Raw genomic sequence first — 288,358 nt, 5'->3', positions numbered from 1 at the left:
AAGAAAATCAGTCACTGTATCAGTCTTCACAACTGCTCCTCACACCTAGCGTATGACTCGCTCAAAACTCAGAAGGTTTTGTTTTCAAAGGGAAAGGAAGCATCTACAAATGTGATTCAATAACAGTTCCTGAGAGCAAATAATTGCCCCAGGCTATTTCATCATTCCCCAGCAAAGTAAATTAAGAAATAACTGAAGTGCACAAGCGATACTGTGATATTAAGGAAAAATTTACTTTATAGAGATGTGTAAAAAAGAAACATAATAACTCTTTGGGAGAAGAAGAGTAAATTTAGTGTTTGTGAAATATTCATTCATGGAGAATAAAGACTCCATAACCAGAGATTAGACAAGTGTTCTTGTGGCAGCTTGACCTTCCCTGGTATTAGCAAGCTTTCCCTCCAGCTGGAACATCACATCACGGGATGAAGGGGCACCCTGACATTTAAGTTTCTTTGGTGAGCCAACCCTGAAGATGGCTGGTGGTGTAGTGTTTCAGTAACGTGGGTATCATCTGCGTACTCACTAGCATTTGGACAGAGCCCACCAACCATTTCTCGACAAGCTACTGAATACCTAACAGCAAGACTATTTGGACCAGGCCTGCTGTGTCAGAGAGATGCTGAGATACGTGTGCATGCAACGAGAGAACAAGCAGCACAAATCTAAGGGAACCATTACTTGATTGTTGCTGCAGTGTTGTCAGGCAGAGTTCACTGGAGACATGCCTCTTTTCCCCACAGTTTGACAGTTCTAAAAATATAAAATATTAATTGAGCGAAAATTCGCTTTTCTTCTCAGTTCACCCTAGAAAGCATCTATCCAAGAGGCACTCTTTTGATGTCTGCATTTTTGCTAATGTCTGCACTGTATCCAATATTCCTTTTTTTGGCGGGGGGGCAGAAAGGTGGTTAAGACTGTCATACTAGATAGAAAACAAATGTTTCTATGCACATGGTTAATTCTAGTCCTGAAAACTGGCAGAAACTAAATTAGTGCTAATAATTTACCCCTTATTATGAAAACTATTTTTTTTTTTCTCTGCCTCTCCACCCTTCCCGATGCTGCACTGTTAGCATCACAAAAGCATCGGCATCAGCTGGCCGCTGTTACTTTTGGCTGCCTCCCCCTCCCTTTTGATGACCGGACTTTCCAAATCATTCCCTGTAAGCGTTCCTCTAGGATCTGAATTGCCAGACCTCATGTACCACGTACATAAAAGGCTGCTAGAGCAGTCAGTACGGCGTTACTAGCTGCATTGCAGCTCACAGCGTTTTCCAGAGTGGAGCAGACGATCAAAGTTGGAAAGAGACTGAAATTTGGACAAAAGCTTTCTGTTTTCAGTCTGACTTGGAGAAGGCTGAAAGAGCAAGGTAGAGTTTTCATTTGGAAAGATCTTGGCAAGCCATTTCTGTCACATTTTTGTTACAAAGTGACATTTTTGTCACATTTTCACTCTTATTTTTTTACTTATTTTAAAATTCTTTGAATACATCTAAAGCTAAATGCATTCATAAACAAAAATTTAAATAGATAAACACATTTCATAGATTTTAAACTGAGTTAAAGAATGCTCCTGCTTTTACTGAAGTCCCTGAGGACAGTGTGAGGCAGATATTTCAGTCTAAAAAGGCACAGCAAGACTCAACAATGATCTTGTGGCAATACAGAACACTAATCTGAGACACAAGAGACCATGAAGTGTATCTGCAATAAATGGAAAATGAAAAAGTAAGGCAAGGACAAATTTATCCATAAAGATTTAACAGAATTATTATTAGCATTAGGAGCTGTTAGCTTAATGAAATTGCTATTAGTTTTACCAACAAAATACAGTACCCCTGCAGGAGTTACTGTAAGCAATGCCACTGGAATCTCTGAGCAACAATTGATTAATTATCAGAGCAATTCTTTTTTCTTTTTTTTCCCCCTCCCTAATAACCAGACTTTTCCTTGTCTGTCTCATTAGAGAGGGTATTAGTCTGGCAGCTTTATCATCTCTAATAGACAGAAAAGGGCAGACAGAATAAGATGGTGCTTTGACATCAGCTATTCCCTCACAGTCCGCAGGGGCATGTAATACATCCTTGCTCATAATTTGAAAGGAGAACAAAGCGTTTGGGTTTTTAACCTAGCCACCATTCACTCTGACTTTCTTTTAGCCAGGGTTCCTGCCGCTGACACAGACACCAACGAGTTTATCGACCTCAGTAAGGTACCTCAATGGTTTGGAAGAAATAATTTTGACGTCACCATGCTGGGCACCTGTCGTACCTAAAGAGCTGCCCTTGCCCTGCTCAGCCGGAGTGGCCCTCGGCCCTGGCTACTGTTCCCACTTTCAGTCAGCCCCATGCAAAGCCTCAGGTCTCGAGGTGCCCCTGCCTGGGTCTCCAGCCCCTGCGGACGTCCTGTCCCTCCCCAGTGCCAGCAGTACCTGTCCTGGGCCATGGCCCAAAATCCGTCCCACGTGTCCACAACTCTTTCGCATTTCAATGTTAAAGAGTGCTACACTTGAGCTGACACGGGCAACCCTGTCCTCCATCTGCTTTACCTTTCTGCCATCTAACGAAGAGCTGCATGTCATTTCCTTTCACCTCCCCATTTGGCGAATCGGCTCTCAGTCAGCGCCACAGAGTTCAAAGTGCTTTGGTCTGCCTAAATTCAGGGTTGTTGGGGACGTGTCAAATGTGAGTAGCACCCACTGGCCATCACCGTATCTGTTCTGCCCAAAATATACACGGCACAACGGCCTTAAATGAAACAGCCTGGAACATTCCTTTCTAAAACGTTGATTATAAAGAAAATTTAGCTAACTAAGTGTCAGATTAAAGGCATTTTCATATAGATTAGATTTAACTCAATTTGTCATTTATACTCAGGGAGATTTCTCTTCGGTATTTAGATCAAGCCTTCGCTTCTGAGTAACAGGAATTTTTTTAGAACATCTGACAGAAGTCTCATCTCATTCTGATCAAAGAAAATGCAGAAAAGTTAAATCAGACTTAAACTGTTTATAATTCAAAATGAATAATTTGACTTTGATTACTCCTTCTTTATTAATTATGGGGCTTTTATTAGTTAATGACCTAAATATCTGTTTTAATTATGTTTGCCATCCATACCTGTCATACCCACAATCTGTTTCAATTAAATCTCCATGTTTGTGTTTGGTTATCACTATGTACTGGGTCTGACTGGGATGGAGTTAATTTTCTTCACAGAAGCCTAGTATAGTGCTGTATTTTGGATTTGTCATGAAAACAGCCTTGCTAACACAGGGATGTTTTGTTACTGCTGAGCAGTGCTCACACAGAGCCAAGGCCTTTGCTGCTTCTCACACCACCCCACCAGCGAGTGGGCTGGGGGTGCACAAGGAGTTGGGAGGGGACACAGCCAGGACAGCTGACCCCAACTGACCAAAGGGGTATTCCATACCATATGACATGCTCATCAATAAATCTTGGGGAAAGCAGGAGGAAGGAAGGACATCGGGAGTTATCTTCCCAGGTACCTGTTATGTGTGATGGATCCCTCCTTTCCTGGGGATGGCTGAACACCTGCCTGCCCATGGGAAGTGGTGAATGAATTCCTTGTCTTGCTTTGCTTGTGTGCATGGCTTTTGCTTTACCCATTAAACTGTCTTTATCTCAGCCCACAAGTTTTCTCACTTTTAGCCCTCTGATTCTCTCCCCCATTGCACTGTGACAGCAGCTGGGTGGAGCTGAGCTGCCGACCAGGTTTAAACCATGACACACTATGGCATTAGAAACCTATATTAATGTGTTTTGATTTTTGTTTCGATTTGTGGTGGGACTAACTTTAAAAATTCTTGTTTCTTGTATCCATGTACCCTTATACACATTACGAGGCTTGCAAGACAGAAGACACTGTTTGGTTTTTTTCTAGTGAGGCAGTCCTGTGGGATGCAAGGCTTGTAAAACAAAGGGATGAAATTTGTTTGAGCTCATGACTTTCTTTGACCTTTATCGCTTTAGAGGTCTATGTTTAGAAAAGAAACAGAGCACCCTCACCCCAGACTCTCAATATCCAGCTTTTCTTAATGACTCCTGGTCAGAGTCCCCCAACAGCAGTACATGATGAGCAGTCAACAAGTATTACAAAAACTTCTTAAGCACAAATATATGTGTCAGTAAGTAACCATAAAACTTTTAACAAATAGTGACAACTGTGGCAAATAATGTATCAGAAAATATTCGTGAGTGGTGCCCCATGTCCTTGTAACATTTCTGTGTGTAAACTATGTGCAAGGACACGCCTGCATTCAACTGAACAGCGGCCACAGTGGTCCCATTCAGTATTTACTTATCATGCTATCCTGCTAATTGGACCTTGTCTGAAGCGTGCTTATTCCTAACAATTTAATACTACAAACATCAATAAAATCACTAAATTATAACTTTTTTCAAGCATAGCTTTGTCTAAGCTTTTAGGGTGGGTTTGTTTAAACAGAAGTTGAAATAACTTGGCAGTTAAAATTTCATTGTTAAAATCACTTCACTCTAATTTCATTATGGAGAAGAAAAGGCTGAAAAAGGTGGTCATTCCCGTAGAGGACTAATTTTCATTTGTAAGTGAGCCAGCAATCTATGTGGCTAGTAAAATAATTCTGTACATATAAACCACTTGTTTTGGGGAAAGGACAAACAGTAATTTACACATGATGAAAAACAGAAAAGAAGAAAGATGTTGAATCAATGCTCTGTGTACAACAGAGCCGATGATATGCTGATACCAAACTGGGAGGTGATGTTGAGTTTCTTGAGGGACAAGAGGCCCTGCAGAGGGATCTGGATAAATTGGAGCATTGGGCAATGATTAATGGGATCAAATTTAACAAGTCCAAGTGACGGATTCTGCACATGGAATGGAGTAACACCAGGCACAAGTATAAATGGGGAGAGGAGTGGCTGGGGAGAAGCCCTGCAGAAAGGGATGTGGGGGTGCTGGCCAACAGCAGCTCAGTATGAGTCAGCAGCGTGCCCTGGCAGCCCAGAGGGCAAACCCCGTCCTGGGGGTCATCAAACACAGCATAACCAGTTGGGCAAAAGAGGTGAATCTCCCACTGTATTCAGCATTGGTGTGACCTCACCTTGAGTACTGTGTGCAGTTCTGGGCCCCACAACTTAAGAAGGATGTGAAGGTCCTTGAACACATCCAGATGAGGGCAACAAAGCTGGTGAAAGGACTGGAAGGAATGTCCTATGGGCTGAGGGCTTGTCTAGTTTGGAGAGAAGGAGGCTGAGGGCGACCTCACCGCTCCCTACAGCTTCCTGAGGAGGGGAAGTGCAGCGGGAGGTGCTGAGCTCTTCTCCCTGGGATCCAGGGACAGGTTGCGTGGGAATGGCTCAAACCTGCACCAGGGGAGGTTCAGACTGGGCATTAGGAAGCATTTCTTTACCGAGAGGGTGGTCAGACACTGGAACAGGCTTTCTAGAGAGGTCGTTGATGCCCCAAGCCTGTCAGGAGGCATTTGGACTATGCCTTTAATAACATGCTTTAACTTTTGGTCACTGCCCGCCCCCCCCCAATTGGTCAGAAGGTTGGACTAGATGATCATTGTAGGTCACTTCCAACTGAAATAATATTCTATTCTATTCTATTCTAACCCATTACACCTAAAGAATCAGAAATGGTACTACCATATGTGCTTCTGATATCAGCAACCAACAAAATGCACACACTATACCCAGAAGTATTTTGTTCTTTTTCTGGTATTTTAGATTTGGTATTTGATAAGTCTCCTTCTGGAGCTAAAATAAGTTTTGCATAATTGTTATTTGCATTTTTTTATTCTGATGTGTGAGCTCCGGTACTCAAAATCTACGACTTACTTTATTTGTTATTGAATATTTCCGTGGGTGTTAATTTTTATGGATATGCAAATAATCTTTTGCAATTTTTCTATTTAAATGACATACAACCAGTTCTAGTTGAAGGCAAGTTTGGTATGTTTAGTTTAATTAGCCTTCAGATTTAGAATGGATTATTATGAGGTACAAAATGTTAATGCTTATGTTCATTACGTTGAATTTTGAAATACAGTATGTTCCTAGACCTGAAGACCTAAGCAGAGAGACTCAGCTTCATCACTGACTTCCCAGAAACATTATGATTGATCTTTTGATATGAAACCAGAAGGAACTTCCCATCTAGGTCACTTGAAAGATATAAATGGCCAATGTGCAGAAGAGTTCCTCTCAATGTATATGATGGGGGAAGGAGTGCTCTTTTGATACATCCTTTCTCGCCAACATGACGGCATCAGGCACATGTCTATGAGGCATTAAGTAGTAACTAAAAGGTCTGTAGTGCCACGTGACAACCCCCTCCACTGACAAGTGTCTTAGATGACAATGGTTGCAAGACAACCTGGTCAACTCTCTCCTCCTCCAGCAATGGCATCCCACATCGTGGTCTTTTCTTTTCACTGACATGGGGGTGTAGTGCTACAATCTACAAAAATGTCATGTTGATACAACTTACTTGCCTTGCTATGTAGCAGTAAACTATATTTTTGGGTGCTGCAAGGTAAAGGTGGTGTTTTAAATGCTAGCCTGAGTAGAGCAACAGAAGTGTTGCAGTAAAGCGTTAGTTTTCCTATGAGAAACTTGGACATTTCTCAATTGATCCTAGGGTATAATGCAATTTAAATATTTCACAAGTCTCCTCAGATCATTTGGAAAATGCATACAATTAGGTTTTAAGTATCTGAAAGAAGTATGTGATTAATAGTTGGTAATTATTTTCTTCAGCTATAAGATATACTTTCAAGAACCCTTAATCCTAATTAATTGTTAGTTGGAATACAGATGCTTAATAGATGCCAAGTACTGGATCTATTCCACTTTTTTCACAGTGTAGAGTAATATGCTGCAAGTGGCAAAGACAGAATGCAAACCTGTGTCAGATGAGTTTCTTTAAAACCGTTGGCCAGGAAATTACCAGGAAAATGTGAAAATCCAAGGATTTGGAAGGCAGCTTGAATCACTCTGAAGACGATGGAAAGGCAAGCACTGTAGAAAGATTGTTGTTGTGGGAAAACGTGAGTTTGGACATGGAGGCTAGTCATTGGTGAGGGGATTTGATGTGACTTCTTAATTATGTATAAGCTGTTAATGGTTATGCTGATAACTGGTTGAAAGGAGGAAGCTGAGTCTCTTAAGAGTGGTAGAATGGAGGGAAGGAAGGATAACTGAAGCACTGAGGAAGAAGTTATGTGAGATAGGGAGGGACCATACATATTTTACCACTCTTGACCAACTAGAAGTGGCATGGGAGCAAAAAATTGGGAGACAACAGTTGCTTAGCATTCATCTGGGGCAGAGATAGCCATTACATGAATGAAACAAGCACATACATGCTCTTTCTGCCAGAAAGTAACCAGGAGTGCATCACACTGTGAGTGTCAGTGGGGAACTGCACACCCTGCATCCTCTCTACCCCTTCCTTGCCTCTGGTATATCAGTCCTTATCCATCCCAAGGAATAGAAGGTTGGGAGTAAAGGATGGTATTCATTGGTATTTAGTTGTTGAGGGACTTAAGACTTTTTCCAGAGTACATAGAATCATAGAATCATAGAACCATAGAATTGTTTGGGTTGGAAGGTCACCTAGTTCCAACCCCCCCTGCCATGGGCAGGGACACCCTCCACTAGACCAGGTTGCCCAAAGCCCCATCCAACCTGGTCTTGAACACTTCCAGGGAGGGGGCATCCACAGCTTCTCTGGGCGACCTGTTCCAGTGCCTCACCACCCTCACAGTAAAGAATTTCTTCCTAATATCTAATCTAAATCTACCCTCCTTCAGCTTAAGGCCATTACCCCTTGTCCTATCACTACACGCCCTTGTAAACATTGCAAGTACCTTGCAACTGAATGGCAATTTTGGTGGTGTCTGAACATTGGATGCCCAGAGTGATGTTTACATACCCAGATTTTCCTGTCAACCTAATGATTTATTTCTAGGTAAACCCAGGTCTTAGTGGTTGTGTCTATATGGTGGAAGCTGGGAGCACTCCCAGCCCCTGGGCCTGGGTGCGAGCACTGGCCAGATGCCACGGCTATGTCAGGACAGGATCAAGCTAGCCCCATCCCTTCTCAGCCCACACCTCACTTATCTTGAGGAGGAAACCTGGGCCATGAATGCCTGCCATCAGATCCCTGCTCCGGACAATCAGACACCAGAACAACAGAGGAATGCAATTTTCTATAACACTAGCCACTGAAAACTGCACAGCCTACTAACACCTCTTCTGTATGAAGGAAATGAATATGGTGCTTCCCAGGTGTGTGTCCATGCTACAGTGGGCTCTTCTGATAGGTAGCTATTTAGCTAGAAACCATGGCATGACAAGCAAGGGATCAGGATATGTCCTCTCTCATTCCAACTAGAGAAGTGGGATAGTGCTGCATATTCTCTGCAGGTTAAATTAATATCTCACATTTCTGGAGGCTTCACAGGACATTGAATACAGTTTACAAAATGAAGGCAACTAGCATGAAGAAGGAGCTGGAGCTGAAGTTTTTAATTGTTCTCTGCCTTTCATGTTTCTTTCCTTTAAGACAAAGTCGTCAACGCTGGCTGCTGTGTGAAATGAATGCAATCCAGACACAATGCTTGAGCTCAGGGATAGCTTGAAATAATCACTTTGAGCAGTGAATACCCATTCAATGGGTGCTGGGTCAGAAGCCAGGGACCGTCATTGCTGGCAATATTATCAGTATCTGGCATATTTTCTAAGAAACATAGGCCCAAGTCCAAAAGATGCAAGACCCAAAGTCCTGGATTCAAGCAAGCACATAAAAAAAGACATTTCTAGGTGCTGTGGTAGCTGTGAAAGGCTTGAAGATGTGAAATAAGAGTTTGCTAAAGATTCTAAAGCTAGAACGTGAAGTAAAATAATGTTGTTGATTTTTTGGCGGAAGATATGGAAGGGAATTGCAAGAAACTGGGACTGGCAACCTGGCCACATTGTAAGCTGTTTCACTGTCTCTTGCAGTGGTTCTGAGAAGTGAGAACAGCCTTTAAATCCCCATGACAGGACTTAGGCATATGGGTAGTTTCATTTTCCTGCAGGAGGATTCAACACTCAAAATTTGAAATGTGAAGCCTTAATTCTCATCCTGAAAGTAACAAGGCAACAAGGAATAATACTCCAGCTCACCCAAATTTTCCTCTTTCCCTGTTTTGTAGCCCTCCCTTCATTCTCACTCATCTTCCCAGAACTTTTTTCCTCTGGAAGCTGTCCAAGTAACTCCTATCTTCTTTGAATTTCATTGCTCAATGCTCGGTGTTGCTGCACTTCAGCAAAGGTCAGCACTGAAAGGAGCAGGATTACTTCAAATGTCTTGTTGGCTATGACAGTTTATTAATTATTGTGGGTGATTAATCATATGGGGTTTGCCTTTACACAATTCTTTTAATTCCTATTGAAGCTATGATTCACAATAATTCTAAATATACTCCTGCAGAGCTCTAACTTAGTTCTTTGTTCCCTTTCCTATATTTGTGCCATTAATTGTTCTTACCCGAGTTCACGGTGGTATTTGCCCTTATTAAACAGTACCTTTTCTTTTTTATAGCATTTCCCTGTGTATCAGGATCCCATTGAACTCTAATCCTGTTTCTCAATGTACACTGTCAGCTTATTGGTGCCTTCAAATGTAATCAGCGCATTTTCTATTCGATCAGCTAGATCATTAAAGAAAATATCTGATAGGACCACTCCCTTAAGACTGATCCCTGCAGAGCATTACTCAGCCTTTTCCAGGATGTACCTGGACCACTGTTAATGAATTTCCAAGCAGAGTTTTCCCATGACTTTGACAACTGCTTTTTTTCATCTAAATATTCCTTAGTTTGGTTACAGGAACTTTGTGCAGTATAGCGTCAAAAGTCTTATATAAGCCAAGGTATATGGCACATATTGCTTCTCCTCTGTTACCTTGTGGTAGAAAGAAACTGGTTTTATTTGATATGATGTGCTTTTATGTAATTCGCTCTGGCTCTTACTCCTGTCCATGTTTTCTTTTAGGTCCTTAGAATTAGTCTGTATACTAATCTGTCTTTTTTTTTTTTTTTTTTTTTTTTTTTTTTTTTGTCTACCAGTAGAAACTATTAGGAACTACAAGTTTCTATATAACTCTTTCTGGTGCCTGGTGCCTGGCAGCAGGCACGCGAGCACCTCTAGCAGCGATGGCAGTGGAACCCAGGTTTCACCACCTTAGCCTGTGCGCAATTAAAACTGTTATCGATACTGTTATTAGTTAGTAGTGTGGAAATAACCACCTACTGGAAATGCCTGCATCAGCAAAAGTTTTTCTGTGAGCAGAACTATAACAACATGAAAAAAGAACAAGCAACTCACGCCTAAATCTTCATTCTGTTTTGTTCAAATGAGAAGAAATCCTCAGTTTTTGAGAATGAACCTGGGCTAGTCCTCCATCCTCATCTGTGCTCTATGTTTGTCGTAGCCTGTCTTCCTCTGCAGAGATTGATGGTTATTGCTATTCCACTAGCAAATAGATATTCAAGCTATTAAAAAAAATGAATGGCAACATCTTCTGTCGTGGTTTAACCCCGCCGGCAACTAAAAAAACCACACAGCTGTTCGCTCTCTCCCGACCCCAAATGGGGTGGGGGAGAAAATCAAAAAGAAAAAAAAGGAAAAACTCATGGATTGAGATAAAGACAGTTTAATAGGATGGAAAAGGAATATAATAATAATAATAATAATAATAATAATAAATATACAAAACAAGTGATGAACAGCAGAATTTCTCATCACCTGGAACTGATGCTCAGCTAGTTCCTGAGCTGTGCTGCCTCTCGGCCCATCCCCCAGTTATATATGGAGCATGACATCATATAGTATGGAATATTGCCTTGGTCAGTTTGGGTCAGCTGTCCTGGCTGTGTCCCCTCCCAGCTTCTTGGTTGCCCCCCGCCTTCTCGTTGGCAGGGCAGTATGAGAAGCTGAAAAGCCCTTGACTGCTTGGCAACAACTATAACATCAGTGTGTTATCAGCATTATTCTCATCCTAAATCCAAACCACAGCACTGCACCAGCTGTTAGGAAGAAAATTCACTCTATCCCTGCTGAAACCAGGACATCTTCTAAGGCTGGTATGTCAATGAAAATTGTTTCTACTTCTAGCCATTCTCTTAGCCCACATGGCGAATATTGATCGTACAGCCTTAAGACTGAGTCCTGGTGATCATTTTCCTTTCTAACCTTCTTCATGTAGCAAAGTGTTTTGCAGTATTTTTTAAAATAAATATTAGGGTGTTTATTTAGAAATACAAAACTTAGAAAATTACATTTTAACTAACCCTGCTTGTGATTTCTTTTTAAGACGTGGATTTTAATAAAATTAGAGGAAACTGTTCACCCAGAAGTTTTCCCCATTCACTGCTAAGTAAGGACAGAAAATGTGATAAAGACATGACAGAAGAGAGATATATTGTTGTTTCAGGTGTCTGTGCTACAATGTAAAAACAGTTCTGTTCTTTTTCTCTTAACATTGCTGAGTTTATTTCTGATGCCAAGCACAGTTATTATCATACACACAGAAAATATCACTCTTAAAGCTGACATTTCCTGTCTTCTGAATGTTTGATGAACAAGACCTCTGTTCTTTTAAAAGGGGCATTACTTCTGTTATTTTTTATATTTTCTTTTCTGTAGTTTATTATTTCAAAGCAGTAAGATTTCTCAAAACAGTGATAGATTTCTTCCTGCCTTTGTGGAACTGCTGAGTTTTTAACTATATTTTGCTCTGTATTTTTAATTTTTATATATTTTCCCTGTAGATATAGAATGTTTTTGTTTATAAAATTTATAGAAGTATATGTTAGAGAAACATCTTCCAGGCTCAAAATAAAATTGATAAGATTACCTATTCTCCACATGGCGGTCTGTCTCAACTGTGAGAAAAGAATAAGATCATTTTCAATCTCTAATAATATTTGAAAAGTGCACTCTATTGTGTCAAGATATGCCATGGGAGCTGACAGCCTACATCCCAACTCAACCTTAATATCTTATGATATCCATGAGCAACTGTGTCAAGACTCACTGCATTTATTTTTTTATTTATTTATTTTCCAAGTACTTCCAGATGGAGAAAAGAGTATTTCTGTATTTTTGATGCTACTGATTATAGGGTTTATAACATTGTTTATTTTGAATGTTGCAAAATACAAAGCTAGAATTTTGGTACTCAGAAATGAGTTTTTTGTTTTAATATAAACATTATTTCTAAAATATAAGTATCTTCGAGAAAATTATTTCCCAGGAATTTTATATTCTATACAATAGAAGGATACATATGGCTTGTGTAGATATTGAATGCATAGATTCAACTTAATATTCATGCCAAATGTGAGAAAAGTGTTACTTTATTTGCATGGTGACACTGGAATGAATATTTTTAGCTATCAGTATTTAGTTACTGGATTTACTTTGTTGTAGGTCAATATGACTCAAAATAGAAAATGACGTTGCATTGTACTGGCTTGATAAGACTTGTCACAGTATTAGAATATATTAGTTACTTTTTAATAATTTCAAAAAGATGTTAAGAAGTTGCCTCAGAGACAGGAGATAAGATGTACACATCTTATTAAAACTGCCTTCTCTGCATTCATCATTATGGCTATACATTGGCCAGCCAAAGCACTGCTGAGAACTACTGCTTGTACTGCTCCTGCAGCTTTTCTTGCTGTTATGAGACACCCTGACAAGCTTATTCTTCCTGACACCTTCGAGAATAAATTATCTACAGGAGTAGAGAATATTCCAGTGCAAAAAGGAGAGAAAGACATTTCTGCTTACCTTGCCTTCCTCAGTCAGGTCGATTCTGCAACATGTAAGGACTCACTTGTCATTAACGTAAGGACCTCTTTACAGCAAACTGATTATACGAATTGCAGCTATTCCCACTGGCCCTTACATGGTTATGGTGGTTCAAAGGCTGCAAGAGAATTTCAAGCCGCTTGTGTGCCCTCAGATGTTGTGAAGGACCAACACATGACAACAGAAACCGCTGCTACCTCATCATCTGCCTGAGCTGATAGCGAAGTAAAGATTAGTTGATGATACCTTAGCTTAGTACCAAAACCGCTGGAAAGAAGGAAAAGGCAGGCGGGAGCCCCTTGCAGACAGCCTCCTGCCATGTGCAGAGCGCACACGTGGGCACAGTTATAACACGGTGTAAAAGCCATCACTGTTCAAGGCTAACAAAATTCAGCCGGAGCTGCTGGTGTATCTACACGGATAACTGGACCGACTTTCCCCGTACGGTGGCCGGAGCTGATGAAGCACGAGGCACGCTGAGCCCATCCGTAGGAGCGTGGTGCTGTGCTCAGCCTCTTGCTGGAGCTCTGCCAGGCAGAGCTGAGCCTGCTCCCTGCACACACCTCTCCCCGTTCAGCAGAGGCTGCCTCCAAACGCCCCTCAGCACAGCCTACAGCTCAGCTGAAATCTGGGTGTTCAGGGTCCTAGTAAAGGCTTCAAACCAGATTCAGTATCAAGACTGGGAGGTAAATGGCAATTAGTAATATTGGGGGAGGGACGGAGTCTTTCTAACAGCTAATGTACCAAAGTATTTACATATTTACAACTTTGTTGTGGCAGTTACCCTGGGTTTGTGACTTTCTTCTCCATTTTCCTTTGTACCAATGGTTTATTGCAGATATTTTTTCTTGTTTGAGGCAGCTAAACAAACATACCGGTGTCCACTGTGATGCAGAAAGAAATAATTTCTCAGGGAGAGGTGTACAAAAACTATCCCCTTTTTTAAAAATAAGCCTGGTCCCTAGCGCAGCCCGTGAACAGAACACCATGCTCTTACAACTCAGTGTAGCTGCACGGGCTCAAGACAAATCATGTTCTCCTGCTGTGTGTCCAGAACAGGCGTGTTGGCCTCAATGTCCTTCAATACTTTACAAAACTGTGTCACAGCCGGATTTGACTGAAGAAAGGAGTGTCCAAAGAACAGTAAAACAGAACAAGGGAACACACATAAGGTGGAAGACGTCAAGACTAAAGCTGTCTCTGCAATCTCACTGCAGGGCTTCTCAGTGATGTCCATTTTGTGTGCATAGACTTCTCGCCCCCCTGTAGCCCCTTGCCCCGATGAGTGCAGTGGGCTGTAGCGCAGTGCACTCACAGGGACACTAAACTGACACGGAGTTCTGGCATTTCCTTAATTTGAATGTCGGGACTAGCTCACACAAAATGTCAAGAAGACGTTCTAAAGACATAGTTAAAGAACACTATTGTTGCAGTTCTCTAGGTTAAAACAACTGAGGGGAAAAAAAGGTCCATTGTGCGATGGCACGCTGATCCCCGACGGACACTTCCACAAGTTTGAGCTGGTTCAGAGTCAGCAAGATGTGGCTGAAAACCTTACTCAAATGTGTGCTTACAAACACAGAGAGATTTCTGCCTGGTAGCATGCCAGTTTGGCTGAGTTACGTGTATTACTCTGTTAAGACAGTCCCCAAAAGGAGTGCAGTGCAACTTTAAGATTTCCTCCTGCCCTGGTGCAAATTGGCTGTCACTGGCTTCAGCCAGGACTTCGTGTGCATGTCAAAATCTCAAGCTGGACCTGGGAAACAATAACAGCACACTTCTCCCTGCCTTCTCATCTTTCTTCCCTTGGCAGCAGTGCCAGCAGCACTCCTACGACAAAGCCCAGGCCACAGCTGACTCTTTGTCAGAACGTCGGTCACCCGCGGTGCCTCTCCCAGCGCTGCTGTCGGGGTCCACTGGTGGCCCCCGTCGTGCTGGGGCAGTCGCTGGGATGCTCCTGGGGTCCAGATGCCTCGTCAGCTTAGAGACCAGTTATGTTTGGGCTTTGTAGTTTGTGCAAGGTTTTCTTGTGTGTGAGAATAGATTGTTTTTATTTTCCATTTCCATGCATGGAGGAGTTTTTCAAGAAAGGTTCACTCCATGGGCCTACATAGTTATTAAGTAGAAATCTGTTTGCTGTACTTGGGGGTTAAGTAATGTACTTCTGCACTTATTCTCTAAGCAGACACTTCCATCTCCTTACCGCACGTAAGAGAATAGGTGGAAAATCCTTTATATTGCTTTTATGTTGCTTAACAGGTTCCAACACTGACCGATTTCCAGAAATACTAAAATGTTATCTCACTCATTTTTATTGCTAACAGAGTATTTGCACCATTTCGGTGAGTGTTATTATTGTCAAGGCCCAGCATTTGTGTTCTTTTTCTGTCTAGTACTATTGCATTTTTTTGTGTGCAGGCAATTCAGCATTCTCTCCTATATTTCATCTTCAGAGCTACACAGGCATGTGCATTCCTGCAAGTAAATGAACATCAAGTAGCTAACTATTCAGTTACTGTTACACATTTCAAGGTCTGAAAGGCAAAATCAGAAGATAATTATGGTCTACAAGAACAGAGCAAAAAAATGTGATTCTCTGTAGTGTAGTTATTAAACAGAAAAATGTATTAATTTACAGCATATCATTAGGAGGGTTACTGTTCATGAGATTTTCTTCTTTATGGCATGTGCTGGACAGTCCCATTTAGAACAAGAACGGTACTGTAAGAGAGTGTTGTACCTGCCATTCATCAGGGAAAACAGAAGAAATGTGAATACACTGGATTTCAAGCAAGTGTAAGCAAACAGTGACTAAACCATTTACATTAACTGAGACAGAAGTTCAGTTTTGTTTACTGTCATAATTCCAAAGGTTTCGATGAGTTTATGATAATTTTGACCTGAAAAGTTTCTGCTTCATTATTCTAACAGCAGAGTGCTCTTCTGAGTTTTCTCTTAATACTGTGGCTAAAATCTGAAGGAGCAAGCCTCATTTGCCTCTTTGGCCTACTTCTTACTTTCTGTTTCTTTTTTTCTCTTTTTTTAAGTCCCTTTTAGAGAAGAAAAAAGAAGGAAAAGGTTTGGGAGAGATGGTGTCAGGTAGCCAGAGATGAGTGAGGCTGCAGAGAGTGCCATGGCCGTCCAAGGCATCCGGGGATTCATATGACTCTATGGGTTAAAGAGCATCCTCAGAAAAATAAGTGAAAGAAAGAATGTATCTGTGGGCTATCTAACAATTTTTTTCCCTTTCTCATATGCTCTTGTGGGAGGGAACAATCTGGTCTACTGAAACAAATATTATTTTTTACTCTCATCTACTCAAGAAATGTTTAAATATTTATTTTTTTTTTTCCACCAAAATGCAACCCATGAAAGTTAAGGAATGATCACATATCCAGGTCAGGTTCTTGGCAGCTGTGACCAGTGAATGTACACATCTAATATAAACCACAGTTCCTCCCATAGGATGTTGCTGCACACTGCTAATTCAAATCATAGAATGGGGGCTAGAGAAACAAAGTAAGCAACCTGACAAAGAGGTAACAGCAACAGTGGTTGCAATTGAATTTTAATGTTTTTACTGTTTTCTGTGCGTATCATTGAGGCTTATGTTACCAGGCTTCAGACTCTGGCACCGCTTTGGATTGTCCTTTCTGCTTGACCTTCATGTTTTCCACTGGCCTCGTCCTTCAGTCATCTCCTGTGTCCCTTTCCGAGGGCCAAGCTAGAGCAATGCTCAGCTGGTTCCTCCCGAATTTCCCCTATTAACACAGGATGTTCCCTCAATGGGCCAGGCAGGATCAGCGTTGGTACAGCACAGGCTGCTCCACGGGCTCGTCAAGGCAGAGGGTCTCTCCCCGACGATAGCGCCAGGCTGGGCATGGTACGCACACACACACACACACCTGCATGCACATTCGCTATGTGTGTGTGGTCTTTACACATATGTGAGATTCACAAGTAACGTGCAACGTTCAAACCACTGCGTTTTTAAGATTTATTGTTTATACTGAAAACGTGTCGTCTGCTTCCCCATGAAGCTGTTTTGATAAGCCTCCGTTGTCAGAAATACCTTGTAGCATTTAATGAAACCTCAGTTTACAAAAGAGGAACAGAAGAGAATTTTCCAGACATTTGTACTGAAATGGGTAATATTAATATCTCACACTAAAGCAACCTAATTATTTCTACAGGGACCCCCATTTAGAGGAGTAATTTGCAAGTCACGTGGGAGTGTTTGATCTCTTCATGTGAAGAAGGGTAGGACTCTGTTAATTTGAAGCAGAGACAATCACATAATTAATTTACCCAGCAGGAAAACAGAGTTCATTGAGCAAGTGTGCCCAGAGCTGTTAGTACCAGGGAATGACCTCTCACATCTGATTTTACACTGTAATAACTAATGGCACAGCTCTCTGCAATTACATCTTTGTTCAGCGAACTTAAAGAGAAAGCACTGTTAATACTTTTAAGCGCAGCTTCTGTTTTGCTCCCTTCAAAAATACCTGCATCTGCCACAGTGTGGGCTTGGAAATGTCCAGAGAGGAATGTTTCCTCTCCTGCTTTTTGTTTTGTTTTGGGGGGTTTTGGTAGACTTTGCCTCTTCAGTAAGTATATTGAAGAAAGATGGTTACATTTTTTTCCTCTTCATTTCTTCAGGAATCATGTCACATTTTCTTCCCATGTGCCTTTCCCTGGGAAGTAAATCCTTGCAAATAATTCTGATCCCATCTTATTTTGTCCCCAAAAGTCCCCATTTATTAGGCGCAGTGATCATCTTGACAGGAGCACTGGGTAAGAATAGAGCCGCTTCCTGCCACCGCAGTTCCCATTAGTCTCGCAAAATCTTGACATAACAGGAGGACTCTGCTTGTCCTGATCTTTGTCATCCACTCTGTATTTCCAGAACCATTTACAAAAATCAGACTGGGGCTATATGCAGCTAGGCTATAACTGCGACAACTGATCACCTCAAATTTCCACCTTGGTTTGTGTTTTTACTTCATGTTATGTAAACCTGTTGCTATGATTGGGTGCTATGACTTTAGTCTCATTTAGGGTAGTTTTTAGAAGATAATAACTTTGCAAGTTCAGAGCAATACCAGTCCCTGCACAGAGGTGGGAAAGAGTGTTCCTCCTCAGAAAAATAAAAGGTTCTCACACAAATATTATGCATTATTATGCAACACAATAAGCAGGTAAAAAACAATACAACAGAGAGGGTATGTAAAGAAACCATTAATTAATAGATTAAATAATGCCAGTGGACATTCCCAGACCCTGAAACTTGAGAACTATTCTCTCAGACAATCCCCAGATGTGGTTGGGGAGTTAGCACAGGCCAGAGACCATTTCCAGTAGGCAATAGGATGTCGCCACCCTCTTTTAGAGAGTGAGAGAGTTCAATAATATAGATGTAGGTCGCCCTTTGCCCATTGCTTTTAGTGCCATGCATTTAATCCATTGCTATAGACATAATCTGGAAGCCTGCACACCGGCTTGGACTATGTTTTCCTATTGCTTTGCTGCACATTTGTAAAGATTCGGGGAGGATTTCCTCCAGGTCCTGCTCTGACAGGCAGAGACACAGCCTTTCCGACCTCTTACTACGAGCCCCTCTCCTCTGTCTCCTGCCAGCTGGCCACCACAGGCCTGGCCCATGTTGCAGAAATTCTCTGTCTCTCTTCTGGTGGGTGGAACATGGGTTTGAGTCCAAATGTTCATACCACTCATTCTGCTCAGACACAAGCCCAGGCTGCGTCTGGGTCAAGTCGGACCAAGTCCTGGAAGGAGAAAATTCATGTAGAGCAAGCACAAGCTGTCAGTCACGCAGTCTGGGTGGATCAGGCATCAGCAGTGCTGAGCACTACAGCTCAGTTAAGAGTCTAAGCACTTCTTAAGACAGCAGTTCCAAGTATAACCAAATTTGCAGCCCTCAGCAGAGGTCCAAATGTCAGAAAACCTATCCTTGATAAATCTGCCTGAGATGTTAAGCCTTTACTTCTAAGCCACAGTAGTAACCCTAGACCCCTTACATGTGTATATGCACATTCAGGTACAAAAGGAAAGTTATGAAAGATGCAGGCAAGTTTAGTTGGGAGATACACATCTCTATCCAAGGGGCCACAGCTGACCTTTTTTTTCCTTCTGTAAGTCCAGCAACACAGGGTTTGATAAAAGCTGACAGAAACACAGGGAAGCGCCTGTGCCCTCTTCAGCATCTTCATGCCTTTAAGGTTTTCTTCTACTGGAGAGTACCACATAGGTAGGGACAGTGGCAGAAACGAACAAAAAGTAAAAATATGTCCTTTTAACTTTCTTTTGGTTAAAAAATGCAGTACAGCTCCATTAATGGCCATTAGCCTTCTCCTTCTGATCTCACTTTTGGGATCTCTTGAAGATGTTCCTTCCACAGGTATTACAGACTGTATCAGAAGGCTGGTAAAATGAGGCTTCAATGAGATATAACATCCACATAAAAATGACAGACTGCAGTGACAAGCTGGTATCAGTAGCTTGGGAAATAGTGAAATGAAATCTTTTCAGAAAACAGACTGCACAGAGCAGTTCTGCTGAAAGCTGCTAGTGCCACAGGACGACCTCACGCATCTGATTCCCCACCAGCGAAGGCAGATGGGGCTATGTGGTGTGCTCTAGGCGCTAGTTTGTTTCCCTCGTGTGATCGAATACAATGGCTGAAGAAATGACTGAGGCAGATAATTGTACGACGCTGACACTCCTATCTGCAAAAGGTCTACAGAGGATCTTATGAAAAAGAAGTGATCAGGAGGAAACAGAAATGTTTAAATGCAGATAATGATGTAGACTTCTTTTGCAAAGAGCTTTCAGACCAGCAGATAAAAGCAACACATAAAAGCTAAGCATAGTATCATTAGTATTACTATTTGGCAAACTAATGGATTACAACATTTGAACAAGGAAATTTAGAACGATTGCAACTTTTAAAAGGAAACAAAACCTCCCAGGAGACAAGTACAGAGCTGCCCCTTGCTTGCAGAAGAAGTAACACTAGACAATGCTTCAGAAGTTTGCTTAAAACGTGCTCTTCAGCATTGCATTAACTTGATTGCTTCTCTCATTTTCTCTTCTCATTTTAAAGTCATCTTTGAAAGTAAGTGACATCATGGCTATACCAGCTGGAGAATGGCACAAACAAAGTGTACTAGAACAGGAATGACAGACTGCAGGGCAGCTTTAATTAATAAATTGCTTGCTTTGCCAGGCGCGAAGCAGTTGGGTATTGACCCGCCAAAGAAATGGTGCTTTTCTGTGAGTAATATAGTACTAATTAAAGCAGTGCGTACGTGTTTTAAGAAAGTACATAGCAGGGGTCTGTCTGGAAAAAGGCAGGTTGCTGGGGTTTTGTTTCTTTGTTTACTGCTTCTTCCTTTCTTCCTTTGCTGTGCACTTTTCAGTCTGAAACTGGAAGGGTGGTTAACAGGCAATTATTCTTCTGCAGCAGAAGAAAGGGCTCCATGACACCCCTCATTCATATGAAGCCCTCACTTAGAGAAAAGACCAGCACAGAGCACTGCTGAAGTAAAAAGTCTTGCATGAGGTGACGGGCACTTCCTGGAGGAATATGTGTGTACTTCAGAGTACACTTTGTCATTAGAAAGGTTTGTTTATGATGACCCTATGTTAAAGGGTCTATGGTGACTCTGTTAAAGTGAACCACCAAATGTCAATATAGGTTTTATGCCATTCTGTGTACGTTCACTATTTCCTGTATGTGTGAAAACCTGCAGATAGTCATTATGTAAGGTGATCCTTGTCAAGTGTGTTTGCTCTTTCTTGCGCACCCACGCTCCTTTATTGTTAACAATCTCTCTGGGCATCACTAGGACTTCTGCTTTGGGGGAAATACATAACTTTTTAAATGCATAAACAGGACTGATTAGAAATGGGGAGCGACTGGCTTAGAGTTGGGTGTTCAGCTTGATGACAGCTGGGAGGCATGGATGCTTTAACAATTGCAAAGTCCAAACCAGCAGGTTTGGTTTGAAGCCTACTGTGGATTGGTAGATGGCTCTTGGAGATCTTTCAGGCTGGAAAGCCTGAAGCCTACAACGTGTGATTATTGGGATACCAATTCTCAGAGATTCCTTGTAATCTGCATTTTTTGTGTTCGCTATTTCTTTCACAAAGTTTCGCAAAGCTGACTAAACTCTCCTTGTAGCTCTATGGGCCTTTTAAGTTCTATATGGGTCTCTAAGCTCCCTACAGATGATGCATAGACCAAAACTTTTACCTTGATTTGCCGTGCTTACATAGCCTTCTGGCAAGACTGTGTTTGTCTTGGGCTTCCTCCAAAGTCCTATGCCCACACCTCTCAAATACGCCACTGGCTTAGCAATACTTCTTTCTGCATCTCCGTCCTCAGGCTGCACTGGTTTGGAGATTGCTGCTTCTGGGAGACACAACAGTGGTATAAGCACTGGAGAAAGATTTTCAATACAAAATGTGTTGTGCGAATAAGGAGCAGGCATAATAACAATAATAATAGTATTAATAATAACAATCTGTAAATTGATCCTGGTCTCCTTCTATTCATAACTAAAGTATTCTTTGTGGTTTGATTAGTTGTCTTCCATGATTCCTGATGCTCGTGCTCTGAGGTTTCTCAAATATTTACCTATGGCTTAGGAGTTTTTTGCCCTTTGTAGCACCTATAGCCAGCTTGCTTTGTCTGACAAAGCAATTCATTCACCAGTTCCATTGCACCCAGAAAAAGGCTTCTTTTCTTTCAACACAAATACACCTTATTTCTTGGGAGGGAGGGGAACCTGCTTCACCTACCTTTCTCATTTCACTCCTGTACTAGATGACCTCGTAAAGGTGGATTCTGCCAGGACACACACCTGTCTTTTAGAACCAGAACAAAAATAATTTAGTGCAAACAATGTGTTTTGCTTATTCTGGAGCTTTTTCCAATACATGCTTTTCCAAGGCCCAGCAGTGACTTATTTCAAATTGAATATTTGAGTTACATATGAAACTTATAATCACAACTTGAGAATAGGTCCTTTAAAAACAAACAAATGAACAACAAAACACCTTCCCCTTCAAATAAAATTAACATAGAAAAACCTCCCCAAAACACTATTCCCTAACTGTGTATTAAGGTCAAAAGTTAAACAGTTGATTCTACAGCATCTTCTCACACAAATGGGATTTCTTGGGCAATGAAACCCAAGTTAGGATCACAGTTTTAGAGACTGGGTTCATCCCACCAGCTGCAGTCATCTGCAGTGTGCAGATCTACATATAAGGTATTTGGTCACCCATAGGTATTTCCAGAGAGCAGTTCACCTGATCTGTTGCAGATATATACTTGCCTATCATCTATAAGTGCCTCCGTCCCTATCTTGAATAAAGTGCCTCTGAGTGAGTGTCTCAGGAACCTCGCCTCAGAACTTTATGCCTGTGCCTTGCAATTTCAAGGTTGCACGGTTAAAATTATCCGGGAAGATATATCCTGGTAATTACACTGGAATCGTTATCAAGGACACATTTGCTTCCACAATTGCAGCAATGGAATTACGTTTCTGCCATAAAATTGGGCTCTCTTAAATGAGATAGTGGTTTTCCACCTTCAAGGTGCTACCAATTTCCATATCCTCTTTTCTGCGTGCACAAATAAAAAAGGATTTTATCATCTAGACCCCCAAACTCATCTCAGATTTCAACATTCCAGTTCATGCATGAGCACATCTGCAAGTTCTTAGACAGCAAATGGGGTTACAAAGGGAATCAAGGGGTTACAAACAATGGCAGGATAACACAGGTACAATAACACAGGTACAATCTGTTTTCATTTACAGAGGATGCATGAGATGATGAGCACGTTACCCAGGATAAGGCTTATCAATTAAGAAAAGCAAGGCAAAGTTTACAAAAACAGCACATATCATGTACAAGATTCACAGTTTTTCCTATGATTGCATTTTAAACACAAATATCTACAGGTTGCTTCCACATATATTTAAGATTAAAAAGAGGGCTTTTTCTGTAAAAAATATGGAAAAAGAGAAGTGGGTTTTTTTCAGATATTACCAAAGAACTACAGACTTGACATTTGGCAAGCACTTACCTATTACTGAACCTCCCAGGCATGTGTTGAATACTTTATTGGTACCAGGGGATGGCAAAAATCTTGCAATTAGAACAGAGAGTCAACACCAAAATACCACGTGAAAAGCTTTCATCCACCAGGAAAAAATTGCCAGATATTGAGAACAAATAACCACTTTAATACTTGTATAAATGGTTCATAATAGTAAACTTGTAATTGTCGTTCCAAAGAGCTACTTTGCTGTCATGGAGTCTGCTCTTGTACCCTGTGTCCCAAGTGTCCTGATTTTGGAAAACATGTAGGAAACACTGCTGAGGAGAGCCAGTGTGGTGGGTTGACCCTGGCTGGGGGCCAGGTGCCCACCAGAGCTGCTCTATCACTCCCCTCCTTCTCTAGACAGGGGAGAAAAAGTACAACGAAAAGCTTGTGGGTCGAGATAAGGACAGGGAGAGATCACTCACTAATTATCGTCATGAGCAAAACAGACCGAACTTAGAGAGGGAATTCATCTAATTTATTACTGAGCAAAACAGAGTAGAGGAATGAGAAATAAAATCAAATCTTAAAACACCTCCCCCCACCCCTCCCATCTTCCCGAGCTCAACTTCACTCCCGGCTTCAACCTCCACCCCCCTCAGCGGCACAGGGGGACGGGGAGTGGGGGTTACGGTCAGTTCATCACATGGTGTTTCTGCCGCTTCTTCATCCTCAGGGGGAGGACTCCTCACACTCTGCCCCTGCTCCAGCGTGGGGTCCCTCTCACAGGAGACAGTCCTTCACGACCTTCTCCAACGTGAGTCCTTCCTGGGGGCTGCAGTTCTTCACGAACTGCTGCAGCGTGGGTCTCTCCCACGGGGTGCAGACCTTCAGGAGCAGACTGCTCCAGCGTGGGTCCCCCACGGGGTCACAAGTCCTGTCAGCAAACCTGCTCTGGCGTGGGCTCCTCTCTCCATGGTCCACAGGTCCTGCTGGGCTTCCAGCGCGGGCTTCCCATGGGGTCAAAGCCTCCTTCAGGCGCCTCCACCTGCTCCAGCGTGGGGTCCTCCATGGGCTGCAGGTGGAATCTCTACACCCCCTCATCCTCCCTCCATGGGCTGCAGGGGGACAGCCTGCCTCACCATGCTCTTCACCATGGGCTGCAGGGGGATCTCTGCTCCGGTGCCTGGAGCACCTCCTGCCCCTCCTTCTGCACTGACCTGGGTGTCTGCGGGTGTTCTTACATCTTCTCACTCCTCTCTCTGGCTGCAAAAGCTCTCTCTAACTGCTTTTTTTCTCTTTCTTAAATATATTATCACAGAGGCGCTGATTGGCTTGGCCTTGGCCAGCGGCGGGTCCGTCTTGGAGCCGGCTGGCATTGGCTCTGTCAGACACAGGGGAAGCTTCTGGCAGCTTCTCACAGAAGCCACCCCTGTAGCCCCCCCCCGCTACCCAAACCTTGCCATGCAAATCCAACACAACCAGTTTCTTAGGAAACTGGCATAGCGATTTCTATTACACAAATTATTCGGTGAATATTTCCATCACAAGCCTTGTGATAGATCTGTAATGGGAGTAGGTCTAATTCCCTGCCAGGCTCGATCTGCTAGAAAAGCCTTGCATCCAGTAGCAAGTAGTGCAGCACAATAGGATCCACTTTCTAGAGCATCAGTTGCTGCTGAAGACCTAACATCCAAACTATATGCAGTTCAAGAGGTCTTTTCTTTGGATTGACTCTGGTTTGATCATGACATCTGAAAATCCAGTGAAGTGTGCTTTGGGATCCTCTTTTGTTTTAGTTTGACTTGAGAATAAGAGTCTAAGTGCTGTGAATAGTTTCTTGATAAGAACCAACGTGCAATAGATGGGGAAATTAGAAGACTTGCTTCCAAACCTCAATTCCCATTTGAACAGAAACACTAATACAGGTGCACCTAGTAAGCGGTATGCACAAAGGATAATTTAGCTGATCTGCCCAAATTCCTTCTGCAATAAATTGAGTAAATTGAGTAAAATAGAAATGAAAAATGATCTTGAGCTTTATTTATGGGTGTACCAGTCACACAGTCTCCTCTGTAGGCACTGACTGCATAGTAAGCACAGAACAGTACCGTTAAGACATACAGCAGTAACAGGGTAGTTAAATATAAACTGGTATTTAGCTGTTTTGCTGGACTGATCTTGGTTGCTTTATCATAGTCTTTAAGAAAGGATTTTGCAAAGCCACAAGCTGCATGAAGGAGCACAGCACGTCCCAGTCTCTCTCGGGTTCACAAGAGGTAGATGTGATGTCCACTGCACTATGTTCTACAGAGGCCCAGGCTGGGCTGGCTCGCAGCATAGCCAAGCCCACCTTCGGCCAGGCTGTAAGGAACCAGAGAGTAATTATGCTCAAATATGGTACTGGCAAAGGAGATGAAAATGTCTTGCACTTTTTCCTTAAGCTCCCAGAAGATCCCCAGTGACTGATACAAGACCTAGGACTATTGAAACTCTGCTGATGACACAGTTGTCCATTGAAACACAGATCTGTCAGGATCAGTGTCCCGCTTCATGATGTTTCCCTGATAAAACTGAAAGTAAGAATTGCATTAATTAAGCACATTTATTTAGATTGTTGCATTTTAATGTACATTAAAAGGCATTTACATATAATTTTGTGTTCTATATTATGATTTTTATTTATTCTTTATTTTATTGAGACACAGAAATTGTGGTTGTCTGAACTGAGATGCTGCAGAATTTCCTATGGGTCCATGAAAAATTTGTAATTTCAACTTTTGCTTTAATTTAGACATGAAACACGGTTTGAAACACATTTCCCATGAGAAAAAAATTTTCTTATCAGTCCATCTCGAGCCCATAATTCTCTGTTCTTCAATTTCTCACCAATAATACTTTATTATGGCTGGCTCTAGTGCGAGCTTACAGTGTGTGATGAATCCTGCCTCTTTGTGTTTTAGCTACCTCTCACCTCTGTTCCTTTATCTGTACTCTGTATGACTTCGGGCTCATCCTGCAGCCTTGGAAGGTAACAGTAAGAGATCAGCGGGAGTGAAGCTAGGGTCTAAGGCTCACGTACATGTAATGGCAGCTTATGAACTGATTGATTCATCCTCAAACTACCCTTTGTCCTCAAGGACACTCCATTTAGAGACAACATTCCTCCTGTGTGCTATCAGTGGCAGGATCATGGCCATAGGCTTTCTGTAAGTGCTTTGGGCAGGGAAATGTCTCCCTGCATTTGTCTGAAAAGTGACATTAAAACCCAAGGATGTTGTGGCAATGAAGTAATAATAACGTTGAATTTTAACTAGAGTGCACATTTTGCATCCTTTCCCCTCCAAATTCAGTGCACATTTTCAAATCCATTATGTGCAGCCAAGTTCAAGTCGTTAGAACCTGCCCTTGAGAAATGTCTGCTAATGGTGTACTTTATCTCAGTAAAATTTACTTACAGAAATATACATCATAAAGCTGTTGTGTTCCTTAATAGGTTTTAAATCCCATGTACAATGAATTTTAATGCACTGTTCTTACACCATTGACTTATTTCATTCTGATATTTTGCAATATTGATCAAATTGATTTGAGAGTGCTGAAAGATTGCTGCATTATGGCATGGTTACTTATACCTCCAGCTTACATAAATTCACAGTTTATTTTACAATTGGCAATAAAAATAAGTGATTTGCGTCTAAATCTCTTTTTTTTTTTTTTTTTTCCCCCTGGAGTAATGGTTGGCTGTGTAGTCCATTTCTACCAGGATCATATGCACCTACCAACACTGCTTTTTTGCTTTCTGTACAGATTACTTACAAGAAATCAATTTAGTAGGGACTGAATTATTAGAATAACACAGAAATGGTTTTCATGCATGGACTGAGCCCACACAGATTTTCAGATCATAAGAGAAGAAACAGTATTTAGAACTTTCAATCAGGCATGCAGATGCAAAGATGCGTCATGGTCCTTTCGCTTGGCTTACCCTGCAAAACAACTGTTTCTTAATCTCCCCATAGTAAAATTATCTAACAACCCTTCAGTAAATTAGAAAGCATAGTCTTTGAAAGCAATCATTCCCTTAATAAAGGATGCCAAGAAGCCTGCCAGAAGGGACCCATAAATGTTGCTGTATATAAACAGATGAAAATGCCTAGTAGATTTTAACAAATTTGAAGACTCAGTTGTAGGTGACATTTGTCTCATGACACACAGGTATCAAACATTTTATCTGCAACTGCAGTCTAATGTTCTAGAATCTAAGCCTAAAACACCACTAAAAATGACATTAAAAATGCAAATATCTACCTCCAATTTGTTTTATGAATGCTGGAATCCAAACTATGATGTTAGCTGATCCGTTGGAGACTGGAAAGCTCCAGCAGAAACACAAAGCTGGAAACGTGCACTGCATTAGTCAGCAGAGTTGGAAACAATAAGTCATGAAGAGTGATGAGTGAATGTTAGTATTCAACTCTGCAACTTTTAAACACCATGACACTGCACACTCCTAAGACTTCACTCTGTGGAGTAAGTCCTGCTCAGTTCAGTATGGACTGCAGAACCAAGTGCTGAAACATTTTTTTTTTTCTCGTGAGGAAAGTTGTTCCACATGATTTTTCTTACTAAAAATTACTAGCTGTCTTTTAGCCTGAGAAATCTCTGCTGAGTGAGAATCTAGATTTACATGCTCTGAATTGCCCTCTGGAGGAAGCTGTTTCTCTCCATCAGTTAGGCTGGCCAGGGAGATGAGGTTTGCAAATTAAAGTAGTCTTTTAATTGAGCTCATAAGAAGCTTCACTTTCTAATTATTTTTCTCTGGTTTCGTTTTGCAGAGGATGTCTTCTGGGACACATTCTTAGTTTCTACTGCAGCCCTATGACATAAATACTTGACTTCCAAAAGAATCTGCACTGTTAGAAGTATCTCATGCAGTTTGGTTTCCTCATAATATCTATGCACTGTCTCTAGGCAGTATTATCTAAGTGAAAGTGTGACTAGAAATGAGAGAATAATATTTTAAGAGAGATCCAGAAATGTCTGCTTTAATTTTCAAATTAATTCGCTTTGGCAGTCTCACTTTTTTTGCATTTTGTGTATGCATATTCCAAAACCCAGGATGGTAGAAATGTTGGCCAAAAAAAAAAAACAGATTGGAAATAAATAGCAAAATATGGAAGAAAATTATTATCATATTTTAATTAACGATACTTGCACTGGAAATCCAAGTCTATGAGGTATACTTAGTTATGAACATAAATATGCCACATGAACAATGCAGCCAAACAGCATATAGCAAACCAAATAGTCGATACACCAAGTGATTCTTCATTTCAGGAATCTCTTCCAAAAAATTCTGGGGCGAGGTTCATCTCAGTTGACTGTAATCATCAAAAATGCAGATATGTAAGTCAGAGCAAATGGACTCTCTTTACTTGCCCTAGTCAGTAGGGAGAAATAACAGCTCTAGAGAGGAACTCCCCCACCCTCCGCTGTCGACATCTGTATGAGAAGAAGATGATGAGCTTTCTAGACAGAGGCTGCAGTGACTAGTTCACAGTCAGAAGTTTTAGAAACTGAAGGCGTCACTAGTGGATAACTTCCAGCCGCACATACGTACGAGTCCTGAAAACTGTAATCTGCTAATGACGAAAGCCAGCAAGCTACAGCTCACACGGAGGATCCGATCTCATCCACAGATAATGGGAAGCACAGAACAAGAAGCAGAGAAGATGATGAGAAAATGATAAAATAAGATACTTGAAAGCCAGAACAATGGGAATAGCACTGCACATTATTTAAATAAGTATAACCCCCCTTGTTCACCTGAACCTGCCTTTCAGGGAGGGTGAAGGTGAAGGTATTATCTCTTCAAAGAAGGTGCACTCATATCTTACAGTGTAGAAACCTAGCTAGGATGTAACTCATGGGGATGAGACTGCAAGACTGATCATTACCATTTAAAATCTCATTTTTCATTTCTAGCTTCAGATAATATTGTTGGTGGCAGCTATCAGCTGGTATTGGATGATAATTAGAACGGACTGGGGCAACGTGAAGGCAAAACGCTTTTTAAGCTGTTTCTTTGGGAACATTTACTATTTAAATGAGCAGAAACTTATCATTTACTTGTATGAACTCAGGATTAGGCCCTAACTCTTCTCCAGCAATGCTTGATCTGTAGAGAATACAGTACACGGTAACACTGCTACAGCCATTCACACTGATATCTTCAGCAACCCATGCATTGCTTCAGCATCAATCTTCATCAGGATTTCATCTACTTGAAGTACTCTAATTTTCATAATTTGTGGCATAGCTACCTGTTCTTATACACAGAATTTTCTAACAGATAATTATTCAGAAAACACAGAAAACAGCAGTCTATCAAAACTAAAAGATTTTGTGAAGAATTTTTCTAATTTTATTTACACACCACCCCCTCCCTCAAAAAAAAAAAAAAAAAAAAAAGAAAAAAAAGGAAAGGTTAAGATTTTCCATGTGGAGAATAGAAACCTTTTCAGAAGCCATGTCTAATCACAAAATAGCACACAGTCCCTAAGCTATGGCATTCACATGAAACCAGGGAGTGGGATAGAACAGATATAAATCTGGTCCTCTCATAAAACAAGTGGGTGTCCAAAGTTATCGGCCAGTGTCTGGTCTCAGCAGCGTATTTCACACTTTGTGTGGTTTTGGGAATACCAAGCAGGTATTATAGCCTGCTCTTTTGTGCTTTTCCAGTTCACCCTTTCCTCACTTTCAGCAGACACTGAGGCTGCTTCAAACAGGACACAGATTTGTCATCTTTATTTTTGCTAAGTGCTTAGCTTTTGAATATTTCATTTGCCCTCTCTAAGCAATACTTATTCTGATCCTTTCCTGCATTTCAAAGGATTATTCTGGACTGGATTCAGAACCTGGAAATAACGTGCATGCACAGCTGACAAGATATTGCCGGTTGGGAAGTGTGTTGACCTTGATATGGGCAGACAATGGGATCAGACAGCCTAACACAAAAAAAATCCTTGCAACTTTGATCCCTGCTGTTACTTTGCTGAATTAAAATCACCAATCAGTTCTCAAAAATAAAGTCAAGAGATTGTTTTTCTCGTATTATTTCCTGCAATTCATTTGTTTTTCTTTTATCAGAAAGTATAAAAACAAGTGTAACCATTCAGGATCTAGCCCCATGGCTTTTCTGTCTAATACAGTGGCCAGTAACAGATGTTTTATATGAAGGTCCAATAATAAAGTCCACAGAATGCATATTTTATTTGCTCACAAGGGAAGTCCTTTCCCAATTCCTACTGACTGGTATCTGATTAATGCCTGAAGCATAAAGATTATATCCTTCTTTACTTTTTTGTCTTGATTGTTCGTATTATGCTTGGGCATTCAGCAGTTTTACTCTATCAAAGATAAGCAGAGTGTCTAAATCTATGTATCATTCTCTTTGCTTGTGTGAGTTTTTTTATTAACTTGAAAGAGAAGCAAAAAACTTGTGAAAGAATATGGCAATACCTTAGCTTCCAAAAACTTATCCTAAAGGCTAGACATATACAGCTGACACAATCTTGCACGGGGGGAAGCTGGGAGCTGTAGGATATGAGACCCTGTTGCAGGGACATATTAAGCACCTAACAGGTATTCCAGACCTGTTGTACATAGACCAGTTCCCTCTACAGGTGTAGATCCTGCCTCTCTTCTGCCATTTTCCTCCCTTTGCGGATAATGTGCTCCCAAGGAGATGCCTGGAGAAATCCCTGTGCTGTATGGAGTGTCAGGCACACGACCAACCTCGCTGCTTGTCCTGAAAGGAGTGGTAATACTTTCCCATACACAAACCATGGCCACTGTCACCCTCTTCCGACAATCATATTTTCATCTAATTTCACCAAATGTTAAGTTTTTCCATTTTGGTCAGCCCATCCATTATGGTACCTCACCAAGTGCAACTACTACACGTGCTCCAGACAACGCCACTGATAATTCCTGCCCACTCACATCCTGCCATAGCAGTCCTGTCCTGGGGTCCCGACTCCGACAGCCTTACTGACACGGAGAGCAACCTCACTGCTCAAGTAGTCTTCTTGCCTGACAGCAAACCAATTTTGATACATGGGAAATATATCTATGAACAATCTAGTTAAATCTGTATATGTAGAAAACAAAACGATATAGTTTTTCTCTTTTCAGGAAAGTGAGCGCGTCATGAAAGCTGAAGTTGTGCAATCATGGGTGATACAGTAGTGTTGTGGTTTGACACCAGCTGGCAGCTCAGCCCCACGCAGCCACTCGCTCACTCTCCCCCAGTGGGATGGGGGAGAGAATCAGAAGGGCAAAAGTGAGAAAACTCGTGCATTGAGATAAAGACAGTTTAATAGGTAAAGCAAAAGCAGCACACACATGCAAAGCAAGACAAGGAATTCATTCACCACTTCCCATGGGCAGGCAGGTGTTCAGCCATCTCCAGGAAAGCAGGGCTCTGTCACGCGTAACAGTGACTTGGGAAGACAAACACCATCACTTTAAACGTTGTTATCGCCCTTCCCATTCCCCCAGCCCCTTATATGGTGAGCATGATGTCATATGGTATGGAGTATCCCTTTAGCTAGTTTGGGTCAGCTGTCCTGGCTGTGTCCCCTCTCAACTTCTTGGGTGCCCCCCGCCTTCTTGTTGGCAGGGCAGTATGAGAAGCTGCAACGTCCTTGACTGCTTGGCAACAACTAAAACATCAGTGTGTTATCAGCATTATTCTCATCCTAAATCCAAAACACAGCACTACACCAGCTGCTAGGAAGAAAATTCACTTTATTCCTGACAAAACCAGGACAAGTATATACAATGATAACATGTGTTGCAATTTTTACTGATGTACTGTGAAATTTCAAATGACTTTTTTTTCATTAAAACTTGATAGCTCCATTGGAAGCAATGAGAACTACATGCTAATTTTACAAATATTTCCTGTCATCACTGCAAGACAGTTTTTGCATAGTTTTCATTGAAGCAACAGAGCAGAAATATAATTTTAAACTTCATAGCCATTCATCTCCATTACTTTGTTAATATGCTGTGCCATTGCCACATCTCCAATCAAGCAAAAAATATCCTGAATAGTAATAAGAGGATCAGCACCTTCCAAAATAATTGTTTGATCAGGTATGAAGCGTCTCTTTCATACAGAGTCTTTACATTAATGACTGGGTTTAATTAGACTGGTTAGAAGTCAGAAAGAAGCAATTCGTTCTCAGCATAATAAACTGCTAATTACTAGCTGTACAAAAAAAAGGTTGTGGATAAAGAGGACTTTTGCTATTAAGGCACATAGCAGAACAACTTCCATTCCCCTCACATTTCCTGCATTTATTACAAACAATTGCAAGACTCTTTTCAAGGCTTATTGGTCTCTCTTCCACTACACCACTCTGAGATAAAGAAGCAGCATTAATGCCAACAGTGTCATTTCCATTTACATAGAGGGCATAGAGGTATTTTAAGCAATATGCTCAAGACCAGTGATGATAGACCCTCAGAATTTCTATTTTGCTGGAATTTTTTTTTCTCATTCAGAAACCAAATATCAGACACTTCAAAAACTCTGGTAAGAATGATATTTGCAAGCATTGTGTGGTGGGTTGACCCTGGCTGGACTCCAGGTGCCCACCAAAGCTGCTCTATCACTGCCCTCCTCAGCTGGACAGGGGAGAGAAAACATAATGAAAGGCTCAGGGGTCAAGATAAGGACAGGGAGAGATCACTCACCAACTACTGTCATGGGCAAAACAGACTCGACTCAGGAGAATTAATTTTATTTATTATCAATCAAATCAGAGTAGGATAATGATAAAATTAAATAAAATCAAATCTTAAAACACCTCCCCCCACCCCTCCCATCTTCCTGGGCTCAACTTCACTCCTGGTTTCAACCTCCTCCCCCCTCAGCAGCACAGGGGGACAGGGAATGGGGGTTATGGTCAGTTCGTCACACGGTGTCTCTGCCGCTTCTTCATCCTGAGGGGGAGGACTCCTCACACTCTGCCCCTGCTCCAGCATGGGGTCCCTCCCATGGGAGACAGTCCTCCACCAACTTCTACAACGTGAGTCCTTCCCGCAGGTTGCAGTCCTTCACGAACTGCTCCAGTGTGGGTCTCTCCCATGGGGTGCAGACCTTCAGGACCCAACTGCTCCAGCGTGGGTCCCCCATGGGGTCACAAGTCCTGCCAGCAAACCTGCTCCAGCGTGGGCTTCCCACGGGCCACAGCCTCCTTCAGGTGCCTCCACCTGCTCCACTGTGGGGTCCTCCACGGTCTGCAGGTGGAATCGCTACACCCCCTCATCCTTCCTCCATGGGCTGCAGGGGGACAGCCTGCCTCACCACGGTCTTCACCACGGGCTGCAGGGGGATCTCTGCTCCGGCGCCTGGAGCACCTCCTGCCCCTCCTTCTGCACCGATCTGGGTGTCTGCAGAGTTGTTCCTCTCATGTATTCACTCCATTCTCTGACTGCTGTTGATGTTGCACGGCAACATTTCGGCCTTCTTAACTATGTTATCCCAAAGGTACTACCAGCGTTGCTGATCACCTTGGCCTTGGCCAGCAGTGGGTCCATCTTGGAGCTGGCTGGCATTGGCTTTGTTGACATGGGGGAAGCTTCTGGCAGCTTCTCGCAGAAGCCACCCCTGTAGCCGCCCTGCTACCAAAATCGTGCCATGCAAACCCAATATACATTTTTTCAGGAAATTATTTTCATTTCAAAATGCTGAGATTTGGGGCCACAGAATGTCAAAATAATCATGATTACAATAGTGAGTGACATTGTAATATGATCGTAAAACAAAGATAGGAGCTACTTAGTAATCTTTGAATATTTCCTTTTTCTTCTTAAGTCAAAGTTGTTTCTACTCACATTGCGGTGCCCCACTAATTAGTTTTACCACTTCATACACAGTGATACTTCCATGACACAGTGTAGCAAAATAAAACTCATTTAATAAAATTTTAAGTGATTTTACAAAATTGAAAAATGTCATTTTTAGATTTTCCAAAACAAGACACAAATTAAAATATTATTTGTAGCTGGTAACATTCTTTTTATGAAAACCTGGTTTTGGCAAAAATTCACAGCTACTCTAGTCACGTGTCTAATTTGGTAAAGGAAAACAGACCATGAATAACAGACCACTTTCTTCTAGAGATGTTTCTTTCTTTGCCATTAGTAGCTTCCAGTGTGAACATTGAAGATGCTATCAAGTTCTCAGTGGCCAAACTATGAATGTGCCTTATTCTCCACTTTTGTCATGAGAGCTCAAAGGTGCTATTCTGACTCCTGAAGTCAGGGGAAATGTTTCCACCAACTTCAGTGGAAGCAGGATTTCATCTGAAATAAATTAAAGAACATTTGTAGAAGTAAAGAAGACCTCAGTTACAGTGAGGGTTTTTTTTAGATGTTCATGTTTTGAAACCCAAGGAACAAAAGGTCTGAGTATGAGTTGTGAATTTTGCTTTGAAAAACTGGATGCGAGACATTAGTAAAACACTTTTTTGATATAGGACCTTTTTCCTATTTCCTCTTCCCCCCCCCCCCCCCCCCCCCCGCCTTTTTTCCCCTCTATGTATTTGATTTCACTCCTCCCCCCAGTTCATTTTGGAAAGATTGCCGGCTAACATTACCTACCTGCTGGTACTGAGAGGGAATCATATGTAAACGCTGCAGCTCAGCGCAATGACCTCCAGTCTAGCTCAGACCCTGGAGCTCTCAAGCAGTACAGAGCTCTGCAGAAGCCATCCCACCCTAACATGGGGATGGGACTTCTCATGACAGCCATCCCTGTCCTTCCTGCATGGGGGCATCACCTGTGTTTGCATCCCAGCAAGGCAATGAGGTGGCCTTCTCTCCCTATGGGATAATTCAGGCTGGGAGGGGCCTCAGGAGGTCTCTAGTCCAACCCCTTGCCCAAAGCTGGTCCAGCTCTGAGGTTAGACCAGGCTGCTGAGGGCTTGGTCCAGTCATGGCTTGCAATCTTCCAAAGGTGGAGATGGCAGAGCCTCTCAGGACAACCTGCTCCACTGCACATGGGGGAAAGGTTTCCCTTTATACCCAGTTTGAACCTCTCTTGTTCCCGTCTGTGCCCATTGTCTCTTGCCCTCCTGCCATGCAGCACCATGAGGAACCTGGTTCTGTCATCTGAAAAAGTTCCTCTCAGGTAATAGAAAGCTGTCGTTAGATCTCACCCCAAGCCCAAGTAGCATATGAAAGGAGGGCATGCAGACTCTAGTGAAGCAGAGTCCACATGCTATCACTAAAATAAGTTCTGTTATCAAGTCTCTTCAATAATTGTGATTTTTCAGAGGCGTGATAGGGGGAGGAGGAAAAAGCCCCACAGTAAATTATGGAAAAACAACTCACTCCAACACAAGATGGAAAACAGGACTATGTCCAGCAGAGTTGTCTCTCAAAACACTAATTGAAATTAGTTCTAAAATTAAATCATTGCACACATGGTAATTCTTAGCGTAGAAATTCATTATTAGCTTTAGGAAGAGTGCTATGTGGCTGTGGAAAAATTCAGATGCATTTCCTATGTCTCATTCTTTCATTCTAAGATACCTATGAATGGTACTTTAACAAATCTGTTTTTTCCTAGAGCGCCATGAAAAGTTCAATGAGTTTGACCCTAATCATAGATAAATTCAAAATAACACGATGAATGCAGAATCATTATTGATACTTCATGAGCTTAGATGGATTATTTTGTGTAACTTATTTTTCAGCTATGAGTTCAGGCAAAGGCACAAATGAGTAGCACATTATCTTTGGAAAATAATTTTAATACCGATACAAAGAAATGCATTTCAAGTTATTACTATTGCAATGAACCTACCCAAGGCCTGACTTCACCTGGTGTAGTTAGATCCAGAGCAGAGAAGCTTTAAATTTTTTTGTCTTCACTTGGTGTTAATTTTAGATAATAGAACATCCCTTGGCACAGAAGATTCTATATAATTTGTAGAGGCTCATTGCATTGACTTGACCATCTGAATGCGGTGAGCTCCAAGTGTACGCTCTTCTCTTCTTCCATGATCCTCCAGGCAAGTAAACTGTCATACAGGAGGAAAATTCTCCTATAAAAAAGAATTTCTGGTATCCTCCTTTGACAGTAAAACTGCTTCCATTGTGCTACTCCGACAGCTGCAAGGGACTACAGCTTCTGACTGGATCAGATTAGGTTTCCTTTAGGAAACCTGCATCCCCCAGATTTCTTATGTCTGGTTGTTAAGGGCTTCTTTGGGCAAAGGATTCCCCAAGCTCTGTAAATAGCACTCCAGTTGGATCCTAAGCATTATGTTTTACTACATTTAACTAGGACAGTGGTTTACAGTTCACCATCTTAATTCACCATCTGATTCATATCTAAAATTGTCGGAGGGATCAAGATGGAAAATGCTTCAGTTCCTGATATTACCACCATTCAAACATCTCTTCTCCAGAAACTACTTTAATCTCTGTCTTTATTAAATGCATTTTTTATTCAAAATGTAGTTGGTCTTCCAATTGTTGCATTTGTTTTGCTACTATAGTAACAAAAGCAGGGCAGGGGGGTGAAAAGTAAAAAAATAGTGAAAAAATAGTAAAAAAAATACTGGGCCACAGCATACAGTCACAAAGGAAATCCAGGATATAAACTCCATTAGCAGATTGCAGGCTTTATAGGTCTATCTCCCAGTGTCAAAAATATATTCTATTACAAAATGTCTGTGGCTTTGCTGCTGAAAGCAATAATTAGCAAGGCCTATGATGAAGAATAGTAAGTGTCTAAAATGAATGGGCACTGATTATGTTGTTGTTGTCCAGGTACTTTCATTGACTATAGCATCCTAATAGTACTTTCCATAAGACACTGCTTTCCTGCTCTCAGTGGAACAATATCAGGAAGACAGCATTGCCGCCCATCTGCTTTTATTTCTCTCATTTTTCAGTCCTAATGTTGAAAACTATTCACCGTGAGAATGACACAGGTTTTAGAAATATGATAAGCAGGTTGACAGGTGGATAGATAAGAAATATTTAGAGTTTTGTGCAGAAACCACTGGGCAAATAGGCAAACGTTTGATAGCTAGTTAGAGGGCAATACCGGGTATCCTCATCAGAGAAGGCGGAAAACATTCTGGTATGTCAAAATTCAGACAGCTGCCTACTCAATTTACATATTTCAAACCAAAACAAATAGCATGTCTGGAAAATCTCGCTGCAGTGGTTTGTAGCTCAAATCATCGATCAAAACTCCATGTACTGGGCGAAAACCTTTAAATACAGTATACCTGCAGTATTTCTCAGTAATTCAGGTGTTTTTACCATTGAGATGGCCAGATGATGAGGCTGAACTCCTTTATGGCAGAGGAGGAATTCAGCCCTCTGTCTTCAGAGGGCTCTGCAATGATAAGGAAAAATCTCTCATTGCATCCCTGTGATAACTTGTCCTGGTTTTTGGCTTGGATAGAGTTAATTTTCACAGGAAGCTGGGAGGGGACACAGCCAGGAGAGCTCACCCAAAATAGCCAAGGGGGTATTCCATACCATATGACATCATACTCGATATATAAAGGGGGCTGGCCAGGGAGGAGGAGTCGGTTCTTGGGGACAGGCTGGGCATTGGGCTCTGGGCGGTGAGCAAATTGCATTGTGTTATCACCAGCTTTGTATATTCCTTTATAAGTACTGTTGTTATTTTCCTCTTCCTTTACTGTCCTGGTAAACTGTCCTTATCCCAAGCCATGACTTTTACCTTTTTCTTCGGATTCTCCTCCCCATCCCACTGGAGGAGTGAGCAAGTGGCCGCGTGGTGCTTAGCTGCCAGCTGGGGCTAAACCACGACATAACTGCTGCACAGAGCTTGCTTAATAAGCACCAGAATCACTATCAGCCATGGGAGGAAAACTGGCAACACACAGAGCTGCTAAAGCCTCAGCCCGTCACAGGACGCAAAGGTCCCTCAGGCATCTCTCAACTTCCAGGCAAAGCAAAGGCTGTTGTCTGCTCTACTGATACTACAACAATGCACCTAGATTGAGCTGGCTATTTTAAAAGAACTACAAATAGATTGTTTTACATATATGTATGTGTGTGACTATGTTTTTATATGTATATATGTACATACGCACATCTGTATACATATATGCATATAGAGATTGTACAGATTTTTATGCAGATATGTGCAAGCCAACATTATTTCTCTCTCTAGATAAATATATATTTAAGTGACAACTTTACTCTTTATTTCCTCATACCTCTTTGTTTAATTCAGTGTAATTTTCTTTAGATAATGATGCCTATGAAGAGTTACGTTGTCTAACATTTTAATTCAAAGTTTACACAGTAGAATTTGTCTCTGCGTAATCTGACATTAAGGTTAAAATTCCTCACAGGATTGTGGAGTCCTGGGGATCCTTACAGGATTACTCACCTTACACCCAAGACATTCTTCCTTGGGAGAGCTACTCCTGCATCTTTGCAACCCACCTGAAGTCATGGTGAATCACACTAAGGGAGCATGTCCTGAGAGAACATCTCCTTTTAAAAGGGCAATTTCTTCCAGCTAAACTTCATGAAGTGGGCAACACAGATCTTTTCTAACAAAATTCAGACATTTTGTGGTTTTTAAAGTGAGCTTTAGAATATATCTGGTGCATGTGCAGGCCTAAAATAGTTCTGCCCTGGGTCTAGGGCTCACTCCACTAGGTCATGAATTTTAAGACTTTTGTACTCAAACAAAGCTCAAGCAGTGCTTCTGGCTTGGGGTTTTAAGGCACAGTCTTGGTGTGCAAATCTTCTGCTGACTGCCACCACAGTACAAAGATTGTGACTCTGCTGCAGAAGTGAGACACTTCCAAGGATCCTGTGTGAAGAAGCCCAGCTGCAGTGGGGTCTGGGACAGACATCTCAACTTTTCAAATGGGTGCCACGGGGAAATCCTCATGTTTTGGTGACAGGTTTAGAACAAGACACTAAAAAAAACCTTATTCTTTTCTTAGCAATGGGAGATGGTGGACTATACAGATCATCTTGAGTGCCATCACGTGGCACATACAGGACAACAAGGTGATCAGGCCCATTCAACATGGGTTTATGAAAGGCAGGACCTGCTTGACCAACCTGATCTCCTACTATGACAAGGTGACTCGCTTAGTAGATGAGGGAAAAGCTGTAGATGTTGTCTACCTAGACTTTAGTAAAGCCTTTGACATTGTTTCCCACAGCAATCTCCTGAAGAAATTGGCTGCTCATGGCTTGGGCAGGCATATGCTTTGCTGGGTAAAAAAGTGGCTGGGTGGCCAGGCCCAAAGAGTTGTGGTGAATGGAGTTAAATCCAGTTGGTGGCCAGTCACAAGTGGTGTTCCCCAGGGCTCAGGACTGGGGCAGGTTCTTTTTAATATCTTTATCAATGATCTGGATGACAGGATTGAGTGCACCCTCATTAGGTTTGCAGATGACATCAAGTTGGGCAGGAGTGTTGATCTGTTTGAGGGTAGGAAGGCTCTACAGAGGGATCTGGACAAGCTGGATCAATGGGCCGAGGCCAGTTGTATGAGGTTCAACAAGGCTCAGTGCCGGGTCCTGCACTTGGGTCACAACAACCCCATCCAGTGCTACAGGCTTGGGGAAGAGTGGCTGGAAAGCAGCCTGGCAGGAAAGGACCTGGGGGTATTGGTCAACAGCCCACTAAATATGAGCCAGCAGTGTGCTCAGGTGCCCAAGAAGGCCAACAGCATCCTGGCTTGTATCAGAAATGGTGTGGCCAGCAGGATTAGGGAAGGGATCGTCCCCCTGTATTCAGCACTGGTGAGGCCGCACCTCGAGTGCTGTGTTCAGTTTTGGGCCCCTCCCTACAAGAAAGACATTGAGGTGCTGGAGCGTGTCCAGAGAAGGGCAACGAAGCTGGTGAAGGGTCTAGAGCACAAGTCTGGTGAGGAGCAGCTGAGGGAACTGGGGTTGTTTAGCCTGGGGAAAAGGAGGCTGAGCGGAGGTTTGTAGCAAGGTGGGTGTGGGTCTCTTCTCCCAAGTAACAATCATAAAATCATCATCATAAAATGGCTTGAGTTGGAAGGGGCCTTAAATATCATGGACTGGGACACCCTCTACTACACCAGGTTGCCCAAAGCCCCATCCAACCTGGCCTTGAACACTTCCAGGGATGGGGCATCCACAGCTTCTCTGGACAACCTTTTTCAGTACCTCACCACCCTCAGAGGGAAGAATTTCTTCCTTTTCTCTAATCTAAATCTGCCCTCTTTCAGTTTAAAGCCATTATCCCTTGTCCTATCACTACATGCCCTTGTAATCAGTCCCTCTCCAGCTTTCTTGCAGGCTCTCTTTAGGTTTGTATGAGGCCTGGTAGTCTCTTGGTGACATCCCTGATCCAAGTCTCTGGTAAGCAGCACACTTCTCCAAAGAGTGCATCAGGTCGGCACATGGGTGCCTCTGTACCTCTGAGAAGAGAGTCGCCTACTGTTACCACCCCTCGCTTTTTCTTAGTTGCGCTGATTGTTACACAGGAAGCACATCCTGCTGCCTTACCCGGCTCCAAGCATCTCTCCTGATGTGGCATGTCTTTCCTCTTCAGTCTGCAGAGCAGAGAAGTGGTTCTGCAAGGGGACCTCAGGCTTCGGGGGAAATCTCTTCCTCCTGCTGGGCCTTGCCATCACAAGCTTCCATTCTTCTGCATTGTTGGCCTCTCTCCCTTCTGTATGTGCTGGAGGGGGAGTTTTTGGCTGTTTGGCCATGGGCTGTGGGTCCATTGCAGACTGTGCTTGAAACCAACTATCTAACTCCTTCTCAGCCTTCCTGATGTTACACAGCCTTCTCACCACCTGCAGTAGATGGCTGAGCTGCAGGAGGTCCCTCACCTGAGCACACCTTTTGCAGGGAGTTCACCTGCTGTTCACCTCACCTGTTCCTGCCCCAGGAGAAAGGTCTGGGCACTTCCTGCAGCCTGAGGTCTGCACTGCAGCATGTCCTTCAGCAGCTCCGCCTGGGTGGAGGCATCGGCCACCACTGGGGTAAATGGTGCAGACACCGCAGCCGGAGCTGCAGCCTTTTCTCTCTTATGAGTGCCTTGAGGCCCAGGTAGGATGGGTGCCTTTGGTTGCTGGGCTACATGTGCTTCAAGTCTCCCACTGGGCCAGTGGAATGCCCCTCCTTCAAAGAGGCGCCCTCCTGCACAAACGGCCCCACAAACTGCTGTGCCCTGCCCTGTTTGCTCGCTCTGGTCGCAGCGCTTCTGGTGGCTCTTGGTCCCTAGGGCTGCCCTTTGTGGGCTCCTGGCACCCTCCATGCCTTGTCAGCTGCTGTCGTGAGAGCTGCCAGCTCCTGGCGGGTCTCTGCTTCCCCCGGCTCAGGAAACCCCCCTGTAAGTCACAATCCCCCAGTCTGCTTCAGCACATGATTGCACCGGAGCTGATCACCTTGGTGAGTGGTAGGACGAGAGGAAATGGCCTTAAGTTGCACCAGGGGAGGTTTAGATTGGATATTAGGAAAAATTTCTGCACCAAAAGGTTTGGCAATCACTGGAACAGGCTGCCCAGGGAAGTGGCTGAGTCACCATCCCTGGAGGTATTTCAAAGACGTGTAGATGTGGTGCTTAGGGACATGGTGTAGTGGTGGACTTGGCAGTGCTAGGTTAACGGTTGGACTAGGTCTTTTCCAGTTTGGTTAGATGTTTTCCAACCTATTCTATGACTCTGTGATTCCATGACTTCCCATGCAGCCTCTGCCTCTGCTCTCTGAGGTCCAATGACTTGCTGAGTGCCATTCATTGTCCGCTTGGTGCCCAGGTCCCCCAACCAGCAGAGAACCACTCATCTTCTGATCTCCAAAGGCTTGGTTGTCTGCTCCAGGGTGCCTTGATTTGCCTATGACAGTTGCACAGTCATATCAGCCACTCTTCTTCCTTATGGCTCTGCCCATCTTTTTCTATAAATGTTGTACTTCATTAAAATGTGAGGCATTATAATTTGCTAGCAGTTGTCAAATACGGACCACACCACATATTGAAGAATCGCAAGCAAGAAGAATCGAAACAGACATCAAGAGCAAGACAAACAAAACCAGACAAATAGGTGCATGTCATAGAAATTACTGAGTATGCTAAACATCCTTGTCTTCAAGAAGTCTGATATTAGAGTCATGAAGGTTATGTTTGCAGTCCAGATCCACTGAGATTAACAACGAATTCCAATTCACCGAAGCAAAAATTGATTTAATTTTTGAAGATGCCTCTGTTATTTATGCTTCAGCAGAAGTTCGGGCAATTTTTTTTTCCTAGAGAGTTGTTCTCAACAATATTTTTATAGACTGCAAATTACTCTCTTTAACTGCTTATATTGATTGCAGAAGTCAGTAGCTTCCTGGATCTCCTCAAATACCTCTAATCTGAAAAATTACTGTACAGATGGTATCATAATATCCCTTCCTCTTCTCTACTTGGTTTCTGATATTAGTATAGTTAGTGATGAAAATAAAAAAGTACTGAATCTCTCACATCTTCAAAAATGAGAGGGTTTACTACAGATGGTAAAAATGTGTCTTTCTGAAGTATAATCAGTAAAAGAAAAATGCACTTTACAATTCAAGGAAAAACTAAGATTTATTTTTTCACATGATTTTTTTCTTTAACCTGGGCACAAATGAGTTAGCTATTTCTTGCTTCCAGAGAATTTTATTCATAACAGGAGTGAAAAAATTTTAAAAATAAAATCGCCAAAGAAAATACAGAACTTGAAAAATTCCTGGGGAAAAAACCCAAACCAAACCAAAACCACCCCCCCCCCCCCCAAAAAAAAACCCAACAACAACAACAAACCCCCAAAACCAAAACATTTTTTTTTCTAAATGTCAGTTGCTTCCTGCATAACTTCTAACTTTTGCCTTCTGAAGAAATGGCCATAATTTTTCCAAGGGAAAATATCTAAGTTCATCAGTGGGTGAAATTAGTTTAGTTCCCTTTTCTACAGTAGTGTTCGGTTTTCTTAAATGGAAGAAAAACAATTCACATCACATAGAACGGACAGTGTAGAAAGTGTTTGGTGCATTTCATTCCTCAGTGACACAAAGCAAAGACAAACAAACAAGACAGCTGGATTTTTTGCTTTTTGGGTTTTTTACTCCTTTTCCAGCAATTCTTTCACATTAAAATGGAGACTCAGATGTTCCTGAATGACAGTGGAACAATAGGAATCAGAAAATTCATCCCAGTCTATTTAATGAACAGCTCAATGCTAATTACAGCTAACCATACTCTGTTTCTTTCTTTCAGATTCAGTAGACCGATGCTGCCATAGAAGTTATTGACTGTAAAAAGATTATGATCTGGCCAGGTATAGATTATTTCAGTTCAGAAATGTGGTAACTTGAACTGTTTCAGATGTTATTAACCTGCCCATTCCTATTATAGAAAGCAAGAAAAATCATAAAAATCAACTCAAAGCTTATGTAGCTACAGGCAATGTAGCTACATAGTTTGAAATGCAATGTAAAGAAGTACATTCAGGAGTTTTGAAAGACCCAGAGGCCACAATCTATGCCATAAATCAGAAGAATAAATTCTGCTACAGAAAATAGATTTCTGTTTAAGTTCAAGTACCACTCAGACCTTTAAAATTTATACCTCTATTCTCAAGATGACAACCAAAGATAGTTGGTTATTGCTTGTCATTACTGGTCTTGTGTGTGGGCTGCAAAGCCTATTGTCATTATATTACAATAGTATAACCTGACGACAGTGGTCACATTTGCATTTTCCACATGACACGTACTATTTTTTTTGTAACCAGAGAGACCAAATTAATCTGATGAAATAGTATGATGTCTTTATAGAGCAATTATTTCTTGGTATGTACCACAGTACATTCCATATATTATGGATGATTTTGCTGTTAATCAACAGATTTTCAGTTTGCCAGGGAAGTTAAAATTGACATATGACAGAAAATCATGGGAGCCCTTTTTATCAGGAAAAGCTTAGTATGTCAGAAATTATTTCTTTTCCCAATGAGACCAGTGAATTGTCAAAGTCAATAGTGGATGTTCCAGAGAGCCAGTCATCCAGGGAAAATTATTTACAGCACTTACTGACTGCAAGAGTTGTATATTTTTGCTGCCCCCAGGATGATTGAAACCGTGAAAGATCAGTTTCAAAAAGAGCCACAGTGGGATATAATTTAAACAACAACAACAAACAAAAACATCTCCTAGTGCATCTTCCCCATATTTTAAACTATGGACTTCATTTTTACATCTTTCTAGTTCCATTTTTAATATATACAACATAAAACCATAAGAAGGTAAAGAATTGAGAAAAATCTATCTAGCCCTGTGTCTTCCAGCCCAGGAGGGTGGCAACATAAAAGCAGTATAAAATGTTAACAATAGCAATTATTTAGCAATATTAACATACTCAGAAATACTTCCTCAAAATACTCTTCCCGTCTTCTGCAACTTGTGGCTCAGAGACTTCCTAAGCAGGGACACGGTCTTTGCCTTTGGTAGTTACTAGTGCATTTTTTGCCCCCTTGATTTGTCCAACTACTTCTTGACCTGATGCAAACTTTTAATTACACCACATATAGTTGTAAGATTCCTGGTTTACATACGCAAGTGTGAAAAACACTCTCCTTTTTCTTGTTGTAAATCTGCCACTTCCTAGTTTCATTAGATCCCCCTTGCTTCTTGCACTGAAAATAGATGGGGAAAATCCATTCCCTGTTGATGCTCAGATCAGCCAGCATATTAACTGTGCTATGTCCCCCTCAATTATTTCTTTTTCCCATCTGATGAGCCCTTAGTCTATGTAGTTATTCCTCATTTAAAACCACTCCCCTCCTTTGACCCTTCTTGATGCCTTCACTGGATCTTTCTGTTTGTACTTTATCTCCTCTGAGACCTAAGATGTCTGTTAAGTATTCAAAATGCAAACACACTGTAGATTTATACTGTGCCATGATGATGATGATGATGTTTTGCCTCTACTTTTTTCTTAATACTTCCCAATATTTGGCATACCTTCTGGTGACTGCCCACTGCAGACCTGGTGCTGTGAGACAATTATCCCTGCAGCCCCAGCCCCCTGGCCTGGGGGATGGCAGCCATTTTAGAGGGGCCTGAGGCTGTGGCCATCTCTGTATTTAGGCAAAGAACTAATGAGTAGCATCATTAATAACTCAGGATTTAGGACATGATCGAAGATTCATGGAAATTGTTGGCATTTTTTCAAAGACAGGATCAGCCTTTCCATCATACGTTGTTTTTGTTGTTTTTTTTTTTCTGGGGGAAGGCATGGACTGAATTTTTGGCCAGTCCTTGGCCATGTCAGTAAACCTTTCCCGTCTTTACCAGCACACTTAGACTGTGTCTAGCCCACACTGTAATGCTCTCACAGACTTGCTGTTGCAGTTTTAATTCAAAATGTTTTGCATTGAAGACATGTTTAATGTTTTATACGCTAGTTACATTCGTTGAAGTGCTGTTAAGCACAGCATGATGCTTATTATTTTAATCATGTTAGGCCCCATTTGGGAGCTAAATTGTGTGCACTTATTGTGGGCTTTTTATCTCTTAGATTTGGTTTCTCCATCCGCTTTAGGAGGATGAAAGGTTTTAATGAAACAGACAGTGCAGAGAGTGCTATAATGGGTTCTAGCAGCACACCATTGTTCCCTTTCAGGGCAAGAGACATGGAGCGGTCTGCTTTTTTCTTTTACATCTAAAGAAACACATTTATAGAGCTTAAGCTCTGCTTGCAGGATTCTTGGACATGCAGAAGTATCTGTTTTGCAATGTGAGGATCTAATCAAATTCCCTTTAGAAAGCATTCAAAGTGCTTGGCTCTGAAGAACAGACATGCAGGTCCAGTTGAGAGCTGAAATTAAGAAATAAGGTGCACAAATGAAACATACTAGTGCCACATCATAGTTTTATTTAAGCATGGTATTATAAAATATTATGCATTTTAAGAGACTGCACCATCATCAGCACGTTCTGTAATATAAAAAGAAAAAAAAAAAAGGAATGGCAGATTTTGTTCCATTTTCCTTTTTCCATTGGGCCTTGAATTGATCAAGAGTGATATAAAAGCATAGCTTTGGCAGAAGGGGACTGAATGTTGCTTTATTACCTCAATATACATGGAGACTGTGAAAGTACATCAATTCGAAAGAACTGACTTAAGGAATTCACTGAGGAATCCACAAAACTAATAATTATTGTTCTTGACTGGCAGGGAAAGTGTTAAACAAATACAAAGAAAATGGCAAAGAGAGGAATGAGGTATGCTGTTGTATGTAATTTCAAAGACACTTGAATTTTTGAATCCCAGATGTTACCTTCCTTACTTGGCTCAAATGCTTTGCTCTATAGCTCTGATGAAGACATTTGAACAGAAGGTGAATTTGTCATTCACCTAAAAAGGTATTTAAATCCAACCATGACTAAGCAGAGCGTGTTGCTGTTTCCAAAAGAGATAGCCTTTTTCAGCCTTTTGTATTCTTAACTCTCGTTTTCTTCTTGACATCCCTTTGGGTTTAATTTTTACAAGCTTGACTGTGGGCAGGAACGCACTGAAGCTCACATCTGGAGGTGGGACTTTCAGCAGTCAGGCCCAGAGCTAGCTGTGGAAAAGAGGGGCGGACACCATCAATCACTTGCTTTGGCACCATTCACTTACCGCTTCGGATTCACTCACCTTTTAGATTAAATTAATGAAGAACGAGCAATACTTTGCCTTAGCATGTAAGCATGATATAAATTAACTACTAATTTGAAAAAAAAAAAAAATATTAGCAAAGGATTTTGGTTGCAAAACAAAAGATGCATTGGATCGGTGAGCTGGTTTCAATTTCTACGGTAGTATTAGGAAAAAAAATCAGGTGGAATAAAATCTGATAGCTTTTTTGACAGCTGTAACTACATATCTTTACTGTGAATAAAATTACAGTTCATTTAAATCTGAATTTCACTTGAAATATTTATGAATATGAGCAACCTGGCATGGCAGAAAAACTTAACAGTAAACGATCAGGCATAGTTTGATGCACTTTCAACAGGAAAGAAAAATTAGTATTTTACTTTGCTGTCACTTTAAAATGCCTTTCCTTCCTGTGACAATCCTCTTTTTCTCTTTCACAAAGACTTAATAATTATGCACCCAAGGCAGCAGAAGGCTCTCCAACAGTTTTAAAAACTAGGGCACCTTACCATCTATGTGACTGTCATTACAAAAACGGGACGCACATGAAACTGGGGCACCTGGTGACCTTACCAAAGATCTATATTGAAAATACTAATGTTAAAAGCAGATTGACAATCTAAATGAAACATATTTAGAAAGCTAAAATTATTCTCATGCCAGTGATGGTAGGAACGGAATTTCAAAAATTAATGCACATATATTTGCATTCATCCAGTGTCGGCATACACACAAATTGGGTGTTTCCAGAAGCCCATGGGCAGAAAGGCAACAGACATTTGCAAATGGCCAAATTGTCACTTCTGGGTTAAAAGAGCCGAAGCTGTAGCACCCGGGACAGCTGACAGCGGGGCAGCCTCTTCACCATCGGGACCGTAGTTTCTTGTGACACCTCAGTGGCATGACTAGTTCACGGAGCTCTGCCCCCGGCCTCCATCACCCCTCCCTGTTCAGTCCTTCTCTGCGTAGCCCCCTGAGCTGTAATCCCGTCACTTTTTGTGGGGACCTTCTGAGGACCATTCAATGACATGTGGGTTAACCAGAAACACGTACACGCAGACCAGTTCACCAGCAAGGTTTCACATCCCAGCTCCACAAGCAGTGGATTTGGTGCAACCAGAGGAGCTGCGGGCAGCCCCATCAGCCAGGGTCACTGCTGCAGTCTCCAGGCTGGGAAACTCTAGCTTGAGGGAACCCACTGGCCCCATGCTAGAGCTGGTCCTGAGTAGAGATGTCCCATTCAGCCTGGGGCACATGCAAGGTAATGGGTCCATAAGCCACCTGAGCTATGCAGAGGGATTTGTGGGAAGAGGGGGCTAGGGATTCAGTGGAGAAGCAAATACAGGTCCTTCAGAGGAGCTGCTTCAAAACAGCTTTTGCCAGACTTTTCTCCAGTTGGTGAAGGAGACAGAGAGTAGGCGAAGGGATCTAGGGGAATCTGCGTAAGTAAAGCTTATGCATACCTAATTTATTAGAAAACTGCACTATTATGGGAGTCCTCAGTAAATATGCAACTTGCATTCTGCCTGCAGTGCTATGCTCTTCACCAGACAGGCAGAGCATATTATTTATTCAACTACCCAAGTAGAGATATCTTGGTGGTGTGGAGAGGGCCGCTTTGAGGACAGAAAAGTTTTTCACCTTAAAAGTGTGACAAGACAAGGGAAAAGACTGCGGAAAAAATATTCAGCAGCAGAACAAAGCATCCAAAGCACTCCTATTAGCTTTAGGGAAGGGAAGAGTTATATATTATCTATTTATCTGTTGATGCCACTGTAGCATTTCTGTTGTAGGAGTAAAGAGCTTACTGTTTTTATTACCTTATACAAAGATTATCCCTGTTGTGCTACACCTGCATATGTCCCTGAAAAAGCTAAGCTGTAAACAGCACTGGCACCAGTCATCTTCCCAGAAAAGAATGTGCTTAATTATTAAAGCAGCTTGGGGTTCCCAGCTGCTCCTGGAGGCCTGAGGAGACTGGCTAGGTCTTGATTTGAAGACTATTGTGGTCTCACTTCAGGTTTCCCCCAACAGGTTTTTCTCCTGACTCCAGGACAGGACAACCCTGTGTGGATGCATGTGGAAGAGAAGGAGAAGAGCAAGCCTGCCTGTCTGGATGTGTAGGGCAGCTGTAGAGTTCACCACCCATTTTATTACACTTCGAGAACATGTGTGCATAGTAGTGCCAAAGCTAAACATGGCTGCTGGTGGAATGGAGTAAAATTCAAGCTTCTTTCTACTACACATCATAGTTTTCACACAGGCACTTGAAATATCAGTGTAGTTTCCATTTTCCCAATGCTCCTATGAAATTTTTTATGGTAATGTATCACTTACTCCTTTGTCTTTATTGATTAATACAATGCATCTTCTATAAGAATTTCATTGTGATCCTTGAATTATTCCTGAGATAGTTATTCCTAGCTTATGTGGCATTTCAAACAAAATTCTGTCTTTCATTTTACTCTCTACAATATTTGAAGAACTTATTCTTTCAGCATTTATATTTTCTCCAAGGTAAAAACAAAACTTACATGGAAGAACAAAAGCAGCTACTACTTTCTTGAGCATTTTACAGTTTGGGGATCTTACCAAGAAACTGTAGTGTTCTTGATGTATGAGCTGAACTCCTACCTTTGCTCTGTCAGGAGATTTGGCGTCAACAATGAAGCTGGGATCTAGTGTTCCATATGTCAAGAAAAATTGCCTTTTCAAAGCCGAGTACAGAAATATGTCAGTCCTTCCAGCCTGATAATGGATGGGGTTTATTGTTCATTTAATTTAAGAACAAGAATATGGAACAAACCGGAGTGGCTTAAACCTGCATGTTTTCAAATACCACTGTAGCATGACATTTTTAATTAAAATACAGTGGCTGTGGTAGGACAATGCAATGGAGCATTAATCACTGCACCCTGTGAAAACAAAGTTCTGTTTCACAATTACTTATTAACTTTTGTTCAGCTAAGAAAACTATGCTGCAAGAGTACTAACTCTCTCCTAGTTGTCAGAGACCTGAAGCGCTATAGCTATTACTAACTTGGATTTTGAGATTGTCTGTTAATAACGTCAATTTTCTGTTAGTGTTTATCAGTGTCTGCTGGCAGAGCTTAGCACCTGGAGTTAGGAGCAGTGAATACTAAGTCAGGAGCTACTTACAGCTGTTCATACCTTGACTTTGACAGTATCCATTTTAGAGGACGGAAATAGCCTCTCTCTCCTCCCCTCTTTTTGCAGTCAGTTACTGTATTTGTAATATCCATGTTAATTTAGATCTCCAAAGGAGAATCAATTTTGTATGTTTGACATGAGAATATTTATCTCATTGCCTTTTGTCTGACCCCTCTCTTTTTTTAGTTCTTATTTAAATTCACACAGAGTCTTGATCACAAAGGTTATCCTAATGTTCATCTTTTGTATTTGTCACTGGAACAACTTGTTCTTGTCTATTGTATGAATATAGCACTCAGATCTCCTTGAAGGTCTCCTTCTACAACATACTCCTTAACAAGAGGAAAGAATGATTTCAGCAGTGTCAGTTTAAAAAATAATTAAACAAAAAAAAAAAGAAAAATAGAACGAACCCTCATCATTCAACAGAGGTGAGGTCACAGCCAGGAATAGCTTAAGAAAGTGAACCAGACTTCCTAAACCTGCAGAAGGTTATGATGAATAAAACTTATGGAAGCCTGGTATATTCTCTATATGTGATGGCTAGTGAAATGGAAAAGATAGCGCCATAAAGAACATAAGTTGCCCCATGCTAATGACAGTTGATGATAAAAAATTCTCAAGTGACAGATCTCCTATTGAGGTTGTAGATGAGGAGGAACTTAGCTCCACTTAATGGATTTAAATGCAATAATTCAAAACCTATATATGAATCTTTATTAAACCTTAGAATTATGTATAAGAAGAAATACTACCTACATAAAAGTCATACATTGCTGAAACTGGCCAAAGGTCTCATTTTGTCATAGAGGATAGAAGACATCTTCACAGATACATAAAAATACTTAGTGTTTTTTTCTAATAAAAAAACCCCGTAAATCCGTAAAAATATGGATAATTGTTAAATGATGAATGGAAAAGTATAAGCAGAGATGGTCATTTCCATGTTCCTACCTTTACCGTTAAGGTGCTCAAGTACGCAAGCAATTCACTTCATTGTTCACAAATCCATATCAAGTCACCTCGAAGCCTGTAAAATACAGGTCCAAGGAAAGTAGGGGAACCTGTCCTCCAGAGGTAACTATTTTTCTCTACTGACTGTAGAGGGAGCCTAGAAACTAACTTTGACTTGATGCCTAACATGCTTAGAAAAATGGAGGTGCAACCCTCTTGCTTTGGTGTACAGCCATGCACACTGCAAACAGACGGAGCTGGTCGCAGTCTCAAATGGCAGAGAATAACTGCGACTTTGTGTGTCTTTCCTTCCTTCCTGTGTCTTGAGTAGTTTTACTCAGCAAACATTCATCCTCTTTTTTTTTTTACTGCCCTTCCATGACCAGTTTGTTCCAGCCAGCTCCTAAATGCTCCTGCTTAGTAAAGATTTTCTAAACAAGAAAAAATGCAAAGCTACACAAAGCTCATAGAGGGGTGCGTGCCTGCTGTTACAAGTAGGTAAAGGAGTTTGTAATACAAACATAAGATTTCTTCTCCACTTTCACTCTTCAAAAAATAAAAAACCCAAAATAATAAAAACGTGTCATTTTTATTTTTAGTGTGTCCTAAATTTTCCTTGATTATTATGTATTTTGAATTATCATTTTCTATTTAAAAATATACCTGTGACCTGACTGCAAAATATCATGCAAATACAAAAATGTAATAGCAGATGTTAGCTTTGCAGATGTGCGAATCAAAACACACAGAAAATGGGAAAATTTGTCTTGCTTGCTGTGCACTTGACAGTTGCTTTAAAAAAAAAACAAAACCAAAGCATTAATCTGTATTGGAACAATTTAGTGGACTACACTGTTTGATGTATTTTTCTGCTTAAAATTGATTCTTATCCTTCTGACAACTCACTGTTTGGATCTAACATGGCACAAGAATGGAACTAGGCAACAGTGATTAACAGATCGTATCTTTTCTAGTCCGCAAGCCTCCTCAAGGCCATTATTATGAGCCACTCTTTCAGAAAGTGAAAGATGATCACCCAAGGTGCCCATGCAGAACGATACTTTCAGTGATGAAGGACAGGGTGGAATTGATTCATTCCCATTAATTCAAAGTTTCTTCCACTCCAGAATGGAAATAAAGCTTCTAGAATCTCTCTGTAACTGTTACAATTATTTGGGGGCTGATAAGAGACACTTCCTTTTGAGAAGTGAAAACAAAATATTTCCGTTTGTCACCAGGTCCAAGGAGCAAAACCACCTCTGGCTTTTACCTAGGACCTGCCTGTTTATTGCTCAACCCTGACTTCTCTCCTCAGTAAGATTCCTACCGTGGGCTCCTTTAGGTCTCACAGCAACTCTTTCAGCAGCTGCAGTGCAGCCTGATGTCTTCTGCAGCCAAGGCACAAGTCAGGTCTGCAATAACTTTTAAAAACAAGGTATTAGTTATTAAGAGTCCCTTCAGCTTTAAATGAAGAAAACAAAATATGCACACGCATCCATGATGGCAGCATTATTCACTTCTCTGGCTCACCACCCCCAGAATTCATTCATTCCTTGCACCAGGCAGTCACCTTCCTAGTAAAGGACGTGGAGACCTCGGTCCTTGATTTGAAGCTCTAGTCACAGCCTTTGCACATGCTCTGTCCCTCTTGGCTGCCAGTTGTTAAAAAGTTAATGTCCAGTTGTTGACTGTCGTTGTTATCTCCAAGAGAGCACCATTTGCTGTCAGTCTCCTGGTAGGCATGTCTAGACAGGTACGAACGCACTCCAGTCAGTATGTCAACTTTCACTTTCTGGCCCAGAGAAGACATGAATCACATCTAATGCTGAGATACTAACATAAGACAAATATGCTGTATGCACTACTTGATTCTTTACAATCAGCATACATTCAGCAATAGTGTTATTTTAATACAAAGAAAAAAGAAAAACATCTTCAAAAAGTGTTTCTTTAAAATCTAATATTTTACTAGAGTTGACTTTTCAGCAAAACACGTCAGATTTTTATCACTTGGCCTCTTAAAAATTAAAACCAACAAATACAGGGATGCTGAACTAGAAACATAATTATATTATTGATATTATCAGGGAGGCAACAAAAAGTATCACTGACTCCAAACATCTAGGCTTGACCTTTTCCAGAAAATTATCTGCAAAACATTTGATTGAAGAAACTTTAATATGAGCAGGCATCCAGTTGTAGGCATCCACTACCCCCAGCAATATTGTCAGGTAGTTCGCAGGACCATGCCCATAGAATCACACTCAGAATGTCCTTGATCTTGTCTTTCTCCATCCCAGTCTTAACCCTAGAAAAAGTCAGCTATCCATCCCAACCTTCATAATTCCAGGTAAGAGAAATCCACTTGGTTTCAGCCATAGTTACAAGGTATTTGCTCTGGGATCTTGACTCTGATGCTATTTTATACCCTGAGAGTTGGCACAGTATGGTTCTTGGTGCATTCAGGCAGGATAATATAGTACAAACCAAGGTAAGGAAGTCAGACAACACTCTCATTTTACAGAGGTACATCCTGGAAAGACGAAAACAACAGCTCAGAGGTAAGTAAATCTGTGTAGTGCCTAGGAATTAGCCATACTATGACTAAATCATAGCTCTAATATTATGTGTATTTATTTTCAAAGTGATTCAAATAGGTACCTCAGTCTTTTTGCATGCACAGTTGTAGACCTTGAAAGAATTTTGTTTCTTAGACCTCATCACTCTAAATTGCTGTCTTTCCAGGGCAGTACACAAAGTCACCAGTCACCTTTTAAAGGTTTGACAGGTGTGTCTTATCACATTAGTTAAATCCATGCAATAAAACCCTTGGCTAGGAAACCTGCAACCAAGCGCAGTAGCAGCGCAGCAGTTAACTCCTTCCTTGCCTCTCTGGCCTCATGTTCACCTCTAACAATCAGCCCAGTAATACACCAATAATATTTATAAGAGCAGAAATACGAACAGAGGGAGCACTGAAAACCAACCACCAGAAGATTGTGCTGGCATTTTCTTCTTCTGAGCTGATTCTCATCTAGAAGATTGCTCAGTCACCCTCACCTTACAAGCACTGCAGCATTGCGTAATGAAAAGCTGGCTGTAGGGTGACGGGTGTCAGTGGCTAAAGTGTTCCCTGTCTGTGCTCTGCTCCACTCTTTCTGTGCATCACAGAAAACAAGGCTGTATATGCTTTATGAGGAATATCGTTCACCTTTTTAAAGGAGAAGTAACAGTCTCATCCTTAATTGCTTACCCTGTGTAAGTAAGGAACATTCTTGAGTCTCTGCTGCAGTTTGTAACATGGCTGAGCATGGGTCAGCCTTTCTAGGGTCAGGGAGAGCACATACAGGGTGTTTTGCAAACAGACTTGAGCATCTCCTGCCCAAGCTGACACAACGTTGGGAAGCCCAGCAGCCAGGGATGGGTAACCAGGGTGGCGTGGTCCTGCCAATGCTGTGCAGGGACCAGTCACAATGAGGGGACCACCAGCCTGAGCCCACTGTAGCAGCTTTTGTGATGTACATGTCTATAGTCTAGGACTACGACCACAAAATGTAAGTTTTCATGGAAAAAAACCCAGGTACATACAATATAGCAATTAGTGTGGGGTGGATAAGCCATTTGGGTCTAAGGGAGCATAGGGCTTAACTAATCTACAAGAATGTTATCTACACTGTAGATATAAAGTTATGTCAAACAGCCCTGCCCTCTGCACCGGCATCATTCAAACCAGCCATTCAGATGCCCTGAATTTCATCCATAACTGGGTTAGAAGCCAACCTTGTGTGAAAGGAGGCTTAGATTCAGAAGCCAGGAGCTTGCAAAAATAATTTATAATTTTTAAACATCATGATCATTATAGCTGTTCTCTTTGGGGCATCTGTGAGGAAGTTAATTTGTAATGGATAACTTTCTAGTCCTTTTGGGAAATGGAGATGCCATATGTCAGAGCTGGTTTTCTGATAAGTTGCTTCTTTGGCTGATTTTGTTTTCAAAATTTCTGCTTCCCATTTGTTTTTTGTGTGATGAACTGAAAGTTTGTTAATCTACATTGAGGAACTAGACCCTATATCCCTGTTTAATGAGGATCAGCTTTTATTTTTCTTGGTCCTCCATTTTGTAATTCTTAGTTGTGAATATTTCTTTTTTCAGATATAGCATCAAAACAGAACAACTGTACAGATATATCTGTTTTTAGTGATGCAATCTGGCTTTAGATATGGAAAATACTACATGACCTTTCCTCCCCCAGATGATCCTACTATTTGTGCTTTAGGTTGTGAACAGCTTCATTGTGTTGTTTCTTCACCTGCTCCCTTTTTTCCCTTTTTCTCCTCTTGCCAGTATTGATACTGCAGGAGGTTTTATCTAAAACAGTCACGTAAGCAAGTGTTTACTGTTAAGATTCTTAGGAGTACCAGTGACACCAGTAGTCCTTGATCATGTGTTTAAGTACTTTGATGATTTTTTTAAAGTTGGTAAAATAGGTACTACAGACCAAATTTTCTCCGTTTCTCAGTTTTACCAAGCAATCTGGTCTCTCCTTCATTCTGTCAAACAAAATGTGGTGTATCACCGGAGATGGAATCTGCCTGCAAGTGAAAATAACGATGAAAGCTACCGCACTGCCCCAGAACATCAAGAAAAATATTCAGTCCAAAGCATCTGGGCTTAGTAGTGTAAAAATTAAAAGAACAATAAGACAAAATCCGCTTAAATGTCAGGAATAATATGGTTCAGATTGTGCTTTGTCGCGCTGCATCAGTTCCTGTGGCATTATGCAATGCTACAGCACCTTTTTTAACTTAATTCTGCACAAATCCTAATATATCTCATATTTTAATCAAAAGTTGAGAACAACATTTTAGCTCCCATTTTCTCTTAAAAGGAATTAATTCCAACATGAGCTGGAAGAAAATGAGTAGGCAAAATATTCTGGCTAATCCCAGAGAATATAATTTTTTTTTCAATTTGATTAATACTTTCAGGTACACATTTCTCATCACTATCAGGGTGGAATAAGTGGAATTTCAGCATAAAACATAGAAGAGCCAGGGACTGAATACTGTGTGGTACTGATGGGTGGCAGTTGGCCATGCCAGCTCTGATCTGGTATGATTTGAAGGATACAGCAAGGGTGTCTTTTTAATCATTTTGAGTTTGGGGGAAATTTCCTTCTCTATGTGTTGAAAATGTAGGTTTTATTTGTAATACTTAAGAAGTATTCAGTCCCACACTTTTCATTACTCTCCATCCATAAAGAAAAATCATCTTCAAATTTTCTGGGGTCTTTTTTTTTTTTAATGGATGAATTTCTACTTAAAATTTTTGCGAGAACCATAATTCCCTGATCTAGCAGTAGAGTTGGACCTTCCTGAAACCTGGGGAATTTCACTTTAGGTAGATGAGGTGCTGAATTTTCTTTCTATACGGAGAATCTTTTGACAGTACCAGTCCCCAGCTGCAACAGTAAATATACTGAGCTTTGAAGATGACTAAATTAGGTACAAAAGCCACAGGGGATTTCCTATTACCTCCATAAATGTAAGTATCTCCTGCTGATTAAATGTCCTATAAACATTCTTAGACAGTTACTCATGCAGGTTGATTGTACAGTAGGACTAAAGAAAAACACCTATTCAGCTGAATAAGATATTCTGGAAACATTTTTAAAGTAATAAGCTGACTATAAGAACTACCGCAATTCTAACACTGAGAGGAAAAGAACAGCTGGATGCTGTTGGAGGGATTGTGCATCTCTCCTCTTCATGCATCCCTCATCCAACAGTACTGTTGATTAAATTATCTGGATCCTTTCCCCACTCACACCAGATATTTGTACCTAGATAATAGGATAAAATAGCATATTGTTTCATTACTGAATAACTTAAATGAATGGGAGAAATGCAGTAAAATATTTCATCTTAAGTATATAGAAATAGGAACATTTGAATGGATATGTGTAAAAAAAGGGGGCATATAGTTGTATGTGAAATTACCGTTACATTTTATCTTACCATCAAATTTTCACCATAAAATTTAGGATAGAATTAATTGTCACGTAAATGTACTACAGTTCTGTGGTGGGTTGACCCTAGCTGGGGGCCAGGTGCCCACCAGAGCCACTCTATCACTCCCCTCGTTCACTGGACAGGGGAGAAGAAGTACAACGAAAAGCTTGTGGGTCGAGATAAGGACAGGGAGAGATCACTCACTAATTATCATCATGAGCAAAACAGACCAAACTTAGAGAGGGAATTCATCTTATTTATTACTAAGCAAAACAGAGTAGAGGAATGAGAAATAAAATCAAATCTTAAAACACCTCCCCCCACCCCTCCCATCTTCCTGGGCTCAACTTCACTCCCAGCTTCAACCTCCTCCCCCCTCAGCAGCACAGGGGGACGGGGAGTGGGGGTTACGGTCAGTTCATCACACGTTGTTTCTGCCGCTTCTTCATCCTCAGGGGGAGGACTCCTCTCATCATTCCCCTGCTCCAGCGTGGGGTCCCTCTCACAGGAGACAGTCCTTCACAAACTTCTCCAACGTGAGCCCTTCCCAGGGGATACAGTCCTTCACAAACTGCTCCAGCATGGGTTTCCCCCACGGGGTGCAGACCTTCAGGAGCAGACTGCTCCAGCGTGGGTCCCCCACGGGGTCACAAGTCCTGCCAACAAACCTGCTCTGGCGTGGGCTCCTCTCTCCATGGGTCCACAGGTCCTGCCAGGAGCTTGCTCCAGCGTGGGCTTCCCATGGGGTCACAGCCTCCTTCAGGCGCCTCCACCTGCTCCGGCGTGGGGTCCTCCACGGGCCGCAGGTGGAATCTCTACACCCCCTCATCCTTCCTCCATGGGCTGCAGGGGCACAGCCTGCCTCACCATGCTCTTCACCATGGGCTGCAGGGGGATCTCTGCTCCGGCGCCTGGAGCACCTCCTGCCCCTCCTTCTGCACTGACCTGGGTGTCTGCGGATGTTCTTACATCTTCTCACTCCTCTCTCTGGCTGCAAAAGCTCTCTCCAACTGTTTTTCTCTTTCTTAAATATGTTATCACAGAGGTGCTGATTGGCTTGGCCTTGGCCAGCGGTGGGTCCGTCTTGGAGCCGGCTGGCATTGGCTCTGTCAGACACAGGGGAAGCTTCTGGCAGCTTCTCACAGAAGCCACCCCTGTAGCCCCCCTGCTACCAAAACCTTGCCACGCAAACCCAATACAAGTTCTAATGGAACAATTTCTGTTCCTCTTCAGTTTTAAGTGCCTGTTTTGGGATATCTAGATGGTCTCTTTTAGTTATGCAAAGATAACCAAACATGTACAACACTTTTGAAAATGAGGCCTGCAGTGAATATTTTATGTAGAACATATATTACTTCTGCTTCTAATTGCTTTTGAGGTTTGGGGAGGGGTGGTATTTTAGGTTTAATTTTTTTTTACAGTTCAGGAATTTCCTGCACAGGTAAATGACACCTTTGAGGCATATTGATGATGATGTAACGCTATTAAAATGAATTTAAGAGTTTAATGTTAATTTTTTGGTAGAAAAGAAATATTGGGGGGTGGGGGTGTCAAACAGCTATGAGCTATTTCCCATAGGAGTGGAGTACAAAGTTCCACTTGACAATATTCCCAAGTTCCCTTCCACTGATGTGTCCCCACCATCCCGCGGAGAGCACGCCAGGGACAGACGGACAAATATTCCCTCAGCTCAGGACTATTCTACACCTTCTGCTGAGCCCACAGGAACCAGAAGTCAGCCCTGCTAAGCAGAAGGAGATATTCCTCCCCTGCCTCTTCCTAGCAGGAATCTTGAGATTGTTCTCAAACACAGATAACTTTTTCAGAAGGTTCATATGATTTCTGAATCGTCTTCAAGTTTCCACCCTGGGACAGTAAAAAGTGGGATGGTGCAGCTCGAACTGAGTTTGGCTGCTCTTTCTCATTCAGACAGCATTTTCTCCTTGTCCTCAAGTTAGCCCCAAGGTGCCATCCTGTTAGACTTTAGCTAAATGTTTGTACAGACCAAGGCATTTTGTTCTTTTATGATTCATGAAGATGTACTGGCCCATTAGCATCAGCAAGGATAAAATTCACTTTTCCTTTCATTTAAATAAATTTCTTGCAACCGTATGACTGCATCAGTCTGACAGTCTTAATGCTGATGTACCTTTCCTTAAGTACATACAAAAAGTCAAAGGACAAAACATATAGTAAACAGGGAACTCTATAATTCTTCTAGCTGCAGAACAGAAGATGAAACAGACCGAGATTACACAAGGTGTTGACATATTTAGATTTCTGTTAGGCATCTGAAATGTTATACTGCACTAAATCATTTAGGAGGCTGAATGATATGAAAGAAACATGCCTTTCATTAGAAGGCTGATTGGTATGTCTCTACCTATAATCATAAGGAGTAAATCACTTTAAAAGGACATTTTTTTAAAATGAGATCCTTCTAGCCTTTGGAAGACAACATAAAAACAAATTTCTTATATTATTATACACCTTTCTGATATTCAAAGACTGAGAAAATTGAAACCATAATGAGAACATGGTTTGGGGGTATTCTCATTTGCTCATTAAAGTGGAAATTTCAGCACCAACTGAAGTGCACAACCAAAGCCAAGAAAAAGAATAAGACTGTAGGACAAGCAGGATAACAGCTGCTAACCTAGGAAGAAATGACTCTGGAAAAAAAACCAGAGATAAATATTTAGATGAATATAGTTTCTCATGCAATGTTATGATCAAGAGATTAACATGATAGAGCGGATGTATGCATTAACAGAAGAACTGTGTGTAGGGACACTGTGGGTAGAACTCAGCTGCCTGAACAGGTGTCTAGTGCCATATGAAGTGTTCAGTACCCAAAACACCTGAGCACGTAGCACAGATATGACAAAGGACCTACCAGATATGCAGACACGTTTGGGGTGGCAGCTGGGAACTAGGCAAGATACACTTGTGCATCTAAATTTTCACTAGCCACCTACCCTTAGGCAAACAAACCCTACTTCTATTACTACTGTATTTTAGTACCAGTGTAACTACTGCCAGGTCATGATATTATGTTCTACTTTCAACAGCTCAAGAGAGAGTGCAAAGACAACTCAGACACCTGAGAATGACGCAATGAGTGAGGAGATACACCTTATTGTGATAGCTACAGGAAACTCAGCAAATTTTTAGGACACTTAAAGAAAAAAACAATTGACCATAGACTTGAGTTTCCATAGGGGAAATTCAAGACTGAGAATACACCATTTTTCAATCTAAAACATGAAATTCTGCGAATTACAAGTCAACATTAGATACATTCTTAGCAAAAAAATGATATGGGAATTTCCACACAGATGTCAAGGGTTATAGCCTAGGAGGAACAAAAGCATCTTGTTTGTTTGTTTTCACTTATTACTGTAAAATGGCAATTACATTTGAATACTTCTCTAAAAGAGCAGCTGTAGTTCAAACAAAAATTAATTTTTGGTCTTTGTAATGAATATGAATTTTTATTTTTTTTTTAATCTGAGTTCATGAACTTGCTTCATTATATATTAAAATTGCCTGAAGAGCAAATTATAGACCTGGGTTCATGTTGACAGTGACCTTGAGAGGCTGGAGAAATGGGTCAACCAGAATCTCATGATGTTCAACAAAGGATAAAGCAAAGACCTTCACCTGGAGACAAATAACCTCAGGTACCAGCACAGGCTGTGGAACCACCACCTGGAAAGAAGCTTTGCAGAAAAGGCCCTGAGGGTCCTGGTGGGCAACAAGTCAACCTGAGCCAGGAATGCACCTTTGTGGTAAAGAAGGCCAACAGTCTGCTGGCCTGTATTAGAAGGAGTGTTGCCAGGAGGTTGAGGAAGGTGATCCTTCCCCTCTGTTCAGCCCTGGTGAGACACATCTGGAGTGCTGGGTCCAATTCTGAGCTCTCCAGTACAGGAGAGACATGGACATACTGGAGTGAGTAGAGTGAGGGACCACAAAGGTAATTAAGGGATTGGAGTATCTCTGATATGATACTGGCTGGGAGACCTGGGCTGCCTGGAGAGGAGAAGACTCAGAGGGATCTTATCCATGTGTAAAAATACCTGATGGGGGGAGTAAAGATGGAGCCAGGCTCTTTTCAGTGATGCCCAGTGAGATAACAGAAGGCAATGGGCACAAACTGAAACACAAGACATTCCATTTAAAGATAAACCTGCCCCCCAAAACTCTTATTTACTGTGAGGGTGGTCAAGGGTGGTCAAACACTGAAAGAGATTTCCAGAGAGTCTGCATCCTTGGAGATATTCAAAACCCACCTGGCCATAGCCCTGAACAACCTGTTCTAGCTGACCCCACTTTGAGCACGGGCTAGGACTGGATGCCTTCCTGCCTTGACCACCCTGTGATTCATATTTTTTGAAGGTGAGATTCAACTGCATTGCACATAAAAAAAGGTTATTAAAATGGATGTTCTGGCCTGAAATGCAAGGAATTTGGATTTTGGCATGGCTTATGGATTACAGGAGAGGGAAGGGAAGAAGCAAGGGAAGGAAGGAGGGAGGGAAGGAGAAAGGGAGGTCCATCTTTGGAGGAAAATACAGCACTAGTCAAATACAAATTATGTGATTTATGGTATTCACAAAATCCAGCAGTGGCTTTAAAACTTTACGTGAAAAACCTTACACATCTTACATTCTTCAGGCCATCCCTTTGCTAACTATTCTGCCAATAAATGAGAAATCATGTTTTGGATATAAAGCCACATGACACTCATTCTTTCACAGAAGAATGCACTGCTGCTTGAAATTGGTTTAAATTAACCCTAAAGGAGACTTTGAAAACATACAAATGAGATCAGAGAGTAACCAAATGGATAAGCATGTTCCTATAACTCCTTTCAGAGAAATACATTGTTTTGGAGAATTGTTTGAAAAAGAGAATGTATACAAATGAAGGTGGGGGGAAGACACAACAAAGCTTTTCTTATGATTTGGAATACTGCTAGCACTTTTGACCTTTCTCTCATCATTGAACTTTCAAAAAATGAAAGGAAAGAACCAGTCTTTGGAGAACTCCAACCAAGTAGAAGCATTTTAGAGGGGAGAAGCTATTTGTGGACAATCCTTTTTACAGACAGATTGAATTATTCTTAGCACAGAGCTAGATTTTCTGTTTTACATAAACGGTGATTCATTGTTCTTGTGATTTGCAGTTCTGCATGGCTGAATTAAGTACCGTTTAGCGGCCAGTCATTGTGAAACTACTTTGCACTACACATAGGTGAATTAAAGGTAAACTTAACTTGCACGTGGCAAGAAGAAAGGTGGATGACATACTTGATCCACTGGCTTCTTGAGCAATTTACAGAAAATAATTGCAGGAATGAATATAACAGGCTAGCAGGAAAGAAAAATGCGCTAGGAACCAGCCTGTCCACCTCAGGTATCTAACTTGCCCCTAGCATTTTGCAGTCTGGTGATGCAGTCTCTTCCAGTCCTTTCTTACCTGCATGTGAAGAGGTGACTGTAGGCCTGCAGAGGCATAGCTGGGCTGACTTACTTAGGTGCCTCAACTGGGGATGTGAGGCCTTCAGAGATGCTGCTTTCTCCCTTGCACCTAGGGAAGTGAAGCACTTTAGAAGGCTACTTCCCTCTGAGCCTGTTTTCTGTCCCTGTTGTTTGCCTGAGCAACATACCACGGATCCCACCATTTGCAGTGTTGTTTTATCACCATGGAGTGGATCCCATATTCAAAGTCACATCCTGCCTGACTTACCAAATAGCTTTCTAACTTTCATTAAGTTGCCAGCTCCTTTGCACAGTGGTCAGTATTGCCATCCTTGCGTACTGAGAACTGGACTCAAACTGCCAAACCTTTTGCATTATCACTAGCAGCATCGGTCTCATACTACTCACTTAAGACAAATGTTAATTAACTGTTTGGAGGTCAAAAGACCAAACGTTGGTAATTCCAGTTAGAAGTCATTTGCTGTGCAACAGAGATGTATGCACGTTGTGCCTGGACACAGCTGTGTAATTTAAAATTAACTAACTATCTGCTCAGTCAGGAGGAAGATATTTTCACCGGTGCTTTTAAAGTAAGGGAGGGAGAACATAAAATCACTGAGATTATTTCACATGTCGGGAGGGGAAGAAAACTGCATTATGAATAAAGCAAAGTAATCAACCCAGCCGTCCTTTCCCCATCAGCTTCATCCTCTGTGGTATCAATTAGGGATGCTCTACTGGTTTGGATAAAATAAAAATAAATATGCACAAATTTTTATTATATTTCAGATCAACTAATTCAGAAATTTAAAAAGTATGAAGAGTCTTGATTTAGATTGCTTTTTTAGTTATGTGAATTTTCTTCAGGTTGTATAATTCTGTGGGAGGTATATTTTTAGACCTTTATGCAGTGGGGAGTCCTCACTCAGATGAGATTGAATCCACAGATACATAAGATACATAATACTTATCAGATTATTTTGAGGTTTACCCTTTTTATTGTGAAAGCTGTAGGGGGAGAAGTTGAAGTTGAGAGAGGGAAATCTGAAAAAAAGTGCATGGTTTTTGGAGACAGGTTCATATATTTGGTGGCTGTTTTTCACTTCTGTGATAATTTTGCCAACCCCTGGAATAACAGGAAGAGATGTACTCTGAAATAGAGTTTGCTGCTGCCCTTGCTCTCTGCCTCTGGCAGAAAGTCGGGTTCATTGACATGTGATTGTCAACTTTGTGCAATTTCAGGGAAGGGATCTCTGTGAAAAGATTTCCAACTTGAAAAGGGAGTAAAAGGTGTCAAAGGTGTTAAATTGAGTGCATGGGGTTCATTATTCCAGTAATATACTGTATGGAATATAAACTGAAGCTGTGGGTAAAGATGCATACACATGGTCTTTGCATACCATACTCTGTCATAAAATGCCCTTTTTAATATAAGGCAATATTGGTTGCCACTGTAGTTATATAGTTGTACCATTTTGGTTTAGAAGAAGACTGAAACTCCTTTATTTTTAAATGTATTTGACATTTGCACTCGGCAATTAAGGTGACAAATGATTCCACAACAAACATGATACCTCTAACAGTTAAAAATATTAGATTTATAATTAGGCTGTTGTCTTCTATTTTTTACTCCTCTAAAACAAGGAACTGACATGCTGTACAGGGTTGATGTTAACCCTGGCCAGCAAGTAAGCACCAACCAGCCACTTGCTCACTCTCCCCCATAGGGACTGGGCAGAGAATCAAAAGAGCAAAAGCAAAAAGCCCTCAAGGTCTGAGATAAAGACAATTTAGTAAGTAAGTGAAGCAAAGAGAAAGAAAACCCACAAACAAGTGATGCAAAGGCCATCACTCAACACCTCCCACTAGCAGACGGATACCCAGCCAGTCTCTGAGCAGCAGCTACCTTGGAAAACACCCCACCCCTCCCCAGCTTTTACTGCTGAGCACAATGCCGTATGGTACGGGATATCCCTTTGGTCAGCTGGGGTCAGCTGTCCTGTCCATTTCCCCTCCCAGCCTCTTGCCCACCCCCAGCCTACTCGCTGTGGGGGCAGAGTGAGATACAGAGACAGCCTTGATGTTGTGTGAGCACTGCCTAGCAATAGCTAAAACACTGGTGTGCTATCAACACTGTTTTGGTCACAAATCCAAAACAGCACTCTGTGGGCTGTCAAGAAGAAAGTTAACTCCGTTCCAGCCAGACCCAGTGCACTTGTAAAAATTAATACCTGAGTCACATCCTGCTTTCTTTAGGTTTTCAGCCACTGCTGCCCTTTCACATGTTAAAACATGCAAACCAAGTATAAAGTCAGACTGCAGTGTAGAGTAAAAATTGTTTTTAGAGTGTTTGATTGCCTCCACTTGTATTGATTAGCGAAGCTGTTATGCTACTTGCTGTTTACCAAGACTCTACTTTCTTGTCCACTGTATGGTCTAGTGGTGTTGTATGTATTTGTCTAATAATGGAAAATTACATTTCATGTTCTCTCTTCCATTCCAGTTGTCAGACATATCACATAAGTCACAAGTGCAGCAGCTAGAAACTGCACCTCTTCTGTAAAGAGGCTAAGGATTACGCAGGTACCCTCTAATTTTTAAGGTTATGTGTATGCCAGAACTTACAAGATAAATTGCAGCTCATGGAGACTTTTAAACTTGCCAGCTTGGGTCTGGACAACAGTGAAGCCAAGATAACAAGAGGCTAAGGACAGACTACGGGACCCATCAAGACCCCAAAGCAGGTATTTATACAGGCTGTATCAAACTATCTCAGGTATCTCTACAACTCAAAAAGTTTCAGTGTAGTAGTTCCTTTGTACAGTATAGAAGAAAAAAACTTGCATAGTTGATGCCCTGTTGATGCTGTTCTGCCTGGGAGGCTGTACTGGAGGGCACACGTAACAAAGAAATAAATTCGATGTAACTGGAAAAAAATTTAAATTCTTATCTGAGGTACATAGATAATATAGCCATTTGTAGCAAATGAGGGAAATAATAGTTTCATACTCTGCAAGTTCCACAGTACTTTATTTTTTTTAAGGACACAGATTTGCTTGAAAGAACGATCAACTCTTATTCACTGAGTATTCAAAGGATACTGTTTGCACACATAATGAAGAAACACCCCCCCCCCCCCCCATTATGATCAGGCTCTTTAGTTTTGCTTCATGCTCTACAGAAAAGAATCTGAACAGTCATTTAAATGTTGACACAGTTTCTTTGGAGATGCAAGAAACAATCTGTATATACACAATGCTAAATGTTTGCTCTATATGGATTACTTAATGAGGGCTGTTTAAGATTTGTAAAACTTAAAGGCCAACCAAAACATACCTTTGTAAAACATATATGCAGCTTTCCTAGCCACTATTGCTGAAATTGTTGTGAAACTCAGGGGAGTAAATTAGAGCAGGTACGAACCTGCAGTCTACCCCGGCACTCTTTGCCTTTCCTCCGCTCGTCTCCAGGGCCACCCAAGCCAGCGCAGGGATACCGGCTGCCAGAGCCTGTTGTCTGCCCATTGTGCGGACAGAGCCAATGGGGAAAAAAAAAAAAAATCCTCTGCCTTCCACCGCAGCAAGAAATTGTGTGTGCGCGTGCCTGGGGTTAGCAGGGTGACTTCTTTGAGCTGCCCGTTTTGTCATTCGTCAGCGAACCGACGAAGGGTAAGAACACAAAAAGCTTAGGCTGCCAGGCTGCCTTGGCAAAACTCCCGTTTGGAGCAGCAGCAGGAGGAGGTCTCCGAGGATGAGGCTTTGCAGCTCACACGCTAGGAAAGGGGATGTGGACCGCTGACTCCTCTCCTGAATTTCTCTTTAGTTTTGATGGCATGCAATGTCAACAATTTGAAAAGGTACCCCTTAGATACTGTCCTCGAGACTTTGCATGTAGAATCACTAAAATCTGGACTGATTTAATGATGTATACACTGTCAACAACTTACATATCGTACTCTAAATATCCAGTGTTAGGATAGGTTTCCCTCTCTAGCCAATGAGAAAAAGGTTTCTTCAAAACCTTCCCTCAACCATTGTAGTTTGATGGCCTGAATTTCCATACAACTGCTCTCTGCAGCTAAGGGCGGCTTAGATGCCTAAAATAGGGATCTAAGTACCCTTTCTAGCTACAAAAAATCAAGAGAAAAGGTCTATGTGGCTTCCATGGCTACTCAGTGAAGAGCCGTTCAGTTTTTTGCAACCATTTCCCAGCTGTGACCCTGGATCTCAACGTTCAAGAAATTTTCTGTAAATACTTAGCACTAAAGCAAAACTGCAAAGAAAACTTGTATTTCACATTTGAATAACATGCGACACAAGACAAGTTTTCCTGACACTCGTTAGCTTAATGTGCAATTAAAAACATCTCACTATTTTTATTGGTATAAAATAGAGCAGAGAAAATGAAGACATATTCTAAAAATTCTGGAATAAAGCATCTGTCTCAGAGCTTATCTACTTCTTTAATATATCATTAAAATCCACTATTCACTAGTCTTTGCTTAGATCATTTCATGTGAACAGCTTCAAACCTTTCTTTAATCCCAGCCATCTTCAGCAGCTTGCTGTATTGCTCTTTGCATTGTTCTAGTGAAATCCATTTCACATACACAAAAAGAAAGGCGCTTTACCTGTAGAATTCTTTTGATTTTTACTGAAAAAATTTAAATTTTGGATTTTGTCATTTGAATTAAGGAAACATTCCCCACCCCCAAAGCCAGACATATTCTGTCTTTTGGAAGCTGCAGAAGGCTGCACATGAACGCTTTCAGTGGGGACTCTTATCAAGGCATCAGGATGCGATGAAACGCGGGCTTAACCTTTTTAAGATTGGGATGCTGTTGCTAGGGCTCCCAGCACAATAGATCCTTTCTTATTGTTGTGCTCCCTTGCTGTTATAAGGGTATAAATATCAAAGAAATATTGTTAATTCTGCAGTATGTTGTTGTGGGATTCAAAATATCCCAGAAGGATTTCAAACCAACACGAATGAGGCTACTCTAGAGGCAACCAGGGATTTTGTACTGAAGTACATTAATCTCTCCAGCACAACGAAAGCTTTGGATACAATTATCCTAGGTGATATAAAAAAAGTAATAGAAAAGTGTGTGTGATCCTAAGTCAAAGTGCTATAAAATTGTAACGTGTTTATTTTTTATTTTTATATTTTGCTATCACTCCCTTCTCTTTGTATTTGTTACCCTCATTCCATTTTTATGCCTGTGCATAAGCCCAGTTACATGTATCTATGTGTTTAAGCATATAGTTATCTTTCTGCATTCTTAAATCATTCTCTTTGCCAGAACAAAACAAGGTCTATAGAGAATATCTGTGGACATGGCTGGCGGCTCTCAGCCCAGTTGTGAAGTCCTCTGTGGAGTGTGGGCTTCTTCGTATGAAAGTGAAGCCTCTAAGTGCCAAGATGAAAGGATGGCCAAATGAGGTACGAAATGTTTCTAGTATTATCATTAAGGAGCGAGCAACTAAACGTTTCCACATGATTATCATAAAATGTTTCACCAATCAATATTTGCAAGTGTAAGTGCCAAACTGTAATTAGAGGCTAAAGGCCAGGAGCCAGGCGCCACGCGGTAGCTGCGATCGGTTCTGTGCCCAGCGTTGCTATCGGCCGCACGCCTGAGACAGCCCCTGCACGGCCGGTCCGTGCTTACTCAAATGGTTGGGGGAGCTCAGGGCAGAAAACAAAAGGGTTGCTGAGTGCTTAAAATCTTACAAAATATTTGGCTGGTGCAGTGTATGTCTGAATTGCCAGTAACGCTCAGTAACTTTACTCACAGGAGAAATGTTGTACCAGTAGAAGGAAAACAAATGCCACCGAGGGATTCTGTTCAGGTGTTGCTGGACTGCTTTCTGTTTGTCTGCCAGAGCTTAGGAGGAATAGGGCTGGAAAAATGAACTACTATCACAAAATGAACATCCCAGAGTTCTGTGGTATCAGTACGAGCATGTATCCTGACACTGCTGCTGCTTTTTTTCCTAGCTCGGGATTCTAAAAACAGGGAAAGTCCCCAAGTTATTTAAGTATTTATTGCCTGGAAGGAACCTGAGATGATTCCAGTAGCAGAAGACCTATGTGCAATTATGAAGCTATTGGTAGAATGAAGGGAGCAATTTTCTTTGAATGGTAAGGAGCTTCTTCCTCTTTTTTTTGCTGTCTCTGTCACTTAACCCATCCTCCTTGGTACATTGCACATGCCACTTGCCCTCCCTGGTTGGGTAGCAGTCATAAGATAATGAGCACTAATGAGTTTCTGCAGTGAATTCTATGACTTGGCTGACCCATTTAAATATTACAAGCAGCCACTTGGATAATGAATGATAAAGAAAATAAAAGCAACCTGTTCTTAGCACTTTGGCCTCTGAATATCTTAAGTTTCTTGCCAGTAGTTTTGTCATTTAGTAAAGGTATAGATCAGCCAGCAAAATTCAGCAGACAGTAAAAAATGATGAAAGTTGTTTCAATGCGCAATGTATACATACTTTGAAAACTGTCTGTTCTCCATTGGTTTTGCAGTAATTTTTTTCTTGACACTGTTATGTAGCTAAACAGTCTGCTTTGACTATTTAAGTGTATAGACTTGTGGGAGGAGCACTTCAAAATGAACTTCTCAGGGTTATTTTTCTTCTATTCCCCTTCAGGAACAGCTGTGAAATTTTTGGATGCGGTATTGAAAATAACAGAAGTAACAAAAGTGAGTTGTTATGAGCAGAACTGTGTGATTTTAAAATTTGTCATAAAAGTACTGTTTAGGTTGTTTCAAAGCTATTTTAAAATTCTAGTCAGATTTTCCAAGTAATTTTGAACAAATAAAATGACATATCAGAAATTTTGAAAGAAACGATCTTCATTTTTTTTTTCCGAACATGTCTCAGAAAAAATTTCAATGCTAGTTAGATAAACTTGGAGGCAAAATGGAGGAAGAAATAGTAAATATTTATTGGGCAAAGAGAGAATTGAAATGTCTTCTAAAATGTTAGAATGCTTGTCTGGGAAGTGAGAGGTTTGTGTTTCAGTCCATATTCTCTTTGTTATTAAATCTTCAATGAACAACAAAAAAGCTCAAGCAGAAGAGAATGAGAAACCCTTAACATATAATCTTATATAGTCCAACAATGAGGGTGTTCAGTGATGTACCTATTACAAAACTAGTTCTTTGTTCTTATTAAAAGTGTTCTTACTTAAATATTTTGCTTGTCCATGTTGTTTTGTTTTGATAACTATATTGTCAAAATAGTTTGGAGTCAATTTGGGAAAAAAAAAATTAAAAATCTTTCTATTTGAGTACCAGCCAAAAGCCAACCACAGTCACATCCATAGCTCTAAGTATAAAATATTCTTAACAAGGAGAGAATTCTTCATATTCTTACCAAGAAAGAAGCAGATCATTAGAAGAAACAGGCTTTTTACATCCAACTGTCTGCCACCTAAATAGGTTGCTACTTACCAGAACTATGAAAAGTTGATTTCTTTGGTTTTCTACAAGTTCACAAGCATAGGAACTATAACCAAGGGACAGTTGCTTTCATGGGCAGAACTAGAATGGCTTCCCTTCTTTATTGCACTGCTTTTTAATTTGAGGTTGTGGGGGGCTGATTGTTTCATTTTTTTTTAATATTGGGATTTGTCATCTTGTTTTGAGTTTTTTTCTCAAACATTTCAAACTGATTAATGGACTTTTGTCCATCAGAATCTTATGAATTTGCAGTAATTTTATTTAGACAATTTTAGACAAAAATATTTCCAATGAACTTTGCTTTTATTGAGTGAAGTATTTATTGAGAGGAGTGGTTATTTGATTATCCTTTCTCCAGGTGGAAATGCTGGTTCTGTTAGCTTGTGGGGATGGCAGGGGGCATCAAATTTATTTTTGTACCCATTCATGTTTCTCATGCAAGTTTGACTGATTACCGTGCCTTCCTGCTGTGTTTTCTGTCTGCCTTCTCAGTGTTTGTGGTATTTTGGACCATTTTCATTCTCTGCATCATACTCCCATGCCAACGCTGGAGGAAGCATTTCTGTACGGCTTGGTCTCTGCCTTTGTTTAGATAAAAAGCTCCTAGGGTTTGTTATTATCCATCAATGAGATGTTTCTTATCCATATCCTGAATATAGGGTGGTATTTATACTATGTCCACTTCTGACTTATCAATACATTAACTCCACAGCTTACTTTTGTTATCTCTTTGTTTTGCACACTAGTGTTTAAGGCTTATCTTGAAGTGTTTCCATGATATAGCTATTTAAGTTTCCTTAATTATTACCTAATACAGGTACTACCAACATTATATAATATTAATAATAATAATAATATTTATTTCTGGGCAGGGAATTATTGTTATTACTGCAACACTTTCTAGTATGATCTTTGTGCTGTGGCTTGTAGTGGAAAGAAGGAATAATAATGCTGGAAAAGGCCAAAAAGCATGGTTCTTGGAGGTATGCCATGGAATATAAATGCATGGTTACCTTTCTCTGCTGAGTAATCTTGCTGGTGCTGACTAGGATACAGAAGAAATTATTCCAATCAAGTTCCTTTCAGTTGAGATGTTTGTGCTAGCAAAGAAACAGTCTCAAATGCATATTTATCCCAAAAACTAGTATCCTGAAGTTTTGCCCTTCTGCTTATTTTTATTGTGCTTCACATGTGAGAGACACAGAAGAAATAGAAGCCAACCTGCCCTACACAGCCTCTGCCATTCATATACAGACTTAGGCACTTGTTCGCAAACTTGGCTTGTTCCACATCTGCCCAAGCTGCTTCTGATGAGGAGATAACACCACTCTTAAAAGTGGTTTAGCTTAACACTGAAAGTTATATTGCTAAGTGACTTTGTCATCAATTTATTCTTTTTCCAGCTAACAAAGATCTTCTGGGAGAAACATGAATGAAATCAGGTATCAGACATACTCCCTGGTCAAGACAAGAAAATGCACTTAACAGTTTACTTGCTTTCTTTAAAATATTCTTATCCAGTCTTCCAGGTTGAAACAAATGAGACTAATTTCAAATCACCTCAGGAGAATGTTTTTTAACCTCCTTTCCTACGGAGCCTCCAACATCTAGTCTTCTACTGAATCTTCATTCACCTGAGCCCTTGTCTGCTAGGTTTTAACACTATGGTGATTCAGAAGTGTCCCCAGATCACTTCACTTCTCCACTCTTCCATTTCTCATGTTTAAGTCATTCACACCATGCCTCAGTATCCCAGACACCTGCATGGTGTCGATCCTTCAAGAAAAACTGTTTTTGCCTGATTGCGTACCTGTGACTGGAAGTCAAATCTTTCTTATCATAACCAATCCCTGTTTGTTTTTAGTTTTTCTTGCTATGCATTTACATTCCTCTCTTGGGAATGGCATCAATTCCAGAGAGATAACTTAAACCTTCTCCTCTTTGATCATTCTAGCCTCGTGTAGGCAGCCTTGACCCACTCCAGTATAAGTTCTTGTCCTGATGCCAAGAACGCTCAGTGGGGTCCTCCCTGCTATTTTTAAGATCCCCTTAGATCCAGTCCTGTTTCTCAGTTCTTGTTTTCTCTACATCATCTTCTGTGGTAGGATTTCAATTTCCCTTTTCCTTATAAGAGCCTCTTCCCGGTACAAGTTCTAGTTTACACCAACTACCAAGGACTCCTTGGCTGTCCTTTCCTCTCTCTTTGTTGTACTAAATGTGTTGTCTTCTCACTTGCCAACTTATCTAGTGCTCCCACCATTTTTTTTTTCTTCTTCTCTGAAGCAAACCTGTTCTCCAGCTCTGAGTTCCCTCTTTTCCCACGCAGGCTGCATGGGCACGTGTTTCCAGGTTCAATTTCTTGTACCGGATTTTGCTCTGTAGTTCTGTTATGCATTTGCTGAACATCAGTATGCCAGAAACTCAAGAGATCTGTAATGCAAGCATGTTGCCAAGCATTATATCTTCCCTCTCTTGCTCATCCTCAGATCCTGAAGTAAAGTCTACCACCATGTTTGATTACATTGCTTGTTTATGTGCCTCTTTTTCATGAGTTCCAGCTGATGACTTTTCAGCCAAAACCAGCGTCCACCTTCTGTACTGCTGACAGGGGAAGGGGAGGAAATTATATCACTGGAGGTTTTAATGAAGTAAGAGTAATTCAGCAGACATGGGCTTTTCTGACAGGCTTTTCTTTTTTTCTTGATGAAGGCTCTGTCAAGCTCATGAGTTCACAATATGTTCTGGAGTCCTGAAACAACTTGAATCATTATAGCACAAATGCATAAAGCTTTAATTTTCATTATATGCATGCTAATTTATATTTCTTTGTGGGGGAGGGGTTAAAAAGAACCCTGGAATATTTTTTTTCACCACTTCATTGTCTTTCTTTTTTTCCTGCTGCAGAAAAACTAGTATCAGGTTAAGATCTGTGCAGCAATAAACCTTTGCCACTGGCAGGAATTTAGCAGTCACAAACAATTAGTTCTTTCTGTGAATGGTCCAAGGTTAATTTTAGCCTCCTAAACTGTCTCCTGCCAGATCTGATAAGTTTTCTCCTTTAGCTCCAGCTGTCTGGTCCCTGATGGGATTTGGCTACAAGGAGGATGGCATTATCAGCCCATTAACTATCACTAGCAAGAGAACTGTGATGCTGATGAATATTGATCACCTGTTCCACGGGGTTATCAGATGATGCTGAGTGAACCTGACGCTGGGTTGTTTCTGTGGGCAGCTTTTATTTTTTCCTGGCTGATGGCATTTCTCTCCCTGGCTCTGCCGGTGGAGGACAGAGCAATGCAGCAGGGCATCTCTGCTTTTGCCATCAACAGGTTGTGTTGGACTGCAGGAAGGGATTGGAGCGAACGCTCTGCCCTGCCTGGGTCAAAGTCCAGATACGACCCGTGCAGTTGTCTGTCTCCCTTACCACACGGCTTTGCAAAATGCTTTTATTAGTGAAACGGGGAGAGTCCCAGCAGGTTAGAAAGGATTGGGAACTGGAGGGGTCTGTGTGCTACTCTCTAAACTGTGAGTGGCTTGCACCAGAGTTGTGACTTAGCTGTGTCTGTTGGGGGTAGGTATAAAAGATGTGGAAGGTCTACGAGACCCAGCCCGATGGGACAGCAGTGTGCAACTCAGCTACCTGCAGACACTTGAAACCAGAGGGTGTGCTTGGTTGTTTTGTTTTGCAGAGCAGGCAATTATGAAAAAAGTCTCTATAATGCCAACGTTTTCTTCCTAGTCAAAGCAATATTACTCAGGGCTCTGGAGGCTAAACAAAGCTTGTTTGGGTTTTTTTCTAAAACAGTGTGGAAAAAATAAATACTGTGTTTCCTTTCAAGGCATAACAACACAAAGTCTGGGACTAAACCCAGGACCAACGCATTATTTATTAATACATAAAATATCCAGTCAATTTATCAAGTTAAAATTTGATAAATCCTTTATTTTAGATATTATTTACCCATTTATTTCATTACTTTGGAAGTCACAATTCATTCACAAGACATTTAGGGGAAAAAAAACAAAACAGGATCATCATATTAAGACAAACAGATATTGAACAGATAACTCCTAGGAGTAAGTGGCAACTTGGAATAAAGATTAAAGAAGAAAGTGTGGTTTAGTATTACCTTAAGGAAAAGAAGTAAGGGGGGGGGGGGGGGGGAGAGAAAGAGATGGTTTGAAATATTCCCACTGTTTTGTTTGTTTGTCCATTTTATCTTGCCCCAATGCATAGTAGGACAGGAGTAGATTTTCTGTTTAAGATAACTGTTTCCCCTTTCAATTCTAAAGTAAATGCCCAATGGATTTTTAAAATCTCAGTAAGATCTGTTGTCATTTAATTTCATAGTTTTAGAGGTCATAAGTATAAAGTTCTGTTTTTTCTTTTTTTCCTATGCTTATTCATACATGCATTTAAAAATTATTGTCTTAGTGTATAAGTATAATTTCTAATCACAGGAAAACCTAGATCAATCAGCATTTCCTCAACTCTTTCTTTTTCCAGCTTGATCAGTGAAATGGGTATCAACTCTATCATGGGAACATACAGACATGAATGGTGGAGAAAAAGGAGATTTCAGTGTCTGAAATGGAGGTGATTTAAGTGTTGAATTCTTATTTTGGAAAAAAAAATTAAATTCTGGAAATAAAAAGGTTTTTTCTAATTTAGAAAGAAAAGTTAAAGTTTCAGGCCTTTCAGCAGAAGGAAGATTTGGAAAGCATATGAGCTCTAGCTGCAGCCAACTTGCTATGTCCCATAGGCAAGGCTTCCCCAGTGTCATGGGGACAGCCTGGCCTTCCCAAAACGCAGAGTGTTGAGAAACAAAGCCTGCCCATCCAACTTATACCTCTGCTCCACTCAAAGCTCATCACAACCAACACAATTCTACAGGTACTTCTCTTTTATTTTTTTTTTTTTTTTTTTTTTTTAAACATAGCAGCCCCTTTTGTAAACACTTGGTTTTCTATGAGAAAATGTCTTCTCAAGAGGCTCAGGTACTTCAGTGTTCAACCTCAGTAGCATTAGAAGAATGCAGAATGGTAGATGAGAAATGGGATAGGAAGAGAAACAAACACCAGGAAAGAAAATAGAAGAAAGAAATAAGGGCCAGTTGGGGTTTTTTTAGAGTTAGAGATCAATATCACTGTGATGATCTTGGTTACTCAGTGGAAATAGTTTGAGGAAAGCACAGAAGTTTAAATTGAAATGCTCAGCCACCAGTTATAAATGTGTTCCTCCCGACTGCAGATTATTTTCATACCTATAACACTGTTTAGCTGGACTTTGCATCTCCCTGATTTTTGGCTTTAATTAGCAAAACAAAAAGAATACAGAATCAACTAGCATGAAAATACTAAAATGATGAACTCATTTAAAACTAATTTTTCTGTGACTTCCATCCAAAACCCTGTTCCCTGATGTCTACAGAGTGGGTTTTTTTCCAGTTTGTATACTCTGCAATATATTACAAGATGTAGTTATGAAGCCTAAAACTTGAAAATCTGAAAAAAACCTGTTTCGTCATGTATCACCTGTCATAACAGGAGAAATTAGGAAGAAATCGAGAAATTATATTTTTGACAGAAATGTAATGCGTGAAAGTTAATCTTCCTTGCACTTCTTGATTTCTGACAGCTGATTTCTGAAGTTATATTGCAACAACTCCAGGAGGATCCTGTTAAGCTCCATACCACCTGTGTCCCAGTGTGAGTTTTAAAAAAGCCATACGATCTTTCCAGGATTGCCTAATGCTAGAAAAGCTTAATTCAATTAATACTTCCCTTTTTATGCTAGAAGCTTCTTGGATATTGACTTTCAACATCAAGATTTGATGACTACTTTGGTGGTGTGTCCATAGTTTCATGTCAAAAGTTCTCTTGTAATCTACATTTAGATCAACAAATACCTGGACTTCACATAAAATCCATGAGAAAACACTGAAATGCTAAATGCTGTCAGTAGTGTAAATAATTTTGGTAGCCAGCAGTGTCTCAGTCCACCTTGACTAGCTGGAAGTTCCAGGTTTTACTCTGCTCAAAGAATATTGAGGTCACTTCTCCAACACACCCAGCCAGCAGGCCATGGGGTGCACTGTTCAGACCTTCAACAGAAGACAATCCACCATGCAGATGGGGATTCAAGAGTCCCAGAGGGGGGAAAAAAAAAAAACACCTGCAAACAAATAAATTGGAGATCCTGGCAGAGTGGTTAAGGCTGGACACAGGCTGTGCTTCCAGACCCAACAATTTTGAGGGTGCATATATTTGACCATCAAAGATTGATGACTAGCAGTTCTCAGAGGAAGGACCAGAGCACCAGATATGTCTATGACCTAGCAGTACAGTTCAGGATCATCTCTCAGGGGACGTGATGTCACACCCATGGGCTGTTAAAAAAACCCAAACCCTCAAAACTAAAGAAGCAAAGAAACAAACAAACCACCCTACTCTCATTCTTGTTTTGCATTACTCTTCCCCTTCCATCTCAGAGCAGGGTTAGGTAGGACAAATGGTGGGTATATGGATGCAGTCCGTATTGCCTGCTGGTTCTTGTAAACTCTATGTGGATGTCACTGGAGTCCAATAGACTAGATCACCCTCTGGAGGTGACGGAGTTCTCTATGCAGTTGAGGAACACTAAGTGATGCAGAATAGAGCTATCTCTGGAGAACACAAAGGTGTCTTCCTCACCTCATTAATTGTGTGACTGTAGCCAGTAAGGGACCTCAGTTAGGGATCTAAACTATGGGGGCAGAGTTCCCTCCCCTCCACTGGTTTTTCATAGCTTGGCTAAAAGAGAAAGACAAAGTTGTCACAGTTTTGTTGGTTTCCGAAACAAAGAAAATACAACTTCCCTTTGCCTTACAGTACACATTCAAGCCTATTCCTATACAAAAAAATGGGAGCTGTGACTCCCATAAAAACATTCATATCTTCCAGAGTGCCTTATTTTACCTGGGCTTGGTCCAGCTTCCAACTGGGTAGGAGCAATTCGGTCACTCTGGAACATCCAGACATCTGGAACAAGCAGCATCCACCTATGGCATGATTCAGAAGCAGTAACTCTGCTTTGAATTTATAATTTGTTTGAGTGTGGTTTAGCTTTTAAATGCAAAGAAGCACTAATGTACATGAAGTCAGAGGGGGAAAAAAAACAAATTCCGGAGAAATGTGATTGAGGGTTATTGTGCTGATTTTGCTCTCTTGTGGATATCACCCTGCTTCAGAAGATTCAGGGAAAGTCCTTGATCAGAAGTTTGTTTTCAGGCAAAAGCTTTCTTGAGCTTTTTGAATTTTGCTTTTGGAAGCTTTGAAGTTGTCTCATGCTCCCATGCTGAGCCTAGCAGGGGATAGATGTACATACTGGCTTTCTTGCCTGTGAATCTTCTTAAACCTTACATATGTTTAATGTTTTTGAAAAGCCACCAGAAAGCCTATTAGACACAATAGCTCAAGGCATAGCTATAGAATATATACTTCAATGTGGCATTACACATCAAAGGGCTGTGATAGCATAGGACTTTGAAAACACTGATGCTGGGCCAAGTAAAATACAGTTATAAAGTAGGACCGCGTTTCTCTGTGACCTCAAAAGTCCTTGTTCAACAGGCAAAAGGAGTGTGCAGTGAAGCGATGTGTGCAAATGAAAGGCTGGGACATCCAACAGCATCGATGCATTTTGTACCCTCTTGAAATGTTTTCTAGAGTTTGCAGAATTAGCTCCTGTTTCTTTTCCTGATAAAATCATGTGTTCTGTCTATGCCAGTGATGGACATCTTGGAAGAAAGGCAACACCTTTCAGACATACGTATTGATATTACAGTGCAGACAGAGGCAACTGCACACAACTTCTTGAGGCTGTCATTCTGCTACCTGTTGTGCTCCATTGCCCTTTGGTGATGGTTAAGCTCAGCACAATCAATTTTGCACATAAATCAGGGATCAAAGTCACAAGTGAAGTGGGCAGGGGGCCATAGGCGTGTCACTCATTAATTTCTATCCATTGATGTTAGCATGGTAAAGCAACGCTGATTTCGGAGTTGGATCATTTGCCTGTTTAATGACAGTGTTTCCTAGCCCTCTCTGCCCGCTGCCTGTTATTGCTTCCCTCCCGTTTGCTGTGAACGTTTGCAGCACAATGTCTAGATTTGGAGGCAGCGGCTGGCCCTCCAGTGAGGAAGAAGCTCCTTAGGAGCTAGCTATTCCGTATAACTCTCTGCCTCTTGGTTTGGTGGGGATTATTGGACATAAGTAATGAGGAAGGTACTGGGAACCATAGGAGTGATTATGCACTGGCCACTCAGTGAAGAACATTTCCGAGCTGCTGAAACAAAAGCTATTCTGCACAATGTATTAGGTAGAGAGGTGGAAACTGTGATTAAAACAGTCTTTTCTGAGAAATTAGGAAAGAGCAAAGACAAAATAACTCCTAATAATATCAAAAACACTGAAAAACAGCCACAGAAAGATATAGCTCTAAAGAACATTTCATGCCTTAGAAAGACACCGAGAGAAATCAAATTACAGTAGCCTTTGAAGTGCTGGGAGACTTGGACAGAGAGCAATTCTGCTGTCCTACATACAGTGTGATCAGCTGATACAGAATTGCTTTGAGACTTTTTCAAGTTTTGAAGGTGGAAAGAGCCTCACTTTCCTCCAGGTTATACAACAGCCTAAAGCTTTAGCCATCAGATCAGACCAGGTACTTGACCGACAGGCAGAAGTTTCAGGTTCTGCTCCATATGTAAAGCAGTGTGGGGCCTTGGACCCCCAGTTTCCTTACCTCAAGTAAGTACCCTAACCCTTTGTCACAGTCTGTTACCAGAAGTCCATCCTGCCTTAAGGAATCCTTCTGAAAATGTTTAATTGCAGCCATACGTTCCCATCAGAAGCTTGAACAAGTCAGCATTTCCTTTGCTTGTCATCAAAATTTTATCACCCAGCTCTAATTGCCAAATCTATCAGAAGTGTTTCTAGAGACAACCAAAGGAGTGCATTGCTCATCCCCAATTAAACCTTTGCCTCAACACCGGTTGCAGGCACTGATAATCTGACCAGTAGCTGCAAGCCCTTCCTACTGAAAGCAACCTCGAGAGCGGGCCGTGGTGGGGTCAGGGCTTGGGAGGAGGCAGGGCAGGGCACGTGCAAAGGCAGTGAAGTACGGGGCGCGTGTCAAGGGACTGACAAGCCTCTTTGCCCAGGGGTCTCTCACCTACATTTGTTGGTTCTTTGGAAAAGTTGAGCTAAACCAGAAAGGTAGCGAAGTGTTCTCTGCCAAACAACTACAGCGGCAGAGTTTAAGCTGACTGCTCAAGGAGAGCTCCCTGATAAGAGCTGTCGTGAGAACAGAGCTGGAAGACATCTCTGGGGTGTCAGCCTTAGAGCAGGCTAAGGGGGAATGGCAGCTGAAGTTTAGGGAACTTAAGATGCACAGTAACTTTTATTTGCTATTAAGGAATTTCTGCTTCTGCTCCAGCTCAGAACGCTGACTCCGAATGGTGGGATTATTCTGCTCATCAGCTCCTACTACCATTATTTCTTTACCCAAATTTGCTTAATTTCTATGGAAAGCAGATGAATGTGTTTTCTCTCTTTCATTAGATTTGTCCTGTATGATCTAATATTAGACTTGCAATAACTGAACTAATAAATACTTATTGATTCTTTGGCCTCATTTCTGACCATTAATGGTAGTTGCTTTTCATATCCATGTATATTTGTAATAGCTACCCTTACGAAGGCCCCTGGCTATAGCTGTGCTTTCAGGGTGTAATTCCATCTGCTTCACTCATCTGTCAGACGTTAAAACTGTCACATCTTAATAATCTACTAAACTCCATAAAACCTGTGCGCTATCTATGTCTGCAGCTGTAGAACTGCAGCTTTTCCTTCTGCATTAATCATGATCTGCTGCTTTGGCTTAAGCACCAATAAGGGACAACTTTGTCAAATGGCACTCCACTAGTGAAATGTGTGATGCTTACCTATGGAGCACAAAAAAGGGACCAAAAAGAAACTACAGTATCTGAAATAATGAAAACATTGGAATATGTAGGGTTTAGTAGTACATAACATCTTCTTTCTTTCAGATGATGTTTGATTTATTAATACCAGTACTTTAGTGAAAGAACAATGCCTTGGTAAAGGGTTGAATGTCACCTACTGCAACAGTGAGCTTCTAGGCAACACGGCAGTCAGCTTATCAGATATTTACAAAAGAGGATCAGGAGTACATCGCTTCACATACACTTTTATAAGCAGCAATGTACCTGTTCTAAGGGCTGCATGAATTTCTGTTACCCTCTTGCTGATCGCTTTGAAGTCAGTTCTGGTATTTCTACCAGGATAAGATACAGCTAGGCACTGACGTAGGAACCAGAGCTCTACTGAGAATTTTATGTGTAAATAGATAGTCTCATGATCAATAACAAGAGGACCAAAGATAGTTACAAGCAACAGATGGAGAAAACACATAAGAGGCAGTCTGGTAGGTAATGAAAAGCAGCAGTTACAACATGACAGCTGTCTGACTGTCAGACTTTTGGCATTGCAACTGAGACAAGTTTTGAGGGGAAACTTGCATATGGACAATGAAGTCACTCTGCAGATAGAGTATTCTGCCATGCATAGGGAGCATCATGGAAGTAAAAGCATGTGACACATTTCCCAATACCTAGTTTTGAGTAGTGTGATCTCAATTTCATAAAAATGTTCAATATGATAGATAACAAAGATTTAAAACCACATATGATTTGGGCTCCTAAGTCTAATTGTGATGTGATAAATGGGACAAGGGAATGATGAGATTTTTCAGGAGGTTTAACAAAGAAAAGATGGCATGAAATGAAGATGATGAATGTGGTAAACTAAACCCAGGTCATGGAAAGGATTTTTTGGCAAGGCTGTGAAGATTCAGACAGATGACTTCAGGGGAAATATGAACTGATAAATCACAAGTAGCAAGGAAGACCTACACTTGGTCCATTTAAACTTGAACTGTTCTACAGAGAAAATGAAAGAGCAAGCCTCAGGATTTCTGCTGACTTCATCTAAGTTGATGATATGGACTGAAATAAACCAAAATAAGTGTTTTTCATACCATCATATCTCCCTTTTCCACCTGAATAACAAAAAAGGCTGAAATTTTGATTTGGTTACTAATAAGAAAAATAGAAATTCTAACTAAGGAAATGGCCAAGAAGATGAATTAATCTTTGCCTCCTTGTAGGAGAAACAGAGATAGATAGAATAATCTGTTATTTGACTAAGTCTAAAATAGTGTTCATTTATATCTTATCTTATCATGAGCAGTAACTTGTCACAGAAGAAGGTCCCTGGGGGAATCAAAAGGAGAGGGCAAAAGTTTAAGGGGGAGCTGCTTTGCACCAGGGACTGTGGGGAAAAAAAAAAAAAAAAAAAGACCCTCTGTAAACACAGGGGGTTTAATTCTATGCACAGAAGAGCAGAGGCACAAACCACGCAGCTATAAACAGATGCTGCCTATCTGTAGGTTTTTCATTCCCCAGGTACAAAAGGGCACGTCTACACTTAGGTACAGACATCTTGGCTGGCTCCACCACACTCCCCTGAACACAGGAATGAGGAGATGCACAGTGCCATCCAAACTTGTAGTCTTGGAAAACACTAGGTAACCCTGGAGGCACCTTGTGTGTTTCAGTTATGCCTTCTTACATGTCCAGAAATGTCCCAGTTTTGATGGGACCCAGTATCTCTATGCCACGTTTATGCCTAAACTTAATTGCAATACAGAAAGCAGGCATTCCTCCACCCCGTAATCCTAGAGGGATTGGTCCCATAAGTGTTCCTAAAATTTGTCCCCACTGTGGGTCTGCATCCAGTGCAGCTACAGGTATGCCTTTTGATGCAAAGGGAGAGAGGATGAGTCATGCCCCACCTGTTCTGTGTCGTAACACAGCGGTCTTACAAAATGCCTTGGAGCAGTTCCCACCCCATCCTGAGCAGTTTCCAGGTCATACTGACCTCTTCCCAGGAGAGAATCCATGTCAGAAGGCTATGTGCTCTTCTGGGCTGCTTCATCCTGCAGAGAAGGATCCAAGACTTCTCCAACCACACAAGGAAACGATGGCTCCCAGCCTACCGGTTTGGGCACTCGCTTACTCTCTACTGCAAATTCTCCAACAGAATTTTTTTTTTTTTTTTTTTTTTATGACTGTTTACTGTGAAACAGAGAAGCAATGCTGGAAGCAGGTGGCAGGATATCCATGGTTCCTTGTTCTACCGCTCCATGGCTGGACTGTGCAAAACATTTCCAAGATCTACATCTCACATCTCATCTGTTTATCTTGCTCCTGCATCTTTCTCTCTGCTTGGTTCTGTAGAATAAATATCTCTAAGCATTTAAAAAAGACCCCATCCTTATAGATAAACATTGCAAAGGCAGCTCTAGGGCAGCGCGACTTTATTCCAAACTGATCCTGTTGCTGTCAAGTGTGTAATCAAGTATTTGACTGATGATGTTTCCAATGAATTGGTGATGACTTGATATCAATCAAGATTACGGTCCGTGCTATTTGATTGCAAAATAAGAAAATGAAATCTTCAAGGCATATTAAAATGGTTTTCTTTTTTTTTTTTTTTTTTTTTTTGTGTTAGTGCAGCAGTGCAGTTAAGACTAAAGCAGGAGAATCACACATCAGATTTTATTTCTCAGAAGTATTTTTTGTGAGATCTCCCATTATGCCCTCTAGGATTCTTGCTTTGCAGATCAACAGCAGTGAGAAGACATGATACGACTTGTTAGCTGCATAATTTCCATTTAAAATTATAATACTGTCGGTACTGACTAAGTTGTTCCTGGAATTTATATACATTTCCCAACCCAACTGACAACAAACTTCAGCTCTGCTATGCTTCTATGATCTTTCCTTCATTAAAATGTGTAAATAAATGATGTGGTAAATTATCTCATGTCTAACTCTTGTCTTGTTATTAATCTAGAGGGAGATGAAGTTCTTAGAACAAGGCAGGAAAGACAGAGAATACAAGATGATTAACTTATCTTCAATTCCACTCACAACAGGATTTTTTTAAATATATGTTTACTCTTTAAAATATGTTTTTTTAATTGCAGAGGAGACATCCCTTTATGACAATAATCTTTTTTCTTGAAGTGGTAAGGAAAAACACCCTCTATTAGGGGTTCCCACAAATTGAAATTAATCCTGAAGAAGCTCTCCAGAGGCATTACAGGAAGCAAAGGAAGGGGTTTTTTTACCTGATTGTTTTTAATCTGAAGAAAAAGGAAAAACAAACAAAGAAACAAACAACCCAGCCATTGTTCACTCTTGAATAATAAAAAAAATAATAATTAATTATTCATTCCTCATGCAGAAGATTGCTGTTGCCAATAGGCAAATAAAATGAAGCACTCTCTGTCCCAAAGAGCTTATAATTCATGTTTGCATATGATGGATGGGAGAGGGATAAGGAAAATGGTAGAATAATGGCTAGAGAAAAAGGTTCCTGCGGGCCCTTTAGATTATTTTGCTTATGTCAAGGTAATATTACAAATAAACATACATCTGTGTGTACGTTCTATTAAATATACGCAATATGAAATCTTAGTTATGCTCTGACTAAAGCCATGCGTAGATGCTAACTCTGTCAGCCTTGCTTGCGGGCAAAGGACTCACAGTAACAGGGGAGAAGCCGTGAAACTGGGGCAATCAAAAACTGATGGAAAAGAAGGAAAAGTTGATGGGGACGAGGAGGAAGACTTGGTGGGTGGGAACAGGACCACGTCCCAGGAGCTGATCTCCCAGGCCAGGGAAGCCCCATCCCGTGTGTCTGGAGCAAGACCTACAGGCTGTGCTGGCAGACCTGTGACCTCCCGGGTGATGGCCCCCATTCCCGCTGTTGCGGGGAAGGAGCTCGTATTCCTCACGGTCCCCAAGGGCCCAGAGCCATCCAGTGCTGCCAGCGCCGCGGGGAAACAAACTTGGGATGCTGAGCTCAGACGTACCAAGGTGCTTTACAGAAAAGGATCTCTTGGAGCAATTGTTAAATGTTCTTTCAGACAGAAAGAATAAATACATGCTACAACTATCAATCAGACACCAGTTACATAATACAGTAATCCTTGAGTCACATACAGAGCACTCAGTACAAGCTGCTTTGGTGCTAGGAGAATGGACAAAAATATTCACGCTGGCAGACCAAATGAAAAAGTGCAAATGAAATCCCAGCATCTTTCTCCTATATTACACAGGCTCAGTGTCTTTCACGAGGAATCTCTTTGCTCTCTTATGAAATGGAGCTCATGAGACCTGGGAAGCCAAACTTCATTTCAGAAGAATACCCCTGTATCAGTGAAAAAGGATGGTTATGCATACCCACCACCTCCTCTTGCAAAGAAAACCCCCAAACCCAGCCTTCCTGGCCGTGCTGCCTACAAGAGCAGACATCTGCCTTTGCATTTGATAATGACCAAATAGTGCCAGTTGGCATTTTCGTTGGCAAAATGTTCACAAGTAGGGCACAGACTCAGAACGGTTATTAGACCATTGAAAATGTAATGAAAAATCTGTGTATGGGTGGCTTAAAGATATTTAAACATGATGATTAAATATACAATGTCTGTAGTTTAAGAGACTGTCTCTGCAGACATGTTTAACACTGTAAAAATTCCAAAGCTACTGGCATGCTTCGTAGCTCTAAAGGAGACAGCAGGTGGCTGGTTGTACAGGCAGCCAAGGCTCCTACAGGCAACTGACGATCAGCCTGATGTGACCAGAGGGATGGTGCAAATAAATAGAAAAGGTGCTTTAGCATTTCGGCGGCCAGCGTAGAAATAAGCAACAAATGCCACTTTTTCTGGGCCACGAAGGAGACCTCGATGCCCCTGCCCTCCTACGATAAAGTCACAGCCTCCAACAGGCTCTTGAGAAGGGGATTTATAACCGAAGCGATCTGGAGCAGAGGGAGGGGACGGGTCTCTCTTCTGGACATGGGTGCTTCCCTGCCTAGCAGAGGTGGGCGTCTGTGAGAAACTGCCAATTTGTGACCTCTCCCGCCGAGCAGACTCTTTGAGTCCTGGGGTTTTGGGAGAGGGGCCGGGGGAGCAGAAAGGGGAATCGGTGACACCCAGCTGACGCTGTGAAAGGCTGGACGTGAACAGTAACAGCGGTTTATTGCAGGCAGTAGTCTAGAGACGACAGTCCTCCCTACTGTGCCAGCCTGAGGAGGGACGTCCAGCAGCAAAACCACAAACGCTGCTCTGCCTTGCACACCCGGGTGGGGGGCACGTCACTCTCCTGGCTGCGTGATGCAACTGTCGAGCACTCCACAGAGCACGAACACATCTGTGTCCCACAGACTAGATCCCAGAAGTTCGTGGGCTCTCTTAGCCAGCGCTGCTGCAGTCTGCAGCCGCCTACAACACTGCAGTCTCTCGCCGGTAAGCCAGAGACTTCTGCACCACAGGAAATACTGTAGCAACATCTTTATAAGGCATGGGAGCAAATGACTTCGTTCTTTTGCTTATTCTCTTGACATAGATTTTAACAAGATGAAATGGCACAATGCTAAATTAGTTTAGTTTAATGATTTTGATGGTAACAAATGGGGAAAATGGTACAAGCACAGTCCTTTATAATTAGACTGCAATCTTGTGCTTTCCTCCAAATGCTGCAGCCTGTTTCTGAGATGCAGAATAATTTCTGCTTCCAGAGGCCTGAAATTATTTTTCAAGACACGAATCAAAATAATTTTCTCTTTCAGCCTTTCTTGTGCCTAATGTTTTTCAATTCTATGTAACATTAGTATAAAGTTATTTACAAAGCTTCTTAGCTTCAACCAGCCTTGCAAAAGCATTTTGGATACTGCTCAAAACATGTTAAAACATAAAACACTATTAAAAGTGCCCCTCAAAGAACTGCAGTAGATGCTTAGCTGTTGTGGATAGCATTGATTTCACTGAAAACCTTGAAGCTGATGATTTATACAAAAGCAGTAAGAGCAACTAAAATAGAAAAATGAAATGACAAAGAAAAGTTGCAGTTATGGAGTTAAGTGATTTCTGTAAGCATCTGAAGAAGAGCAAAAAACACATTTCCAGGTGGGTTCAGATATAGCAAATGTTACTGTAGAGGGCTCATGAAAGGGTGGTTCACTGCTGTCAGAGCATTTGCAAACGTGGAATTATTTTAAATAGAGTTGCACTTTTAAAAAAAAAATAATTTCTTTCTATTTCTGCTTTTAAAAACTCAAATTTAAGACTTATTTTTCTTTGAGTTTTTCTTTTGTTCTGCATTCATGCTTTACTCCCTTCAAGAAAGCAAAACAGACAGAAATGTGAAAAAAAAGCATGAAAAAACATGAAAAGGATAATTTAAAAAAACTATTAAAAAATACCCTCCCACACCAAATCCTTGCCTTCTTTATTTATGCTTGAACTAAGAGCATGCAGACCAAAAAAAGAATAAATTTCTCTACGGAAAAAATGAAATGGTTTAAAAAACAATTCAGGGAGTGAAAAACATTCAGTTAATAGATTTTTTTTTACAATTTTTGGGAAGACCATTTTTTACTGGTTTGTTTTGTTTGGTTTTGTTTTGTTTGTTTTGGTTTTTTTTTTTTCTATTCAAATGGTGTCAGAAGCAGATTTTTATAACTATATTTTCTTTTCTTTGTGCTGTACTGGTAAGCCCAGACACAGCCAACTAATCAGAGCCCTATTCAGCCAGGCACTGCACGCATTGTAGCAAAGTTGTTTAATTTGGATATTTGACAGTAAAATAAGAGTGGGTTTTTTTTTTCAGATTGGACAGAAGGGACATAAGAAGGGCAAAACACAAGTCTTTAGAGAGACTCCCAGCAGACAATTCAAGGGCAAACCTTTCACTGGCAAATTTAATCATTTAACATCAATCCAATTTAGGTTCTGCTGAATATTAGGAGGCAGCAGTCACTTTTATTATGTGGAGACAAAGAACTTCCTTTAAATTAAACATTTACACTTAGAAACAAGAAGTAAATTATTGTGTCCATCTTATATGTTTCTAAAAATTCATTCACGATGTAGCACCTATTTACTTGAAATGGGAGATTCTCCTTTTAAGTGATATTGTGACTCTTGAAAACGGGTGACGGTTCTGCCACCATTAATGACCTTATCTAAGAAAGAGAGATTTCTCTTTATTGAGTTTGCAGCATATTTTTCAAAATTTTTAGGGAATCTAATGGCCATGAGGGACCTGGGGGTCTTAGCCAAGTCTGCCTGTCTGAATAGACCATTGGCATTGCAATTTTCTGGGCAATGTCTCCACTGGCCTGAATTAACTTTTAGTTCTAACCATTATTCAGTTAACAAGAGAGGAGGTTTGTTGTTTGGGTCTTTTTCCCTTTCTAAGGCTTCTGTAGAAATGAAATCTGCTGCTGTGCAGAGAGTTGGCCTACAGTAGTTTCCTTACTTTGTATTCTTGACTTCCATCCAGCCACGGCCCTGCTCCGAGGAATAGCATACAATTTTGTTGATGCATTGACTTTCCACTGATCTTTTCTCTAGGGACAACATTCCTGAATAAAACTTCTGAAACACAGGCAGGAATGGTCTCGTTTCAAGAATCAATGACAATTCTAAAAGGACCCGTAACAAATCCTTCTCAGCTGCTTGACTGCACTACGGAGTAGCTGAACCAGTGACTCACTTCAGGCTACTACTTTTTGCTGAATAACTTTACATGCAAGTTATTTTAAATGTGACCTACAGTCTCCCAAAGCACCCCAGGCTCATCTGCTTTTGTATTATAAACATCCTGTTTCTTGAAGACAACATAGTTATGCAATTTTTGAACCAGGATGAAAATAAAAAACAACCCCAACGTTGATGCAAACAAACTGCAAATGCAGCTACTGTATCACCGGAGCAAATCTTACAGAAATAGGTAGGCCTGATCATGTCAAATGTGAGGCAGTTGTTTATGTGCGAGGTCTAAGGACTAAAGTTTGGCAGTGGTAGAAATTGGAAGTGCCGGCTTCTCTTTCTGAATGTCCCTTTAACGTGGAGCTTGCGTTTCTCTATATAGAAGACATTAGCATGTTTGTAGCCTCAAGAAAATGATATAGAGGGACTTGGATATTCACTGCAAATTATTTCCTGACACTACAAAGGTCTGGGATTCTTTTGGCACCAAAGTACTGCTATGCTACCCTGTGATTTGCCTTTTCCCCTCAGTAATTCACAGTGACAGACTTTTAAACAGAATTACATCCCCCTAAGCAGTTTCCCGTGCTCTGGAGATGGGCAGGAAGGCACAGACAATAAGGAAACATGACTGGAATACAGACGCAGCTGTCCTTGTTGTTTGGCATCCACACAGAGATAGGTGTGGATTTAACTACGAAAGAACACTCTGTGCTCTCTGTGCATTTTATTTCTGAGGCAAAAACAGCATGCTTGTGAACATGCATAAAAGGGGAAAGAGGTTTAGAAAAGAAACATCGAACAGACCACTGTTTCTCAAAGGCTGAAGGTTGCTATTCTCATGAGATTCGACGTTTAAGGCAGCTCAGCTCTTTCACAAGCCTATTGTTGCTATGCAAGAATGCTCCCATTGTGTGCATGTATTTTATCCAGTCTCATCCCTTATGTCTGTGCTATGAATTTATAAATGAGAAGCAATATAGCAATATGCCTTTTTAAAGAGCTTCGGAATAGAAAGTCCTACAGTCACACATGGCTGTAATAGAACAAAAAGCTCTTTTTGAGCATCAGATCTGCTGGAGAGTGAGAAGGATCTGTCATTCTTCAGGCACAGAGTGGTTAACATATAGCCATAGATATCTTCCTGCAAAATCAGTATGTCTATAGGGAAGATAACCATGTACTTTTATGACATTTATTTATACAAACACCTTCCATGGCCATAAGAAGGAAGAAAAGAATCAGCTTGCAGATAGCCAGAAGACCATGTATGGCACTCATAGACATTCATTATTAAAGAAATATTAAACGTTTTATGTCATTTATGATGTATGTTCCATGGCTTGTACATACTGTATAAACAGAAAATAATACAACAGTAACAGATTCTGCACTGGCATAACTCCATCCACTTCCATGGCAGGACTTACCATTTATAAATTGGTAAGACAGGTCAGACTCTAGCCTTAAATCTTTTCCTTCCTTGCTTCTTGATCTAGGATACTACAGTCTTTCCATGATGCTGGCCAAATATCTGAGAGAGCGGTGAGAAGAGCAAGTGAGAATTCATAGTTTGCCTCTGTGGCTCTATTGCCAACAACTCTGTAATCATCAAAGATTCCTTCTGAAGAAATTTGGATTTTGCCCTTGTTGCAGAAGAGGAAGGATCTGATTCTGCTCATAAAATTTATAAGACTGTGTGTTATTAATTTATTTTCCTTTTTCTTACAATTTGTCCATGCTGCATCCTAAGATTCAAATGTGAACTTGCTTATGGTCAGACACACTATGGATTGTATTGCAATAGCATGGAAAGGTCACACATGGAAAAAAGGAGCAGGACTGATGCAATTGGCACTGAAGCACCTTCCACAAGGAGAGTATTAACAGAAATCTCTTGAGGTAGATCTCTGTTTTTGGATGGAGAATCATAGAATCATAGAACCACAGAATGGTTTGGGTTGGAAGGGACCTCAAAGATCATCTAGTTCCAACCCCCCCTGCCATGGGCTGGGACACCCTCCACTAGACCAGGTTGCCCAAAGCCCCATCCAACCTGGCCTTGAACACTTCCAGGGAGGGGGCATCCACAACCTCTCTGGGCAACCTGTTCCAGTGCCTCACCACTCTAACAGGAAAGAATTTCTTTCTAACATCTAATCTAAATCGACCCTCCTTCAGCTTAAACCCCTTATCCCTTGTCCTGTCACTACACTCCCTGATAAACAGTCCCTCACCATCTTTCCTGTAGGCCCCTTCAGGTACTGGAAGGCCACAATTAGGTCTCCCCGGAGAACATGAAGTTAGGCTCCCAGGCCCAGGTTTCACCAAAGATCCTGATGCCTCATGGTCAATTTTGAGGCCCTCAGTCCTCCAGAGCTGAATATAGGACTCTGAGTAATCCTCTGTCATGGGGGAAATTTGGTACCTTAAAAAGAGATCCAAAAAGCCAGTTTGTCTGAGCCAGGAGCTGTGTAAAAGTTTGCATGAATGAAATGTTGAACTTTATCTCCCAGGTACCTTATTCAGCTCTGCATTGAGTTGTCTCTATTCCAGATATGTGGCCCAGAAGACTGTCCTGAAGGTTAAATGCTGTTTCCCTTTACTTGAAAAGGCTGAGGAAGGCATACTGCTAGATTTCTTTTATGTGGTGGATGCAGTTCAAGGCTAATCTTTTTTTTTATGATGCTGGAGTCCTTAGAGCCTTGACACTAGAATGTCTCACCTAGACTAAAGGTTAGGCAGGACAGATCTCCTGTTGTATTATTGACACAAAGTTCAAGAATCATGGGCTAGGTTTTGACTGTTCTTAGCATACTTTTCCCCTCCTTGCTCCAGACTTAATGACCAATTGAAGACAGGGTACAAAAAAGTTATAGCAGGCTAGAATCTAGGATTTATCTTCTTGAATGAGTGGAACTTAAGCCACACTTTCCCTGACCCACAGAATTTTTATTTCAGTTCCATGTCTTCAGCTGCAACTTGCCCAACCCTCCTCTCACCTCTCCTCTCCTCTCCTCTCCTCTCCTCTCCTCTCCTCTCCTCTCCTCTCCTCTCCTCTCCTCTCCTCTCCTCTCCAAGGACAAAGTTTGCCATCACAGTACTCTGCAGGGACATGCGGACTTCACAGTCTCAGAGGGCACTGGAAGGGACCTTTGCAGGTCATCTGATCCAACTCTCTGCTCAATGCAGGGTGAACTTCTGATCAAGATAAGGTTGTTCGGGCTTTGTCCACCCCAGGTTAAAGTAGCTGCAAGTCTCTCAGATAGTCACACACTTCTTGGTCCTGTCAAGTTATACTAGGTCTGCTCTGAGACTGCCTGCCTGCCTCCTCGGCATGAACACCTAGAGTAAGATTCATCCTGCCTAAAAGCTGGACGACTGCTCTTGACCTCAGAGGTCTTCAGTCTGTGACAAAGAAATAGGTGCACTTAAAAATGAATTGTGTGCCACTTCTCTCCCCTGATGACAGAGGTAGCAGTCAGCAAAGTTGCTATCTAACTCTTAGAGCAAAGCTCCTTTCTCAGGTTCATGGGTTTCAACCTAGGCCAAATGAGAGGAAGACACCAAGCCCTTTGGCTTGCTTGAGAGCAAAATATGGGCAGAGACATAACTCAAGGTGGCTGAGGTACTTCTAGGCTATTTTGGTGGAGTAATGTGACAGCAAATTAGAGGAGAGGACCTCAGGATTACAGTTTTGAACTAAAACTGAAATGTGAAAAAAAGACCCAACTGACCCAGCATTGAACTGTAGTTTGCTTCACCGTGTTTAATTAAATGACTGTTAGTGACTGAAAATTCATTTTTTTCTCTCAGCCCAAGTTGCACAGATCCAGAGACAATATGTTTGCTTCAGTTCTCTATTTCAAAGATTATACTAAGAAGATCAGGATAGTCATTTACAAATGCAGCAAGCAAACAGAACATGTGAGAAATTTACTTCCAAGACAAACAGGAGGCCAGGAATAATCAGACACTCTCACTCTCTTGCATTAAAATGTGATAAGCAAAAGGTGTTGCTCTCCAGGCAGCAATGTCTAAAGTAGCCTTTCAAAACAAACAGAAGGTTTCCGCTTGTTTGCTCCATTTTCTTCAAGCTGCTTAGCTGGGATTATATTCTGTTTTCTTCTGCAGCTGCCTTCTCCACGGTCAGTCTTCTCCCTGAAGATTTCCTTTCTCCTTCATACCTTGCATCATTCATATTTTATTATCACACTCTGTGTTAGAAATTGCTCTGTCCTATCTCTTGTTATGTTCCTCAGTCAGCTTATTTATTTTTTGCTTTTGTTTTCTGCTCTGCTTTTTCCCACTTTCCTATTGCAATCTTGCCCTTGGTAAGCTCCTGTCTACCTAACTATTGCACCTAAACACCAGATCTCCCTCTGGGAAACTGCAAAGACTCCTCTCGCTCCTCACTGACTCCATGGTGAGCAATGGAGTTATTGAAGTTTAGAGGATGATTCCACTACAATCCTAAAATTTAGAAGCAAGCTGGGTGAGTGGGACTAATATTTTTTCTCTTACAGCTTTTTTGAAGTTTAATCCCTTCATTCTACTCTTCTTCGGTTGTATCGTCTGGCTTCCATCCCTTTTAAGTTTGTGCCTGCACAGACAGCAAAGCCCCTCTCAAACTTGGATTGGTTTGAACACCTCACATCTGAACATAACACCTTCTTTCTTTGAAGCATTTCTGTTTCAGAGCTTCATCTCTGGCCCTGCAGCAATACTGGGACACTGCAGGAGAGCAGAGTCTCTGTACTCTGTGCTACACTTCCCGCTTTGGAAAGGTAACCTGGATACAGTAAGAGCATCTCCTACTCTTCCTGGGTTCATGTAAAAGTCAGGTACAGAAGTGAAGTCTTTACATAAAAAACCTGCTCCATCATTTTTTCCCTCTCCCAAATGCCATCTATTTTGCCCAGTGTTAGGAATGACCCAAACTCTCAGGTCCACTCCCAAGGACATTTTCGAGCTGCTAGTCTCTACCTTCATGACTACAGACATGTTTTCTTGTTTTGCATCCACTCACAGCAAAAGTTAAAAAGGGAAAGGTTACCTGCAAAAAGTATCCTCTTGTCTGAACTTATAGGACCTGTTCTGAGAAACAGCAGCTCATCACTCACTGCCCTCGTCCTTCCACACAAATCTGCTGAAGGTGAGCGGGGGCATTAGGAGCTCCCTGCCAGCCCGAGCTTCCCAGAGTCCCTGCTGGCAGCACAACTTGCTCACTGCTATCGGCACCTCATCAGTCATTTCTGAGAACACAATATCCAGAAAATAATCTACTGCATATCAGGAAGGGTGGGAGGGAAAGAAGTATTTTTATATAAAATTAGCCAAAAAAATCTTCAGTTCTGCTTGACTGAAGCCTGTAGAAAAGCTGAAGGAGTTTAACAGCAGGAGGTTTCCCCAGTTCTTGGAAGAGAGAGCACCAGCCCTGCACGGCATCACGTATGGCTGCTGGGGCACTGCTAGCCCCGAAAGAATCACCTGCAATGTGATCAGGACAAATGTGTCAAAATCCACGTTGTGTGGACATGGATTTAGAGCACTCAAAACTAGGATGTGAACTTAAGAGCTGCTAAATGCAATTGTTCTTACTAGACTCTATTCGTCCTCCCCTCTTATTTTGGGTGTGGTTTTTTTTTTTGCTTTCCACTAAGAAGAGCTGTCCATGCTGCTGGGAACACCACACAGAAGGTTAATCTAAACACTTACCACTTAACTGTTTACGGTCTGTGTACAGGTCTGAGGAATGAGAAATGACTGCAGGCAGAGAAGGGCTCAACAGGCTGTTGGAGAGCAGGCTGTTAGCATGCCAGAGATCAAGTTCCCTTGGAAAGAGAGAAACCCCCAAAACAGCAGTAGGGGATTCCTCTGTTCCCTCGTTATACTGCGATGCTGAGCTACAGCACAAGCCTCTACTGTGGTTTAAAGCTCGAGTGTCTTAATTGCTCCCTGAATTACACTTATTATAGGAGCCTTGATTAATTTCTCCTTTCTGTTGCAATTCTAGTCAGAGCAAGAATTTTTTGCTAGTGGCAAGCTTGCCTAGGGCTGTCATTCCTAAAAACCTTTCAATAGTCTTCATAAGTAGCCAGCATTCACCAGAAGGCAAAATGCACCCTCTAGAAATATGTGATGTTATATGTGTCAAGGAATTTATGTTTCCAAGAAGCCGCTCAGGCCATCAAGCTCAGGTCCACTGCTGTGTATATACCTGTCCGCGCTCTAATGGGACTCCAGTTTTAAAAATCAATTTCTTTAATCCCCCTAATCCCGTTAAAACTATTGCTGAGCTGTAATCCCAGATGGTAAGAAAATTTCTAACGCTGTTCAGCCTAATTCATTCATTACTGAGTTGCTCCTCATTGTGCTGCCACCGCTATCTTTTGGTTTAAACAGTCCTTTTTCCCATGGTGTTTATAGATAAGAGCTAGAGCCTCTCTAGAAAGAAACAGACACTAGGCTGTTTTAAAGAGAGGCTCCTGTACCCACTGCACCTGGGGTGTATTTATGCACCTAACACCTGGATCTCACCTAACACAGGTGCTGTTTGTAATTACAACTGCCTTGTGCTCTGTAGGAGCAAAGAGAACAGGCACATAAAGGAGAGCAATGGCCATCCCCTGCAACAGTTTGGCTTTTGTGCTAGTTTCATCTTTCTGTCACATGTTTCTGTCACTTTTGAGGAGCTCAGTTTGCTCCTGGTAATCCTTTTTATGCTCTGAGAATGGAGAATTTCTGATGCCAGGGCAGGCAGGTGTACTTCAGCCCTCTACCAGCCACTGCCCTGCGTTGCTTTCGCAAGGCGTGAGCAAACAGGCTACTCCAGCACTGTGCTCTGGCACGGCGTTCCCCGGTTTTCTCCCGAAAGAATATGAATTAGCAAGATTCAGATTTGAAAACAAAATGAACAAAACCTCTGAAATAGGACAGGGATGAACACAGTGATTTCCAAATATCCCACCAAAAACCTCTTGCTCAGGACTTGCCTAACCTTACAAGCACTGGAAGCCATCCTGTCTCACCTGCGGTACCCTCAAGATGCTGTGCGCAACTGGGACCTTCTGCATCTTGATGATTGTTACTACGTCATGTCTCTTACACAGGAACTAGACAGCGACATGCTTACATCTTCTTATGATCCGAACTATATTCTGTACTCTGAGCTCCTGTAAAACCCGCTTGTAGGGCTGGGACCCCCACAACAGGCACTGGGACTGTTTTGTCTGCAAATTACCAAGCTCACTGCCTCTTGAGTGCTCGGGGAGTGAGTCAGGTTCCCTCCCTCTGTCCTCCCTCCCCCAATTAATCTCCCTCATTCCAGGAGCATAGCACAAGCAGCGAGGGATTAGCTGCTCTGGGCGGGCGGTCTCCTCTTTCGCAGCCAGCGCTGAAGCTCTGCCAGGCTGCAGAGAGACACGGATCCAGGAGAAAAGCAGAGCAATAAGCCTGAGCCTCTGCAGCCTCCTGAACACACACTCACCTGCAGCAGGGAGGGGTCAGCCCTGCTGCCTCCCCCAGCCCGGTGCATCATCTCAGTGCTTGTTTAATTTAGGCATGTGCTTACTTTCATTGCTACTAAGAGCACTTGCATGCTACATTACCCACATCTCGCCCCATCAGGCTCACCGTGTTTTTAGAACATCTACAAAGCAGCTTTTTTAAATTTTTATTTCATTACCAGCAATATCCAGGCCACATAAAACCCATGAAAACATCACACCCCTCAGCTGCCTCTGTGCAACTATCTCCATCCCCTGGGATTTAAAGCTCTTGCCTTCTTCCACCCTGAAGACTCCCTCAGGTCCATAGCTGTCAGTCAATCTTGCTCTCGAGCTACCTAATTGATTAGCATAACAAAGTTAAACTGAGAGCAATTACTCTCAAGATCAGTACTTGTACTTTTTAGACCCTCGGAAGGGCTTATGAGCAGCAAGCCTGCCTGTTTCTTCCCGTGGCCGTACCAGCTGGTCTGGAGAACGACGTGGACTTCGTCTCACTCATGTTCGTGAGCCCCTGGCAGCTACAGCACGGGCTCGTCTCAAATACACAAGTGATTGTCAACTGTGTTGCATAACTTGGGCTGCATTTTGGAGAAGGTGGATGGAAAAGATGGCAAGAGGAAGCTATTGTTTTGCCTAGCAGAGGGGAGGTGAAAGGCAGGCCAGCTGTAGGTAATCAGGGTGGAAAGCTGCCGCTGTGCCATTTTAGAATTGGCAATTTGCAATCGGGAGAGACATTTTTTCTATCCTGCCAGCTGGAGGCTCTTGGCAAAGCGGTTATGTTTTAGAAGCTAAACAAATTCATCTTTTTTATTTTTCCCCAGAGTTTTCGATTTTACCTCAAGAGGTTTGATGTAAAGATTTTTATTGCATCTGACTGACAAAAGACTTATTAAAAATGAAAGAGGACACAAGAAAAATAGGTAGAAGTACAATTGTTCACCTCTATTCAGCAAATCAACTGCTTTTTGAACATATGCAATCAAAGTGGTTCTGAATGTATTTATTTTCCATTCATAAAAATAAACAATTTTACACTGGCATACAGTTACCACTCCAATTTATGTTCCTGTAAAGAAGTGCAGAGCTTTGAGTTGTCTTGTAGCACTGTACATAATCCAGCACTTGCAAATAATAGTTATCATATTTATAATATTTTGACAAGGAGATCATTCTCCCATGTCTTCTCCTACAACTCTATGCCTCTTATCCTTAGTGAAGGATTTGAAGGTTTGAACTTGTGGTATAGAACTATTAGTTCATCAATATAGGGTTAGTTTTGGTTTTCTATTGTAAAAATATATTTCAATGTCTCTATTATTTTCCTCTGGAGATTACGCAGGCACAATGATTTTTCTGATTAAAATGTGTAGAACTAAAAGGCTTAAATTTTAAACATATCTTTGGGTTAGCGTTGGTGTTTATTACAAGCTTTCAAAGATGGAGACCATTTGGCTTGGTCTTTATTACAGATAAAAATTAGCCCTCCAACTTGTGCCGTGTATTACACCGACCTGGTTGTGATTTCAAAACCTTTTCGTCACCTGTCGCACATCTGCAGCACAACACACTGTAGCCCCATGTCAGTAAAGCACATGCTGAAATTTGAGCACATGCGTAAAAGCAATTTACTTACTAGAATATGCTCAAACACACGCTTTTATACTAATGTGTTTTGCGGAACTGACGTGATGAATAGTCTAACTGCAATGTCCCAACACATCTGCTCTCAGGAGAATTAGGTCATGTAGATTTACAGAACTTCAGGAAAAGGAAAAAATTACAATTAGGTCTAGCCTATTGCCAGACCTTTTTATTTGCTTTAGAAAAACACAGCATAGGAAGGTATTTGCAGGATCAAAACATTCATAAAACTACTTTGCAGATGTTTGTGTTTGAATGTTGTTGTTCAGATGACCATGCTGTTTCCTCTTGACTGTGGGGCCTTTGAAATAAAATAAAAATGATTTTGCATGAATTTGCCAGTGAATTGAGAGGATGATGTTTCAAGAAGAGCAACACCCAGAATTTGACCTTTTCAGCTGTACTGAAAACAGCAGCCACTTTGTGTTACCAGCTGTTGTGAAACAAAGATTGAACAAGCATGGAAACTAAGTGTCTTTCATGTCAAGAGGAGGTAAGTCACACCTCCTAAGAGCTGAGACCAAATTTCCCGAGTCCAGCGACCCTGAGAGCTATTCTTCAAGGGCCTATTCAAAACTGACCTATGAACACATCAGGGATATGAAGTGCTTGGTCTGATCGAGAGTTGAGTAACTGCTCTTTCATTTTTGCACTTTTCCAATGGAAGCACATTGCTGCTAATTTCCTTCTCTTGTTTTCATGCAGCCTTCATAGTTGAAACTAGTGGATGGAGAAGAGATAAAAAAATCAAGCATATTTGCTGCATCTTCCTTTCTGAGTCTTCACGGACCCAACAGAGTGATGTGGAAGGAAGATTTCTGTGCAATGAATCCTCTCCTACAGTTCAAGTCATCAAGCCATCTTTGTCAAAACAAAAATCTTTTCAAAGCACAATTGCTAAAGACGTAGAACTTTATTTTCAGAACAGAATGAAACACGTACATTTCACTAGAACTCGTCCCTGAGCTTGTCTCAAAAACTACTTCACTGCAAAATGCTGCACCATCTAAAGTGAAACAGTATGAGGAACACAGCCATACTGATCCAGATCACTTCAAACTTGAATATAATTTTTCTTTTTACAAGGTATTTAAAAAAAACTAGTATGCTGCTATTTTGCACGTTGTGGAAAATTGAGTATTTAAGATTTTTATTAATTAATATTTCCATTGTCTTTTTAACACTATCTAAATTAAACCTTTTGATTAGACCATTTTGACTTTCCAAAAGAAATACTTCAGAACCTGTGTTCTGCAGGAAATACCCACATCTTAGGTTTTTGCTCAGATGCAGGCTGACAGCTGTACTTTTCAGTATTTCCTGGAGAATGAGCTGGTGGTAAAATGCTTTCTGCTCTGCAAGAACACTTGGTGATAAATGCAGTAACAACGATTGTGTATTAAGTAAATGTGGTATGAAATGTGGTTTAGAGTCCCATAAAACAGATGGTAATGATTCTCTTCCTAACAAGCAGAGAAGCTCTGAATTTGCAGCTTGAATTCAATGTCCAGGAATAAGACCCAGCAGGGCAAGAGGGAGTTACAATATTGTGAGCACAAGTGTCACGCCAAGTGGATGCACGGAACAAAACTAATTTCCATCAGCTTTGGGAGAAGTTTCCCACCTGCACAGAGGGTTGCATGGAGGAGCTGCATATGAGAGGGAAAGAGAGGTTAAAAATGAAGATGAAGAATTAGTACTAGATTTTTTTTAAAAAAACCCCATCTCTGAGAGCCTAATCTGCTTTTCTAAATCACTGCTAGAGTCAAGGTTTGGACCCAAGTTGCTGAAGCTTCAGCACTGTGCTGAAGTACTGTGTAATTGCCGGGGATCTCTTCACCTCACAGGTGCAGAGCAATACACATTTATACAGCTAATCCTGGCTGGGATGAGAGAAACGTCTTCTGGGAGATTCTGTCAGAGTGATAAATAACAGAAATAATTTTTAAAATAGAATTAAATGACTGATTTTGTGAAATTAGTTATGTTCCAGATAAGGCAGATCACTGCTTACTATTTTATCTATGGCTTTAATTGCTGAACTATGGCACATTTTCATGACGTCAATGCTCTGATTCTCAGCCCCTCTTGCACCTCCTGACTCAACTGCTCCAAAATCCTCTCAAGTAATCTTTAGTGCAGATTTAGGGCTTTAACGGTGGAAGTAAATCACAATAAAAGAAGCGTTCAGTTCTATTAGATCATATATCTTGAAACAAATAAAGTGGACTGTATTTATGGGATAAGACTTCACTGGTCTGAAAAAGGCTTCGGGAATCTCCAAATCTGAGCTCCTCTATGACGCTTCAGGGAAGAAGGTCCATATGGCCCTAGAGTTTATGAACAGAGAAAAAAACTAAGCTGACTAGTGAGGCTATATTACCCGTGCATATCAAAATCAGCTGTTGAGATCCCAAAAGTGGGAAGGAAGTTGAAAAAATTGGATGAGATTCACAAAGAGACAAGAAAATTTTTACAAGGTGTAAAACATGACTTCTAATGAAAGATTCAAAGAGCTTAACCAAGGTAGGTTATCAAAAATATGCCAAGAGATGGCTTCTTCCCTTCCTGGCCATCTCCACTGGGATCAGAACATGGGTTCTTCAGCCCAACAGATGGAAGTGTAACTAGATCAAATAGCTGGGAGTTGAAAAGCTCCTAGTCCGATTCAGATGTAAAATAAAGCTCAGATTTTTAAGCTGAGGGCAGTTATGACTGGAAAGAACATATCCAAGGTGCTCTGTGTTTCACTGAAAAATTATAAACAAGGATTGATGGCTATCTGGAGGACACGATCCAGTTCAAATCAGAATTAGCTGATCTTTGTTGTGCAGAAGATCAAATCGTCAGATTGTTATGGTGCCTTTTGAGCTAAGCAACTATGAAAAAAAAATCCCAGAAAAGAAAAGCTTTATTATTTATTGCATGTACAAGTGGCTGAGCCAACTAGAGCTCAATAATATACAGGCACTGGACATTTATCTCAGACCACTTGTCTATTTTCCCTCTCTGGCCAGTAAGAGAGGCACTCATTTCACATTCAGATAGGTCAGAGGAATTGTCCCATAGAAGTATTACACTCACTGACCACAAATGGAGCCTAACTGACTGGCTTAAACCATCTATCCTGCTTTTAGATGATTTAAGTGAGATGAATGCTACTCTCTTTCCTCAATATACCATATCAGGGGAATTTTTAGATTGCACATTTTTTTAGATTAATCTCTATGAGACGAAGAGAGGGCTTTAATATATCAATAGAAGCATGAAGGTGCTTTCACTCCAGAGATAATGTTCTGAAGCATTATCAAATTTACATTATACAAGGTTTTTATAGCTTCCTCTGCTATTAAGTTACGTGTCTTTCTACAGTGATTCTGGGATGTCTCATTAACTTCAGCAGAGCTGTACAATGTAGTTAAGGGAAAAGTTCTGTGCAAATATTTTACATCAACTTTCTTGAGCATAGTCTTACTTTTCTTGTAAGGAACTGACGTTGTCTTCAATGGAAGTTTTCCTGGAGAAAAGAATGCAGGATTTGGCCCTTAGCCAAATTCTTACAAGGAATTACTTTTACTCCTTCAGCATTGTTAAAAAAGCCTTAGATATATCACAGATCTTGAACACATGCAGATCAGTATGGACTAAATAATGAATTCCATAAATGTGGGCAAGCTGGAACAAATCTTGTTACTACTTTCAGAAAAAGGAAGATAAATAATAGATGAAATGGATCTGCTTTGTTGTGAACTTTAACAGTGGCGTTACTTGAGCTCATTTTGAGAGTTCAGGCAATGCAAAGATACAGGGGAAGGCTATGTTTGTTGGTCTATGTTCTCTGGAAAGGACATAAGCCTGCTTACCATCTTAATGTGTCTTGCATTCTGTGCATGTCAGTGAAGAGGTGACCAGGTTTAATATCACTTAAAAAGTGTCATAGCCTGGTTTTGGCCCTTTTTTCTTTTCTTTTTTCTTTTTCTTTTCTGGGATTAGGAAGTCTTTCTCTTTAAGGTTATTGGCTTCATTCTAGACAGTGTTTGTCTAAATAAATGATGGTCACTACTACTTTTTGACTCTTTTTGATTGCCTGTGTGAAAGGAATTCTTGGCTTGGGTCCGTTTCCAAAGGGAGAGATGTTAACAAGAGTTGATGGGTACAGTATGGAAGCCAATAACACATGCATCTGGAAACAGCACTCTTGGCCACTGGTCTGTTTTCTTCCTGACAATGCTCACAGCATTGTCAATGTTACCACACTGTGTTGCTGAAACTCAGTGATGTTGTTTTAAAAAGGAATAAAATCACCTTCAAAATATTGTTCATAATAATGGCTTATCTGTCTTGCCTGGCCTGATGTTCTGCAAAACACTTCACATTTTGCACTGACTTCTTCAACTATTGCACATTGGTCAGTGTCCTCAGCCTTTGTCCTCTTAAAATCATGTGTCAGGCATCTAAGATAGATGCTTTTATCTCATCTGTGACAGTTTTCATCTTAACTTCACTGGAATCTGATTTTATCTTTCCATGGAAGCAGCTGGAGCATAAACCATGTCATATAATGAGCAAGGGCAGTCAAAGGCCAGAACTGTAAAAAAGCCAAAGCTTGCATGTAGATAGCTTATTTAGGATGACAATTTAAATATCTGATGCATACTCTTATATTTAGGGCTAACACTACTGTGCATTTGGAAGAGGCAGTAGCAAGCCTGATGTCAGATAATGAAGGCCTTTGTTTCTATGCTATACCACTTCTCACTGTGTACTAAACTAATTGATAGTTGTGCAAAAAATGAACTATCAAGTTTAAATGTTTCTAAAACATCATTGTGGAAGTGTGGCTAGAGGTTCCACATTTAGGGCTTCAATCAATTTGGAACTGGAAGCAAGGATGCAACTACTTTATCATGTGTGAATAACAGCATATTCACACACAAATTATAGCACTTATTCTTTCAGTACATGATTACTCTCCCCACAGTTTACAAATGAACTAGTTAATGTAAAAGTTAACACTTCTCCTAAGAAACTTAGGGGCCTTTATCAGCACATTATTTATTTCCTGTGCAAGTTCATTGTTTAAATAACATTGTTTTATCAAATTCGTGGATAACTACATTCACTGCAGTAAGATCTGTAACATTCCTTTGAACTGTCCTTCAAAACAGTATTCATCTTTTTTGTCCTTTTTAAGATTAATCTTTTCTTTTTCATGGGAGCTGAAAAAGTGGTCCTTTTGTAGAAAAGAATAAAATATTGGTTTGAAATGGTGTCATTCCCTCACTGAGGGCAATAGGATCAGAACATGCTAGCCGTTAGCAGATGCTTGCTTCTGTTGATCTCAGATTTGAACTGGACCACAGATTTTGGCTGCCTTCTTGAGACTAGGTAAAGGCATCTAGATTTTTTTGATTAAACATTAGCCTGGGTGGAGTACTGGTATGGAAATACCTATTTTAGAAGTTGTGAGCAATGGGTCGCTCTCATACTAATTAAAATAAGTGCTGTCACTTTGGACGTGAGAGTGAATCTACGTTCTCTGTGACTGACCTTCTTGGTTTAGGAGACTATCTGGCCTCCTTGCCGGGGATCTTTCCAGATGCACTTTTTCATTATCTTCAGATCTCAGATCTACATCTTCCAATATGTAATTACTCTCACAGGAGGATCTGTTTTCTTGTTGGAAGGTTAATTTGTCTAACTTCCTCTTACAATTATTGGAGCTTGGTTTGCCTTTCTTTGCAAGGTTAAAAAGCTCTCAGGTTTTTTTTTCTACATGTATGCACCTATTGCAGGGATTGAAGCCATCTTGCAGCTGTGCCTTTGGTGAAGTGAAAGAAAGGGCTTCTCATGTCTCCAGAAATTCCATGTCATTGAAATGTGAAAGTGAATCAGTTCTTACCATTGCTGCGTGCAGAAGTAAAATCATTGTCCTGTTTCTACATGCTGCATATATATTTTTTTTTTCTAAATAGATATGCTAAGGATTATTTTGGATTTTTGCAACAGCATCACAAGTGAGTACTCACAGTGACATACAGCACTTTATAACAACACTGGATTTTTCTCAAGACAAGCTTGTGTGCTTATGTGACATTGGAGAGTTGACACAGTTTTCTGCTTTTAGGTCCTGAGATAACTCTTTTGCAACCAGCTCAACTATATATTCATGGCATTGCATCGTTCTAGAAATCCCTGGCTTTAGGACACTTCCCCCCCCCCGCCCCGATTGAGGCACAATCTGTGCTCTTGGTTCTCAAAGCCATATTTTCTGTGTTGTTAAAACAGATTTTATTGGACTGAGACCGCTAACAAAGTGGTTCAGATTACACTGAAAGAGTAACTAGTTCTCTTTACTGTTTGCTCTTTTACCGATACCAATGCCACTTGAAACTGGTTGTGAAAATGGAGCTTTGACAGAGTGAAACCTGACGGTAGATTGGTCCCATCTCATTTGAGTAATCCTGGACATACTTCTTGCAGCAATGATATTCTGTGGGAATGCTATGGCAACATCAAAATGTTGGCTGTCTAGCAGGCTTACTGCATCCTGTGCATGATCCGTGAATCAACAGAGGAATTTAGTTCCCAGAGTGTCAGTCTGGCACATTTCACAAGTGCTACATTCACTTACCAAAAAAAAAAAAAAAAAAAGAAAAAGTCAGCCAGTCATACAGAGAAAGTGCTATAGTGACTGAGAGATGAATTTCCTGCTGCTAACTCTTGTATATACTAACTCTAAGAAGCTAGGAATAAATCATGCATGGTTTAATTCAGAGGGGAAATGTGCTCTCCTTCAGATTTTTTATTATTTTTGTACTGATTAGTTTTTCTTTGTTCATACAATTTCTTTGTTTTTGCATCTCCTTCCTAGTCTCTGGACATATTAGTATGCTTTCTTTCAGTTAGATGTGATCTCTCTCTGAAACAGAGGCTGGAGATATTGGTCAGTGAAGTACCCAGTTTGAGCTAAAAAGGCCAAAAGGGATATTAGTCTGGGGTTCAGTGCATAGGAACATGTTCATGTTGTTTCTAGTCTGCTGGAAATGAGAGCACAACACTGTGTCTGCACTTAGTTCTGTCACGCAGTGATTTCCAGTGCCTCAAAGTGAATATAAGATTTGCGTCTGCCTATTGGCCTCTTTTGCTGTGTATAGCTTAAAAAAGGAAATGCAAGGACATTTACAGGATTATGCTGCTTTTTCAGATGACACCTAGAATGAATGAGATGGGAGTAAGGTAGAGCTACTCCATTAAAAGCAAGAGTTCAGGCTCCCTAGTCACAGAGTCCACACTTGGGAAGTTTCTCTCACTAAGCAGAGATCATAGAATCACAGAATGGTTTGGGTTGGAAGGGACCTTAAGGATCACCTAGTTCCTGCCATGGGCAGGGACACCCTCCACTAGACCACGTTGCCCAAAGCCCCATCCAGCCTGGCCTTGAACACTTCCAGGGATGGGGCATCCACAACCTCTCTGGGCAACCTGTTCCAGTGCCTCACCACTCTAACAGTAAAGAATTTCTTCCTAATATCTCATCTAAATCGACCCTCCTTCAGCTTAAGGCTATTACCCCTTGTCCTGTCACTACACTCCCCGATAAAAAGTCCCTCCCCATTTTTCCTGTAGGCCTTCTTTAAGTACTGGAAGGCTGCTCTAAGGTCTTCTGCGAGCCTTCTAGATGTTTTGGGGAGATTTCTAATCATGACTGAAACTTCCAGGGGAAGTTTCTCTGTAAATTATTCTCTTGGCTATCACCTTCCCTATTAAAATGTTGTGTCTGTCTTCAATCCATTTTTTTCTTTTAGTTATCTGAGCTTGTAGAAATTCAGACTCTCTTTGTATTGCCACATGTGTGGTTTGTTCTTTACTCCATGGATGTGAACATTATTCTTGAAGCTTCACTTTGGCAGACAGAGGTAAGGTAGAGCTCCCTGAACTGTACATACTGAAGCGTGTTCAAAACTGATGGCATCTGAACTGACCACTGTCCCACTCAGAAGAGAAATACTAGGGTTTACCAAAAATAGTTTCATAAAACATATCAGCTCCACAGTCAGAGACAGTCAAATAAAATTAAAACACCTGTTAGGAATTTTTAGGAAAGAAATACATAACAAAAGGGAAAATATCCTGTTGCTAATGTGTAAGTCAGATGAGTAGGCAGGGACTACTCTTCAGTGTCACAAAGAGACAGTTTAAGGGGCATGTGTTGGAAGCCTCCAAAACCCTTAGAAATGTGAAAAACAGTGGACTGGCATTAATTACTGTCTCTTCCAAACCATGAGCTCTAGTTTTGAAACTCATATGAACTAGGTTCACAACCAGCCAAAGGAGCTGATTCTTCATGCAACAGGCAGTAGATGAGTGAATCTCTTTGCCAAAAAGAATGCAAGAAGTTGCAGATGCAAGCTTACATGGGTTCAGGAGAAAGGGGGACAAGTAGTCTTAGCCCACTGCTGAGACAACAGGCTGACTGCACCTTCTGCCAAATCTAGTGTCTCCCATATTACGTTTGATCCCTTCCTTGTTCTTATGGCTCGCCTTGAAAGGAGAGCTGAACTCAAATGGAAAACAACTAAATTCTATATCCTATCTGAAGTCCTTTTTTTTTTTTTTTTTTGGTTCTGACCTTCACTTAAAATCTCTGGATAAATGTTGATGTACAAAACTAACATTATAATAGAAACAACCTAATGATCATGAATGCTAAATGTCTGCATTAGAACAAGCTGACATTCATTATAAAGTGTCTTAAAGATCAATGAAGCTTAAGGAAAAAAGCTGCAACTTTTAAAACTGATTAAAACAGAGTAAGCAATATGTACAAAGGTGACTTAAATTCAACATGCCACAGACAGAACACGCTTACCAGGGAAAGTCTTTTTTTGTTGAACAAAAACTGAAAACTCAACTCTGCACAAGGTTAAAGATTGTATTTTAATCACAGACTGAAACATCATGATTTACAAAACTGATGGTTAGATTTAAAACCAACCACTACATCTTTCTGTGGGAATACTCCCCCCACACCCTAGCAGATTAGGGGTTCAAGTGAAGAACACAGCTGTTCATGTTTGCCTTTGGGACTGAACAGTGATTTCCAGGATGATGACTGATGCTGCAAGAATTCACCTAAGATGCTTGTCAATACATTTCATTTACCCAGCTGAAAGTGGCTTCTTCTAGGGAACTCTGCTGGATTCATCCAAAATCCCAACCATCTTGCAGCTCTCTGTCCAGAGCCTTCTCTGCAGCTCCTCATCATACGCTACATCAGCAGATTTTGTCCTTTCCTCATTGTAAAGGTAGCAGCCGCCAGCTCCTTCCATCTCGGGTGATACCGCTGCATAGATGCTTGTAGAGGCTCCTTCCTCTGGAGTCTACAGAAACAAAAAAAAAACCCCACAAATTCAGGCAAGGCAGGTACAATAGAAGAATTACATTAAACTGTAGGACCTTACCAGTGACAATCAGCTTCCCTAGTTTTGCATCACATCTGTGGTTCTTATGCAAACCTCAAGCTGGCAATGCTAAAAATGCCACCTATCCAACTGGCAGAGTACAGTCCATTTCTACAACAGTGCTATTTTGAGATAGCTTAAAGCCACAGAACAGATATATGGAAAACTCCGGTCCATTTTTTCAAGAGCTAGTCAGATGGAGCATACAAAATAATTGGTTTAGTTTCCACAGTTAGAGCTAATAAACCCAAAAGGAAACACAAATATTAAAATCCTAGTTTAATTATTCATTTAGCAAGGATGAATGGGTCTGTACTCTGCCTTAAGAAGATGAAGGCTATGCTATATGCTCAGTGTGTTCATTGTAACAACAATATGACACAAGCAAAGGATTAGAGAAACCATGACAGGAAATTAAGATTCCGCAGTTTAATCCAAGGAAGCAGGAAAACCAGGGAACTACATTTCACACAGAGCATAGTTTTCAGGGTTCTACAGTGTCATAAAGCAAAATAGTGAAAGATCTATAACGTCTGATATACCATGAGTATTAAATGAAAATTAATAAGTGAATAGCTTAGAGTGATAATTTCTTTCATCCCAAGGCTATGCAAAACATTTCCATTTTGCATTCAGCAGGATCACACAGCTATCACTGAAATTATTTCTTTTATTGAAGGGCATATTTAAAACACAACATTTGATATGTTTTGTCTTTATCAGTGATATAATTATGATCAATGCCTGCTAGATAATAATGTGTCATTTTACAATCCTTGCAGTCATTCCTTGAGTCACTAACAGTACCAATGCTGCTCATAGCTTTGTCTGCTGCACCTGACAGGATGTCTTTTCCTGAAGAACTCACTTGATGAAAGAGACAGTATTGAACAGGTTACTCAGTGCCTAAGTAAAACAAATATAAATCTAAAAGTAATTTAAAGCTTTTTGTGACAAGATGCAGATACTTTAAAAAGAAACAACTCCTCCGTTTTCACAATGTACAATAAACAGAACACAGCATATGAGAAATAATTAATCATCTGAGGTATCTGGCATTTGGTCTCATTTACAAGTAAGTTAGAGCCATGTGACCCAATCACACAATAAGACAAGGTTACCCAAACCACGACGTCTCCGGCTGCCGCCGGAGCAGAGCAACCTTAGCACCTGCAAGGGAAATACAATTCCCTGTGTGACCACAGGCGCATTCCCCAAAAAGTGAACTGCTGCAGAAGAAACGTACCCTGCCGAGGTGCTTGCATGCACAAAGCTCCACTGGTTCCATGCCAAGCCCTTGATCAAAGGTGTTTAAGCTGAAGGAAAACTACTGATGTCAACAGCTTTTACTATCAGTTACCACACAAAGTCAGCTCGCCCTGTTCCAAATACCACCTAATGAAATAAGATGATAACTCAGCTATCCAATGGGCTATTCTCTCAGCAAAATATCAGTCAATGTAGTAAAAAAAAAATCAGGTCTAGGTAACTGCTGGAATATTTTTTTATTTTTTAAGAAGATGAGTGTATTGTGACATACTATCTAGACACACAAAGTGCTTATTTATCCTAGTTTAGTGGTCTACTAGTACTTCTTCACCCTTCTTCATCTTATAGAAAATACTGCTATTCACATCCAGTAGATTATTTAAACAATATAAAGTTATGGGTATACATAATTCTTTGCATGATCAGGATGACTCCAAAAAGTTGGAGTCCACACGCTCACATAGTGGCTACTATCATGATCAGCTATGATGCAATATAAAATACCTTAATATTGTAAAGCAGCAGAACAATGATTGATATTTTATGCAATTTATTCTGGATGACAGAGAGAAACCAAAAGTTTTTAAGGTACTGCTGTGCTTTACTTAAAAGTCTAGTGACAAAAATAAACAATTACTTTATGCAATGGTTCGCTGGACATTATGTTCCTCTATTCAACAGCTCTCCAGCAAAAAAAAGTATAAATGTCAATGTCGATGACTCCCAAATCTTAATGACAATAGCTCAAAACTAAAATGTTTTTAAACAATTGTCTGTGGGTGGAATTTGTGTGATTATGTTCTTAAGAACAGGGCTCTCTACAGCCTCAGAGACTGGTGTATCAGTACAGCATCAGACATATCATGTGTTTGTGCTGATCCAATGGCAAAGTTCTCCCAGGATATGCAGGATTTATCGAGACTTTTATTTTTTCATGATATGTCAAGTAAATTTCCCACCAGAGGGAATCATCTATTCACAATAATATCAAATACACTAAATAAAGGCTATGTACAGTTGTTGGTTTTATTCATGCAGCTCCAGCAGTCCTTTACCAAACCATTTTGTATAGAAAATTGTTTCCTATTCTTCAATACAAAGAAAATACCAAAATAGGCTCAGAAAATAATAAATGTGCTTTCATGGCCACACTGTGACCAGTCTAGAAGCACAGTGACATCATCACCATCCATTAAGGTCAGCTTGTGTAAATTTTTACAAGATTTAATTTGGTTTTCATCCTGTCCACCATATCTAATACGATGAGTAGAAGGCTCTAGGCAAAATTCTTGTTTAGTTTCTATCACCTATTGCTAAAAGCAATTAGCTAAACACATAAGGAAAAAATAATACAATACATTAAGCAATTAGTGTATAATAATTTAAGTTAAAGGAAAACAATTTTTCCAGTGCAACAGGAAGCAGAGTTGCATATATATGATTAATTAATTGTCTTATCCTATCTTCTGAGTGCTTAATTAATGCTGAAAGGTTTAATGTTCCCTTACTTGAGGATCTCTTCATTGTTTTGGCATGTTTTCTGTTTTAATGAAAGTAAAAAGGAAATCCTGCACTAGGAGTCCCCTGGCCTTCTGGCTGGGTGGATGACCTACCTGCTTTGAGAGGCTAGAAGAAAAGCATATGCTGTGATTCCACCTCTGCATCATGCCCATACCTACTGTGAAAGCACCATACATCCACCTGTCCACACACAGTCAAGACCAAGACTCTTTCCCAAAGTGTTGGATCTACTACACATCCATAGGTGAACCATATCACACACAGACACACGCACACATGTCCTGCCTGTGTACCAGCACCTGAGGAGCTCTTGGGAAGGAAGAAGCTGGCTGCAGGTAGCAACCACTGGAGCAGTTCATGAGTATCTGGACAGGAAGCAGCAGTAATTGTTCCTGCAGTGACAGCCCCAATCCTGGTGGCCAGCTTTCCTGTGAGATCCATAGCTCTTCTTTTAACACATGACTGCCCATCAAAAGATGAGGAGGAACCATAAAGCTCTTGGAAAAGAAAATGATGACAAGCAGAAGACTCTGTCAAAGCAACACATCCAATCCATCCTTTGATGTCAATGGCCTTTGAGGGACAAGAGCACCTGATCACAGGCCAGAGAAATCACCAACCAGTGGCTGAACGCCTTGACCTATAAAACCCCAGGATGCTTGTCATGATGCTCTACACAAACAGAAGCAAGTTTCCATCTTTGGGACTCTGAAGTATGATACCAAAAGCAGCAGGTAGACAGGCAGTAACAATACATATAATTCCAATCACAGGGCAGGATACTCTACACATTGCCGAAATTTAAAAAAAAGAACCAAAACAACAAAACAGTAACAGAATAATATACATACATATAGGATCAGTAACATCTTGTTCATGAATTGGCTGGACTTGTCCTAAGACAAGAGGGATTCCTATAAATTGCATGATGCTTCTTCAGTCCTCAGTTACCAACTTATTTATGCTGAACTTTTTTTAAATTGGATTTTTGTTTACAAATTATTATATTATTGTTATCCAAGCAACTTTTAATTAATACTTTTGTCATATCCAAGTAAAACTAATTTCTGCTTAACTTTTTCCTAATGAAATTCTACATCTGCAGAAATTCCTTTTCTTTGTTACAGTATTGATCACGTCTTTTACATTTTTTTTGCTATTAACTATTTGTTTGCAGTATCCCTTCAACAGTAAATAAAGGTCTGATTCAAATAATGTATCTTTGTATTGCACATTACATAGGTAGGCTGTGAAACAAGGAGTTAAAGATTGCATGTGACCAGCTTATTTAAGCAAAATGCAGTCTATATACACAAAATGACATAATTGTGGCACTTTCTATTCCCAAAGAAAAAGATGGGGTTTTACAGAAGCTTTGATATTTCTTTTTTTTAAAAAAAAATATTCATCAATAGTAAGTCATCAATATAGAATAATTTTCGCTCAGCATCAAATGGAATATTCTGTTCTATGAAATCTGGGACATCTACTAAGAGGGTTTGTGTTTTAGTTATGTGGGTTTTTTAAGACTTAGCACATTTTGATTAATGCATTAAGTGCCATTATAATCTTGTCAATACTAGGTGCTAATGCTCATAAAATGTGTTAGCTGACAACAGTTAGTCCCTACAGCCATGTTGCCATGAAATGTCACATCATTTTCATTTGTCTACAACAGGTGCAACAGCTTAACTCTTTGGAAATCATGTGTCCGCATCAGTTATACATGATGTGGTGCTTTCCTTGTTAATCCATGTGCTTATCCAGTTCCACCTCCACCTGAATTCATAGCTCAGAGTCCTGGTCAGACGGTATGGTATGTCCATCGAAAACCACAGAAAAGTGAACAGAAAAGAAAACTAATGAGCTCGTCTTCTGCAATCCATTCATTTTTCCTGTACCATTTTCAGTAACTACCAGCAAACAGTGAGATCCTTGCCATGTGTCTTAAACACTATGATGAACAGTTGAATGGATGGCATGCATATACTTCAAATCGTATTGGTTGACAGAGTTGGCCATGTGACTGAAAAAGCAGTAGTAATAGAACCCATTGTATCAGAGGAGTGCTTACTCTGGAATAGTTTCCCGTCACCCCAGTCAATCAGCTGGTTGTACTTGGTTTGTATTTTATGACTTCAGGATGCTGCCATCTTGAGACATAGTAGGAGAGAAGGTTGGCCAAAGAGGGCAGAGAGCAGGAAGCAGCTGGCAAACTCAATGACTGACATCACAGTTGCATTTTGAGAGACATGAATGGGGGGTCAGACAGGCAGATGTCCACCCAGGACTGCCTGGTATGCTGGCAAATGCTTAATGCTGAGGAAGAACATGTTAAAACACCTTTATCCGTACAATTTGTGATGCAGAATACATTAATTAGTGGTGGAATGGCCCTCATCAGCAATATTAAGTAGACTACTGTAGGAACACTCATCAACACTGGTTTTATAACAGTGTTCCTACCTCATGTACTCACATCCATTATGTCATGTGCTTTCCAGTTGGGAAATCTACTCCTGGGTCTGATGAGTTAAAGGAGCTGTCAGAGAGTTTTTTTTGTCACAGGGGTTCAGGGTGTTTGCTCTATGGTTTTGCTTTTTTAAAGGGGTGAGTTTCCATCAGGCCATTCCTGGCTCAGATAACAAGACATGTTTCTGGCTAGTGACAAATTTCCCAGGTTCCAGCTAGGAATGGAACAGGCCATCTTCTGGGCATTTTTTGCCAGCACTCAGGCACTTTTGCCAGCATTCTTTTACTTTTCTCAACATTAATTATTCTGGTAATGTTTTGCCAATGTTAGTATTTTCCTAACTTGCTTCTGGACTGAAAAACTCTGTATATACAGAGTTTTCTGCATTTTCTATCTTTTCTCAGGAAAGACAGCGATCATCTGGGATACCTGAACAGTACTACGCATATGCACAGTGGGGTTTAGCAACAAGAATGAGAACAAGAAATTACTGTTACTTGGTACAGCAAAGTCTTTCATCTACTTGCTGGCAGCTAATGGAAGGGTGACACCCAGTCACCCTCAATGCACTGCTTGACTCTCAGGAACAAGGGCAAACACAAAGCCACCGCAACACAAATAGTTTGAAAACTGTCAGAAATGGAGTAAATGGGTTTGCATTCCCATGAATATTAAAGCAAACAAACTTGTGAGAAACAAATTACCTGTGTTCCAGGGAGCACCGATTACTATGATCTGCGAACTACCGAATCATTTCAAAACCAGGTTACTTACAGGCGCAAGACTCCAAGGTGAAATAACAACAGCTGCTCTAGTGTCACAGCCTCCTGGTGAAGACACGGGCTACATGCGCTCAGTGCTTGTTGTATAACTTCTGCAGTGTCTAGACCTCCTAACGTGATCCTTGCTTTGAAAATTCCAGCCAAAAAGTAATCAGTTGAAACACTGAGTACGGAAACAAAGGCTAGAAAGGAAACCATTACGCAGGTGTAAGGACATGTTCAGCAACCTTTGATCAATAAGGCTGTAACAGCTGACTGTAAGTCCTGGTGAGACTGGTGGCCGGGACCAACTGTCAGATCCCTAGGAAGCCAAAGCTGCCAGAGAGGTCTGGCAGCACGGCTTTTCAGACATCTCTGCCTTCACTCAGAAGCCCTGGTTTCCATCTGCGTTCTCTTTCTACTCCTATTCTTTCCTATGTAGCTCACTATTATTCTCTTTCTACCCAATTTCTGCCTTGATTATAGACCAGAAAGAGATAGAGATGTTTTATTGAATATACAGTTCTCCCTAGAGACCCAGTCAGCACCATCAAATTAATTTCTCTTCAATCCCCAACTCACAGCAAAGAGAATCCTTTAATAAATTCACTCCATAATAAAACTCTTTAGATTTCATCTTTAAAAAAGACAGCAGCTACAAACAGAAATGGCTGAGCTAAAATGTGAAGCCTTTCTCCTGACAATGTTGTGGCTACAGAGAAATCGTTTCTGAATCAAAGTTATGAATATATAATAAAAGACGAAACATTGATGAATTAAGAACACAAGGCAATTTTAAAACTAAAAAAATACCAAAATGTTGAAGGAAAGGAGCTTTTATAATATGAATAATTCATGCCTATTCTGGGAAAAAGAGAAGTTTTTCCCTGAGCATCCTAGCACAAGATGCTGTAAAGAACAGAAGCAGAGATAGCTGGCAAACAGACACAAAGAGTATCTAATCCTGAATATCTCCTTCCCTTTCTATTGACACCAAATTTTCTGGAAAGATCTTTCCAAAAAATCCAGGTACACAGAGAGCCTAGGAAACCCTAGCTCATCTTCACATGAGCCCCCTGTGGCTGGGAAGCCTGTAGACCAAGTAGACCATGGAAGAAAAGAACTGTCCCCAGAGGACTGCCAGGGTCAGACTGTTGCTCAGACCCCCCAAGAAGCAGGCAGGCATGCAGCCTTGAATGCCTGATTTCCCATGAATCTTTTGATGGAGTCAATGGTGGAAGGTTTCACTTTGTTTCATGTCAAAGCAATGCCTTCTGAGAAATCTGTTTTGCTGGAAAATCACCAAGCAGCTCTACTCTGAAGCCCCGGGATGACTCTTCTGTAAGACTCAAAACATGAGCAAGGGTATACTGAGGAAGACAGTGGCCATGGCTCTGAACCCTCCTTTTCCAAAGCAGCTGCTTCAGACTAAGTAGGACATCTGGGTCATCTCAAATAGCATCAGATGCCTATGTTATCAGGCAGTTGAATGAAGCCCATGTTGGCTGGCCAGCTTTCCGGGCCGCACTGAAGAGATCTCCATTGACTTCAAATACCAGCTTCAACAGTGAACTCCCTTGCAGTTACCACAAAAATAAATGTACGTGTCTAAATTTCAAACTGAATCTCTCTCACTTAGAAGTGCAATATAACCTCAGTGATTTTTGTGGATCCATACTTTGCATTTTCTAAACTGCTGAAATGGAGGACTAGAAGAACAATGTTGAGTTTTAAGCAATTTTTAAAACGGAATCAAGAACTCAATTTACATGACTGAATTTGAACAGGGACTTGAAACTTTGGGTCAAAGCCATTAATCATAACCGAATCCTTTGTTCACTTAGTCAAGTGCATTGAGGAAGATTACTTTGCCTGAAGGTTGATCCCTAAGCTTGCTTTGCAGCAGACAGCGATGTCTTCAAAGTCAGAACCGAGATATCGCTTCAGCCACTCAAATTACATTACACTTGTTACCTCACTCAGCTCAGTAACTGTGTGCAAAATTCAACAGATAGGAGCCTGCTGCCCCAGACATTGCATAAACATCCAGCCAGAGACAGTCACTTGCTGGAAGAACATCCAGTCTCTAGGAAATGAGGCAGGCAATAACAGGAGGAGAGAGCCGAGAGAGTACATGTACTTCACAAAATGCTGGAGCCTCTTCTGGGAGCACGGCTCTCTGGTTACCCAGCCCTCTGGAAACCAGGTGATGTCCTGCAGCCACCTATTGCTGCGGATGCCTCACTTCAAGCACTCAGAATTGTCCTGGGTATCTTCACATAATCTGGGATTTTCTGCAACGCCTCTATTCACAGACAGGCAAAGTGATCTACTGAAGCAAATGTGCAAGTCAGGAGAAGGGATGAGGAAATAATGAGCCTCCTAAATCTAATCCTGATGCCTTGCGCACTAGGCTGTTACTCCTTCACTGTGTTTGCAAAGGAAAATACACAATTTATTTGTTTACTACCAGCTCTATGGCCATAATTACAGTATCATGTGAGCAATTCAATATAATCTTCTTCATTCCAAGATGTAGACTGATCTATCATTAAGTAAGAATACTTAATTACAGCTTAGTATTCATGCTGGATATACGCTAAGGAATGATCCTGTTATTTTTATTAACTATGCAAGGCTTTAATTCTACTAAGATTTGAACTATTACTATCTGAGAAATATGAATAAGAGTATAAGACTACTCCTCCCTCCAACAAAGCTCTTAGAAACCTCTTTGATAGGTAGTGGCTGGAACATCTGCATCATTTAATAACATATGCCCAATTTTTTAGTTGAAAACAAAATTGAAATATGATTCAAAATGTGAATGGATCAAAATTAAAGAGGACTTAAAACAACAACCAACCATAAAAGCTTTAGAAGTTTCGTTCTCTCATGCATTATCATCTACCAGCACGTGGGTCATCTTTAGTTTGCTGAATTTTTTCAAATGATGCCAGATTTTGGCAATCAAACGGAAACAACACAGAAAAGCACACAGAAGTGTTTACATTTGAAATGGTAGCTGCATTTTTACCAGCTCCAGAGAGTAGGAGACACGGCTCTCTGTGCTGGCCAAGGCTCTAAGTGCTGAAGAGGATGCTCCTGAGTGCATATACCTCTGAGCAATTTATTTATTTTACTACCCGCCTGCTCACACAAAGTCTTTACTGGCTTTTGCTGAAAACACAAGACTTCAGGCATAAGATATATGACCACTTCTCAGTTGTAGCACCCTACCGTCATCTCTACTCTTACTTACTGTTCAGCACTTGACAAGTCACTATGCCCATATATCTTGTTTTCCCTTCTCAGAAAATGGAAACTGACACTTTTATCTCCAACTTCACAACTTTCTTAAAAGGACTGCTATTTTTTTAAATGCTTATAAGCACTCAGGACACGCATGGAACTCCTAAATATTTAAAAGATAACCACAATATAGAAAACCCTTTACAAGCTACAACATCAAAAAGCATAAAGACTGCACAGAACACAGGCAAAATGAAATAACTCAAAATTACATAGGCCGGCAGCTATTTCACAGCCTCTTCTGTTTTAAATTGCCACAACCCCCATTTTGCACCCCAAACAGCAGCGGGGCTATTTCCACCCGTGGGCTCAGCCGGGCGGAGGGGCTGGGAGAGGCTGGCTGCCAGCCCAGGTTTCTCACCTGCCCGCTGGAGGCACTTATGAAAACCAGAAGGCTCAGGTGAGAAGGTGCAAATCCCTTTCTTGATCACCAGGTAATGTCAGCGGAGGACACTTCTCCTCCAGGACCCAGGCAGGCTGTGTGCCTGTGCTAGCAAAGATGGGGACCAGAAATAGTAAAGCACACAAACAAAACCCAAATGACTACAGGGTGCTACATTTCTGCATTAATAGCATGCAAGATGAAAATACACCTGGGAAGATGGGAGGGATGAAAGCAAAAATACACTTTCCCCCAGATTTCTCACATCTACATTGCAGCGGCATGCTAGCTGGGCTACCATGCATCCTGCTGATGGGTCTGCTCCATGCAGAGCTCCTGCATGGGAAAAGAGACATCACCTTGCAGCACTTACTCTCACCCTGATTCTCAGCCTTCGTCCCCTTTTCTCTTTCAGCGACTCTGAAGCTTTCTGTGGGACTGAAGCATGACAGTCCTGCAGTAGCTGCGCTGGCTGGAAGGAAGAACCTTCAAGCAGATCGCCAAATACCACTTAGCATTGTCCTTGCCCCAACTGGTCTGGGTGTCCATTTTCTATATAGTTATTGTGTTTAAATTATAGTTTTGTAATATTCCCCACGCTGAGAGGAGAAAGCCCAAACTGGGAGACAGATAAAAAGTGATGGGGAAGGAAGGAATATTATTCTGCAAATTTGTGTTTCTTATAATTCCAGTTGCTGGCAATTTCAGCATTTAATCTTGAACAATAAACCAAAAAGATATAAACAAGGGGGTAATTTAGGTCTGTCCCTAGTAACATGCTCCAAAGATGGAAAATAAGAAGAGTAGGCTAATTTTCTATAGTTATTTTAGTGAAGAATTGAAATAGGTGAGGGTGGCTCAGATTTTCTAATCCTATCTGACAGATACAGTAAACAGAATTAGTTAGTTCAAGTCAGTAATTACAGATTATACATCCTCGGTTTTGATGAGAAGAATGTGTCCAATAAGTTCAAGGTATTTCTGTTTAAGTAATAAACCCCTTTAAAAATGACAGTTCTCTTCATTTTAATTAAAGCCATATTTCATCTGAAAACAGTTTGTAAAACGAATAAAGAAAAAAATTAGTCATCTTGTAAACGAAACTACCATTTCCCATTTTCTATCACAACAGAATGCTGAAGTCATAAAATCACAGATATATTCTGAAAACATACGATTTTGGAGCTGTCTGCATAGCTTACCCTCTCAGTTACCCTAGAGAAGTACTAAATTTAAAGGCAAAGGCTATATTCAGTTGCAAATCAACATATCTGAATGCGTACTAACCCACCAGAATCAACCCGTTTTTAAAAAAGTAACTAAAAATGCAAATGCAAAAGAGGACTGAATCTTATTATTCAAATCAAGCTTTTTATTGTGTAGACCGAAAGTGAGTATAAGCTCTGTAACTTAAATCCCTTTGTTTAAATCAATCGACCCCGGGGCTCTTTACTATCCGCCAAGGAACCTATCGATGGCTTCAATTCAGAAGAGCCCCAAAGAACATGTATAACTTTAGACAGGCAAAGAGTGCCATTGATTTCAATGAGATTAGTCATGTTTCTAAAATTATGTCAGACAAGATCTGAGGCATCATATCTTTTACCGCAGAGCTCATGATAGAGAGAGCAAACACGCAAACTCTAAACCACACATGCTTCCCCGGGTCTGAGATGGAAGCAAAAATCTTCCATCTTGAAAACAATTATTCTTGAGTTTAAACTCATCACATTTGATCAGCTAAATGGTCTGAAAGAAGGGCAGGCTGGTGCTCGTAGTGCAGAGGGGGGGTGTTAGCCTGGGGGTGTGTGTGATAACGTTATTAATTTGCAACAGGGCAGGGAAAGAAAAACAACGGTGGCAGTTCTTGCCAGTGGAACAGATAAAGGAAAGCAGGGAAGTGGGGTATACTGAAAATTCTTTAGTACTAGTAAGTAGCAAGACCTAGATTCACTATCCAGTGAATTTGTTAATTTTAATACCCAGGCTTATTTCTAAGCCGTTTTGTAAATCTTTGTTAAAGTAGCAGATGGAGTCATTAATTTGTGAAAAAACATCTCCCCTGCAAAGGCCAGGGCTGGATTTGGTGACAGATGTGGTCCTTCCCGTGTTCCTGTTTCCTTTGCCGGATGACAGCAGTCACAGCAGAAGTGTCATGGTGCTGTACAGGTGACACGGTATACCCCAGTCCTGTGTGAATGACTAAACCAACAGTCTGTGCTCGTGTCGCAGGAAGAATTGGTTCAAGTTCCAAAAATGGGATTCATTGTGGGAAATCTCATTACCTGAAGGAGGACAATGAAAAACTGGAAAGGAGAAAAAAACATTTATTCACTTCCACACCTGAAGTCTTTCCCCAGCCTGCTACTGAAGGGAAAAAAAAAAGGAAAAAAAAGTTGTGGGGCAAGAATCTTAAAAATATTCATATTCCTTTTATTTCATTCTCAGGTAACTCCTGCCTCTGCAGAGATCTTCTGATACTGGAGTGATTAAGGGCATAGGCAGCTACGACCCAGAGACTTACACCTGGAGAATTATCAATAGCCAAAACAACGCAGTGAGAATTAACCTTTTCTTTTTATTAAGTGCCCTGGGAGAATTTCTGTTGCGCTTGTATTCACAGGGCTTTTTGACTAAAAGGTTAAAGCAGTTGTTTAGAATGGGAAACAAATACTATGAGGTTTTGCAGTTCGATAAATACGTGTTATGGACTATCTGGTGCTGAAATAATTCACTTTGTTTAGGGAGCCTGTATTGAACTACGCTCTTTGGTAATGCCGTTTTGCTACACACGTCCGTTTGCCTTGAGAGTCCAATCAATGAGCCCTCCCTGCTCGCTCGCTCGTGGTGATGCACTGCAAACAGCAATGCTCCAGATGATTAAACTTCTGCTTCCCGGGAAAAATTCCAGTTGAATTAATGCAGAACTGTGCTGCGGTTTAGTAACTGCTTTTAACTCGTAAAAATAGGGGCTGAGGTCTGAGCAGAGGCTTGAATGCCAGTGCAAACCGCCTGTCCCAGCCCTCCCCGCTGCCTCTCCTGCCCGCCCGGCAGCTTGCTTAAAATTCTGCTCTTCACCTGCAAGTCTGCACAGCTCTGCAGCCGCCTATTGTTATTTAATATGTACTTCACAGCGGAATTGAATTGTTCCAATCAAGATTAGGACTCCGTTTCTCTAGGTGGTATGCAAAGCACGTCTGCAGTCTAAACTTTCACCCATTCCTCCGCCTGCCCTTTCATCATGCCCCATGACAAACTCACAGATAGTCTCAGCTCTTCTTCATTCCCTTTTCCTCCTAAATTCCTAAATGCCTCTTGCCAGGCCCTCGCTGCAGCCTCACCAAGTGTGGTTCCTACCTCAGCGTGCCGGGCACTTGCCCCATTGGGTCAGATCCGTTTTTGCAGCCCATATGCCACGTAGAGGAGGGTCACTGACATTTGCCCTCCTCGGATCACCCATCCGTGTCACTGAGCCCCTTCAGAAACCAAAAAGGGGTGGAGAGCAGACTTCAAGGCACAAGCTCTTGGGGCAGATGGCTCTTACTATCTCTGGAGCGAACAAAGGAGCAAGCCCAAGCCTTCTGATAGTAGAGAAAGCAGAGGCAAATATTAGGTGAAACCTCATCAATACGTTGACCCAGCCAAATGTGAGAAGACAGGAGAAATGGTGGGTCCACAGGCAGTGCCAAGCCCTTAGAGCAGGACAGAAAACAAAGCTCCTCTTGCGGCAAAATCGCAAGGGGCATCGCTATGGTGGTGTGACGGCATGTTGCATTGCTGGACGCGCAGAGCTGCAGGGAAGGAGAGTGGGGCTGGGGCTGGGGCTGGGCTCAGGGCGCGGAGGCCACCAGCATCAGCCACGATCCCTGCCACTGCTCGGCCCTTCCCGGGGCATGAGCCGCTCCTGCGGCTGGAGGGACGAGCTGCAAAGCCCCCTTTGCTCTGCAAATGTCTGCTGAGCTGATGTGACCGGTTTTTAGTCCCTGAGCTCTGTAAAGGAGCCACAATCGAGAAGCAAGAGTTTCCCAAGCAGCATGCTTTTTATATAAACTTTTTTTTTTTTTTACGAATTATATAAACTCCTCAGTGACCAAAACATAACTGACCTTTACTTTTAAATCTGTGCTCAATAAAAGAGGATTACAATTGTTTGTGAACTTTCCAAAGTCTGTAACATCGCTCGGGGAAAAAAAAACCCCTTAATTTATATTTGTCTAATCCCTAATAGCTGCTGACAGTCTGTGAAACAAATAGTTTTAATTATTTTCTCCTTGCTGAATCTCAGGTCTCATCATTTAATCAAAAAATAGCACGTTACCAACAATTGGGATTAAAAGGAGAGTTATACAGTATGAAAACCAGGAAATTACATTAGCACCAAACAGTAACAAATATGTCCTTCTTATTGAAGCCCTGTCCTGAGACAGCAGAACGTTTACAAGTCCCCCATCGAAAAACAGAAACAAAAAAAACAACAGCAGAAAAAAGCCCTTAAGACTTTTTCCATTTATCCTGAGACTTATGGCTATTGAAAATGTCAATGTGGTCTCTGCACTAAAAAAAATATTCTAAAGACTCCTTTCAGTTACTAATGAACAATGTACAGATCCTACACACTGGTCTAAAATAAGTGTTACTTATTTTTTTATCGGAATTACTGATGCATGAAAATGACTATAGAGCTAATCAATAGGCAATGACTATATTTCAGGAGTAATGCTCTGTTCAGAGGGAAAAAAATGGCTGCAATTCACAAACACTTATTGACACCACGAAGCACATGAATCAATGCCCACAAGAGATCTGAACATTATTTAAAATTTCTTCAGTGATATTTGCCTTTGTTCCTTCGTCCCAGTGCAATTTTTCCCTCAATAATGTGAATATATTAAAGGTTAGTGTGAATATATTAAAGACACTAGAATAAAATGCAAAAGCTAGACTTCTGATGGATTAAGTCTAACAGCCAACAGTGGCATGACTATTACCGCAGCGCTGTAGCCATGGGACTCTGTGCAAACCTCTTTCTTGCATAAGACATCGTCAGTCACAAAATGATGAAGACCTCACCTCTCACGGGCCCAATAAACCCTGTAGGACTTCAAATTTTTAAAGTCTTCCTGGTTTCTTTTTCAGTGTGCAATGGTTTATTGTTCAGAGTAACTGGAAGTACGCGAAGTGGCCAGAGCTGGAGGTGATGTGTCTCAATGCTTGTGGCAGTCTCCCATGGAGACAGATTTATCACTGGCTTCTAAAATGAACTGGGGAGTTCCCATTGGCCTAATTCCCTAAATACAGCCCTTTGCCTTGGTTTTTATCGGCATCTCCGTGTAGAGCAAGGGAAAAGCATGAACTAGTCCAAGGCACAAATCTGAATTCTCCTCTGTCAACACAGGGGAAAGAATAACCCATCTGTTCTTCACTGCCGTAAATGAACACCCCAGATGCACAGGGCAGTGAAGAAGCTGATTACCCCTGGCTCTCACTTTTTTCTACTTTTTGAATCACACGCAGCTTGAGAAGTGGCTGGTTTATAGTCTGAAATGATGTACCTTTACATTAGGTTTTAACTGCAAATCAGTCTGCTTACTCCAGAACAAACATCTGATCTTTGTTTAGGAAATGAATAGACAACTTCGTGCCTGCCATCAGAGTACAGCTACTCAAACAACTGACAACAGCTACCAGCAGCATCTAGAGGAAGGAGAGATTTTCAAAGAAGGAATAAATGCCCAGCTGCAAGTAGAAATCATCAGATTTGTGTGTCTTATCACAGATTTGCAGAAGAAAGCATCAGTATTTTTTAATCACTAATATAATAAAATGGAGAAATGCGGTTTGGTTCTTGAAAAATGAGGCAGATTCCTCTTCTAGTCGAAATTAATGTTATGAAGAATTTAAAAAGATGACCACAGCAGAAACTCCCCCCCCCCCCCCAACCACAAAAAGAAACGTGAAGAGAAAATAGCACTGAGGTACACGTTCTTGTAGAAAATGTTTCCCTAAGCAAAAAAAGTTCATTCAGTTTTTTTCTTTTATTTAGTCAAGTATGAAAAATTACAAAATGAGACAGATTTTCTCAGCATACACCTCATTTGCAGGTAGTAGAGAGTTATCCCTGCTCATAGAGTTTGCTTTTGTGTAAAAAAGGAATTAAAATCTGGACACTCCTCTGGCCTGCGCTAACTGCTGCTACAGTAAATAAGTACAAATATAACTATTTCAAAACTATAAAGTTTGAAGGATGCTCAATGAAATGGACATGAGAATATAGCCCAGAATATATTGACATAATTCAAAAATAAACATAAAAATATGTATTTATGGCATGAGGAGCAGGAAAGGAAGCTGCTATCCCAAAGCTCATACTCCTGAGCGCACTGCCCTGCTTGCTCCTGCTTTTCAGTTTAATTTAAAGAAAAGGTTACTATCATCTATCATGTTCCACTGGTTGTCAGAAAAGCCAGCCCTACGTATTTTATCATTAAGAAGCCGCACTGAAGAGGTGTTTTAAACGCCTGCAATGGAGATTAGCTGACTACTTGCCAGCTGCACTGTAGCTCTGCCCTTTCTTCCAATTCAAAAGTATATTAAATGGAGGATAATTGCAGGTATTCTCATCCATAATCTACAGTGACAATAACAAACAGCAGATCAAATTAAAAGGATCTTGCAGTCTTCCAAAATATTCAGCGCTTTGCTTTTTTGTTAGAGCTATTTGTCTAGCTTTCCTAAAAATTATTAGGTATTGCAGGTGACTGAAATTAAGAGTGAAAGAATGTTATTGAAAACTACTTAATAATATACATTTAACTTGCAAAGCTACAGTAGGTTACATTTTTGTTTAGTATACAATTAAAAATGATTTTTTTATTAATATAATTTTGTATATCAAAAAGTTCTATACTTGAAGGTAAGTGATATTTTAACATGAAACTTATCTAATCTCCACAGATTTTAGCAAAGAGACTCCAAAACATGAAAGATACACCAGACTCCTGCATTTTAGAAACATCTATTTTGCTATGATAAAGGCACTATATAACTGTAATAAGAAACTACTTGCAAAAGTCTGTTAAATACCTACCGTCAACAAAATTTTTATCAATAAAAATTGATAGGGAAAATATGGGAAAACAAGAAATGAAGGTACATGCACTTACTTTAACAAAGATACCTTCTACCTACCACACATGAAAATAAGGAATTTTTTATGCAAGAAAGCCGTTTACATGAAGAAATACCTATTGGTACAAATGATCCAGTAATGCGGTGTTCTTTAGCAGAGAAAGTATGCGCTGTTTACTAATTCCTTGAAGTGGCAAAACCACATACATCTCAGTGACATGATTCATAGACAGATATTTCCATCATAAATATAAAAGAAACCCTACAGGCTGCTGACAGCAATGGAAGGTGAATGAGAGATTACTGAAATACAGCCAAATTCAGAGCAGCTTAAGAGACCTATGTTTCAGTTCGCCACACCATTTATTTCTTGACAGTTCAAATTTTCAGTATAATCCAAAGGATTTATTTTTAAATCTAGGGACGTATTGATATCAGAGAGCAAAGCTTTAGTCGAGTAATTTGGAGCATCAACACATCTCAGCTATCATAAGGGTTCCATGATCAGTAGTTTGCAGCAGGTCTCTTGCTCTGATTTGAAAGACCCACCCAAGAAAGGCCAAGAACCCAGCTTTGCCCCCTCTAAAATACCACACCATGGTTTAAATAAAAAAGAAGTCCACCAAAAAAACCCCAAACAAAAAAACGATCAAAGGAATAAAATTTTAAAATGCGCAGTATAATTTCTCCATAAGAAAAATATGGCAAGTAGCAGTGAGAAGAACAATTCAGGTGAGGCAGACCTGGCATCACAAAACAGGAATGTAAGAATACCTTTCTTCCCCTCAGGCAAAATCCTGAACCAAATTCTCTGTTCTGGACGTTTTAGGAATGGAAATCATCATTGTGCAAACCCCCGCTAGTCTACTCTGGACACTGTCAGTTGGAGCTCCTCAGCTGGCTTCCAGCAGGGCTACAAGCCTCCCCAAAGCGAATCATCTCAAAGGTACTTTAGATGCAAACCAGACAGTCAGGAAGGCCCAAGACGATGGCCTTGAGCTGCTTCTGGAAACACAGGGGAAGCCACGGTCTCTGGTACAAGTGTCACACGCCACCTGCAGCTGCCCCCCGCTGCCTGGCCTCTCTGGTGGAAGGGGTCTGTGAGCACTGACCCATTTCTAGAAGAATGCTGTGGTAACCCAGCTTGGAGATTAACAGGGTAGCTATGCCAATTATCTCTACAGATTTGTTTTCAATTTACCTTGGCTAATTTATTTCTTTAACAGCATGCACAGATTTCTTGACCAGGACAATAAAAGATCTCCTTTTCGTTGAAGGCACTTCTTTTCCAGAGTCTGATTCCAATGATTAGAAACAAGTTTCTTACTTTCTTCTTACTTCTTTCTCATTTCTCAAAGTAAATATATTTCCAGTCAGTTTGCTTCAATGCATTGTCTTGACAAAATTGTTTCCTTAAAAGCAACCTCACTCCTGTTTATTTTGATTAAAGGCGATTACTAGATATCATGATATAACTTGACAATAAAAAGAAAAAAGAAAAAAAAAAGTTGTTGCCTAGAGCTTCTACAGAGCCAAAATGAAATTAACACATGAAAGATGTGTTATCTTTATGGTAACGGTGACAGCACCGGTACCATCCTTGAGCAGGATGGTACCTGCTCACATCTACAAAGCCTAACGATGCTAATGCTGCAAATGCTTTCTTTCCAACTGGGAGAGTCTGGGGCAGATTGTGCATCACATGTACAAGTGCTGCTTCTGAGAACTGGAGGTGCTTTATAATCCCCTCGGCTCCTCTGAGTAAACTGTTGTGTAGTGACCTGGAGATGACAAATCCAGGTATATCAGCACAAACACATTTTATATTTTATCACTTTTTTAAAAGGCTGGAAATAGATGACTCACCAGCAATCTGCCTTTGACCCAGTGCTGTGCGGAGTGGGTTGAAAGTCTCACAGGAGAAGTTACACAGCCAAGGTACTGGGTAATGGATATATTTTTCAATGAAAACAGTGTTTCATATGAAATAGGCTTGCCCCAATGCGAGGGGGAAAAACCCACCATCTCACCAAAACCGAGCACTGAGTGTATACAAAATAGTATTAACAGGGCAATTTAGAAAAAAGGACTATGTAAAACTCTCTGCTTCCTGCCTTCTAGGTCTGCCTGTTGAATGGATTTCAAGCAACATCAGCTGAATCTAGTATTATAAACATTTGAAGTACTTACTACCTCTGGAGACCTGCAGGCCCTATAAAGCGATTAGGGTTCAGTGTATCTGTGCCAGCCTTAATCCACTTCCCCAGATAACAGGCATATAAAATAGGACACTCACGCCACAAACCTAAACCAGGCAAGAAATATAAAAGGCCAGCCCCAGATCAAGGAGAACCTCTAAGAAGCAGGATTAGACATGTAAAATGCTTTACATAAGGACAGTACTCTGTGTAGAGGATGTGAAGTCAGATCAGATAATCCTCGCTACAAGAATACACAATAAGATCAGGACCTGGATGGTTTTAGGTTTGGGCATTGTTTACTTATTAAGCAGGTTCTGATCAGCTACACTTGTGCAAAGCCGCTGATGAATTACCAAAACTTCATGGTGATGGAAGTCATCATTTTATATGCAAAGAAAAATGGGGCCTAAGTTGTCATCACTGGTCATGATGTGAGAGTGGTGATAACTGAACTCTCTGAGAAATGACTAAGCTGCGTTCACAGCTTGGGCAGTCATAAAAATAACCTTTGTACCTGGAGAGTGTATAGCCCTGACAGAAGAAACAAGCATGCTGCCCCATTGTGCCTTTTCTACGTTCACTTTTAGAACAAAGCCACCTGTCAAAATATACTCATAGCGTGTAATTTTATTTTCAACACTCTGAGTTCCAAAAACAATGGGACAGCTTTTCTCTCTCTACATTTTTAATCATCTTAGGATAGTATGCGACAAGCGGCAGACGCTGTGGAAGACTGCATTTTGCATCTCAAGAGCTTGGCAGGCAAAAATATTGAGTACGTTGATCCATACCGCGCTTCCTGAGACACGTCCAGCCTCAGCAAACTGCTGCCTGCTGTGGGGATGCAAGGCAGCTGGAGAGCCATTGCACAACGCCGCTCGCAGCAAAACCGTGGGAACACAAGGCTGCCAGACACAGGGCACCAAGGCTGGCCCCTGCTATTCATTCAAAAAGGTAACATCTATACTAAATTTGATAAGCTACTAATAGGACGGTAAGTTAAGCTTATAAGTTGGTGGTGGCTAGCTCCAAGACTTTGGTAAGCAATTAAGAGACATCGGGAGCAACTCATTTTTTCAGATGGTGCCTGAGCCTAGGACCAGCAGCAGCACCTCCTTCCTATCCCAGTGACAGAAAAGTAGCTCAGCGTGACAGGGCCAAACAAATACCACCATAAATCCCATCCCTGATAAGCTGTCCAAGTTCATTCTTGTTTTATTGCACATTGCTTAGGTTTCATCCAAATCCTCTTCTGCATACGTTCTGTATTCCCCGCAGAGCGCCTGGTCTGTGGTAACGTAACTCCTGTGGTTACTTCCCCTTCCCAGCACTGAGATGGCAACAACCAAACGTAGTCATTTGCCCTGAAGAGACTCACAGACCCAATTGAAAGAGAATGTTTAAATATGTAATAATGTATAGAAACCACTAACTCTGGACAGATTGTATTAACGACTTGTGCTTGTGCCACATCTAGGATCAAGTTCCTTCTAGAAAAAATGGGGGCCAGAGCCACTGCACCAAATTCCCTTCTCATATTTATCTATTAAAATCCACTTAATCTCATGTATTTAGTTGAGAACATAATGATAACAAAACAAGCCATGTGAACTACGTCTTGCAGTATATCAGTACCCTTTCTAAAATGCAAACACAAATGTTTGGGGCTGACAATCGTAATTGTTATAGTCATTACTAAAGCCAGAGTTATTGAAGTGAATTCTGAATTGAAACTTCTCAAAACTCACAATTTGGGTGCTAGATGATCCTGTTATTTTAAAAACTGTATTTGCTGTTTCCAGTTCTTCCTCAAATAGCGAGTAGTGCTTGCTTTCCATGGTTCTCTCGTTACACACATTATACTATTATAAATACATACAGAGAGTACACATAACCATCCGTATAAATGCATGGCAATATCTATGTGATAAATATTGGAGGCACACGATGGATTGTAAACATATATGAGAACTACATTTCATAAGTAACTGGGATTTCCTCACCTGTGGCTGCCCACGAACACTTATACGGGAAATGCTCTGATACTCCAAACACCTTAGAGCTGTCATTTGAAAAACCAGATTGACTACAGATTATGTGTGCCCCAGATACGTGAATACACCTTTCCAGTTCCTACTCTCTCCCGTGCACATCCAAAACCATACTATCTTCAGTTCTTTACTAGCATCACTGGTTTTTAAAATAACATTGCTGGTTTTTAAAATAATGTAATGTCCTGTACCTTGGGATGGGATTTATATTAACTAACTTTATATCTTTATACAGCACAGATGTCTACAGCTGAGCTAGTCACCAGGGGACCCCTTCGTCGTTCACAGGGATAAACTGGCAATTGAAGGATTCGATTCATCTGGCCAACTGAGGATATTTATCTTAGGATAAGACAGATCCAGTACTAGCAGTGACCGTGAAGACATCACTGGATGAACAGCTCTGATGCAAGCATTCGTATTGCAGACATTTATGAACTAGGAGACCTCTCAGAGGTGGCTTCCAGGGATAGATGCCTTAGACCGCTGGAAAAGGGGATGTTTTCAGCTTCTTGGCAGAACTTGGCATGTTCTGTCAACCTTTGAAAGCTCAGGGTAACCATTAAAAATTGTGTCTGTGTTGTTCATGGAAGGGTTTCCTTACTTTACATTGAAAGGTTTTTCAGTCTACTTGGATTACTGGTAAATTAAGGACTGTCACATTCAGAGAGCAGGAAAGGAGTACCTGTATATCTCCAAAACCTCCTAAAATTAGTTTTTCTGTAGTGAGTAGGGGCTTTAGGTGATGGGGCTCTGCAATATAAGTTTTGTCAGTATTGTTTTGTTGTAGATGCATTAGTCATAATAAGGAATTTAGGTAGGTCATCCCCAGAGAAATATTAATTAATGCACACCACATCTGGTGGCAAACTGTCCATGCATATATATATGAATATGCACTCCCACAACCTCCTCCTCTGCATTTCGTTATTTTAGTGATCTAATTCCAAACTGCTGCTCGCCTGCAAGCTCTGTAGCATGACTTTCCAAGGTCTTTCTCCTTAACTTATAGCTCTTTCACATGGAAGAGAGAAATTGCCTGTAACCGCTGTTCCTACCCTTGCTGAACGGGCCGTTTCAGTGGGGCTGGGGTGGTCTCCTCTCTCTCTTGCTCTTTCTCTCTCTCAAAGAGGTACCTGAGACATACGCTGATGAGAAAGACTAGTGCCTGCTCTGTATTCTGCTGCCAGTGGGTTCAAGTTTCCAACAGCGTTGTATTACCTGACTGAAAGAAAATGGCATTTTAATTACTTGGTGATGGAGGTAGAACTTCCCAGGCGTGTGAGGGACAATTACAGTTGTGTGATGCTATAATCCCTAAATATAAAGATTATGGATTGGAAGTGAAAGACTAATGGTCTAGTTGAAACTTCAAGATTTTCTCTAATTTCCTAACCTTTCAACCTCTTTTTTGAGACCTTTACATTAGAGGCATTGTGGTTACCTTCTTTTAAACCGACAGAAATCAGTACCGAGTCCCTGGCATGTGTTTGGTTCACAGCAAATTGTCTTCCTTTTTTGTTTCCTCCATTTTCAACAAGCCTGACTGCGATTAGATTACCACACAAAAGGTATTAACCAAATACATAGGAAAGTACTGCCAAGAAATGTTTGCAAGGAATAAATTGATTGCTGGAAAATGTCTTTCCTAACTAAGTCTGTGGGTTCTGAATATGACAATAGTTACAGATTACAAGATGATAGGTGCTGATGTGCTAACACTGGTTAGGCTCATATATTTTCACAATTTCTTAACTCTTTACTTACTCTCTTCTCATTACAGCAATATAGAGACTCTTTTTTTTTCACTCTTTTGCATACAAATTGAATTCCTTTCAGATAAAATGAAAGAATCTGCCTGAGCCATCAAGTTAAATCAACAATCCTCTACCAGACAAGAGTTAGGGATAAACCCTTTCTTACACAGCACAAATACCTGTTTTCAATATGTTTCTGACCTTCCAGAAAAATGATATCACAACATTTCAGTCGCTTACAGTCCAAAAGTTTCGCTCCAAAACAATTTCACATAGGGCAAGCATAGGTTTTTACACAGTGCATAGTGTAGGTTTAACCTGTGTTTCTTTAGACCATTTTCCAGGCTAAAAAGGGTCAATACTGCAGGCAGCGTTAGACATGGAGATGGTTTTCTCCTGTCCTGTGAACTCTTTTGAAAGATGGAGGATAGTTTGCCTGTTTCACGCTGTCAGGAAAATAAAAGGGATGCTTTTCTCTTTTTAAGCAAACAACGAAAATTGTGAGACATGACATGAGATGGATCTCTGGCTGTGCACACTGCTTCATTTTTTGCTCGCTCCATGGCTGTGTTTCGGCCTGTTCCAACTAGCACCCTCTAAGAGGAAGCCTGGGTGTGGTTTGGGGATAGATCGTGCCAGCAACTGCTCCGAATAAGAGTTATGAACAAGAACTTCAACAGCCCTGACTCCCTCTGATGCACTCCAACACAATCCCACCCGTTTTGTCCTGTCCCATACAGCATCCTTACCCCTCTGCGTGCCATACACCAAGGCATGCAACACAAATCCTTCACTTTCCTGCCATCTAAACATTCTCTAGCAACTCTCAAGGTGTCTTTTAATATAAACATGTTGACTACTTAGACCTGAGAAAACATGCACAAAAATAATATTTTGGGATACAGGGGGACAACAGGTTTGGTGGGGACCAGGGTCCAATGCTATTTAGGTGTGCATTGAGAGTCAGCCTGCTTTAGAGGGGTCTGATCCTAATTAGGACAGTGCTCAGCAGTTAGAATAAATAAAGCAGCCAAGCTGCATCCACATACCCTGTAACAGGCAGCACCTGGCTGCCTACCCAAGTCCCGGGATTCACATGCAAGAAAAATACCCATATCACCCAGATTTGGGAGCTCAAAGGTGGATTGCTCATCAGCCTTCTCATGTGGGTCCATCCATCTTTCCCCATAGAATCGTTATATGTCTGTACAAATAATCAAAGATTTATTGGATGGAAAAATGAAGCCCTGTGGCTCTGAAGCTTAAATCCCTGTACCAATGTGTTCAAAAATGTGACCTGTTAAAGACCAGAGTTACTAGAATAAAGGAGACCATTTTGTTATCTCTGATTTTAACCAGAATCCTACTTTTGATCTGAAAAGCCTTTTGTAAAATTTAACCACAAATGACATGTTTCTGCAAGAAGTTGTCATTTTTTGAGAAAATTCCAGACTAGCTTTACGTGAGGACCACACACTTACATGGATGGAAGATGTTGATACTGATGAATTGCTGCTTTCAGCTGTAGAACTTCATTATTCTCATTCTCTACAGCTGGCGTTATTGTGTGGTGATGTGTTTGTCTTCTGACATCTCAGAGGGGGGAGGATGAAATGAATTTTCTACATTCACAGTGCCAAAGGGACAGTTTGAATAAGAAATGCTGCAATAAGACCTGCATGACTATGTCCTCTGGCATGAATGACAAATCTAGGTTCTACAGATCTTGTTTTCCAGCAGCACTTACAGACTGGAAGCATTTCTTTAAAAATGTTATAGGAAAACTACACTAAAGTTCAGCCTATTTTGACAGATGAAAGAAATGAACTAATGTATATTGGCTGATTTCTAGCTTGTGTTCCTGAAGCCTTTCCCTTCACTTTTACAGGCCAGTGGGGTCACTAATCCTACTCATTTTCAGCTTGTCAGTCAATAATCACTTATGTGGCACTACATCTTTGGAAATGACAGCTGAGACAAGATCCGATGTGCAGTCTTCCTTCCACCATGCCTTCCTAAATACAAATCTGAGGCGGCTGAAAGATCCAAATGCTCTATACCTGATAATGACACGTTCACCAGGCTTGTCATAAAGAAGGTTTTGGGGAAGTTTACAACATTGCTATTTGGAAATATCTGTACTTTGATGGCATAATGAAGTCATATGAAGCAAAACAGTCCCTGCTATTGGACATTAATGGGAGTCAACATTTTTTTTTTGCTCTAAGGCATTTTAATTGTATCACAAGCAGTGGCCATCTGGCTTAAGAATGAATATTCAGTATCTGTAGCAGAAGCAGAAATACTTGAGAGGGAAATGGTACCTTCTTGGCTTCCAGCTTGGACAGTACACATCACTAAAACTGGTGTGTTGTACAGTTGGCTAAATTGCAATTTGATGCCCGATGAATACCTTTTTTAGGCTATTATCATGTTATTAATTAGTTATTGTTTACTAGTTTGGACTATATCTCTTCAAAAAGAAGATGACTTTATGTTAAAAATTCCTAAGGGATGACATATTTCACTGCACTCTGCAGAGGACTGTGACAGCTCGTCAGCTTTTATTTACTGAGAAGTCATAGGGGTAGAAATCAATTTATTTCTTTAAGGCATAAACATAATATCTCTCTTGCGTGTGACAGGTGCAATCCCTGTTTATTAAAAATGTAGAAAAAACATTTGCAAAACAGAAATTTAAAGAACAAGTACCGCAGCAGACAATAAGTTTCCTGACAAAGAATGGAGGTGAGAAGAATGAAACTATCACTTCTAAAGGGCAGGCATTCACTTCACAAATTTTATGACTGTCACCGGATCCTTTAGCTTGGCCTACCTTATTTCTACAGAGGTGCCTCTCACTGCAGCTTGTTGGAGTAAAAAAACCCCAAACTCAGACTGATTTGGCAGAGATTTTTCTGAGTTACATATGAAGACCATAAGACAATATTTCACAGTTCCGAGAAACTCAAGCTGTTAATACTTTGAGTAAATTGTATGTACATATCATGACCTATTTACGAGACTATAGGTTTATCTGTTTAAGTACCTAAGTATCTTGAGGCGCCTCTGAGGCGGATGCCGAGCTGACAACCTTGTCTGCCGCACTGAGCCGCCTCAAATACAAGCAGCCCAGCGAGAGTGGGGGCCAGGCTGCAATCCCTAGGAGGTATTTGACTTGAATGCAACTGGGACCAGTGTTGGAGAAAATGCATTTAAAGGCAGTGGAGGCTCTGCCACTCTATTTTGGAATTAAATCAAACAACATGTTGACTCTCCTGAGGGAATGTGATGGGATAAATCTGTGATGCATTTCCTCACTGGAGCTATCTGGGCTGTGTTGGCTCTCACGAACGCCAGGTTGAAGTAATTTCCTGCACGCATTTAGAAACCGCTCTGGAATACTTCAGGGTGATAAAAGTTAGGTTGAGCCAATATGACTAGAGAGCTATCACCTCATTTTCACCGCATTACTGCCATAATCCTAGAAGGAAGATTCATATATGTGCACTTGGGAATGAAATTCCAGGGGAGAAGAAATCCATAATACCAACTATCAGCTAATATTATCAGACAACTGAATTTTCTTGTACTTGCTTCCTTACTTTTCTCAGGAGAAATTTACCCTAGTGCACGAGACCAACGCAAGACCCACCCAGGCTTGAATGCTGGATACTACGGCACTTGGCACAGTGCTACTGAAATCACTAGGCAGGCTTTCAGCGTGAGCTTGCCGTGGAGCTAAACATTGCGTTGTGATGCAGTTCTGCCGGAGCTGAACAGGGCGTACCTATGTGATGAAGTGCTCCTGAATGTGAGAAAGGAAGGCAAAGTCAATCCCGAATACATAAACATATCTTAAGCAATAAGCAATAAGCAAAGAGAAGTCAGAGCTCAGAAGTCTAAGGGAGGATGGGAAGAGTGGTAGTAACAGCTTCCCTGTCCTTTGGCTTATAGGAAAAACACATTGAGTGGTATACAACAATGTAAAAATCTCAACCTTGATAACTGAAGCATTCAGTTATCCAAACCCGAAGTTATCCTGACTCAAAAAGCAATTGATGCATTTGCTTTTCAGGCAGTACATACATCGCACTGCCATGCAAGTCAGTATGTCTCTCTGTCACCTGTTGCAAGGCAGAATTCCTTATGAGCAATATCTCACCCAAAGAATAGGAAGTGATCAGGAACTAGAGGCAGCATTACTATTAGACCTGTATGAGACTCCCCCTTGTACAAATAATCAAATATTTATTGGATGGATAAATGAAGCCAAACTCATTTTGTGTGTGTTCAATGACATTCCATTCCGTGCCTAAATGTGGTCACTATAATACAGAAACGTCTCCCAGGGCACATGAATAAAACTGAATGGGATTGAGTGCTGTAAACAAGAAGAGACTCAATTCTCACTCTCAGACACGGAAATTTTGTCAGAATTTTGTGGTTCTAGAGGAAACGCTGAGCACAACCTGATCATCTACATGAAACTGTTCTGTTAGCAAGGTGAAGTAAGTCCCACGAAAAAACACCACCACCTGAGATATTTAAAATGGCAATCCAAGAGGCAAAACAAGTTTAATATATATGTTCTGGCAAAGCTGCATTCTGCTCTTTAAGAATGCATTACATATTATGAGCATTCCTATTACAATTTTATTGCAATATTCAAGGTGTACTCAGAAGATACTATTAATTTTTTTAAATATGGGTTTATTTGTTTGCATCTGATTTTACAGCTACTCTTCCAGCCTCCAGTTTCATTTCTAAAATTAAAGCTAGTGATATTTCCATATCAAAGTTTAAAATTAATTTGCTTTGTGGGGCATGCCCCTTGATCTAAAATACTTCATTTTAATTAGGACATTTAATTTTCTCTAATGGAATCAGGTTCCATTCACTTAATCCAAAACTACTTTCTGAAAGAGTTATAAGCAGTACATTTTCTCAGCACAAGTATTCCTAAGGCTTGTCCGCATGAGGAGATTGCACCTATGCAGCTAAACTGATTTCAGATTGATCTACTTACACCACTACAAATTGTTACTGAAGTTAACCGTAACTGGGTCTGCCCCACTTCTGGATCGGTTTTATCAAACAGCTTTAAGTTTCCTACTGCAGACCAGGAACAGATAATACAAAATCACGTACTATTACAAGTATGCATTAGGATGAGAAAGCTAAATGAAAACTGTCCCACTTCCCAGAGCACGAGTCTCTGGGCCCACACAGCCTGGAGCATGGCCACTTCCCACCGCCATTTTTGTACAGCTTCCTTCTTCCCTTTGCCCTCCTCTCTGTAACCTGTTGCGTACATGTACAGCGTGCCAGATCACGTCTGCTTCTCATTAAGAGGACGTACAAGACATTTCCGAGGAACACTTTGTATATTCTGGCTCCGTGTTAGGATGATGTTCGGCCCCCATGCACGCACAAAGGCACACGGATAGATCAGGGCGGAGATCATCAGTGCATGGGCACGGGCAGTGAAAGGCATTCCCTTCCCTTACTGCGAGAGCTCGCTCCCTCCATTTAACCTACGTGTTTGTTCTGGGGAAGGCCTGTCTTTACTGAGTTTGTACATCTCATCAGCACAGAGAAATCCAATACATACCGTATATTATGATAAACTCCGAAACACCTTCAGCTTCATGCTGACTACAGCTCTCACAACGTAGGGGCACGACAACAAAATTATTTTTAAAACTGCATACCTTGAAAAATAGCCAGGCTGTCATCCATTTGGCCACCTTTACAACCCAAAAGACATGCTTGTAGAGCTCAGTATTCACTACTCCAGGGTCTACTACATTAGCAGTCACATGGTTTCCATTTGCAGTCAGAAGATGCTGTAGTCGATAGGTAAATAATACAAGGGCAAGTTTGCTTTGGGCATAGGCTCCATGGGGTGAATACGAATATCTGTGTACAGGAGAGAAAGAGAGAGGGAGATGCACATAAAAATAATCAATCATAAGCAAAACATGATTGCACAAACATCAAACGTACTGCATTTTGCAATATCCAGCAAACAAATAGCTATACATTGAGTCGTCAGACGAAATGGCTTATCACTGGCAGGCGTGTTGTTTGCTGGAGTTCTGGTGATTATTCCATCAGACACCAAGTCTGATTTATAGCGGGGGAAAAAAATAAAATAAGATTACATGGTACCTGCCAGAATCTCTATGTCGAACTATTTAAACTAGAAATGCTGAGACACCAATCTCCAGGATATATTTACCCAGAGGCCCTCAAACTACTCTCCCCTTCCTCACTGCCCTTTCTCACACACACATACCCTATTCCCACCCAGTAAATCCATGCCTGATCATACTACTCCTGGTTATTATTGTTTGTATTACAGCAGGACCTACTAGTTTCTGATGAAGGCTCCCGTGTTGGGCGCAGGACGTATGAGTAAGGCAGTTGTTGCACCTGCCTCAATGACACACCAGATTAGGCACAGCTAAAGAGATGGATAAAAAGATGGGGCAAGGAGAGAGGCTGCAAATGTAACCACAGTTATGCCATATACAGCTGGCTGAGTCTGTGGCAAACAGGAGGTGCAACGAAGGCACACAAATACTGGGAGTTACGGCAAAATGTCACCTGTCGAGACTTCCATGTAGCTCTCTCATCCGGATGCTGAATCTGCCTTTCCTTCAAGTCAAACCTTCTAGGAACTGCTGATTAGTTGGGTTTCACCGCACGCAGGCAGCAATTTTTTTTTTTTTAAATAAGCAGGCTAGTTCCAGGCAAAGTAGCAGGTATGTTACTTAAACTGCTCCTCCTGACTGAGGCCTCAGCATCACTTCCAGAAATTCCTATGCCATGACAATTCAGTCTTGTAATTACTACAGACTCTCATCTAACCTTTTTTGTGCTTGGCAGAACTAGAGGTAATTCCTGGCATTACAGACAGCTCATAGGCAAAGCAGGTGAGAGCCTAAAGCAACGGGCTCCTGGGGGCAGCGAAACAGCTTTGGTCCCCATCCCCTTTCCCCATGCCAGAGCCTGAGGAAGCGGCTTTGCTTGCTGCTGCTGCCCATGTGGAGCCAAGGGTTAGGGTCCATGGGGCAGCAGCTGCTGGTGGTGGAGAGAGATAGCGGAGTACCCACCCAGGAGCAAATCTCTCTTTCCCAGCTCTCTCCTTCCCCCTAGTTGTTGTCCGGTCTCTGTGACAGCCTCAGCTACAGCTACGTCCTCCACAACTTCACCCTTAGTGCAGCAGATTCCCTGGGCTGGGGGTGCTCCTGCTCTGCTGAAAAGCCTGCCTTCAGTTTTCTGTGGTTGCTACTATGAGCAAGGTTTTTATTTTGAATGAATAGCAACTGTGTCTCAGAGTTTTTTGTTCTCTCATTCTCATTGAATACCTTATTTATAATATCCTGTACACATCACCACAGAAAGCCTTCGATGCCGGCAAACAGGCTGACTCTGCAGAGGTATAAGAAATGATTTAACCATTTGTATTGTCTGAATGGACTCAGAAGCTTGGGGACACAATGGTAAATTGTACAGCTCAGCTACAGGGAGTAAAAGACAACAGCATTGACTCTCCAGTGCATCTCTTCTTTTTTTTCTTCTTTTTTTTCCCCCTGCTCTATTCTTGTTCAAGCAAATCACAAACAGGCTACAAAAGCATAATATAAATTGAGAGAGAATAAAAAAGGACAGCTGATCATAAACAGCCCTTGTACCAACGAACGGCCTGAGCTGTAACATGCTGGATAACGTAGCTCCATCATCATAAAGATATCACCTGTGCCTCAGGGTAAAATGGGCTATTTTAAGAATAAAGAACAATCACTGCATGAATATAAAAGCGACTTGGCATTAGTCAGGAAATTGCAGTTACATTTTAAATTCAGTAACGTCCGTGCTCTGATCTGAGACACTCAAAATGTCACCTTATGCTTCATGCATATTTCAACCCTTTTAACTTGAAGGACCAGATCCTCAGCCACTAGGAGCTTCCCTCATGCAGCCGTGCAGGGCAGAGCTCATGCCACCCATGGGAAGAAGCACTCATCCGAAGCCGCCTCCGGCAGCCAGCTGGCAGCCAACCTGGCACTTCTCCATCAGTGCCACCATTCCCCAATGGTGGAGAACACAAGCTGGGGCACGGGACAAGCTTCTCGAGTTGAATTAGAGTGATCTTGTCAGGCAATCGGCTCGCAGGGAAGCAGGGCTGGGGACTACTCTGACTTGTTCTGCCTGGGTCTAGTCTCACCTTCAGTAACCTTCAGATGCCAGCCAGGAGGACGGTGAACACTTCCCATGACTTTCCATTCCCACATTTTGTGTGAGTGCTGTTTTGACTTACCTTGTGGCAATGAAGCATGAACTACAAGGGCCGGATCCTCAAAAGCCTTGTACTTTGCATAGATATCTATGTCAGAGAAACACGAGTGCTGAGAAGATATAAAAAGCTATCCAATCAGCGAGGAAGCCTTTTATATCACAGCACAGAGAATGCAAATTATTTGCAAGGCAGTGGGGAATCAGACTTCAATAACATACTATAGATATGAAGGATATAAAATTGGATACATAGACCAGACACTTTTGGCAGAACCCCTGCAATGATTACCTGCTCTCTTCCCATTTTCTCTATGTGTGATTTTGCTTTCGAGGAATCTGACATCAATGGACTACATAAGACAGAGGAATAACCTGTGACACAGAACTGACAAGGATTTTCGTTGAACTGTTTTGTTTGTGAGACCCCATCTTATTAAAATCATGTTGTTTAAATACCACGTTGGGGAAAAAAAAATATCAACAGTGGTTACTTGATTTCATTACATCCAGTCTTGACTTTATGCACCAGAAAAATAGGAGCATGTAGGCTCCTGTACCTGTACTGTCATTGCCTCTCTCATGCACATACATGTAGAATCACAGAATGGTTTGGGTTGAAAGGTACCTTTAAAGGTCACCTAGTTCCAACCCCCCTGCCATGGGCAGGGACACCCTCCACTAGACCAGGTTGCCCAAGGCCCCATCCAACCTGGCCTTGAACACTTCCAGGGATGGGGCCTCCACAGCTTCTCTGGGCAACCTGTTCCAGTGCCTCACCACCCTCAACGTAAAAAATTTCTTCCTTATGTCCAGTCTAAGTCTACCCTCTTTCAGTTTAAAAACCATAAAATGTATTCCTCTTACACATTGAATTATCTGGCTTTAAAGCCTAGCCATGTAAATCTAGCCTGTCTTGGCACTCTCTGCTCTACATTTTCTACACTGAATGAAAGTATAATTGTATACTAAATAAAATAATATTGACATTATGCATTTCTACATTGCCTTCATTTTCTGAAGGCTCTGAAAGCTTTCTGAAACGAAAGTGCATACAAAAGGCCAACCAGCCCAAAGCAGAACACAGCTTACCAGCAAACTGCTGGCACAGTGGTGCACATGAGGTGCCTGTGACACTCGGACACCTGAGGACACGTGGTATCGATGCTTCACAGCAAGGCAGGCGGACCCTCAAGCAGAGAAACTCTACCTCCTAAGTAGGTAGTCAGCCAGGCGAAAGACTGGTAGCTCCCAGCTCCCAGGGGTATATACACATGCTGGCCAGACAGCTAGAGAGCTAGGAGGTACCGGTGTTCGACTGCCATGGGATCTGTCCTAATAAATACTGCACACCAGGCTCGAGCTACGCCAGACAGCACGTACTGTGGTACGGCACGGTCAGCAGCTAGGAAAAGTGGAGCAAGGACGTGGTAGAAAGAAGCCCAGTGGGAAGGAGTGGTGTGCCTGGCATCAGTAGCCTGGAGAAGTTCGTGCTCACCCACTCATCTGAGCGGGGCTCTCTGTGGACTCTTCCTACCACAGAAAACAGTCTCCCCTGAGGGATGCCCCTCCATAGCATTTTGCTGAGTCGGTGGTGATGAAATAGGGCAATGCACAACTCACTAAATGGAAACTACAGGAGGATTTAAGGCAGATGATAGAATTTAATTAGCTGCTTTGAAATCTGGCCAAGAAAGCAGCAATATACAAGACCTTCTCCTTCCTTTTAAAATAATGTTTTATTGATTCTATACCGATGAATAAAGGATCAGGATAAGACAGGCTATACATTTTCTGGTCAATTAATTTTTAGCAGAAATTCTTATTTGTGGCTTAAGATTTTTTGTGACATAGACTGACAAGTTTGAATTGTCATTACAAAAATTAGAGAGGAGAAGAGAAAGGGATTGTTTTGTATTTTTGCCAAAACAAAATACGTAAGTATTCAATTCTGAAGTGAGTGCCTTGAGGTTTGCTGCTGATTTTTTTATTATTATTATTTTTATTTTTCTTCTTCTTTTCCACCAGAAGCTGATTTTACTAGTCATCTTCATGGTGCTGTCTCCAGCAGCAGTCTCCCTAGCATGCTGGGGCAATGTATTCATGAAAAGTAATGAGAAGCCAAATTTCAAACCGGAGCCTGCAGTGGCTAATTAGGTGTTTAAATACCGACTCTGCTGCTATCCAAGTTTGAAAACTGGATCCATGTTTAGCACTTCCCTTGTCAGCCAGTCTTACTCTGATTTCTTTTCTGGCTGGCTTTAGTTGGTCTGTGTTCTGCAGAAGTCTCCCATTTCCGCCCAGCGATACCATGCTTAGTGAAGAGCATTAAGTCAGCTCAGGGTACCCACTGAGTAACAGGGGAAACAAAATCGCTGCTCGGCACAGACCACTTCCTCCACACCTCCTGCGCACAGGCTCTCGTGCTGCTCTCGGCTTTTTCATTAACGGTTTCTTTGGCATTATGCACACATGTGGAGGAAGCTGATACAGACTGACTGCAAGAAGGGTGCAGCAACAGCACTCTCTCCCTTCCCCACCACATCTTGCTTCTACAAAAGGCTCAGAGGACCTGTGACCATACTGACCGACACGCAGCTACATTTAACCTGGCTGGTGCTAGCAGTGAAGTTTTCCTGACGTGGACCTCTTTCAAAGCGCACCGGTCTTGTGCATGTCATCCTCCCCTCACCCATCACCACGCTCCCCAATTTCCAGCGTGTTAATTTGCCCTGAGGGCAGAGTGTGCCAAGATCAAACTGCAGAACAACCCGATTGCTATGTGCTCCATTAAAAAACAAGTGATGCAAAACGTGGGTGACATGCTGAGGTTTTTAATGAAAGGCCACACAAAATTTCAATATATGCCTTAGGATGAATCAGTGAATTAAGCAAAACACACACTTGCTGTATTAAAATGACTAAACTTTCCTAATGATTTATGTATTAATCTTGCAATACATCATCACCATTGCTTAGTCAAGAATATAAAAGACTATTATTAAACACTCATGAAACTTTCACAGTCTTAAATTTTCTTTCTCCAGGGAATGCAGCACAAGATTTTTCAAGATTTTTGATAGATTTTGCAGTTTATTTTGAAGCAGCTGCAGAAATATATTGCAGAATACAGGTATGCATTTTCTGGTTATTGTAAGCAGTTTCTTTCTGTTTTCCTATGATAAACCAAAGCCTGAGTCCTAAATAGTGCTTATTAGATTTAAGAAGACTTCCTGACAGTACTACATATATTTATGGAGAAAAGACAGCGTTGGAGAAATTAGAATACATGCATTACCACTGAAAACAAGTATTTTGCCAACTGAAAGAAACAAGCATATGCATTAGTAAACCAAAATTAAAATCTAAAGTGTTAAGTATCTACTTATTCAACTGTTGTTACAGTTATGTTTTGTACAGTAGCTGTCCTGCTACCAACTACTACTATAAGCTATTGTATAGTCATTCATTTCATATATATGTCAGGGTATTTTGGGTGTTCACTGAACACCTCTACTTCTTTGTGTACATGTCTTTCATATTTATAAATTTATACATATAATAGTCAAGGTGACTTTAGCACACCCCCATGTGTTTGAACTGGAATACACAGGCAGCTGCAATTTGAGTGAATAAGGACTCGAGCACGAGGGACTCCTGAAGCGTCCTCAATGCGCTGTGATGATGGACATGTTGGAAAGAAAGGCTACAAGACTGATAAATTAAATTAGTGGTTCTACACAAGCTGAAAAGCAAATTTTTCGTGTCGTAATTGGTTGCACAGGGGTTACTTAAGCAGCCAGAAGCAAGTGGCACTTTCAGAGCAGCCCACCTTGCCCTTTTGTTCTGACCCATGGACAAAGACTGACCGTGCCTCAGAGCTTCCCCTTCTCCCTGGAGTGAGCCCATCGTGCTGCTCACACATGGCTCTGGCCAAAACTGGGCTTTCTCTGACAGCCTTCAACAGTGACAAAATAGCTTTTTTCCTCTTAAAATTAGAGGATAAGTATAATGGTAGAAGCTCAGAGCTGGGAGACGCTCTGTCTCTCTTTCTAGGAGGTGATGGTCTCAGTGCTCTCAGTAGCTGATTCCTCTGCAAGTCAGTGACTCCTGCCTTGTGCTTAATCCACAATTTAGTAGGAGCCACAAGCTGGAAGCGGAATTATGTATTGTGTTTTTTTTTAAAGCCATACTTCCCAACTTTCAGCACTTCACTGTATAAATAAAAGCATTCAGTGACTGGCCCCTTGTTATAGCTTGTAGGAAATGTAGAGGGAACAAAAATTAACTTACTCTCTTTGGAGGACTACATTTAGTGAAGGAACCTGAAATGTCTTTATTATAACAATATTTTTGAGAGGCAAAATAAGCAGGGGCTTGTCATCTTGGGCATTACTGCCATCCAGATAGAATCAATGCATCTTTTTTCATTTGGCTGATACCTCCTAATGGCAGGAGGCGAGATGTCAAGAGCCCTCCTGCTCCACTGATTGCCTTGCTGTGTGCAGCTCCATTGCTGTGTGCTCAGCACAGTTCTCAAAAGTATGAAACATGGACTCAAAGGCTGGTCTTCTCGAGGTCTTACCAGAATCAGTATCTTAAACAAAAGTCTAATTTTTCTATTTGTGTACAATTGATGTTAATTTCTTTTTTTTTTTTTTTGATGATTTTAATTATCAATGGTAAATTCAAGTTGTAATTACTGTAATTCCATTCTCCCAGGAAATATATCTCTTTATAAAGAATGATATAAATTGCCTTTTCTGAAGCATCATTTTTCCACAGTTGGTTCACATGATGCAGTGTTAAGTACTTGCTAACATTTGAAGTGGTATTTGAACATAATGGTATCCCTTCATTCAACTAAAAGTCTCCATCAAACAAATGAATGAGTAAATAAATAGAAGCAAGCAAGGTTTTGCATTGCTGCAGCCAAGAAATAGATCAAGGCTCCAAGACCTACATTCTGTGTCCTTGTGACCCTTTTGAGCGATGGGGAAACATCATGGCCACATATCTTTTCATATTATCTCTTGGATAATCTGGATCTCAGGTTATTGAAGATTGTCACACATCCTGTAAGATTATCTCTTGGATTATAACAAGAAGAGCTTTGAGGCACTCTCCGCCCACTTGTGGAAGGCTTCCTAACACTCCTGCAATAGAGCTTTTAAGTTGAAGAAAGCAATGGGTCTTCTTATGGTTTCTTCCCTTCCACCAGAACATACATAGGGCAATAAAATATCCCAGTAATAACTTGAACACTTCCAAATCTTATTTATGTTTTGATAAAACCATCTGAAAACTGATGCAGACTTTTGCAGACCATCTGCAGATTCTGGGCTTTTCATTCTGGGACTGAAAGGGAACTGTAGGGTCTGGTTATACATAATAAAGAGTTGCCATTTCAAATCCAGCACAGTGCACCAAATGTGGTTAGCAGATTTCCAGTAGACTACATGAATGTGTTGGTGTATATGTGAAGATAATGTAAGGTTTCATTTTGTGGTGGGCTGAACCCACTGCACTGCCTTGGAGTTGAGGAGGCACCGAATGTGTTCTGCAAGTGCAAATGTTCACCACAGTGAAGGACTGGTCTGTCTTACCAGGGGAAACATGGCTTTAATGTGCCCATAGACTGCAAAATCCTTTTTCCTCTGAGATGTCTAGAAAAACTATGCAGAAAATCCTCTGTTCACAGAAGCAACACAAGATTATCAAGTCTGGCGCAACAAAATAATTTTGAAAATTGGTTTTTGTTTGTTGAAACAATCTAACAACTTCTGCTTTCTCAAAATTTTCTTATGCAGTGAGAATATGAATATCACAGCTTCAAATGGAGAGGTAAAAGTGTCTAACTCCCAATACACGAATTAAGACAAGGAACAAGCTGATAAAGACAGACAACTATTTGTTAAAAACAGTCATGAGAAGTCTTCCACTCTGTAAGAAGACCTTTCTAGGTTAAAGAAGAAACACAGCTGAAATGCCAACAGGTACATGAGAGGTTAAAATGTGGAAGGTTTCTGCACCCATGAAATGACTCATGGTCCAGACAACAGGGAGGAAAGTCTTTTGTTTGTGTGAGACTGTAAAACAACAGCTTGGCGGCTGTAAGATAAGATGTGGGATTTAAATAAGCGCATGAAAAGGGCTTGGGAAGATGGGGGGCTGTACTTAAGGAACATAAACAAGCCAATTTCAGCAAACAAAAAAACCTGCAAGAAACAAATAACATACAGTGGCTCAAAGTGGTCCATAGCCAGCATTGCAAAGTGATTATTTCAAAGTACCATAAGGGACAGTGACAGCAATCACGTTCTCTACTGTTTAGCCTTAGAGTTGGGTTTTGGTTTTGTTTTATAAATTTCCCAATATTGTGTCACCCTGGAACACCGTAAACAGAGATCTGTAATGGAAAACCAAGCATTTCCTAAGAAGGGGCATGGCATGGCGTGGGGCCAGAGCACATGAGATTTCTTCCACTTGCAAACACACCAGAAGCAAGTGCGTCAGGCAGGTTTGGCTTTCCAGGAAATGACGAGAAGTTTCATGTCCAAACCCTGAAAAACCAACACACAGTCACACAGCTGCCCTGCCTCAGCCCTCATTGAAAAAAGAATTAAAAGATACTGCTGCTTTGGCAGAGTGATGGATTTTTGGTGCCAATTCAGATAATGAACACCTCTCTGAGCTGAGAACCAGATGCAAAACTCATAATATTTTAATTTGGACATCTCTGCAGTGCCATATTATAGCTAGCATCGCAGTTAAAAGCTCTTGAGCTTCTCAGAAAGCTACTGTGAGCCACCGTGCTGCTCCGTCTCTGCCCTTCCTGGGAGGCTGAGACAGTGCTGTGTACAGCCAGTCTCCACCTCCCATGACAAGAAAAGCAGGGCAACCACAGCACCTGACACAAAATGAGAACAAGAAATGGGGCCACAAAGCTACAATTATATAAAACATTCTGACAATATTAAAACTCTCAGGGGCTAAAATATTTTACTTTTACAGTTATTTATTTTATTTAGAAAGTATATTTTTCATAAAACTCACATTTTTTTATACAGAACTTGATTTAATCAAAAGACCAGTTTTTCTTTACAGGTTCAAGTATTCAAATGCTTGGTCTGCTTTTGAACAGACAAAGTTCTCCTTCACTGAAAGAAGAGGTTTAGGATGGGGAGCAGAATAAAGGTTAAGAGTTATCATTTGTAATCGCAGAGGCAGATATCTGCCTTTGCCTCACTCCACTACACCTTGTAATCCTTCATGCACGTGGCGAGATCAGGGATGTATGGCTGTGAAGAAGCAGGAGCAACAGCAGGGCTGAACCCAGAGGGGATTTGTGGAAGGTGAGCTGATCATTTTGACCGTTTCTCTTAACACATTATTCCAGGGATTTAGAGGCATGTGTGCCACCTTTCCCCGGCTACACTAGGCAGCTGGAAGGGCAGCTCCACTGAAAAGGTACTGTAAGGATGGTTGTAGTAAAGCAATTGAGAAGAACGCTAAAACCATTTGAATAATCACCCAGGACCTGAAGTCCAAAGCTTTTAAGGTTCTCTCAGCCTTAATGAGTCTTTTTGCTCGCAGGGAGATGTTAACCTAACCTTCCCCTCTCAAGGGTGACAAGCTATCTCCACTCCGCATTCTCCGCAAGTTCCTTCTGCCTTCGCTGTCACACGACTGCAGTACATCATTAACTTTCAAATTATCATTGAACTGCCTGACCGTTTTGGAAAACAGCACGTCTACGCGATCCACTGTCCTGTGTGCCACAGAGAGTTGACTTCTCCCACCCAACTTGCTGTGCAGGGAGCGGCTGAGCAGCAGGAACACCCATATATCACATACCTCCCAACATGTTGCAATTCTGAACTAGTTCAGAAACACTCTGTCCTATTAAATCATTTACCATTATTAATAATGCTTTGTTAAGACCATTAATCCCTTTTAGATGAGAAGGAGTTTAACATTGTGACACACAAAGTAGCTACATTTAATTTCCCTGAATACATTAAAGTCTGGCGTTACCTTTGTGATAGTAGCGTTACACTCTGTTATTGTTCTTCAGAAACCATTGAATCCTAAAAGTATTTTGATTAGACAGAACGAAAATACACCAATGAATGTAAAATTAAAACTTCCTAAAGTTGGCATCCTGACTTAAATATTTCTCCATTATTGGTTGCAGGAATGGATAGGGATCATGTGTGGCCCACAACACCGATAAAACAGTTGCTGCATATGAACTAAAACTCTGTCTACAGGATTGATGAATTGGTCGGCTGATATAAGAGTTCAGGGTTGGGTTTTTTTTAATTAATTTATATAATTTGAGATTGTGCCTTCACCAGTACACTCATTTTCCAGGCCAGCGAGTCAATTTTTGCAATTAATGCTAATTGCTGCAAACACAAGGGATCGTTTTGCACAGCAGCAAATCCTTTTGCCTTTTATACAGAAAGCATATTGCAAAGAAGGACTGAAATACCCTTATGTATGCGCATTAAGCATTTGAATACTTATCATTGAACTATAGACAGGAAAACTTGGTAATCTCCTACAGGAAGGACATGTTTAACTGAATACAGCACTGTGCTGCAGTTGGTATTTGGTCCTGTCAAGGGAACATGATTTATCTTGCAAATAGAACCAGAATATGCAATAAAAGTCATTGTGGGGAAGCTGCTTAAACAATACAACTCAAACAAAAGCATATATTCCTCGAGTAAAATAAAATCTATAATAACATATATCTGTCGTATGGTCTAGAAGAATCTTTTATGATTACAATTTCTGTAGTTTTTACAACATTTTGCTAAGCAACAGTCCAGATACACCGGTCTTTATATGTAACTGTGAAAGACTTCTGTACTGACTAAAATGGATTAACAAATAAAAGGGTAATATATAAAATATAACTTTTCATTGCCATTCATGGACAGTATTTTCAAAATCTCAGCAATGCTGATGGGACAAAATTCTCAACTTTCTACCCAAACTTAATACAAATTGATTTACCAAGAAATATCGCAGACATGCAAGAAGTGAAGATGAAGGACACCACCCATCCAAGAACAGGAGATCTGCAGACATTTTGCTAGACAGATTTTCCCACCTCCTGTCACAACCCTTGTGAACTGCCTAACAGAGGAGATATTAACTGGAGCTGCCCAGTCTCCCCAGCATCCTCCCAGGTCCTGGGCAGAGCTGTTTACTGCATTTTACACCAGCTAGGATGCACATGTGGCAGCTGGGATTTTTGCAATTCCTTTCATTCAATCTCTATTGTCTCTGACATGATTCATGCACTAGTGCTACAGGGAAAAAATACAGAAATTATCTGGGGACTGTACCAGCCTGGAGAATTACAGAAAACATCAGTTCCTTCTGCAGTGGGAGAGCAGAGGAAAGAGAGCACAGAAAGTATGACTAACTGGTCTTGAACATACAGGAGACGTGAACCAGAAAAGGAGCTGTATTACTGTGGCTGGGGAGTTCATAGATCTGTGATTCATAGCATTACAGGGCCCATTTGGCATGCAAAAAGAGAGGATGATGAAAGGAATAGTTTAGTCATGGAGAAAAAGCTAGACAGAACACACAAAGATGCTAACCCCTGGGAAAGGGAGCACATTCAGGTGTGACCCACAGCCTGGGAAAGGGAATAAGGTCTTTTTTTTCTTTATTTTCCTAAAATTCCTTTTTACTTCATTAGGTAGAGTACTTGAAGGAGTGTCGTCTGTCCCAGCCTTGTAAGAGCACCATAAACTCCAGTGCACTGTTCAAGCCTATCATCTCAACCCAAGAGATTGGCTTCAAGGTTTCGCTAAAGCCAGACAGCCATATCCTCTCATAACCATATTTTTTTCTCCTCTCACTTTAGAAAGTAGTATTTAAGGCAGTGTCCTGGTTTCGGCAGTCAAAAGAGGAAAAAAGGAAATCCCAGCTATGCTGTTAGAGTGTACAGTGTACTACCCTCAGCATGTAATTGCTGAAATCACCACTGTTGAAACACTTGCAGATAGATAGCGTTTCTCTTAAACTTTCACCTCCTTGAAAACAGTTGTATTCAAAGCAGGGATGAAGGAGAATGATTTGCCTTAGGGATCCCCTTGTCGACTCATGTGATTGCTGTTGAAAATGGTCTGGATCTAAAAGACCACAAAGGTGTTTGATGTTCTTCACATATCCTTCAGCAAAAGAACTGGGAGAACAGTCATTGCTCTTGCGCGTTTGCATTTTCAATAACACACATGAAACAAGCTGTGCCCTGCCAGATTGGAACAAGCTCTGTCCTGCCTTGATGTACCCATGCTGTGTCTCTTTCACTGGTGTGTGTGAAGAAGATGAGCAGAAAGTGGGGAGAAATGACATTTGTAGGGGAGAAATAGGACTAGGGTTAGGGGGAGAAGATAAGATGAAGATAAATGGAGAGGAGGACATGAACTGGTGAGCAGAAATAAGACATCCTCCCTCAAAAAAAAAGAGGAAAAATAGAGGAGATGGGGAGGGAAAGGGTGATGGAGACAAAAAAAGCTCAAAAGACACAGGTGAAGATGAAATTATGAATATAGAAATCAAGTAGGCAGTCATGACGAGAGAGATAACAAAGGAAGAGAAATTATGTAAAATGCAAGGAAAATAAATTAAAAATTAAATTAACCCTTCCAGAAAAAAGCTGCTGAAAAGAGAAACATGGTATAAATCAGATTGGTAAGATGGCAGAAAACAGTCTGAAGAGGAAACGTGGAAGACGCAAGCTGCATTTGATACCGTTCCTGGGACAGACCTTCCAACAATCATTTGTTATGCTGTTGCCCTGTGGTCCCTGTGATATGGATGAAATCTGGCTTCAGAGCAGATCTTGGAGCAGCAAGTGCAAGCAACGGCCACAACCGTGACTGCCAACCCAGAGTCTCCTGAGTGGGAGAACGATCCAATAGAAATATCTATGGTAAAGCAGAGAACTGAACCTCGGTTTACTGTCTCCTTTATGTCAAGAGAGTCTTCTGCCTTTCCGTCTCTGCTGTGTTTGATGCATGAATCCCTCCTCCGCCACTATCGCTCACCTCTAGTTTGGACACTAGCCCAAACAAAATCTAGGAATAATGGGATGAGAGCATGGGAAACAATTCAGTCTGCTGCCACTGGTAATTTTTCCAGCACAGATTATGGCCCCTTTCTGCACTGTGAATAAATGATTTCAAATGATGTTTTGTTGCCTTCCTGCAAAGTTAGGACTACCAGCCAATCTGGGAACATACACACAAGTTGTGAAATGAATTATGGCCAACTAGTGCAACTCAAAATAAGGAAAAAAACAGTATAATTTTTTTAAAAAAGACTTCCCATTCACACAAGTGGCAAAAATGAGGGACAGCATCACTGGGAAACTGTGGCAACTCATGGAACACTATCATATCACAGTGCTCATCACTGGTGTGTTTACCGTATCCATTAAAGCTCTATCACAAGGTGTCTCCGAGGCCCTGTGGTGTGAGCAATGCCTGTGTGTGGTACCCTGCAACAGTCCTCCAGGGCTGCTAAACCACCTGCTCATGCCATAGGCACACACTCGAATACACAAGAAATCCCATTGTTTTTAGCAGCACCGTGTATGCAATAACTAACTATTCACCCTAGTGGGGGCTTATCTGCAGTTAGGCTGAAAAAAAACCCCAACCTGGGAGTATCTTCTTCCACCTGAACCAAGAAAAGGTTTGGAGTTGAATCCACAGCCCCCTCTGGGTGCCAGTGGTGTGCCTGTGTGCTCAGAAAGCCTGTGTGCTCGGAAAGCAGGCACCGCTGCCGCCCCGGAGCGAATCAGTGCATCCATGTGGGAAAGAGCAGGCAAAATCAGCCAGAGTCTGTCGCCCTTTATGGCTCTTCTTACGCCAGTAAAGTCGAAATGTAAAGGGCAGGGTTTGGCAAAAAAGTTGCAGGTAAATCTCACTGGTATATTATTATTTTTTACATCAGACTGGTCATGTTCATGCTCAACTATAACTTTCCTAACTGAAACATTTCTGGGTCCTTTAAAATATGAGTTAATAATGAAGAATCACAGGTAAGGAAAATCCTAAATGAAAGAGGCACAGTACAAAGCTTTGCTATAATCAAGGAAAATACTGTTATCTAGAGACACAGAACAGACACATTTAATTTTGTATTCTGCACTTTAGTCTACAGAAATACTAATTACGCTCCCTTTAGCCCCCTTGCGTGGTGCCATCCAGCACATGCCGATCAGAAACAATGAGTACATACATCAAGTGAAGAGTAAGGGTAATTTCCTGTGGTTGTTTTACAAGCAAGAGATTAAACTGCGACTACCCTGCAGAGTTTAAACAATGTGCTTGTAATAAAACTGCTGCCGTAGTATGTAATCAGAACTCAAAGAATGTTTGACATGCTTCGTGCAGCATTCGTATGTAAAATGTCTGCAGTGGAAACAGCCCAGCCCTCTAATTTCAGTTTTTGTTCCAAAATGAAACCTCAGGCCAGGTGCCTCCGAACACATGCTGAAGGCCCTGTCAAAGGATGGAGACAGAATTTCTCCATGGAGATGATGCAAAACTCAGACTGGCTCTGTGCAGACAGAAATGCTCTGGAGCCCATCAGAAGACAGGCTCTGTTTGAGCCTGTTAGTAAGCACATAATTGCCACACCTGACTGCATGGGGAAATTTTGAAACGTATGTCAGTTATCGTGCCCATTCCTCAACTAACTGAACAACTCTACATGGTTCCTGTATGACACCAGAGACGTTTACCGCGTTCTTTAACGTCTTCCTAATGTTAGAAATATCCTGTAGACATTCACCCGCAGTTTTCCTAAATAAAAGTAGCTGGAATACGGCCATGCATTTTAACCCATCGTACCAGGTTAAAAACCCAGGATGGCCGCACACTCGGATCTCGATAAGGTCTCGTGGAAGCGCAGGGGTGACACAGGCAAGAGCTGAGGCTCCAGCATTTGCAGTGAATCAGTGGGCTGATGTGTGAGAGGGCAAGCACCACGGGTACGGGAGGGATGACACAGCCCGGGGACGCGAGGCAGGCGGGGAAGCTGGAGAAGGACTGTGAGGGAGGCAGAGGTGGGGCACCGGTGCAGGACAAGGTGGAGGCCAGAGGTGGAGGGCAGGGAGGATGGTGTACCAGGAGCTGCCGGCCAGTGGGCAGAGCTGCCAGGGAGGAAGGAGCAGCAGGCAGCATGTTGGCCGGGCGAAGCTGCAAGGTAACCGGGCAGGTGGGGCTAGCTGCCCCCCCAGAGCCAAGTCAGCAGCCCTGCGCTGAGCTAGCAGCCACAGGCATCTGCCTGTGCCCATCTGAGGGCAGGCTCAGGGCCTCTACACATGTATTCACTTGAGGACAAAGTCTATTAGCATTCCCCCAAGCCATTTAAAAACACCCCAGGTATTAAGAGTCTCCCTGACAAGGCAGTGGAGGAGTCCAGGCTCTGCACCACAACCGTCACCGCAGTGGAAGCATCAGAAAGGAAAGCAAGGCTTTCAAGGTTCAGAATAAAAGACCCAGTTTACAAGCTTATAAATTATTTGTATCTTTGACTGCAGGCTGCAAGCTTTGTTCAAGCCTGAAAGATATTAAACAACTGCTTGAGAATCACCATTAATTAAAAAAAAAAAAAAAGGCAACAAAAAACCCTCCCACATTCAGCATTCAGTAACATTTCTCTTGGAATTTAAATCTGCACACCCTTATCAGTAAATACCAAAAATGGCTCTGTACCTGCTTTGTAAGTCGTTCAGGTGCAATTTGCCTACATAATGGGTGGCTGATGAGACAGTGATGATCCTAGCATTGTGACTGTGCGTTCCTGATTGCTTCAGCGTATCCAAGAGGAGGTTAGTCAACAGGAAGTGTCCCAAGTAGTTCAAGCCGAAGTGCTCCTCAAACCCATCCTCTGTCTTCCTTTCAGGGACCAGCATCACCCCAGCTGGAGGAGAAAACAGAGGTAAAACGTGTTGATTTATTTCAGAGAAGCAGCAAGCTAGAAGGAGCACGGATCTCCTGCTGCAGAGTGTAAACACGGCATCTAGAGCAATGAGTGATTGGTGATGGCATGTGAAGTGTAAAGCTGACACTGATTGATTCCTGCTGAGAAAAATATCAAAACCTCCACTTCAGTTCCCCTATCCAGAAAACAGGTAGACAGACTCTCTCCTTCCCTCCCTCCCTGCAGGACTGTGAGGATAAATTAATTCATTTGTAAAAAATGTTCTGAAGACATTAAAAGTTGAGTTAACCTATTGCTGGCATGCCAGAATGCAATGCTGCAGATCCACAACAATAATTAATCCATCTACAGTACGTGGGAGCTGTAGATGGAGACATTCCCTCCATCAAAGAGCTCAGCGCAGTGGAGAAGAGACCAGGCTAAGCAGCAGACCTCCTCTCCCAGACGGCTTTCTGCTGAGTCCTGGCTGGAGTTTAAAGATCTGTTGAGTCTTTGTCTGAAATCTGCAACTTCTATCTCACTGGTGTGGGTAAGAAAAGATCTAACAAATTTACCCAATATATCTTAATTACTGTGCTTACAAGCAGCTGCATATTGAAATGAGTTTTTGAATGCTTATTTTGGCAATATTTTTGCCTATATTTCCACAAACCACAATTTTCAAACTCAGTGCCTAAAATAAGTATCCACATTCCTAACATGCAATGTTGATTTCAGCATCTTGCAGAGAATCCTGAGCTCATGCATAAATTATACCATGTGCTGAGGCTGTGTGGTGGATAGCTCTCCCGCTCAATTATAATGTTGACTTGAATGTTATAAATTATTCTTATTTTATTAAAATTTAATTATCATACAAGTGGACCTGACCTTTGTAATTTAAATGTAGATGGACATGGCTCATGGAGAATAATGTTGTCTTCTCTCTAAAATACACAACTATGATATAGCAGAAAGGCCATCTCTGGTCACAAACATGAGAGATTGTCAGCTTAGCCCTAGTGCAACTTCATGTGTCCATTAAAAAGTTTCTAACATCCCATTTCTTGATGTGAGCCAAATGATGGCAAGTGAAATGACCATTTTAAACTGCACATGCTGTGCATCTACACCACTCCTTCTTTGGGGGGGTCCCACCATCTGACAGTCCTGCTTCGTTACTGCTGCTCGGGCTGAAGGGGAGATATTTTCAGGATCTTTTTGGCATGGCCAGCTCCCATAGCGATTCACCTATGGCTGCTTACTGCTTCATGGAGCAACTGGAGAAGCAGCGTGAGGGGAAGAAACGAGAGAAGACAACAGAGCAAACAAGAGGTTTGGGTGTAATATGGTGTACCTGCATACGGAGAACTTAAGACTGAACGTGAGTGATGCTGGCTGATGGTACGATGAAAGAAACACCATACAAATTACGTGATGGGCCTCTACAAAAGCTCTGATTGGCATCTCTCTGTCATTACAGCCACTCTCCCAGATCCCTCAGAACGACAGGAAAACCTAGCTGCCGGGTGTGGTTTCTCTGCATGTCAAATCTCAACTGTAACAACGGGAAGACACAAATTAGAGGGTGTCTGGTCGGATGTCCCGTTGTATTCTCTTTCCTCAGCAGCACTTACTCTGATGCACAGTGCAACCGCTCACAGAGTTGGAAACAGATTTCCATTTCCTCTGTAATCCGCATATGCGGCATATAATGACATCCAGAACAGCGGCCGGGACTGAGCGCTGGTGTGAAGGTTATGGACAGACATAAATGTGAGACAAGCCCTGCTGCGACTTTTTCTTGTTTTCTGCAAAGAAGAAACAGGTGGGAAGGGCAGCAAACCCCAATCTCAAGGGCAGCAAACCCCAGTCTCCCAGACCAAGTCTCAGCCTGCTACAGTGCAAGTTTTAGCAGAGACAGAGAGACAGAGCTTAGCACAACCTGTTGGAGGGCAGATGGGAACAGTGCTGCGTCTCTGAGCACTGGGGGTGGTACAAGGGAAAAATTTGCTTCTCTCTGAGGCTCATCCTGCCCTCTAAAGCCCTGACATTTGGAAAAGGCGGGAGGGAGCAGTTTGCCAGAGGTCTATTTGCAGCAACACTGGTAAAATGCAAGCCTGAGAAAAGGTGGCCAACATAAAACAGCCTTGGAACAGCAAAGTTGATGTGAACCCCAAATGCTGCTTTTGCTTCTGCATCTGCCAGGGCTGCTGCAGGGCTCGCTATAGGCACCTCCATGCACACACACTTCTGCCAGCCAAGGCAGACTGAGGGACGGAGGAATTCATCTGGAGAGCAGTGCAGTAGATGGCTGCTACAGCCATTCAGCTTTGCATCAGGACCAGCAGGCAAACCAGGGGAGGCTGTCACTGCACACATCAGCCCCAAGGACACCTGTGCTACAGCAACTGCCCCCTGGACATCCAGAGAGGCACAGGATTTCAAGAGCACACAGAGGCTCTGCCCTCCACCCCAATTAGTCTCCACCATCTGTGCTGCGCATCCTGGAAGCATAAAACAGACCTCAGCTCAGGTCAGGAGATGGAAAAAATTTACACTCGTGCAATGTGCAACTGTTAAGATACACACTCTCCAAAATTATTTTGCTCATTCTTCAGGAGCTTCCTCTGAGCAGAAATTGTCGTAAAGTCCTTGAGCAGGCACAATCACCTCCACCTGCATTTGTTGCTATTACAATTCCCTTTTAGTCTTCAACAGCTGGTCAAATAATATTAATCCAAAACACCTTTGAAAGTTTGTTCATTTTTTTAAAGGGTCTCATCTTTAAGTTCATATCAAGGCTATCAAAAAATCTTGCCATGAGATTTGAGGGCAGTTTCTCGTAAGTGAAGAGAAACCATTTTAATTCACTGCAAAGAAATACCCAACAGGCAGCTGAACCTGGCTGCTTCTCTGACAAAAGGGAAAACCTTGTAAGTGTAGCAGCAAGCTCTCTTTTTTTAAATTATTAACTACCTAACATTCAGTAGATACTAAAAGTGGTATGCTATTGATTTTATTTTGTCCAGAAAGGTCATCAGCTTTACCCAAGGGCCCCAAATGATAACTCAAAAAATGAAAGCTGCTTCTATTACCTCTTCATTGTAAACTAAGAATGATTTTGCTTATTCTTCTGGTATGGAATCCATACCACTCAGTATCTTTCTGATTTTAATTATCAGTCTTCTCAGTCTTTTGGAGTGCATATGAAATTTGAAGTGGCAGCACACAGGCCATTAATGTCAAACACCTCAGTTCTGATACAACTTTCTTATACCCTTTTCTCTCTGATTTAGCTGGATTGTTTCCAGAAGATTTATTTTAAAAAATGTCACTGATATCAGCATGGCATTAGAAAATTAATTAATAAGCCAAACATGAGCTTTTACTTGGTAATTGATTAGCTGTTATTGAAATATTCAGGCAAAAGACTGACAGTATGCGTGCAGAAAACTGCCCAAATGACACATTGATGTGTGATTTGGCAAAAGTAGAAATAAATTAGAATAAGGAAAATATTTTGCAGCATTACTATGCTGAACAACTGTTGTTCTTATAGATAGTAATACATTCCAATGTGCTGCAGTTCTGCATTTATTGTAATAAATTCAAATTATACACATTTTAATTAGCTATAATGAATAAAAAATTCTATCCTTTTTTACTTTTATGAGTGGGCAATAGTCATATTTTTCTCTCAACGAATGAATACACCTCAAGAGAACTGTCTTTTTAAAAAGTCATTTATTATGATTTTCCAGAAAAGTTTCTAATGAAACTCTTGGTCTGGGATCCATCAATGAATTAGTCTTATATGATTTTTAAGAGCGTAATGGATCTGATACTGCATACAGCATAACTAAAAGTTTATGACAGTTGTATATATTAAAGGCCAGACATACCATATTTTTGTTGGATTATGTAGGAGAATTTGTACCATGCCTGCCTGTACTGCAGATGATGGTAAACTTCGGTAATTCCTGTACCTCCCACTGCAAAGACATCCTTCAGCGCCATTATAATATACATTTTAAGAGCTTTAAAAATACAAGTATTTCACTCATCTAGATTTATTTACAGTGAGCTACTCAGAGGTTTTTAAGGGCAGTTCTCTCAAACTCTCTACAAAAGAAAGATTTAAACTCTTTTTCACATGCAGAACACGCTGCCTTCCCTCCCAGCCAGGCTCACAGAAGAGGGTTTGGAGGCAGTGCCCCCACATGCAAGTCCTTTTATCCCCAGCAACCCAGAGGCTGGGCAGACAGCGCAAGAGGTCAACCACATACACTTACATGTAACACCTTCACAGCAGGAGATGGACCTATATAATCGCATTCACCCAGTTCTTGTTATTTACAAGGAAGAGATACATACGGTACCAAAAAGGTTCCCAAGGGGAAAAATTAATAGAGACGGTAACTCCAAGTAACTCCAACTTTTCTCTGCACAGGCTTTGTACTGGTACAGCTGATGCATTTAGCAGCACTTTCCATCCTGTCAGTGCAGCCACCTCGCTTAACAGAGTGTCAAAATGGCTCTGCTCTGCACACCCATACAGCAAAAGATCTATGGGTATATCTATCTGGCTATAGAATACTACAGCTAATACTATCTTGCTATAGAATATAGCCCACTTCTCTCCTGAATAGGTACAGCTATAGTAGAGTGCACGTGTCAATAACTGTATAGCAGCATCCCCTGGCTGGGCTGTCTATACTAGATTGCTCGTTCCACCTTGTGCAGTTGGGCTATATTATCCCAGAATATGCCTGTCCTGTAGGTCTCTCCTGGCTAGTGAGCAACAAGGAGGTGCGATGCCTTATTAGAAGAATTGCCCCCAGAAGCAGCTACTGGAGACACAATCGTACCCACATAACTGTTTTTTACAGGTATGCAGAGAGGGGAATTTACAGCACTGCTGTGAAACACTGCTCACTAAGCTAGGTCTGTAACACAGAGCCCTGTGCTACTCGTATCCCAGAAAAGCGTTGTAAGTCTAGACAGGACCACACACAGAAGCCAGATTAACAGTATGTGAAAGCTGAAAAGGCAGAAATCCAAACAGTTAAGAAGAAAAACACAAAAATACATATGAAGCTTGGTACAGCTCTCCAATGCTGCAGTCCTATTTCCTATCTTCCCAGAGGGACTGGTGGAGGTAGCTCAGATTCTTGCACTTTCTAATATCTTCTGGAGCCCTGTATACATGTATATGCAGTTTTCTAAAGCAAACTGTGAGAAAACAGAAGCAAAGCAAGGAATTTTATCCCATGGTGTAACGATGACACCTACATGACACCTAGAGTCCATGCCAATGCATTTGACCCTCGGGGAGACGCAAGGACATCTGCTGTCAGCCTGTCTGCCATCAGTGGTGGGACAGCGTCCCATGTGTGGACCTTCTCTGGAGGGAACAGGACACTGTGAAAACAGATTTGAGAAACAGCTACCAAGAGCAGAGCAGCACTGGGATGAGTCCTGGGCTGTGGAGGAGAGCTGTCTCCAGCAGTTTTCGTCTCTCCTGCCTCTGTCCCAAATAAGGTCCTCCACAGGAGTTTGCCTGAGCCTCTGCTCCAGCACTGAGCAAGTTCCCAGTAGCTCTGGTTTCCCGCTCCATCACAAGGCGCTGTGCGCCGCCCATTCCCATTTTGGCATGCCAGCTCCTCTCAACTCCCCCAACTCCCTGCGTCTGCTGAAGCCAAAGATGCTGTGCCACTTCCCAGCCAAAGCCCTGGGCTGCGCTCCCCTCCCTTGCCTACCCCCAAAATCTGGTAACCCAATGCTGATCTTATCAAGGAACAGTATGTGTGCAGGAAGGAGGGAAGAGGCTCAGCCCCAGACATGCATATCAGCTTAATCTGCCTCTCTGCTTCCCTGCAAATGGTAAATTCATTCTCCTTAATTTTCTTAGCCAGACACTCTAGCTACTTTGTGTCTGAATCTCTTGAGATCTCACTCTGCATCCTGCAGCCAGTCGCACGTCTGGCTCACCCTTCCCTCGCTCCTGAGGCTGGTTTCCTTATGGGGCCACGATCGGTGGATCTGAGGCTCCCACTAGCTCCCCCATCCCCTCTTCAGTGTCAACCAGTTGTGACACAGGGGTAGATGACAGTTCATTTCTACAAGTTATGTCGAAGTCAGTGGCCAGACAGAAGAGAGGTTCCAATCATGTCCCCACTGTGGGGGATAACTCTAATTTCTGTTAAATGTCAGTAAACTCACAAAAAAGACATCAGTGAAGAATTCCCTCACTGCAAGAAAAGGTTCAATCAGTTGGTGCACAACAGAGACTCTAGTCCTCATGAATTATATGGTGTCTAAGCACTTCCAAAATCTGAGACCTCTCAAACATGCCTAATGCCTCTCTTCATCCTCACTACCCACCCCAGCTCGCTTCTCCCATACATGCTCTCGTATGAATTTCCTGATACTGAACAAGAATATATGTTACATTCATAGTTTAATTCTGTTAAAAAGTCTTTCAATCAGCAAACTCAAATGTATTGCCATCAAATTTTCCCCCATCTTAATGGTTCCCACCTGAAAGTCCTGTTTTTCCACATCAGCTCTTCACGCCATCTTCTGCTGTCTCTCCCTTATAGCCCCCCCCAGCCTCAACTGCCCCTTTTATTTCAGTTCTCCACACCAAGGCTTCTCATATAAATCTGCCTCTCTTAGAAGTTACGGTCTTGTCCCACCTGCATTCAAACTGAGCTTCTTCCTCTTCCATGCTACAGGTTTTGTCACGATGTCTAAAAATGCAAGAGCTAGCTCTTCCAGAGAGATATGGTCACTAGGCAATTGAGGTCACCAGCTACATCAGGTCACCATCTGTGTGTGGCAAGACGTTTAGATCCTGACAGTGCTGAAATAACACCCCAGGTCTACAGTTGCATTCCAACAGTACATCAAGGAAAAACCCAGTCACCCATCACTTCCCATTCACCTCTCCCCACCCCATAATCTACTTTTCATGGGACAGAAACTTGTCATGGAGATCACGGAGGACCCAGGCCCCCAGCCTCGACAGTGGAGAGACTAGGAGGAGCCTGAAGCGAGCCACAGCACCCATTTCCACCCTAGCTCAGAGGTGGCCACAGGGAGCTGAGGGGACACTGGTGCCTAGCCTCAGTGCCAGTGCCTTTGCCTGCATGCAGTACTTCCCACCACAACTTGGGGTTGTGACTCCACAACTCAGTCTCGACTCTGGATATGCTTGGTACAGGCAAAATCTTTTAGTGATTAAAATATAAAAGACAGTTTTCAAACTGCAGGGCTTAACAGGCTTCTGACTCGACCCATCATAGGAATATTCCACAGTAGGCGAAAGGTGCATCTGTCTCTGACACAAAGGCAGCATCTTGCCTGCATTCAAGTCCCCATTCCAAACCGTGATAACACCAGAGCTTTTCTAAAGAAACTTGCCATCATTTCTGACATTAAAAAAAAAAAAAAAATAATCCCAAGATGTTTTTCTTATTGTTCTTGGAAACAGATGAACTCTTTTATCTGGCATTACAAAAAATTAAATGAAAATTAATTAGCCTTAGGCAAATGCTTGGCATGGAAACTCTTAGCCCAAACATTAGAAGTTTGGCTAACTAGTGAAGAACTGAAAATTGAGTAATGTCTACTGCTAGTGCCCCCAGACCCACCTATAATGCTCGCAAGTGAGAAGTGGACTGTATTAGCTGTGCCAAAGAAGATAAAGCAATGCATCTTTCTACTCGAGACAAGCTCTTATTTTATCAGTAGGTTAAAGGAAAAAAAAGAACAACATGCAGACAATCCACATTCAAGGACTATGAGAGCAACAATCAAATCGTGATAGGTTAAGCACAAAACTGACCAGGCTGAAATACCTCCTAAAGAACAGATTCACTTTCTGATTAAATGTCACACTGCTACAAAGCGAGCACACAAAGCACAGGCTAGTTCCCTGGAAAATAAGTCAGTTTTAGTTAGAAAAAGAAACTATGATCCACAACTAAGGTTTTGTTTTCACACTAAAATAAATCAGAACATTCATAATTGGGTCTGGCTGGGGAAAAAAAAAAATGTTTCCTAAAATATGCTCAGTAAGCATTTGGTTGGCTCAATGGTGAGCTATCTCACTCATAGTCAGAAAATAGGAAAGTCAGTCACAGCTTTCAATAGGAAGTTCTCTTAGAAGTAAAATATCTTGTTTTGCAATTTGTATAAAAAATTTTTTTACCTAAAAGCTATGAAAGGATTAAGTAAGAATAAAACACGGCTCACTTCTGCCTCTCAGAAAAGCCAGTGGCAAATGTTCCACACACTTAAGTAGAACCGGTTGGGTTACCTAATCCATCAATAGCTGAATTTTGTATGTCTGCCACTGATAAAACATCCACGTTCAGGACATAAAAGCAAATAGGTCAAGAACCTGCAGCATGTGGAGCCTGAGATATTTCCCTTTTCACAAAGTGTTTGATATCACAGACACAGAAAAAGCTTTGGAAATAATTAGAAAGACAAAGATAGTATCAAACAGAAGTCAGGATTTTCATGAATGAAATCCTTACAGTTTGAAAGTCAGAAGTAGCCTAAAGTTACTCTTCTAACTTAATAGTTCTTCTAATAAAAAAATAAACCTCTTATAAGAAATCTGATATGTTTATATAAGCTACATATAATTCTGGCAAACAATGCTATTCAAGCATAATAAAAGCTCTGACTGACGCCTGCTGCTAAAAATCTGGGCGCTATGTAAATATTGGCATTGCACAACCCTCGGTTGCTCTGAACAAGCTGGGTTGGATACCATCAGCAGTATCATGGTGCTCTGACACATGTGCCCAGACAAGTTACTTCCAGTACCAAGGCACCTAATACTCGTAAAGAGCAGTGTGTGATCAGACAGCCTCCCCATATTTTCTAGTCACCTCTCTTACAAAGATCACATCTTCTGAAAAATCTGAGTAAATGGCATCTGTCATGCACTGAGCTTCTTCAAAGAATATGGCTCTCAGAGTATCTTTTCATTTTAGAACACATTAATGCTGCATGTTAGTGTCCTTATGACTCTTCTAGTTTTGCCCATCATTCATGGAATACCCATTTTAAGCCAATCCCCTCACCACCTCAAATTACCTTTTCCAGCTCTAAACATCTCCCAAAGTCTCATCTCTCCCATGATGTCTAGTATCTATCACCCATTACACACAGGTAAAAGGCCACACGCCCCTCTGCTTGTCCTCCTCTCTCTCTCTTCCTGTCCCTCTACAGCTCTCCCACCTCAGCTTTGCTTACGTATTGCTGTAATTTGTCTTCGAGGAAGGGGAAAGATGAAACATAATGCTGTAAGCAAGACACTGGAATGAGAGATCCATGAGATATCAAATCCTGAGTTCACCACAGCTTTCCCCTGTGGGTGGAGGAGAAGCATAATTTTTGATGAAGTCCAAGTTCCACTGGAGTCCACAGCAACTCTCACTAAATTTCCCTCAAGGCCTTCTCCAGTGAATTTCCACATCTCTGGGGTTTCTCTCCTTTTCATCTTATAGTCTGTGTAGCCTGCAGCTGCTACAAAGAGGGGAGCTGGCTCTTACCTTACCCAGCGGGACAAGATCTTTACATAGATCCCACTGCGATAATGCAGGCAACTATTGTTAAACCTAACTAATCAATAATAGCTGTGAATAGGTAGGTACTAAAAAAGTGTTTGTATTTGATGTATCTACTTGTTCCCACCCCTCAAATCTCACACTTCTGAAGATCTGATCCTGCAAATACTGAAACACAAGAATAATTTAATATCAACCATGACAGCATCCATGGGACTACTCAAAGGACTCCCTGCAAAGGATTATGGCTGGACTGCACATTGCTGAACCATGTGTAGGTAACACAAAGAAATATATATATTTCATATACTTACCTTCTGATACAGCTTTTACTGTACCCTAGGAACTAAAGTGGGAAGCTTATAGAGAGTTATTCAGTCTATTAAGAGCGTGAGATTTCTCAGATGATCCACGAAGTACAAAATATGAACCTCTGAATTAGCCAGCAGTTCAGAAATGTTGATTTTAAATTGGCTTAGACAGGCTTCAACCTGAAATATATTAACTGTAATCTGTCTACAATAGGCTAATAATATCCTGAAATCTGAAAGTTCTTTTTTTCTTGTGTTTGTGTGTATGCCAAGGAATATACTAAAAATCCTCACATTTTTCTCCCTCTCCTTTCCTAACCTGTAGCCAAAATCACAAACCATTCAATGAACTGCAACGGAGAAGTTAGTCAGTATTTCATTGTTAATAAATTAGACCATGCATGTTTGGTATCCATAGGTATTCTGTTATCACTAAAGATTTTGGTGTTAGCTCTCTTGGTTTTAAGATTATGAAGTACTGTAAATAATGTGTAAGTGAAAACATTAACTACAAGGCGCTGAGAAACATTTCTAGCACACAGCGAAAACTACTGACTTCAAGTTAGAAAAAACCTCAGTGGCAGGAAACAGTGACTACCGCTCATGGAATTTTATGAAGTGTTTTACTATCTGGCCCTTTTGCAGCCACAGGAAGATAGCAGACTTTCTAATGCTTCTCAACAGCAATACCATTTTAATGAATGTATTAAATAATTACACTAGTGTACATGCTGTAATTTGCTAAATGCTTTTCAACTGTACAAAGACATGGTTCTTTTCAAAAACAAAACCAAAAAATTGGCACCCAATTGCTAATTAGTGGACTAGAAGACATTTTCTTACGACCTTTTGTCAGATTAAGGTTTCTAAACTGCTTGTACTGCATCCATCTTTCTGTGGTTCATAGTTCAGCTATTTAGCTTACCTTTTTCACAGAAAATGAATTTGTTTTCTGTGTCATAGCATTCTTCTCTTTTTACCACTAGCACATTATATATATTTTTAAATGTTTATATAATACTCTATTTGCATCTTTAATAACTTTTGTCTGTTTTAAAAAACAAAAGCTGAGCATGCACATTACTGATGCAGAAAGCACAGTAATGAAACAACAGGCCTTTATTTGTCAGCTGAAATAATGTGTGCATTCAACCAAATTTCTCCTTTTAAATTAGAAATTAGAAAGTTAAATGTATATGCTAAAATCAGCTATAACAAAAAGAGATGACTCCAGTGCACTAATCTCCATTTTGAACACCCTAAATGTTCATATAGGACTTCTTAAAGTGCCTGAATTAGTTGGATTCCTAAAACTTACTGAAATTTTTGTGGGACCTGGGTATCTAGCTCTAGGAGAATACTCAGTATTTTAGTATTTATTTCATTTCTAACTAGATCCTTGAGCTAGGCAAGTGATGGAGACACATTTTAATAAAAACCCACCAATGACCTCGAAAACTGCTGAATTTCACAATCTTAGGTCAGACATGTAGTATTGATTATTTACCCAGCACAGTAATTCATGCCAAATCATATGTCTTCAATAATATTTCAATATAAATTTCATAGTTTGCATTACTGTATAATGTTAGAACTTTCCTCAATCCATCTTGAAATGTTTGGCTTTTTGATAGGTTCACACAAGCCCACAACAAGTATCATATACCTTCACATACAAACAGGATACATATTCATGGAGATAAGATGTGGAGAGATCACAAACTAATAGACGTGATTATATCAATTAATTTAAAAGAACTTGATTTAATGCAAGAGTGGCTTGAAAGAGGCTCGGCAGAAAAGGACCTGGGGGTATTGGTCAATAGCCAGCTGAATACAAACCAGCAGTGTGCCCAGGTGGCCAAGAAGACCAACAGCATCCTGGCTTGTATCGGGAATAGCGTGGCCAGCAGGACTAGGGAAGGGATGGTCCCCCTGTACTCTGTGCTGCTAAGGCCACATCTTAAGTGCTGTGTTCAGTTTTGGGCCCCTCCCTACAAGAAAGACATTGAGGTGCTGGAGAGTGTCCAGAGAAGGGCAACGAAGCTGGTGAAGGGTCTGGAGCACAAGTCTGATGAGGAGCAGCTGAGGGAACTGGGGTTGTTTAGCCTGGGGAAAAGGAGGCTGACGGGAGACCTTATCACTCTCTACAACTACCTGACAGGAGGTTGTAGCCAGGTGGGTGTTGGTCTCTTCTCCCAAGTAACAAGTGATAGGACAAGAGGAAATGGCCTCAGGTTGCACCAGGGGAGGTTCAGATTGGATATTAGGAAAAATTTCTTCACCTAAAGGGTTGTCAAGCATTGGAACAGGCTGCCCAGGGAAGTCGTCGAGTCACCATCCCTGAGGGTATTGAAAAGACGCATAGATGTGGTGCTTGGGGATATGGTTTAGTGGTGGACTTGGTAGTGCTAGGTTAACGGTTGGACTTTATGACCTTAAAGGTCTTTTCCAACCAAAATGATTCTATGATTCTATGAAATAATGCCAATATAGCATGCAAAATATTACAGCGTTACAGTTCTTGATAATAAAATGCTTGGTCCTATGAAGATAGTGACGTGGTGTAGCCCCAGCTGGCAGCTGAGCACCACGCCATTGCTCACTCACCCCTCCCCCGGCGGGATGGGGAGAAGAATGGAAAAACAACGGCAAAGCCTCGAGGGTTGGGATAAGGACAGTTTACCGGGACAGCAAGGGAGAGGGAAACAATCAACAACAGTACTGATAACAGAAAGAAATTTACCAATATGACCGGACGATCCACCGACCGGATGCTCAGCCAGTCCCAGAGCCACGCCAAGCCCACCCCTGCCCGACTAGCCCCCTTTTATGGCGAGCATGATGTCACATGGTATGGAATAGCCCCCGGCCAGCTTGGGTCACCTGTCCTGGCTCCTTATGAAATTAACTCTATCCTCGCCAGAACCAGGACAGATATAGAGAGGAAAATTCTTATTAGGTTGCTGATGGTCTGATTCAGAAGTCATGGGACCCATACAAAGTTTGGTTTTCAAAACCTAATGGTGACTTTGGGTCAGCCTCTTAAAAGCATATGACTGCCTACAAATGCATTGTACAGATGCCTCGCCCACAGGGTCTTCCCCATATGCTAAAATTAAAAATACCTCTTCCTATCAAGAATTCTAGAGCTTCCAGATCTGTAAGAAATAAGTAAGCACTAGGTGACACTAAGAAACCTGCTCTTCTAGATGTGCGCACTGAGACATAAGAAAATCAACCATGTCATTATGAGATGTCCTACAAGCCACCTAATGGTCATGCAAAATGCTTTCCTGTTGTCAGCAGAATTTTCTGACAGAGAATGTACATACTCACTGACAATATGCCCAACGACTCATTCCTATCAGACCTTAAAATATTGCAAGCATTGTCCTCTTCCAGAGACCCAAGCTTGTGTCCAGGGGATCATGTGGTGAAGGTTGTGAAGCTTGCAACTGTGATCTGGCTTTTGAGTGAGTAATGCCTCCAGCCCTTCAGTCCACGATGGATTGAATCTCCCTCCTTAGTGCATTGATTACAGTGAAAAAAAGTGATAAAAAAAAGGCTAGGGAAGGGAAAGGGAAAAGGAAAAGCCTACCAGTTAGCCCCAATGTCAGCATTTGTCTTGGATCTGCTCAACGCTGGTGGAAAGTCAAGAGAAGCTGTTCAAAGGTTTTTGCATCAGGCCATTTCTCCTCCATATGTTAATTTTCCTCTTGCACACCAAGAAATCACTTGGATTTTCACTACAAAACTAGTAACAAAACTAAATGCTACAGATTATTTACTAGAGCAAACAAAAAGAACAAAAAAACCCCAACAAACCAACCCAACAAAAAAAACAAAACCAAAAAACAACTGGCATAGAGCTTTCAGAAGTGGAGGTTGGTGACTTGCCAGGTAATGGTTGGAGAATAACCTAATTATACGGCAGTCTTTACAGCAGCTTTGGACACGATCGCTTCTGTGATTCTGTTAAAGATTCAGCATAAACCAGAGTTGGACCATTCATTTCATTGTCGTTTCTAACACAATTTTCTCAAACAACAGATTTCTCTTGCCAGCTGTATTTAGTAACCAAGCATAAGTGAAATCAAATGCCCTTCTTGCAGGTCATGAAAATATGGACTGATTCAGGCAAATACTAGTCTCAAGCTTCTTTCTTAAAAGAAGCTTTGGGCCTACACTCTTTGGTCTCATATCATATTAGGCACTTTAGGAGATGTATTTTCATATAACTTTATTTCTTGATTAAGAAGAGATATTTAACTCTAATTTTGATCCATTCTGCTTCAGCAGGAGCTAGGGTAGTACAAAAGCCTTTATTCAAGAGGCTTCCCAGCTTTTCTGTTTCTTCAGACCCATCATTTCTCCCCCAAGCTGCCCCCAAGCCCCTGCTACACAGTCCTGGCTTTGCTCGTGTGGACGATCAACGGAGGGTAGGAGATGCCTGACGAGTGCATAGATCTCAAACCCTTTTTTCCCCACAAAATGCTGTTTTTTCAAATAGTGTTGTTCCCATCTGTGTAACAGTTTGTACTCAGCATCTTTAAAAGTAGGCAATTAAAACTGGAAAGATTTTGTAACCAGGATTAAATATCCACTACCTCTGATTATTGCACTATTAGAATAATAATGGTAGGCTTTTTTGACTAATCAAATAAAAATGAACATTTAATTAAACATTTCACGAATGTTTCATATCAATCAGGAAATAAAATAGTCTTGAATTTTTATTGCAACATTTGCTTTTGTTACTGAGAGCTCTTTAAGGCATCAACAAATGCAGCAAACCCATTTATTTATAACATATTTGCCCTCACTAGGTGCACTGGAAAACAGAAAATGTTCTTTGGGATGTCTTAATAAAAATACATCCGAATAATTGCAAAAACAAGAACAGCAACATATAACAGCAGAAAACTTCTAAAAGAAGCCTAAATTGTTGCTGGTGGGTTTTTCCCCTAGTTAAATAGGTGAAAATTCCCCTTTAGGAAAGTGCATGCAGAGCATGCAGGGGTTTTGGAGGAAAATTATTGTACAGGCTGGTTTCCAAAAATACTGTGCCTATAAAACATAATTAGATGGTAAGTATGTAAATAACAAAAGTTAAAATACCTAAGAGTAATGAGATTCATTTGATAATTGTATGAATGCAAGATAAATGTCCTTTTAATTTGTTCTCTGACCACTGAGGACACAACTTTATGGACAACTTTCCAGCAGCACTTTGATCTAAGTAGTGACTGCCCTGAGGTCACTGGATAATTTGGTAGATGATTATATTTCAGAGGGATTAATCCCCCAACCCATCTCATGAGGCAGCCACAGTAAACACATGTGCTCATATAGGGAAAATATAGGGGATAGAAAGTAAATAAAGGGGAAATGACAGATTTTTGTACAGACATAAAGTACAGCTTTCCTTTTTTTTTCTTTTTTTTTCCTTTTTTTTTTTCATTAGGGATGCTCAGATTCTTGTGCAGTCGCATGATTTTTAGTGCTGAAGAGCTAAAAATCACAGCAAAGGAACAAGACTTGCAATAACATCACAAGCAGGGGTGGCACTGAAGTGTCCAGTCTGCTCAGCTAACCATCTCTACAAAAAATGCAATTTGACTCCTAGAAAGACATCCCTGTTAATGCAGCCATATTGTAACCTGCTGTATGGTTCAGATAATTGATTTGAAACGTGAAGTGATAGATGAGAGTCTCATTTGTCACATCTTGCTCTGCAGATATGTGAAGAAAAAACCAGAACTCACCATTATTCACCAGGACATGGAGTGGACAATTCTTTGCTCTAAACCGCTGCACAAATTGCCGTATAGACTTCATGGAAGCCAAATCACAGTATAAAAACTCCACTGGGAGAGAAGAAGAGATGAACAAAAACAGAGTTAAGTCAGTTACAATGATATAAAAACACACTTAAAGACATCAACAAGGACTCCTGTGATAAAGTCACCAGGAAAATAAAGATTCTAAAAATAAACCAGGCTTTGAAAATTATGGGTCTCGGAAGGTTCCTTCTTACTCCTTCCTTCATTTCTATTTTTAAACTATTGACTCTTCACAGAGCAAATATGAGGAATGCTGCTGCCAGGAGGTGATGAAGGGTATCAAACGGAGCAAATATGTCCTAGTCCTACTGCTTTTTTACTGCTACAATTTAGGATGAGGGACTACAGCGCTTCAGTGCTGAGATGATCAAGACGTGGCAGCTGGAAATCAAACAGGGAGATGAGAAGCCACATCAGGCACCACAATGTTTCCCTGTGTTTCTGATGCCAAATATGCTGCCCTGTGTTTTTTCCCAGATTATCTGCTGTCTGTGGTCTGAACAGTGATGAAGTCTGACAACATGTTAGAAAACAAAGCTTTACTGAGGCAGTAAGAAAGATGAGCAACAGTGTGCCCATACGACGACTCCTCCAATCACCGAAAGCAAACATGGCATCCTAGGTGATGCTGTGGCTTCAGGTGGACATCCAGGACACCTGGTGTCCGGATCACCCGGCAGCAACAACCGGTCACATAAATGCCTTTTGAATGTGTGTAAGAGTCATGCTGCCCCTTGGGTCCAGCAATGGCAGTGTGATTTGAGAGGCTCACACCTCACATGGATACTGTGGGTATCATCCTGACTGCACTGCCAATGTCGGTCAAGGGGCAGGGTGGAAGGGAGCAGCGTGTCAGCAGTCTGCCTACGCCAGTGATGTTGGTCAAGGGATATAGTGTCAGCATCTCAAAACATATTTAACACTGGTATGTTTTTATTTCCAAGAAAATATGTCTCTAACAAAAGCATACATTGTCCAAAGCATTAGTCAGCCATTGACTTTCACTAGAACACTACAAAATTAATTAATTAAAATAAAAAAGATTACTTAAATCCGCCAATAACTGTAAACCCATCAGGTCTGAAAATTCTCCTCCTGTTGCAGTTGTTCAGCTTTCACCCCCTGACTCTCACAGCACTGCTTTATTGGTTGCCTTGCTTTGCGTGACAGCCACAACCAGGGTTATGAAGTGAAAACAAGTGGCGGCCCCCCACCAACAGCAATAGCTATCCCCACATCCACAATCCAAATGCTTTAGAAACTCTGCAAAGAGGAAAAAGAAAGAAAATTGTGACCTCATCCACCTGTTTTAGCCTTTTAGAAAGTATATGTATTGCATACGAGGCTTATGTTTTGTTCCAGCATTAGCTATGTTTTAAGCAAGAAAATGTGAGTCTCTAGCGCAGATGTTATTCTCTCTTCTGGTTTGCTCCACGTTGTGGTGGGACTCCAAGTCAGCTGGATGTGGTCAGCTCCACACCAGCCAGATCCAGTACACTAGGGCTCTGAGGTGGATTTGCCTGAACTTCTTCCATGAAGTGAATTTTCCAAGAAAGACCAAAAGGTGTTTCAACTTTCGAAAGTCAGATAGTAGTGAGCAACCTCCAGTGACTAAGTTGAGCAGAAAGGCAGGCAAAGGCTGTGCAAAGCATGCTCCCCGCTCACTGTGTCCTTGCAGGGTGAGTCCTTTCTATACAGTTTGATTTCAGCAAACTCCCATATTTCCCAAGCTGTGGCTGCCTCTTCCCAGATGCTCGGTCCCCAGGATGGTTTTGGCCACCACAGCTGAGGACTGGGGCTCCAGGTCCTCGCTGTGTTTTCCCCGCTCCCCTCCGCCCTCCCACCTTGCAGCCTGAGGGCTGCTCCCCTGTGCTCCATGGGAAGAAACAGCCGTCTCCTTCCTTGTACGTGGCTTCCCTCACCTCTTTCTATGAAAGAAACAGCCTTTGAAAAAAAAGAAAATTAAAAACACACAGTTCTTCACACATGCTAAAGAAAGCCTTTCTGACAAGAACATTAAACTATTGGGTAAACAGGCTCCAACGCAGGCTGCAGCAAGAGACCTTTCCTGTTACTCTTTTCCCTGGTCCATCAGTGATGTTCACCGAACTTCCATCCTGTCGCAACCAAGGCTGCAAGCTATAATGCCTCTTTATAGTGTGCCTGTACAATAAGAGTCTAGGAAAGCCTGCAGGCACAATAGCAAGCTAAATAACAAAAGACAGTCACGGGTCTTATTAAAATCCTTTACAGGAGAACAGTTCCTTCAGTTCCCTTCAGTTTTACACAATATTTTGAACCAAGACAGTATTAGTCCTCTGAAATTGTCTTAGTGAATTTATATAAATTACTCAGTGGCTTTTTCCATTAAAAAATCCAACCAAAAAAACCCCCCACCAAAAAACAAAAAACCAAAACTTAGTTTCCAGTTTTAAGATAGTATAAATACATTTTTTCGAAAAGGCTGCAAAGTCATACCATTTCAATGACACTGACCCATGAATAACACTGGACTCTTGAGCTCCCTATAGACCTTTAGGAGGTCTTCAATTTTGTTTAATTTCACACACGTCCTGCATCTGGAGGTGGTAAGAAAATGCAAAAGTTATTAACTCCTGTAAAGAAGAGAGTTATTCAGGACATTCCTCTTGTGGCCTAGCAGCTATATAAAACCACATGAACAGCACTGTAATTGCTCAGATGCACAAAACCTGGTTGTACTTATTAGTAACTAGTGCAACAACGAATGGAGTAAAGACCTAGGTGAAGCTTTATGCTGACTCTGCTGTTGTTCTACTTCTCCAGGCAGTTCATCAAGGAGAGATTAGGGAAAGCATGATCAACTTCTTGGGAGGCAGCCACTCACACTGCCAATGGAGGAGTCCCTCTTAATACAAAATATTCATCTTGGTACAGAAAGCATTGGACTTCTATCAGCTGCAGTATTATTTTGTGTCACAGTGTAAGGTCCAACCACTTATTCACCACCCGTACGAGCTGTGGCAACATTATTGACTCTCCTGGATTTTGGTAATGACACGATATGTGCAAGGAAAGCAGGCCCCTGAGAACATTCACTGAGCTAAATTTTAATATCTCCCCTCATCTGACCTTGAAATTGTGCTTTTCTTCATTGCCAACTACAATGGTGGTTAGATAACCAGGGTGCCAAGGCGAGTGCTTTTCAGGCCGAATGGTACAATCCCATCCTTCCTGGGAATTAACTTTTTGCTAGGTCTGTCTGATCTCCCCTCCCTTAATTTTGTAGTTTTGGAGAGCAACTGCTGTCCTTTATTATGACCATACAGTGCCCAGAGTAATGGCATACTAGGCCAAGGCTATCATTACTAAGTTTATTTACTTGCTTACTTGGGCAGCGCATCATCATATTGAGTATTTGTAAAGCACTTGCCATCAAAAGATCAGAACATGCTTTGGAAAGGAAAACAAACAAACAAAGCAAACCCCAAACTTCTTTTTGCTCACGGGGCAGAAACATTAATGGCCAAAGTCCTTGTTCGTGCTTATTTGTGCATGGCGGCTCTTTGCCGGGAGGGCAGTCTCACTGGCACGAGCGCCGCAATGAATGAGGTGCTGTTCCACTCGAGAAAGAGTGCCAACACATGGCTCCAAGTCCTGTGCTGACTCAGCAGAAGGGCCATGAACAGAAACCCAGTTTCTTCTTTGTCCCACGGTATTTAATTTTTTTTAGCAGGGTACTGAAGAATTACACATATAGAAGCTAAGGACAATGGTTAGTTTTTAGAATATTTCAAAGCATGCACAAGTATAGTAAGCAAGTCATTTTTTAAAATGTCTTAAGTAATAAAGACCAGTGTTTAATAATGTAAGAAAATGACCAAACCTAAACGTAAACTAGCAATGTGACTTCAATCACTTTTCAGAAACAATGATGGCAAAAGGTTTTCTGTGTGGGATAAATATGAGCAAAAAGAATAAATACGTGCAATAGCAATAGGCAAACTGAAACATATGCCAAAATTAATATTTAGATATGTTACTTCTTACCTTTTTGTTTGTCTGCCACTAGACTTAAAATTATTCAAGCACCTAATAATTGACAATAGTGGTCATTATGCTTTTGAGTTTACTAACTCAATGTTTTCAAAACTAATTGGTTAGTTTGATTTGCTGTATGACATTAAGAACAAAAATGGGGAATAGAATCTACATGTAGAATATCTGCATCTAATGCTACTGAAATACTGTATTTTCCAACTCTACCCCATTTTATCTCTCCTTCTCCTATACTTCCCCTTGCTTTCAGGTACTTCTAGAATGACAGACATGCCCGTATTTCTTTCTTCTAGTGGATATGTTCCTTGTTCTTATCTAAATAATCTTTCCAATGAAAGCAAGTGAGTACATAATTGTCAGACACTGGCTAAAATATTCACTGTTAAAAATATTTTTCTATGATTTTATTGTAATTTGATGACTCAGTTGTCAGTTATTAGCTAATAAAATATAAAAGAAGCATAATTTCCCAAAAGACAGCTAGAGTTACTTATGCCATTCTTCACATATGAATAGATATATATATGATGGTGCTACAATTGCTGCTTTGCCTAATTGCTTTCTTTCAAATATGTATCTGCCTGGCGGAGCATCTTTTCAGTAACAGAGAAGGTGGTACGATGTTTTTCAGACTGCTCCTCCATAAGGCCATATGAATTCTACAAAGCTATGCTGGCTGACCACACACACCACCACTGAGCATCTGAAAGTTCAGTGCCTTTTCCTGCACTGTGCGCCCTCTGCTCACTTGGCTATGGTAACTGGAGTCAGAGGGCCTGAACGACAGGCACCTGGCAGCTTTTGGAGAGTTTTTTGACACCATGAGTCCCACAGGATCTCAGAGGAGCCTCAGCATTAGGAGAGCCTCACACAGCCCCTGAGTGCTCATGCTCCCCCGAGTTTCTCCCTTTGGGTCAACTTCCCCATTTCTGTCCATCTGCTTCTTCACGCTATTGGTACACCTTTCTTTTTAACATCTAGAGTTCCCTTCCTTTGCTTTTCGCACCAGCCCAGTCAACTCTGGTTGCACATTTCTTCTGTGTCTGTATCAGAGTTTCCTGGAGTGTGTGGAAGATAAATTCCGGACATAGCTGGTGAATGAGCCAACTAGGGAAGTCACCCCACTGGACCTCCGTTGTTTGTGAATGAAGAAGGACTTGTGAGTGATGTGATGGTTGGAGGCCATCTTGGGCATAGTGATCATGAAATGATAGAGTTCTTGATTCTTGGAGAAATAAAGAGGGGGGTCAGAAGAACTGCTACCTTGAACTTGCGGAGGGCAGACTCTGGCCTATTTAGGAGCCTGGTTGGCAGAGTCCCTTGGGAGGCAGTCCTGAAGGGCAAAGGAGTCCAGGATGGCTGGACACTCTTCTAGAAGGAAATCTTAAAGGTGCAGGAACAGGCTGTCCCCATGTGCCAAAAGACGAGCTGGCAGGGAAGAAGACCGGCCTGACTGAACAGAGGGCTTTGACTGGAGCTCAGGGGAAAAAAAAAGAGAATTTATAACCTTTGGAAGAAGGGGCAGACAACTCAGGAGGACTACAAGGATATCGTGAGGTTACACCGGGAGAAAATTAGAAGGGACAAAGCACAACTGGAACTTAATCTGGCTACTGCTGTAAAAGACAATTAAAAATGTTTCTAGAAATACATTAGCAACAAAAGGAGGGCTATGGAGAATCTCCATCCTTTATTTGGTGTGGGGTGAAACATAGTGACAAAAGATAAGGAAAAGGTTGAGGTAATTAATGATTTCTTTGCGTTAGTCTTTTGCAGTAAGACCAGTTGTCCTCTAGGCACCCAGGACCCTGAGCTGGAAGACGGGGACAGGGAGCAGAATAGAGACCCCATAATCCAAGGGAAATGTTTAGCAACCTGCTGCACCACTTAGACATACACAAATCTATGGGGTCAGAGGGGATCCACCTAAGGCTGCTGAGAGAGCTGGTGGAAGTGCTAACCAAGACACTTTCCATCATTTATCAGCAGTCTTGGCTAACCAGGGAGGTCCCAGTTGGCTGGAGGTTAGCCAATGTGATGCCCATCTACAAGAAGGGCCAAAAGGAGGATCCAGGGAACTACAGGCCTTGGTGCTGGGGAAAGTTATGGCGCAGATCACCTTGCATGCCATCATGAGGCACATACAGGACAACAAGGCAATCAGACCCAGTGAGCATGGGTTTATGAAAGGCAGATCCTGCTTGACCAACCTGATCTTCTACGACAAGGTGACCGCTTAGTGGATGAGGGAAAGGCTGTAGATGTTGTCTACCTAGACTTTAGTGAAGTCTTTGACACCGTTTCTTACAGCATTCTCCTGGAGAAAATGGCTGCTCATGGCTTGGACAGGCGTATGCTTTGTTGGGTAAAAAACTGGCTGGGTGGCTGGGCCCAAAGAGTTGTGGTGAATGGAGTTAAATCCAGTTGGTGGCCAGTCACAAGTGGTGTTCCCCACGGCTCAGTACTGGGGCCAGTTCTCTTTAATATCTTTATCAATGATCTGGATGACAGGATCAAGTGCACCCTCAGTAAGGTTGCAGATGACACCAAGCTGGGCAGGAGTGTTCATCTGCCTGAGGGTAGGAAGGCTCTACAGAGGGATCTGGACAGGCTGGACCGATGGGCTGAGGCCAGTTGTATGAGGTTCAACAAGGCTCAGTGCCGGGTCCTGCACTTGGGTCATAACAACCCCATGCAGCGCTACAGGCTTGGGGAAGAGTGGCTGGAAAGGTGCCTGGTGGAAGAGCACCTGGGGATGTTGGTTGATAGCCAAACGAGTATGAGCCAGCAATGTGCCCAGGTGGCCAAGAAGGCCAACAGCATCCTGGCTTGTATCAGAAATGGTGTGGCCAGCAGGACTAGGGAAAGGATCATCCCCCTGTACTCAGCGCTGGTGAGGCCACACCTCGAGTGCTGTGTTCGGTTTTGGGCCCCTCCCTACAAGAAAGACATTGAGGTGCTGGAGTGTGTCCAAAGAAGGGCAACGAAGCTGACGAAGGGTCTAGAGCATAAATGTTACGAGGAGGTGCTGAAGGAACTGGCGTTGTTTAGTCTGGGGAAAAAGGGAGGGGAAGGGAGACTTTATTGGTCTCTACAACTACTTGAAGAGAGGTTGTAGCCAGATGGGTGTTGCTCTCTTCTCCCAAGTAACAACTGCTAGGACAAGAGGAAATGGCCTCAGGTTGCACCAGGGGAGGTTTAGATTGGATAACACGAAAAAAAATCTTCACCAAAATGGTTGTCAATCACTGAAACAAGCTGCCTAAGGAAGAGGTTGAGGCACCATGCCTGGAGGTATTTCAAAGACCTGTAGATGTGGTGCTTAGGGACATGGTGCAGTGGTGGACTTGGCAGTGCTAGGTTAATGGACTTGATGATCTTAAAGGTCTTTTCCAAACTAAGTGATTCTATGATTCTATAAAAAGCATGAAATGGGAATTCTGGTCTACTGTGAAAGGAAAATTCAGAAGCAAAAAGAATGGTCAGATATTGCAGTGTGATCAGGGACTGTAATTTCTGAGATATTCACGGATCAGCTGAACACAGGAAAATGCAATGTTTGGGCTCCTGCAAAGACTATCACTTAGGTTGGATTCAGATCAGATTAAGATGAGTTGGAGGCCACCTACCAATTACCACATTTGCTGTATTCAACTCTAACTCATCTTGAAATTATTATGAACAGCTACAGCTCCACTTCAGCTGTAAGTCAGATTCAACTTTCTTTTATTACTTATGTCAAAGCAGTTGTCCATCATGCTTTCACTTTCTCTTTTTCTGTTAGAAACATAAGCAGGGGATCCATTCTAGGGAACGCTGCAACTCTACCCAGCACGGCAGGGAGCCGAGAACTCATATTTCATGGTGGAAGGAGGACTACAGCAAGGATTGCTTTGCCTGTTCCCATTTGCCACCCATCTATCCAGTATCTGAAAACGCCAGCAGGAAGAGTTACTTCTCCAGCAAGGCACAAAGAATGGTATCCAGACAAGATAATAAAAAATGGTGCTCAGTAGCCACATATTCATGCTCAAAAATGTGTTGCAAAGCTCCACATGGGTGCATTGTTCTCTGGCTGCCGTATCTCCACAGGATGCACTGAGGAATTTGGCCTATCATCTGCTGTTCTGCCTCCCAGAGTTATACTTTGGCTTCTGCACAGCAGCAAGGAGAAATGTTGTCCTGCTCATGAAAGAAGTTAGTATGCTTCTGAGCACCTGGACAGTGCAACAGAGATGTTTATCAGAAAGTGCTCTTAATAGGCAAATATCTACCATCTGATAAATATTGCGTTGCAGAGCTAGAGAAGCTCTGTCAGCAAGGTGACAGGTGGAAATGAAGTGCAGCAAACCCCAAGAGAGAAAAAGTATGAACTATGAGGAACAGAAGACATAAAGCAGTAATGACTGGAGCCTCCTTCCCTTTTGTCACTGCACTGTCTTTGCTGACACTAATAAACAGTGGCTTTGGCTGGTTCAGCCTTCAAACAAGCCTGAAGACCTTCTCCTGTGATTCTCTCCCCGAAGTGAGGAGTCCCAGAATCAACTCATCTTTCTCAGCAATCTCTGCTCATCTGCTTACACGTCTCCGAGCCAGAACAAAAGTTGTTCTCAATCAAAACAGGGCTGCCAAGGGAGGGGAAAGAACTTCTGGAAATTCTGAACAGCTGAGCTCAAAACTGTGGCCATTACATGAAAACACTGTGAGTGGACAATGCAAAAACGCTTCCAGGCTGCTAACACAAACCTGGGGTTTATCTGTCTACAAACTGGGTATGTGTGGATGCAAGTTTTGCTCAGACATGCATGATGACAGCACATTGCATGCTATTCAGGACTGCAAGATGCTTACTTTAAAGGGACTTCTAGGAAAACAAAAACAAACAAAAACCCACAGGTAAATAAGGCGTGTACCAGCCAATTGTATATTGAGCTGTACAATGAGAGACAGTCATCGTAAATGCAGCAAGCACAGCATCTCCTATTTACGCCATGCTCCTGCCCTTTTGCACTTGACCTCTCTGGCTTCTACACCACAAGCAGTCCAGAATCTCCCCCATTCTGCATTAGCAGCCGAGAGTCACAGGAATTAAATATCAAATTGATTAATCTACAGAAAATCCTAGTATGTGCAATCATACCTACAGCACTGGTTGACCCTTACTTCCAGCTGTGGTTATGGTGACAATTTGCAGAACTTTGGCCCCTAATCCTTCGAACTATTTTACATATGTGACTGCGGACCAAAATGTTGGCTGTTGCCTGTTGTGCATCTTACAAGTTGCCCCCTAGTCTTCTCCTCTGTCCTTTATTAATCTGAATAAAATTTGTGGCACTTTTTCAGATCACTGATCTTTCATAGACTTTTAACAGAAATAATAAACCATGTCTAACTGTAGCACAGATTTACTGTTCAAGCTGATGCTTGTGATATATGCCATTGAAGAAAAAGACAGATGGAACACATCCATCTGGCAAACCGTGTGAGTGCACTGCCATGGATCAAAATAGTGAGCATATTTAAAGACATACGGTTTGGGTACGGTCATTAAAAGATACACTCACAACTTTAGTTAGACCGGTTTGTCTACAGTGTTCCAGCAGGCAAGTGAGAGCATCTAAATTCAGCTGCTCCTTCTCCAAGTCATCCACTCTAGTGCCACTAACTTTAAAGGCAGGCTAAAGAGATTACCTTCCTGTGCCTAATGTTAGCCTTTGTGAACAGCCTCTGTGTGTCATCCTCCAGCCTATTCAGTGAAAAAAAGAGCTCTGCATCAGTGTTCATGACATAAACAGAAATTCACATTGGGCAAATATTAGTAATTCATGCTTTTTTTTTCTTCCTCAGGATGGTTTGAACATCGTTTGCTCAAAGAGCTATTGTAAAAAAAGGCATTTCATGGTGCCATTTCTCAACCATGTAGCTTTAACCTATTGTACTAAAAGAAATGGGGAAAAAAGACTTCAGCTTTCTGAGAGATGCTTTCTACCTCAGAGGTGGAAGAGTAAAATAAAAAAGAAATTTGCACTTGGAAACCGAGCAGTCTGGCTTAGCTACTTTCATCTTCCACAAGAGAAGTGTGTGGCCTAGTCCAGTGATCCTTTAACTTGTGAAATTCAACAAACACCCCAGTAGCTCTAGTGCACTGGTTAATCAAAATAAGCAAAATTCCAGGGTAAGAACAGTGTTTCAGTTCTATTACTACTAGCAGCTCTCATTGCCAAAATATCAGTTCATCACAGGACAGCTCCCTGAACAGCTTCACAGATCACCACACCAGAGCACTGGGACATAACAGCAATACAAAAAGGAGGTAGTCCATGTAGAGCAACAGAAATGCCCGTGTGTGACTCTGCTAATTGCACCACCAGGTAGGATGTTATTTAAATATGCTACCATTTTAGCACAATTCCTACAAACATAGCATGCTCTGGGTTTTCTAAACATGCAAGCAGTGCTTTGCTGTATAATATTTGATATTTTCTGTTCAGCAGGCACAGGGCTTGAAAAGAAATAAGCTGCCTTCAACTTGTCAGAAAAGTAACCTTAGGAGGTGGTGGCAGCAGGGCAAGAGCAGTGGGATCCATAACCAGCTCACAGGGTGAGAAAGGTTACCTCAGCTTCCCATGGGTAAAATTTCCTCCAGATTATTGACTGGGGAGGCTTTATTTTTTTAGAATAGCGAATGCTATTCCTCATATGCTTGCTGGAAATTAAATGGCACCTCCCTCCTCCTCCTCCTCCTCATGAGTTTAGGTGCTCATCACCCAGGTTTCTGACTGCAGAGAGACAAAGTCCTCTGATATCCTCCCTTGTTGCTATGGGAAGACTTTGTTTTTACCCCACTGACCAACTTTTTTGGGAATCCCATCTGTCATCATTTCTAGTAACTACTGGTGTGCCTTCACATAGGTTGAAAGAAAATATGATTTTGGCAGCTTCATAGGCCCATTTACAGCCCTGTGGAGAAATGGTGGGAAAATGACATGGTCACACCAGTTTCACTCTGGGGCTGGTATTTGGCAAAAAAACGTGTCGCAGTGGAAATGCTTCTCATTTTTTTGAGGATTGAGGAAGGCAGCCTTGATCCTGTTCACAGCTAAGTACGTTTCCTTCCCTCCACAGGGACCAGAAGCAAGACAACAGGACCAGGTAAAATTCCTCTGCCATTGGGACAGAATTGCTCACAGTGAGCATCTGAAGATTCATCACTTATGGACAGATGAGAAGGTGGTTTAGAAAACCGTCATTCCTATTATACATACTTTCAGATGTATTTTCTTCTTGCTTCCTGGTGAACAGATTTTTATATTACATTTCATCGCTATATTTTGTGAATTGCAGATATGTTTCTTTTTCTTCTTGGGTGACATTTATTCCTTACAGTGGCTTATCTCTACACTGTGACTTATATCTCATTTAAAATCTCAAAATATATGGCACATATGTGACACACACATTACAGTGTCCTCATATTGACACTTTCCATCAGGAACAAAACTCAAGTAAAGAGCTTTTTGCAAGTAATACAGAGTCAAGCTATTAAAGAAGTCAGCAAGGCTTTTACAAGATGACAAAATAAAAATGTACTTCAGAGCAAGCTAGGAGCATGAGTCTTCACAGAAAAGATGTTGAGTCCTCAACTGATCTAAACTGGTGTAGTTCTGCAAAGTATGTGGAGCTATCATTTGTTTCCAATTTCTCAGCTCTGGACTTGCACATTTCCAAAGCATCTTGGGTTGCATAGCTTAAAAGTTAAGATATCAAATCGCTTGTATAACTTGATGATCAAGGACACATACATGCATATGAAAGAGTACCAGTGAGGACAAAAAAAAGGCCCAGAGATATTTTGCTGGCAGCCTTCTCCTTCAGAATATTTTATTAGACATGTACCCGGACTAAAACATGCACCAATACTCCTATTGAGCTGTTCCCCTCTTGACTTGCAGAATTTATTTTCTATATGAACAGCTTACTGTTCACAAGCAAGTGTAATTTATTTATTCAAAACATTTTCTCCAAGCTAGCCAAACCCTACCAAATTCAGTTTAGTTTCAAATTAGCTACCTTGCTCATATCTTTACACCCCTAAATCTTGCTTCCCTCAGCCTCCCCAATTTATTTATTTTCTAATGTGAAAGTCTACTTTCTTCACCTTATAAAATAAAAAAGAAGCCACTCACATTCCCAATGTATTCATTCTGGAGAGAGAATCAACATGAGTTTCAGTGAAGAACAGGCTGTTCAGAAAGTTGGGGGTTTGCTGAAACAGGGCTACCTTAATTACAGGCACTCCTAGAACCATAATATCTGTAGAACAGACTATTTTTTTTTTTAGTTGCTACAGTAATGAACCTCCAAATCCAATTAGCCTGCTTTTGGACTGAAATAGGTCAGCACCGATGATACCCCAGTTCCCACAGTGGTCCAAAACTGAGCTGGGCCATTTAGTCGTGTGGGTCTGGCTTCTCCTGTCCTCCCATGGATGTAATTGTCAAGAGATGTGAATTGGCTTGTAATCTTCAGTCTTTTACATTTTACCTGCTATTACTGATTTTTAAAAATAGATTAAGACCTTCTGTGCTATTTTGATTTCATTCAAAACTCAGACTGCAACCAGCATGTCCTAGTCTGCTGTGCAGGAGCTTCTTTCCATAAGCTAATATCAAATATATACTTGGAGAGCTGAAAAAAGTCTTTCCCAGTAGGACTGTTTGTCAGTACACGGTCTAGATATTTCATACGTGAAATCAACTTTCAATTCATGGCCAAACTTCAATACCAAGGAACCATTGTGTGACAGCAAAACAACTCTCCCATTGGCTGCATTTCCTGAAAAGAGAATGCATTTTCTGAGTATAGCTGCTTACCATTTCAAAACCACCAAAATAAAACCCTCCAGTATGAAGAAGTGCGTTTGTAATAAGCTTTGGTATTATCACGAAAACACTTCAGCAGATATTGTGCTCCACGCCCTCTGAGGTAATACAGAGAGGCTGATAGTGTCTCTGCTTTGTAGTACTTCAAGAACAAAAACCTTGTAGAGTCAAAGGAAATAAAACAAAGAAGAAGGGAGTAATATTTCCAAGCTCCAGGCAAGAATACCTTTGAGTTGTCCAGAACACAACATCTTTTGCTCTAGACATGAGTACTAACCATAACACATACTTCTGCAAACACTACCTTCCTTTTTCCCAGTTTTCTGCTTTTTCCCCCATGCACCCATGAGGCAAGCTTGAGCAGGTCTTGGATCCAGCTTCAATCAACCTTTTTTTCTCCTTTTTCTCTTTTTTTTTTTTAGAGATAGTCTTCACGCATCTCAGCGAGTCATTCCTGCCCTGTGGCAGCAGAGGCAGCAGAGCTACTGGAGGGGAGGCAGCAGAAGCAGGCAGCTGGGGTGGAGGAGACACAAGAGACATGGGCTGCCCCTACCACCAGTGGCGCAGCTTTAGGGCCAGGTTAGTCACACCTAACCTGGTTCCTGATCACCCAGTGGGGTGGCTGCTCTCCCCCGGCATCCCTGCCCCTCTTTACTCCTTCCACACAGGTCTGCTGGTGTATCTGCTTGTCCGAGCTCATGCCGACCTATACCTGGGATGTTATGTGGCTTATGGTAAGGCAACATAAATAACCTTGGGTAGCAATGCCGTAGTCCTTTCCCACCTCTCCAAGAATCAGGATGCATAGGCTTACTCTCTCCTTTTCTCCAGATCTGACACTAGGCTGTTTCTCTTTCATGCTTAAGCAAGCTTAGGTCTGTAGAGGGCTTCTAAGATATGATTCATCTGACCTGTTTCACAAATCTCGTTTAAGATGAGATGAATCATGTCCTACAACTGTTTATTCCTCTCCACAGACTGCAAAGGGAGCTCAGGGACACTGACTCAGATTTAAATCTCTGCATTATAAACCTCAAAAATTAGGTGATTTGAATCCCAGCATTCAGTTTCAACTAATAATGAATGGAGAAGGAGAGAAAAAATCACAGAACTGGGCATGCGTGCAGATGACTCAGTGTTATTCACCATACTCAGGATTAGGGAAAAAAAAAAGAGAGTGAGAACTTCCAGGATGATCTTGCCAAAGGCTCACAGATAGCTGGGTAACACAAAGAAAAATCATGCTGGAAAAAGATAAGGAGTCTTGCAGGGAGTGTTTAAATTTTTTTTGTATTGTGAATGCCTCTGAAATAACTGTGACTTCTCAACACACAAATTGAGATATCATTGCATGCTCTAATTGATGAACACATCCGGAGAGTCAAAGAAGATAAAGATAATTGTGGCGGTTGGGTTTGGTGTTGCTATGTATGTCCATGCACATAACTGAGACCGAGCTTAAGCAAACTCCAAGACATTATCATTTCTAAAATAACGACAGTATAGCTGTGCGTCCCAGGTAAGAACTGGCAGTTTTGTTGCTGCTCTATAAATCACACAGCTCTCACAGCTACTAACCTGCTGCAGAGCTCTTACTAGCTAGCAACGTGATAGGAGAAAGAAGTACAAGAAGAATAAAATGCCAAGAATAGAACCAGAGTCTCTTGATTGCTGCTTCAGAGGCTGCCCTGTATGCTGGACTCCACCTTCTTTCTCTTTTTACTTCTATACATGTAGGTATTTCTTATTATTGTCAGGTAAAATAATATATTTTTTCATATAAGAAAGGCTTTTTTTTTACTTTTGACATCAATTCATCTTTAGGAAGCATTAGATCTCCATCACCCCTCCAATCCTGTTTGTTACTTACTTTGCTATTCTTCTTCTTATCTCACCTCCCTTGCTGATCCTCCAGAACTTTCAACATGGTCACTCTAATGTAGTGTCCCTATTGAGTGAGGGGCTTTAAAGCAATTATCTTTCATAGCAGTTCCCTGCTAATGCTGACCTGGAATTTCACGCAATGTAAGCCAGAGCCGCTGACCAAAGAGCCACAGGGTTCTTCTCCATCTCAGTATTCAGTGCTGCTGGTATTTTCATTCTTGAAAGCAGACTGACTTTTGGACATCTGAGTAATTCTTACTCTTAGGAATGTGCATCCTGTGTATTGTCCAGTCTCAACTCATGCTGATAACGGTTTTCATTAGATAGTTTGTGGAAATTCTTCCTTTCATTAGAAAAAATATCCCTAGGAAGGCCATGTCTGGCTGGAAATGGTATACTCTCATTGGGGGACTATTTAGGAAAGAAACAGATACTTTTAACTGTATAAATTCCCTTTTTTGAGGAAAAACAAAACCAAATATGTTTTCTAAATGTACAGCTCAGGGAAGTTACCAGGTGAGCAAAAGATGGATACTTAAGATTTTCTCCTGTTCAAAATCTGGCTTGTGCATGAAAGACTTTGCCACTGCCCTTTACGCGAGCTCTAGAGAAAGGACTGCCTGTACACATAAGTCTTGGCACTACCATTCAATCTTTGGACTTTCTGAAGACATTTCAGCTAAACTAATTTTAACAAAGTATTGGTGAAATACTCCTCCAGGTCTGAATTTCTCACCTGCAGAAGGGGCACAAGGTACGGAGCAGTGTGTTAGTCATACTACAGTGATGGCAGTCGAGCTTGTTGGATTGGTGAAAAGAGATGTACAGCACTGTTAAATGCATAACAAATGTATGTATCTGTTTCTGTGTACATCTGCTCTCTAGTAAGCAGGGAGGAAACCAGCAGTAGGTAAAGGGTCTGTCTTTTTTGAGGCAATAGTCACAGCACTGACTTTTCCTTTGGTGCACACCCTCACAACAAGCCTTTAAGAGGAGGGAGGGAGAAAATAGATTCTTGATAGTCTGCTTATACCCAAATATAACTCAAATATAGGTAAATGGGATTTTTATTTCCATACTCTTATCTAAGAAACACAAACTCAGAAAGACAAGACCTCTTTTCAATTTTGCATCCTCTGCAGGGAATTAATAATTTATGAAATTATTCTTGCTACACTTTCTGATTTATTTGGCGTTTGGTTAATGAAGAAGCTAGGAATTCTCCTTCACCATGGATTACTATTTCTAATATGGTGATAGCTGTGATCTTGACACTATAAAGAAAGGGAGTAGAGAACTACAACTGGCAGGATACTGGATCTAAAGACTTACGAAAGTTTTTGATTTCTGCTTAATGCCAAACTAGCATTTTTGGGGAAGATAACCCCTCACATATTGGGAAAGAAATCAGATAATAACTTTTATGCAATCAAGGATGTTATTCTAGCAGACTAAATTTAACTGCAGGTCTGGATCTGAATGCTACCTTTTGAATACATTTTGAACTGCTGCAGAGCCCCAGATTAGCAGTGCTGCAAGATCAAAAGGCTGTGATGCAAAATTTTGGTGCAGCGTGCCGCAACATATAAAAACCACACTGCCTGTTTTTAGCAGATTCTCACCCACCATAGTGCCTCCTTAAGTGTATGTTTAAGGCTCAGCTCCACTCGCACATGCAGAGGGCTGAATCCAGCCTCCGATGCCATGGCGAGCATTGCACGACCCACTGCTGCTCTGGGGAGGGTGGTGGGTCCCCTTCCCTCACCCGGGAAAGGGCAGCGCAGATGAGCCGGCGCCCACCTGGGAAAATATGTCAGGGGAAAAGAGGGAAGCAGGGCTGCAGTGAGACTCGGAGCGACCACTCAGCCCCAGTGTCCCGCATGGTCACTTCATGAAAGTGACACAGATCTCCTGGAGTAAATTTGGTTTGCTCTGTATAAAGCTCTGGAACAACACATTTCTAATGAGCAGGTAGAACGCTAATTTAAGAGTAAATTATATATTTGGGGTAGCAGTTTGGGTGCTTTGTTGTTTGGTTCTTTCAGACTACTTGGATGGCAGCCATCAATGCTCTGTGATTTATCTCTATTTAATTTTTCCACTTTTTCAGACCCCTGGCTGTTGATAATTTGATTTCTGGCAACTGCAGACCTTCACTCCCTATTATAAGTTATACCCCAAGGCAGACATACTGCCATCTGCACTGTAATGGTGGTGGTAACTAGTGGATGTGAAGAGGCAAATGTCCAGATGCCACTTGGGCTCTGAGACAGCTTTAATATACAAATGGTGTTTGTATTAGAAATACTTTCTGAATCCAGACATCAGCCTCTCAGAAACATTAGGGTACTCTCCCAAGGGACCCATCCACCCTATGCTTGACTTCTGCATATTGCTTGTCCCGACAGCTTTAATGGATACAGAAAATTAAGGATTTTCCTTTGCCCAGCCTCCAAAATCATCAGAGGAGGAACTAATCCCCATCCAGTCATCCTTCACACACACACTCGTTTCACGTCCCTCATCTTTCTTATCCTTTCCTTCCAATCTCCATGTCCTTCAGAAGAAATCTTCTTTCAGGTGATTTGTGCTAACAGCAAACCATCAACTTCTGCTTTCCTGAGAACTATACCCCTTTTCCAGCTGCCGGCAGCAGCTCTCAGCAGGCCGCAGGCACAGCACAGCGGCACAAGGCGCTGCTGCATTTAAAAGCTGAGAGGCATCATCCCCTCTCCAGTGAGCCTGGAAACGATACAAGTCTTGACCTGAATTAAAGAGGGATGATTATATTTTAGGCAGAAATTACCCCAAAACCTTTCCAAAAAGCTCAGCAAGGACGTAGCCTACAGACAGCGAGGTGGGAACAAACCACGAGAATGGCTGAAGTATGTCCACACTTGCAGCATAGGGCTCCCGGCAAGAAGGGGGAGCCTCACCCCACGCTGGGTGTTGCACAGATCAGCACTAGTACAGCCCATCTTTCTGACCTCCCGTGTGACACAGGGCCTGACCCTACAATTACTCATTCCCGTGTCAAACCTATAATTTCTCAATGAGCTACAGCACAGATTGATGAGCTATTAACTGAGGGAAGCTAGTGAGAAACAAGGATGCTACTACTTCTTCATGGGGCTAGTTATCTTGACATGTGGAAAACCCATGTAGCCACAGTTGTATCTTCCTGTCCTCTGATGAGAAAGGAGGACAACAGTGGTTATCTTGTGTGATGACCAAGGGGGCGGAGAGGTGTTCATGATACCACTGGAGTATTTCTTTGCTCCATACTGTGTCTCCTTGGATAAATATTTAGATTTATAAACTGCAAGTTTATTTGTATTTCCTAAGCAGAGATTCACCTGACATTATCCAGGCAGAGTTTCATCCGTCCCTACCCAAACAGTTCAGTATCTGCTTTAATAACATATCTTCAAAGTTTCTGGACTTCACAGTGAGAAAGTTGTAATTTGCTCCTTTTTGATAGGCACAGCTATCCATAACACACATCCAAACAGTCTGCGTGGATGACTTCCCATAGTACTGAGTCTTCATTTCTGTTTTAAAATTACCTTCCTAAAGAGAATGACATGAAGCAAAAAGACTTCAGGCTCACTAATACCCATTAAACTGTTCTGAAAGTCTAAGAAAAAGCTAAATCAATCATGAATATTTCCTGTCCCTATTTTGGAAGCAACTGCATTCTTGTTCTCTGAAGAGATCTCTCTGCCTCAGCTAAGTCAAGGAGGAAGAAAGGGAAGCCCAAGAGAGAACAGAGAACAATTTAAGATATTTGGGCAACCCGGAATGTCATTTTGCTGGAGGGCAATATTCATTTTCCACATAATTTTATTTTTGTGCAATAAAGGACTTGTTACAACTTGGCAATGCTTTTTAGGAGATTTAAATTTCTAATAGGAAACAAACTCTTTAAGATGCTTGACTTGCATTGTTCCAATTCACTATATTCTTTCGCTCTAATCAACCTGGTTTTGATCATTCCTCTTTTAAGATCTATTTTCTTAACATAAGCAGAAGTTACATTGTCTCTGCATAAGATGTGACGCACAGCTAGGATTTTATTCTACTTTAATGTAGGACTGTTTTCAAAACTCTCAAAAACCTGTGTATGCAACTAGTATGTCAGCAAAGATTTTCAAAAAATGTTTTGGTTTTTTTTTTGGGGGGGTGTCAGAATTACCAATGCTAACACCTATTTTATGACTGGCAACTGTGGCTACAATAGCCAGCAGTATTTTTTTTTACCTGAGTTGGAGTGAGCAGCAACCATTAAAAGGCAAGGAGTGTGCAATCAAGGTATGTGAGTGACCGCTGATAGCATTTCAAAAGTTACAGGTTATGTTTCAGCCATGAAGTTGAGTAAAAGACACTTGCACTCCATGCTCAGAGCAGGGAGTCCTTCCACAGTCCTCTAGATTGACAGAGTTAGTTTGCCCACAGTTTCTTATTCCCCTTTGCCCTTGGTTTCCTGACTACTATGCTTTGCGGATGAAGTGAATCCGCTCTTAGGAAGGGCCAGTGTATGCTACTCCTTTTTTTGCTGGGAGTAGGGTTGCAGTGCGTTTTGCATAATAGCGGGCAGGACAGCTTAGCCTGAAGCAGAAACCCAGGGCAACATCTTTCCTCCTCTGGGTCACTTCTCTATTTCCCTCTACTGCAGTTGCATTCTTGTATTCTTTAGCGCCTCTTTAAAATCTGATTTTGCTTATGGTAAGGGAGGGCATAAATTACCCATCCCTCCTTCCAACTGAATTCTGTCTTCTGGAGCTTTTCAATGTAAGCAGGGGGAAGAAGATGCATCTGGTACTTACAAAACAGTGGGAGCAATGCTTCTAGTGGCTGAAAATACACATCTCAAGAAGAATGTGTGTCATGCATTAATTCCTGGCAAAAACATCTAATCTGTCACTTAAAAGTATAAGATTTTGTTTTAATTACAAGAGGGCAAATAAGACCAAGTTATTAGTGAGGAAGTGACAAAACTGATGACTGACACAAGAGAGAAATTTACAGCTGGCACTTACACAATTTAAAGAACATATCCATGCTCTCTCAGAGGTTATCTGAATACTCCTTCTGTTATAGTGTGGTCAGCTTGTGACAAAGCCACCTCTTAATAACAGTCAGACTTGGAATCCAAGAATGTTTAGATGGACTCTTTGTATTAAAAAAAAAAAAAATACAAGTAATATTAATTCTATAATGCACCTGGGGTAAAAAAATCTTGAAATCTAAAGTGCTCTGCAAAAGCACAAGCAAGATGGAAGGAGGAAACTTTAAACTGGAATGAAAATCCAATGGCTTAATACAAAGTTCTACCAATGTAGCTCCAAAATCAAATGCAGGTCAAACACCATGCCTGGTTTACTGGAACCTTAAATGAATGCTGGATCATACATACATATTCCAACTTAATTTCCTTAGGATACAAATCAATAAGAAAAAGGTTTTAAAAATGTACTTTTGTCAACATCACTCAACTTCTTTGAGAAACAGCAGGGAAATGCAATAATATTGTCCAAGTGACCAAAACTTATCACTTTTACATTTTGAGCAGATCTCACCCCTTTCAAACACTCAGAAAGAAAAACACAGGCTGCAGAGCCTTGTAAGACACAGTTCTAGAAAAGCCACTAGTCATGAAAAACCCTGACCTAAGTATGCAGGGGAGTCAGGGAAGATTATCATGCAATATGTCTTGTATATTTAAAACATCACAAGATTAGAAGAGCCATAGAAAAAGGTGTGCTTTTTTTTCTACAAATAGCAAGATTCCTGTAGGCCTTTACTGCAGTTACAGTTTAGTGGGATCCCTTTGAAGCAAAAGGATGAGCCATCATGTGCGAGAACATCAAAGCAGGCAAATAATGGCACATTAGTGTGGCAAATGCTATGACTTTCAGTTATCTGTTCACAGCTCTGCATTTCTGCACGGCAATGTGGATAGCGTACCAATGTGTACAGGGACGGCCCAACAGATATGAATACTTGGTCCCTGATGATAACAAATGGTAAGACTATCAGATTCACAACAATGTGTGGAACTGAAAAATTTCTAATTCAGTGTTCCTATCACATTACCCAATCTACCTGAAAAGAATGCAGTGGGAAAAACTGTTATGAATTTTGAATAAGCATTAAAAAATCATCAGACCATGCAGAAGACATCTCTGTAACCTATGAGCTATTTCCTGGCCACTTATCACATTTATTCCAGCAGTCTCTGTCCTCGATCCATTAAAATGTAGCATTAGCTGGGGAAAGCATTCAGTGCTATTTGAGTGTTTGAGAGCTGCTTGACTGCAAGGCTTCAAACAGTTTTGTAAGCAAAGTTGCCAGAGTTTATCAAGAAGGGGAAAATACAGCAAAATAATTATATACATTTGTAATTAATCTGTTCTCTATTGAAATGCAAAAATTGATCTGTGACAAATAATTATTAAAAACTCTTAAGAGTGAAAATACAATGGCAATTTTCTAAATTAATTTAATGGTTGACTTACTTTAATTAGTGGTAAATTATTTATTGCAAGTTCTTTAATCACTTTCTATTTACACAAGGGAGCTCCAATCTTGGTTCAGCTATAGAAATCACTGCAATAGTAAACAATAAAAGATGTTATCTATATGTCTGGGTTTGTGGAAGAGAAAGTGAAAGAGCTGGAAGACTGATTTTTATTCTACTGTATAAGGTTACCTGCAAGCAACCTATCTGCAGTTAGGAAGCATGGAGTGAGCAGATCGTCACAAATCATGGGTATATCCACATGCACCATGTCACATCCCTTTATAAACTTACTGGTTTCTACTTTAGAAATAGTTTTTTTCTCCTACGGGAAGCCTGATCCGTAATCTTACTTTTCCAGCTTGTGGGAAACTCTTTTTAACTTCTAGCCTAAACCTATTCAGGGCTAGTTTATACCTTATTGTTTTTGTAAGTTGTCTTTTACTATAAATATACTTGTATTGGTTTTATTATTTGCCCCATTCACATACCCACAAGCAGCAAGGCTATCCTCCCACACATTCAATTATTTTTAGACAAAACCAGACAAGTTCATTTAGTCTTTTTTGTTAAAGCAGACTCCCTGTTTACCACAGAAAGCCTTCTCTATTTCAGCTTGCATTCACCTTTCTTGAACATGCAGAGCAGGACAGTACCCTGTGTTTTAGATGAAATTCAACAGAAGTTGGTATTGATATTTCCTAATTTCTTTTGGGTATACACCACCAAATGATCTTAGGAACATTTACCTTTTTCACAGATACATGAAAGCCTAAGCCGCTATAGCAGTGGCTTATCTTTGTCACCTTTAGTCATCCAAATAACACTGAATCCACTGATGTCCTCCTTTTCTTCAGTTATTTTTAACAGATGAGCTTTGAGTTTATAGCTGAAAATTTATTTTATGTTATGGCTGAGGGAAGCCTTTTGATACCAGACAGACAAAAAGCATCTCAGTATTAACAGTTTGCAGCTTATTAGCACAGCATACTTCTGCTGAATTTCACTGCACCACACAGAGCTTCATTTGAGATGATTAAAATTTAATATCAAGACGTTCAACTAAGCCATGCTAGAAAATCTGCCATTAAAATTCTTTTAAGTCTCATCATACCAATCCAGGGAAAAATCAACTATGACAGGCTTGGAAAAGTTCACATTTATGCTCAAATAATGCTCTCTGTCCTCCATACAGGGCCTGCAAAAGAAGTCACCACTAAATATCAGAGCGACTTTTTAACATACTACTCCTTCTTCTTTGCTAGATCTTTGGGGGGGATATTGGAAGCTAAATGGGAGGGCAGAAGAAAGGGCAGTATTTTGAGGTAAAGGTTGCTTATCTCACAAAATGGAAAAAACACCAGATAAAACGTGAAGAATGAAAAAGAAAATACATGGCAAGCTATAGTCATGCAAAGAATACAACAGCAACAATTAATTTGACTTGAATTAGCTGGAAGAAAGTAAATTAGACAGGAAAGTTTTGAACAACTTTATCTCAGAAATGCTTCAGTGGCCATGAGGAACTATGAGAAAAGATAAACATGAAGAGAGTTGGGGTTCGGAGTGGGGTTCTTTGGTCTGGATTTCTGTGCAATAGAGATTTCTTTCTTTGGGTTTGTTTGGGTTTTGGTTTTGGTTATTGTTTTGTTTTTTTCCTTTTAAATGGTAATAAATGAATTTAAAACTTCTTTCAAGTTTAGTCATGCTATAACATGTAAACAGTACCTAGCTCTTGTAGGCCTGCACCTCTATTTTTGACTTGCATTCTAATCAGAGGAATCAAAGTGCTCCAGATGCATCGTCCCAGACACAACCAGTATGTCGTGGATCTGTAGCTGATCTGGCCTGGCTGAGCTCCTGGCAGCAAACTCCAGTCCTGGAACTACATAGCCATAAGAATAAACCTCACTTTCCTGACTCCAAACTTCTTTAACATTTGATATTATTCCTGCCTTCCTGTTTGATAAACCATGTTAACACAAGCCTATATTATATTTCAACATATTTTTTGTACTTCCTTTTTCATTATCGTGCATTGTCTTACCAACACTTATGTCCTATCACAATTTCCATTGACCCATCGTACCTCTTTTGACTTGTGACTTCTTTTTCTACTGTCCTGTAACATCCTCCTCTACCACACTCTCAGTTACAATGGGAGAGTGAATTGGCAATTCAAAGCTTCTCTGCCTCCTCCTTCATATTTTGCACCTACCACTGAACACAAGGTTTTTTTCCAATGTTCAGACAGTTCCTGTATTGATCCTCTGTGTACCCTTGTTTGACTTTACCCACAGTGGGTAACTGAAATCCATCTGCCCATGACCGATGGCTACATCTGCACCAACCAGTTGCTAGCTTGTGTCCTACTTCCTCCAGTTACCTGTAGAGTCAGATGACCCTCTTTTGGCCCTAATCTCTGTCCTGTTATTTAAACATACATCTTGCTATACACTCCTTCTTCAAGATCTGCCAGACCTGGGGGATCTCACAGCAATCAGTGAACATTGAAGAGGACCCGTGACCAGTGGTCTGGATAGACAAGCTTGTTCTGACCCTCCTCACTCAAAGTTCATGAGTTCAATCCTGACATCTTAACAGGATTCATTAGACATCAGTGCTGTCACTCGTGAACAGGTTCTTACTCTGGCATAATGCTTATGGATTTGAAAATGCAGGGCATGTTTAAATAGATTAACAGCAAGGAGGTTGTGTGTGGTTTTTGTTTTCCATTTTTCCTTTAATGAAATTCTGCTATGTTGGAAAGCATTTTAATGAAATGCATACAGGAAACAAGCAGAAGTTGCTTGAAAATTAGAGTTAATTATACATTAACTGCAAGTCTTGTATGCAGTGGTCTGAACACAGTACTTAACACGATTATCATCAGAAGTTTAATGATAAAAACAAAACAAAATGCTTTTGGTCCTTCTTACAGTTGTATAAAACCATGAATTAATTGGCTTATTAATAAGTGGAAAGTATTGAAATATTAGCACTTGGGTATTTTTTCTGTCTCCCACTTTAACTCATTTGGAGTACCTTCCCAATACATGTTGGCATAACTCTGTTCCTACAGAAATGAACAGGTATTTTACAGGACAGAATGAACAGGTATGGACAGGGTAAGAAAAATTACAAGGAAATCTGGAAAGAAAACCCACTTTGTTCTCTAAAGAGAAGTCCATAGCCCAAACCCTACACATCCAACTTCAGTGCTTCGGAGAAGCACTTGGGTTTCCTGGTGGTCAGAAGACGACAGTAGGCTCTTTCAAATGAAGGTCTGGAAGGTGACCTTCCTTCACTGACTGTATCAGAATTACAGGAATCTGAGTATTTGCCTAGATAATTAGAATAAACAAGTATGACAAGAAAATAAACACATCTCTATTCCCACTTTTTTGGATCATAATTTCTAGCAGTTATGTGGAATTTATAAGTACTAAGAAAGTAAATAAGTTACCCAGTTTTACATTTGTCAGAAGTATCTTGAAGAGTAGTAGCCAGCAATGTTACTGTTTTCTGTAAAAGTGAGTGTCCAGTTATAATGAAAATTATCCATGAGAGACTGCACTCTTTGAGCCTGTCATGCTACTTCTACTACGATGCTGAAAAATGAAACTGATTTACCTGCTCATCTGTCTCAGCTTTTGTACTTTTCCTAAGAAGCCACTGACCCATGTAACTATCCCGGTCTGTATCTTTTCTTATTCACATCATAACAGTTTTCTCAGAGACTCAGTGAGCTCATTAATTTATATTTCAGAAGTAGAAACCCTTATTTCAGAAAGGTAGGTTATTCTGATCTAAGACAAGATGAAAAATCCATCTTGTCTGGAAATTTTTATTCTGTTTATTTCATGTTTTATCACCCTTGTTATTAAAGCTGATTGCCTGTCTTCAACTGAGGCACATAGGTCAGATAACACCCTCGTGCCTTGAGTTTTCAAACCTAGTTCCAGTCTTCACAGGAGACCACACATCATACAATCACCTTTATAACCATTAAAAATGTTGTATTACGACTACTTAGTTTTCAACTCTCCCTAACATGTTCTTAATTGCTTTTGTTACACTTTCCCCCCCCCCCCCCCCCCACTGCTGCTAACAGCCCTTTGGTTTCAGTACCTTTTGCATTTTTTCTCTTAAAATTTATGACAACAGACTATGCTGTTCCAGGAAAAATCTACAGGGTCAGACAGAAATGGAACACAGATTTTTTGCCTGGGGTGTAAACTGGCAGGATGCAAGCTGGCTCTGGTCTGGAATTTGATGTAGAGCAGTGCATAAGCAAATACACTTGGCAAATACTTGGGTAACACCTAAGTTTCCCTCTAAGGCACTTTCTCCAGTTGTTCAGTCACTTCCTTGATCCACCCTTACACTTTCCCCAGTTTTTCCAATACCTTATGTGCATGTATACACATACATGTATGTACACATGTATATATTTTGTTGCATGAAGTCTGACTTTAAGAGTGTCATCAAAAAGGTAGGTATGTGCACAGTTAAGGGTTTTAATGTGCTGCTCATTCTCTTGATTTTGCACAGCACTGCAAAAAGCATGTATTCTCCATTTCCTTAATCTTAGGGTCAATTTTTATTTTTCTTTAATCTAATTTTGGTTTAGAATTTTTTGGGGGGGATTTTTTTTTTTAGGAAAAAAGGGATTGATGCATACAATTAATGAGAGTACATCATAGAAAAAGAGTTAAGGCAAGTCCTTGACTTGCCTACTTACTTTTGTGCAGCCTATGGGCTATCCCAATTTATTATTCTAATGCAAAGCAAGCAATTTAACAGGTATGTAATTTGGGGGGTGAGATTTTTTTCTTTCTTTTCCAGGCCAAAGTGTAACTGCCAACTGGAGCTACCTCCCTCTCCCCCCTCCCAGAAGCAAACCACTTCCAATGAAACGTCAGGAGAGACCATGTTCTAGCCAGCGCTCTGCATCAACACCGTTCATGCAGCTCAGAAGCAGTTGATCAGATTTTTATTGAGCTTTTCCAAGTAATGTACCTTGGCATGGCATCAAGCATGAGGGAGGTATGAAGCAACTGAAAAGGAGAGGAGGTGACAGGGATTCAAATGGCAAACAAACCAGCATTAGCTGCTCTGGGGAGGTGTCTCAGAGAGCTGCAGCAAATTTCAGTTTGGAGTGCCTGGATGATACCTCCTTCCACACCTGGCCTAGCGAGGTTACAGGTACTATTTATTGAAGGTTTTCTCCCCGGGGCGGTTTCTGCACCCGTGCTGAAGATGCCCACTGCCCACTCGGGTGCATGTGTGCCTGCTGCGCTGCCCTGCGCGGCTGCACCCCGCACTGCTGCCCAGGCCAAGCACCCTGCTTCTGCCACGAAGAAGCCTGTCCTCCTTGTGCCATCAGGTATCAAACACGTCGACAGCCTCCTTCACCCTTAAGACACCCGAACTGTGGAAGACTGTAGTGCAATTCAAATCAACGCTTTTCGGCAACATTGTGCTGTTATGAAACAGAGCAAGAACCTCGTTTTCTAGGAAAACGAATCCTCGTTAGATGAAAAACTACAAGGAAATAGCTATGAAAAATATGTCAGAGCCGTACTGCGGGGTTTTAGTGGCATTCTCCTCATACTCATTACTGAAATTAATTCACAAGACTTGCCACAATATGCTGATAGGATATAGCTGTAATACTTTAAGCTGTTGTTAAGAATTCAAAACATGACAATCAAAACAGTTCTCTTTAGATACGATTAGAACATTTATTTGCTTGTTCAATGCAAAATTAAATAGTAAAAGCAACCAGGAGCTGGGAAGGCAGCCAAACAATAAAATTGATTGATTGCCCAAATACATAAAAATCATATCCACAGCTTTCAAACATTCTCTCAAAAGCAGAAAATCATCTCTTCAAGGTTGCCAAACAACCTGGTTAGACAGGATGGTGAACCTGCTGTTAAACAGAAGACAAAGTTCGCCTGTGAGGTGTAGCTAATACAATTACTGGTTGCTCAAAATAGCACGCACCTCCATAAATCTGTCTCTGTTTAAGCTAATTACCAAAAATTATTCAGCAATGTCATTTTTCTTTATTCGATTACATCAGATACACAATTGTGTGCTGAAGAAAAACATAGCAGCCGTAGAATCCTTTTGGTTTTTTTCCTTCAGAAAAGATGCATTCTCGGACTTCATTTAGCTTTGCAACTGCTTTCTTCATAAGATTACAGGTCACTTCATAACAGCACATCAATTTTCTGTCATTCATACATTACAATCATGCACAGAAGGATCCAGCTTTCAAATTATATCCATTTCCCTGCACCACCATCATTCTCTCAAAGTCAACGTTGTCCAAACCAAGTATTAAACAAGTATTTATAGTAAAAGCAGAGTATAAATTGCAGAAATGGAATAAGTTTGGTATGCTCACAGGCAGACTTTTCAGTGAAAGGCTGGTATTTTCAACCTCTACTTGTCACCAGAGGAACAAGAAGAACTATTTAAAAAGTGGGCAGACAATATCTTACAAATAAAAATATTTGAATTAAGCAAATGAACTGCTTTTCCATTGAAAGAAATCCCAACTAAGACATCTGAATTCAGCCTCAGAGAAGGTGCTGAATACAACACTCTGCATTCCAGCCAGAGATGGGTCAAAAACTGTTTCTTATCCCCACTGACTAAATCAAGGCCACAGTTATGCATGCCAAATTCACATTGCTCTTCATTATTATTGCATGTGACAGCTTTAGTCGATGTGAAGGATCAGAATTCATGGCACACGGCGTTCAGGGGGATTCAGTGTCTTGCTCTGGCAGGAGCTATTGAAAATCCAAGCCATAAATCTGCCTTTGCAGGCTCTGATAAAAAAAAAAAATACTGCTGACAACTCCAAAAAGTTGTTGAAATACTTTTCACAAGAGAAGTTCCTTATGAGACAAAAGGATGTCATTCCTCGACCCGTATGAATAAAATCTAACGAATATATGGCAATAAATACCTTCAAAGGCTTTTGTAAGTATTAACTAGCCAAAATTAATTTCTCTAAAACTTCTACTTGACTCTTAAGTGGCTGGTTAAACAAAACAGCTAAATAAACCTCCTACCTGCATGCTTAAACTAGAGAATGGCTCCTGAAATAGATTTGATTCACATTAATTACTTAAAATAATAGAGCATCATGAATTTTCCCTACATATATTGAATGGACGTTACTCAGCAATCTCTGAACTGTAAGAGTTGCAATAGTCCTTTTGGTTTTCAAATTGTGGTTCAGCTTTCCATATCATTGTAATTACTGCAGCTGCGCTGTTGCCAACAAAATCCTAGACTCAAAGCTCTTGGCTATGACAGCACATCTAAGTAATCACCATGGGATACTGGGCTAAACTCAAACAGGTTTCTTTTTTATGAGCTATATACATGAGCAAAAGCTAGAGCATGTTTAAACAAAGCAAATCAATTCAAGTCAAGCCTCCCTACTTAATAGATTCATACAGCTTATTAAGATGAGCAAACATGCCTTAATGAAGAACACCCATCTTCTAAATGAGAGAAATAAGGCCTTGGTTGTGCTATTTAGGCAAGGCAGGGCATAGCTCCAGTTTCAGGCTGTCTCAGTGCTTGGAGAAGCAAACCCACTACACAATGAGTTCACTGTGGACTTTTCACTCCTCTGCCCACTACTTTTAGTCATACTTTGCTACCTAGTAAAGTTGTCGTGCTTATCTGATGACTCCCCAGTGGGCACATCACCTTTTGCAGGACAGCAGGAGTCATGGCTATAGTGACTTTGTGTTCAGTAGGGCTTTTCAAATGACAGGATGCCTTCTTTCACTTCCCTTTCTAGAAAATCACCAAGTACTTCAGAAGCTCCTAAGATGTAAACAAATACTGGTTCTGAAGGAAGACTTAGAGTAATATCATTAGTCAGTGGAAACTACCACGATCATTTCCTATAATGAAAACTCTTCCCTTCATGTATTTTCTTCCCACTCCAGTACAACTTGGGGAAGTTGTCAATGTAAGTTGGTCAACAATTATGTCATCCTCAGACTGTGCCATCTTAGATGCTACAGGCTTTTTCCACTGACTTGTCACTTGTAGGAAACAACTGTAATGGCTCTAATTCCTCTGTGAGGCAACCATTGCCACGCTATGGCCTGCGAGTAGTGAATGCCGCTTAATACTATAAAAGTTTTTTAAAAAATGTACTCAGATGCACAGATCTGGAGGCAACAGTTCCAAACAGAGAAATACTACCATCTGTAGATACCGTACTTGGGTATAATTGTAGTCAGGGTATTCTGTATTACATCTTTGACAAGGCATGGTTGGTCTGTTTTTCCTTGCGTTTTTGCCCAGGTAGTTGCGAGTATGGACAGCACATGCAACAGAAGTGTAAAAATGCGATCATTTTAATTTGTAACACTTAGCAACCTCTTAACCATGGTAAATTTGTCCAGATGATTGACTAGAGCTAACTGGAAGGCTCAAAGGCTCCAGAACAGGAACTGATTAGCTGAGAATTTCTTATCATGGGCACTGGGCATGGGTCTGTGGTTCATACACACAGACACACATCACATTCATAAATTAACTACTTAATTCATTATGTAAATTTTTACAGCTAATTACAAAATACATGCTAAGGAGTGCTTCATATTCCAAGGGATTTTGATCTCTATGAAAATGATTAAATATGGAATTGGTAACTAGATTCATCATTTACTGAAAAATTAGGACAGAAAATATAGGAAAAGGAAAACAATTACTGTACAACACTGTGGCTTCATGCAGAATCAATTCAGAATTTCAAACAGAAAATCCAGTTTGCCTAGAGGTTTTCCTGTTTATCATCCTTTAAAAAATGGCTATCTGACATCATCATTTACTGTTCACAGTACATCTTGCAATCATTCATATTCCCTCTCTGGTTGTGTCACCTCTCTGACCAAACAACCTGAAAATACATAATTAGGTATGAAGAGAATTCAAATGGAGAAAATGCTAATATAAAGTGGTATTGAATGACATTAGAAAGCTCACCAACATTACTGAACAGATTAAATTAGCATTTTTCCACAACATTAAGACTCTGTCATGGAATGCAGCTCACAGTACATGCCTTTCTCTACTTTTATTCAAATTAACTCTGGGCTTTTCCTTGCTTTGCGGCTTTATCCTAATGGAGAATTATGATGGAGCAGTCAGTTGTTGCCCAGGTAATGTCACTCACAGGAGTTCTGAACCCCACCAGGCAATCAAAATATACATTGAATAAATAATGTAGTATCTGCCACATGAGTGTCTGGTTCTGTCAGGCACAGAAATATTTTGATACTTTATCTTCTTTTCCCCTCATCAGTCAAGAGATACTCTCTGGAGCTGAAGATACTTGTGGTTTTGTGGTTACAGCAGTATTTCATTATGATCTACTACATATAATACATCCATAGGCCATGAAAAGAGAACTTTTCAGGTACACATGGGTTGAACTCTGCAACAAGCTGCAGAGGTGCTATTTATTATCTAAGGCACAAACCCAGGTGTGATCTATTTTATTGGAAGAGAGACATGTCACACCATGGCACCACAGTATCTTCCAATTCAGGCATTTTAATACAGTGTTTAAACACAGTTGTTATCACTTGAATAGAAGTACCATGTTTTTACTTGATATATGTTTTCCTTTAGGCCTCTATCTTCAAGATTTGAGGGGAAAAGCAGGTTTTTCCTCACTGAGGGAAGTATACATCAGTAAGGTCAATGCCATCTCTTACTGACGTGTTTCTTCTTCACTGGCTTTTTTTCCTGTTGTGACTTACATTTCCTCTTCAGACAGGAAATTCTACGCAATTTCCTTTATGATTTTGTGCAATATTAGCACCATTAAAGAAATACAGTATCACAGGCAGAAGAACTCACTGTTCTGTTTGCAGACATTTAATGCAAAACACCATCTTCCCTCCCATGAAAACACGAAAGATGGAATATCACATGCCTTACATGTTCCCCACGTCGGATCTTCTCCACATTTCTCTCTGCAGTTGTAGAGGGTTCTTTCTAAAGAATTATTTCAATATGCTACATTTAATGTATCATATCTGAACAGCAAATCCTGCATCTCTAGCATAGTGGAATTTCTTTCATAACATAAAATTCAAGCTCTTGCTAATATTTAATGGTGTTATGATGATGCTTTAAGGTGGGAAAAAAATAAATGCAAAGCTCTAAATTATAAATTTTCATTCTTTTATAAATTTTCACTGACATCAGGTGACCTACCCTCTTGGTACTGAGTTTTCATAAGTAAGTTCAGGAGAGAAATAGCCCGCATGATCAGAAGCATTTACAAAGCAAAGCACAAACTAGTCCAGTATCACATATCTAACCGTCTTACAGTGATGCACGTGGAGCTTGATATTCTTTGTGCTGAAGTCAATAATTAAAATTACATTTACTTCAGTGGGAGGCTTTAGAGAAACAAAATGAAAAAAGGAAGGATAATGATCAAGACCATTGAAATCACAGGGGAAGTTGTGCATATTGACCTAGACTGAGGCTAGGTAACATAACATGATGTAAGAAACTAGGGCTTAAGGAGAGAGAGAGTTGGGTAGGAGGAGGGGTTCAAGCAGACAGATGGGAGAAGAGAACATTGAATGGAATTAACAGAAGAATTTATATCACAAAAGCTTAAAGTAGAGGCAAATATGATCAGAAATGTGGGAAAAAAAGATGATGGTGATGGTCAGCAATTTAGACAAGCTGAAAGCAAGATAAAGCATAAGACTTGGAGGCAAAATGATTGATATCTGAAGTAGGTGAAAAAAACAAGGAAAAAAAACCCCAAGAGAAGTTTCCTGTATCACCCAATTTCTAAGCAGAATACTTCTGACTCTCTTAGGTATCACACACTGTTGAATGAAGCTTCTAGAATATCTGTAATTTTTTAAGATATAACTGCCTGTCCTGAATGTAGCCAAATCAGAAAGAAACTGATAAAAAAATCCAAAAGTAAGACAGAGGAAAAAGATAATTTGGAAGAGCTTTTGGAACAAAGCCTCCTGCTGAAGACATGAAACAGAGCGTGGAGAAACATTTAGCAGATAATGTTTCTGCAGGTTTCCAATAGTCTGTTTCAGAGCAGTCAAGATGTTTTGCAACTCTATCTTGTCAGTCAGTTGTGTGAGACTGAGAATGAGGAATTTGACCAACTGGAAGCACAACAAAGGACCAGCAGGAACTTTACTGACAACAAAAAAAAATGAGATTAAAGGAGCTGAACAATTGCATCGAGAGCTGCTGGGGAGACAAGAGAAAAACAGAACGTTTCTATTCTGGACTAGCAAGGACAGAGAAATCAAGAATGGACTCAGACTAGTCTCCTATTAGGAAGTATCACGACAGGTCCGCTGCGCATGGTTTCATCAAGAGGAAGCATCGACATTGATCAATAAATAGCATTTTCTTTAGGAAGGGAGAATAAAAGTATCTTTGCGCTAAGGAGAGAAGCATTAGCAGCTTCAGTAAGAATGGCACATGTTGACATCCACCTTGAAATGTCCTTTGGAGAGATGAAAACATGAAGCGTCTCTAGGAAGCTGAAAGTTGGGAGTAGGAAGTAGCAAGATGAACTAAGAGTTACACAGAAGCAGCTAGAGGAAGCCACACAAGTGAAGGCTATATGACTGCCCCACTCAGAGCTAATGCACAAAACATAATTCAGTGACTATAAAGCAGAAACAGGTACACTGCTTTAGATTTAAAATAAATTACAGTGGAGTTGCCTTTATTGGCATCGAAAATTCTGTGGGCTTATAGTTACTTTTGCATGGCATTTCTGCATTTTCCCAGAGCTCTGAGCTGGATTCTGCACTGTGTCTGCAAATGCAATCAATAATTCTTGAAAGGTGCAATAGGAATGAGACTCAAATAACTACAACAATCACCTCCATTTTAGCTGCAGGTAATATTTTGAGAAAGCAAAAGTGAGATACAGTAGAGCACAGGAGTGATTAGATCATTTACAGAAAGTGTATTTGCCTCACTTGGTGAAACCTATTTTCTTGTTGCCCAAAAGGGAAAGAAGGAGGCTGAGTCAATGAGCAATTCTGTTTCTAGAACAAACTATTTCAAGTTGGCTAATATACCTGACAGTACTGGAGAAGTAAATTATTAGTAAATGATATTTTGAAATATTACCTTGAAGCTTTAAGCATATTACCCAATAATCTGAGATCAAATCATTCAACTATCAAGGTATTATTGATCCTGAGTAAGGAATCTAAAGTTTAATCAGAATACCTAAATTATACTTTACTTTCAAATTGTACTGCTTTTACAAAACGTGCATTGGAGTTGAAAGCAAAACCATACCTTTGTTATGATTTCATTAATGTTAGTGGTAATTTTGGCAGCACTACAACACATTATTGAAAGGATTTTGTTAAATGTAACTTACAGCACAACTAGTACAGAAAACTCACTACCACAGGTGCTCCTAAAAACGTATCCAGCAAGGCAAATACGAGATTTTAATTTGCTTTTAACTTTCCTTTGCAGATAATACAGTATATTGTGCATGCATTGTTCTACTGCATATTTACTCTTATTTCAACTTGTCTCTTCTGTGGAAATCTGAAGCTCTATTCTGTCATCCACATTCAATCAGTCTACTCACACTGGCTTTATGAAGAGAAAAGCACCATTCAAGCAATTTGGACACTGAGTAAATAATTTTAAAGAGGGAGATCAGACTTCCTGAATTAACGTTTCTCCTTTCATCTTCACACAAGAGTGCTATTGTCATAGATACAGAGTATTCAAGGATAGAGTCATCCCTAATCTAATACTATATTGGGAATATTTGGTATTATTTATTAATTGAATCATTTAGTTATGTAAAAGGAATAATGCGCACACAGGCCATCCTTTTGATCCACAGACCTTGTACACAATACATGAGAGATTTCTCCAAGGCTGAATTTTCAGGCTCCATGTATTACCAGACTAAGAGAAGGAAAGAAAGAAGCTAGAGGCGTTTGAAGAGCATGACAGCTCAGAGAAATAATCTGCAGACTATCTATATGACACAGCTAGAATAAGTCCAGGAGTGCTCACCCAGCTCCAGCCTAAGGGATCTGCCATGCAGCCAGCTGCTGCTGCTCTTTGACATCTGGGATCTGTAACTGCCATTGAAAAGGGAATAAAAAAAAATAAAAAAAGAGGAGGAAAAGAATTGAAGAGTTATATGAGGTTAATAACAACAACAAAAAAAAATCGTATCTCTCTCCCTCAACACTAGAGGTATTTCTAAAGAAAGAAATTTTGTTGCAGGCAAAAATAAAGATGGAGCCTCTGTGCACTGCACGGACACAGTGCACAAATGAAAGGTGAAATAAGCCCTGGCAAATGAGTGTAACACAATGAAACTATTAGAGAAACACAGTAACATTGCTAAAAGCAGCACCGTATGCCCATCATCTGACCAGTAGTTTTGTTAGTCACAGCTCCACTTGCAAAGATTACCATGGCTAATTCGTGACTTGGGGATGAGAGCACCTGGTTTTTAAGGCTGAGTCAGTGGTCTCAAGAATTATGCCAAGGAAATCCAATTGTCCACTTGCAGAAAACCTCAGCCTGATTTCCCCTGCCTGCTCACCAGTGTTTACTGGGCACGGAGAGAAGTGCAGGCAGGGAAGAGACTTGCCTGATGATAGGCAGTGTGCTATCAGCAGAGCTAGGGAAGACAAAACCAGTCTGCCAAGGAAATGCCCCTTGCACTAAAGTCTGGATCCTCCTGCCACACCAGGGACCAGGTGTTCGGCATCTACGTAGTACTGCAAACTTGTGTTTTCTGGGTTTCAGTGTTTTGCAAATCTCTATGAAATACAATAAAACCGGCAGTCAGTACTTCCAGATCGCTGCACAGAGCTGCTGACAGGTTCTCTTTCTATGGCTTGTGCACTTCATCAAAGGTTACTCTATATGTTTAGATAGCTTCTCATCCTCATATGACCTCCTCTTCCTCTCATGACTGAGAGCATTTCAGATACGAGTGATTCAGATATGCCTGACACAAACTCCCCAAAGCTTTACTAAGTGTAATTTTATAGAAGCAAATTGCCTGCTTCTCTGAGCTGGATCAGCAATGTTTCCCCTTGTCAACCCACAACGGTAGTGAAGCTTTGAACTGTTGCAGACACTCTCTGGGAAAGATCATGGGTGGAGAAAAGACTTCTGCGCCCCTGCACGTGTTTCTGTGGCAGTTTCTATATTTACTAACTAACTAACTCTGGGTCAGATTTTGTCACTCCTATTCACAGTGAAGAGTATCTCACTGCACAAATAGTCCCGAGGGGCTACACAGAGGCAATCTGGATCATGCTGAAGAGCTCTTTCCACTGTGAGTGATTTATTTTTCTGTCTGGCTTAAAGATGGCTTCAGCTGAACTATTTATAGATGAAGGCAGTGTTCATGGTGGTGTGAGACTGCGAACATTACATAGGAAGGAACATTTCTGCAAAGGGTCCTCCACTCATGGAAAAGGCAGATGGCAGTGCTGTGATCTTGGAGCATCTGCATGAAATAGGGAGCAAGAAAGGTGAGGCACAGCTGTGTTACACTGATGCTGCTCATAGGCACCTCGCCAGCAAGGACAGACACTGTGCAAATCTCTGTAGAACAGACAAAACTTACATTTTGGGCAATGAAGACTTGGCCTTTGCTCTTGGCATCAGACAATTTACAGCGTTGCACTAGCCTGGGAATTACATTTCTGGAAGTTACAGAACTGACAGCTGTATCTGACATATACAGATGTCGATACTGAGTGTATGTAATAGAAGCGTGTTTCTGAATGCGGCTTTGATGCTGGAGCCATGGCTGTCACCACAGCTGAGGCAGTAAAGAAAATCCCACTGCACAAAGCAAACACACAATATATTGATACATACGGTTTGACTAGGCATATTCATAGATAACAGGTAGTCAAACATATCAACCACAAAAGTAACTCTTGAAATTTTGCCTTTCCTCTTCAGTTTACCTACAAGCACTTCTCCAAAGTCCTATCTAGAAAAATACCTCATTGATAAATAGCTACTGTTTCGCACAACTAGAAGGTAGTTTGGGAGCCCAAAGATTTTACTGTGTCTGTAGCTTAAACAACAATACAGACACAGAGGAACTGAAAAGGGGAAAATTATCAGGTTTTCATGCTTGGCCTTGAGACACAACCATCAAACGTAAAATTTCAGAGCTTCAACGCAGGTCTTAACTCCCGGATCACATACCCTGGCACATTTACGCCAACCAACACCACAGAGAAGAAAAGGTTCTCCACCTTTGGCTCATTTCAGAAATCCCATGGACAGCTAAAAGTGTTCACCAGAAACACAGAGAAGTATAAAATGCACTGCATAATTCCAGTACATTCAGGGGGGAAAAAAAATCCCAGAACCCACTGAGGTGTTCCCGTTACAGAGACTTAAAACTGGCAAAGCTATAGAAAAATTCTGATGTATCCTTATCTAAACCATTTACTCCATAAATAGCACAACTGATTCCATGTCCTTTACTGTTTCTTTCAATGACCCAAGTTCTCCCTGGCCCCAAAGTAAAACAGAAACTAAAAAAAGAAAAAAAAAATTCTTAACATTACAAACATTAAGCCCACCCTTCTCTGCCTGTCATGAATAATGCTTACGCTTTGGAGAACCCAACAGTGTTACCACCAGGGAAACCTACTATCTCTCTTCTTGGGAATGATGGCTCTGAGTTTGGGAGTGGGAAAAAGTTTGCCTGGCTGGTTTTGGGTTGGGGGCGGGGCTGATAAACAGAACCTTGAACCAGATTGTAGCCTTGCCTTTGTGGGTCTTCAAATATTCCAGCCCAATGGGCTAAATGGATCAACACACAGGATCAATGCCTTAAAAAGCATAAGGAGGGGGAGCTAAGCAGTTTTCTTTTTTTGTTAGAGTTACCCATGGCTAATGGCTTTGCTGGACTGAGGCCAGCTACCATAACATACATATCTCCTAAGTTTGTCTAGAAGTAGTAGGTGTATGATTTGTTAAACTACTCTCTCCCTTATCTCAGGTGAAAAAAAAAAAAAAAAAGAATAGGAATGTTCTTTTACTACAAACAGACACAAATTGTTTTGCAGCAGGTTGAAATGCTTCAATATATGTATTTCTGGGAGCCTTTAAACTGCACTTTCACTAACTCCAACAAACACTTGCCTTCCCTGTAAAGGAATGAATTATGCATGGCAGGAAAGCAACAGAAAGAAGAGACATGATCTCCATTAACTACAGTTGCCTAGGTGTTAGCTGCCCAGCTCCAGCTAGTCATTTATGCTGCCCTCCTTAAAACAGGTGTCTGAGGTGGAGAAAATTGCTTTTTAGAGGCACCAGTCTCTCTCCTGTCACTAGCAAAAGTGTTTGGGTGAAGAGCTTGGAGGACCCAACCAACTCTCAAATGGCTGAGGTTGGCCGGGTGAGTCACACAGTGCCAGGGAGCACCACAGAGGAGGAGAAGAGCCTGAGTTCAAGCTCCTAACCTCATCGTTGCTGGCAGCACCAATTGCCGGTTTCCTTATTTCTTTGTGGCCTGCCAAAGGGTGCTCCAGTTCCCCAGGGCCAGGTCTGGTGAGTCTCATCTAACAGTCAGCTGCAGTAAATGCATGCAAGACCCAGCGACACAGAGGAGCCACTTTCAGCACGGTGGGTCACCACCCAAACCGAGCAGGAGGAGAGCTCATCTGGCCTATCGGTTATTGCTGCTTCCCACAGCATTTCCCATCAACTCCCAGCCACCAGCAGTTCAGAGATACTAACTGTCCGAGCTGTGCCTCAGAGACATTTCAGCAAGTGAGAAGACCACAAGTTACTCAACGCAGTCCACACAGGCTTTCTCAGTCAGCAAGTTTAAGCAATAGTGCAGATGAGGTTAGACAGACTGCACCGGAGCGTGCCCAGCACCAGCTATCCCAAAGGACTGTTTCTCATAACGGAGATATCACGCTGGGTAATGAAGGGCCTCACTTCTTTCAAGGAATAAAAATTGCATGAAGTATGCTTGAGTTCATTCCTCGCAAAAGGATCTGTCGCTAAGTGCATGGGGTAGAGTCTGGGGAGGAGATGCATACTGTCTGTCTCCTGATGTCTTGGGAACAAAAATACCTAAACGCTGTATCTGGAAGATCTTGTTTATAGTTTTTACACCATATGAGACTGAGATTTTGATGCAGAAGGGTGGATGAGATACCTTGTACAAACCTCTAGAATATATATCTCCCTCTAGAACCACCTTGTTAGCTCTAGAAATCTTCAACTCTCGTAACACTGAAATATGATTTTTTCCCCTCTTGAGCACCAATTTCAAATTTCCAAAATTCAATGATCTCAATAATATTTCGTGCAACATATATTAACAGTATTTTATCCTACCTTGTTTCCTATGGAATAATTAAAAAACCCACCCATGTTCCTAATGGGTTGGACTTGATGACCACTTCCAATTCAAGTAATTTGGTGAGAGCATGCTGTAAATTTCCCTAATTATCCAGAACTTAGCAGAATATAGCAGAACTTAGCCTTCCAGAGTATCCAGATTTCCTCCCTGCAAAAACAAAGGTGCTGGTCAGCATTGATGTGTGCCTCTGTCTCACCTCGGTACGGGGTGAGGGTGCCACCAGTCAGAAGCACCTCCTAAGTCAATTAGTTTCTACATAGCCCTTCAAAAAACCTAGTACAGATTGTATTTCTCAGCCTCAAAAGGACCGTATGGATACATCACCCAAACGCAGGACATGGGCCGGTACTACATAACAGGCACCTTACCTGAGCCTAATACAGTCTAAATATTTCTAAATAGGTCCAAGGCTCTTAGATCTGGGAGATAAAAGGTACAATATGATTCAAAAATGGAAGTTAGGCACTTCAAAAAGCTGAAGTTAGGCCTGGCAACAGCAGGCAAATTTTTAATAGTGGTAAGAAAATTAACCACATAATAATGCATGTGATAGATTCTTCCTAAGTTGCATCAGACATAGTTTTGTGTCTTCTTTTCTCTTCCCATAAAGGTCTGCTGGCCATTTTATCTTACATCTCATTGGGTTCAACTTTTTCAGTACATTGGATGATTTTTTTTTTTTTTTTTTGCCTAAATAACCTTAAAATCTATCAGTTTGCTTATAGTGTACATGAGAGTTGAAAGAAACAGCTCAAATCATGCATTTATTATGAAACTATTTCACTGACACAATTGCATTTTTCCCCACTCTTTGCTGGTGCCTGTTTTTTCCCTCCTACACAGTTGTATCCATTGGTCTCTTATGTCACTTGTCTCTACATGTTCAATATCCTGTCATGGTTTATTCCTACTCAGTAGGTATTGATGAGTGGGAAAGCAGAAAAAAATGTGGCTAAATCCCCACTTCTGTCATTACATATTTTAACGCCTCACAGTTTATGTCTGATCTATTACTACTGCACAGTTTGAAAGGCTCTACTTAGAAACTATGTTCTAGTTAAAAATCAGACTGATACTTAGGTAAGCATCCATACTTTTCCCTCTGTATGTGGCATTGGAGGGAGTACACATAAGGACACAGAAGCACTAAAGCATGTTAAAGCATCTTATTTCTGATTTCCTCCAGACCTCCGCCCTTCAAAGTCTTTCTGCAAATCTGACAGAAACAAGGCAGGGAATAATACATTATCTAGGGTGCAGGGTCTGCATAGAAACATTGCGTCTTTGTTCTGAACCTACACCACGAAGAAGTGGGCATTGTTCAAGCATGGCAATAGGATTAATATGCTGCAACGTCTTAGGCAGGAGAGCTTATCCTACAGGTGGATCAAGGAGTCCAGGTGTTTGGAAAGCTGTCCCCTGCCTCCTCCAAGGATTCCAAACCACACGCTATTTTTGGAGCTTTTTCAAACCACTGTGTTAAAACACCTGGGCTCTCTCAGCTCCTTCTGCTAGATATTGCCACAGGGGAGTATTACATATTCCTTATGCATGCCTTGATATAATTCACAAAAATAAGTGATCAATGACAATGTGAGAGCCAGGCATTCTCAATTAAGATCGTATCACCTCCGAAACAAGTCATTTTTTTCTTTTCTTCCTGCCAATTCTTAATTAAAACAGGTAAGTAAATACATAAGACAGCTGAAATTGAATTTGGAAAGGCTGAAATTCCAAAGAAAAGCTGTTATTGACATGTTATTGAAGAAACAAAATATTATTCACTTTATAAATCTTTACTTTCAGCTTACATATGAAAAGATTAATTTCTAGCCAAAATAAATCTTATAGTTCTCCCTGAGTCACTTAGTGAAATTAAGCTTTTAAATCTTCACTGTAACAATAAATAGTACATGTTTAAAAAAATGTCAAAAGCACAAAGCATACTCATGAATTCAGAGGCCGCACTGACTGTAATTAAATAGTCCAACCTTGCTCATCTTTAGAAACTGTTCTTGTATCTCATCCACCCTTCTCCTCTGCTTTCTGAGACCTTCACAAAATACACGAGAACATTAAAGTGACCTTTTAATCAACAATTCAAATCACTCTTGAGACTGAATATGGAGATTCAATACAAACTACTGTTTATTTATGATTAAAAAAAAAAAAGTGAAGGATCTGTGTTTATACAGTTAATGTATCTGATATAGGCAGCAGCACCCCAGCTGCAGTTGGCATCCCAGTCATCCTTCAGCTGTTGCTAGCTCTTCCACCATTACTGCATCTCAAGGCTTGGATCTGTTTCTCAAAACTTTCCCTTGTGAGATAAAAATCACGTGTGCCATGAAAGAGCAACTCAGAAATCTTACATTTATCTAGCATTGTATGTTCGTGCTAGTATCTGCATCCCTTTCAGTTCAGTATATCTAGGTTAAAGACACATGTCACAGTATTCACAAATGACTTTACAAAACATTTCAGATGTTCTTGCTGGCCACCCATGTTTCCCTGACTCTTACTCCAATAAAAAGGAAAAAAAAAAAAATCCTAATTTATCCATCTTTTTTCCTACATATTTCCTTACTGCATTCACTTAAAATTAGCTTCACTTTCCAAACAAGGTTTCTGTTCAGTCAACACAGCATTCTCACTGCTCTGTGTCTAACCACTTGCTCTTCCATCATCTCAGTGGACTTGACACCCACACACCGAGGTAGGTAATACACAGGAAGGCTCCTGAATAAAGTACCTTCTGTCCAAAAATGTTACACAGCAGCAGCTTGAATACTAGCATGCTGCTTTCTTGATGCCTTCAGTGCCTTGCTTTTGCAACCCACAAGCTTCACCCTTCAGTTCCACAAAGTTCAGTACAACTGTTATTATAAGATGGGGTCGATTTGAGGCAAAGGCACTGGCCATTTCCAAATCATGCTTGTTTGTTTTATTTGAGCATTTGCTGTTCTGCACACACACCACTGCAAAAAAAAAAAAACAAACCCAAACCAACCAAAAAAATCAAACAGCCCAGGTTTTCAGTACCAGGTTTGTTTGGGCCCCAAGGAGAACCCTTCCCTAAGCACCTCAGTCGAAGGGCTGACTAATGGCCATGTTCATCAGGAGCAGGGTCATTGCCTCTGCCTGCTACCAGTTCTGAGCGCTCTCAAGAGAAACATAGTGGTGCATTTGCGTTGTACCCAAATGACGTGCCAGGTGTTATGAATTTTCTGTAAAAGATGCTGAATAGACAGGTGGTGAAAGTTGCTGACAACACAGAAACATTTAGCTTAACCAAAGCTTGGGAGGATCATTAGGAATCTCCCGAAAGACCAAGCAAAAGTAGGCAATTAGGCAACACTTAACAGAGGAATGATTGCAGATGAGTGCAATGTGTTGCATGAGAGTGGAGAAAAATAAACACCATTCTGGATGAGTGTGACCTCTTCAAAATAAGAAGCTCATTGAAGGAAGGACTGTAAAATGCCTGCAACTGGGGGGGGGGGAGCGGTGCATAGTACAAAGCAACTAAAATCTTTGACTTATTGTCTGTAACCACCATGCATAAAAGACAACAGCAGTTACAGAGACAATTTTTGGCTTGAATTCATCCTTAACACAGAAAAATCTATTGCACTCACTGCGAATTTCATTGGCTTATGTGTGTGCAAGATACAGATTCCAGCTCTGTGTCAGGTAACATGAAGACAAAAGGCAACTGCATGCAGCAAATGGCCAACTTGTACAGCCTACTGTCACTGAAAATTGGGAGTCCAGTGCTACACCGTGTTTTATAAGCAGTCAGACTGATTAACATATATGAACTCTAGCATATACAGAAATCATACCACTATTCAGCACTACTCTGGCTAAATAAGGGTTTAGAAGGCTTCAAAAAATCCTTGCAATTAACTGTAAATTCATTGAAAACAAAAATATTACAAGCCATGCATTTTAAAATGTGTAGCAGAATTATAGTTCTTATTGACTGAAGAAATACAGAAATTTACTTTGCAGGGGTTTTAGTAGTAAGTGCATACATGGATAGGAACAGCACCTGCATGTACAGCTATTGTGATTCAGATTTGAAGGGCCAGGAGACTCCTTGCCTCCCAGCACAAATTGATGGCCAACTGGGATCAAAATTCTGGCCTTCCTGGGGCACCTCCAAGTGATTGTGTAGGTGAATTGTTGGAATTGTCACTTCCTTGATAAATCTGGGGCAAGTCTCTAATTAAGGAAGTACACTGAAAGAAACACAAATATATTGTACTGTTCAAAATTATGAGGTAGAATCCCCGATTGCATTCAAGTCAATGCAAATTTTACCATTGTTTTCAAGAGGAGATGGAATTACAGCCCCAAACCCCATTATTTAGAAGGCTATAATACTCCCCAAAAACGGGTTAGAAATATTTAGATGCAATAATCAAGTAGCTTTGTGGTTCGTGTTTATTGTATGTAATCATACAAACTGTTAGGTGCAGAATCCTTGACATTTCTTCTTAGTTCTGAGTAAATAACAAGTTCTGCTCTGGACATATTAGTATATTTATCCTTCTTTAATGCTCACTTTTTAAGGAGGTGCTTTTGAGTTGCTTGGCCCCTGGCAGGGAGGGATACAGGTCCACTAAAAAAAAAAAAAAAAAATCAAGAAAGGAACTGTAACATTAAGGAAATTTTTTCATTCTGTCTTCCTAGAGTCCCAGTGTGGTTTCACAAGTTTCTACCTGCTTGCTATTCATGTTCAGCATGAACGTAAAACCATCAAAAGAACTTCCCGGATTTAAAGATGCTTGAGAACTGGGTCAATAAATGCTGATAGAAGCACTTCAAATGCCTACACCAGCACCTGCCACGGAAAAGGAGGGGGGAAGAATGAACAGGGCTTCAAAACTTCAATACTGGCGATCTGTAATACCCTTTCAATTTCTGATTTTACAAAGTACATTGAGTGCCGTGAGCCTCCAGTCCCTGGGTAGCAGGGGGAACCTCTGTGTCTCCATGCCATGGCACGGAGCCACGATGGCTTTCGGGGTCCTACTCTCTTGAGCAAGGCTTGTTTTCTCTCCTACCAGTCCTCTGCTCTTTTAGGATGCCTCAGCCTTTCTGGGAGCTGGGAGACCCCTCTGCCTAAGCTGATGGCCTTTATCACCAGCCGTTAACATAGCCATCTGGCCGCACTTGGAGTAGGTGCTGCCGTACCATCAGCATTTTCTCGGCAGTTGGCAGAGTGCAGGTGCACGCTCTCGCACTGCGATTCGTGCAGAGCGCTGCTCCTCCGAGCACAGCCAGCTCACACAGGGCTCGGGGGCTTCCAAACATGAGGCCCTCCAGCCAAGCCGGCCTTACCACCACCACCTGCTTGCAGCGTTAATCAAGGGCTCCCTCTGCTAACCTAGAGAAGGAGACGATGCCTGAATGTATCGGTGCCGGTCCAGATGGATGGCAAGGGATGAGCAAAGAGCTCTCATATCAGAGGCAAAAGAGATCCACATTGCCAAGGAACTCTTTGGGGAAAGTGATGAAAAGACATAGATGGATAATTAAGTTCATTCTCTTAAATTGCTGTGTTTACCACCGACACCTATTTCTGCCTTGCCTTTGGCAGTCAAACTCAGAATTTGCAGTTCTGAGATATAAAAAAATGAAGTCAGAAGCAGAAACACATACAACTGGGACTTAAGAAGAAAGGTTTGAGGAAAAGACAGAGGGACTGTTCAGTGGGAATGAAGAAGCCAGGGAGACATTGGGACAAAGAAGGCAGGAAGAAAAGCACAGAACGAGAGAACAACCCATCAGGAGTTATTTCATCCCATTCAGAGAAAATTAGCTTAATGATTCAGTCATTCTTTTTCTGGTTTTCAGTTGAATAATAATGGAAGTTATCTTTTAGGCTTTTCCCAAGGCTAGCATGATACCTCTTCCTAGGACACAAACATCCACTGGACATAACATGTCACTCTTACTTTGTGTTTTTTAATTTGACAGCCTTTAAATTAATTTAGCAGAATAGTTGCCAGAGAAAAGATATCATGCATTCCAGATCATCCATGTGTACTCTTCCAATCCTATATAAAATCAACGAAGGGGCTTTTTTTTCCTGGTTGGGCAGTAGGTTTATGTTTCCATCTCAGAAGCCAGCTACAGAGAAACTAAATAAAACTTAGCATATTGGATGAAACGTGCAGAATAGGAAATCACACTGCTCCTTTAAAAAAAGTCCAATTTTTCTGACTATGCAAGCACCATTAACCTGGGATCATTTTTAAAATTGAAAACGAAAATGCACGGTAAAAGTACAGGCTGTTCCCATTACTACTTACTGCTTGCTCGCAGTAGACAAACCAGAGAATGTAAAGCAACTCCTATGAGAACATGAATACCATCTTAAACAGAATACGAAACAGCAAGATGTGTGTTACAAAGCTATGTTTCTCATTCCTTAAAAAAATAAAAAAGAGAGAGGGACAGGTACAGAGAAGGAGAGCAGGAGTAAGCAAGGAAGGGAAAAGGGGAGAGGAAAAGAGAAAGGGAGAAGAAGGAGAGAGACAAAGATGGAAATACAATGATGCCAGGAATGCTGAATGCTTTGGAAGACCTTCGGAGAAGATTAGTAAAGTACACAGAATGGAAAGGAAAATATGCAATTTTCCTTGATTGAAAGGAAATACATAAGCTGAAGGCTAGAACAAAGCCAATACCCTGTCACACACTGCCTGGGGGATATAAACGAGACTGAAAGCAAAGCATCAGCATCGCGTGCACTGTGCTCGCCCAGCTCGTGCCTGGTAAGCAGCATGGCTGTGAGAGCTGTGTCACTGCTAACCGGGACGTGACTCTCCGAGAGTTTCTCTACGGCGTTAGTGCAATGACTGCAACTCCCAACGACGACATCCTGGAATATGGAGTGACTCCCGTTCTTTCCTCAGGGACTCATCTACTCACAGTCTGCTTAGCATATATGGTAAAAAAACAGCCAGCCCCTGCGCATCGTATTTTCTGGACATAATCTTACATTCCTTCCAACTTATGTGGCTGTAACCTCTTTCCAGGTTCTTCTTTCTCTCTGTCTTCATATAAGTCTTCATCCTTTCCTACTCCTCGTGTTGTGTTTTTTTTCTCCTTAGTCTCCCTTTCTTCTCGCTCTTTACTATCTCTCAGCATTGTTGGGCTTATTAACTTGCATGTTAGTATCTTAACTTTCTATTCTGGATTAAATTTAAAACTAGATTAAAAAATATGGTCATTCAAAAAGAAAATGGAATATGGTATTTATGTTGTGATTTTTTTCTCCCATCATTCTGTCCTGTCTTTGTTTTCCTTTTTTCCCCCAAATTTCTCCCATTTTACCTGTCCAATTCAGCTGCTCTGTGAATGCATACATATATATTCCTTTTGATAGCATCCATTTCAGTAGGATGCTGATTTTTATTTAACTCAAAGAGTAAACAATATAGAAAAATGATTATCTGAAATTAATCTGCAAAATCTGAAATTAATCTGCAAAACAAGGAAATTGTCATATCATTTTAAAAATAAAAAGAATCAATTCAAAATCTGGTTTTCAAGTCAAAGAATGATTTAGTACTGGTAATGTAAATTTATACAATTCCTCTGAGACTGAATTCTCCTTATATCATCAGTTAAATATAATCTCACCCGGTGCTAAAAAGAAATTGCAGGAAAAACAGCACTGATTTTCACCCTCTGTGGCTACCAGAAGATGGTGTGTTTTAAAAGGTGTCTCTGGGCGGTTGCAATGGTAGCTTGTGGAAAGGGTCCGTGATGCCAGGCAGCAGGGCGAGCACCACTCAGGTCCATCCCCCGTCGGGCTGCACAGGACAGACAGCAGGCAGGGACAGACCCACAACCGCTCTCTTTCCTTCCAGCTCAACCCACTCTTTACACAACTGTCCCCCACGCACCACCATGCTGCACTGGGCCCAAACTCCCTACAGCGTGTGCTTCTTACTGGGGGCTGAAAGAAATTAATTAAATTCCCTGTCCTGGCCTCATTCTGCTGCCTTACAAATCCCTATACTTGGGGCTGGTGGGTAGCACTCTTCTAGCTGAAGGGAGGGATTAGCCCTTTTGTATCCAGCTTCTAAAAATAACCCCCATGCAAACACTTTGGAAGCACAAGAGCATGATTTTATTTCAAAATATTGTCTCCAGAAAAGAAGGTAGAATTACATTTAAGAGACTAAGGATATAGGCGCCAAATTTTCACACAGCCTAAGAACGGTATTTCTGGACTACCCTCCTGAAGTTTACTTTGGTGTCAGCAATTTACATCACCTTCTTCTTCATCTAAACAGAAAAATGACTAGGTAAGATCTCTACTGCAGACACCAACTAAAGGCACACATACCCACGGCACAAGGTTGAGACCCCGGGCTCTGCCCCAGGCCGCTGCCTGGACAGCCTGCCCGCGAGGAGGCAGGAGGCAGACCTCAGAGCTCAGAGGGGATGAAGGACCTCTCAGCTCAGCTCCAGCCGGCTCCCCAGAGCTGCTGCGGCGATGTTGTCCTGCCCGTCTCCATACACATATGCTGCCAAATAGCCAGTGGGAGCCAGCAGAGCTACTGGGTGCCTAATGCACATTGGGGCCCAAATTCCTACCAATAAATGCAAACATGGACCTAAATTCTCTGCTTTTGACTGCACCGAGATGAAGAAAAAGTCCACACAGCTCTGCTCTGCACCACACAACAAATGCAAGTTGCTATTCTCTGATGCCCTTCCTCTGGCACCATGCAGTGTACATCCTATGCTCTGCTCACCCATGCCACTTGAGGAGCGGAGAGGCAGAATTATACCCTCGGTGATGTCATTTTCCTTAGTTGAAACTCAGATTTATTCAGACTTGATCTCTACATATACCCAGGTTGGTTAACAAGAACACATCAATTTGAATTTCAGATTTATACAAAAAATCACTGTTTGGCACTTAACTGAATACTATGTGAACACTGTCACAAATGGTTCTTTTTTGCAAGAAAAGGCAAATATACTACTCTTTTACCCTGCTAGGAGGACACACGGAAATGGATGCTGCTTCCTGCATAGCATGTTTCCAGAGATATGATTCAAGAAAATAAAAAAAAAAAAAAAAGAAAAATCTATATTCTGTCTGTAGGACCAGCTGAAAGGGCATCTGGAGAGGCAAACACAATGTAGTTATCTATCATTGGTAGTTGTCAAGGTAACTACAGGATTATGATTCCAGACTAAAAAACCATTTCATATATCTTCTAAGCTAGCGGTCTCCAGCCAGCCATTTGAGGTCATCTTAACTGGAGGAATAGCCTGAGTAAGATTCTCAGGAGAACTGCTCATCACATCAGCCTTGTAAGACATGCACTGGTTGTACACCAAATAAGCAGATTTTTTGACATCTCTGTTATTTGTGGCCTACGGTTTCAAAGAAAAAGGCTTTCATGGCACTGGACGTGTGCTTTGCCTTCTGCATTCAGAAACAAAGTCCTGAAGGAAATCTTATTTGAAGACTTCACTTAGCCTGGGACCAAAAAATTAATTTTGCATCATCTCAAATAAAAAAAAACCAAACCCAGAAAAACCCAGGTTGATGGAAAGTAGGCTCAGACTCACACAAAAGAAGTGTTTTCCACAGGACATTTCCATTTAGTGGCAATTTTTAAATAAAATCTTTGCAAAATTATCTTTAAAAAAAAAAGATTCTTTTATAGCATGCATTTGCAAATCAACATAGTATTGCTAAGCAGCAGTTTATTAATTCGAGAAGATTTTAAGGTCTAGAGCCTAAACCATAGATTGTCTTTGATAGTACAGTAGTCTGGGACGTAAGAAACTCAGAATGAGTTGGGATGAAAAGCCTTTGATCTGGATTGACCTGAACACAAACTACCACATTTCGAGTTTGCCTTCTACAGGCAGGGGCACTTTCCCTGCTTTATTTTGCAGATACGAATGCAAAAAATGTTTCTCTCTCTGTTTTGCCAATAAATGCTCCCATCAAAACAGACAAATCTCTAGGAAACATTCTGTCGTAATGAAAAATTGTTCCAATTAGGGCCATGGGATTTTCGCATGGTCTGACTTCCAAGTGTAAAATATAAGCTAGGAAAAAGCCTGTAAGATTTTAGGTTGGAGAATGAACTTTTCACAAATCTCCACTTCCGAAGCCCCCAACTACCATGACAAAGTTTTGAACAGGAGAAACTGCTTTTTTCCTTGTACTATTTTTTAACTTTCCTCCCCTCCAATACATATATATCTTCCCCACCGCCCTCCCCGATATACCATAAAACTCCTAGAGAGAAAGAAGTATAGACACTGTACCATTTAAATGAGATCCACATTCCAGGAAGTTTAGTAGCTGTAAATTACTCAAAAAAAAGCGCAAGTGTGTGAGCATAAGTGAGATTGGAGTAGAATGAGAGGAAACACAGAACAACAGCAAATCTTGCCCAGAGCCATGGAGATCTCTCTCCCACCACAGGCCCACATATTTTCCATGCTTGGGAGGTAAAACACTGGCAAGAATTGTTTTTCAACTAGGTCAGCGTAAATGTTGGAAAGATGATTTGATTTGTCTCCTCCAGTCACATCAGTTGTGAAGAGCTACTCCTTCCAAGCAGCCTGAAGTCAACAGTAATCTTGGTAAGAGAAGACAGTGGCAGACATAATGTTAAGACTAAATAGGGACTAAAACACAGCAGATCATTATCTTGGGGAAATGAATCAGGTGCTGGTAACAGTTTACATCACCTTGTCTAGAAACACTGCCTTGATATAAGAGGAAAAATCCAAATCTAGACATTATTATTAGATATCTAATGATTCTCATGTTAGAGGTTTTCCTCAATTCAAGAGTTTATCAGTCTCCTTAGGACTATTTCTTCTTACAAGCAAGATTTTCTAGCACCAAGTACCAAAAAAGACTATAAAAAATGCTCTGGCATTACACATTTCCTGCAAGCCTTTAAATAGGCTGAGAAAGGTTTCGAAGTGCACGTGAGCATGCTAATTTCTATTCAGATTGTGAAAATGTGGCAGAGATGTCATGCATCATGTAATCTTGAACACATTTTATTTGAAACTTAGATTTTAAAGTTTAGATCTTAAAATAAAATATATTAGTCCATGCACTGCATAGAAAAAAATAACAAGAAGGGCAAGCTGCTCCAGAGCCATGGGTAATATTTCCTGGCCTTTTCACATAGATTATTTCTCTCAGCATCAGTGCTCCTACACTCCTTCCCTCTGTTTCCACAGAATGGGATTTTTACCTGCACAGATGGGATTTTTTTTCACACTGCTCCAAAGTTGTTCTCATTTCCTAAGACTTCATTATGGTCAAATTATTGCTCTTCTTACCACTATCTGTGCCCATGAGTCTTATTACGGGCACTGTATGAACACTGACACAATTCCGTGAAGATTTACAGTCCAGGAATCCACGTATGTTACAGTATTTGTAGTCAGGGCTGGACAAATGAAGCAGACAGGGGTTTATGTGGTTTTGGCTGCCAAAATTTCATAGACTCAGAGTTACAGGCTGGAAGGTGGAGGCTGGAAGGCAGCTCTGGAGATTGTCCAGTCCCAGCCCTTGCTCAAGCTGGGCCACCTGAAGCCGGCTGCCAAGGACCGTGTCCAGAGATGGCTTTTGAATACCTCCCAGTATGGAGATTCTACAAACTCTCTGGGCAACCTGTACCTATATCCAATGGGACTTGTACTTCAGTTTGTGCCCATTGCCTCTCGTCCTGTCACTGGGCACCACTGGGAATAGCCTAGCTCATAACTCGATTTAAGAAATGGGACTTCTATTTAGAGCTTTGATTCTTTGCCATTGAAAAATGGCCCTCGAAATACAAGTTAAGCATGCCCCGCTGTACTGCTGCAAGGATGGAGCTGACAAGGAAAGATCGGCACCGCTGGCATGCTCAAGTAAACCACAGTCTGTCTGTTCACGTGCAGCTCACAACTGGAAGGCTACACATACAGACTGCAAGTGCTTCAAATATAGGCTCTGCTTTTCCCATGTTTACTTCGGGACGCAAGCTTTTCGTGCTCCTGGCAGCTGGATCCCTAGCACAGAAGCCAATGGCATTCAGACAGAAAATATTCTACTCATTATATGTAAATTAACTTCTAAAGCCCTACATGTAACCCACGGAAGCTAGGACCATATAAAGCAGATCTTGGAAGAGAGAGATGAAAGCATTCCAGAAAAAAACAAATTGCCTTTTTCTTGGCTTTGTCTTTCAGTATTTGCTGGCAATTTTCTTGAGAACAGACAAGGTCCAGAAATAGCTCAGGCAACCCACATGCAACTACTGCTCGAGCCGGAAAAAATAATGACATACTATGGGAGGTGTCAAACCCAGGAGCACCTCTATCTGGCCACTGCTTGACATCATGACTCTACAGGTACATAAAAGAGGATCAAAATCCTGTAAAAGAGTGAAATGAGAGCATTGTCAGGCCTTGAAGAGGCAATTTCATTTTTAAATTCCCTTTCTCCGGTTTGCCTTCAGTAGGGCAGCACAATCAGCAAAATCCTAACCTTGGAGCTCCAGTCCCATTAGTCACACAAAGCTTCAGTGATTTACAGTCAGAAAATCATTTCAAGACATCTGAAAGGACTTTGTTATTCTGCCTACAGCTACACCTGTGCACTTCTTTTCTCTAAGTTTCAATTAGAAATAATTTAAATAAGAGAAAATCATGTTTCCTAGTGGCGGAGCCTGTTAATGAAATATGTTTCACATTTCCAACAGAAATGGGAATTTAGGAAACTTAACAGGCAGAGCTTGTGCCTGCATTATGAATACATTTTATATTTGAAAGACTTTATCTCCATCTCACTATCCAGATCTGCAGTTCATCCTTAGCTCTGTGAACCATCTTCGTACTGCTCTTAATGTCTAAAATGCCACCCTGTTAACATGACAACTCAATTTCTAGGGCGTCTTAAGAAAGAAAAAAATAGGGAATTCTCTATTGTTTTAAATGTCTGTAAGCACTGAGGGGAAAAATCTTGTAACATTACATTGAAAGTCAAAAGGAGAACAAAAAAGGCATGAGCAAGCAGGCATAATGAATTTAACCATGTTTTTATCATAGAATCATAGAATATCCTGAGTTGGAAGGGACCGATAAGGATCATCGAGTCCAACTCCTGGCTCCACACAGGACCAGCCCAATCAGACCATATGACTGAGAGTGTTTTTGCATCAAAGTATTATGTAAAACAAACAGAAAAGCAGGACAATTGATTTGCAAACTATTCACCTGAATGATTTTATCAGAGGGCTCTAGAGATACCTTTCTGTGGATTAAAATATTCCCTGCTTAATATGGAACAAAAAGTCACCAACTTTACTGGGTAAGGGAAATAAAGGCTATGAGCACAGAGAAATCATATCAGCCCCTGCATTACTTTCTTGGACTCTAAAAAGGGTTTTTTCCATCCCTTGAGCACGTGGAGTATCCAGTCCTTACAGACTTAGACTAAGTTTAACACATCCAAGATTTTTCAAGATTCAAATATTTTCATATAGCTTGAATATACTTGGTATAACCATAGATGAGACTATGGAAAGAAAAGGAATCTTAATGTTTAGGCAAGGTTCTGATACCCGTCATCAAGTGACAAAGCAGAAGAGCTCCACAGTTCCACACAGGATCTTGCAAAGTGGCATAATGTCAGATCGAGACTTCTTTACTCTTCACTCATATCACCACCCTGTCTTTCAAGATGTTTTGGGCCAGGCATTCAGTTCTCCAGCTCTAACTGAGGGCAGTCCCTGTCCTGCCAAAGCTAAGTACTGGAGATAACGCACAAGCATGAAAAAAAAGAAACCACGTAGATGGAAACTGCACTGTTATTGCTAGGAAACTCTTTAAACTGATCCTACAGGTCTTTCAGCATCATCATTGGTAGAGAAAGTATATGCCAATGGCAGGATGTGGTAGAAGGGACAAAGTAGCCACATCAGGTCTTGCCACAAGCTCAGGATGTTACGCTTTTACACCTTAAAACTACACCATGAAAAGCAAATCTGACACAAGCAAACATAAACTCACACATGCTTATGTACACTTATAGAAAATACATCTCAATCACAAATATTTTCTACTATTTTTGACTGTTTGGAAGATCACTTCCATAACAACCTCTTTGATGTATTATGTCAAAGAAAAAGTCCCAGGTGACATTTTTGCACGTTTTAACAAGGCATCGGTCTTTGCTGAACTGACTCTGAGTCATGTGCTGGGAATACCACCATTGACTCTTGGGCAAAACCAAATCTAACAGTTTGGGAATTTGGGAACTCTCAGCAGCTGGCTTTCTCTACCTTGCAGGGAAAGCCAACAACATACAGTCTGGTACAGAGCGGAAAACTGTGGGCTGTTTTGTTAAAACTGGTGCCTGACACACAGCAAGTGTCAAGTGGAGTAACCACCCATGAGTTATTCTGCAATTATGCTTGGTGCCTATCAGCTGTATTACCCCTTCTTCTTTCAGGAAAACTCTTCGATCTCAGATCTCTAATAACAAGGAAAATCTCTTTGCTTGTTAGCAGGTTATACTATAAAAGGGAGCAAGAGACCTTGTCATCTCCTTATTCCCTGACTGAGCCATATGCAGCACAAACATCCCAAGAGAAAGCTCTGGGAAAAAGCCAGGCTTGTTGAATACATGCGAATTGCAGTGTTTTAAAGGTGATATTGTTCCTCCTCCTACTTGGCCCACGCTGTCTTGATGTGGGTCAGACTGTAAATTACACAATTTTGTTGCCACCGTGCTAACCTCTGTATTCCTCTGACTCCAAGGGAGAAAGTATCTTCTTCCTTTCTCACCTGGCTTCAAACAGAAGTCTCATGAATGCTGTGGATTTAGTGCGTAGTTTTATAATTGTGGTTTTATTTGAATTGCCACAAAAATGTTGGGTGAGATTAAACACAGGCTTCTCCTTTTGAAGAGATCTGTGCTTAATATGACTTTTACACAGTGTTTTCTCACTAACTTCTAATTTTTTTCTCCTTTGAGTCTAGTTGCAACTCCAGCTCCTACACTGCAGTTGTGAGAGCTTTTCCTTGATACTGTTCTAAGTGATATTTATGCATAAACTTTTGCTAATTGCTGGTTCCATTGGCATTCATGAACCTATGCAGGAATGAATGAAGCTTTCATTCATGTTTATATATTAGTTTCCAACATTTGTATGTTTGTAATCAGCCTAAAACCAGCTTTCATTTGCAGAGATGTAAACTGAGGGTAACTGAGTTAGGAGATATATTCTATTATGTACAGGGAAAGACTTTTCCTAGTATCATTTAGAGCTGAGTTTATCACAGAAACTTCCCAATTCCATAACTCAATGTAATTTGTTCATGACTGGTAACTGTGGTTATGGCTCCAGTAACAAGCAGTTTGGATCAATAGTAGTCAATCTCTAGAGCTTATTTTGTGCTGGGGACATGACATAGGCACTTCTACAGGTCGCTGGGACTCTTGGTTCAGATAAGCTCTAAGTTTGCTCCCGTGCACTAATGCTCTGTTACTGCTGCAGCTCACCTCCCAGGGTAGTTCTGTCCAAAGAGAATCCAGGTCAGGACCTGTGGTGCCCTTCATGATGCGAATGCACGCTCGGCAAGCGGGCAACAGTTGAGCGTTGCCTGAAAAGTGCTCTCCTGATCTAACTAACAAACGCAGTAACACAGACACACCCTATGCGTAAATTTGAGACTTACACAATTAGAATATCTCTGTGGCAATCCCTAGTCATCAACAATTTTCCCAGCCATATAATTGCTACTATTAACAACACAAGTTCCCAATTTAACAAATGGAAGCAAGATAAATGCCCACATCATTCCGGCTTCTCCTAGCTTTATGATTCAGAGCATAGCAATCTGTTGCCCTTGGTCTTTTTGGAAATAGTGCCCATGTGATAATTTTAATGACAATGCAGCACTTCTTCTGGTCTGTTCTGGATATCTGAGAGCTTTGATTGCTTTATCAAGGCAGAGGTTCTCTTGGTCAAGTGAATTGGGTCTATCATGCCCCAAGGAGCTGTACTTTATTCTCCTCCACTCAGCTGCCCACCTCCTTCCTCACTCTTTACACTTAGCAATAGGTAATTCAGCACAGAGACCCAAAATGGACGATACCTAAACAGTCTGGAATCAGCAGGGAGAGGAACCAAGGAGGTTTCTGGTGTAGCATCATGGGAGAGGATGGGTGGTAGGAAGAGGTGATGGATACATTGCTTAGATTTTCTGTGTCCTTTAGCATTGCTGCCTTGTAGGGGAGCGGCCACAACTGCTTTTCTCTCCAGTACTCTACCATCTTTAGGCACTGGCTCTGGTTTGAGTACCTCCAGCATGGGAAACCAGGCTTCCTGCCCCCCTGTATTCAGAAATTTTATCATGTCTTTCCATGTCTTGCCATGCTGCTGCAAAGAAAAGCATCATCTGTATGCATAGCCTTTTTATTATTACCCTTTATCCTCCTCAGAAAGTGCTAACACATTATTGCTCATCATCTGCTTCATAGGAACCATTTATGTACGAGCTTTAAGTCTCACTTGTCCCTGAAGTAAATGTAAATTATGTCAAGTGAAACTGCTTACCCTTAAACAGCAGACAGAGCCCCAGACAGACAGTAGGCCAAGACATAAAAGGATGATATCACCTTAAAAACACCGTAATTACATGCATTCAACAAGCCTGGCCTTTTCCCAGAGCTGTCTCTGGGGACGTTTGTGCTATGTATGGCTCAGCCAGGCAATAAGGAGAGGACAAGGTCTCTTGCTCCCTTTTGCTGTCTAATCTGCTAACAAGCAAGGAGATTTTCCTTGTTGTTAGAGATCTGAGATCTGGATAGCAAACTGATGGCACTCACTCCTAGAGTTCGTTCATGGCAAAAAAAGGACAGCTATATTGGCCCTATCCTTGACGGTGCTGGCTACCCAGCAATACTGTTTTGAGTGGTTCTCCCTCAGGAGTCCAATATTCCAGATGAGAACAGCTTCTGTAAGTACTTTTGTAATATGAGCCATGAAAAATGCCCCAAAAAAGGGAGGGAGGGGTTGTCAAGACAACTGATAAGGTTTTTATGCAGTGACAAAACAGATGTTGAACTGTAGCTTTGAAAGGTAATCCATTTGCACAGCCCAGCCCTGCTCACAGCACCTGCACACACATCCCATTACAAAGCGACATCATGCTGATTGATCGATAAACAATAACACAGGACTGCTGCTCAAAGTTGCACTTTGTACAGGATAATGCCCTTGCAAATACAAATATCCCTCAATCAGTGAGAAATTCTGAAAAGGTGATACTCTTCCAGTTTGTTTTTAGGCCAAATCTATCAGAACCTGAAATTATTGAAGCCTCAGTCATTATAATTACATTAAGGAACAAATTCAGTCAACCTTAGATACAATTTCAGTTTCCTCAAGCTGCCAGCTGTATCTTGACAAAGTTCATAACAGAAGGTTAAAGCTTAGTTCATTCAGAAAAAACAAAACTAGGGTGCTAGAAAAGTCTGTGATCACACAGATGTGAGAAAATAAGGCAGAACCTGGTTTATTCAGCTTCACACAGGTCACATGATGTAATCAATTCCAAATGATTCTGGTCTCTGTACAGAAATTTCCAGCAAAAGATTTAAACGACGTAATAATTACCTTTTTCCCTTCATGATCCTTCTGACTATACCTTAATTTATGATGCTCTTAACTAGCATACATGTATCCTGAGGCTATAATGGGTGCACATTTATTTAAGTCAAAAGATAAATCTTAATGAAAGGGTTTTTTAACACAATAATTAACGTATTTTGATCATCATAACAGTAATTATTAGAGGCACAAAAACAGAATCAGATCTCAGCAGAAGCCATGAAGATCCTAAATAGGGTGGAGTACCAGCACTGCCCTATTATTTTGCCAAGAAATGATACATCAAAGTGGCAGCAGTGAGTCATCATACACTACTAGGAACTACACCCAGTGAATCCAAGAGATGGAAATACTAGATGCACTAACCTCCATCATAAATTGCAAATTATAATCACACAGCAGATAGTGCGCAATATGCCTTTTCTCATAGTTATCAAGCTATGCTCTCCTTATGCCTTCCCCAACATGATGGCTCATCAGAATAAAACAATGAAACGGGAAGAACCACAAAAACATAGGAATTTTGGCTTGATATGAAAGGTCCATCTATTTTTAAGAACACAGTTTTATTTTGTGAAGCATTATAAGCTCTTACTATGTGTCAAATAACACAATTGGGCAGCCCTGTTCTTTTAGAAACATCTTTTCTTTAAAAGTCACCTTTTTTTATGGGATTATACACACTATGAGAGGCAAGACCAGCAATGGAAAAGAGCACACCCATTCTCACCTGCTGTTATCCTCCCCTTAGCAGAAATGACTAGTATTCTGATTTTCTGCTCAGCTATTAAATCAATGTGCCCATACACATGCACAGGCACACTGTAACTTGCAGCCAGCCCTTTTGCAATGGCACACAGTAAAGAAGTAAAAAAAACCTTAAAACATTTTTAAAAAACATCCTACTCATTTTACCCTTGTGTCAGATTTACTTTAAGCATTAGTTTCCCCAAGCTAAAAAAGTTTGACAATACACAAGGGGACCTTATAGAAAAGAAGATGCCAGCAAAAAGACAGGAACAAAGAGTTCCTTAGAGAAAAGGATGTAGTATGGTACCTTTTCCAGTCAAAGTTTCTTCTTGTGTTTTCCTCACTGCTTCTTGGCCCTCACTCTCATTGTTTCCAGCTGTTACAATACAGAAAATGGAAAATTAGCAATGCAATCAACTTAAGGACAGTGAATATAAGCATGCCGCTATGAAGGGCTAAACACATTGTAAAAACAGTGTGAAGTTTTAGGTGAAAAGGAGCGATTCGTTACTGTCAGAGAGCAGAGGTATTCGAAGAGGGCTATACAAATGCACTGCTGTTCACATGAGTTATGCCTGTTTCTCTCATTTATTCATAAATGATGAGACTATCTGCTGGCTGGACCAGCTGAACTGAGATATGAATCTGTGAGTCAAGTGAATTATATCACATCCAGATTCTACAAAAGCTTCGCTATAGGTTTGAGCGGAAGACCCTTCACTCTTTTTTCCAAAATGAAGAATTTCACAGTTAGAGGAAAGGCCCCACTACCCTGGCCACAACACTCAGGAAAAGTTTTACCAGAGCTAACAGAATATGTGATTAAACATCAAATAAATGCCTTTTGTGCCATTCAGCTTAAGTGGACAGTTAATAATTGTCTGACATTTGTTTGACAACTGTTTTATAATAACGTATCAAAGGAAAAAAACACAAGCACAAACAAAATATTGTGCTTGGTAGTACAAGGTTTTTTTTTTTTTAAATTAAGTTTAACATTACATTTATCCATCCACAGACATTTTCCATAGCATGACACATCAAAATACCTATTTTCTATTATCTAAATTGGATATTTCTTATGAATTTCATGAAGTTGCCTTCTCCATTTCCTGATCATATAAATTTCTGCCTTGCTTTCTATACAGGCTTTATCTTGTGCCCCTCTGCATGTGTCCTGTCCTCTCCTTCACATGTTAGCTATGCAGAAGAAATTTCAGGTTTTCTACTTTCTTTCTCACCTTTTTTTTTTTTTTTTTAGTAACAGTGACTCAGCTTTATCAAAGATAAGGAAAGAATCACAGCGTCACAGAATAAGTTGAGGTTGGAAGGAACCTCAGGAGGTCATCAGCTTCCACATCCTCCTCACATTAGTTGGTACGTGCTCATATTTACTTTAAGATGTTAGAACACGCTTTATAGTGCTATTAAACTGGATTAATTTGATCTCACAGAGAATGCCTTCAAAAAGTGGGAGTAAGCCCTTTGAGATAGATCATGCGTCATCCATTGGTTGCACTAGCTGAAGGCTCAAAGCACTGAACGGAGCTTTTTGGGACAACCTGATGACTTTGAGGAGGTAGGCTGACGCTTTCTTTTGAGGGTGGAGTTTTTGCTGTGTTTCTGCAGTAAAAAAAATGATTTGCAACACATCTTTGTTTTCATGATATGCAAGAAGACTCAATGTTTACATAAATGCAGTCAAAATAAAGACATTTAGCATTCGAGATACTGGAGAGAAAATAATTCTCACATAAAACCTGGAGTCATACTGGTCTATAGCTGTTCTCTATAAATTCCATTAACTCTGGAATTACGTTACTCAGACTGACAAAGAAACAAAAGAAAGGAAAGGAAAGGAAAGGAAAGGAAGGGAAAGGAAAGGAAAGGAAAGGAAAGGAAAGGAAAGGAAAGGAAAGGAAAGGAAAGGAAAGGAAAGGAAAGGAAAGGAAAGGAAAGGAAAGGAAAGGAAAGGAAAGGAAAGGAAAGGAAAGGAAAGGAAAGGAAAGGAAAGGAAAGGAAAGGAAAGGAAAGGAAAGGAAAGGAAAGGAAAGGAAAGGAAAGGAAAGGAAAGGAAAGGAAAGGAAAGGAAAGGAAAGGAAAGGAAAGGAGAAAAGCAGATATTTGCAGTATTTTCTTTTTGCTGGGTTTTCTCCCCCCTTAAAACCATTCAGGGTTGTACAGAACAGAAACATTCATCTTGATGCTAATTTCCCAATATAGATGCAACATCAACAAACACCCTCCAGTGAAACTGCCATTTCTGGGGAAATCTCTGCACAGGGGTTATGGACAAGGGATCAGTCTTCCTCGCTGTTTCACCTCAAGTGATGTACTACAGTAAGATTTCAAACTCAGTGTGTTATTACACCGGATAGAGTTAGACTAGAAACGAAAATACTTTGGTGCCAATTCGGTGAAGGTCTTATTTGATTCCTCTCTCATTCAGCACTCCTCATGCAGAGAACAGTCTTATTAAAGCCTCCAGTGTCTTGATTTAACTCTCAGTACGTTCACTTAATTTGTTCTTTTAAAAGAGCTTGTGTTCACAACAAATTTTAATTTGCTTTATTTTGCTGTTATATAAATGGTTATTCATTAAAGCTCAGTGCCTTCCAAATGAGCTCATTTTATTCATATTTGCATATTTTTCACTCTAGACCACTGGGAAAAAACAATTATTTTGCTAAACAGTCACTTCAAATGTCTGTTTCCAGCCTGATTCAACAGAGAGTTTGAAAAACAGATTCTGGAGGCTGGAGTATCACAAAATTGAAATAGCCTCAGTGAAAGCTGCCACTGTAATAAAAGCTTTTGAAATAGTTCTTTTAAAGAAAATCCTGTAAGAAAGAATAAAGAGACCAAACAAATGACCAAAATCCTTACAAAAAGTTCAAAGACACATAGATCAGAAAGATACCATAAGACTCGGGGAGTAATCTACACTTCCGAGTTAGGTTAAGGAGATCAGCATCCCTTTGCTGAGGATGGGTGGGAGAGGAAAGGGACACTGCACTGTGTTACTGCTTCTCTGCTAGTACATCTTTCTGGGATCCTCTAAGCAAAGTGAGTTGTAGGCATGAAAAAGAACAAGCTCCTTTTAAGTGCTACATTAATTATTCAAAATTCAAAAAATACTTTTTAAGTCACCAAGTTAACACAATCAGCTTTAGGTTGGGAAAAATCAAAAATAATTTGTATCTTCTTGATGAATATGGGTCACCAAAGGGCACAACCTTCAAGTGCACTGAACAGGAGTATAGCACTTTAAACTAAGGAGGGTGAGGGTTTACTATATGAAGGTCAAATTCTTACCACCATCAGCTGGTTTAGATCCCCAGTAGCATGTTTTAGTGATTCTTTAAAAACTTTGTGATAGACAGGAGAATCCTCTGGCTGGACCTTTTGCCAATGATTCACCATAACTTTCATACGTTCGACGTGCCAGAATTTATCCATTTTAAGTGCAGTAGCATCTATAGCGTAAGATCTGCCTATTCTGGATTCAAGTGGTTTGGAGAGGAGGATGAGAAAGGGAAGGCACACCATGTTTTTTATGCTGTGAGAGAATCTGAACAAAAGCTCTGAGAAAAAGGGATTTAATGTCTTGAGAGCTTAGATCATCAAAGTACCCAAAACCGTAATAATCTTGCTTTTCATGCAAATTTAAAGTGTCTATTGGGAACTCAAAATAGATATAGTTGTCTCAAGAACTGTTTATGCAAACTGTTCAGTGCCCTATCTGATGTTTTTCTTCTACTTAGTCCCCACAGAATAGTGAAAAATTCAGGTGAGACTGATTCAATAACAATGCTGACTACAATCAAATCTGAAAATAAAACTAATAACATAAAAATAAATTCAAGTCTGAATGGATGCACCTGTATAAAATATGATGTCATTTTAATGGCAAAATGAAAAATTCTAATTCTTAGTAAAATACTGAAGCTCATGTTGAAAAAAAAAAGATGGAAAATAGATTTAAATACAACCTTTAGTGAAAAAAATTGACTCTACTCTTCAACATTCATCTACACAAATGCCACAAGTCAAAGCATGTTGATCTAAAGCCACCACAGAAGTACATACAAGAGTTCTTACCAGCAGCAATTGACCTTGGTTCTCAACCTAAAGGTCAGGCTCTGTCATCGTAATCACTTTAAGAAGATCCTAATTCTAAAAGTTATTTCAGGGATTTCAATAGAATTATCACAGAGGATTGCTCAGCCTGTGTAAGGATGGTAAAAACACAGCCCGTAGAAATGCAGCACTATCGCTAGTTAAGGGGTCCTGATACATCTATACGTATTCTTTATACAATATTCTTAATTTCATTGAATCTAAAAATCTGTCCAAAAGAATCATTGCTACTCACACTCATAATTTATGTACAAAATTGATCCTGATAAAAAAGCAGTATCTTTTCCACTTGTTGTTTTGCAAAAATAGGAATTTGAAATCTTGACATTTCAAGGGAACGTACTGCAGGGCTTTATAAAGAAATTTAAAATAGTCTATGAACAACGATACAGACTGTACAGCTTAAGATTGCTTGGAGACAATAAACCCACAAATTTGAAAAGCCCTCACTTACCAAAATTAGCAGGGGGAGAATTTCCCAACTTTCAGCAAGAAAACACAAAAACCAAACACAAGTAAAAACTTTGTGAGATGAACATTGAGAAGAGGCAAACCACCCAGGATGTGGTGGTCCAGAGAAAGACCCAACCCCTCCAGCCTGGAGCCCCAGAGCCACCCTGCGCACGAAGGCACCCCTCAGCCTGCGGCAAGCCCCGGGAGGAGAGGCAGGGGTGAGCTGCCCGGAGGCAGGGCAGCCGTGCCAGCACATTGCCTCCAGCCCTCCTCACACACCCCGGCCCCTGGCAAGTGCGACCCTCTCATTCACCAGCGCCTGGGGAACCTATCCACCTGAGATAAATGCTCATCCCTTGACTTAGCTGTAATTATGAATCAGTTAATCCCTGAAATGATGAACAACTTTCTAAGGTTTGCAGCCTGCCCCATGGCTCTCCCCACTCCCCCCGATCACTTCAAGTAACCCAAGTTTAGAAGTGGTACCCACAAACTCTAATGCATATGTGTATTACCAGGAGAAGCTTGGTGATGTGGTAATAAATTCTGTATAAATGTATACCATCTGATTAAGGAGTTGCAGAGGGTGATGGTTAGGTGTCTTTGTGCAACAGAATATAAAAAAGATTCCAGCTGGAAATTTGAATTAAGGTCCCTCCTCAAAGTAGCATAATCCTCATTATGGTTGAAGGGGAACTGATTTCATTGGAGTGCTGGCCTGAAGACAGAGCTTGTGAGGACATCGAAAGCCTCAAGAGAAAAACAAAGTTCTATCAGCTGGTGTTATGAGGATTATGATTTTGTGAGCGTGCACAGCACTGCACAACAAATAGCATGTGCCTAAGAGAGAGGAATGACTGTCCCTAAAAATCTTGGAGGATAAGAAATTTGAACTCGGTGCAAAGTAAGTGTTTTTTAAAGAAATCAGTAATGTCTTCAATAAAAAGAAAATAAATCTTGTTTAGGAAAAAGGCATACAGATCTTGGGTCTCACCCATAAAACTTTCAAGTTATGAATTTGTTATTCAATAAAGGCAGGTATAAGGATGTGACCTACTACAAAAAAACACTGAGAAAGTGATACAAGGCTTCCTTTTGTCTAGAGGTACCACACATCCTTTGTCATCCAGTTCATCATACAGCAGTCAGAATTAAATACATGCCTTTCTGACAGGAAAGGCAAAAAAATCATTGTAAGTATTCCTTTGAGAAAAGAAGCAAAACTGAGTAAGGAGGAGGATGTCAGTTTGCAAAGAGAAAAGAAATCATCATTCTTGCCCTAGGTTTCAGCAATCCAGCTGTTCCAATGAGAAGTTAAGAATGACCCTGTTTATTAAACCAAAGAAACATCCAGGCAAGTGCCCTGTTACCAACAGTAACTTGTAGCAGGTGCTTAAGGAAAAAGTGTAAGTGACAGGAGTGATTAAGTCTAGGCATAATGTTTTCCAATACACCCTCCCAGTAACAAGTAGTTTCAAAGATTTCCTGAATCAAAGGTCACACCTAGCCTCTCAATGAACCTACCTCCACTACCTCATCTAATTGCACTTTCAATTCATTCAAGTGCTTGGCCACCAAAGGGTTCTGGGACAGCAAGGTCTGTGATTTAATGACGCGCTTAATTACATTAAAAATGTTGTGCTCCAGTGGTGACCTTTTTTAATTTTGTTGGATGTTCTCTACCTTGTGTACAATGAGACAGAAAATAACCACTTCTCATTCACTTTCTCTATACCATTCATAATTGCATGACATCACACCCCAGTCATCTGCTTGCAAGCAGAAGAACCTTTGTTTATTAGCACAGAGCCATCTCATCCTCCTCACCATCCCTCTCTTGTTTTTTCCAGTTTTACCAGACGCCTTTTAAGTATTCACAACAGGATGAACCAATGATTTCTACAAAGGAAGAGGGATGTTTCCTGTCCTGTTTTCATTTTTTTTTTTTCTGCTAAGTAATAAGATTTTATTTGCCTTTTTGACTGGCGTTGAATACTGAAGATGTTCTGCAGAGAGCTTTCAACAGTAAATCACAATCTTATTTATTTATTGATTGCTAGTAGTTAATTTAGATTCCATTCTTGTAAATATATAGATGTAGGTTTTTTTCCTCATATGCAGTATTTGCATTTACTTTATTTATCCATCCCTTCATAACTGTCCTGGTTTCAGCTGGGATAGAGTTAATTTTCATCCCAGTAGTGGGTATAATGCTGTGTTTTGGATTTAGGATGAAAATAATGTTGATAACACAGTGATATTTTGGGTGTTGCTAAGCGGTGTTTACACTAAGTCAAGGACTTTTCAGCTTCTCACCCACCAGTGGGATGGCTGGGGGCGCCCAAGAAGCTGGGAGGGGACACAGCCGGGACAGCTGACCCCAACTGACCAAAGGGATATTCCATACCATAGGACGTCATGCTCAGTATATAACTTGGGGAAAGCTGGCTGGGAGTTTAGGCCACAGCTCAGAAACTAGTTAGGCATCAGTGCTCTGTGGGAGGTGAGCAATTGTGCTGTGCATCACTTGTTTTGTATATTCTATTATTATTATTACTACTATTATTATTACTATTATTATTATCTTTTCTGTCATATTAAAATGTCTTTATCTCAGCTCATGAGTTTTACCTTTTTTTTTTTTTTCCAATTCTCTCCCCCATCCCACTGGGAGGGGAGTGTGAGCGAACAGCTTTGTGGTTGTTTTAGCTGCCGGCCGGATTAAACCACAACAGCAACCCAGTCATTCAATATTATGTGATTCTTCCCTGTTCTTCATGGTAGTCAAGATTTCACAAGATCACGGGATGGCTGAGGCTGGAAGGCACCTCTGGAGATTATCCAGTCCACCCCCTGCTACAGCTGGTTGCCCAGGACAATGTCTAGTCAGGTTTTCAGTATCTCCAAGGATGGAGACCCCACAACCTCTCTGGGCAGCCTGTTTGATCATCTTCAATGTACAAAAAGTGTTTCCTTATGCTTAAATGGAATTTCTTGGCTTTTGGTTTGTGCCCACTGCCTCTTGTCCTGTCTCAGGCACCACTGAGCAGACCCTGGCTACATCTTCTTTCCTGTTACCCGTAGACATGGAAAAGGTCTCCCTCAGCCTTCTCCTCTCCAGGCTGAACAGTCCCAGCTCTCTCAGGCTCTCCTTGTGTGTCAGATGCTCAAATCCCTTACTTACCAATAGTCAAATTAATTTGACTATCCTAAACACATTTGTGCAAAATGCATAATCTCATTGTTCACCCTTTTTTCTGCATCTGTCTTTTATAAATGCACTGAACATATGCCTATGGGATCAGGAGTCCCTTTGCTCCATCCCAAAGCTCACAAACAATTCCTAAATGTTGTTTTCTGTCTCCTAATCAGTCACTAATCTACAAGAGATCTTTCTCTTATCTCAAGACAAGCTAGCCACTTTAAAATCTTTTGGCATTGAACCTTGGCAAAAGCTTTTGAAAATCAAGATTAAATTCATTGACATGGTTGTTGAATTCTTCAAAGCATTTAATAAATGCTTAATGAATAAATTGAATAATTGTTTAGAAAAACTGCATTAACTCTTCTAGAATTTATCATCACATATTTATCTCTGTGGTTTTTTTGTAATGCCTGAAATTTCTTTCAATATAAAACTCACACTCACTGATCTATGCACAATGTCCTTCCTAAAACTTCCCAACACTCACATTCGCCCACCTTACACTTTAAGGTCCTATGCAGCAGATACTAGTCAAGAAATACTTTTGTACTATTGAGGGATTTTGGTTTTTAATCACAGTGGCTTCTTTTAGACTGCTTTAATTTCTTTTCTGATGGGTGGTACTATATTTATACTGAGTTCGTAATAGTCTCCATACTATTCATAAGTATCTTTTTAGCTGCTCATTTTACATACTTCTTTTAGAAGAGACAGTGAATTGGTTGCCTGTACAGAACACATTTTCAGATTGAAGAATCCAAGCCCATTTGGTTGTTCCTCACATGGATGCTTCTCCACACCCTTGATAAGCTTCTTTTCCTCTAAACCCTTTAAATTTTTATGCTATCCATTTTGAAATAGGCAGATCAGAACTCAAACCAGCATTTATAAGGTGCTGGCACACAAAGGATTCATACAGTTGAATCAACTCATGCTGTTTTGTTTGTTCCTTTTCTAACAATTTCTACTATTTGATGTGGGTTTTGCAAGCTATTGAGCACTGAGTTTTGACAGAGCTATCTATTCCGACCCCAAGATCTTCCTCCAAAGTGATGATGGTCAACACAGAATCCATCATTTGTTTTTCTGGAGTTAAGATTTTTCCCCATGTCCATCACTCCATCTTTATCTACAGTGAATTGCACATGTCTTTTAACACTCAGCTTCTCATAGTCTTCCTGCAATTCTTCACACACGTCCCTGGTCTTTATTACCCTGAATAATTGAATACAATTTGAAAGACTCGTCACTTCACTATTCACTCCTCCTCTAAAATTATACGTTCAAAGCACGAGTTCTAACACATATCCCTGTTGAACTCCAGTAGTAACACCCTCTCTACTAAGAAAATAAACATTGATGTCTATGTTCTGTCATAACATGCAGTGTTACTGTATGAATGTAATGGCATTTGTACTTATCCTTTGGGCTGTGTAGTGTCCTTAACAGCCTTAAGAATTTTGCTTTAAGATTTCTAGAAATTCAAACAAACCATATCAACCCAAATCTCTCTCATTCACATGACAGTTGAGGTCAGTTAATCAAAGTATTTTACTATGCAATACACCTGCACAGTTGATTGAGTTACATTTCTACTTGAGATTACTGCTCGAAAGAGAATTCCTGTGCTCTAAGTGTCCTTTCAGATGTTTGTCTCTATTTTAATAATAGTTTCAAATGTCCCAAGGAATGCTGTAATGAGTTTGTTCATAGATAAGTAGTCTTAAACCACTGCCAATTATAAAAGAAACATACAAATTTTACAGGTGGCATGTTCAAAATGAATAAACATAAACAAATACATTTTTTAAAAAGGAAAAATCTTTTTAAAGCAAGGACAGTGACAGTCTTCAAACAGAAATTAGGGCTTAAAGTGTTCGACAAAATTCTTACGGATTTGGAAGGCTGTGTGTCGCTGTGCACACGTGCATAGTGTATAAATAACAGCGCTGTAAGTAGTTTTTCATAACCCTGATTACAGTGTACTGATATGTTACAAACTGAACTGAATGACAATTGTAAGGCAATTCGCATGCATTTTCTGTGTTCATACCAGAAAATGGAAACCATCGCCCACCTTTAAAAGGCTGGTAACATTTTGACACTTCCTAACTCTACAACTCATTCAGGCCTAACAAAACCTGGCTAAAATTAGTATGATAAATACTTTTCTAGAAAAATTTATAACTCAAGAGCCTCATACATCTATATATAGTGAGAAAAGACTATTAAAGTATCCCAAATACATTTTCAGTAATTGAAATGAAATCAAATTGTCTTTGAAAATGAACAATTGCACCATCTTGACAGGATTTAATTATCTTTCTAAAGTCACTTTGTAGTATTATACAATGTAAGAATTGTCTGATTTATAGTGCAGAGAGTCCAGCTTGAAAATTGGAAACTAATGTGAATGACAGATATATCTCTTGCTTGGTCTCCTGCAAGGCTTACAGAGGTCACACATAAGTGCTGAGATTGGTGATGGAAATACATTTATTTATGCCAGAATTACATGGCTCAAATAAGTCATTTGAATATATATATATATTAAAAAATATATAAAGACACTGTTTCCTTCATCATGTGAGCCTGTCATAGAAAATTGTGACACTGATACACTCAGACACTAAAGATTGATTACACTGTCCTGAACTCGTTTCATACCAAACAGCATATGTGTAACATTGTCAAGCTGGAAATCTTTTGATTTTCATTCACCATGGACCAGGATTATCAAAGCTTCTATATTAGATATTATCTCACATTTTTTCCAGCCTTCTTTTATTAATGTACTGAGAAAAAAAGGAAAAAAAAAATCAAATGGAAGTGCTCTTTTTTAAAGTCAATGATTTTAACATGCATTCACAGAACCCTCTTAAAATTAAACCCCAGTGATGAAGGATGGAAGGAATATGAAGAATTTATGCTTCTAATCAGTCTAAATTCAGACTCACAGAACTGTGGCCAACACTGTGAACCAGAACTGAACCTAGCTAGGAGTCATAAAAATGACCGAGATGTCTTGATTTTCAATGTCCTTATTGTTAAGAGCATATTTATTTGTAAGTGTACACAAAACACTATCTTCAGTATCAGTCACTGGTCAGTAGGTATGAAAAAGTGTGTCATTTACCTTCTCTCTCTGGAAGTGAGACTGCAACCTTATTTATCAAGTACTAAATTGTGTAGGAGGGACCAGGAGCTCCCGGTGCAGCGTGACTCTGAAGACTCACCACTGGCAGTAGCTTTCCGTACCAAGGGTCCCAGCTGTCTGTCATGAGACTTTCCTGAAGCAAAAGGCCCTGCTCACTGTGAGTAATGTTATCACAGCCTGGCAAAAAAATCTCAATGAAATCTATCAAACAAACCCATACAAAATTACTTTCATCATTCCAGCATTCATGCCAACCTTTTTCCCAGTGAGAGGCTGAGGGGAGGGCAAGCAGCATCCGCAGAGGAAGACCATCGGTGGGAGAAAGGAGTGCACCAGTGCTGGGAGTGGACAGGAAGAAGCTGTAAAAGCACTGTGCAACCTCTTGCTGAAAATCCTCTGCATGAGCACACTGCCATTTCATGCGGTGACTACTCATGTTCACAAGGTAACATGCTTTCTACTTACTTGTTTTGCTCATTTCACTGGTAGATTGGATTTAAAAGTAAGTTACTTCAAACATTTACTACTTTAAAATGTCAAATGAAGTCCAAATCACATCCATCACAAATGATGAATCATCTTCACATTAGACATTCAGGTTTGACTCATTTGCCCGCTGCAGGGGCATTCTTTATTGCTAAATATTCACATTACTTAGTTCCTGTAATGGGAAAGAAGCATTCAGCGAATGGGCAAGATTGACTGGGAGCTACACGAGTCTCACTTGCAAGCCCAAGTTCACCTAACATCCACACTTTTTTCACATAGTTCATGCCTGTATAGAAACATAGGATGAAAAAATTTCTAGAGTAGAAAGCTTGAGCACAATTGCTGTCTTATTTGAGGTTTAAATCTTTGCTTGCTTGGCCTAAAGGTGAATGAGCTAACGCATGCCAATGTGCCAGCAGGTATTTTAAGCATACTCTGGACACTTGGGGCCAACAGTTAGCAACAAGGATAGAAGGTCATTGCTTTTAATGTGCTTTTGAGACTGTTTTAATCTTGCAGCTGGAACAGAGCCTGAGTCTTGTCCGTTCTAACTGACAGTGCTTCTTTGCTCTGAAGAATTTCGCAGGCAAAGATGGCTGTGACTCACCGGGCTTAGTGTTTATGTCGGAGTTCGCCTGAAAGAATTGAATCAGCTGAAAATCTTACTCATCAAATGCTTCCTATAATTAATTCCATTAATTTACATTTGTAGAGATTCGTAATGCAAATATTAAGGTTGGTACAAACGAAGAGTGAATGGAAATGTATGTGTCTGTAAGCACCAGAAGAAAGAGCAGAGGAAAGAGTTAAATGAGTGCCCCTTATTGAAAATAAAGGAGATGTTTCCAGGACACCATTCCTATGTTGTTTATATCAAGACCACAGCACAGAGGACTTGCCAGCAGATAACCAGGAACTCTGACACCAGGAGGACAACATCATGGTTGCGGCATAGTACCTATACCATTACTTTGCCAATGTAAGACATAGCCTATATACTCCAGACAAGGAAAAAGGTATTAAGGGCTGATGAGTCCTAAAGGGTATAAAAGATCTGTCCATGAACCACGGAGACAGGACAAGGACTCAGTAGCTGGCGTACTTCCTCCCACACTGCAGAAGTGATGCTCACCAGACCACTTGAGCACTCACATCTTGGTGCTTGTGAGAGTGTGGGTGTGTGAGTGAATGACATCTACGAAAGGGTGACTGAAAAAATCAACTTATTTATAGATTTTGTAATTATATATCACCTTCCCCTTCCCAAAGTTCTCACACTGAATATTGTTACATGAAATAGCCTAAACATTAAATAGTATAAAATAAATTTCAAAAAAATAGCAGTGCTCTATGCTTCCATGACCCTATGCAAAGAGAAGAAAATTGGCCTTTTTGTTTCCCCACTGAGTACATTTTTGCAGTTCACCTTAAACATGAAAAGAGACTTCTTTAGTGAAATATTAATGCTAGCATCATTAGCCACATCTAGCATCTAGCTACATATAGAAGCATCTGTTTGCATTTTTGCAGATGCTTGGTTTTGACACATCTGTTAAAACATGTATGAGTAACTGGTATTCCACATTACACCTGTACAATTCCAGGGCAACTCCATTAGTGTTACTGACTGCATTAGACTAAAAATATATGACTACTATGCTCTTGTTTGTTGTTTGGTGTGGTTGTGGTCTTTTTTTTTTTTTTTTTTTCCAAAAGATGTGTATACAAAACCTTAGAGAGAGCACATTCTGTATAAAAGCTAAATAAAATAGCATCACCTGCTTGCTAGTGTTATTATGAAATACCAACCTTCAGTGACCTTAAGGTGTAAAAGTTACAGTGTTTTAGGTAAAAATCTAGTGAAAGAAAGATGAAGGGAGCAAAATGTAGCATTTTAAACATAACTATTCATGATGTTACATACTGATTTAGTATATATATTAGTATAGGTATATGTAGTACAGAAAGCTTTAGCAAACAGGAGAAAAGTCTCACTAATGTTGTCTGTAGTAGAGAGAAGAAATTCTGCACTCAGGACATTTTTGGAGTTCCTACAGAAATTCACCTTTCCTATCTTCAGATGTCTAAAATACATCTCAGTCTAACATAGTCACCTTATATACTCTTTATTTATAAATAAAGTGGAGACAAACAGCACCTCCAGAAGGTGAGTTGTTCAGCCCATCTCAGACTGACACAAATGAATCTCTCAGGAAATTTATTTTCTTGTCTTGCCTACAAAGGCCACTTACAGTGATAAATTAAGAAGTAAATGTGCAATCTTTACATGACTGAAATTATAAGGGATTCTTCTGCCCTTCTAACACAGATCATTCCTCACTACACACTGGAATATTCCTTCAAGGAATTTGTTTTCCTCTTAATGAACATGTGCACCCTAAAGTTGAACCATAGCCCATCCTCAGTAAAAAGACAATAAAATATTTTTTTAATACCTAGATTTTTAAGTCTTTTTAATGACCTTATTGTTTACTTCTTATGTCAGGTAGTCCAAGTCTTCCAAGTTTTGCATAAAAAAAAATCCCATCTATTTTTCTTTAAAATATTGCAAAGCAAAACACAAACCAAATCTTTATTTATGCTAAATGCCAGCAAAACTCTGGCTCCTCCCCTATTCTTCTTTCCCCTGTCATATATTTATTTGTACTGGAAAGAAAATACTCCTTAAAAGAAAAAAAAATACTTTCTGAAACAAAAAATATATTAAGAAAATAATGACTTTACCTATTATAACATGCATGCCAAGTCTTGCCAAATGCTTCACAGTTTGGTAACCAATTCCTTTAGCACCTCCAGTCACTATAGCAACCTTTCCATTTTGTGTAGGGAAAACTATATGAAAAAAAAAAGAAGAAATAACACAAGGTTAGTTCACAATAGTAACATGATGAAGAAGTTAAGATGTATTTTAAAGAGGTGTACACTTAACAGATCACTCAAGCCAGACCAGTAAACACTCTCAGAAGCAAATGCTGTATGGAAATAAAAACTATAGAGCACCCACCATTATTTACTGAATAGTAATCCGCACTAGACTGCAGCTGACGACATGAAAGACAAACACCCAGTTGAGAAAGTTTCTTATTTATATTTGCATGCATTTTGTAATCCTGTAGTAACTTGCCCTTTAACATTTTCACCTTAACTTTGTTACAGAGCAAGATGACAGGTGTTACAGGTCAGCTCAGGGGTGCTTTACTCCATGCGTACAGGGGAAAAAAGATTCAATTGGCTGCATGATATCCTGCAAACTTCTTGAATGATGAAGGACAGGCCTCTACCAGTAAGACCAGTAAGACGGGCGAAATGGCTAACAGCTCAGTCAAAGACGACGCATCTAAAGGGCAGGAGCTGGCCGACCTGACTTACCTGCATAACGGAGCACTCTCCCTGTTGAAGATCACAGGGTCCTGGCCCCCAAAGGAAGGAGCAGGCAATTTTTTGCATAAAACCCCCCACCCGCTTTTCCCACCCACCCCAGAAACCAGTGTCCCTGATGCCCGCGGCTGGCCCCATGCCACCTCAACCCCAACAAGCGCTCTTAAGCCAGGGCAAGACTCGGCCCGGTGGGTAGGGCGCACTCCCCGAAGCCCCTCTGCCAGGGGCTGCTTAGACCTATGGCCCCTGCCTCCTGCGTCCCCAGGCAGCCCTTCGACTGCCCACCAAGCTGAAAAGTGGCTGGGACGGCCCCGGCAGGGCAGCCGCCATCCCGTCCGTGAGCTCTCACGCTGGCCACGGGCTGCCCAACACACCCCTCCAAGATGGAGGGAGCCCTCCTGCCAAAGGAGAGTAAAGGCATTTTAAGCTAACCGCTTGAGGCATGATTTAGGTCAAATATCAAATATGATTTTTTTATGAGGTGGAGAATTTTTCATGTGAAGCATCCAGTGGTCTTCAGGCGACTGAGGTGAATTTCTGTTTGCTTTTTAGAAGAAGCTGCTAGGTATTTGCACAGGGAAAATGGCACTGCATATTTCATTTTGCCACAGTGCAGTGTCCATAGGCAATGTTATAGATAACAAATGTTAAAACGATGACAACTTTCATCTATCAAAGGGCTTTCTGGTTTGATTTCTAGGTTTTTAGGGGATTGCTTTGTTGTACAACACAAGCTCATATTTTATATGGTTATGAAACACAGAACTAGTGCTGATACAAGCTGCTTTCTTCACAGCAACTTCAGAAAGGACCCAGATTTCACCTTTTCTGAAATACATAGTTCTCTCCAGCACAATTCAATATGAATTTCTGTTCTCTTCAGGTAACAATGTGATTCTTCCCATCCATGCAGAGTGACAATTGTTTGCAAGTATTTGAAAACTAATTCCCATTGCAGTGATACCCATGCGTGTATGTGCCATAAAATATATAAATTGTGCTAAATAAAATTTTGCCGAGAGTTTTCCTAAAGGGGTTCAATTTAGTTATAAGCAATCCTGCAACTTCCACCAAAAATATTTCTCATAACAAACCCTAAGTAAAATGCCCACATTTTTTTCAATAGTTAAGCCTAGAAATTAAAGCTAGACCTGACATTAAATACTTGGTAAATTGTCCACTCTGGGTAGTATTTTTTAATTGCTTATTACTTTACCAGACTTGACCTCTTTATATTATGTTTTCCTGGTCTGTTCTCTGTCAGTGAAGCAGAAAAAAAAAAAAAAAGTAAAAAAAGTAATAATTTTTGCAGTTTTTGAAAATGCAGACAGGAAATAAAGAATTTAAAGAGGAAGAAAAATAAATGTTCTTAGTGTGAAACAAGTTGTTGGCACCTTTATGTGAACAGCCCTTGTGCCTCAGCACGACCGGATACACTGCAAATTTGGCAAGGACATATAATCTCAAGTCCTTTCAGCCATGGAGTGCCATTCACTGCCTGAATGATTTGCGTCCGTAATGAGGGAGACCAGTACGTGCCCAATGTTCAACACTTTAGACGACATGAAAAGATGAACACATTGCCTTGAACTAAAGGCATGCTGAGAGGAGACAGGTCTCTTAACCAGGAACAGGGCAATACTCTTTGGAAGATGGCAGGCAAATCTGAAACAAACGGCTTTTTGAGCTTTTGTTAGCTCAAAAAGTTCAAGACTCTGAAAAATTAACTCTTGCACAGCAAATACCCTTTCGTTCAGTCGAGTCCATGCTGCAAGAGCCATTCTGAGGCCTCTCCAGAGGTGTCGAACAGCTTTACGTCCATACAGGGAGCACTGGCATTGCCTTGGTGTTATAGCAGGAAAGGCCGTTTCTGGCCACGATAGTTATATGTGTGAATTTTACATGTGACGACTGCACATGTACTTGTAAAGAAAATGTCATCTAGAAGGCAGAAACGTGAGCCAAAGTCCACTAAGTAATTTTCTTTCACAGTTTAGTTAATCCAATTATTAACCACATTGAAAATTCTGCTGACGCATGACAGAGTAAGTTGCACAAATGTGAGGTTTGCTTCCTCCCCAGAGCTCTCCCTCCCCACTTATCTTTCACTCCATTTCACCTGTGCATTTGGGTATACACTCCAGAGAAAAAAAGGAAAATTAAATCATTTCCATTTTTGTTTATTTCACTATAGCTGAAAAAACATACTCCAACACCAACAAATGGAATTTCCTCAAGAGAAATTGCTTTCCTTTGGGCCTCTTCTGCCTCCCCATGGCTCCTCTTGCTTCCTCCCCTCTCACCACATTGCCAACCTGACATTTGGATTTCACATGTTGCATACAGATGCCGTCACTCATTTCCATTACTGCACCACTATATCCACCTATTGAATAAGAAATGACATTTCAGTGCAAAATTAATTCACTTACAAGAAAATGAATGAAAGAAAAGCAGAAAAAGAAGTCAGGACCGGGAAAGGGGCAATAACATGAAGGAGAAACGGGAAGTCAGAAGAGCAAACTGATAGCAGGTATCACTGCGATGAAATGGTGCTGAGTAGAGGACAATGAAAGAAAAATGCCCGGTCCTACCCTGTCTATGAGGGCTGCAAAGCAAAGGACAATTTCTAGTCCCAGCGGCTGCTCAAGTCAGGTACATTACCAATCTGCAATGAAGAGTATGACAGATGGACAGACTCCACTGCAGAGATGCATTCAGTGAGATTCTATATTACAGAGAGCTTTAAAACAGGCCTGTTTGCAGCAGCCAGGTTCAAGGACCTTAGAAAGCACCCAGGGAGGGAGAAATGAAGGCTGCAGACACATGGATAAATGGCCAGTATTTATTTTATTTACATCAGGTACAGTATACAGCTTCCACAGAGCATGGTTTTGAATAGACACAATGCTGCATGTCACGTCCCAGTATATGGGGGGGGGGACAAAAAAATTTTGATTTTTATTATTCCTAATTTTAACCTGCAGAAAATGTGTACTGTTTCCGTCAATACAGATACCTTAATGTAAAATGAATCTCCATGAAAATGAGACACTGCTAGTTCTTAACATCAATAGAAGTGGTCAAGATCAAGTCCAGGCTGCATGTGTAAGCCAGTGGCCACTACAATGAAAGGCAGTTTATTGGTACCCTGTTCCCACCAGAACTCCACTGTCAGGTAGAGTTTGCCAAACACCTTCTCAGTGTAGAAACACCTCTTCCATGATGAAACCCACCATCAAACTTTCAAAGCAGACCTGGGCTCAGCCTGGTTTTCCAGCAGATATTGGTTTATTTTGTGTGAGAGGTTGAGCGGAGCATGGCCAGAGGCTGGGAGTCCCCCGGGCAGGAGGCAGTGGAGACCCACCGGCTTTGCCATGCAGGGCAGGTTCCCTCCAGCACTTCTTGAACCTCATTTAAAACATCCCAGCTCTCTCTCTGCCTCTGCTCCTGGTAAGTAGGTAGATAACGATCTCAATTAGAGAGGCGTAACGCCAGTGATCTCACCATGGGACATAAGAACTGTACAGCCCTGGTGCTAATAAAATCCCCTGACCAAGCGCTAGCTGTTCATTTCCCTTTGTGTTTGAAGAAACCAGCCTGCAGTCCGTAAGTGCTGCTTTATCAAGCCAAAGTCTGAAAGAGGCTTCTCCCAGGCTGCAGGTTCTGCCTCCATCCCAACTTATTCGGAAGAAATAAGCCTGTCTACTTTGCAAGTGGATTAAGTTAAAGCAGAAAAATAAAGCAGATATATTCTGTAATAAATATGTCCAGATATGAAGCTATTTCAAAATAATTGTTGTCTTTATAAATATACTTCTCCTTAATCTGAAATAACATCCAAGTGCAGAGACATCCTCACACACAGTCAATACTATGAAGAATTTAAGGCAATTCTGCTATTTTTAAAAATGCCAATTTTCAAGGGACTCTTAAAGAGGGCTGTCAAGATGTCTCTGCAACTGCCAAGACCACAGAGAAATAAAACAGACTGCAGACGCATATCAGTGACCACTTCCATATCAATGACCAGTTCCTGCTGGCAAAATCTCAAGTCTGGGGTAGGTAACTGAAGTAGTCAAATCAAAACAGAGGTATTAAACTTTCTTCTTTGTAGAAATGTTGTATGTGAACACTGACAATGCAAACTCCAGAACAAGAACTCCCCTTAAGGACTGCTTGCTTTGATATTCTGTAATCTTTACAACACTGCCTGTTTGAGGCAAAAAAAAAAAAAAAAAAAAAAAAAAAGAAGAAAAAAGTATTAAAAGTTTATTAAAAGCAAATTGCATCACATTTTTACACTACCCTATTAATCCAGCATCTGCATTGTGGAACATTAGGAGTCATGTGGACATTAAAATATAGTATCTTTATATAAATATATCTTCATTAAATCCTCTTTTTAAGACATTGAAGACCAAAGGCAGAAATTAGATTGTCTGAATCAGACTCCAGTTCTTATCAAGCAAGAAAGACAAGCATCACTGAAGGCATCCGAAGAGCTGGTCAGAGGGGCCACCCGAGAGGCGCCACATCAGGACCTGCCCGCACCTCCTGAACTTGGCACTCGGCACAGGGACTTTGGTGGCATTGGTGCTGCAGAGACCCCCGCAGACAAATCCTAACAGTTATTTTTTTTTCCTTTCTCCTATAACTGAATAATTTACATGCAAATATTATGCCTGAAGGTAAATGACAGAACCACAGATGGAAAAAAAAAAAAGAAAAAAAAAGAAAAAAAAAGAAAAAAATGAAAAGAAAAGAAAAGAAGCCACAATGAATATTTAGTTTGATGACAGAATAACAAGTGCCAAGTTTGGAGCTGTTCCTGTATAGCAACACCAAGTGAGAAAAAGAGGGCAAACTGTAATTGTCAGCCCTCATCTAGCACCACAGGACAAGGCACAATCAAGTTTTTCCAGTTGGCTAAAGAATACATGTAGCTCTGTCTACCACCAAATTATTGAGCAGCTTTTCCTAGCCCAAAATACTCCGATTTTTTTCCCCGTGATTTACACTGTGGCAGTCCTGAGATTATAGCCAGTAATATCCCTTTCAAAGCAGATGCAGAAAAATCATTCCTTTGCTACTCCAAGAGGCAATCAGTAGACCACTGGGGAATCCATGCAGCTTTCAGCAATACCCTTTTGTTTCAGTCTTACAGTGACATCTCCATAAACTTCTGTCTTGGCAGAAACCAAGTAAACAGGGTCCAGACTTGAAAAGTCATTCCAGAACTATCCTAACAGAGGACAATCTCAGGTACTCAGGTCCTGAGGAATAAACCAGACAATCCTTTTTGGTTTTTGGTTTGTTTTTTTCGTATGACACCAGCTTTCACCAGCAGAAAAGTTGCGGGTCTTAAGCCTGTGCAGATGATCTTTCAAATGCAAACGGTCTTCCCAAATTTGCACACCACGATCTTTTCTGCCTCTGCTGCTTCCTATCGCTTTCCTAAGGAACATCAATATGCAATCAAGATTGAAGGCTTTTAAGGCTGGAAACCAGGTAGGTGGCAACCAGCCTGACTAGTCCTTCTGTGAAAAGGCATCCTGCTGGTTTCAGCAGTTGCAAGCCATCAGACCTTCCACCGATGAACAACTGTCATGCACACATGCAGATCCACCGGCACATGACTCACACATCCAATGTACCTCAGATGAATGGACACATTGTGTAAGGGTGATTTATTTGCCCAGGGAGAGCATCTGTTTCCAAGCTCAACTGGAATTTTGCACCACCTAGGTGACAAGGCTCCTGGCTTTTGTCTTTACTTCTGCAGAAGAAGTAAAAGTCAGGAATCACGAGGAAACGGAGATACTGGAGACAAGCTGGCCCTGGAGTTACTCATGGGAAGGGAAAGGTGTTGAAGAACCAGAACAGCAGGAGAAACCAAACCATGGAAATGTGTCCCTTACCCTACAAACGCATAGTATCTCAAGGTGCTATTAATGGAACAGCAGCAGCCAGATGGCTGTAAGAATTTCAGCAGCCAGGGGAAGACCTAATTTAAGAAGCCTCCCACACAGCCACCAATATGGAAGACAGATTGTTAAAAACTGCTCACACAACCACAGCAAAACCCCCGACATCCGTAAGACCAAGTTTCTTGGTGAACCATTGCACAAGGTGCATATGGGTCCTAAAACACTGAGTGCTAATGAACCAACAAACAATAACTCACACTTAACCAATGCTGGAAATTCATAGAAGCTCCATCCCCTGTATTTCAGGCTGGGATATCTGACACAGGAACACACGTACAGCCCATGCCCTGTGAAGAGGACATTTCCACAATAGTGCACAGCTCCTGTACACACGCAGCATAGGCAGTCACTGGACCAGCAGCAGCAATGGATGCCTGGACTACCTGGAGATCTGGGAAACCAAGCGGTGCCATAACTCAAGCCAAGGCACCAGGTACTCCGCAAGCCCGGACAAATGGCCAACGTGTAGCAAGGCAGAAAATGACACAAAAGCAGGACAGTTGGCAGCTACACCAACTAGAAAAGCAACATGCTCACCCAGCTAAGGAGCTAATGTGTATCCTCATCCGTTCCCAATCTCATCAACACAGGAACAAGTGACATCTCTCCGGAGTTAGCAGTAAACATCTGCTAAGACAGACTAATGATTTTTTTTTTTAAATTGCCAATGAAAACAAGCAAAAACTCCACAAATTTAAGCCTGATGTAAGGGTATAGCATTTGTTTAGCTTTTTGACAAGCATACCAGCTTGCTTATAGGGACAAAGTGATAAAATTTGCAGGCAAAATGACAAGCACTTCACAAAAGCCAGAGATAGAAATTCCCAAAATCGATTCCAGGCCTTGTCCTGTGATATCTCATTTAACACATGGGAAAGCCATACTACAAAGGACTAATAACCAGAATAGCTCCTTCTCCCTCTTATTTTTCATCTCATGAACACACTGGAGAGCTTTGGGAGCTATTAGATAGGCAACAAGTACTGTTAGAGTTTAATATCAGAAGACTGGACAGCTAGCATCCACAAGAAGACCTAACTATAGTAAAAGAAATTCACATATCAGAAAAGATGCAAGATCAACTGGTGCAGTAGTAAGATGAGAGTTACGACACCAGCAATACAGGATTGAAAGAAATATTTATTTTTTTTTTTTCTAAAGAAAAATCATGATACCCTAAATACGGCAACTTTTCAGATCAACAGCTTTTGGCATCCAAAAATCCAAGTCCTCTGATAAAAGATCTCTCTAGCAACAATGGGAAGGGGGGTGGAAAGCTGCACTAAAAATGTAATTTGCATGACACACCTATCTGCATTTCTTCTAGTGATTCTTGGAGAGACAGGAGAAATGCAGATAAAAGGAGAAGTGTGTGTAGAAGGCAGGGTGTGGAAGGAGAAGGAAAAGGGAATGTTAGACTCTCAAAGACACAGGAAAAAGCATTTTTGGTCAAAGTCATTTTCGAGTGCTTCAATCCCATCTCCCCTCCTTTCACCTTCTCCCCTACTTCCAAGTATTTAGCTGAAAAAGACATATCTCTGAGCAATTTAATACACCTGAATCATAAATCTCTGGTATTGTCTTAAGGGCAAAAAAAGGTCCAGTGAGGAGACCGAATAGACAGCTTGGCCTCCTGCTACTTATGAATACAAATCAACCACGGTTTGGTGGGAGGAAGATGGTGTAAGTCAAGGCACTGTAACTACAGACTGGTAGAAAGGTAAGCTACAGCTATTGCCAAAGTCATCAAAAAATATTTCCTCTGCACTTGCACATGTATTTTCAGTGCCCTGTTTTCTAGCACGTATGGAGTGTTTGCAAGTGAAGAAGTTCTGCCTGGTGACGAGAGCCAAGGGAGCTGCATTTTCACACATCCTTTGACTGGAGCCTGAGTGCTTTTGGTTTACTTGTCAAATAGGATCCTCAGTAATATTGATCCTGGAGACTGTGATGCTGCTAGACTTGTCAGAGGTTCTGCACAGAGGAAAAGATAATTGCAGTTTTCAAAAACAATATAGATGGTAATTTTCCAAACTGACTTAAGCTGTCTTTGCTCTGACTGTGAAGAACATTTTCCTCCATTAAACCCTATGCAGACCTTCTGCATCAGGCTCATTGATCATGTGAAAAAAAGCTGAATATTGCCTCCCCTAGAAGGAAGAGGTTGGGAACGGAGAAAACTAAAGAGGAAGGTTAATCTGGGAAGTTTTCTTGCCATTTCTGAAATGGGTTTCTCTAAGACAATAGGAAACAAGGCTGCATTGAAAAATGGTTTGATGAAGCATATATCTGATCTTTTTACAATACAAGTTCAGGCTTATTTTGACAGAGAGATATTAGGAAATTTGATCTCAACAAATATGGAGCTGCCCTAAGGTGAAAAAAAAGCAGAAGTAGAAGGGAGGGTGCAGCTCCCGAGTCCTAAATCTCACTTCTGGCCATGTTTGCCATTCCTGGGTACTTTGTTCCTTTAGCCAAAACTCATCTAAAGATAAGAGATTTGAATCTAATTTTTATGAGTGCCAAATAGATGGATTGAACACACCATTATACAAATCAGACAGTTGGGAAATACCACAGCACACTATTAAAATCTGCTAAAAATTCATCAGGAATCCAAGTTTGCCCACAATTCACTCTGGGAGTAAAGTTCCCAACCGAATGTGTAGGAATAGGAGAGCTCTTGATCCCTGGGAGGGGATGGAGAGAGAGAAAGAAATAAGAGATGGAAAAGTTGCCTTAGATCTACAAGTATAAATTACACTGGTGAAATTATGACTGCAAGTTCCACGTAGGCATCGAGCAATTTCTGCCATCACATGCTAGTCCTTATCTTAAACATCCTTGCTATTCCTGGCTCGAGCCAGTTTTTTTGCTGGAGAAACACTAGTCTCAGGTAACAAGGATATTTCAGATAAAGGCTAATACTACGTATTGACAAACTTGTGCAAGAATACTTGGCACAAGACCACCCAGTGGCATTACACCACACATGGCATATTTTTCTCCGCTATGCAATCATCCTGGCTTGGGGACAGACGCCAAGTGGGGACTCGGCTGAGGCCATGAAACGTCGCCTCCGCTCGGAAGAGAAGGGAGGGCTTTGCTGCCATACAGCCCGACACGAGAGGCACGTGGGACACCACCGTGATCTAGCAGGAGTGGTGGTTGAAGGGCACGGTGCTAATTCGGCTCAGCCGAGGCGATCGATACGTGAGCAGTCCCGGCTTCACTCATTAAAGGCACTTCACAAAAATCTAACGAGGGATTTTGTGAAATAAGGGCAAGTCAGTTGTTGCAATAACGTGAAGGATTCCCGATAATTCCTTACAGTATATGGGACAGCCAGAGCCTGCATGTGAAAGATTTCTGGATTTGTTAAAAATGCCAGGAGAAGAAATGCTGCACTAGCTCCAAGAAGAAAGTAACCATTCCCTATGCATATATTTAAAGGATCCATTTACCCATATCATTTCTTACATGGGAAAATACTATCACAAGAATAGAAAAGGACATATTTCCATTTGCCACATATTCTCTGCCCTGCTTATCTTTCATTCCTTTTATATATTTACCTATTAAATCTTACTCTTTGGCTTTCTTCTCTTTCACTCCAGTCACACTAAAGAGAGGGAAGTTATATACAGGTGTATCTTTAAATCAAGAAAAAGCATCTGGTTATCTTTTGAACAGATTTACTGATACTTACTCCCATACTCCCTCCCTCTGGGCGAATGTAACTGTGCAATACCTCGGGCAATGTCATTTTATGTAAAACTTCCCAATGCTCTTTAAGTCATGTCATCTTGTAATTATATTTTTTTCCTGTTGTGAAATAAGAGATGAAAAAGAGGAGCTCATCTCAGGAGATTTAAATAGGGGTAATGGAAATAGCTCTGCATAGTCTAGTAGCTGCAGAATGAATTTTCCCATCCCGCAAAAGTTAAAGACATTAGAAATTTGTTTTTTCATTCTGTATCAGAAACCGAAGATTGTCCAGGCTCCAAGCTTTTACAAACAGCTAACAGGTAGATGCAGCTCCTTCTCAGAATGGTTTACATCCCTTGGGGTGTAAGAAGCCATTTCAAGTCCTTGCTTTCAGTCATGCCCCGAGCATAAAAAAAGTCTTCCCAGTGTAACTCCCAACTAACAGCAGAAAGCTCCAGTTTCACCAAAATTTGCCATTTAAAGACACTTTTTCTCTCTCTCAAAAGTCCCTGATAAATGTAATATTTCTCCACAGCATGCTCAGAAATCCAGTGATCACTTGAGAAGAGGCCATAAATAGAAAATTAAGTAAAATGTAAGTAATGTCAGAAAATGTCTTCTCTCGGAAAAACCACGTCCCAGCTATCTCAAAAAAATTAACAGTTATCTATCTGCAGGAAATGTGGCACAGAATTCCTAAGGATTTAAAATTTCATGTCTAACTCTGAAAAATCAGCATTTAGGTTATAGTTTTGACCTAAAAACCAGGGTGATGACAGTGAGTTGGAAATGCTGAAGAAAAAAAGAATTGGCAAAAAAGGGACATGTCTGTTACTCCATTACAAACTGAGTAAATGTCACAATTGGCTGCAATGCAGAAACCTCATTTCAGAAGATTGTAAATGCTGGGCTGGTTACTTCACAACAGAGAGACCTCAGGAGGAGGAAAAAAAAAACAACAAAAACAAAACCCAAAACAGTCACTACTCTTGATTTAATCCCAAATAATGTAGAAAACCCGAGCAGGCAAGCCCCCACACCTTGCATGGAAGAAAGGTTCTGTCATAAACCTTCAGATCTAGAGAATAATTACAGAACCCAAAACTCAGAAAATGCTGAGATTCAGATATTCATCAGCACTTTCATATGCAGAAACCGAAGCAAAGATTGATCTACTCACCTATGGTCAAACCAGAAATCCAAACCAAAAGTGAAATATTGCTACCTGCTTTTTAGCATCTCACCGCAGGAATTAAAAAGCCAACAGAAAACAATTTATACTTCGCACTATGATCTATACTTTTCAAAAGACCAAATATTTTAATTTGCAAGGTAGTATTGACAGTATTATCATGTTCCTTAGTATAGAATATTGCATCACAACCCCCAATATCATCTTTATAGCTTCTAATTTTACTGCTTGTAAATTCCAACACCTCTTATTCTGACCACACGCTATTAAAAGATCAAATTAATCATTCCATCACTTCTTGCTCAGAGCGCAGATGGAGAGATACAGCTGGGCAACCAATACATCGGAAAAGTTGATTCTTTAAATATTTCCTTACTATATTAGATTTGGGGGTGGGGGGAAGAAAAAGTTGGCAAGATCATTAAGAGTAGTTTAAACTGCATCTCCTCTCTTCCCAGAGACAGAGAATGTAATTTCCATATCCCAATCAAGCTTAAGAGCATCCAGGTGAAGGTCACATTCAGATCTGCCTCTCGCAGCCAACAAAATGCTCTGCTGCCACTTAAACAGTCCCCTTTGCTCCCCATGGCTTCAGAGTGACAGTATTTCCATGGAACGTAAATAAGTAAGCAGTAGTCACGAGTTGGTACACAAAACTTAAAATGTAATTGAAAGTTGCTGGAGTGCTTCACTTCAGAAAACTGTGCAATCACTTGTGAACTGAAGTGCTTGTTATCATATACAAAGCTCCAGTAATTAGAATCAGGAAGAGAGGTACAAGGTGCTTAGAGATTATTGGGGAAAATCTAGTTAACAGGAAGTGTAGCACATAAACCAATCGGTACTTAAAGCAACCCTGAGATACCGGCAATTAATTAAAATACAAAATGTTAAGAAGCACATTTCCATATTATTAAAATCTTCAGAAGCAACTAATGATCAGAAGCCATTACAGCATCGACATTAATGTGAGATAACCCTCAGGTGTTACTAGCTTAATAAAAAAGATGGAAAATAGCCTCAACATCCCTTCCTCTCCCTCTCTGCCCTACTTCCACATCCTTCAAACCAGCCCCTGGCTAATACATTTATTTCTTCGGCTAGCCGGCACCTGGTGAAGAGTCCGGACAGTGGCAAGAGCTGTCTGCAACCATCACTCGTCTCAGTGCCCATTTGCCCCTCAGCGTACGCACCCAAAGCAGCGGCTCCGAGGAAAGCAAGGCTCACCTTGGTTGCATGGGACAAGAGCGTGTCAATGGCAGCAGACGCTCGTGGGGCTGCACAGCCCCGGAGAGAGCTGCCCTGTGCGGGGCGATGCCTGAGCTTGGTGCCACGGCTGCCCAGGGCTCTGAGCTGCTCAGCCCTCCGCTGCCACATGCCACCTCCCACGGCCACCACCTGGCCTCCAGAAGCACAAATTCGTGACGGGAGATAGATTTGTGGGGGGGGGGTAATTTTTTTTTTTTTTTTTTTTAAAAGAGAGCTCTTATTTTAGATGGGAGTTTTACTGAAGCCCACTGAGCCACTGGACGGAGCTGTTTTCTGTATGCAAAACTGCTTAAAAATCAGTTCTAAGTTGGACTGAGAAAGTACAAAGGGCATGCACCTGTTTTGTCTTCAAGACAGCTACAACATTTGTTTTCCAAAGATGGAATTTTATTCAATTTTCTCTTCTGTGCCAACGGGAGCAGGTCAGGGTTTTCAAATGGAGTATGAAAGTCCAAGTACAGAAAGGTCTCGACTGTATTATAGACAATTTCCTAATTATCTCAGGACAGTCCTTTTCTAGGAATAAAATGATTTCTTTTCAGACTCCTCTTTCTTAACACATGCTGAAGTGATCTCATACTCACACATTTTCTTTCAATTTTCATCTTTCTTATTCCTCATAAAATATGCACCAAAGTTTTCAAAAGGAAGTAGCTGCTTTGCAATAGACACAGCTAATCGTTCTGAAAGATTTTTTTTTTAAAATTAGACTTTTTTATTCCTCAGTGAAAAACTTATTTTTTCAATGAAATTTTACAGGCTATTAATCTAATGCAGATTCACAGGACTCAGGGAATTAGTTAACTTAAAAGAGCAGCTACTGTGCATATTCTATAATTGCTCTTCATCAAAATTGTCAAAGATTTTTAATATGCAGAGTTACCACACAGATTAAAAGCTCTCAAAGTATGTCTCCGTATAAGAGGCCATCATTCCACAGTGTCATTATCTGCTATTAATATTTCAATTAGAGAGTATCACACGCTCCTCTGAAGAAACGCAACTGCTCACGAAACGAGTCCCATTATTGATAATGCTCAGGAGTATGACACAAACAGACTATTTTTGTTCCCACATTTCATTATCTCCTATAAATAGCTTGCCAAGTTTTAAGGGAAAAGCTCATTTTATACAGAAATGCGCATCTCTGTTGACCAACACCTCCCAACCATCCTGCTTCTAAGGAGGGAGGCGAAGGCTGCAGGGACCACACTGGCACTTCTGCACAGCCAGGCTATGACCTCACTCCCCAACTATCTGATCTCACCAGCAGCTGAAACAGGCTGATACATCACAGTGCACCCTGTCAGTCCTTCTAAGGATGTCTGACAGAAATACCAGAACTTTTCAGGCATCAGCAATAGGACAAACAGACTTCACGCCTGCTCTCTGTTCCACCTGACCAGAGGATCTGGCTCAAATCACATGGCCCTGCAACAGCCCATTTGGTGTGAAATATTCTTTCGAGGCATGATTCCTTTTTCTTTTTTGAGAAAAAGACACTTTGTTTATTATCACAGGTCTTACAGTCCCATTTTCGTCACGCCAAGCTGCTAATCAACTTCCAGTACAGCAGACCCACCTCTCGAAGGACGAACCTTGCCAAGCTGATGGACGGCAGTTACCTTTCTACAGCCCTCATACCGCACCTCATATTAAACAGCAAAAAAGTTACACCTACGTTTAACTTCTGTATGATGCTAAATAATTTCAACAAAGCTTTTTTTTTTTCGAGAAGCATAAAAGAATTTAGCAATTTAAACATGTTGGGGGGGGGGGGAGGAAGAGCTTGAGGAATAACAGCCTAAGAGCTTGCACTGGCTTGTTCAGCAGCTCTCCGCTGTCTCCAATATTTCTCTCTCTATGGCTGTTTCCCCAAACACGCAAGCTCTGCGTTTCAAACACACACCTTACGCTGTGCACTGACTTCTTGGTGATTTGAAAGATGTGACCCTAAAACGCAGCTGCTATTCCAGTCTCCAGCCTTATATTTCCATCAGCCCTCCGGAACACATGGTCCGAACAGGCAGCCCACTCACCCTTGGTCCCCAAGGAGTGCTTTGCCACGAATTGGGACCTCTCTTAGAAGAAATTACTTGTGATACAGAAGGCAAAAGGCATGCAGCTCTTTGCAGGGAGAGCAAAGTGAGCCTCTCTCATCTCTGCAAGCTGTACCAGCAGCTACTAAAGTCCTCATATCAACATTCATTTTATTTTATTGTACTTGAAGCTTTGCAACTTTCCATACAGAAAATCCAGCTGAGGATTACATCATCTTCATTTTGGCCACAGTATCACCTTCCTCCCAAGGTACGCTACAGCATCTGGCTAATGTATCTGTGCCCCAGTGCAGCTTGCAACCAGCACTGCTGTACCAGCAAAAGCCCACGCTCTACTCCAGACATGGTTACTGGTATTCCCTGTTTTGCCTGGAGAAACAGAAAGACATCATTTTCCTGAATAAGCTGTTCTTCTGCAAGTGTTCCTCTGCTCATGTATATGGTACCTTTCTATAAGGGAGCGCTTTGCCCAGCATGGCAGTACACCAGTATCCATCCCATGCTGGCAAAGCCAGCGCCACGCAGGTTCAGAATGGGGAAGACAAGTGTTCAGGTAAAAAAGCAGTAGTTACAGTCAAATGCAAGGCAGACAGGAGCAATGTCAACACAAAGAGGGACACCCAGAACAGATTCACACAATGGTAGGGGTGGGAAGGGACCTCTGGAGATCATCTAGTCCAATCCCCTGGCTAGAGCAGGATCACCTACAGCAGGTTGCACAGGATCACATCCAGGTGGGTTGTGAATATCTCCAGAGAAGGAGACTCCACAGCCTCTCTGGGCAGCCTGTTCCAGGGCTCGGTCACCCTCACAGTGAAGAAGTTTTTCCTCATGTTCAGATGGAACTTCCTGTGTTACAGTTTGTGCCCATTGCCCCTTGTCCTGTCACTGGGCACCATAGAGAAGAGTCTGGGCCCATCCTCTTGACATCCACCCTTTAGATATTTATAAGCATTAATAAGATCCCCTCTCAGTCTTCTCTTCTCCAGGCTAAACAGACCCAGCTCTAAGCCTTTCCTCATAGAAGAGATGCTCCAGTCCCCTCATCATCCTTGTAGCCCTCCGCTGGACTCTCTCCAGTAGTTCCCTGTCTTTCTTGAACTGGGGAGCCCAGAACTGGACACAATATTCCAGATGTGGCCTCACCAGGGCAGAGAAGAGGGGGAGGAGAACCTCCCTGAAACTGCTGGCCACGGTCTTAATACACCCCAGGATACCATGGGTATATCCTGTGTAACTCACCAGGATCACACCACCTATGCTCCTGTGATGGCAGTGACATCTCTCCAGGGAGCATGGGCATTTTGCCAGCCTTGCGTTTTCCCAGCCCTTTTGCTGTTGCACATGCCAGGGACCATCAGGAAGAAGAGGTCTCCAGCATCTCCCCCTCCAAACCGCCACCGGCCAAGCCAGAGGAGCATGCTGCAAACCCATTTTGACACAGACCCCCATGAGTTTGCAAGCAACACAATGCTTGCAGAGACGCTGCTGGCAGAAGGGCCATGCTGGCCACGCGCTGTCTGCTGAGCCACCGTGGTGGCTCCCACGGCTCCCAGCCTCGGTCACTATAACCACAGCCCTCAGCAAAACCACGTGCCAGCTGTCAGCCAACTCGCTCTTGTAAAGATGACTTTGTCTTTCATAGCAGATGGCAGCAGCTTGGAAGAATGCGAACTGAATAAACTGGACCTCATCACTGAACTGCAATCATTTTCTGTACACACATGTGGGTATGTATATGCTTTTAAGGTAGAAAAAGAATTCTTTGAAAATCGGATTGGAAGACTGGAAAAAAATCATGGTTTTCACCTGTGTGAACAGGTGAAACATTTTACGACTGGTTTTGCTGAGTAAATATTGAGAAAATGAGATTTTTAAAATCATTTAAAAAATGGAAGTGGAAGAGAAGGATAGAAGATAGAAAAGATCTCAATAAAGGTCATTAAATTAGTGCATAAACAAGTAAGACCATCTGCCACTGTGGTATAACTCTACTGGCCACGCTCAAGCTGAAATCCAGGCTACCACATTGCCCACCTATTCTGTTATTTCACACTCACTTCCCTATATCTTCAAACACGCCTTTCCTCCCTGCAGTGCTGGATGATTACCACAAAATGACTTTAAAAGATCAACTGCAAAACATGAACCCATGAGAAACTACTATGTGGACTAACTAATAAAGTTACACGCCTACAACCGAGCACAAAGAACTCTGCTAGTGCTTGCCAGGCACTACTGATGGCAGTGTCTGCAGCTCTGGAAACTTGCTTCTGAGTTGAGTTGGTTGCTCTTTAAATATCTGTTCTACTTAATTAGGAAGTACAGCATCATCGACAGTACATGGATTTTGCATTTCTTGACCTTTTTCCTACTAATTTTCAGCAGACGATTTAATGTTAAAATCGCATGGCGTGCAATGCAGCGACTCCAGCTATGAATGCACAAGTGAGACTGGCATATAGGTGGTGGCATTAATTAGCACAAAAGCACTCCAAGACGCAGATTAGAGGATATCCGTATTCACACTGGATGGCTTTATTCATGAACAAGATGTTGTTTTGCAAAAATACGACCAAGAAACTGTTGTATACCTGCTGTAAGAAGCATTTCATAACACAAACATTTCATTTCCAGTTATCTGGGTTATGTCCAATTGCCGAAAAGCCAGTGCTTACTGCTTTGCAGGCACTCTGTTCATTGGGATACGTTCAGTTAAAAAAATGACAAACTCATCTCCTCACTGTGTCAGTCCTGGCTTGCAAAAATGTAGTGCCAGTAATGTTTTATTTATATTTAGAAAGTCACTTTCATTCTGTGTAATGCGTAGACCGTTGCATCCTTTATAAGCCATTTGCAATGGTACCACTGAACGTTTTTTAAAGAATGCGGTCTGACGCCAACTCATCCGTAATTTCCTTAGCCAGGACAGGCTGACATGTTTGTTAAAATACTGTTACTCAGAACTATCTGTTTCTGTTTTAAAAATAACCTGCCTAGGGCAGAGAGTATCTTCTGGGCTGGCTTTGTAAAGCATTTGGCGTGCAGGCCCTAATATCAGTTGTTTTGGTACAAACTGCTAACACGGAGCATCACCCACCTTCTGCTGCAGCACACCGCATCCGGGCAGCCGGAGGTGGCAATCAAACCCTTGCCTGCAGCGTTCGATTTAGACATACCGTAGCAGATTAAAAACTTAATCCCAAATTCATTGAACACTCATAAAGCTCATTAACTTCAATCCCTGGCTTGTGCATGTGAGAAACATCGGCATGAGATCCAAGGTCAGGAGGTGACCGAGCTTTGCTTTCATCTGGTGTGACTTTGTTTTCTCACGCCAGTGAAACCAACTTCACAGAGAATAACTCAGCGCAGAGCTTATAGGAGATGAGTATTTCCTCATAGAGTTGGTGGGTGTTTAGTTATATCACCATGCTACCAATGTGTCAACAAGAAAAAAGGAAAAGAAAAAAAAACAACAAATGGTTTGAACTGTTCCCTCAAGGTCCTTCTTCAGAAACAACTTCAGTGCATTTTTTAGGTCCAACTTTCCTTTTTTTTTTTTCCCCTCCAGGCTAATTTAAAATATTGAGCAATGTTAGCAATCATGGTTAGACATTCCCTTAGGCGGCGAAATGTCCATGTCTCAGAAAGCATACTCTGGCAGAAAACAGTCACACTACAAAAAGCAGAAGTGTATCAGAGTCAAGCGCTCTTGCTCAGCCTTACACAATTCGGAGGGTGTTTTGGGTAGGATGGGGGACGTAGTTTTCTTGCCCAATGCATTTTCCATGAAGCATCAAAACTCTCCTAGCAGAGTATAAATATGGTGAAAGGAAAGCAAACATCATAGTTTTATTACAAAACCATGGCACTTTCTTTTTTCTTAAAAGTAACCCTGACATGAAGCAAAATATCACTGCTTTTTTTGGTTATTTGCTTTAGGAATAGTAGCTGTCAATTTTTCCTTGCTGGCAATAACCCCATTTTAACTTTGCTATATTCCACCACATCTGCAGCATTAATGCAATAATTCATATACTGTGAACAAACCCCAAATCACTGTGTCTGTAATTTTGAAACTGCAAGGATGGGAAGCCTGAAACTGGAGGGCTACAGTTTCTGAAAACACCAAGAGGGGGCTGTGTGTGTATATATATAATTATGGCATTTCTGCTCCATAACTGCCCAAATCTTGAATCTTGTCCTGTCTGCAAGGCAAGGCAAAAACCACATAATCTTAGTGACGCAGATATCAAAATATTTCATAAGGCTCTAAGCTTTACCATAACAGAGTTGAATGAAGAATTACATGTCAGTGCCCATGTAACTTCAACACTACTCCAGCACTGAGCACAGAAGCCCCAGGTAAAGCATTTGTGGTGGGACAGTATTTGCATGGTCTAAGCAAACTGACGTATTATGATTCTATTACAAAAATACCTCTAAAAATAACATTACAGGGTCCATAGCTACTTCCTCCTGCCTTGTGGCCTGCCAAAACTTTATGAGGCTGCTTCAGCTCTCACATCTAAGCCACATAAGATTTCTGGTTGTGCAACTTGTCCCACGCAGGCAGCCCCACGGTGGAGTCTGCAGGAGGTCCTGCGCGACTAAAGACCTCCACCCACCCAACTGCCCCGGCAGTAAAGCTCTGTGTTCCTCAGCTGAATTTCTACAACCTCCGGTGCCTTCAACTGAAGTGTGACTGAGCAGAATTTGGTTAAACAACTCTTTTTATGATGTAAAGGAACAAATTACATTTTACAGCTCATTTTCTTGAATTGCAGCATCTCTAATGCTAACAGAGCTTGCTCGATCACCTAAAGGAGCAGATCCTACTCCAAACAGCCCCAAAAAAGCAGAGACACTGACTGACTGCAGAAGTTCCTAATTGCACAACCAGCTACTGCTCGGGGGGGAAGTACATTTATTGGCATAGTGCTGACCTGAAAGCAAAGGCTATGTATCCTTTGCAAGATACCATCTGCCCATCTTTAGACCCAAATGCCCTACTGGCACAAACACAATCCATCGCCCGGCTCTGAACTCCATCAGCGCTTCAGCTGCACGAGCACGAAACAAGGACTCAGCCTTCCACCTACAATATTGGATCGCCATTTGCCTTCTTTCCTTTGTTCTACGTTAACAGGGAGAAAAAGTTCCTGTTTATCAAGGAAGGAAAGACCAAGCAATAGAAATGCTTATTCACATCTGCTGAAACTGTTGATTTTATGCTTGTTAAGACTAAATCATCTAAACTGAAACATCCTCGCAAGCAGAATGACTAAATAAAAGAAGGTTGTTCTTTCATTTGTATGCTCACTGAAATACCATGGGTCCAGTTTCATATTGCTACGATGCAGGTAACAGAGCAGAAAATGCAGTGCTTACACTTAAGCGTTTTATTCTCAGAATTTTACCTAAAAAAATGTAATAATTTTCATTTTATGTTCTCCCATATTTTGGTAAAACACAGTTGCAATTGCCTCCCTCAACAACAGAATAATTAAGACTTCCAGCATATGAGTTGCGGGGGAAAATATTTCTCTTGCTTCTGAAGCCCACCTACATTTGGCACCTGAAGTGTTTGAATAGCTCGCTTGAGACAGAATGATCCTATGGATGATTCCTATGATGGATACATGGATACAAAATGGATACATGGAAAATGAAAACTTGTGTTTTGTATTTAAAAAAGCATCGCATATAGAGCCCACCTCAAAATACCATTATTTAAAGAGATAACACTTGTGATTCCTGCATTGCTAGTGGCTCTGAAGGCAGAGCATGCAAAATAGATCGCTCTTAGAGAGTAAATCCCTAAATCTGTATTTGGACACCTAACTCAAGGAGTTAGTGCAGAGGCTCTGAAGGCTCCTTGTTAGGCCACATTTTGTATCGTTTTAATCTTAGCCTAAAAATAAATATAAAACGAATGATCATTTAATGGTCTTGGTGTTTGCAAACTTGTCTATCACCGAGCAGCGTTACCTTCTGCACGATCCTCTTCTCAGGGCGGTCAACCAGTCCAGGGAAGGAGCAGGAGCAGGATCAGGGGAAAAGCCCTGGCCCATCCCCTTCCTTCAGGCACATGCAGCCCAGAAAGCAGCCCCAGCAACAGAAAAACACAGGGAAAACACTCTGGAGGAATCTGTTTTCCCTCTGCAGAGCACCCCAACTTTCCTAGAGAAAGGGCAGAAGTGCAGCCAACAGACTGACGTTGCAGATTGAGCTGAACCCCTCACTGCAGGAATAGTTTACCAGTCTTTGCGTACGACAACCTAGTTAAGGCATGCGTGGATCCCATCTCTGGGTAAAAAAAAAAAAATTTTATCTTCCATCAGTTCTAATATGCATTGCCAAAAACAGGCACAAAAAGCATATGCAATGCTCTTAACAACTGACAAATAGTTTCTTGTATTATCTGCGAGTTTATCTCTCCAAAAAAGAACTGTGAAATCTTTGCGAACATCAGCAGAAATAATGAAGGGGAGGTGGGGTGGAACGGGCAGGGCACAAGCAAGGCGGTTAGTCTGTTTGCAAGACTACAAAAGAACTAGTTCATGTGAGCGCTTTAAATTCACCAGGGGATTGCATCATACCTTCAGATACAACATGCACAAGGTTGCTTTTTTCTCACCTCATTTCTCTGACCAGGCGCGCAGAAATCTCCTAGCAGCAATGCCAGTCTCACATTCACAACATTGTGGGGTAAACTAAATATCATCCTCAACCTACTGCTCATGCAAACCAGCCAGCAAACCACATACAGCACTGGTGAACTTCTGCCTACTTTCACCACGTCTTGAAAGCACACAGGTAACATTCTCCTATTCTTCCGCTTTGAACATAAAAGCCCCACAGCGAATCACACAGCAAAGACCACCACTAACGTACACACCACCTGCATAGGAAATAAAGCAGGGCTTAGCATTACGGACAGGACGAGATACATACCACGCGCAGAAGGCTCCACTCATGCACCAGACTGGCTCTTTCTCACCACAGCACTCGCTCCCTTGGGACCTGCCAGATTTATGGTCAGTGGCAAGATCTCGGATTGCATGTGAATGTATATCTGTGGCAGATCAGAGAGGCTGTGTCAAAATATCATTCGGAAACAGCCATTTCAGCCCGGGCTCCCACATGCCAGAGGACAGGTTACAGTAAGGGCTTGTTCTTCCCTTCTTCTCCGCTCTCTTATTACTGAAAAGTCCTCCCTGACCATTCGGGAGCGCAGGGTTTGGAAGCTAACAGAGCTCGCCGCCGGCAGCATGGAAACACTAATAAGTGTGTAAAACGCTTGCTTTACACAGTTCTGAAATGTCAGATTACGAGAAGGTTAGTCATTGAGTATTTTTCAATGCTTTCAGGATTTCAGACAGCACTCGCAGACTCCTGTTAGAATTGCAGTGTTTTTCCTAGATGGACTCACTTCCTATTTGTTCTCATCAATGAAGCAATTGAGTTTTGCAGATTTAGCTGTTATTAAATTCCTTCTGTTAGTGTAAGTTCTGCTGTGTGCTCAAGAAACTTAAATTTGGTGCCAAACCCCTGCATGCATCCCAGAGCACAAACCCCCAGCAAACTGGACTACCACCCATAAAACAGAACTGCGCGTTGTTTGCAAAAGCACTTTGTTTTTCTCACACGCGCACCAGAAAACCACATTTGAGAAGATGAAGGTGTCCCTTGGAGCACAGCGCTCATGACATGGCATGGGATGTTTCTGGCATGAGCTTTCCTGCTGCTTACTTGACATCTTTCTTGTTATGACTCTAAATTCCTATCACTGTAAACCTCACTAATGACTCATGAGAAAAAAAGCACATAAGAAAAGAAAAAAGGGGAGAACAAAACCCTTTCGATCGCTGTGTCTATAAAGACAGAGACACAAATTGTCTCAAATTTCAAAGCAAAGCAGCACCCATCAGAGAAATAAAAGATGAATTTCTCATTCCTGACTGCAAGTATTTGGGGACAATGACATATTGAGAAAATTGTATGTAATCAAATAAATCAGCTTTTTAAAAACAACGTTATTCTGTATTGTTTGGGGAATCACTGTTGAACATGATACCATGCAAATGCAGCTATGGACAAACAGAGTCATACTTTCAGTGTACTAAGTAAACCAAAGGGATTAATTCTCTACAGATATATCTAGATAAATTATTAGGCTATTACAAACATTTATGGATGCATTTTAATTAGTCTTCTACCTATGAGCATTAAAATCAAGACAACATTTCTTTCTAAATTTATTTCAAATAGAAGTATCCCCTCCTGTTTCTGCTGTACTTAAAAACAGGACTACCCTACTGCTTCTGACTGCTGAATGCGTGTGTACCTCAGGCCACGGTATTTGTACCAGTAAAACCGCTGTAAATGTTATCCCCAAAATATCTATCAAATAGGAACTGTAGCTTTACTGTCTATATAAAATCTTTATTTGAATGCCACAAAACACTCTTTTCTATGTCAGCAGTAAACACGTAACTACTTGAATAATCTCAAAATTTCCCAGGCACGGCTTCAGCCTACAGCACAAACTAGTATCACATCAAGATATTTACCTTCGAAACCCAACCAACCAGAGCAGCAGAGATCCTGTTTCTACCCCGACGTGCGATAAGGACTACTACTGCTTATTATGCCTTTGACTCCGCGCGTACTTTCCTCGCTGTGCTGAGCCCGATTCCCCAGCATCTTCCCCCTTACGTGGGCAATTTTGGTCTGACTGAGCACCGTGTACATCGCTCTGGAGGGGAGGAATCGCTGGCTCTGCTTTTTCACAGCATGGCACAGGTGCTGTAGCCCCAGTGGACTAGCATAAGGACCTAGTTTACCCTCATTTTAAACCAAGTTTACACTCATTTTAAACCGAGTTTACCTCCTCTCAAAGAACAGTCTTTCTGTAAGAGAAGAAAAACATGCTGGGAAGCAAGCCCTCCCCAGGCAGGGACAGAGGAGTGTAAGACAGATAAAGTAGGATTTTGCAAATTAAAGTCACTGGAAATACATACTAATTGTAATGCATGGAAACCAGCACAGGTGTGCAGCGGGTTATGGTCTTTTCAATATCTCTTAAAAAAAAAAGATACATCTGATCACTGCTTCAAAGCATTGCAGATGGCAGCGTCGCTTTTGTGAACACTGACCTTTTTTTCTGGCAGCAAGGGAAATCAATACCACCCTGCGTAGAAATGTCAATACAAACGCTCAAAAATTGTAATATTAACATTTCAGAGTCTCAGGGACTCTCATTTGAAAACAGTTTCTGCAACAGCCTTTGTATTTTTAAAAAGATATAAATCAAATTTTTAGCACTAAAAAAGTTTTTAAAACACAAGGTAAGCTGACAGAGTGTTTTGGGTTGGTTGTTTTATTTTTTTATAGTAAACTCAATTCCCTTGTGGCATTTTAACCCAACTGCAGGGGCACTGAAAATGACTGCAGAAGCAGAAAAAAAATCTATTTAATTTATTTTTATTGTTCAACCTAAAGGAAATGCTTTTGTATGTAAAAATGAGAGCATTATACAGCAACTGTAGGGATGTAAATATTATCAAGTCATTAGACATGCTTTACTCGTGCTTTTAAGGCAGATGTAAAATTACACTGTATCTTTAAGTTCTCTGGACAGCACCGATAACGTTATTAAAAAAGCAAAACCAATTTCTGTAATTTCCCTGCATCTCCTAAAAATAAAACACATCTTGAATTTAGCAGAAGACTAGTAATTTGGAGGAAATATGGTGAGGCAGACCATATAGTCTTGGCCTGGCAGAAAAAAAAAAACAAACCCAAAAAACCCAACAAAAAAACCCCAAACCAAATAAACCCCACAAAACGTAACAGACCGGGAGCCAAAGCAAGAGTCTTCTCAACATAGCCAAGACGACAGCCTAGACTAGACAGCACTGCACCACCAGAACCGGGATGACCAGACCTTCAGAAGGACAACATCCTCTGAGAAGGACACTCGGAAATGGAGACACCGAAAGGGGTATGGTGTGCAGAGACTTAATGCAATTTTTCCAGCATAAAGTTCACTTTACCCAGTTGTCAGGGAATATGTAAAATATGCTACTTCTGTGTTCAAATCCGTACGCTTCCCCTCCTTCAAAAACGACATCCTCAGGCAACCCCTTCTTTTTAAGCTATCACACGAAAAGGACAAGATCATGGAACTACATGTCACTTTTAAATTTTCAGAAATCCTGTAGAATATTACAAATAACCAATTATCGTTTCTTTTGCTTTTAATAGTCCTGCCTGCGTACAAATGCTTCTGTAAAGCTAATTAGACCACCATGACACTAATTAAAGAAAACCCTCCAAATTAATCTAATACACTGCTGCAATGGAAACTTAAAATAATACATCCTTTCCACAAATAATCCAGAATTTTATTCCCTTCCTTTAAACCGAGGCTTCTCAGACACGGTTTGCTGGAAAATTCACCTTTTCAACTTCAGTTTGGTTTGGGGATTTCGTCTTTACGGTAATCCTTGATGGCAGAGAGGGGCGAAATGTGTGCAAAGGTTGGTCAGTCACACAAAACTCCCTTTAGTTAGGTTGTTAACCCTAAGACACCTTGCCTGGCCCACTGAATTTTAATCCTGCATTGGAAATACTTAGCTGGTGGAAAAAGGCAATTCTTCTTCTTTTGACATAAAATACGTTCTTTGAGAACCTGTTCAAAAATTCACTTTTCCAGCACGAAAGCTCTCAAAAGCCGAAGTTCCTGTATCGCCCCTCCAAAAAGATGTCTCAGCTGTACCGAAGAGAAAAGGAAACATTAGGCTGTGGATTCAAATTAGCTGTCAAGAAACATGAACATAAATCTGACTTAATAGCGTAATTTGGAATGTGTTCTGGGCCCACCCTTGGCAATCACACCACAGTTTAATTCACGTTGTAGCAATATTTAAAACAGCTCTGCAACTTTGGTTCTCCACCCAACTAAACAACAGAAAATTATGTTGTTAAATGAAAAACACCACACGTATTTAAGCGAGAGAAACTGTCTAAACTTCTGACATTTTTCATCTTCATTTTTTTTTTTAATCAAAAGATTTGTACAGCATTTTTTTAAAATAACTTACAGGATCAAAAGGAAAATAAATGCATAGCTTCAAAACCTTAGAATATAATCTCCCCTTGTTGCGGAAGAGTTCAAAGTCATAAAGTGCTGCAGATATGAACACACATCAGACAAATAATCTAGTAACTAACTTATTTTTCTGGTTTATTTAACAATATTCCAGGCTTAAAACATTAAATAAAAATCTCACAGACAATGGGTAGGATTAACAATGGCTTTGTTCTTTTTTTTTTTTTTCTTTTTCTTCTCCTTTTTTTAAAAGAATGCTGAGACACATCAATTGAACTAACTACAGTTTTATTTTGGATACCAAAAAATAAAAAGAAGCTGGAAGGAAGAGAGTAGTGCATTGCACTGATCTCAGTAAAACTGCTTGCAAGCGTCACTGCATACATTTAGCCCTAGAAGGACGAAGATGGAAACAGGATACGGATGCTGCCAAGACGGGTAGGCTGAACGCGGACCGGGGAGCGGTGCTCTGGGCTCTGCCTTGGTCGCGAGAGCGTGGCTTTGAATTATGCTCGTGTAAGAGAGGATCCGCACACCTTGCGCTAGCATTTGCACAGCTTCTCGAGGGCTAGCAGTGGTGGTAGCAGGCGGAGGTGGTGCAAGTGGATGTAACTGACACTAGCTGACACTCAATGGACTTAAAAAACAAGAGGTCTTCTTGACAGGGGTGTCCCAGGAGCTCAGGTAACATCAAAAAGGGACCTGCTTTATCTTGTTCCCTTCCATAATTGGATTTTGCTTCCCTCACAGATAGCCTACATACCTGCGGGAGTTTAGGCCAAGCCTGTGTTTTGCACCTTGGGCAATCACATGCACCTCTTCAGTGGACGTGGAGAGTGGCAACATTCAATGGGATGCACTGTGTGTGTACTTTGTACAAGCGCAAATTAATTTTCAGGGGGTTGGAGAGTGAAAACCCAGGCTTACTGATTGCCAAACATATCCACATCACCTCTTAACTGCATTTTTCCAGGGCTTAAATGTGTCAGGTAGTTGACTACTATTTACTCCACTGCTCCTTTACTCTAACCTCTATCCTTCCTACCCACCCACCCGCCCCTTCCCGCCACCTACAAAGAACACAGAAGCTTCAAACTTGCGAAAACTAGTTAACCAAAATATAAACAAGCAGTCTGGCAATAGATCAATTCCATCGCAATTCTCATTTTTATATGTTCCTTCTGGCTGGGCCCTTTCTACAACCAATGTCCATGCGTACCACCATGATGAAAAAACCCAACCTTCTTCCTCCAGAACTGTAACAGCCAGTCTTCAACAGACCTCTTTCCAGAAAGGCTCTGCTTGACATAGTCCTAGACTAAAGATGGGGTGGGGGGGCAAGACACCAGTAACAAAAATAAAACCCTAAGCAAACCTTGACTATAACCGGACAATGCCAAGAGTCCTCCTCCACACCCCAGGGAAAAATGCTGGCTGCCATCCCACTCCACGCCAAGCATGAACTCCAATCTTATTTATGACTTGCCGTATTTCATAAGAGATGGAGGGGTTTGGATTGGTTTTCTTTCTTTGTTTCTTGTTTGCCAAGTTCTCAAAAGGCTTAAAACACTTAGGTGTAGAGACACAAGGGAGCAATTACAATACACAACAACTAATAGGAAATAGTACTCAAACATTAGACTGGACAGGACTAAAGTCCACTCTAGGAACTGAATCCGAAAGAGACAGAAGAAGAAAAAATGATTTTTTTAAGTGCTAACGTAATAAGAAACAATCTTAAAGACTCACTAAATGCACATGGGGAAATGGAGGGGTCCCCTTCTTTTAAATATATTTACATAATATTAAAGCTTTTTATTTCGCTTTTCTCACCAACAAAATTTTCTACCTACCCTGGGCAAAGTCCCTGTTTAAATTAAGAGGTTAAGGATTTTATAACATAGACAGACTGTGAGACCCACCGCCCATACAGGCCTCCTTGCCCTCTCCTTCTCTCCCTTCCTCCGCTGCCGAGGGGCCCGATGCTTTGCCTGCTTCGCACCGTGCAGCATCAGCCATGACATCAGCACAAAGTGAAGGTGACACAACGCTGCCCTGACCCCGCGCACTTCTGTACCACTTTGTAAAAGCACAAGAGACTACAATCAGGGCTTGCTTAGACACACACACACACAAAAAAAAAAAAAAAAGGTTTTGCCATTTAGCTGCTGCAGTTAAATGGTAAAACTGGACTAATGTGGACACAGCAACACCAGTTTAGAAGTGTTTATACCATTTACACCACACTGGAAAGGAACATAACTTATCTGAGTCTAAGTGCATCCACACTACAGCCTACACCAGCACAGTATCAGTTCAAATAATAATACATCAGTCCCCTAATTGACAGAATTATACCAGGTGAACTTTTCTAGCATAGATCAAGCCTAAGACATGAGGTAGTGAAAAAGAAAATCAGGCTCAAGATCTTTTTCCATTCCATAGCATCGATATACTCTAAAAATATTCACCGCTCAGATTTATGGATTTTAAAAATTACATTTTAAAATCCAGAATTTAAAGCTAACATCCTGAGTCACACAGGATTTACAAATGGAGGCATAAATCTCAAAAACACCCTTTCTCAGGGTCCTAATTCAGGAAAATATCTTTTATGATAGAAAGCACATAAGCATGTGTTTGTCTCCCACTGAAGCAAGTGCAAAGGAAACACATGGCTAAGTGCTTTCTGAAATCTGGGCCACAGTCAGAAATCACGCTCTTTGTAGAATTTATTTCCTCATTCATTTCAGTGCTGTTTAATCACAAGTCATTCATGTTTTAAGACAGTGGGAAAAACATAGACAATGGAAGCTAAATCAAGTTTGTTACAACTGTTCAATATTTACAGCATTCATAGCATAAAACAGAAGTATTTTTGGTAACTTAAGACAAATACCTTTTTTCTTTGTTATTAAATGTACCGCAGCAGTGCTGTTAAACAAACCCACTGTCTCGGATATTAAAGAAATTGTTGTTTACATTTACCGAGTCATTTAAATTAAAAATCTGTTCCTGTTCCAAACCCCACTCTCCTTCGTCTTCGTCCTCCGGTTCTGCCTCGGACCCATTCCGACTGTTTTCGTACAAAAATATCTGCTCATCCACATGAGCTGGGGCTAACCGGTTTCTCTTTGCACTTACAACATTAGCAGAAGAACCGAAAAGGCGTTCAGGGAAGACCCTTGTGGCCAAAATACACCAGTATTTTTGAAGAACCTTTGGTAAAACTGGGAACAGCGCTAGTCTGTCAGACCACCACTTCAGCGGGTCTTCGTTCAAACCGAGGACCTTTTGTGACTTGAAGTTGCTCAACTCCTCAACGATCTGAGCGTGCCATTCCTCTTGGTCTTCCACACCTCCCGTCTGGCAAAAGATCTCTGCAAGCATGTTGTTGATGACACTGGTAGGAGGAGGAGTAGAGGAGATGATGATTTTTTTCACAGGGGGTTCTTCTGAAACAGTGAAGAATTTCTCTTCAGTCCTAAAAGTATTTTCTTTTACTTTCTCCAGCAGGCTTTTTGCTTCTTCTACCACTCTGTTTTCAACCTGCTGCCGCTCAAAGGCTGAAAGAAAAGGCAGTTTTTTGTAGCGGGGATCCAAGAAAGTTGCAACGTTGAGAAACATGTCTATCTCAGGCGTGTGCTGGTAGGTGGTTGACAACTCTTTAGCAATCACCTCCTTTGCCATGCTGATTTCTTTCAAATCGTTCTCTTTGATGTTCAGGGTAGTATTCAGAAGCATGTGGAGAAGTGGCTTCACCATACTTATCGTCGGGTACTTTGAAGCAGACATCATCTCTGCAACCTGCTTGAAAGGCTGCAGCAGCTCCACCAGCCCTTCGATTGTATTCCACTCACTGGCTTCCAGCATGAGGTGGTGGTTGTTGCTGTCCTCTACGAGAACAGCCGCAATGACAAACTGCTGTTCCTTGAGGCGCTGCAGCATAGCGAGCGTGCTTCCCCACCAGGAAACACGGTCGCTTACCAGCATGCAGTGGAGAATATTCTGCTGCTTCTGCTTCTCGCTCAGCATGTACATCGCGACCGTAGACTGCTGAAAATACTCCACCAGTTTTCGGCACCTGGCAAGAAGGCTGCAGAGTTTAGGGAGCTGAAAAGCTTGTTGTATGCCTGCGTTAAAAGTGTGCCCCAAACAAGGCATCTGTACGGGAATATCTAGGAGAGAGCAAGCTTTCACAATGTCTTTACTGTAATCTGTTGTAGCACCAAAGACTTTTGTATTGATCCCCCACTCAATGAATGTTTCATAAAGAACTCGCGTAATAGTCTCTGCAGTATTATCCTCCGGTACTTCAAACGTTTTTAAACACCGCGAGTTCACCGCCAGGCAGTTGGCAGGACTGCTGCTGAGAAAGTGAACCGCCACGGTTACGTACGACCTGTTCTGGTTTTCGCTCCTCCACATGTCCGTGGATATGCCACACCACAGAACCTCTGTGAGCTCCTTCAGCACAATTTCTCTAATAGCATTGTACTTTTCGGGAATAGCTTTTGTACAGAAGTACTTCCGGCTCGGAAGTTCATACCTGGGGTCTGCTGTTCTCAAGAGGGCCTTGAAGGTGGGTTCATCAACGATAGAGGCCGGATACATTCCCTCACAAATTAAGCTGATGACTGCAGATGTCAGTTCCTGATGCTTTTTGTTTTCATAGTTCTGGTAGGTCTTCATGATGAGGCTATCTTGAACAACCTGCTGCGATGACTCTGGCTTGATTTTTGAAAACGCGGTGGCAAAGGCTTCCCTCATTTGCTCAGTGTTACTTTTCACAAATTCACAGAATTCGTCGGGGTGATTTTTCTCAAGGTGGTAGGAAAGGTTGGACGTGTTTCCTGAATAGGCGATCTGTGCCATGCAAATACGGCAGTAGATCTTCTTCCACTGTAATATGCATCCTTCTGCATTGGTATCAAACCCAAAGTACTTCCACACTTTACTCTTTGCTCTCGGGTGAGCCACTAACTTTAGGTCTGATGGGGAACCTTCTAAACTTTTATTCTCCATTGCTTCTTGGCCACCGTCCCACCTTTTGATCCTTCACTCATTAATGAGTACCTGATAAAGGCAGTAAGATAAAGATACAATGAGAAAGCACAAGTTTGACCACACTTAACCATGTGAAATCAGCATTTCTGCAAACGTATCAAGAAACCTACCTTACTAATTACATTTGCAAATTTAAAGATGAGATTTGCAGGAAGTGTGACCTACAAGAAGCCCATCAAAATGTCAAAAATTATAAAGGGTTTTAATATATCACCTTCTGCTGCAAAACTGAGCTAGAAGACCTGTGTAAATCTTGTTTCTGGAATTACATAATTCTGGGTAGAGACAGCGTAACCACCACCACAGAGCTGATACATTACTGTCACACAAACAGGTCATCTGCTATAGCATTTTCCTGCCTCTAAAGTTATAGTTAGGGCTAGACCAACATCCTCTTGCCTAAGAGCTACTGAACTTCACTGTTAACATTTATTTCAATTGAAATCTGATACTGACGGAGCAAAGGTTTTATTGTTTGTTTATTTTGAAAGAAGCTTTGTTAGCTCAATCTAACTGTTCCAGCATTTGCTTTTAAAAAAAAAAAATAATAAAAAAATCTGTGATGCAAATTATGGCATTAATCTGCTCCTCTGAAATGTAAAGATGTTTTCTGACTAAAATAAAAGGAAAAGGAGTATTAACCTACATGCAGATCAACAATACATGTCTGACACCTTTCCTGTCCTTCTCTTTCTGAAATCAAAGCCATCTCCTGAACTACTAGTTCACAATCGTGGTTCCTGGAATAACAGTGCCTTATAATTACAGGAAAAGCAGACAGGGAAGTACTAATAAATGTTATTATCCACAGCAGCTGGAAAATAATTTTGCTGTATTTTCTTCAAAAGGCTACAGAAGTCAGGAGGGGGTGACACTCTAAAGATGAGCGTGGCGATAAGGCAAGACTTGGCAATCTATACCTCAGTATCTGCACAGGAAAACGCTTCTTGTGCAAACAGTCACATGCAAGTACTACTTGAGGCCCACGGCATCTCTGTGCACAGTGCTGGCACCCGCCGGAGCTGATTTCGCTACACCAAAAAGCCAAGCCACAGCACGGCCTGACTGCACGCTGGCGCTTCTCCATTTCTTCCACACCACTAGCCGAGCCACCGTGACAGCAAGAAGCCCTTCAACCAGGGGCCTGGCCAGAACTGGGAAGGAGAAGGAAGCCATCAGCTAAACACGGATACAACCTCCTTCACAAAAATCCAGGGGAAGAGAGCAGGAGAGAAACATCAGGAGCATCCCCACAGCCAGCCTGAAAGCAACGGCATTGCTCCTTCTCTGCTTGTCAGGAGCTGCACCTGTGCCCAAGCCCAGAAATCTCCGGGCGGTAAGACTGGCTGGTTGCGGGGAGGAAGAAACAATCTGACTTTTTCATATCGCTGCAAGGGAATATAAAAAAAAAAAAAAAAAAAGTATGTGTGCAAGCTTCTCCTGAGTGCTTTCTGCTGTTGATGAACAGTCCCGAGAAAACATATTTTCTCTCTGAACTATAGCTGGTATTTTGCAGCACTTTCTGAATTCTTGAATGAAAAAACAAAGACAGGTTTACCAAGACTAAACATATTTATTTAAACACAGCTGTTGGTTTAGAAGCAAAATGAGAGATGAAGGGCAAGCATTTTACTGGAACTGTTCTGAAGATTTACTTCTAGGTGTAGACCTTTTTTTTTTTCCCCTGAGGGGGGCAGCGTGCTGACTACTAGCATGCCCTCTACTGTGATTCAGTGCCTTTTCAGGTGCCAGGATAAACTATTGATTCAACATGGTAATGCTGCCTAATTCCAAAGACGTGCATATCAACAGCACCAAGGTATGCAATCCCACAAAAACTGATGATTTTGAAAGACAAAGTGGTGTAACGTATAATGATGTAACCCTGCCACTGCATCAGACTGTGCATTGACAAGATATGTCGTATCAGTATGGATTGTTATTGCTTTTAGATCCTGTCATTCCAATCCATGATACAGTGTCTCAAGGAAGTATAGAGGCTCCTGGTATTTCATTAAATCTTATAGTTTCCTTTGCAGTTACGTGACAGTTCCTGAAAGCAAGAAGGAAGGCACCGTAATAAAAGAGTTGATGCGTCTTAAATATTAAAAATTAGTATGACACACCTTGGATCATAAAAAGTTCATCACAGCAGACTGATAAAATACAAGTTATTTTAGAGCAAGGGTGCATTACAGACTCACCCCGCCCTTCATTCTTATGCATGTTACAGCTTTGCCGTCGTTTTGAGATGGATCTGGCACTTGGCGATAGTGGCACAGAGTAGCGTTGCCACAGTTAAGAATACACCAGCATAACACAGCCTTTATTATAATGCTGTAAACCACATTTCAGCTGTCATAATAGCTCGAATATAAACTGCTAATCATCCCTGCCTTTCCTCAAGTGTTACACGGCGTAACTGGCACTATGAAGAAAAAAAAAAAAAAATCCCAAAACCCCCCACCTCTCATTTTTCTGTAAGAGGAGGTAACTTTTTCCCCTTTCAGTGAAACAGTGTTCATAGTCTAGGCTTGGCAAAAACTAGAGCAGCTTCAACCCTTAGCCAAACTGAAGACACCAGCACCTTGCAGAATTACATCCATTGGGAATGAAGCACCTCATTGCCTTTGGGAAGTGCCACAGCTTGTTACAACGGCAGCTGATGGAAGAAATGCTCTCTTTTATGATTAAAAAAAAAAAAAACCCAAAAAAAACCCAAACTAGTGCCACTTTGGTTTGCTGAAAACCCTTCCACAGACAGAAGCCTTTGGGCTACAAACATGCCTCTTCCTTTCTCCCTTGAATTCCCACCCACACTGAAACAGAGCACATCTTTGGAGAAGCTGCTGTTTTCCTTGCCTCCCCCACGCAGCTGGCCACCACCACCAGCCGGTACCGGGGCTGAGGCTTTAAAGAGCCTGCAGACAGGATCCTCTGCTGCCCTCGCAGCAGACTCCACTGCCACAGGAGAGAAGGAAGGGCTCGGGTCCTGGCCCTAGCACTGCATCCACGCTCTCCCTGCAGCGGGCTGCGCTGCCTCCGCACACCTCTCAGACCCTTCTCACTCCTAACACAAACCCACGACTCCCCCCCTCCAGGGCAGGGCTTGGGCCAAAATACTGAACCACCAGCGACCAGGTGCGTTGGGGAGGGCAGCGGTGATACCCTTGCACCAGGCAGGGCTCATTTTCCCCAGTGGTGAAGGAAATAGGTTCAAAACCCGTACAAGAGTCACTTGGATTGTGAAACCCAGCACAGGGATGTGAGGAAATGTGGGGTGTGCAGCCACCCTGCAACCTTAGCTCTGCCCCCTTGTGCACGCACAGCGATGGCACCCTCTCTAATTACATGGTAAGTATCGTTGTCGTACAACCCTTGCCTCATTCAGCACAGGGGCATCCAGAAAACGTGTGTTTCCTCACTTCTGAAACTACCTAAATAACTCTCTCAGGTGTGGGGCGGGGGGGGAGAGGGTAACTGTTAGATGCAACTTTATTTTTGCCTGCCATCAATCTTTCCTACCTGGTCATTTCTCTCCCCGCCTCTGGATGTTTTACAATCTAGAGCTCGTAGAGCTTTGAGCAGGAAGCGCTCGGTCTATCATTATGCTTTACTCATATAAAGTAAAAGACCTCAATACATGAATTGAAATTAAGAAATGCATGTTCCTTAAATTAGTATTTCATGATTAATTGTAAAGAAACTCGGTACAAAATATGATACTGCATAACTAGAAATTGGTGCAAATTAAAAACACATATGAAATTTCAATCACTTTTAATAAGAACAGGAGGCAGCTTTAAGGTCTTCTGAACTTCAGCCACATTACCACCTTCTTCAGAGCCAGTTTTCTACACATCGCAGGTACCAAATTTAACTACAAAAGCTTCAAAACTACAAAACATTCAGCATTTAGTCTTCCCCTGCTAAATTGCAATGAAATAAGTACAGTAGAAGAGAAAATGCAGGAGGAAGATGTCAAATAAATTCACTGACAAGCTTTTAAAACACCAGGAGGAGATGATGATGATGATTATATGAACCATTTTTGTTATCAGTAGGATGACTTTCAGTGACCACATTTCTAGTGCTAATATCCTGGTGTCACAATTAATATCAGTTCATCTTTTTATGAATCCACTGATTAGATTTTTGTTTTTAAAGAGCTGTTTATATCAAGATCTTTAGTCACACAGGGCTTTTTTTTTTTTTCTCGAATTAAGATTAACCACTGTAAAAAAACCCTCATCCAAGCAGTAATTTCTAATGAAACTATTAATTGTTTAGACCACTGAACACTAACACAGTTTACATATCGGCAGTTATACCGTTTCTGCAATCAGTACTTGGAAAAATGTTTTAACGTAAATTAAACATAAATTCCCCTTTACGTCTGCACGCTGATTTTTAGTTAGTGAAGCAATCACTGACTGCACCCCGTTGATCCTCCCAGCTCTGTATTTCCCTTCCCTGAGCTTCAAGATCAGAATTTCAGACCAGCTTCCCCACTTTGTAGAGGAGGGGGGCGAGGAGGCTCACTTCAACAGCAAATATTACTATCTTTTGAGTTCGCAACTCAAAACAATTACCAAGTTTTTGCACTGAATCTAGATTTCAGAGCTCAAATTGCCCTCTTTCCCCAAAAAATCTGTCTTGAATCCCATCTAGAAAAATTAGATGAACCCCAGTAGGATGTGACAGAAAGATGGTCACTTTTAAAAGCCATGCAAAAGCACACGTGCCAAGAGCATGCAACTCTGACTAAGTTAGCGTAAAGAAAAATGAAACTAATTTGGTTTACTTTGGATTGAAATCCTGAAGGCTTCTTCCTGGTAAGTGCAAGAAAGCAAACTTCTCTTGGAAAATTCGGAGGCAGAAGGGCTACACTGACACCAGACCCCTTCGCTCACCCACAGAGCTCAAGGACGAGCCACCCAGGCATCCCTCTGTTTTAAATCTTCAATGGGAGAGCTGCACCGCTGCCACGTGAAGAGTGGGAACTCTGACAGGGTACTGGGGCCAAGGAGACCGGATTGGAGACAGGGCTGACTCCGCCACCCTGCCCTGCCCTTCCCAGCCCCGCTTCCCCCCTCCAGGCTCTCCCCAGGAAGGCAACAAAACGCCTGTACTTGTGAGAGTTACGGACACCCCCTCGAAAAAGATATAGACAATTTTAAACATACGCACCTTTCTAGATTACTGTCTGGAAAAGTTACTTGGTGTTTTCTCACAGTAAGCGTACTTTACTGATCCAAGCTTTAATTAAGCATGTTCTAACCGACACTCACTTTTTGTTGCACTGCAGTCGCTATTATTATTAGTTATTATGGAAACAAGGTTATTCTGGGTAAAAAACGTTCCCATTGACAAGCTGATTCACTTTTTTTAAGCAATGGCTGGACACAGCGAGTCGAAGCAAGGCAGCAGGTAACTGCCAAGAGGCAACTGCGCACAAACAACTATCTGAGGAGGAAACTACTTGTACTTGGAAGAAACTACCCCGAGTTAGGGCTGAAAGAAAACTTTCCACATCTGTCAGATCTGCCCTGGTCCTACTCAGGCAGCTGACATTTCCCAGGTTGGATCTTCACTGCCTTCCTCCGGCACTTCCAAATTCAACATCTTATTTTTTTTTTAATAGCAGCTAAGAACGGACTGCAACAAAACACTCAGGTCACATTTTCGTCATGCTGTTTCTCTGTGGTTCGAAAAAAGATTTGGAAAGTGTTACACACCCTAGGCACAATACCCAGTTTTAGTCTGCCAAGAAAAACTAATGCTAGAAAAATGCTCAGATGACTTCAAACTGTACGCACATGTGCCCTTTTTGTCACCAGGGTTCTCTTGTTTGTTTGGGGGGTGTATCTCTGTCTTTTGAGAATGAGAAAGGAGAATCACAGCCTATCACAGAAGTATCAAGAATGAATAAAAAGTAGACAAAATGCTACCCAAGGAAGCCACGTGTGATGAAATGCACAAATATGATCTTACTGTGTGGTGTACTTGTCCCATCTCCTCCCCAGTGCTTCAGATACTCTCGAAAATAATTTCCTCATCTGCCTCATCTCCTTACCAAAACACTGTGCCCTATCAATATTTTTTTTTTAACGTTCCTCTGGTTAAAACTACTGGCAGAGCCACAAAGGCTCACTTGCTGCTAAGCAGACAAAGCTAAAGGCACTGACTTGCATGCAGTTGTACGCTCAGCTCTGATGACACCCTACGCGTCCATCCGGACTCGTAGTTTGCTGAAAGTTCATAAATTCAGAAGCATTTTAAAATCTTCAAGAGTAATGTGAGGAAAGAGGAAATTCAGATCTTTGTTTTCTGGCAAACTCAAAGTTTCCTCTAGTCAGTGTTAAACAGGCTACTGACCCAAATCAGAAAAATGTGAAAGCATAACTCTCCAAGAAATAACTAATCTGAACTCCTTGGAGAAAACTACAAGTGTCATTCACTTGTCAGCTTAAAGGCTGTCAGCGAGTGACAGCCGGTATCAAAGACCAAGTTTTTAGAGCGGAGGTACGTTCCCCTCCCGCAGCGGCCGGGGCAGGGAGGCTCCGGCCGGCTGTCCCAGCCGCCCCGGCGGGCGGAGGCGTGGGGGCAGCGGCCGGCCGGGGGGCAGCGGCCGGCCGGGGCCGGTGGCACGGCGGGCGGCGGCGGCAGGAGCCCAGCGGGAGGTTGCCCGCCGCTACCCGCCTTCCAAGCACCTACCTGGGCTGAGGGACGCTGCGCCCGCGCGGCTCTGAGCCGAGGTCTGAGGCGAAACCGTCAGAAAGCAAAAAAAAAGAGGAAGAGAAGAAGCGGGGACCCCCGGCCCGAGGAGCCCCCACGCCGCCTCCCGAGGCCGCAGTCAGGCCGGCGTGCAGCCAGGCGCCCGTCCCGGGCCCGGCCCCCGCCCCGCCCCGCGTCCGGGGCGGCCGCGGCCCGGGGGCCGGACGGGGCGGTAAGGGCCGGGACCCGCCGCCCCCGGCGGCAGCGAGGGCGGGGCCCGGCGCAGCGGGGGCGGGGAGGGCGCCCCGCCAGCCGCGGCACCCCCCGGGCCGCTGCCCTCGGGCGACGCAGTGGGCCCGGCCCGGCCCGCGGCGGGGTGCGGGGGGGAAGCCCAGTGGCGGCGGCCGGGCACGGGTCACCGCGGTGTCTCAGCCCCTGCCCCGCTGCGGGGGTAAGCGGCGCGGCCCGGGCGACCCGCCACTGCGGCCAAGGTCGCGGCTGTCCTGCCCTGCCCTGCCCTGGCCGGGCCGCCCTCCCACCCCGGCTGGGCCGCGAGGTCTCGGCCCCATGTTCCCCAGGGCACCGGCGCTGCTGCACCTCCCCGGGGCGGGTGGGGGGAGGCGCGCCAAACTTTCCCCCTCTCGGCGGCGGGGGCTACCGCCCCCCGGCCCGGAGCCTCCCCCGGCCCGCAGGCGCCCCGCCCCGCCCCGCGGCCCCGGCTGCGGTGCTCACCTGGGGCCGGGGGGCAGCGCAGGCGGAGGCGGCGGCGCAGCTGGTGCAGGATAACGAGGAGGCCGATGCAGTACACCCGGAGCAAGGGCACCAGCGCAGACAATAGCGACATGGCCGCCTCCCGCCCCGCGGCGGCTAGCTCGGGGCGAGGCGGGGAAGGAGCTCGGCGGTCGGCCGGCCTGTGCGCGGCACGGTGGCCCTCCGCTGCCGCCGGGCCGGGGGGGGCGCGGGGCGGCGCAGCCCCCACCCAGCGGAAGGGAAAGCGCCGCCGCTGTCACAGCAGCGCCCGAGCGCGCCGCGGCTCCCGCCCTTCTGGGCATGTGCGGCGGGGGAAGGGCCGCGCCGCGGCCGGCGCGGGGAGGGAAGGGGGGGCGGCGGGCGGACCGGCAGCCACGGGGCGGCGGCTCGGCCCCTGCCGGGGCGCCCGGGGAGCTGGGGAGGGGGCGGGAGTGGGGGGAGGCGAGGGGAGCGGCGCTCCGCGGCGGCGTGACTCAGCAGCGAGAGGCGGCGGTGGCGGGAGGGGTAGGCGGTGTGACAGGCCGCCCGGTGAGGCCGCCGGGTTTTGGGTGCAGTGACTCTGCCTGCCGGGTCTGTCACAGCCGCAAGCAGTCAGAAGCGCCTAGGCGGGGGTGAGGCACCCGGCTCTGCCTCAGAATCCCGTGGCCGAAAGCGCTCCGTGAGTCGTCTCACGGTTTCCCTTCTCTCTGGCACAGATGAGGGGCCGCGGCGGAACCCACGGGCGCGATCTCGTCACCTCGGGCATCCGTCACGCTGTCTCCTCTCGTGGTCAGGCTCTGGCAGTCGCAGATGCCGATTTGTCCAAATGCAGCTTTACGTACAAAGCCTTCTTATGTCAGGCGCCGAAATTTTACACCAGCCTCATGAACGCATTCTCTACAGCGATAATATAGTGTATCGCATGGTTTACCTCGAAAGTTTTTTGTTTGGCAGTTTTAAGTCGTCAGCGTGATTTTTAAGATGCCGAGCACTTGGGACAGAAGAGCGCGTCCAGCCTACCAGTTCTGGTAGATGGCTGGTTTCGGCTACAGGAAATACAGCGCCGAGCCCTGACGTCGTGGTTTTCATTCACAGAACTGGCGGTGTTTCATAAATGCAAATGAGCCTCAATATTGATACAAACCAAAAAAATATGAACGGTCGTTTCACGAGAGGAGACGTTGACCTATATATTGAATTTCAAATCCTTAGGTAACGTTTTGTCTTTGAGGGTGATGGGGAGTCATGCAAAGTTGTGGAAGTGCATTTGAAATGTAATCTCCTCCTCCCCTTTAAAAAACCAACCAAACATACTTTCTAGAAAAAATACAATTAACTGTACTTTTTCAAAGTCAGATCAGATTGCTTAGCAGAACTGACTTTCTGTCTTCTGTCAGAAATTTGCATAAAGTAAAAGCATAGAGTGTAGTTGCTCCGGGACAAAACCATTTAATTTTATGTATCTCTGGTGAATTATTTTTTTTTATTAACACACAGAATTATGCAAACATAAATAATAAACAGAACATCATGCAGTCACATCAGTGAAGGACTCCTTCTTGAAGTATATTGTTCTCAACCATGCACCCAGTGGTAGGAAGAGCATCACATAAAAAGACTTGAAAGAAGAAACACTGGCGTTTAGTAAAGGTGAATTATTCATTCAACTTATCGCAGTAAAAATCAAATCTTGACTCCTTTATGTTGCTTTTCATCCTTTTCTGAGAACTACAGCATTAATGAAAGCCCTTTGCAACATTACACTGTGAAACTTGCCTGCAGTGTATTTACACGATCTGTACATAACTATACCAGGTTTTCTACTATAATAAAAATCAATCGATGTGCATTCAAGCTATGGAAATAAATACACCTCTGTCTTTTTTTTCAGACAACGCTATCCAAAGAATTAGACTAAGTGGGGAATAACCGATGAGTTAACATCATGGTCTTACTGGTCCCACTGCTTTTTCTGAAGGTGTTAAAATTATTTTCAACCCTCCATGAGTCATGAGTATGAGTTCGCAGAAAGGATGAGGAAAATTTGTTTCAGCACTGTATTAAATTATTTTTTCTAAAGGCTGATGGGACATGAAGTGGAGGAGAGATGAAAATATTAACAAAAGGTCTTTGATTCTTTTTGAATAGTGTCTTATAATACAGCCTAATTTTAACTGATTCTTCCTTTTCCTTGGTTTTCAATAGTCACCATCTTATTGATATTTTGGGTTTTTTCTTGTAATCCTTAACTGTGAAGCCTTGAGTATTCAGGCTGGAATCTTGTCCATCTACTTTAGATACCTCACTGAGATGTTATTACCTCAATGAAATTTTAGGTGTCTGAGCCCTGGAAGGGACAAAAGGAGCAAACTAATGCCTCGGCTTTGCTGTACGGGCAGTGGACAGAGAGAGGCACTTCTGAGGACCTGCAGAAGATGACTGCTTCCTCTGAGGTGCTTAGAGGGCTTCCTTCTTTCCACCGACATTAAGTGAACTTATAGCAGCAGTGGGCAGAGCCAGCCTGTGGTTTGAGCACAGATACCCTCTTGGGAAGTCATCAGAAACACTAGTAACACTCCATCCACACGTGCTCCAGCCTATCTGTCCCTCCTGCAGGACTGGCACTGATGAAGCAGTATGTGATCACACTGCTTCCACCCACATTTTGCATAAAGATGCATAAAGCCGTAAGAAAGGAAGTGGGTGATGTTTCTAGACTCTAATTAAGCCCTGAGCTCAAACTTCCCAGCAGAATGGCATAATCAGCAACCATCAGGTAGCGTGGATGGTAGATGTTGCAGCTGAGAGCCAGTGCAGCCGGGAATACGTGAGGCACGGGGCCACATCAGAGCAGACAAAAGCGAACCCAAGATTTAGCAGTTCAGATGCTCTCTGGCACAGAGTGGAGTGTTATGAGGTTATAGCCTATTTTTCTTCTTTGTTCCATGACAAGCCCCCATAAAAAACATTTTTCTACATATGTGAGTTTGCTCCCCTTGATTTTCCTCCTCTTGAGATGAGAAATGGAGCCAACAGCTACTTGTATCCCCCACATAGTGGTTCAAGTTCAGTAGGAGAGGTGGATGTTTTTTGTCTAAGCATGGCGTGATAGTTGGGGCAGTCTCGTATGATGTCAATGGTGTCACATCGATCCCTCTCAAACGGCAAAGTGTACACTTCCAGTCCTGTGCTTAGCTCGAGACGTGCTCTCTGCGTTTTGCACGTATGTCGACGCTGATGGCCCACGCCAGAAGAAGCGAGACACAATTCTGACTGCTGCTAATTTTTCAGGCTTTTGAAAGGGATTTAAATGCCTGTCTTCCTAAGCTGGATTGCAGTGGGACTTGAGGCAAGACATAAGTGCCTATCTTCCCAAAACAGTATCTCCTTAACATGTGTGGGTGAATAAAGTTAAATGCCCCAGGAGCTTTCAGATTCAGTAGGGAGGTGCTTACAAGATTAGGCAGTGCTGGGAAACAGTCGGTTGGGATTGCATCTGGAATTCATGTGGGGTTTTGAGCACCTGCAGACAATTTTGACAGGCTACAAATACTTTCTCCCCCCCCCATGCAAAAAAAAAGTGTCATTTTAGGTACCTCCAAACTAGGCATCATCTTTCCTAATACTGGGCACTTGAGCATAGCAGGACCATACGGAGCAGTAAGCTCTTAGGCACCCTACATAGTAGCTTGGGAAGGGTTGGTTACCTGGAAGGGGAAAAAAACTTTGCCAACGGGAGAGATGTCTGGAAGCTACGCAGTAGGAAGTCCCGGGGACTGAGAGCAGCCTCTTCTGCTGTGGGCAATGAGTTAATGGGACACATTTATTTTTCTTTAGTAACGCCGGGGGAGACAGTAGATGGGTGTAGGATTGACCTTCTGCGTAACAGAACCAGTGCTACAGCATTTGCTCATGAAGGGAGATGGCTTTTGATCCCTCTCAGTCTTTTTCAGATATTTCACTTCTCAAGAAAATAGTCTCATTCAGAAAAACTGACCCTTTGCCAGTGTGGCTATAGTCATAAGGATGTGAAGCCCAGGAACACAGTAAAGAAAAGAAATGTGAGGTTTTCTGGCCTAGCACTTAAGTTCATGGGAACAAGGGGACAGAGTTGCAGTCCATATTCCCTGAAGAGCTGTGGTGGGGTGACCCTGGCTGGACATCGGGTGCCCACAAAAGCCGCTCTATCACTCCCCTCCTTCATTAGACAGGGGAGGGAAAATGTAATGAAAGGCTCAAGATAAGGACAGGGAGAGATCACTCACCAGTTACTGTCAGGGGCAAAACAGACATGACTTGGGGAAAATTAGTTTAATTTTTTACCAATTAAATCAGAGTAGGATAATGAAAAATAAAACCAAATCTTAAAACACCTCCCCCCACCCCTCCCATCTTCCCGGGCTCAACTTCACTCCCAGCTTCTCTCCCTCCTCCCCCCAGCAGCACAGGGGGACGGGGAATGGGGGTTACGGTCAGTTCATCACACGTTGTTTCTGCCGCTTCTTCCTCCTCAGGGGGAGGACTCCTCACACTCTGCCCCTGCTCCAGCGTGGGGTCCCTCTCACAGGAGACAGTCCTCTATGAACTTCTCCAACGTGAGTCCTTCCTGGGGGCTGCAGTTCTTCACGAACTCCTCCAGCGTGGGTCTCTCTCACGGGGTGCAGACCTTCAGGAGCAAACTGCTCCAGCGTGGGTCCCCCACGGGGTCACAAGTCCTGTCAGCAAACCTGCTCTGGCGTGGGCTCCTCTCTCCACAGGGCCACAGGTCCTGCCAGGAGCTTGCTCCAGCGCGGGCTTCCCACGGGGTCACAGCCTCCTTCAGGTGCCTCCACCTGCTCTGGCGTGGGGTCCTCCACGGGCTGCAGGTGGAATCTCTACACCCCCTCATCCTTCCTCCATGGGCTGCAGGGGGACAGCCTGCCTCACCATGGTCTTCACCAGGGGCTGCAGGGGGATCTCTGCTCCGGCGCCTGGAGCACCTCCTGCCCCTCCTTCTGCACTGACCTTGGTGTCTGCAGTTTCTTACATCTTCTCACTCCTCTCTCTGGCTGCAAAAGCTCTCTCCAACTGTTTTTTTCCTTCTTAAATATGTTATCACAGAGGTGCTGATGGGCTCGGCCTTGGCCAGCGGCGGGTCCGTCTTGGAGCCGGCTGGCATTGGCTCTGTCAGACACAGGGGAAGCTTCTGGCAGCTTCTCACAGAAGCCACCCCTGTAGCCCCCCCTGCTACCAGAACTTTGCCAAACCCAATATAAGAGCCTAAACTTTTTAGACTAGAGAATAACAGGACAAAATATGGACTAATAAGTGCAAATAGAGTCCTGGAATAGGGACAGTTTCTCTTCAACCAAATGCTCAAACCATTCAGGCATTATGCAAGAAGCACAGAGTGCTTATTACTACTGCTCAGGTTTTTTAAAGTGACTGCCCCTGCTGTGACTACTGTATTTGTCCAGCTGAGTATTCAGTGAATGTCGCAGTCTCAGGAGGTACCTGGTCTGGAAAGCCTGGAGCATGAGTAGTTGGGTTTGCATCCCCCCCAGTACCCCTACGCCATATCAGGTAAGACTTGAGCATCTCCCCCTTGCAGTTCACTCAAGACTCAGAGATGCAAGAGTCAAAAGAAGGCATGCAGAAAAAAGCAATAACAAAATTAAAAAATAAAATAAGAATAAAAGATCTATATATCCCCAAACACATGTGTTTACATATAAAACTTCTGCAGGAACATAAGTATAAAGCAGGTGAGCTACTAACAAAAATACACAAGCTTTTGTTTAAAACAACTTCTGTCATTAAAAACTACACTTAAAAATAGTAAATCTATTTAGAATTGAGATGGGGTATTCGCAGACTACAAACTGTACGCAACAACTTGACTTGGTGAACTGGTTGAAAGAATAACCATAAATCTGGAAATTCTAGATGTAGCAAGGACCAACCAGCATTATTCCAGCAGCGGGAAATCAGTTCTCAGACAGTTCTGGAACTTTGTTTGAAAATGTCCGTAAGTAGATAAACTGATTGATTAACATACACAAAGTTTCAAAAGCCCTTTGACAAGATCCTGTGAACAAAGGATGCTAAGCAATCGGGGGATAAGATCCAGCTTATTTACAAAACAGAAGAAAAGAAACAAAAACCTACGCTAAAATGAGAGGGAAACAACGACTGACTTTCATTGGGAAATCAGAGCAAAATAACAGCAGGGTCTCAAGTTTCCATACCACATCCAGCCCTGGCTAATATACTGCTTAATGTCTTGGATGGGGTAAGGGAAAAGCTGTTGCAGCAAAATGGCACAGTGTTATTTCTATTAGTCAAGGTGGGAGAGGAGCGGAGGAATTTCAGACAGATTTAAACAGGCAAAGTGGACTGGCAATATTCCAACATTGATAAAATAATGCTATTGGAAAAAAGATTAATTATGCCCACTATAGAAATGCATTTTTTGACAGTTAGTTCATTTGTGTTAAAAAACATCTAGTGTCGATAATTGCTGTGTGGTTATTTCGATGTTTGTATAGTGATGTCTGCAAGCACCTGTGGCATACCCTGTGCAACACTGCCCAACCCATAGCTAAGAGGATTTTGCTGGGGTTCAGCAAACAGCCAAGAAGACAATTATGGTCCAAAGCAAGAGTTTTCCATGACACTAGGTCCTCCATGCATCTCCGACCTCTTCCTTAGCAATATTGTAAGATAAACACATCTTTCATCAGAAACTTGGTTAGCACCGTTCTAATGTGAAGGAAATAAAAAAGCAGAATCACCCTTCATGAACTAGGTATCACGAGTTGATCTGCACCTGTATTTTTGTTGCATCTGCTTGCCAGAATACTTGAGTACCACGTACAACAATATTACGCAAGGGAAGGTTTGTGGGGAGGACACAGCAGACAAGCTTTTAGGCCCACATAGCCCTGCCCGTCCCCTTAGCCAGATGGGGCTATGACAACTGTTAGTATTCAAGGTTCAGTAGATGAGTTCACTGGTCTCATCCATGCCGTCTGCAGGCAATTCCCTGATGACTGCACTTGCTGCCGTCGCAGCTGGCCAGTCGGCCTCGGGAAACAGTGGGACCAAACCCCACGAATATGTGGGAGCCTTGGTTTTGGGCATGCCAGCTGCATTAGGTCCCACATATTACAGATAAGCAGGTGACTCCACACCACAAGCAGGGCATCCTCACACTCGTGACAGATGGGTGGCCAGGTCAAGGAAGCTGGGAGATGCAGTTTGGATGTCAAGATCTTCAGAGCAGTACAGAAATGGCCAAAGGGGCAGAGTGTGCACGCAGAAATGCGTGTGTGGTCGGGGCTGTGGCCAATGTTTGAGACATCTGCTGCTGCCCAAAGAGGGCTATTCTTTCCCATTGTGGACTTTTCATACAGCTTGAAGTGACCTGGCTTTGTGCCCTGCTCTGTCCGTGTGTGCCTCACACCAGTGTGAAGATACTTTTCCTCAGCTATTCCTCTTTTGCCAATTGGCTTCTTGGATTGGAGCTGATACGTGCTGTCTTTAGGACCCACGCTGCTTTTGTACTTAACTGCACAGATTTCCTGGGCTCCTTGGGGGCAGGTCCTGCCCGCAGCGCTCTGCGACTTCAGCATGGGAAGAGCATCTCTTATTTTTGTTGTTGTTGTTAAAGACTGGCTGGGGTGTTACTGCCTGCCTGTCTCTAGGCTGCAGCATACGAGAGAGCAAACGCGGTGATGGGTAAAGAGATGCGAAGAACAAGCTGGAGGGAAGAAGATCAGGCCAAAACACGATGCAAATGCTGAGCAAAGGAAGCCATGCAGATGACAGAAAATGGGAGTTTTGAGACAGGCTAGAGGTGAGTTGGCTTTGGTTTAGCTTTGCTGAAGAATGGTCCAGCTCACTGCTAACCCGGATGATAACATGCAGCGGGAGGGATGAAGATGGGCAATTTTCAGTAACGGTGATGCTGTGTGAGCTGATCTGGTCTGTAGAGTCAGGACATCTGAAAGGAAGCAGAGCTGAACAGCCCCAGGGCAGTAAAACCATCCATCCTGCAACAGGGCTGGGGCTGGGGCCAGTTACACCCCCCCCCCCCCGCCCCAAGCAGAGGTGTGCTCATGGGGCACGCAGGAGGTGGACCAGGGGGATGCACACGGTGACCTGAGCTGGGAGGTGCCTGAGGCCCGGCGTTACCTTTCTGCCTTCTACATTGAATATACTGGGGGATTATTGAGAATCAGAGAGGGTCTGGCAGTTCTTTAAGCCTGCTCTGCACTTCTTTTTATCACTTTTCTGGCACAGCTGCTTTGCACTCCTCTTTGTCAGTGGGTCCTGGCTCCTGAATCTCCCTAGATGCTTATTCCTGGGGCAGCTGGTTCCTCTAAACCCTGTCAGTGGTCTCTGCACTGTTACTTCTCCTTGTCCTGGGACAGCAAACGCTCTCTCCCGTTTTTCCCAATTCCATCTCACTTTACTTTCTAATCACCCGGACAAACCTGTCTCTCTATCTGCCTACAATCACTGGATTCCCCATTCCCTTGATCACACCTGCCTGTCAGTTGTCCAAAAAGATTACGTACGCCTTGAATTTTCCACTTCCTTTAATAAATGAATGATTGCAGTGTTATATAACTTGTTTATATTTGGCTTGTGCAGTGATGGTTTGGATTTTGGCTATTCTATAGCATTACATTAATTTACTAAGCACAAAGCAGCTGTGTAAAAAGCCAGCGAGGCCAAGAAATGAACAGACTCAACATTTTATATTTAGAGGGAAAAATTAAACAAAAGAATAAAGAGGTCCTGCTATTCTTGAGGACAAATTCACATGTGACATAGATGAGGTAAGAGGAGACATCTGAAAACCTGTTTCTCATTCCTTGTCCTTGGGTTGATCCAAGTCTTTGTAAACACTGAGCTTTATTTTTTGTTCTTCATCTCATTTTTGTCAAGTACAAGAGCAAATCATAGTGTGATCACTGCCGAATTGCCTTAAGAACAACTGCAGAGAAGATTCAGCCAGGCTCAGACCTTACACTTTCTCCTCTAACACTTGTCTGTGAGGAAGTGTAAGATGTTCCGGAACTGTAGTTTGACCCCCTAGAATACATACACTAGAAATTATCAAACATAATTCATTCTGCTGATAAAAATAATTTAAAGGCTGGAGAAAGCCCAGGGCTCATCCTGACAGTTGTTAAGAATAAGCTTTCAGAATTATCTAAAGATGTCTGATTCTGATTATACATATGACATTAGCCTTCATATTTTTCAAAGGTAATAAACTATTCCCATTATACATAATGTGTTACTTATGATAGTTTAATTTCCAAGTCTATTAAGACAGCAGTTTAATTCAACATCGTCATCACATCCCAGTCTGCTGAGACAGTGCAGAAGGAAAAGATCGGCCATTTTTACAAATCTTTCATTGGAAACTCACAAAGTGGGTATTTCTCAGTATACCGGCTGCCCTGAGAGCCGGGATTGCTTGAGCCTGATAGATAATGTTTGGATTCCCACGAGGCGCAGTGGTTAGAAATGGTGCATTTCAGATTCTGTATTAGTCTTAGGTTTGTATTGTTTTCTGATCTGCTGCTGTTTCAGTAATAGCAGCCATTACATTCAATATTTAATGACAATAAGCCTAACATAAAGGACTCGGCTATCACTGCTTGTATATGTTAGACATATTTTTAGTTTCTGGGTTTGGGGAGGAATTTGTGTGAGAGTATGCTTTTAAGTACCATCATGACATTATAAAATGACATAGGTAGTTCATAGGCATAAGAAGCTTTTAAAACTAAGATTTAAGCCTGTTTTATAACAAGTATTTTTCATATAGCAAAAGGCCTTAATCTAACCCAACCAATAATTCAAGTGAAGAGTTACAATCTTTAAAGCTACTTCTTAAAACTAGGCTGTTCTTTTTCTAGAAACTTGCAAAAGACCATCACCCAGTGATCCACTACACGTCACTCTGTGTGTTAATTGAGAAGTTTAGGATAAACTGGTTTAGCGTCGCAGAACAATCCCAGCTAGAAGATGTTTTTTCTACCCCCCGATTTCACTTCAAAGCAGATTTATCTAAGGTCTAGATTACTAAAGTGAGTTTAGACAACTTCTCATAATAAATCCCAGAATATACATATATGTATTGTAAATGTATATGCACATTTATGCATACAGATAAAATAACATTTTAAAATTTCATTAAGCATGTGGAAGGGGAATTGCATTTCCTGCATCCAGGACTTAATAGGGAAGTGTTTAAAGGGGTTGGTTTATGCTGTTACTTCTTTCCTCAAAAGAGTAGGGATCTTTTGTTCTATATAAATCACATTACAGCATTGTTACCTCTGTGAATAAAAGACTTATATTGGCTTTAACATGTGCTTGTTACACAAAAATTGTAAGTGGAGAGCAAATTTTCCTGGTAACTGCATTCAAATTACAAGCCTTAGCAAACAGAGCGTTATCTATCAGAAGTGTAAACCCAGGAGCCTTTACTACTTACTGTTCCAGATTAAAAAAAAGCAAACAACCAAAACCATACATTACGTACAGGATGAGTGGCTTTACACTCACAATTTCACTGTCTGAGTTTCTAATTGCAAAACAAGGGGGTTTCCTGCAACTTGCATGTTGGGACTTGCGCCCATCTCACTCATGGCCAGCCTGTCTTTTGTTGGGTTTTTGCTTCCCAGTAATGAGATTATTAATAGCCAATTCACTATGTTTAAATATTTTTTTTTCAAGGAGGAGTCAAGGTAAAAACTAAATTCTGCATCTGGCTTTCCTTGTTTTTTGTTTGTCACAATATCAATCATGCCCTTGTTTTGCATTGCCTTGCAACCAACTGTTTACAATAAGCCATCAATAGCAATCAAGGATCTGATTCTATCTCTCTTGCTGTTGTTGATTAAATAGGGAGAGTACAAACTGAAAGAGAACTTGACTGCTTAATCAAAATACAGTTTATTTACACAAAAGGGCATAAATTTGCCCATAGTCAGGCCCAAAGAAATGGCTTTTTTTCAAATGCAGGTTTAGTTTTCCCTCTAATTATTAGCTGTTCCTGCTTTAATCAAAAAGTTCATTTAAATCATGATGTTATGAAAGAAAATTTTACTCAGCTTCAGAAATGCACATGGCTGAACGTGTGATCTGTAGTTCAGGGACAGGATCAAACACCGAACGGCCGCATTGGATGAGATAGAAGATAAGCACAGATTGGTACATGTCCGTTAAAATGACCAGGACCAGATATCTCAGAGGGAGCCTTAAAATCTTATCAGCAGACAACCTCCTACATGGTAATCTCCATTTTCTTTCTCATCTCCACCTTTTATACCGACATTTAGTAATGGTTGTTAGACTAAAATTCTGAAGATTTCAAATCCTTTTTTTTTTGTCCTGCCACCATTAACTGTCTCTTTAGATATATTTGATATCTAAATGACTCTCCAAATTATTTTTGAATTTTATAAGTC

The 288,358-nt window shown here is 41.5% G+C and overlaps 2 protein-coding genes across 4 annotated transcripts; both read right to left on the bottom strand.

Moving 5' to 3' along the window:
* Positions 1 to 105,545: 105,545 nt before the first annotated feature.
* DHRSX (dehydrogenase/reductase X-linked) lies at positions 105,546 to 277,207 on the bottom strand. Its single transcript, XM_075736658.1, is given in 8 exon segments — positions 105,546 to 106,007; positions 134,658 to 134,865; positions 151,005 to 151,212; positions 166,882 to 166,983; positions 224,495 to 224,563; positions 238,377 to 238,484; positions 276,888 to 277,126; positions 277,128 to 277,207. Coding segments are annotated over 8 exon segments (1,212 nt in total). The 3' UTR covers positions 105,546 to 105,809.
* On the bottom strand, positions 267,086 to 277,024 carry ZBED1 (zinc finger BED-type containing 1). Of its 3 annotated transcripts, XM_075736646.1 has the most exons (3): positions 276,156 to 276,355; positions 270,359 to 270,592; positions 267,086 to 269,447 (listed from the first exon to the last, which is right to left on the bottom strand). In XM_075736646.1, the coding sequence occupies exon 3, from the start codon at positions 269,394 to 269,396 to the stop codon at positions 267,309 to 267,311; it is 2,088 nt and encodes a 695-aa protein (XP_075592761.1). In that variant the 5' UTR covers positions 269,397 to 269,447; positions 270,359 to 270,592; positions 276,156 to 276,355; the 3' UTR covers positions 267,086 to 267,308. The 3 variants fall into 3 exon arrangements, with proteins under 3 accessions (XP_075592761.1, XP_075592742.1, XP_075592750.1); XM_075736627.1 differs by lacking the exons at positions 270,359 to 270,592; positions 276,156 to 276,355 and adding an exon at positions 276,888 to 277,024; XM_075736635.1 differs by lacking the exon at positions 270,359 to 270,592.
* Positions 277,208 to 288,358: the final 11,151 nt, after the last annotated feature.

The sequence above is a fragment of the Balearica regulorum genome, chromosome 1 (genome assembly GCF_011004875.1).
Source record: "Balearica regulorum gibbericeps isolate bBalReg1 chromosome 1, bBalReg1.pri, whole genome shotgun sequence".
Taxonomy (NCBI): Eukaryota; Metazoa; Chordata; class Aves; order Gruiformes; family Gruidae; genus Balearica; species Balearica regulorum.
The sequence above is the reverse complement of the archived record's forward strand: the minus strand, read 5'-3'. Positions and strand labels throughout refer to the sequence as shown.

Bases quoted from the DNA above. Each gene is read 5' to 3' on its own strand.
- ZBED1 (XM_075736627.1), bottom strand. From the start codon at position 269,396: ATGGAGAATAAAAGTTTAGAAGGTTCCCCATCAGACCTAAAGTTAGTG.